Source organism: Halichondria panicea, chromosome 2 (assembly GCF_963675165.1).
Source record: "Halichondria panicea chromosome 2, odHalPani1.1, whole genome shotgun sequence".
Classification (NCBI taxonomy): Eukaryota; Metazoa; Porifera; class Demospongiae; order Suberitida; family Halichondriidae; genus Halichondria; species Halichondria panicea.
The window spans coordinates 6,423,423-6,689,628 of record NC_087378.1 but is presented as its reverse complement, the minus strand read 5'-3'; the positions used below and the strand labels follow the sequence as shown (position 1 = coordinate 6,689,628).

General features: G+C 42.4%; 47 protein-coding genes and 3 long non-coding RNA genes across 73 annotated transcripts in view; 30 read left to right on the top strand and 20 right to left on the bottom strand.

The window, feature by feature from the left end:
- LOC135331081 (ornithine decarboxylase-like) overlaps positions 1-2,383 on the bottom strand; it is a 7,091-nt gene extending 4,708 nt beyond the window's left edge. For 2 of the 3 annotated variants that reach the window (XM_064526124.1, XM_064526125.1), the window contains exons 1-8: positions 2,249-2,383; positions 1,989-2,157; positions 1,683-1,820; positions 1,428-1,601; positions 821-993; positions 592-726; positions 169-410; positions 1-59 (exon numbers count right to left, since the gene is read on the bottom strand). The exon at positions 1-59 is cut by the window's left edge and continues 111 nt beyond it. In XM_064526124.1, the coding sequence (XP_064382194.1) occupies positions 1-59; positions 169-410; positions 592-726; positions 821-993; positions 1,428-1,601; positions 1,683-1,781 (882 nt within the window). In that variant the 5' untranslated portion in view covers positions 1,782-1,820; positions 1,989-2,157; positions 2,249-2,383. Of the gene's footprint in view, positions 60-168; positions 411-591; positions 727-820; positions 994-1,427; positions 1,602-1,682; positions 1,821-1,988; positions 2,158-2,236 lie in introns of all 3 variants that reach the window. The other variant, XM_064526126.1, reaches the window with a different exon arrangement.
- Positions 2,337-5,661, top strand: LOC135331083 (eukaryotic translation initiation factor 3 subunit I-like). The gene is made up of 8 exons (XM_064526128.1): positions 2,337-2,519; positions 2,589-2,769; positions 2,996-3,215; positions 3,364-3,475; positions 3,681-3,794; positions 3,853-3,942; positions 5,233-5,399; positions 5,483-5,661. Exons 1-8 carry the CDS (start codon positions 2,352-2,354, stop codon positions 5,562-5,564), a joined length of 1,134 nt encoding a protein of 377 aa, XP_064382198.1. The 5' UTR covers positions 2,337-2,351; the 3' UTR covers positions 5,565-5,661.
- Positions 5,553-7,948, bottom strand: LOC135331082 (tektin-2-like). Its single transcript, XM_064526127.1, has 7 exons — positions 7,667-7,948; positions 7,439-7,563; positions 7,188-7,331; positions 6,866-7,080; positions 6,394-6,616; positions 5,882-6,105; positions 5,553-5,820 (listed from the first exon to the last, which is right to left on the bottom strand). Exons 1-7 carry the CDS (start codon positions 7,803-7,805, stop codon positions 5,673-5,675), a joined length of 1,218 nt encoding a protein of 405 aa, XP_064382197.1. The 5' UTR covers positions 7,806-7,948; the 3' UTR covers positions 5,553-5,672.
- Positions 7,949-7,989: 41 nt separating this feature from the next.
- On the top strand, positions 7,990-37,811 carry LOC135331078 (nucleoprotein TPR-like). Of its 3 annotated transcripts, none has more exons than XM_064526118.1 (37): positions 7,990-8,254; positions 8,714-9,208; positions 9,517-9,621; positions 9,940-10,159; positions 10,330-10,531; positions 10,780-10,929; positions 20,502-20,656; positions 20,932-21,142; positions 21,392-21,682; positions 21,842-22,090; positions 22,327-22,674; positions 22,915-23,202; positions 23,729-23,905; positions 23,978-24,145; positions 24,390-24,595; positions 24,711-24,846; positions 24,899-25,108; positions 25,388-25,576; positions 25,834-25,955; positions 26,774-26,966; positions 27,186-27,376; positions 27,700-27,786; positions 30,150-30,396; positions 30,620-30,796; positions 30,991-31,128; positions 31,294-31,470; positions 31,742-32,326; positions 32,634-32,819; positions 32,929-33,175; positions 33,288-33,736; positions 33,897-34,028; positions 34,430-34,608; positions 35,652-35,712; positions 36,317-36,497; positions 36,699-36,887; positions 37,010-37,267; positions 37,474-37,811. In XM_064526118.1, the coding sequence occupies exons 1-37, from the start codon at positions 8,023-8,025 to the stop codon at positions 37,569-37,571; spliced, it is 7,929 nt and encodes a 2,642-aa protein (XP_064382188.1). In that variant the 5' UTR covers positions 7,990-8,022; the 3' UTR covers positions 37,572-37,811. The 3 variants fall into 3 exon arrangements, with proteins under 3 accessions (XP_064382188.1, XP_064382187.1, XP_064382186.1); XM_064526117.1 differs by having other exon boundaries at positions 32,926-33,175; positions 36,702-36,887; XM_064526116.1 differs by having other exon boundaries at positions 32,926-33,175.
- LOC135331086 (uncharacterized) lies at positions 13,016-13,930 on the top strand. The gene has a single exon (XM_064526131.1). It carries the CDS (start codon positions 13,016-13,018, stop codon positions 13,928-13,930), a length of 915 nt encoding a protein of 304 aa, XP_064382201.1.
- On the top strand, positions 14,806-15,741 carry LOC135331084 (uncharacterized). The gene has a single exon (XM_064526129.1). It carries the CDS (start codon positions 14,806-14,808, stop codon positions 15,739-15,741), a length of 936 nt encoding a protein of 311 aa, XP_064382199.1.
- LOC135331085 (uncharacterized) lies at positions 16,324-18,503 on the top strand. The gene has a single exon (XM_064526130.1). It carries the CDS (start codon positions 16,886-16,888, stop codon positions 17,804-17,806), a length of 921 nt encoding a protein of 306 aa, XP_064382200.1. The 5' UTR covers positions 16,324-16,885; the 3' UTR covers positions 17,807-18,503.
- A 424-nt stretch (positions 37,812-38,235) lies between the features above and the next one.
- On the bottom strand, positions 38,236-39,181 carry LOC135331430 (oxidative stress-responsive serine-rich protein 1-like). The gene is made up of 2 exons (XM_064526577.1): positions 39,022-39,181; positions 38,236-38,800 (listed from the first exon to the last, which is right to left on the bottom strand). The coding sequence occupies exons 1-2, from the start codon at positions 39,087-39,089 to the stop codon at positions 38,314-38,316; spliced, it is 555 nt and encodes a 184-aa protein (XP_064382647.1). The 5' UTR covers positions 39,090-39,181; the 3' UTR covers positions 38,236-38,313.
- Positions 39,182-39,219: 38 nt separating this feature from the next.
- LOC135331427 (syntenin-1-like) lies at positions 39,220-41,746 on the top strand. The gene is made up of 7 exons (XM_064526573.1): positions 39,220-39,403; positions 39,553-39,738; positions 39,974-40,100; positions 40,490-40,638; positions 40,834-41,039; positions 41,146-41,301; positions 41,473-41,746. The coding sequence occupies exons 1-7, from the start codon at positions 39,350-39,352 to the stop codon at positions 41,522-41,524; spliced, it is 930 nt and encodes a 309-aa protein (XP_064382643.1). The 5' UTR covers positions 39,220-39,349; the 3' UTR covers positions 41,525-41,746.
- Positions 41,747-41,783: 37 nt separating this feature from the next.
- On the bottom strand, positions 41,784-43,741 carry LOC135331429 (enoyl-CoA hydratase, mitochondrial-like). The gene is made up of 5 exons (XM_064526576.1): positions 43,588-43,741; positions 43,196-43,523; positions 42,631-42,861; positions 42,218-42,397; positions 41,784-41,990 (listed from the first exon to the last, which is right to left on the bottom strand). The coding sequence occupies exons 2-5, from the start codon at positions 43,518-43,520 to the stop codon at positions 41,881-41,883; spliced, it is 846 nt and encodes a 281-aa protein (XP_064382646.1). The 5' UTR covers positions 43,521-43,523; positions 43,588-43,741; the 3' UTR covers positions 41,784-41,880.
- A 12-nt stretch (positions 43,742-43,753) lies between these two features.
- On the top strand, positions 43,754-47,287 carry LOC135331425 (sodium-dependent lysophosphatidylcholine symporter 1-B-like). Its single transcript, XM_064526570.1, has 11 exons — positions 43,754-43,965; positions 44,069-44,200; positions 44,352-44,473; positions 44,688-44,826; positions 45,063-45,141; positions 45,352-45,573; positions 45,826-45,941; positions 46,031-46,311; positions 46,371-46,508; positions 46,616-46,792; positions 47,042-47,287. The coding sequence occupies exons 1-11, from the start codon at positions 43,876-43,878 to the stop codon at positions 47,184-47,186; spliced, it is 1,641 nt and encodes a 546-aa protein (XP_064382640.1). The 5' UTR covers positions 43,754-43,875; the 3' UTR covers positions 47,187-47,287.
- Positions 47,157-48,265, bottom strand: LOC135331432 (cilia- and flagella-associated protein 95-like). The gene is made up of 4 exons (XM_064526579.1): positions 48,081-48,265; positions 47,846-47,951; positions 47,513-47,779; positions 47,157-47,409 (listed from the first exon to the last, which is right to left on the bottom strand). The coding sequence occupies exons 1-4, from the start codon at positions 48,194-48,196 to the stop codon at positions 47,275-47,277; spliced, it is 624 nt and encodes a 207-aa protein (XP_064382649.1). The 5' UTR covers positions 48,197-48,265; the 3' UTR covers positions 47,157-47,274.
- Positions 48,266-48,303: 38 nt separating this feature from the next.
- Positions 48,304-49,285, top strand: LOC135331434 (uncharacterized). The gene is made up of 6 exons (XM_064526580.1): positions 48,304-48,493; positions 48,618-48,650; positions 48,697-48,747; positions 48,805-48,968; positions 49,021-49,105; positions 49,159-49,285. The coding sequence occupies exons 1-6, from the start codon at positions 48,394-48,396 to the stop codon at positions 49,218-49,220; spliced, it is 495 nt and encodes a 164-aa protein (XP_064382650.1). The 5' UTR covers positions 48,304-48,393; the 3' UTR covers positions 49,221-49,285.
- Positions 49,286-49,292: 7 nt separating this feature from the next.
- Positions 49,293-52,606, top strand: LOC135331431 (sodium/potassium-transporting ATPase subunit beta-1-interacting protein 3-like). The gene is made up of 7 exons (XM_064526578.1): positions 49,293-49,454; positions 49,576-49,713; positions 51,850-51,930; positions 51,982-52,125; positions 52,188-52,229; positions 52,288-52,381; positions 52,436-52,606. The coding sequence occupies exons 1-7, from the start codon at positions 49,374-49,376 to the stop codon at positions 52,522-52,524; spliced, it is 669 nt and encodes a 222-aa protein (XP_064382648.1). The 5' UTR covers positions 49,293-49,373; the 3' UTR covers positions 52,525-52,606.
- Positions 50,928-59,444, top strand: LOC135331423 (glutaminase kidney isoform, mitochondrial-like). 2 transcript variants are annotated; one of them, XM_064526569.1, is made up of 14 exons: positions 50,928-50,935; positions 54,934-55,148; positions 55,238-55,347; positions 55,522-55,651; positions 55,884-55,963; positions 56,148-56,311; positions 56,578-56,669; positions 56,934-57,065; positions 57,533-57,583; positions 57,699-57,788; positions 57,882-57,968; positions 58,160-58,291; positions 58,578-58,809; positions 59,086-59,444. In XM_064526569.1, the coding sequence occupies exons 2-14, from the start codon at positions 54,939-54,941 to the stop codon at positions 59,286-59,288; spliced, it is 1,713 nt and encodes a 570-aa protein (XP_064382639.1). In that variant the 5' UTR covers positions 50,928-50,935; positions 54,934-54,938; the 3' UTR covers positions 59,289-59,444. The 2 variants fall into 2 exon arrangements, with proteins under 2 accessions (XP_064382639.1, XP_064382638.1); XM_064526568.1 differs by lacking the exon at positions 50,928-50,935 and having other exon boundaries at positions 54,878-55,148.
- Positions 52,658-54,863, top strand: LOC135331426 (hydroxymethylglutaryl-CoA lyase, mitochondrial-like). The gene is made up of 9 exons (XM_064526571.1): positions 52,658-52,792; positions 52,900-53,088; positions 53,519-53,614; positions 53,669-53,727; positions 53,799-53,888; positions 53,986-54,049; positions 54,104-54,176; positions 54,315-54,556; positions 54,617-54,863. The coding sequence occupies exons 1-9, from the start codon at positions 52,718-52,720 to the stop codon at positions 54,725-54,727; spliced, it is 999 nt and encodes a 332-aa protein (XP_064382641.1). The 5' UTR covers positions 52,658-52,717; the 3' UTR covers positions 54,728-54,863.
- Positions 59,357-77,569, bottom strand: LOC135332216 (uncharacterized). Its single transcript, XM_064527581.1, has 6 exons — positions 77,528-77,569; positions 77,221-77,337; positions 60,566-60,647; positions 59,984-60,337; positions 59,668-59,779; positions 59,357-59,553 (listed from the first exon to the last, which is right to left on the bottom strand). Exons 1-4 carry the CDS (start codon positions 77,567-77,569, stop codon positions 60,201-60,203), a joined length of 378 nt encoding a protein of 125 aa, XP_064383651.1. The 3' UTR covers positions 59,357-59,553; positions 59,668-59,779; positions 59,984-60,200.
- A 9,488-nt stretch (positions 77,570-87,057) lies between these two features.
- Positions 87,058-95,212, bottom strand: LOC135331421 (protein FAM91A1-like). 2 transcript variants are annotated; one of them, XM_064526565.1, is made up of 18 exons: positions 95,076-95,212; positions 94,873-94,957; positions 94,751-94,821; positions 94,183-94,321; positions 93,843-93,907; positions 93,616-93,732; positions 93,472-93,565; positions 92,850-93,058; positions 92,403-92,592; positions 92,082-92,194; positions 89,745-89,831; positions 89,175-89,380; positions 88,641-88,839; positions 88,407-88,520; positions 88,207-88,288; positions 87,581-87,993; positions 87,413-87,514; positions 87,058-87,299 (listed from the first exon to the last, which is right to left on the bottom strand). In XM_064526565.1, exons 1-18 carry the CDS (start codon positions 95,154-95,156, stop codon positions 87,159-87,161), a joined length of 2,508 nt encoding a protein of 835 aa, XP_064382635.1. In that variant the 5' UTR covers positions 95,157-95,212; the 3' UTR covers positions 87,058-87,158. The 2 variants fall into 2 exon arrangements, with proteins under 2 accessions (XP_064382635.1, XP_064382636.1); XM_064526566.1 differs by lacking the exons at positions 87,058-87,299; positions 87,413-87,514 and having other exon boundaries at positions 87,720-87,993; positions 88,379-88,520.
- Positions 95,213-95,482: 270 nt separating this feature from the next.
- On the top strand, positions 95,483-111,447 carry LOC135331420 (focal adhesion kinase 1-like). 2 transcript variants are annotated; one of them, XM_064526563.1, is made up of 21 exons: positions 95,483-95,618; positions 97,602-97,730; positions 97,901-98,035; positions 98,318-98,460; positions 101,266-101,464; positions 101,709-101,789; positions 101,863-101,961; positions 102,314-102,425; positions 102,689-102,719; positions 102,775-102,863; positions 105,648-105,787; positions 106,007-106,091; positions 107,191-107,294; positions 107,737-107,953; positions 108,435-108,729; positions 108,915-109,131; positions 109,467-109,578; positions 109,815-110,123; positions 110,371-110,573; positions 110,781-110,861; positions 111,110-111,447. In XM_064526563.1, exons 1-21 carry the CDS (start codon positions 95,484-95,486, stop codon positions 111,314-111,316), a joined length of 3,123 nt encoding a protein of 1,040 aa, XP_064382633.1. In that variant the 5' UTR covers position 95,483; the 3' UTR covers positions 111,317-111,447. The 2 variants fall into 2 exon arrangements, with proteins under 2 accessions (XP_064382633.1, XP_064382634.1); XM_064526564.1 differs by lacking the exons at positions 95,483-95,618; positions 97,602-97,730; positions 97,901-98,035; ... (5 more) ...; positions 102,689-102,719; positions 102,775-102,863 and adding an exon at positions 103,985-104,927.
- Positions 111,448-113,343: 1,896 nt separating this feature from the next.
- On the top strand, positions 113,344-114,774 carry LOC135331428 (uncharacterized). Of its 2 annotated transcripts, none has more exons than XM_064526575.1 (3): positions 113,344-114,107; positions 114,234-114,461; positions 114,569-114,774. In XM_064526575.1, exons 1-3 carry the CDS (start codon positions 113,528-113,530, stop codon positions 114,595-114,597), a joined length of 837 nt encoding a protein of 278 aa, XP_064382645.1. In that variant the 5' UTR covers positions 113,344-113,527; the 3' UTR covers positions 114,598-114,774. The 2 variants fall into 2 exon arrangements, with proteins under 2 accessions (XP_064382645.1, XP_064382644.1); XM_064526574.1 differs by having other exon boundaries at positions 113,350-114,107; positions 114,165-114,461.
- A 1,178-nt stretch (positions 114,775-115,952) lies between these two features.
- LOC135331422 (gamma-aminobutyric acid type B receptor subunit 2-like) lies at positions 115,953-120,734 on the bottom strand. The gene is made up of 12 exons (XM_064526567.1): positions 120,406-120,734; positions 120,139-120,279; positions 119,542-119,712; positions 119,301-119,408; positions 119,084-119,155; positions 118,821-119,012; positions 118,400-118,699; positions 117,358-117,538; positions 116,533-116,677; positions 116,346-116,472; positions 116,179-116,286; positions 115,953-116,087 (listed from the first exon to the last, which is right to left on the bottom strand). Exons 1-12 carry the CDS (start codon positions 120,622-120,624, stop codon positions 116,073-116,075), a joined length of 1,779 nt encoding a protein of 592 aa, XP_064382637.1. The 5' UTR covers positions 120,625-120,734; the 3' UTR covers positions 115,953-116,072.
- A 57-nt stretch (positions 120,735-120,791) lies between these two features.
- LOC135331435 (uncharacterized) lies at positions 120,792-121,503 on the top strand. Its single transcript, XR_010393007.1, has 3 exons — positions 120,792-120,936; positions 121,013-121,112; positions 121,246-121,503. It is a non-coding gene; the product is annotated as an uncharacterized LOC135331435 (long non-coding RNA).
- Positions 121,504-121,948: 445 nt separating this feature from the next.
- On the bottom strand, positions 121,949-124,346 carry LOC135331063 (uncharacterized). The gene is made up of 8 exons (XM_064526098.1): positions 124,182-124,346; positions 123,865-124,001; positions 123,495-123,687; positions 123,330-123,434; positions 123,152-123,265; positions 122,750-123,032; positions 122,666-122,702; positions 121,949-122,512 (listed from the first exon to the last, which is right to left on the bottom strand). The coding sequence occupies exons 1-8, from the start codon at positions 124,285-124,287 to the stop codon at positions 122,123-122,125; spliced, it is 1,365 nt and encodes a 454-aa protein (XP_064382168.1). The 5' UTR covers positions 124,288-124,346; the 3' UTR covers positions 121,949-122,122.
- A 6,878-nt stretch (positions 124,347-131,224) lies between these two features.
- Positions 131,225-134,171, bottom strand: LOC135331062 (uncharacterized). The gene is made up of 4 exons (XM_064526097.1): positions 134,000-134,171; positions 133,453-133,610; positions 132,913-133,394; positions 131,225-132,019 (listed from the first exon to the last, which is right to left on the bottom strand). Exons 1-4 carry the CDS (start codon positions 134,112-134,114, stop codon positions 131,356-131,358), a joined length of 1,419 nt encoding a protein of 472 aa, XP_064382167.1. The 5' UTR covers positions 134,115-134,171; the 3' UTR covers positions 131,225-131,355.
- A 103-nt stretch (positions 134,172-134,274) lies between these two features.
- Positions 134,275-135,691, top strand: LOC135331068 (uncharacterized). The gene is made up of 5 exons (XM_064526106.1): positions 134,275-134,484; positions 134,676-134,840; positions 134,906-134,971; positions 135,027-135,195; positions 135,375-135,691. The coding sequence occupies exons 1-5, from the start codon at positions 134,275-134,277 to the stop codon at positions 135,506-135,508; spliced, it is 744 nt and encodes a 247-aa protein (XP_064382176.1). The 3' UTR covers positions 135,509-135,691.
- On the bottom strand, positions 135,639-143,577 carry LOC135331060 (elongator complex protein 3). 2 transcript variants are annotated; one of them, XM_064526096.1, is made up of 15 exons: positions 143,273-143,577; positions 143,002-143,172; positions 142,642-142,747; positions 141,217-141,426; positions 140,785-140,917; positions 139,812-139,966; positions 139,382-139,462; positions 138,927-139,134; positions 138,028-138,100; positions 137,845-137,965; positions 136,746-136,902; positions 136,619-136,694; positions 136,465-136,561; positions 136,216-136,352; positions 135,639-135,789 (listed from the first exon to the last, which is right to left on the bottom strand). In XM_064526096.1, exons 3-15 carry the CDS (start codon positions 142,716-142,718, stop codon positions 135,713-135,715), a joined length of 1,602 nt encoding a protein of 533 aa, XP_064382166.1. In that variant the 5' UTR covers positions 142,719-142,747; positions 143,002-143,172; positions 143,273-143,577; the 3' UTR covers positions 135,639-135,712. The 2 variants fall into 2 exon arrangements, with proteins under 2 accessions (XP_064382166.1, XP_064382165.1); XM_064526095.1 differs by lacking the exon at positions 143,002-143,172 and having other exon boundaries at positions 143,273-143,574.
- Positions 143,578-143,804: 227 nt separating this feature from the next.
- LOC135331066 (uncharacterized) lies at positions 143,805-145,859 on the top strand. 2 transcript variants are annotated; one of them, XM_064526104.1, is made up of 6 exons: positions 143,805-144,125; positions 144,257-144,402; positions 144,648-144,886; positions 145,104-145,239; positions 145,384-145,515; positions 145,581-145,859. In XM_064526104.1, exons 2-6 carry the CDS (start codon positions 144,328-144,330, stop codon positions 145,779-145,781), a joined length of 783 nt encoding a protein of 260 aa, XP_064382174.1. In that variant the 5' UTR covers positions 143,805-144,125; positions 144,257-144,327; the 3' UTR covers positions 145,782-145,859. The 2 variants fall into 2 exon arrangements, with proteins under 2 accessions (XP_064382174.1, XP_064382173.1); XM_064526103.1 differs by having other exon boundaries at positions 143,808-144,125; positions 144,186-144,402.
- LOC135331075 (small ribosomal subunit protein eS21-like) lies at positions 145,854-146,591 on the bottom strand. Its single transcript, XM_064526115.1, has 5 exons — positions 146,430-146,591; positions 146,312-146,375; positions 146,131-146,202; positions 146,020-146,075; positions 145,854-145,962 (listed from the first exon to the last, which is right to left on the bottom strand). Exons 1-5 carry the CDS (start codon positions 146,477-146,479, stop codon positions 145,944-145,946), a joined length of 261 nt encoding a protein of 86 aa, XP_064382185.1. The 5' UTR covers positions 146,480-146,591; the 3' UTR covers positions 145,854-145,943.
- A 14-nt stretch (positions 146,592-146,605) lies between these two features.
- On the top strand, positions 146,606-149,061 carry LOC135331058 (U3 small nucleolar RNA-associated protein 4 homolog). Its single transcript, XM_064526092.1, has 3 exons — positions 146,606-146,884; positions 146,935-147,065; positions 147,215-149,061. The coding sequence occupies exons 1-3, from the start codon at positions 146,641-146,643 to the stop codon at positions 148,961-148,963; spliced, it is 2,124 nt and encodes a 707-aa protein (XP_064382162.1). The 5' UTR covers positions 146,606-146,640; the 3' UTR covers positions 148,964-149,061.
- Positions 149,062-149,078: 17 nt separating this feature from the next.
- LOC135331056 (gamma-aminobutyric acid type B receptor subunit 1-like) lies at positions 149,079-160,453 on the top strand. The gene is made up of 17 exons (XM_064526090.1): positions 149,079-149,400; positions 151,636-151,782; positions 151,834-152,004; positions 152,102-152,275; positions 155,789-156,013; positions 156,134-156,252; positions 156,321-156,426; positions 156,492-156,591; positions 156,717-156,824; positions 157,081-157,225; positions 157,297-157,423; positions 157,486-157,605; positions 157,659-157,796; positions 159,063-159,386; positions 159,514-159,681; positions 159,826-160,048; positions 160,238-160,453. The coding sequence occupies exons 1-17, from the start codon at positions 149,185-149,187 to the stop codon at positions 160,273-160,275; spliced, it is 2,649 nt and encodes an 882-aa protein (XP_064382160.1). The 5' UTR covers positions 149,079-149,184; the 3' UTR covers positions 160,276-160,453.
- LOC135331076 (uncharacterized) lies at positions 153,799-154,606 on the bottom strand. Its single transcript, XR_010392926.1, has 2 exons — positions 154,106-154,606; positions 153,799-153,988 (listed from the first exon to the last, which is right to left on the bottom strand). It is a non-coding gene; the product is annotated as an uncharacterized LOC135331076 (long non-coding RNA).
- On the bottom strand, positions 160,402-161,735 carry LOC135331067 (sperm microtubule associated protein 2-like). The gene is made up of 4 exons (XM_064526105.1): positions 161,600-161,735; positions 161,421-161,482; positions 161,166-161,347; positions 160,402-160,994 (listed from the first exon to the last, which is right to left on the bottom strand). Exons 1-4 carry the CDS (start codon positions 161,677-161,679, stop codon positions 160,551-160,553), a joined length of 768 nt encoding a protein of 255 aa, XP_064382175.1. The 5' UTR covers positions 161,680-161,735; the 3' UTR covers positions 160,402-160,550.
- Positions 161,736-161,759: 24 nt separating this feature from the next.
- On the bottom strand, positions 161,760-166,331 carry LOC135331064 (myotubularin-related protein 9-like). The gene is made up of 12 exons (XM_064526099.1): positions 166,140-166,331; positions 165,807-165,963; positions 165,218-165,435; positions 164,654-164,873; positions 164,257-164,361; positions 164,077-164,205; positions 163,828-163,930; positions 163,647-163,779; positions 162,471-162,555; positions 162,340-162,409; positions 161,978-162,205; positions 161,760-161,919 (listed from the first exon to the last, which is right to left on the bottom strand). The coding sequence occupies exons 1-12, from the start codon at positions 166,317-166,319 to the stop codon at positions 161,865-161,867; spliced, it is 1,683 nt and encodes a 560-aa protein (XP_064382169.1). The 5' UTR covers positions 166,320-166,331; the 3' UTR covers positions 161,760-161,864.
- A 56-nt stretch (positions 166,332-166,387) lies between these two features.
- Positions 166,388-170,036, top strand: LOC135331059 (sushi, von Willebrand factor type A, EGF and pentraxin domain-containing protein 1-like). 2 transcript variants are annotated; one of them, XM_064526094.1, is made up of 10 exons: positions 166,388-166,484; positions 167,342-167,578; positions 167,642-167,815; positions 167,879-168,052; positions 168,107-168,280; positions 168,330-168,503; positions 168,553-168,726; positions 168,786-168,959; positions 169,065-169,235; positions 169,696-170,036. In XM_064526094.1, the coding sequence occupies exons 1-10, from the start codon at positions 166,457-166,459 to the stop codon at positions 169,881-169,883; spliced, it is 1,668 nt and encodes a 555-aa protein (XP_064382164.1). In that variant the 5' UTR covers positions 166,388-166,456; the 3' UTR covers positions 169,884-170,036. The 2 variants fall into 2 exon arrangements, with proteins under 2 accessions (XP_064382164.1, XP_064382163.1); XM_064526093.1 differs by lacking the exon at positions 166,388-166,484 and having other exon boundaries at positions 166,676-167,578.
- Positions 170,037-170,105: 69 nt separating this feature from the next.
- LOC135331077 (uncharacterized) lies at positions 170,106-177,176 on the bottom strand. 2 transcript variants are annotated; one of them, XR_010392928.1, is made up of 4 exons: positions 176,674-177,176; positions 176,290-176,459; positions 173,724-173,940; positions 170,106-173,390 (listed from the first exon to the last, which is right to left on the bottom strand). It is a non-coding gene; the product is annotated as an uncharacterized LOC135331077 (long non-coding RNA). The 2 variants fall into 2 exon arrangements; XR_010392927.1 differs by lacking the exon at positions 176,674-177,176 and having other exon boundaries at positions 176,290-176,606.
- Positions 177,177-177,290: 114 nt separating this feature from the next.
- Positions 177,291-182,436, top strand: LOC135332215 (sushi, von Willebrand factor type A, EGF and pentraxin domain-containing protein 1-like). Its single transcript, XM_064527580.1, has 17 exons — positions 177,291-178,211; positions 178,279-178,452; positions 178,515-178,688; positions 178,745-178,918; positions 178,968-179,141; positions 179,199-179,372; positions 179,422-179,598; positions 179,651-179,824; positions 179,880-180,053; positions 180,110-180,283; positions 180,333-180,509; positions 180,562-180,735; positions 180,792-180,968; positions 181,021-181,194; positions 181,246-181,419; positions 181,506-181,676; positions 182,116-182,436. Exons 1-17 carry the CDS (start codon positions 177,947-177,949, stop codon positions 182,301-182,303), a joined length of 3,069 nt encoding a protein of 1,022 aa, XP_064383650.1. The 5' UTR covers positions 177,291-177,946; the 3' UTR covers positions 182,304-182,436.
- Positions 182,437-183,785: 1,349 nt separating this feature from the next.
- Positions 183,786-186,322, bottom strand: LOC135331073 (myotubularin-related protein 9-like). Its single transcript, XM_064526113.1, has 4 exons — positions 186,119-186,322; positions 185,814-185,970; positions 184,814-185,022; positions 183,786-184,469 (listed from the first exon to the last, which is right to left on the bottom strand). The coding sequence occupies exons 2-4, from the start codon at positions 185,845-185,847 to the stop codon at positions 184,212-184,214; spliced, it is 501 nt and encodes a 166-aa protein (XP_064382183.1). The 5' UTR covers positions 185,848-185,970; positions 186,119-186,322; the 3' UTR covers positions 183,786-184,211.
- A 154-nt stretch (positions 186,323-186,476) lies between these two features.
- On the top strand, positions 186,477-190,072 carry LOC135332214 (P-selectin-like). Its single transcript, XM_064527579.1, has 9 exons — positions 186,477-188,207; positions 188,271-188,444; positions 188,514-188,687; positions 188,740-188,913; positions 188,979-189,152; positions 189,204-189,377; positions 189,427-189,600; positions 189,653-189,826; positions 189,876-190,072. The coding sequence occupies exons 1-9, from the start codon at positions 187,943-187,945 to the stop codon at positions 190,070-190,072; spliced, it is 1,680 nt and encodes a 559-aa protein (XP_064383649.1). The 5' UTR covers positions 186,477-187,942.
- LOC135331074 (protein lev-9-like) lies at positions 189,857-190,555 on the top strand. Its single transcript, XM_064526114.1, has 2 exons — positions 189,857-190,277; positions 190,327-190,555. Exons 1-2 carry the CDS (start codon positions 190,082-190,084, stop codon positions 190,518-190,520), a joined length of 390 nt encoding a protein of 129 aa, XP_064382184.1. The 5' UTR covers positions 189,857-190,081; the 3' UTR covers positions 190,521-190,555.
- Positions 190,528-194,158, top strand: LOC135332213 (CUB and sushi domain-containing protein 3-like). Its single transcript, XM_064527578.1, has 14 exons — positions 190,528-190,726; positions 190,779-190,955; positions 191,007-191,180; positions 191,230-191,403; positions 191,456-191,629; positions 191,679-191,852; positions 191,909-192,085; positions 192,138-192,311; positions 192,361-192,534; positions 192,593-192,769; positions 192,835-193,011; positions 193,077-193,250; positions 193,328-193,501; positions 193,844-194,158. Exons 1-14 carry the CDS (start codon positions 190,528-190,530, stop codon positions 194,029-194,031), a joined length of 2,487 nt encoding a protein of 828 aa, XP_064383648.1. The 3' UTR covers positions 194,032-194,158.
- Positions 194,159-196,191: 2,033 nt separating this feature from the next.
- LOC135331072 (myotubularin-related protein 9-like) lies at positions 196,192-218,677 on the bottom strand. Of its 3 annotated transcripts, XM_064526111.1 has the most exons (7): positions 216,162-218,677; positions 215,333-215,730; positions 210,890-211,046; positions 210,325-210,492; positions 209,789-209,901; positions 209,542-209,648; positions 196,192-196,460 (listed from the first exon to the last, which is right to left on the bottom strand). In XM_064526111.1, exons 3-7 carry the CDS (start codon positions 210,914-210,916, stop codon positions 196,354-196,356), a joined length of 522 nt encoding a protein of 173 aa, XP_064382181.1. In that variant the 5' UTR covers positions 210,917-211,046; positions 215,333-215,730; positions 216,162-218,677; the 3' UTR covers positions 196,192-196,353. The 3 variants fall into 3 exon arrangements, 2 of the variants coding, with proteins under 2 accessions (XP_064382181.1, XP_064382180.1); XM_064526110.1 differs by lacking the exons at positions 215,333-215,730; positions 216,162-218,677 and having other exon boundaries at positions 210,890-211,454; XR_010392925.1 differs by lacking the exons at positions 196,192-196,460; positions 215,333-215,730; positions 216,162-218,677 and adding an exon at positions 209,166-209,243 and having other exon boundaries at positions 209,335-209,901; positions 210,890-211,454.
- Positions 198,948-200,451, top strand: LOC135331069 (P-selectin-like). The gene is made up of 5 exons (XM_064526107.1): positions 198,948-199,533; positions 199,599-199,769; positions 199,831-200,004; positions 200,056-200,229; positions 200,278-200,451. Exons 1-4 carry the CDS (start codon positions 199,272-199,274, stop codon positions 200,151-200,153), a joined length of 705 nt encoding a protein of 234 aa, XP_064382177.1. The 5' UTR covers positions 198,948-199,271; the 3' UTR covers positions 200,154-200,229; positions 200,278-200,451.
- On the top strand, positions 200,290-202,835 carry LOC135331070 (E-selectin-like). 2 transcript variants are annotated; one of them, XM_064526108.1, is made up of 7 exons: positions 200,290-200,451; positions 200,501-200,674; positions 200,740-201,362; positions 201,420-201,594; positions 201,645-201,818; positions 201,907-202,074; positions 202,436-202,835. In XM_064526108.1, the coding sequence occupies exons 4-7, from the start codon at positions 201,513-201,515 to the stop codon at positions 202,621-202,623; spliced, it is 612 nt and encodes a 203-aa protein (XP_064382178.1). In that variant the 5' UTR covers positions 200,290-200,451; positions 200,501-200,674; positions 200,740-201,362; positions 201,420-201,512; the 3' UTR covers positions 202,624-202,835. The 2 variants fall into 2 exon arrangements, with proteins under 2 accessions (XP_064382178.1, XP_064382179.1); XM_064526109.1 differs by having other exon boundaries at positions 201,907-202,084; positions 202,436-202,570.
- On the top strand, positions 211,637-213,555 carry LOC135331065 (E-selectin-like). The gene is made up of 6 exons (XM_064526102.1): positions 211,637-211,898; positions 211,977-212,150; positions 212,220-212,393; positions 212,446-212,619; positions 212,706-212,879; positions 213,194-213,555. Exons 1-6 carry the CDS (start codon positions 211,637-211,639, stop codon positions 213,379-213,381), a joined length of 1,146 nt encoding a protein of 381 aa, XP_064382172.1. The 3' UTR covers positions 213,382-213,555.
- Positions 218,678-218,748: 71 nt separating the features above from the next.
- On the top strand, positions 218,749-223,692 carry LOC135331055 (sushi, von Willebrand factor type A, EGF and pentraxin domain-containing protein 1-like). 7 transcript variants are annotated; one of them, XM_064526082.1, is made up of 19 exons: positions 218,749-219,010; positions 219,097-219,270; positions 219,332-219,505; positions 219,562-219,735; positions 219,794-219,967; positions 220,027-220,200; positions 220,260-220,433; positions 220,497-220,670; positions 220,729-220,902; positions 220,966-221,139; positions 221,203-221,376; positions 221,435-221,608; positions 221,672-221,845; positions 221,909-222,082; positions 222,141-222,314; positions 222,378-222,551; positions 222,615-222,788; positions 222,877-223,050; positions 223,346-223,692. In XM_064526082.1, exons 1-19 carry the CDS (start codon positions 218,749-218,751, stop codon positions 223,531-223,533), a joined length of 3,408 nt encoding a protein of 1,135 aa, XP_064382152.1. In that variant the 3' UTR covers positions 223,534-223,692. The 7 variants fall into 7 exon arrangements, with proteins under 7 accessions (XP_064382152.1, XP_064382153.1, XP_064382154.1 ...); XM_064526083.1 differs by lacking the exon at positions 220,260-220,433; XM_064526084.1 differs by lacking the exon at positions 220,729-220,902.
- Positions 223,693-224,714: 1,022 nt separating this feature from the next.
- LOC135332211 (sushi, von Willebrand factor type A, EGF and pentraxin domain-containing protein 1-like) lies at positions 224,715-232,763 on the top strand. The gene is made up of 16 exons (XM_064527577.1): positions 224,715-225,049; positions 225,169-225,342; positions 225,395-225,568; positions 225,631-225,804; positions 225,866-226,039; positions 229,847-230,020; positions 230,308-230,481; positions 230,544-230,717; positions 230,778-230,951; positions 231,014-231,187; positions 231,250-231,423; positions 231,484-231,657; positions 231,722-231,895; positions 231,956-232,129; positions 232,192-232,365; positions 232,420-232,763. The coding sequence occupies exons 1-16, from the start codon at positions 224,773-224,775 to the stop codon at positions 232,602-232,604; spliced, it is 2,898 nt and encodes a 965-aa protein (XP_064383647.1). The 5' UTR covers positions 224,715-224,772; the 3' UTR covers positions 232,605-232,763.
- Positions 232,764-234,404: 1,641 nt separating this feature from the next.
- Positions 234,405-237,727, top strand: LOC135331057 (sushi, von Willebrand factor type A, EGF and pentraxin domain-containing protein 1-like). The gene is made up of 12 exons (XM_064526091.1): positions 234,405-234,685; positions 234,745-234,924; positions 234,982-235,155; positions 235,226-235,405; positions 235,466-235,639; positions 235,876-236,049; positions 236,107-236,280; positions 236,339-236,512; positions 236,574-236,747; positions 236,893-237,066; positions 237,124-237,297; positions 237,384-237,727. The coding sequence occupies exons 1-12, from the start codon at positions 234,451-234,453 to the stop codon at positions 237,575-237,577; spliced, it is 2,181 nt and encodes a 726-aa protein (XP_064382161.1). The 5' UTR covers positions 234,405-234,450; the 3' UTR covers positions 237,578-237,727.
- Positions 237,728-239,814: 2,087 nt separating this feature from the next.
- Positions 239,815-246,843, top strand: LOC135331054 (palmitoyltransferase ZDHHC16-like). The gene is made up of 10 exons (XM_064526081.1): positions 239,815-240,101; positions 241,127-241,321; positions 241,677-241,737; positions 241,908-241,956; positions 242,052-242,080; positions 242,366-242,499; positions 242,555-242,590; positions 245,949-246,158; positions 246,304-246,374; positions 246,616-246,843. Exons 1-10 carry the CDS (start codon positions 239,922-239,924, stop codon positions 246,731-246,733), a joined length of 1,083 nt encoding a protein of 360 aa, XP_064382151.1. The 5' UTR covers positions 239,815-239,921; the 3' UTR covers positions 246,734-246,843.
- LOC135331053 (uncharacterized) lies at positions 246,772-253,493 on the bottom strand. The gene is made up of 24 exons (XM_064526080.1): positions 253,391-253,493; positions 253,066-253,283; positions 251,955-252,053; positions 251,587-251,668; positions 251,281-251,530; positions 251,106-251,206; positions 250,999-251,055; positions 250,907-250,944; positions 250,798-250,833; positions 250,603-250,743; positions 250,368-250,553; positions 250,142-250,311; positions 249,930-250,091; positions 249,775-249,881; positions 249,571-249,713; positions 249,415-249,511; positions 248,619-249,247; positions 248,254-248,421; positions 247,956-248,193; positions 247,394-247,801; positions 247,220-247,272; positions 247,099-247,162; positions 246,971-247,035; positions 246,772-246,914 (listed from the first exon to the last, which is right to left on the bottom strand). The coding sequence occupies exons 2-24, from the start codon at positions 253,252-253,254 to the stop codon at positions 246,870-246,872; spliced, it is 3,528 nt and encodes a 1,175-aa protein (XP_064382150.1). The 5' UTR covers positions 253,255-253,283; positions 253,391-253,493; the 3' UTR covers positions 246,772-246,869.
- Positions 253,494-254,221: 728 nt separating this feature from the next.
- On the bottom strand, positions 254,222-263,635 carry LOC135331414 (ras GTPase-activating protein 4-like). Of its 3 annotated transcripts, XM_064526558.1 has the most exons (15): positions 263,203-263,621; positions 260,091-260,306; positions 259,910-260,023; positions 259,779-259,860; positions 259,534-259,717; positions 259,373-259,455; positions 259,243-259,266; positions 259,063-259,163; positions 258,958-259,002; positions 257,629-257,938; positions 257,389-257,491; positions 255,440-255,590; positions 255,037-255,259; positions 254,552-254,899; positions 254,228-254,480 (listed from the first exon to the last, which is right to left on the bottom strand). In XM_064526558.1, exons 3-10 carry the CDS (start codon positions 260,003-260,005, stop codon positions 257,894-257,896), a joined length of 660 nt encoding a protein of 219 aa, XP_064382628.1. In that variant the 5' UTR covers positions 260,006-260,023; positions 260,091-260,306; positions 263,203-263,621; the 3' UTR covers positions 254,228-254,480; positions 254,552-254,899; positions 255,037-255,259; positions 255,440-255,590; positions 257,389-257,491; positions 257,629-257,893. The 3 variants fall into 3 exon arrangements, 1 of the variants encoding a protein (XP_064382628.1); XR_010393003.1 differs by having other exon boundaries at positions 254,222-254,480; positions 257,629-259,163; positions 263,203-263,300; positions 263,400-263,635; XR_010393004.1 differs by having other exon boundaries at positions 254,222-254,480; positions 257,629-259,163; positions 263,203-263,300; positions 263,460-263,635.
- Positions 263,636-266,206: the final 2,571 nt, after the last annotated feature.

Here is a 266,206-nt window from a genome sequence, read left to right as displayed (position 1 = left end):
CACCCTCTTGCTGGTGATGTTTACGGCTATTGCGTGAGTAGAGCAGGCAAAGTAGCGACCTGTACAGACAAATGATAAACTAAATAAAATTTCTATGTAGCCCTTTCTGTTCTAAAAATAATCAACGCTCTAAAATACAGAATGACCACACTTAGTTGAGAATTTCACCTGGCTCAGCGATGACAGTGAGTCCTGGAAATGAGCTGAAGAGAGAGTCCAGGCTGGAGTTGATGGTACTGGCCACTCGCTGGAAGACCTCTGTAGAGCCCTTGTTTCCAGGGAAACCTCCTCCAATGTCCAGCAGACTGAACTGATAGCCAATCTCATAGCCGTACTCAAATAGTTCAGCAGACATCTTCAGAGCTAGCTCATACGCTCTGGGAGATTGAGATCCACTCCCGACATGAAAACTGAGAAAATGTAGAGGCAACACAATAATAACGATAATTAGAAAAATTGAAAATTGAAAATGTATTGCCTGGAAAAGTTGCTCAGAAAACAATCGACTTCTAATCACAATGAGGTCATTGAGGGCAAGTCATTCATATCATCACTGCTCCACACTCAACAAGCTACTTGTCTACTACTCACCTAATACCCACCACTTTCAGGCCCAGGCTTCTAGCAATGTTGAGAAGAGCTTTGCCTTCAGGTACTGAGCAGCCAAACTTCACCCCAAGCTGACAGAGAGCCTCCGGGTCATCAGCTCTGATACGCAGCACTAGCCTGTAAAGATATAATGCATCAATCGTCGTTAAGTTTGTACGTTTAAGACGACTACACGATGACACAAACACTATCATTTCTGAGTCACACTCACTTAGCACATGGAAAGTGTTTGTGAAACTTGTACAGCTCCAACTCATTGTCAAAGGTCACCATATTCACACCTTTCCTGGCTGCATACTTGATGTGGGACACTTGCTTACATGGGTTGGCATAAATAATGTGATCTGGAGACACCCCCATATCCAACACGCTCATGATTTCAGTCTGCAAAATAATATTACATAAGTATGAGGTGACTTCTCATGACCACTAATCAAATACCAATGAGTACCGTATAGCGGGAAATTTTCGTGGGGTGCAAATTTTCGCGTTTTTCGAGGCAGAGTAGTCAACGCGAAAATTAAAACTGGGATAAACTCCCACGCACCGGTATACGCAGGTGCAAAACCTATTGGTGGGTGTGGTTTATTGGCATTGACACGAAAATTAAAACCGCGAAAATTTCTGCTGAGGGCTCTGGGAGCCAAATAGCGAAAATTTCCCGCTATACGGTATGTTAAGGAGCACATGAAAAGAAACAGCTCCTGGTATGTGGCACCTAAGGCTTTGAGATACCTCAACTTAAGGTTCATGCAGCAATACATTGCATCAACTACATGCAAGTTATGTGTCGCACAGATCTACAGAGCGACACACACCTTGCTTGCACAGTCGAAGCCAGTCCCTAGTGCAGCGAGTGTCTTCAAGAGAGCTGGGTCGTTGTTGCACTTGACAGCATAGAATGGAGTGACAGTGGGCAGGACAGTCACCCAGTCTCTATGGAGTTCCAGTACCCGACCAAGGTCAACAACATAGAATGGGTCATCACAGTCCTGTAGGAAGAGTAATCAGAGCATGAATGGTTTTGGTCTTGATAAAGGCCTACACGATTAAACATGAAAACCAAAACACACCTCCCTTCCTGGTGCAGAAATCTTCACTTGTAGGTATTCTTGTAGTGTTATCTTGTGTGAAACAGTTTCAACGTGGATAGAGGCAACGCTCAGCTCCATGATAGAAGATAGTAACTTGCAGAGAGACGTTGAAGCATTCTATTACATAATAATATTATAATGCCAACTGCCATGAGAAGCAAATCATGCGTGCATCCAGTTCTTTACTGCCTCTAATTTGATTAAATCACTAGAATTTTCTTATAAAACCGTAACTAAGAGTGGTCAGACGCTCCTCTGAGGAGGGTATTGAACAATTGGACTAACCAGAAGAGCTTTAACCCCATTGATGGTGGGCCAGTTGTCTTGACTCTTCCCCCCACTGGTGTTAGCTAGGTTCCCACGGAGCCTCCGTGTTGACGTCTAGCTTTTCACGGTACAAGCACAGTCCCTCCTCACGACAGCAGTAAGCACTCAAACAGTTCAGAGATGATAACTGAAGGAATGTAAGAAAAATGATTACATATCCAATATTTACTTCTGTGATTTCAAAGAAGAAATACCTGAAGAAATACCTGAAGAAATACCTGGAGTAAGGTAGAATGTTGATTGTTTTCGGAGGACCTAATTTTGTCCAGGGTCTATGGCTTGATGTAAAGTAGTGCTTGTCTTGTGTGTGTGGACTATACCATGTGGATAGCTAATACACGTGGTGAGTTGTGCGCATGCGTTAGTTACAACAGAGCAAATTACCGCGGCTTTGATCGGAGGCCTAGAGAAAGAGCAGAGAGACAAGAAAGAGAAAGGTACAAAGTTCCCCCCCAACCACGTGTAGTGTACAAAGGAAGTAAAGAAATGGTGAGTTACTAGCTAGATAGTAGTACAGTGTGATCAGAATACTACTCACTTGTGCACCCCACACTCCAGAGGCCTCTAATGCTGCATGGCCATGAGAGGGCCATCACTCAGATCAAGTACAACAGAGATGGAGACCTACTGTTCACTGTAGCCAAAGATAATAAACCCAGTGTCTATTTCTCAGCAAATGGAGAGAGACTAGGCACCTACAATGGCCATGGCGGAGCTGTGTGGTGCATTGATGTAAACCGTATCCCTCTGTCGTTCTGTAGCATACCGTAATCGTTCTAATTATAGAACCAATACAAAATTATTATTTTTCTAGAAATAATGTACCGTTTTATATTGGTAGTATATGGGTGTTATAAAAGAGGGCGTCCTCACCGAGGCTGATTCTATAATTAGAACGCTTACAGTAATGAAATGTTATTTTACTGTTTATCGTGATAGTTTGCTTCCTTGACGTTGTACTGTAGAGGATACATCTCGAGTGTTTACAGGGTCTGCAGACAACTCTGCAAGACTGTGGGACGTTGAGACTGGGAAGGAGGTGTCTAATTTTGGGACAGGGTCGGCAGTTCGAACGTGTGGGTTCTCTCACAACGGCAACTACCTCATGTACTCGACTGACGCAGCCTTGGGCCTGAATTGTGAGATTATCCTCTATGACATCAGAGCAACTGAGTCCCCCATAGGGTAAGCTATCATAATTATTGTGTAATAATTATTTATTGGTGTTCGAAAGGACAAATTCTAGATATAGGATGACATTTCAGCTAGTTTGCTCTCTATCGTATACACATGCAGAATTGTCATATCTATCCAATTGTTGTTTTGCGAGTAGGAAGACAGTGATCAAGCCTAGCAAGGTGACGTCTGCAGTGTGGGGACCGTTTGACCAGTATGTTATCACAGGACACGAAGATGGATCCATTTCACAGTTTGATATTATCAATGTAAGGACTGTACTGAAACATGTAATTGTGTACTTGCAGGTAGTGGGCGGGAAGCTCCCCCCCCCCCAGCATTTATAGAATAATGACATCATTAACCATACAATTTTGGATTTATTGTGCATCTAACTCCATGTAAGGAATCAATTTCAGAAAGGATTATGTGCTCGCAAACTAAATGAAACCCTAAATTCTTGTTACTACACAGGGTGGTGGTGAATTGGTCAACTCAGTCAGGAAGCAGAAGAGTCTCATTTCTGATGTTCAGCTCTCAAATGATCACACCATGTTCATTGCCTCTAGCAAAGACACGACAGCTAAGGTACGGATGTTCTCCTGACATTTTAGGCTATGTACAAACTTATTCTTTTCTTTTGCAGTTGTACGATTCTGAGAAGCTGGACATCATCAAAACCTATCTCACAGATAGACCCGTTAACTCTGCGGCTATCTCTCCACTTAGAAATCATGTAAGCATTCTATACATAACTATTATCGTGAACAATACATTAACAGCTCTATAATAGTTATACTTGTAATCGCATGTTGTCCTATTATTCACTGTGATTCGTACAGTGATTAATCGTGTATCAGTAATTGCACGTTGTCATTAACGACGTGCAATTACTGCCTTGACGACCGCACGTTCGAATAACGGCTGCGGATAATTTTTTCACTGAAACTGCAGCTAAAAATGTCCTTAAAACTGCATCACAAACGATTAACAATCAATAGTATGGCTACTCGTAAGGGATTAATAGCACTCATAACAAGCACTGGCAAGGTTAATAGTATCCTTGCCATTGCTTGCACTCTTAGCCACAATATTAACCCTTTCCCCGCTTTAGCCGACTATAGTCGGCATGGCTACTGATAAATTTCAAAAAATCATTGTGCACGCTGTGTTGGAGCTATGCGCACGCTGCAGGTACCAGCACATGCGCATTGAGCTGCTCTTCCACATGGTATTTTTAATATTTTGCTTCGAGGTACGGTTCGATCAGAATCGTCGAAAGAAAATTGACCGTTTTATAATTGCTACAAGATCTTTGTAGTACAACCTCAGGGAGGTTCTAGGGAAGCTATAGAGTGAGAATATCAATGCCTATGGCCTTGTAGAGTGAGAGGACAGTGGCTGGGATCATAGCTAGGTAGGAAGCTTCCTTTCAGAGGTCAAGCTAAAAAGAAAGAGCCTGAGAATCCTGAGGAAGACGCACTTGAGGTGGACCATCTTCCTGAACCTGGTAAGTCACTATAGAGTAGCATTTGTAGTCTTGATAGCTTCACTATAGGTTTGTTTAGGCTAGTTAGTACAACAGTGGACATCATGAGCCACCATTAAACTTGTAAACCTGTGTGTAGGTGAAGAAAATATTTCCCGGGAAAAGGGCGTCTGCCGATAGAACCTCAAATACAAGTTTCTGCAGATCCTGATTGAGTCCTGAGTGAGCCATGTCACCGTGAGAACATTCTGAACACTTATATTATGTGTTCAGTAACTTCGTAACATCATACAATATTGTTTGTGTACATAATTGTGAATTTTTGTTAACAATTGTTATTTGTGGGGTGGTGGTTGGTTGCTAGGCAACAGTGATGATTCCATGGATGCGACAGGTCCGGTTCTATCTGTGGAACTTTGTTACAAGTGTTTTCAATATACGGTTCATGAGTTATAAATTTTTTAAACAAAATATGCGAATATTCACTTTTAATTAAAGCAGGGAAAGGGTTAATTGCATCTGTGACCATTGTTATAGGTGGTGCTTGGTGGAGGTCAAGAGGCTATGGAGGTAACCACGACTACCACAAAGGCTGGGAAATTTGATGCTCGATTCTACCACCTTGTCTTCGAAGAAGAGATAGGGAGGGTCAAAGGTCATTTTGGGCCTATAAACAGCCTTGCATTTCACCCAGACGGCAAGAGGTCAGCTTATCTAATTGCTTATCTAATTTTGTGTAAAGATAGTGTATAAAATAATAATTATTATATTGTTCTTTCTCGTGCAGTTATAGCAGTGGTGGAGAGGATGGTTACGTTCGAGTGCACACTTTTGATCCAGCATATTTTGACTTTGAATTTGAATTCTAACAACCAATTTTACTCTGTCATTATACATGCCACATGTTGTATTGGTGTTTGTACAACTCAACCGGTGATAAAATTAAAGTGTGTTCTAAAAAGTCTGTATCCTTAAATTTACTGACTAGCTGTTAGTTCAGTGGTGTCTTGGGCTAGCTTCTCTCGTACTTGCATACACTGCTGGTCCAATTCAAGGGAGTTGGTCTTCACATCAAGGTCTCTCTTGATGCGGTCCAGGGTGCGTTGAAGGGCACCCAGTGTATACCTGCAGGGAAGCAATTGAGTGGGTTTAAACACTGTAAAAAGTCATGTTTGAAGCAACTTACTGTGTGACGGCAAGCTTCTCCTTGAGTGCTTGCTGAGAGTCCCCAATCTTAGCAATCTCCTCCACCATCTGATACTGAGTCTGGTCCCTGCATAGCTCCACATTAGGTCGCTGTATTCTGTTCTCCAGTCGTGTCTGTGTCACCATCATGGGAGGTATCTTGAGGGCCAGTGACTTCTCCAGACAGCTGATCTCATCCTCAACCTCTCTTACCTCTGTCTCAGTCTGGGGAAGAGGATGTACAGTATGTTTAAGAATCAGTTTAGGGAGACTTAAAAATAGCCCTAGAATAGAGAGTAGAATGGAGACCTGCCATGGCATGCTGAAATTAAAAGGAGCTTTGTAGCTGGTTTAACAGCTAGATGATAATTATTAAAGCAAGAGTTAGACAATATACAGTACGTAATAACACGCATCACTACTTTCATAATCTTTTGTGGAATGCATGTCCCTGTTGGTATGCTACAGGTAATTCAACTACAGTCAGTGTACTTGTACACACATAGCTCTCACATTCTTTTGCTGCCACTCCAGCTCGTGTATAGCTTGCTCCATCTCGTGGATCCTCTTACGGAAGGCATAGTTGGTGGTGGTCCACTGAGCCTCCAGTTGGAGCCCAGTCTGCTGAATGGTGTGGTTGATGCTCTCTCTTATCCTAATAGAGGTCCTCATCTCAGCATTTGCTCGAGACGTGTTATGGGCGGAGTAGGACACCCATTGATCAGGAGTCATTATGCTGTGCGTGGGGGGGGGGGAGGGGTTCATTAGCAGAATATAAACCATCACCTATGAATATAATTATGAGGATCGAAAGGGTGAAAGACTATGTTACTTAAATTTGAGTAACCCCTTTCCTAATACACAAATGTAGTTTTAGGCCTATTAGGAAAACAGTTAAGTTACAAAATGTATGTTCCTATAGTCAATATTGGGGTGGTTTCAAGCAATGTACAATCATGTGCCTCAATTTAACAATGGAGCTCACTTCTTCTTAATGCGTGTGGGGTCCTTCTGGAGTGAAATGGCCTTAGACTGATCTGAGAGGTTCAAGCATTCTGAGTCAATGGCCAGTGCTGAGTGTTTGTCTGTGAGGTCAATGCAAAGCCCTTGGTGACAGTCCTGCAGCACACAGATTTGCTCAAATGCAGAGTTAACATTCGCATGGAGAGTGCTCCTGATCCTTTCGATCGTCTCAAGCTCCTGCAGCAGAAAACAAATAATTCGTAAATACACTGAAACTGTATTACTGCATAAGCAATCATAGGATGACCATAGTAGTCAGTAAGCCCCGCAACCATACCACTTACTTTGTGCAGTTCAGCTTCCACGTCGTCCCTCACTAGGTCTATGGACACTCTCTGCTCTCTCAGAGACAAACACTCGAGTACAACATCGAGAGGTAGTGCCTTCTCCTCAAGAGCCTTCTCACAACGCTCCTTAGTTTCTGTCAACTGTGGGGGGGGGGGGGTCAGTTCGAGTCAAAGGATGTACTTGTGCATACTTATATGCATACTTGAACGTGTATTGTGGCAGATGTGAGCTGTGTGTGGGAACGCACCTTTTCAATCTCTTTCTCTGTGTCGGTGAGAGTTCGACTCAGATTTTCCTTCCACTGTGTGATTTCACTGATCCTCCCATCCAGTTTGGTGTTGGTGTCATGCTGTGTCCACCGGGTCTTATTATCTGTACATGAGCAGACATAAATTAATTATGTGAGTAGCTACATGGTATTTGGGTTTCGGTAACCCAAAACTTTTAACTGAATTGCGATTATGTGATCTCTAACCTGTTTCAATTTGCACTATCTTGCTCTGCTCTCTGACATCTCTGGCTATGCTCTGTTGCCTCTCAGCACTGGAGGCTATCATATGATTCGATGTGTGCCAGTCAGCGGGGGCAAATTTGGTGGGGTACTTGCTGTTCATACCTCCTCAATTGTGATCAAGACGTCTGAGCAGTTTCCACACAATAACTAACAACTAACTTTCACCCTGTTGTTCTGATGATAATACTATCTTGTAGCTTTTTCACTCTGAGGTTATTGCTTATTGCCAAGGCAACATAATAGACTTCCGGTTGTTTACATGTGACTCCACGTGGAGCGCTAGGAATTGCCTACTCAGCAAAATTAATATCAGTAAAATGGCTGAGCCTGAAGCAGAATATGTAGAGACTGTAGAGCACTCTCTAGACATGGATGAGCTTGCTGGAAAGTTGGATGTACCCTTGGAGGTGATAACGTCCCTGTCTAACAGTGATGAGTACCGGATTGTTCTTGAGAAAATGGTGGAAATGATGACCTCAAAAGAACTGGAGTTAACAGAGTATGAGACTGTTATTCGGGATTACATGGAGACTCACGACCTTGATATTCGTAAGTAATTGTTTATCAGTGTGATTAATGTGTGTATGCGTAGGGTGATCTATAAATGGACACCAGTATGTTAAGTACGCTAAGGTCTGCCTTGAAGGCTTTAATACGGGAAAACTCTTAGTCGAGGCACGCATTATTTCATAAATGGAACGTCTTTTACCTGAATCATGCATTGTAAGCACAAGCCGTAGTTAACGTATAGCGGGTAATTTTCGTTGGTGCAAATTTTTGAATTGCCCGATCACATTTTATTCGTATAGCTCAGGGGGGTTCAGCGTTGAATATGATAGAATAATTTCATTTTCGTATGATGCTCTACAAACAAAATATACAACATTTCTACTACATGTATACGAAAATAACCCGCTGACAAATTTTTCAAGCTCTAGCCTTGTAATAGGAAAACCCTTTACTAATTAAGGCATGCCTTGTAATATCTTGTGCACTATTTCTCTGCAGAAGAGAAGGACCAGCAGATTAGGGAGCTTACACATCTGATTGGTGAGCAGACCCAGACGTTGGACCAGGAGTCGACTCTTCGAAATGAGCTACAGATCACGATATCACGATATGCACAGGCTGAGCTGGAGAGAGAGGGAGAAGCATCAGAAGAGCCGCGGCAAGCTTCAGAACAATCAGAGCAATCTTTGGAAGTGAAACAGCAAGCTCTGGAGGAGACACAGAAAGCTTTAGAACAATCAGAGCAATCTTTGGAAGTGAAACAGCAAGCTCTGGAGGAGACACAGAAAGCTTTAGAACAATCTGAGCAATCCTTGGAAGAGAAGCAGCAAGCTTTGGAGGAGACACTGCAAACTTTAGAACAATCACAGCAATCTTTGGTTCAGTCCCAGCAGACTATAGAAGATATGCAGAAAGCGTCCAGAGAGATGACACAGACTTTTGAAGAGACGTGGGAAGCTCTGGAGACGGCACAGGGAGAGCTGGAAGAAACAAGTGAGTGTAGCTAGAGTACCAGTAGAGATTCAAGTCTTGCCGAGAAACTTAACTTAAAATGTGTATTCTTTATAATGTTATATGTAACTGCACGTGGTGGGAATAACGGATTGACCGACTGTAGCAGAAGTATGCATTTTCGACAAATCTAAAGTTACAGTCACAATTAAGTAGCTTTTGTTGTACATAATTATAACCTGTGCTCTTAATTACATAACTGTACATCGTGTATGCATGCACAGTGTTGCCCCTGGTTATAATGTGTAATATAGTAACATATGACACGTACATCTGCTTTGATTGTACAGGACAAGATCTGAATGAGTTGGAGGAGAGCCTGCAAACCAAACATAGAGATTTGGAGGAGTCTGATGAACTGAATGAGCAGCTGAGGAGTGAACTTGAGAATGCCAGTGAGTGTACACACTATGCTGTAGGGTACCAGTGATTGCATGGTGTCAGTAGAGTGAGGCATAGACATCGCTGTCTGCCTCTTTTGCATAGCTAGCTGATTAATGACGCTAATCAGTATGTATGATTAAACAAAGCATAGTCTTATAGATTCTAAATGATGGACATTTCGCCCATAATTTAGCCACATTGCTTGTGCACACATAGTCTCGCAAACTGTCGCCTTACATCAATTATATTTAACGGTAGTCTACACGTAGCATTTGTGTAATTCCAGAACATTGAATCAAAGTTTGCTCCTGTGTTTCCTCTCCCTACAGAGCAGCAGTTAGAGCTAATGGAGACGGAGCTGACCGGCAGCCGTGAGAGAGTGGCAGAGCTCTCCCTACCTCCTCCAGAAGTCCCCGGGGCCGATAGACAAGAACTACTCAGAATATTAGACAGACGACAACATGAGATATCGCGACTGGCAGAGGAGTGGAAGAGTTTGTCCTCACAGCTGGAGATCACCTCAGCCAAGAAGTCAGAGTTCCAATCAACGTCAGTCCTCCTTGCATAAGAATGATTATAGCTTACAACTTTATTTTGTGGAAAGAATCTTTTCGTTGTGCAACTGTACGTATCATTCTCTGCAAATTATACTTTAGAAGCTTTCTTGATTACAGTAGTTTAATGTACACATGCACTTACTCCCGCTCCTTCCTCTCCAGATTGGACGAGCTAGCAGTACAGGAATCTTCGCTACGACTCAAAGAACAGCTTTTACAACAAGAGAAGACACTCTTCAAATCACAGAATGAGTGGCTTTCGTCAGAGCTTCGAGACAAGTCAGAGCAGTTACTCAGTCTACGGAAAGAGAAGGTGTCCTCTCTGTCAGAGCTGGAGTCCAAACTGGCTCAGAAACAAGATGAGGTGTGTTTGTGTGTGCTTGATTCCTCATTGAGGTTCTGATGGACATGTCTTTCTTCCTGTACAGGCTATCACATGTCCATACATTACATAACCTTAGATATAGTCATAGACATTCTAAGGATGCCTCAGATACAAATGTCTTGTTTATGGTGTCATAGATCTTTTGTTCTCATGGTTATATTGTGCATACATGATGTATATACATCCTTAGATATCGAATGCTGTGTTACCCAGTCTTATTGCACTAGGTGAAGCATCTCTCCTCCCTGCTGGAAGACCAACGTGAAGCGTACTCTCGTCTAGCGAGTCAGACCGAGGAGTCACTGAACAAGAGCAGGGTAGAGAAAGAGGAGACAGCCACTCTAGAGGAGCACCTCAGGAGAGAGCTGGCACAACAGGTACATTGGTATCTTTATAAGTGCTTGAGTACTACGTATGACTTTAATTGACAGTGTCGGCTTTTATGAATGGATGTGTCTTGTTAAACCGCTTGCATATGAAAAATATAATATGCTACTGAAAATTTAAAGATCGACGGTGTACTAACTACTGCGTGCATTAAACTGTATGTTTATTGAAGTGCCTATCGTATAGATTCTAAATAAGGCCGACACTAAAATAAGAATTTAATTTCTGTTTTGTGAGACTACATGTATACATGTGTTCAATAATTATGTTGTAAAGGTGAATTACCCAAGTGTCACATAGAGTTGCAGTATTAGAATCTGTATGGTATGGTCCTAAAAACATTTGCTCTCTTTGTGTTATGTACATGCATGTATGACAGTATAGATAGATAAACAGTGCATGACTCGATGCTTACCCCCCCCCCCACCCCCCTGGAGAGGAACCCCCTACTGATAAACAGTGCATGACTCGATGCTTACCCCCCCCACCCCCCGGAGAGGACCCCCTTACTGATAAATAGTGCATGACTCGATGCTACCCCCCCTCCCCAGAGAGTACCCCTTATACCTATACAGACTGAGTGGCCGGCACTGGTTAGCATTCAGCTTTTTAGGGATCATTCAAGTCATACGGCATCCTATACTCATGATAGCTATTGTATCGAGCGATGATTTGTAATAGCTACATTGTATGTTTTTAATGTGTGATTCATTGAAAGGATATTAAAATTTATGAACTCATTGTTTGATAGTTGTTGTTGTATGGATAGTGTAAACGTTGGTGTTTCAAATAGGACATTGTACAATGGTATGTATAAGCTACACTAGTGTAAGTGCTTGAAAATGTTCTAAACGGAAGTCTTACCTGTATGTGTGTGAAGCATGTATATAGCTCTCGGTAGGTATATAAATAAACCCATGCCAGGTGGTCTAGATTTGAGCTTGCGTTTAGATGCACCGAAAAGTTGATTAGCTCTTTTGCAATGAATGCTAACTGTTTGATCCTTCTGGTAGCTATATCTGTTCTGGGGGCAAGAGGAGAAACACTTCTGACCAAGGATTTTGCCGAGTCAATAGTCGATATCGCTTGGAAGAAATACGAAGCGTTCATCGAGAGTAAACCAGACCCGGGTAAATCAGACGTTCTCCTCAAGTGTGTGGGTGTTTTGTGTGTGAGGTGAGAACAGAGTACGTCCTCCCAGACTCTCTCTCAGCAGATATGATGACGTATTTTCAAGCCGCGGCTAGTCAGAACATCAGGCTGGAGATCGTGTGTTGACATCCAAAGATGACAAACTGAACATGTTCCTGCAGAGGATTGGTGGCGCCAACTTTAGTCTGTTCATCCCGATTAAGAAGGAGTCGACTTCTATGAACATTCTGAATATGTTAAGCCAGTTTAATAGAGTAGCTATATACTTAGTGCTCTTCTAACAACGATGATATCATACTGTCATAGCATTAATTTTTGTGTAATAATAATTATAGCGATTAACCTAACGTGTGTAAACTTAACTGTAACCTCATGCATTTTGTTGTGGATTAAAGGAACATGGTGAATTGTTGATTATTAGCTTTTGCTGATGCCTCACCGCATCCATGTGTGTCTGCAAATGCTGCACTACACTACAATATCTAATTTTTAGTAGTAATGGTAAATTATGTCTGCGCTGGTAATAATACGCATTATGAATCTCATAAAAAAACTTATTTCATCGTGTACTTTGATAGTGTGCTAAGCTAGATATCTGTTGTCTCTAAACATTTCATTCACCTTAAAACATGCAGTTGGTTAAATATTTATCGGCTGCACTATATAGATAGACTAGCAGTAGCTGAATGTTTGTTGATCTGTTTCTGCTGCTATAGTTCTCTATTGAGTGTGTGTGTTGCTTCAGTATGGAAGTAGGTATAGTTTGTGAACAATGCCCTTAATTACTAACTCAATGCCAAGGAAATTCTACTTGTTCCGTGCACATAAAAGTGTGTGGCTGTGTAGCCTTATATCGTGTATATAGCTGAGCACCACGTAGACCTATAGAGACAGCTTCAAAAGTAGAAGTGAGAAGGCAAAGAAATGGTTGTTCGTACTCTACTATTAGTTGTGCTGTGTGTCAGCTTCACACTAGCTGAGCAGACCATCTTCACAAATGACGAGATTTCGGAGCTGTTTAAAACGGCTCTCAACAGGTACAAGAAGTTCTCAGAACGTGGTAACATACCAGCCCCCGATGTGCCATCGACTTTCACACGCCACATAATACAAGGCAAACTGATGAAGCTGGACTACATACTAATTGATGTACTGAAGCTCTACAAAGTGATCGTGCCAGATGAATTCGTCGTCGAGCAATCTCAAGTCGCAGATCTGAAGGGGGTGTTTCAGGAAACAGCTAAGGAAATTTTACTTTTGGTCAAGGAAATAGAGGTTTCCCAACCGACGGGCACTCGCTTGAGAGTTTCCCTCAAGTGGCCTCAGAGCACTCCCTTCAATAAACTCCATGAGTTCGACTTTAGCTTTCCTATTATCTCTGATCAGTACCGCAAACCAGCCCCTAACATCATTTTACGTCCACCAGATTTTATCCAGGTGGTGACAGCAGCTTTTGATTGTTTCAAAGAATTCACCAATTCTGGCAATCAGCTGGGTAGTGCAAAACCATACTCTTTGTTCGAGTTTCAAAACAACGACTTGCAATTGTCCTACATAATCGATGATGCAGAGAAGATATTCACGGCTGAGGTACCTGACAACTTCCTTGTTAAAGAGTCAGAAATTTCAAGAATCAAAAATGTACTGGAAACGCCTAAAAGTAGTATGCCTGGCTCTGGTACTATTGGTGTATCTCCTCGACTAGTTAATGGTCATAAGTTTGTGTATATTCCCTGGAAGGCCCCCTCTAATAACTATGAGTTTCGATTATCCTTCCATGTGGCTAGTGGGCACAAATCCTCTCTCCTGCTGAAGCTGTTGGCTCATCTTATTCATTAGATATATACCTTTGACTGCATGCATACTAATTATATATAGATTGTGTAACTGTGTGCAATTTATATCGAATGTTGCTTTTGAACTGAATTGTACACTGACTGTATAGACATAGTTGCTATATAATTATAGGATTGGTGGGCCAAAAAGCATGGAAACAAGCAAGCGATGGGACAGCCTATGTTACATGTATAATTATATAGCTAGTTATTTTATCAACGTAAATGACAATGTACCAGTTGTAGCCAAATTTCTGTTTCTTCTGTTATAGTTATCTATTGAGTGTGTGTGTTGCTTCAGTATGGAAGTAGGTATAGTCTGTGGACAATGTCCTTAATTACTAACTCAATGCCGCACATAGAAGTATGTGCCTTATCGTGTCTATAGCTGAGCATCACTTAGACCTATAGAGACAGCTGCAATGGTTGTTCGTATTCTACTATTAGTTGTAGACCAAACACATGTATATAAAAGTTGAAAGATTGGCGGGCCAAAAAGCATGGAAACAAGCAAGCGTGGGACAGCCTATGTTACATGTATATAGCTAGTTAATTCGTCACAACGTAAATTACATGCACAGTATTGCTAATGGTAGCATAATTATGGCCATGTACCAGCTGTTACACAGTGGCTAAAATTAGTGTTTGTTGATCTGTTTCTGCTGCTATAGTTCTCTATTGAGTGTGTGTGTGTTGCTTCAGTATGGAAGTAGGTATAGTCTGTGAACAATGTCCTTAATTGCTAACTCAATGCCAAGGAAATTCTACCTCTTATTTCCTTGCACAAACATAAATGTGTAGCTATATTTATTGTATATAACTGAGCATCACATAGACCTATAGAGACAGCTTCAAAAGTAGAAGTGAGAAGGCAAAGTAATGGTTGTTCGTACTCTAGTATTAGTTGTGCTGTGTGTCAGCTTCACACTAGCTGAGCAGACCATCTTCACAAATGACGAGATTTCGGAGCTGTTTAAAACGGCTCTCAACAGGTACAAGAAGTTCTCAGAACGTGGCAACATACCAGCCCCCGGTGTGCCATCGACTTTCACACGTCACATAATACAAGGCAAACTGATGAAGCTGGACTACGTACTACATGTAATTGATACACTGAAGCTCTACAAAGTGATCGTGCCAGATGAATTTGTCGTCGAGCAATCTCAACTCGCAGATCTGAAGGGGGTATTTCAAGAAACAGCTAAAGAAATTTTACTTTTGGTCAAGGAAATAGAGGTTACCCAACCGACGGGCACTCGCTTGAGAGTTTCCCTCAAGTGGCCTCAGAGCACTCCCTTCAATAAACTCTATGAGTTCGACTTTAGCTTCCCTATTATCTCTAAGTACCGCAAACCAGCCCCTAACATCGTTTTAAGTCAACTAGATATCATCACGGTGGTGACAGAAGCTTTTAATCGTTTCAAAGAATTCACCGATTTTGTCAACCAGCTGGGTAATGCAAAACCATACTCTTTGTTCAATTTTCAAAACGTATTAAAGATTCAAAACAACGACTTGCAATTGTCCTACATAATCGATGATGCAGAGAAGATATTCACGGCTGAGGCACACGACAAGTTCCTTGTTAAAGAATCAGATTTTTCAATAATCGAAAATGCACTGGAAACGCCTAAAAGTAGTATGCCTGACTCTGGTACTATTGGTGTATCTCCTCGACTAGTTAATGGTCATAAGTTTGTGTATATTCACTGGAAGGCCCCCTCTAATAACTATGAGTTTCGATTATCCTTCCATGTGGATAGTGGGCACAAATCCTCTCTCCTGCTGAAGCTGTTGGCTCATCTTATTCATTAGATATATACCTTTGACTGCATGTATACTAATTATATATAGATTGTGTAACTGTGTGCAATTTATATCGAATGTCGCTTTTGAACTGAATATATTGTACACTGTATAGACCATAAAAACATAGTTGCTATGTATAGGATTGGCGGGCCAAAAAGCATGGAAAACAAGCAACTGTGGGACAGCCTATGGCCTATGTTACATGTGTATATAGCTAGTTATATCCCGTTGCTATGTGTAATATGCACCATAATGCACTAAATCTCATTCTGCACTGACCGCAAAGCCTTGTGATATACGTGGTATTTTTAAAAATAAATACCACATAGCAAGGCTTCCAGTAAAAGTATCTAGTTTTGTCCAGTCTTTACTGTCCGCTTCAACCTAGCACACTACTCGTACTCGTTAGCATTGAAGGCATTTGTTGGAGTTGGCCGTTAATTGGGGAGTGGCTGTTTTGCAGGGGAGCAGCAGAGTTTGGGGTGGGGCTGCTTGAGTTGCATTGCAGCTTTGGGGTGGGGCTGTTTTGCATCGTTGAAGTTTTGCAGTGTTCGGGGGGGGGGGGTGAGGGTGGGGCTACTTTAATCTTGTCTAGCGAGGAGCCCGACGTTTTGTGAGTCAAGCCATTCATTGTGCCAATGATAGCAATGTTGAATGGTTAGATACTGGTGTCTTTGAGCAGAGATGCAAGAAGCTGGGACTAGTCTTTTCAGCTCTTTCAGTAGAAGCTGCGGTGTATGTTGTGTTGCTAGGGATATAAACTAGTTATGACACGTGCACTCGGGATGCATGGTGTATATTGCCCTCACCCTCGTGCTTCAGTGCAATACACCATACAATCCCTCGTGCCCATGTTATAACTTAATTTGTCACAGTGCAAATGACATGCACAGTATTGCTAATGTACCTGGTGTATCCAAACTTCTGTTTTCGCTGCTATAGTTCTCTATTGAGTGTGTGTGTTGCTTCAGTATGGAAGTGGGTATAGTCTGTGAACAATGCCCTTAATTGCTAACTCAATGCCAAGGAAATTCTACTTGTTCCGTGCATATAAAAGTGTATGACTGTGTAGCCTTATATCGTGTCTATAGCTGAGCACCACGTAGACCTATAGAGACAGCTTCAAAAGTAGAAGTGAGAAGGCAAAAAAATGGTTGTTCGTACTCTACTATTAGTTGTGCTGTGTGTCAGCTTCACACTAGCTGAGCAGACCATCTTCACAAATGACGAGATTTCGGAGCTGTTTAAAACAGCTCTCAACAGGTACAAGAAGTTCTCAGAACGTGGCAACATACCAGCCCCCGGTGTGCCATCGACTTTCACACTCCACGTAATACAAGGCAAACGGATGAAGCTGGATTACATGATAATTGATGAACAGAGACTCTATAAAGTGATCGTGCCCGATGGATTCGTCGTCGAGCAATCTCAACTCGCACAACTGAAGGAAGTGTTCCAAGAAAATACTGAGAATATTTTATCGCTAGTCAATAAAATTGAGGTTACCCAACCAACGGACACTCGCTCGAGTGTTTCCCTCAAGTGGCCTCAGGGCAGGGCCTTCAATAATTTCTACAAGTTCACCTTCAGCTTCCCTTGTATCTCTGACTACCTGGTACCAGTACCTATGCCTAGCGTCATCTTACGTCCACCAGATATTATCCAGGTGGTGACAGCAGCTTTTAACCGTTTCAAAAAATTCACCGAAAACGGCAATCAGCTGAATGATTTACACCACCCATACTCTTTGTTCAAGATTCAAAACAATGACTTGGAATTGTCGTACATTATCGAGGATACGGTAAAGATATTCACGGCTGAGGCACACGACAAGTTCCTTGTTAAAGAATCAGATTTTTCAATAATCGAAAATGTACTGGAAACGCCTAAAAGTAGTATGCCTGGCTCTGGTACTATTGGTGTATCTCCTCGACTAGTTAATGGTCATAAGTTTGTGTATATTCCCTGGAAGGCCCCCTCTAATAACTATGAGTTTCGATTATCCTTCCATGTGGCTAGTGGGAACAAATCATCTCTCCTGCTGAAGCTGTTGGCTCATCTTATTCATTAGACTGTTATAGCCCTGTAGACTATCGCCTCTACTGACAGTATAGAAATAAAGGAAATAGAAACTGTTAGTTGTAGACTGTATATTTACTGACAATGAATTGTGTGCGGTTGTTTGATAGTGTTAGTGTTGTTGCTTTTTGAAGTGAAATTTAATAGTGTACACTGTGTTCTTTCAATGTATATACTTATTGTGTGTGTATAATAACTATGTGTTAGATATGTATAGTTAGCCTATTATAAGTATTATTATTGTTGAATGCTGTGTACCTGTATGTATTAGTTATTGCCCAGCACGAGCGTAACATGCCATTATTATATTGCACTGGAGCTGCGGCCCTCGGGCATTATGTTGCTCTAGTGCAATATATGGTATGTTGCACGAGGGTGCCTGCAATAACTAACTTGTTGTCCAATGACGTCAAAGTCTTCTGATTTGTCAAGTTGTTCGTAATAAAAGACACGTGTTTTGAGTGAATTTTAGTGAATTCATTAGTTTTGCTGAATTCCATAGTAAATTCTTAGGTTTTCTTCCCACAACTAGTGGGTAGGAGGGTGGGGCACCCAAAAGCAGATTTTTTTGCACGAAATCTACAGTGCAAATGCCATATATTGCTATATGCTTGTTATGGTAGTGATGCAACATGCCATATACAGAGTTAGCTGGATTGCTTTGACCTGTCCACTCACTGGGCAGGCAATAAGCTTCAAAATTAATGGAGTAGATGTATAATCCACTGACACATGTTCCATAAATTAACAGTGACACCCACTGGTCTACACAATTCTCATGATGAAGCTCCATCACATTTTACTTTTGTTTGGCTTTTGCTAGCTGTACCAGTCTAACTGTATAGCTAGCCCATGTAGTGGTCTTAATCTCTCTGGCAGCATTACAAAGGCCCTATAAATTACCTTTATTATAGGCAATAATAATTATGGAAGCCCCTTATTCTTCGGGGTTTGTAGTCCAAATGAATATTGTGGAATTGCCTTTCACCGTTTATAAAAATGTTCACCGCTTGAATGGTTGATAACTAACTTCACACCGCCAATGTTGCCATCGAGACTCTATTCAAATGAAAGCACCACAGGTGCTGATGCCTCGGTGGAGGTGCCAAAGCTACATAACATAAAGCTACTAATAGCTTTTATACGCACATGATATCACATGATGAACATTTTTGATTTTGCTGCATGCAGGCAGAATCCAGAATCACAGGGAAACTCAAAGAAGAGTGGGTAATGATCAACCACGATTTTTATTAAAAACGATCGATGCCAAAAGTTCAAGTCTAAATTGATGGCTGCATCAGCAGAGTCTTGTAGCTCTCTTCTCACTCTTGCAGCCAAGCTTTCTAGTGCAGAGCTAACTACTAAGTAGAGTAGCAACACTCCATGGACAAGTTTTTCTACGCACTCTTCTGAAAAGGCTGCAATGACATTCCAGTGAGCATAACTCGAGAACGAAGCATTATTTTGCAAATCTACGAATTAAAATGTAATAAAACATGACTAGAAGCCTATAGAAACTCTTCTTGAACTTCATTGATCCTTGAGCAGCTGTAGCAGTCTACATACAGACACACAGTCACAGACACACAAACACACTATCGTATACCTCGCATGCGCACCAAGGATAAACAATGACCCACCAACTATAAATGCACGTCACTATGTTTTACATGTACATGTATATAATAGGCTATTGCGTAACTGAAAGTTTTTAGAGGTTTTGTCAGGAGACTACGGTGCACTTGTCTAGCAACAGAAGCCTCTCCTGGTGACACTTGTAAGTAGATAAGAGGTCACTGTCTACTAAAACAGTTTTCAGTGTTCACAGAGATGAGCACTATAAGAATGCAGGTTTTTACCAGTGTAACAAGCAAATCTCAACCGTACTGCTGAAATACTGCAACTTCAAAACTATTGAATTGGCCTGAGCTCGAGAATGAAGGGTGGTCTACTGTTACTGCTGGTTGGAGCCATGTGTCTTGCCACCGGGCGGGCCAATAACTTCAGGCTTAGTCTGAAAGATGTGAAACGCGCTATCGATATGAGCTGGCAAGATTACAAGAAAGCCATTGATAATAGACCTAACATCAAAGACGAGTTTATTAAAACTGATGCTGGAGCTAGACCGAATCTAATAAAGTCATATACATGCAGTATTGCTTAATGTTGGACTCCCGAACTTGTACACGCTCTCCGAGGAGAATGTTGATGAGTTACGCATATGGTTTAAAGCAAATTATAATAAGTATAAAAATGCCCCTCTGTATCCTAAAATTCTCGATGCAAAGAAGGTCGGCGATGCCTGGCAAATGAATGCCCAACTCTTTTATAATTATCCTGATTTTAAGCTCAAATTCAACTTTCATTTTTCAATCAAGCGAAAGAATTTGCTCCTGGCTTTGGTCAAATCTCTTATGGAATGAGAACACTAGCTGATTACTTTGCCTGAACTATGAACATTTTTGTAGCTTGTAATGTGTTGTTTGAGCAATTTTGTTATACAATATCACGTGTAGACAAATATTTTGGTTAAGGGAGTTGGTCTAATAAGTATTTTGATTATGAGGGTTTCGTGACGAATTTATTGCAGTTTTGTTGAGCATGAAATTATTTTGTGGGATTGTGAAATGTATTCTTGTTAAGATAGAGCATGACATCACTTCACTTACGTGAATCCCCCTCAGGCTAAACTGACGGAGCTATACAAGAGCGCCAGTGTTGATGCTGAGAGTCGAGTGAGTGAGCTGCTCTCTGGAGTGGAGAGGTTGCAGTCGCTATTGGAAACACTCTCTGAGGAGAAGGAACAGCTGCAGGCTCAGCTGGACGTTGAGTTCGACAAGTAAGAACATTATCATTAATACGTACAATTTGACTTTAGGCTGTAGTTACAGGCAGACAAAGGTAGCCGAGCTACTTCACACGACTGTACTTACAATGCATCCTCCCACCAAAGGGCTACTTTTCATAAAGGCACTGTCCATGGCACCAATTTATATAGTGTTTTTTAACTACTACCCCCAAAGGAAAGCCTCTCTATAAGGACAAAATAGCTGCTCCCAAAGTTCTTTATTTGGAGGCTTCAATGTACTTTATGGTATATGTTTCCCCCTGCAGGGGTGAGAGAGTGGAACGGGACCTCTCTACAAGTCTGGCCTCTAAGAAACAGGAGCTCTCTCGTGCAAATGACCTCTTAACCTCTATGCGTCAGTATAGGGGATCTCTGTCGGACCAAGAGGTGCTCTCTCTCTCGCCAGCTGCTGCTAAAGCAAGTGCCCTGCTCAAGTCTGGCAAGTCGCTCACACAGATCTACTCTGAGCACATTCAGGTTAGTCTAGGAAGTACATTGTAGTCTCAGTGAAAGGCTTTTGAGTACTTCTTTTCTAGCCCTGTATACAAATTGCTTTGATGTGGCCACCTATCTATTTATGGTTGCTTAGGTCTATGTCTGAATACGGGGGAGGGGAGGGATTGAGCTTTTTCTTGAGTACTGTTCGTTATCATAGCAATACAAGTACATGTAGGTGCTACAGACGAACTTATTAATCAATGCACTAACCCCCCTCCATTCCAATAGGTGTGTGAGGAGTTGGAGCAAGCTCGGCAGGAGAACCTGAGACTCAACAACTACATCGATCAGATTGTGCAGGAGCTCTCAGAGAAGACACCCGCCCTCCAGAAGTTGCGGCGAGACTACGACAGCTCTGTCCACACCGTCTCTAGTCTCAACCAGAAACTGGACGCCCTAATGGACGAGTGTGAGAGCCTGAGGCTAGAGGGGGATGACTCAGTGAGACAATACCGGGGGACACTGCGCGAGAAGGAGCGACTCAAAGCACTCACCACTGACCTGGGACGCCAGGTTAAGGTGAGGAGGGTGTGGTTTGGTTATCTGGTCTCAAACTGCGGTGTAGTTCCATTTAAAAATGTGTTTTGGGATTACTTGGAGCAGTATAAAATGTTGATAAAGATTATTAAGTACCACTCTGTAGACACTAACATTTATTTTGTCTAACTGTAAATACAGATCTTGCTCAAGGAGTGTGAGGAGGCCCGTGGGGGTGTGGCTAGTTCTAGTATGGTGTCACATGACTATCACATGGATGTGAGCAGTAGTGACATATCGAGCTCCTCCCAGATGATCACCCGCCAGCTCGTAGAGTTCAGGTCCATCGAGGAGCTACAAGAGCAGAACCAGCGACTGCTGAGTGTGGTACGGGAACTGGGGGAACAGAACGAACAACAGGAGAAGGAGACCCTCGACCAGCGGACACAGGTGAGACGGGGGTGTGAGGATAGTGAGGATGTGAGGCTAGTGAGGGTGTGAGGCTAGTGATGGTGTGAGGATAGTGGGGCTGTGAGGTGTAGAGTTGATGTATTCAAGATGTTTGCTGGTCATACCACAAGAAAATGAAAATGTATTCTGTGTACATGTTTGTGCTCTACTAATAGCCCTCCTCCTCCCACCACACATACACACACACACACACACACACACACACATGACCACAGGCTCTTAGGTCCCAGCTGGACGAGGCTCTGGAAGAGGTGCGTGAGTTGCAGCTGTCGAGGGAGAGGCAGACAGAAATGGTCAAATCTATCGTTCAACAACGTGACATGTACCGCACCCTCCTGGCACAAGCCACACCCCTTCCCACTGACAGTGTGCGCGAGGAAAGCCGAGGGGATGGTGGGCATGGCAACCAGGAGCTGACCAATGAGCTCAAAGAGCTCAAGGAACAGTTTGAGGCGTATCGTAAGGAGAAGGTTACAAACGACAAGATGTTAACGAGCCAGGTGGAGGAGACAAGAGATAAATGCTCAGAGCTTAGACTGGAGAATGCCAAACTTGCATCCAAGGTATTGTTCTGATAGCTGAGGCATGTCAGTATATTGTATTTAGTGTGGAATTAGTTCCCTTTCCCCGTAATTAAAACCTTAAAGTATGTTGGGAGGGGGGGGGGGGGGGGTGATTCCACACTCCCATGCGTGACCTGGTACTGTGTTGTATTTGTGTTCGTCACAACTTAATGACTTTCCCTGTATACATACCCAATTCATTTTGCGATACCTTTATATCTATTTTCCCTTTCTGTTCAGTTGGAGCATGCCAACGATCGTTACAAGCTCCTTGACAACCAGACCTCCTCCATCAAGAGAGAACTGGAAGCACTGCGATCCAAAAACCTGCAACTAAGCAACGCCCTGTCCTCACATCAGGCAGCCATCAACACAACCACTCATGAGCTGCTCTCCTCCAGAGAAAAGCTGTCAAAGGCTGAGGTGGCCGTGCACACAATGAAGGCTGAGCGTGACCTCCTGGAGTCAGGTGAGAAGAGAGCAAGGAGTCTCTATGAGGAGCTGCTGAGGGAGCAACGAGGACATCAGGTGGGGTCTTACTACACTGGGGGGGTCTTACTGCAGTTAGGGTATATACTACACTGTGGGGTCTTACTACACTGGGGGGAGGGTCTTAATGCAGTTAGGGTATGTACAGGTACACTGTGGGGGTCTTACTACACTGGGGGGGGGGAGGGTCTTACTGCAGTTAGGGTTTGGTACAGGTACACTGTGGGGTCTTACTACACTGGGGGGGAGGGTCTTACTGCAGTTAGGTATGTACAGGTACACTGTGGGGGTCTTACTACACTGGGGGGGGAGGGTCTTACTGCAGTTAGGGTATCCTACAGGTACACTGTGGGGTCTTACTACACTGGGGGGGAGGGTCTTACTGCAGTTAGGGAATCCCACGTGTGAGAATATTTCTACAGTGTACTAATTCTATAATGCATTGTAGTTTGTGTATGCTGTGTATTGTATTGCATACATGTGCTCGGTTTTATGCCTTAGATGATCTATGTTTATGACTGTGAATTTCTATAACCTCCCCACCCACACACACACATTGTGACAGGTGCTGCTGACGAACCTCCAGTCAATCCAGAACAACCTGGAGAAGAGCGAGTTTGAGACACGTGCCAGACTAGGGTCCCAGATCGAGGGGTTGGAGAGGGAACTGGCCCTCGCCAAAGAGAGGCTGCATTCGGAGGAGGACCGCAGGATCAAGACCAGGGAGGCCTATGAGATGCAGGTGTGTGTGTGTGTGTGGGGGGGGGGTTGGAATTTGTGCTGTATTGACTAGTACCACCCCACCCCCCCCTAGGTGAAAGACCTTGAGGGTAGATTGGGCTCACTGAAGGAGGCCAAGGCATCGGTGGATGAGAGACTGACAGCTGCCGAGGATGAGGGGGGTACTCTGAGGGCGGAACTACAGACTCTCAGGAGCCAGTTGGATGAGCGACAGACACAGCTGCAGGAGGCCACTGATAAGGTGGGAGTGCACAGTGTAGTATATACGAGCATCATTGCTGCACACACCGGTGTGTATCAAGCTTCAATACAATGCACAATCATGTATTATCTTCCAAGCTAGCGTTACCTTAGAGCTTACTTAGCACGAGCTGACAGTATGTATCATTAAACTTGTGTGCTATATAATTGTAGTACTGAGTGATCGATCATCTGTCTCTTATTATGACACGGGGATCCCTAATTACATGAAATCCTGCCCCCAGATTCTGCGTCTTGAGGACGATGCTGGCAGTGATTTCCGTGGGAGAATACGAATCCTAGAGCGACAGCTGGCTGATGCTAAAGTCAAGGTTCAAGGTTTAGAAGGTCAGTTGGTGTCGTCCAAGAAGCAAGCTGAAGAGTACAAGAATATGAGCCAGGCGTACGAGACACAACTAACCGAGCTCAACACAACCACTGAGGAATTCAAGTAAGTGACGGGAAACTACTGCTGAAAAGAATAATTTTTCAGAAATCAAAACGGAGATAAATAGGCCCAATTCTATATACATGTACTTATTGATGTATGATATTCTTCCCACTAGGAACAAGATGGAGGCGGCTCAGACCTCCTCTCAGCAGCGAGAGCAGGAGCTGACTGAGAGGGTGGGGCAACTGGAGGCTGCAAAGAATAAAGTGGATAATGAGTTACAGCAACTCTCGGAAGAGAAACAAAAACAGGTACGTCAATAGCAACGATGTGTTGTGCATGTGTGTTACACTTGTGCTTTAGGTGTCTGCACTAGAGGCTCAGATATCAAGTTTGACTTCCGATAAAGGTGCTCTCCAATTGGAACTATCTACAACTTGTCACGACTTGACGGAGGTTCGAGGAGATGCTGCCAAATATGCTGAGTCAGCATCTGAAACAATGTCCAACTATCAGAGGGAGCTGTCCCAACACGGCAAGACAATGAACGAGCTCCTAGCCATCAAAGATCAGGTGATCCAGGTTTTGCTATACAGCTACATTAGCCTCGGATTCCAGGCCCGTTTTTTTGCAGGTCTTTCTCCCTTCTCTGCGGTCTGGAATCGAAGCTGTAGTTTGTACATGTATGTAGTATGCCAGTAGCTACATGTAACACTAGACGGTAATGTACGAATGTACAATGTATGCTATACTGTACTTTGTACAAGCTATACATCAAATTAAATTGAGCTCCTTTTTTCTTAAGACTTATGTATGGATGTAAACCGATCATGCATTGACCCCATCCTCCAGTTGAAGGTGACTCAACAGCAGCTGTCTGAAACTCGTAGCCGTGGTGAGGTGGCGAGTGCTGAGCTGGCATTTGCTCTCAGTGGTTGGGAGGAGAGGGAGAGACGTCTGTTGGAGCAGTGCAGTTCTCTGGAGACACGGTCCAATGACCTCACACAACAGAACACTCGGCTGCATCAGGAGGCGGAGAAGGTGGGTGTGGTGATCTCAGTGGTGTGGGTTGAAGGGGATTTTGAGTCAAAAAATACTACCAAGGGTTATTGCCTATGCTGGCGAGTTTGACCAGAAAGTCTTTCTTTTTATACGTTTGTAAACTCATGTGTTATTTATAGCACATATATATAGCAAATCGTATCCTGTGAAATGCTCTGTACAATTTGCTGCATAATTTTATGCACATTGGCTGTTGTTATATGCCCCCGCCCCTCATATGCACCACACATGAACAGCTGTCTGCCCGAGTGCTGACGTTGCAGGAGCAGGGCGGACTGGACACCAGTGTGGGGAGCCTCGACACCTCGGGGGGTAATCTAGAGGACAAGTCCACAGAACAGCTCTGGGAGATCATCAGGTGAAGGGGTGTGGCATTGTGGGGGTGGGTGGGTGGAGTGAATGCCTCTAAAACAGCAACTATAGTTTAGCGACGGAAACACCCATCCTAACTTTTGGGTCAAAACAATGGCTGCATGGCAAGTACAATAGAACTACCGTAAACGTTGAAATTTTCGACGGGTGTTTAATTTCGTTTTTTTCGTCCTCAACGCACGAAATTAATATAATTAGCCACACCTACGTTAATATAACGGACGAAAATTTATGCGCAAGAAATTAAAGAATTGTGGGCCTAGTGCAGAAAGTGCGAAATTTTGATGCGTCGAAAATTTCAACGTTTACGGTATATAAAAAGTGGCTATAAAAGACAACTCTACTGAGAGTGTCTGGAGTACTGAGGGTGAACGTAATGGAGTGCAATGAGTTTCATGTTGAGTACCCCTAACAAGTCAGGTGTACCTAACAGTTATTTATAGCGTAACTTTCAGTGCGACCTTAGTTGTGGGTGGCGTGGAATGTTGATGCTATTCACAACCTGAAATCAAAACTAAACAGATTGCCACTAAACTAGTCAGAAAATTTACATACAACTCCTTAAATGTTCACCTCTCTTGAAACAGGAACCATAAGTAAGAAAAGTAGCGAAAGCATAAATGCTACACTAATTGGCCTCAAGAGCCTATCATGTGGTCCCATTGTGTACACTGCAGCAGTGGTCAATTAGGTTCAAGTGAGGTGAAAGGGTTGTAACTGTACCTCCATCTACATGACTTGTATAACATGTACTGAACCTCCATGATAATTCAGTATACCAACAATTTAACTAATGGCTTGCAGGTTTGTTCGTCGTGAGCGTGAGATAGCAACCACAAAACAAGAGATGGCTGAGAGTGAGAACACTCGACATAAACAGCAGGCGGAGCACTTACAGAGACAGCTGTCGACTGCTCAGGCCGGGCTGGCAGAGCTCACTGAGGCAGCACAACTACACAGCGAGAGCACAGTTCAACACACAGAGATGTTGACCAAGGTGGGTGTGGTTAATGGGGACCAAAGAGTACTGCATGCAGCTTATTTTTTTTTAATGCACATAGCTTTGTTTGCTACAACTGAGTGCCTGTAAATAACAGACCCCCCCTCCACACGCACGCACGCACACACACACACACACACACACACACACACACACGCACACACACACACACACACACACACACACACACACACACACACACACACACACACACAGTTGGAGTCACTGAATGTTCTCAACGACAGCAACAAGCTGCTGCGAGGAGAGAGGGACAGACAATTGGCCTCTGTTACAGAGCTGGAGGGACGTTGTGAACAGCTGCAGGGAGACATGGCGTCTCTCAGGGAAACCAACAAACTGCTCACTGCTCACAAGGACGCTCTAGTGGCTGAGAAGACTGCTCTCAGGTGAGCTGGTTACCTTGGTGATTGTGCTGAACATGAACCAGAAAAATGATATATTTTTATGATCTAAATACAAAACACTAGTTTACTGCGTCTACATAATTATGTAGCTGTAGTAGTTAGGTATAACCCTAACTATAATTATGCATGTATTGTGCCTATTAATTGTACCTGCTTCTGTTGTGATGCTACTTGTATATCAACAAACTGCCCTGTAGCTATTGTGATTGCACTGATACTGTGTCCAGTGCGCACTGTCACGCTACATGCTACATACATGCATCAAACTGCCCTGTACATGTACATATTATGATTATCTGTTGCAGGAATGAGGTTCAGCGTTGGACCACTCGCACTCATCAGCTGATAGAACAGTACAACAAGATTGACCCAGAGGAGTACAAGAAGCTAGTGTGAGTGAGACATACATGTACCTATTCATTATTGACTTACAAGTTGCAAAAGGACAACTCTTCTGAGAGTGTCCTAATGTTACCAAAGGGACAACGTGTATTCCAAATGTGTCTTCTGTTATCCATGATCTGTTGTCCACTTCAATAACGTGGGAGCTATGCTCCATTTTATGTTGTAGACATCATGCCTATTGAAGAGTATGTTCATGAATTTGTGGTTTGTATGTTGTATGAATACTGGTATTGTGACGTAGTGATGTGCAAAATATTTGGCTTTGAATAATACTCTAAATTTTACCTGGTGGTAACATACTCTTTATGTATGTAACAAGAAAGTTCTTGTTAATATGTCTTGATGCATGCGCACAGCATTAGCACCAGTGGTGCTTTCATTCTGTCGTAGCCTTGGGAAAAATTTAGCCTTGGTTCTTTCAAAGAAAATTTGTCTGGGAGCGAGACTTGTTATCACGTAGCAAAAAAGAGCAACTCTCCTTAGAGTGCCCAAATGGCTCTGGATTATTTGTTTGTTTGTGTGATTCACTTTAGTGTATGTTACACTGATGTGGAATGGAGCCCGTACTTCAGTAGAGCCACTTCCGAGGCCGGTACTCCAACCACATCATGGCTATCTCACTTATTTATGCCGCACAATTGACGAAACATTGTGCTTGTGGTTTATTTAGCATGTTATGAATATCATAACAGTTACGTATGTATACACTGAAGTCAATGGAATGAGTCAATAGCCTACAGAATGAGTAGCAAAGAATAGTAAAAGGACAACCCTCCCTAGCCCTAAAGGTGTCCTAATGGCCTCTTAGGTATATTTTGGTAAGATGTAGTCTCGTGATACCAACCGGTTCTCATTAGTAGCGTGGGAGAGAAAGAACTGTCAGGTTACTTTGGGCAGTACGTTCTGTCGTTCAAAAATGTGTTAACCACGTGGATAATAACCAACACTTTAATGCGCACTAAATAGAAGTCTTGTATTCTTGAAAGCTATCTTACATTCTTGTGGGTAAGGCTCCATGAATATAATCTACCAACATTCTGTCCAAGGACAGAAGTATGCCCAGAGTCACCAGACGGTTCTCTCCCTCCTACGCTACTAATGAGAACCGGCTGGAATCACGAGACTAGGTAAGATGTGGAACCGCAACTCTAGGCGAAGCGGAAGCCAAAGCTCCAGCTGTAACTGCTTCATCGATGCAGTTATTTCAATACGACAGCTGTTTGTGGTTGTCCAATGAATGTTTAGTTTTGGTTTGCGATTTGTGGCAAAAGGACTATTCTGTTGAAATTATCAGAGGATGTGAAGTTGTGGGTCTTACGGCTTCGGCCCACTCGGACTACCTCTTTGGGTAGTACATATAATTCGTTGTCCACTTTGATAATCCAGCATGATTAACCTGAAAGCTATAATTATATACTCCATTTTCTACTTGACACAAAAATATTATGCCGTTGAAACGAGCAATAATAACTATTGGTGATTGATCACAAATTTGTGGTTTGTAGAAATATTGCATAAATATTGATATAGTGACGTGCCCAAATAAAGAATAGTACCATGACTTTTATTTAGTGGTATCTCTTTACCGTAATTAAGTAAGTTCTCTAGCTATCAAGGTATTATGCAGTAAAAAAAAAAGAAAGGAAGTGCCCAAAATAGCTCAGGTTATATTTCCTTTTGTTGCTTCACTCACAGTTTTCAGTGACTTTCTGAACCCGGTACTCCAACCACATCGTTACCATTTCACTTATTTACAGCCGAAGCTGTAGTTTATTGATATGATTACGTGCTATGATCATGAATATCTCAATAGCTGCATATGTGCATGTAAGTGTGTTACATAGAGTTAATGGCCCTCACAAAGAGTAGCAAAAAGGACAACCCTCCCTAAAGGTGTCCTAATGGCTTCAAGTTAATTGGTTTGTTTGTTTGGATTGTTGGAACCCCAACTCCAGACGAAGCCAACCTCTGGAGTCAAAGCCCCAATATAATGTGTCTATCAGGCTTATTTATCTCAGTTAGTTCAATACGGCAGCTGTCTGTGGTTGGCAAGGAATGGCAATGAATATTGTCATAGTGGTGGTTTACATACCTTAAGGTGACATACGTTTACATACACCGGTTCACTGTTTAAGTACATTTTAAACTCTGTTCAAGCTGCTGTGAATATTCATGATATTTGTAATTACTCACTACTAATTTTAATTGTATTCATTGCATTCCAATTACTCTCATTTGCAGAAATATCAATTAATACCCGCGAAAATAAGTTAGTATATCGATCATGTGACTCTCAGCCAACACTCACACTCCCTCACAACCTCATTTTACACCCACGCCCCCTTTACAGGGAGGAGCGCGAGAGCATGACCTCACAGCTGGACTCGCTACGAGAGGAGGTGGTGTCTCTCCAGTCAACTCTGACAGCCTCCCAGACCGTGACACAGGGCCTGGACTCTCAGTGCTCTGGTCTGAAGGAGCAGGTGGACCAAACCACCAAAGAAAAGGAAAGTCTGACAGATGAGATGAAACAACTACAGACTGAAGTGACCAGCAAGCAAGAGGAAATCCAATCAAAGACCGTACTAGTAGGAAAGGTGAGTGTATGGTCCTGTATTGTGTGGTAGGACAAGTATTGTGACCTTTTTTTGAAGAACTACATTTGGAGGCTCTTTCAATCCTACGAGTTTACAACCAATAACTACAGATATGTATACATGTACTGTGTTATGTATGATCAGGAGTGGTATAACGTATTTTCCTGTGAAGTTACTTATAGTGTATAGGCAGTTTTTATGGATGGTTTTTCAATCTCCTCAGCTGAGAGACATTGGACGCAAGTACCGTCAATACCACGAGGCAGGAAAGAAAGAGTTGGAAGAAAGCAAGGCTGAAAATGAAGAACTGAAGAAGAAATTAGAGGAGTCCCAGGTTGCATTCGCTGAGGCCTCATCAGCCCCGCCCCCTCTGCCCGCGGAGGACCTTGACAAGATCAAGGTCGGCATATTGAATTTAAATTATGCTATAGTGTCATTATGACCAGATCTTTCTTACGTAGTTACATGTAATTGATTAAGCTTTCATTTGACCCTTTTGTATGACCCTTATGCTTGGGTATGCTGCTAGTGACCCCTATGTATGACCCTTATGCTTGGGTATGCTGCTACTGACCCCTATGTGAACCTTCGCAGGAGCTGGAGGAGGCCCAGACAACCATTGAGAGCCTGAAAAGCAGTCTAAAGCTGGCCGAGGACAAGTACAACAAGATAGTCAAGACGGTCAAAGTGGCCAGGAACAGGATACAAGCACTCACAACTGAGAAGGACAAGGTTAGCATAACCCACGGTTAGGAAATAAGCTCCTTTCTTTTTCTCTTCTAACATTACTGCCACTTGTGTAGCTTAATTCTCTATGGCCGATGTAATAACTAAAATTAGTGAATTATTCAACAGACCCCTCCCCCCCCCACACACACACACACACACACCTAACAGGCGTCTAAAGAAATTGAGAGTACCACTAGTGAGCGTGACAAACTGAAGGCAGACCAGGAATCACTCCAACAAGAGCATACCACTCTCAAAGACAAACATGATATTGAGACGGCCAAACTCAATACAACCATCATCAAACTGCAGCAGGCTCTCAAGGAGAGGGGACCTAGACGCAAGGTATGGATACCTCAGCCACATATTGATCATCTTTGAATGAGAGCTACTAGCCTAATAGAACCTGTACCTTTCAAAAATAGTAAGTAAGTGCAGTAGTTATAGAACGATGGAATGGCTGTGTAGCTGTGGGTACTTACTATCAAACAGAAACTGTGTTACTTGTACAGTGTTAGCCTCGATTCCAGGCCGCACTGAAGATGTTGAGGCCTTGTGAAGGAGGCTAGTACAGTATGCGTTTTATGACTGTCTGTACCTCACGTGCTCCCTCCAGGTTGTCCCCCCATCCATATCAGAGGGTACCTCTTCCCTCCAATCCTCTGCTCCCACGGCTGCCGTCAAACCCACCGTCACGACCACACCCACTGCCAGTATCCGACCAATGGCTCAGACGACCACCGCAGCTCCCATGGCTCATGTGACCCCTACAATGATGGCACCAGTGGTCAACTCAACCCAGTCTATGACGACCAGCTCGACCACACCCACTGCTGCAATGTTTCAACGATCCGTCTCCTCTCAAATGGTCAGTCGTATTCCAGCAACGAGTGTTGTATCGTCAAGTATCTCCACCCCCTCAACGTCTACACTCGGCATTGCTAGGGGTTCTTCTCAAGTCAGCAGATCTATGGGGGACGAGTCTCGAGGAGTTACAAAGCGACAGCGTGAGGAGGAGGAACAAGAGGGCGGGGCTAGTACAAGCGTTGTGCCCCCAGCCAGTAAACGGAAGAAGCCCCTTGTGGCGAGGGTACGACAGAGACAGATGGAAGTGACTGCATCTAGTTCTCCCTCCCCCGACACACAGGGGGAGACTCCTCCTAGCAACGGGGATGGAGAGTCACAGGCAACAGAGTCACAGGTGAGTGTCATTGTGTGACTGACTGTCTGTCTGTTAATCCTGATGCTGTGTGTTGTCATGCATGGTCACACATACATGTAGCTAAAGTCAACATCCAGAGTGTGCACGCAGCCTTTACTGCATTTTGTGTTATTATCGTGTTAGATCAGTATCTAAAGTCGAGCTTAACTCAACTACTATTGTGATATAGCAATAATCATTGGCTTTTCCGTGCATTTTGCAAGTTTAAAGGTTGTACTGTGACATTTATAAGTGCTGTATGGATTACATGTAGGTGGATATCGCTAATCTACCTCTACCCCTTCAGGTTCTTGCTGCCGAGTCCCAGAGCATGGAGCCCAGTGAGGAGAGAGAGTCTACACCTTCTATCACAGTGCCAGAAACTGATATGGACACTCAGTCATCATTGGGCAGGTCAGAGGTCATTGAACCAGTCAGCCCACCACCCTCCAGAGAGCCCTCCGAGATGCCACAGGTCTCACAATCACAAGAGGTATATAGAAAATACTAATCTCCTTTTGTACTTCCTCGAAGAAACTAATACTATGTGTAGAGTTTTCGCTAGCAATTCTTGGTGCTAATTATACATCTCCCTGCAGCAGTCTAGTGTGGAGCCCTCTGGGAGAGAAGCAGTGTCCAAGGAAACCCTCACCTCCTCCGAGGCTGAGATGGTGGTACGACGGGACAGTAACGAGGGGCCAAGTATCAAACCAGAGGGTGCCACGGGGGAGGTGTCCAGGGCAGATTCGAACGTAGCCCCCGTAGACAGCTCTGAGATGAGCAGCAATGTGGGGGGTGGGCTAGGAGAGGGGAGCATGGCAGACACCACACAGAGGAGCGAGGAAGAGGGTACATAATAGTAGAGCTTATAATAATTCATTTTAAAAATATCTGTACATCCAAGTTTGGTACATCATGTAGCCTTATCATGAAGTTTATGTATGTATGCTTCTTCTGACAGGAGGTGAGCCTGTTCTATCGGAGCCTCCAAGCAACAAGGTCGGTGAAGTGGCCTCTGAAGAAGCAGACGAAATGGGTGATAGTGTGGAGCGTGACCCGAGTGATACTGGTGATGGTGTAGAGACCAGTGAGGCTGGTGACACTGTGCAGAGTGGAAGTGTAGAGGTGGAAGACACCATTGAAGATGTGGAGGGTGACTCTCGTGATAGTGGTGAGGGTGACCCTCGTGGCAGTGTGGAGGAGGAGTCTGAAGACACTGTAGGAGGTGAAGTTGGTGAGAGTGTAGAGGATGTGATAAGTGTGCACGTGGAGAGTGGATCTCCCGAGCCCGAGACCAGCAAGGGGGTGGACCCTGTGGAGAGTGAGGCTCGTGAGGGGGAAACAGAGGAGGATGACGAGGAAATAGAGGGCTCTGAGTCATCAGGAGAGGAAGATGACCTCGAAGAAGAGGTGAGAGCAACACTGTCCCTTTAGAGGTTATTGGGGCTTTACGGTGTCTATGTATTATTACTGACTCTATACTGGCATTGTGTCTGAAATGCTCTGTAGGTATTGCTTCTATATAGACAAACTGTTGATCATTGTATACATGTACGTGTACATTGTACAGGATGAGGACGACGGTAGAGGCACGGTTGTATCGCCCATTGTCATCGAGAGCTCCTCCTCCTCCTCCGAAGATGATGAGCAAGAACGAGACGAAGAGTACGAGTTAAGAATGGAGAGCAGCTCAGATGAAGACGTAGGTTACCGTAGTAGGCTAGCCATATACTACTGTAATTTCCTGGCCTCATGCAATACCACATACATGTAGGGAATTAGGCCTAGAATCGTGTCCTGTTTTTAAGTTGTGGTGTAATTAGTGAACGCTTCCTAAAAAGCACGTTACAGTGGTAGTTATAGCGGGTATATTTCGGGGGTATAAATTTTCGCAGAAATACCTTTAGAAAGGTTTTCGTAGAGGATTTAATTTTTGTAGAATAGCAGCCTTTTTTCAGCATGCATGCATGCAGTATTAAATTCATGGTTATAGCATTTCCTTTCCTTGTGATCTATACAGAAATCATGCCATGTGCTTCCTTTAATTAAGGATGCCTTGAATTGGATTTTTTGCTGTTCTGAGCATTATTCTCCCCTTGACAGGTGGATGTTGGTGAGGAAACTGCACCTACTGAGAGCGAGCCGTCACATGACCAGTATGAGCCTAGTGGTGGACCAGCCTCCAGCTATGAGTACGTGCCCAGTGGAGCAGGACTGCCTGAGGACGAGCCCAGCGTTAATCTGGAGAGTGTTCAACCACTACGACCAACTTTCATGCCAACGTGAGTAATGGAGGTTTGTTGATAATTATTTAGTACAGTGTAGTTACAGCTGTGTGTGTGTGCTGTGGTATTGATAGCTGTACACAGTAGCTTCTATCACACATTGATTGCTATGATTGCTGTACCAGGAGCAAATTGTATCTACTCTTGGGGCCTGGCTGTACGTTCGTTTGTTTGTCTGTCTGTTCGTGATTGTGAGCTTGCTCACCTTGATGCCAGAGATCTGCGTTTACAGCATGGATAGCCTTCACACAACAAGTTACCGTGTAGTGGGACATTTTCGCTCTTGGGCTCCAGAGCCCTCAGCAGAAATGTTCGTGGGTTCTAATGTTCACGCGTTTCAATGCCAGGAAATCACACCCACCAATAGCTTTGCATGTGAAATACCGGTACGTGGGAGTTCATCCCAGTTTTAATTTTCACGTTAACTGTTCTGCGCTTGAAAAACGTGGAATTTTGCACCTCACACAAATTTCCCACTATATACGGTATTAGTTTAGTGGCAGATTTTTGTGTTAAAGGATAAAAGCAAGCATAAGCTTGAACTTAGTCGAGGTGCGTATTTTCGTGATCCTTTTACCAGGAACAATGGAACAGGGTCCCTAAAGTAGAAAGCTAGAATTGTAGTTGGTTGCTTCTTTAGTACATCATCTCTGATCTTGATTGTTCTTCTTGCTGAGTTTCGCTGCACAAGATCACTAGATCATCTGCTGATGGTTCATGTTAAATTATTTATCAAAAGGGTTCGACCCTAGAGTAAAAAACTAGAAAGCTAGAATTATGATTGTGGAGTTGTTGCTTCTCTATCCCCAGAACATACCAGAAGCCATGTCTAAGACTCGAGGCTTTTTTACTGACTTTGCTGTGATCCTAGTCCACAGTGTACCTCAAAAGTTTCAGCATGCCTCTTAGTCTACTTAGTTCTTGCTGCTTAGCCAGCTTCCATGCTCATAGTCTACTATACTGCATTAATTGTATTAACAGCCGAGGGTTAGCACTTCAGCTAGTGCTCTAGTTTAGTATGTGTGTTTTTATTGATGCAGGATCCGTCGAGTCCTGAGTCAAGGTCTACTATTTGCAGAAAGGTCTTCTGCAGTCACTCCAGTAAGTTTCTTAATAGTTTTAATTAAAGAGTATTCATAAACATGCTTTATAAAACCATAAACATTGTTACTGGCAATTTATTGCTTTAAATATGCTTAACGTAGATGTGTGGTTGGGACTTCCACTATAGCCTGGCTTCTGTTATAGCATGGGGTTCCATTTACTGTGAAAATTACCGAACAATACGGGGCCAGTAAGACAATCTACGGAGATTTGTCTTTTTTAATTTACATGTACCGTATTACCAGAATGTTTTGTGCGAATTTTGCGAGGGTTGATCAATTCACATCAATAAAATCTGCAAAACCTAATAACCTAACCTAGTAAATACACACGATCCTTGCCAGAACGCAATAGTTAGATCGCAAAGGGTCAAACTTTTCTGCTGATTTGGCTCATTCGCAAAGGTTTTTCACCAGCAAAATATTCTAGTAATATGGTATGTGTGCAATCAGAAGTACTCCTGGTGCAATATAGATATACGTCATGGCGTCAAATGTAGACTACAAATATTATTGTTAAGCGTGGCAAAAATGGATTTGAAGGCGTTTCTACATCCGTATACTGTGAACCTGACATGATTTTGTGTCTATCCATCGTTCAGGGCTACGAGGTTCAGGCCGAGGACAGTGTTGTCCCTCACACCCCTGTACTCAATGAGGGCAAGCAGCTGGGCATGACATCTCGTGCACCTCCGCTCCCCCACCCCCTCACAGAGCGCCCCACCCACACTGTCCCACAGACCATCAGTTCTCTCACCAGTCAGTGCTTGACAGCCTCTGAAGGTGAGCTATTACAGTAGTAACTAGGCCTTAGTAATATATGCCATTGACTGATCGGTGGCTACAAGTGCTTGTATATATTAACCTAACTAGCTGAGCTACTATACTGAACTATTTTATTGCATTCACACAGCAATGTACATGTACATGCATGGCTGTGTTGATATCGCGTGCATTAATTGCGAGTGATTGCCTCTCCTACAGTAGACCCCAGTACCATCCAGTCCCTGGGGGAGAGTCACATCGACATTGGGTCTGCAATAGTTCCCCCTGCACTAATGGAGGAGTCACGTGACCTGTCTGTGACTATTCCATTGGCCAGCAGCGAGGGGGACATTCCTGACATTGACATTGACAATATTGTGGAAGAAGATGACTCCAGCAGCTCAGAAGGTACAGCTGAACTTGGTCAGCAACATCTAATGTTGTGTGTAGCAAACTCAGTGTTTGGAAAAGTCCATACTAAAGTCCATACCAATATCTAACTAATGTAAATCGCCCCTCCTTCCTGGCAGGCAATGACCTTGAGGAGGGTCAGCTAGATGATGTAGAGGGGGAGATGGAGGAACTGTCTGCCGATGGACCCTCAACGACCACTACCCTCACAGAGTCACAGAGCAGCCTCTCACTTCCAGTCACCAGCAGTGAACCTGTTGTGGCCGTTACCTCCATCAGTGAGCAAGTTAGCTCAGTTGCCGTGGACACAGGAGAAGAGGACCCACCTCCTGCCAAAAGGAAGCCGGAGCCGATTGTTTGGAGTGGACAAGGTTCTTGTAAGTGTGGCACTGTAGCGTTACATATTTACTCCTATTCATGACACATGACCTGTGATAATTATATAACTAACGGTTACCCAGAAGAAGATCGTTCAAAACTACTTGTACATGTATGAAATTGTGTATGGCCTATAAACTTTGAGCAGGCAATTTCATTACGATACCCCTATTGCTCAGTACCTGATTTGTTGTTTTGCTCTCAGCTTCTGGCAGTGTGCCGAGTGTGCCGAGTGCGCCTGGCAGTCGAAGGAAGACTACTATCAAGATTCGTCGGAAAGGGGGGAAGGGAGGACAGTCGTAGCTAGCTGGGTCGGTGCTTGAGATTCAAGGTCTTAATTAACTGAACTCTTTCTTTGCTATTGAATTTTCGTTCTATTTACCCTATTACTACATGTACCATTTCTAGATGTACATTTACATCGTTTAATCAGAGCAGCTGTATATTGACAAACTTTGTTTCTTTGTGCCCTCCAATGTGTAATACAATATTATACATTCTTGTAATGTCTACATGACGTGTATAATTATAGTTTAATTGTCATAGTTATCATGTTTACAGCAACATAAAATAACAACAACTATAGAAGCATTCACCCCGTGCGTTGACATAATGGACACGCGATTAAATTTTTATCGTAATTGACCTGGAAATTAATTATCGTGAATCTATAAAGCAACAACTAGAAAACTTTTTTTTTTCGCCTTCAAAGATCACATTTTTCAACCACTGTCTCATTAGCAGTCCATCCATGAAGCTATAATAATTTATAATTATAATAATTATTATATATAATTATAGTGCAGTTTTTTGTCCAGACACTCTATATACACACCGGCCCCGGCCGTGTGTGGTGTGCAGTCCATGCATGAGTATATAGAGCAGTATAATAATTATATATAATACGTATTAAAATTACTGTATAGTTTAATGACATATGCAATCTTATACTCTAGCTCACGCTCAATCTGATGGGGGTCAACAATAATATTAGCATGATCTGACACAGCCACACACATAGACATAATTTAGACTACACTATCTATCAAGTGTACATGAGTTCTGCCATTTCTGACATTGGCTGGGGTAGGTACATCATCTCCTCCAAGTAGCCGGCTAGTTCATCCACCGTAGTGTCATCCAATGTGTATCGACCGCTATAGTTACTGTAAGCAGCCTCTTGTTGCCTGCAACTGATTGTCCTATGAGGTACTGTATCTGTGGTAACTCTAAGAGTATTAAATGAATCAGCAATGTCTTCCGATGTTCTTGCCCCTGCTTGCTCGTGTGTTTTAAGCCTCTGACAAGCACCACAGCCCGTTTCTTGGTGTGTACACAAACATTGTGTTCGTCTCAAATACGGGTGGTGGTTGATTTGTGTAGTTTGTGATTGGCCATACTGAGGGGATGAGAGGATGAAGTGATCCGAGGTCCTGTCACTCGGTGCTTCGAAGGTCGGTGGACTTTCGGTGACTGTTTTCTTCTCGACCATCTTTGCCATTAGTCTCTCATCAGGTGACTCTGGAGTTTCACTGCAGGGAGATAAAGATGGAAATAATTGAGTGTACTTACTGTTCTGACATGTGACTGTACTGGTGACCACTATTGTTCATGTTACTAATCAATGGTTTAATTCTACCACAACAGTCACCACAACAAAGGGTCACATGAGACCACTATAGTTCCAATTTGCCTGGGTAACGCCCCTATCGCCTCTCACTAAGCTTCTTAGCTTTGACCACACCAAACTCACCTCTTATCTATAATCCCGAGTCTCAGAGCCTCCATACCGATGCTAATGTCTGCCGTAGGTGACTCCATTCTCTCTTGATCTTGTACGCACTTGATTACCTGGTAAAAGACGCTATGCTGGCTAATTTCACAATGGCGCGTCAGTTCTAAAGATAGCACGCACTTATATGACGTAATTCTCTTAGCAAGTTTGTGTATCATGTGATGGCCAAATAGACCCTCACACAGTTCCAGTTTGGGAGTATTTCTAGGACAGTTTTCGCTGTAGACCAGAACTTCAAGAGCAAGCATTAATTTAGTAACTCATAACTCATAATCTAAGAAGCAAAATGTCTGGACTGTACCCTTCCCTTGAAGATATGACCGTTGGCAAAATGGCCAATGTAAGTTGAATGTTTGTGGTAAAATTGTGTGCCTCAAAAATGCAATCAACTAGCTATTATTGTATAACTATTAATACTAGGCTGTTTGCAATGTTTTGCAATAAGGTCTGTCCTTCAATGATTTACCATTTCCCTCCCTCCTCCCTCAGGCTCAACTGACCCAACAAAGACAGCAAGGCGGCCCCCCTCCAGCTATCCCCAGTGCCCCCTACCAACCACCCCCCTCATCCGCCACACCCGGGCCCACTTCAACTACAGTGGTAGCCATCGGGGGAGGTGGTCTCTACCCAAGCCTCGAGGACTACATGGGCTTGGAGCTCAGCCGATATGCACCTGTAAGTCCCGTAACGTGCGTATAGGGGGTGGTGTGAATTAGCGATTGTTGCATGTGTGGTATGTAGGTAGTTAGTGCATGTAAATTCCCCATTGTCTATTGATAGGCATCCTGTATGGGAATGAATCGATACTCTTTATGGAAGCCAGTTCGCATTTCATCTTTGATCTAGGCCGTCATGTGATACGAGTTGTCACCACATTCCGCTACTAATTTGAATACACACATACACACAGCCACCGCGCCATGGACCAGGAGGTGCAGTGGTGCCCTCTGCCGGTACAGCTGTAGCCACAAGAGAGAACTCTGGCCCTGTAACTGGAATAGCCAATGTTGGAATCAGGAGAGCCGAGATCAAACAAGGTAGGTAATGAATGAACGTTGAAGGTATTCTGTTTTGATTCAACTTGTGTGGTGTTTCACTGATAGTCAGGATAGCATTGTTGATAATTAAATATTCATAAGAGACCCTCCCCCGTATGGTTCTAAACACCTTGATCACATGTTCTGTTTAGTTCCAATTACCATTGATCATTGCATCTAACCTTTCCATTGTGCTGAGCCTTATTTGCCCCACTGCCGCATGTCTAGATACATGTACTGTTATGTATTTGTGTTTGGTATGCTGCTTACATATCTCCCTAGATATTGATCATGTATGTTCAGTGTTTTGTGTTTTTGTCATGTGTGCCTCCTGGTGCATCTCATACAAGTAGTGACAAGTAGTGCTAATGATTGCTGTGTATGTGTAGGTGTTCGTGAGATCACCCTGTGTAAGGATGGCAAGGGCAAGTGTGGACTGAGTCTGTTCTCCGTGAGCAAGGGTGTGTTTGTGTGCTTCGTAGCCAAGGGCTCACCGGCCTCCATGGCTGGACTTAGATTCGGGGACCAAATCCTCATGGTAAGTGTGTGTTTTGTTGTTGTATAGTTTTGTGTGAGAGTGTGTATTAACTAGCACTTTCAGTTCATTCAGCTGTGTTTGTAGACCACAGTGTAAGCTAGAACAAATAAAATGTTTGAAACATTGCCTACCTTTCATTTTAGAATGACTTATTTCTAACCTTTGGTGACTAGCAAACTTTCTCTCTCCTCACAGATCAATGGAGAGGTAGTTGCAGGCTACAAGAGTGACAAGGCCTCCAAACTACTCAAGACTGCTCCAGCCAATGAGATCAAACTGGCCGTGAGGGACCGTCCCTTTGAGAGGACCATCACCATGCAGAAAGACAGTGCCAACCATATTGGGTTCAGCTTCAAAGATGGTCAAATCAAGGCTATCGTCAAGGATACCTCTGCTGCTAGGTAAGAATCACTATAATTATGTGTGTGTGTGTGTGTGCTTGCCTTTGAATTTTGTGTATTTTTGTATGCAAAAATTGCACGCTTTACATGCACAACCCCCCTTCAGGAATGGAGTGTTGCTGGACCACCACCTGACGGAGGTCAACGGTCAGAATGTGATCGGACTCAAGGACAAGGCCGTCGGTGAGGTGTTCTCTCAGAGCCCTCCTACAGTCACCATCACCATCATGCCCGACTTTGTATACAACCACCTCATGAAGAAGTAAGCCGACCACCACAGCAGCATAACATTGCATGTACAGCTTTTACTCCGAGTTGGGGGGCATTCCAGTTGACTCAGGTTGTACTTTCAAGTGACAGCTGCGCAATAGCAGTATCTATGCTCTGTATTGTATTGTGGCAACCTTTCATGACCATCTCTCTCTCCCTGCAGCATGGGCTCCTCCCTCAGGAAGCAGATGGACCACTCCATCCCTGACGTTTAAACTGCTCTGCAAACACTCAAACATTGCCTAACTTACCGCTGTTCATTTTGTTTGAAGTATAGATTACTGTGATTGTTTGTGCACTGGATGTATATATCACCTTACAATAGCTTACACCGTTTCTGTTGTATTTAGCTATAATATATAGCACAACAATTTCTGTGTATCATATAATTATGTCATTAGCGTCAAGATGTTCTCCAATTAATTTTGGCAATGCTGCTTGCTTGTTGCACGGTACCGAAAACTGTAACTAAGCTGCTATTGAAAACCAACATTATAAATCACAAAACTATACCACAGTTTGGCTATACACAATAGGTCACAGGTACGTACGTCTCTAGCTAGCTAACAAGTTAACTGTCAGTCCACTCTGGTTGCTTCTTCTCCAGGAATGCAGTCATTCCAATCTTCTGGTCCTTACAGGCAAACAGAGAGTGGAACATTCTCTTCTCAAGACGTTCTCCTACAAACAAAACATTACAGCTAATCAGAGCAGTATGCTGGTACACAGGAGAACAGCAAAACCTACTAGTACAACTAACACACACTCAGTCAGTTTCACAGCACCAGCAGAGGGAGCTAAATCGTAAGGGGAGTGCTATGGCACATCATACAAATGTTAGACTGATTACAGCAAGATATAGGGGTGAGCAAACAGCAATTAAAAAAAAAGCTTGCACAATGACATACCTTCATCCAGAGAGAGGTTGTCTGCGGCATTCACACACTCCTTTGCCATGGCAGCAGCCACCTTGGACATGCCAGCGATCCTCTCCCCCAGTTTAATAGCCTCTCCCACCACCTCCTCCACTGGGAACACCTTACTCACTAGACCGGCCTTCTCAGCATCCTGGGCAGACATTTTCTCTCCTGTGGTGGGGTATGGGGGGGGGGGCACCGATTCACATAAATAGGAGTGTGTGTACTTTTGAGGGTCCCTAAATTGAGTAGGATCGTAAAATGTCAAAGTACATCTTAACCAAAGATACAATACCTACCATTCTGTGAGACTAGTTTGTACATGTACGATGTGTACAGGAATTCTGACAGTTCACTAACATTCACAAGCCTACATATCTCTACTCTCCATGTTCATGGCCGACCTGTGAGCACCATTTCCATGGCCTTTGACTTCCCAATGGCCCTGACCAGCCTCTGTGTACCCCCTGCCCCTGGGATGACCCCCAAGTTGATCTCCGGCTGACCAAAGAAAGCCTTCTCTCCAGCGTAGATGATGTCACACATCATGGCCACCTCACAACCTCCTCCCAGGGCGAAACCATTAACGGCAGCAATGACAGGCTTACGCGCTTGCTTCAGGAATGACCATTTGGCTAAGAGGAGGGAGGGGGGAAAGAGGTAACACAAATGAACACATGGCATATAAACAATATTAATTTTGAGTTCAATATTGCGGGGGGGGGTGAGAAAATAAGGTTTACAAGTTTACATAACTTTTTTCTTTAAAATGTTTTGTGCAAAAGCATACAGGGTGTACAACAAATAGCGCTATACTTATTATGTTGTCGACCTAGATATGAACAAAAACAACAAACAGTAAAAATGTTGTTAGAGTTGTTGAGTGCAGCTACGAAGTGCAGGTAATAACACACACCATGTTTGAGTTCATAAACATACCAATACTGGCAATAAGACAATCCCACTTACTCAAAAACTGCTTGGTGTAGACTTCAGGAAACTCCATATTCTGCATTTCACCAATGTCAGCTCCGGCCGCAAATGCTCTGTCGCTACCGGTGATAACGACTGCCCCAATCTTTGGGTCGGTCTCAAACCCAGTGAGGGCTTCACTAACCTCTGTCATGAGTGGACTACAGAGTGCATTGAGTGCCTTGAAACGGTTTAGCTTAATGAACCCAACGTTGTTCTTTTCTCCTTTGGTCTCGGTGATTATGTACTCATAGGAGAGTGTGGGAGCCGTTGAGAAGGCTCTCGTCTGAAGGACACGGGTTAGTAGTCTCTGGCAAAGCATGATCTGTGAGTGTGTGGGAGGAGCAGGTATGAGCAGAGGAGTAGATAGGGGAAGAGGATGCACTTACCAACACATGTGCACATCAACAGAGTTTCTGCAGAGGTCGTCAATTGTACAGAAAGAAAGGTGGAGCATACAGATACTATAAATTACTTTCTATGGGTGGAGGCTAGTCAGAGCGGCCTGGAATCGAGGATAATATTAGCAGAGAAGGGGAGGAGCTCGTATTTCTGTCATGTGATTGCTTGCTTGCAGAGATTTCTTCAGATTTCTTAATTAATCTCTTGCAGCTATTCATGTAGCGCTAGCGTCTGATCTGACACAGGACACAGGACACAGGACAGAAAGATAGGAGATGGAGACCCCTCCTGAACCGTACGACAAAACTCCACCAGGGAGTTACACCAGCAGCAAAGAAAGTGTCTTTGAAGGAAATACAACAAAAGTATGTAGTTGAGTATATTAAACTAACTATGAGGCATTGTGAGATATCTACTAGGGCACACTCATACTCAGTTATGCACATCTTTCACTCATGCCCCCTGCAGAGACGGGTAGACCCTTCTGATGTGGTCCCGTTATGGAGGAAGATAGCTTATGCCACTGGGTCACTTCCTTACTCAATGTGCAACACTGTAGTGGGCTTCTATCTCAGCATCTTCTTACTGGAGGTTGCCATTGTGAGTATATAGATGCATATTTGTTTTCATTACCACACACACACTGAAAGGAATAGACTGCATTGTGCGTGCAAACATAATTATGATTGTATTGCTTTCAATACATGTCCCAAAAATAACCACCAACCCTCCCCCCCACACACTCATACAGTTGGACCCCACCTACGTCCTGATCATAGTGTTCAGTGGACGTGTATGGGACGCCATCACAGACCCAGTTGTAGGCTACCTCTGCAGTATCACCAGGACACGTTTTGGCCGACTCAGGCCCTGGTGAGTGGGTGTGGTCTGGATGTCATACTGGTATTAGGCATCTAGAGATGTGACACATTTGTCTATAAGATGTATTTTTTACTGGGCAGGCTCTATGTTGCCTTCAGTGATCAGACAAAAACCAGTAGTTTAAACCGTACGTATTTAATGTATCTACAAAGGATTATTGTAGAACTGATTCACTAGACTTTATGCTTTTTATCCTCACTACCAGGATGATATCAGCCGCTGTACCTGCTGGTTTGGTGTACTCGTTTCTATGGTTTGTCCCCGGGCCGTTTGATGAACAGCCATCAGAAATCAAGTTCATTTACTACCTCCTTCTCTACTTTGCCTTCCAAGCTCTCCTCACTGTGAGTCACACATCACTCTATCACATTCTGTTAACATTAGAGAGCTTGTATAATGTTTCAGATTTGGTCAGACACATCAAAGTCTTTGTGTTTTGGTGGCCTGTCACAGTTTTTAGGCATGGGTGCCCAAAGTTACAGTAAGGTTGTACCATAATTATTGAAGCTTTGTTGGCATTGTCATTGTGTGCACGTGTATGATGTTAATAGTGTACTATGAATTGTGTCCCCTGATGCAGTGCATCCATGTACCCTACACTGCCCTCACAATGCACCTCTCCAACGATAACAAGGAGAGGGACTCTGTCACACTCTATCGTGAGTTTGTATCGTGACTGTTCCTCTCTGCGTATGCTCGGATTATTACTATAGCTAAGAAGATATTGTCCTAACGTGCATTTTGTACCTGTAGCTATAGCAATCACCTCAAAACGAGCTAGTTGCAGATACTTGCACAGAGCTATCGTTAACCTATACGTTAACCTATACGTTAACATATACACCTGTTCTCTACTCACCACTGTCCAGGTATCTGCTTTGAGCTCTCAGGCACTCTTTTGGGCATTCTAGTGTACACTGCCTACTTCGCCGGGTTTGTTGGTTTCGGTGTAAAACAACCGTGTGAGGCGGGGGGCAAGAGGTTACCTGATTATAGCAAGAGGTGGGCGTATCTCTGCCACGCCATTACCCTGGGTGTGCTCATAGTCATCTTTATACTCATCGCCTTCCTTGGAGTGAAGGAGCAGAAAGGTTGGCATTGTGTGTGTGTGAGTGTGAGTGTGAGTGTGAGTGTGAGTGTGTGTGTGAGTGTGAGTGTGTGTCTGTGAGTGTGTGTCTGTGAGTGTGAGTGTGTGTGTGAGTGTGAGTGTGAGTGTGTGTGAGTGTGTGTGTGTGAGTGTGTGTGTGTGAGTGTGAGTGTGTGTGTGTGTGTGAGTGTGAGTGTGTGTGAGTGTGTGTGTGAGTGTGTGTGTGAACTATTGTAATACTAGCTCTCTCTTTTAGATGAGTCGATGACTGGCAAGCGTATCAGCTTTTTCAAGGGAGTCAGAGAAGTATTCAGCTTCAAACCATACGTTATCTTGCTTCTTTTAGAGCTCTTCTCGTGGCTAGCAGTACAGGTAAGTGTGTATATGCCAGTATTCTTCCCTCACCCCTTATTATGCTCCCCCCTCCCCCCCCCCCCCCACACACACACACACACACACAGTTTGTACAGGGCAACATGGCACTATACGTCAAATATTCCGTGGGACTGGAAGACCAGTACCCGTATGTCATAGCAGTGTTACTAGTGTCGGCCATTGCGTGGATGCCGTTCTGGCAATGGGTTATTTTAAAGTTTGGTAAAAAAACGGCATTTTCTGTTGGAATGTGGGTATTCATGCCTTGTCTGGTGTCTCTGTTGTTTGTACCGTTCTACAAGTATCTCATCTACCCTATGGGCTTCCTAGGGGGGATGGGTGTCTCCTGTGCCTATCTATTGCCATGGTGAGTCAATCGATTATGCCCTCGTCATGTGGCTGTCATGTGATTATCATTACACACAGGTCCATGTTACCGGATGTGATCGATGATGCCGTTCTAGCGAGGGACGTACGGAGAGAAGAGTTATTTTACGCCTACTTTGTGTTCGGGAACAAGTTTGCCGGAGGTGTCACCCTTGGCATCTCGACCGCCATTTATAAGTGAGTGGAGATATGGTATACATTCCAACACACACGCTTTTAGTCTCTCTTTTTTTCCAGTGAATATTGTCACGCATTACTTCTTCTGCCCGCTCACACACACACAGACTCGTGGGTTATGATGAGACGCTTTGTACTCAACCATGGCAGTTCTCCCTCACTCTCAAGCTCCTCGTCTCCGTCCCCCCCATCCTGTTCATCCTTCTTGCTCTAATATTCCTCCACTTGTACCCCATTACTGAGCAAACTAGAGAGAACACTAAGAGGCTGCTAGCGGCCAGGAGGTGAATATATTAAATGTCTGTATTAGGCCAAAATCGATATGTCGTAAACAAAGGTTATAGAGGCTGTGTTTTTGTTAGTGCCCACATCTTAAAGGTAAAGAGTAGACGTACCTATTTTCTAGACATACCTATTTTCTTTTGTCTGATAATTATGCTTGTGTCTACTACCTGGCTATGTTGTGTAGACCTACTACCTTTGGTGTACATAATAATTAGTAATTTTGCTTTCATTTCACTGCCCACCTGTAGGAAGCTCCAGTCATCGAGTGTCGAGGAGAACTATTCTGACAGACGGAGGAGCATCTCCATCACTAATAGAAGTCAGGGGTCTTATCGAAAAACATCCAACAAGGACGATAAGGACGAGAATGATCCAAAGCAAACATTTTTCTAGCAATAATATTCTGTTTTGTATTTACATTTTTGTGTGCTCTTTTAAAAAGTATTGTAACAGTGTACATGTACATAATAAATTATAATTATTATGACTGGTAATAGTTTCTGACAGTTCCATTGCAGTCTTGCCATGTGTTGAGTCCGGGACGGCGATGGTTAGCTGTGTCTGTGAACTCTGACCTCTCATGGTTGAACCGTGGCTCTGGGGGTGTCTCTGTAGTCTGCGTGTAAATGTGGGTGTGTACACAAATGATGATGCTAGGTCAGCGACAAAACGCACAATCTGATTTGGTTTTACTTATGGCTAGGTAGCTCTAGTCTTACCTCTTGTTTTGGAGACCACTGGAATGGGTACTGATAGTCGATCTTATGTGTGGTTGTAAGGTACCTAGTCCCGTGGTCCAGTTTGTGTCGTGGGAGTACGCTGCCGTAACCCCTGTCAGGCTTTCCTGTCTGCCTGTCTTGAGTGGCCTCACAAAAATTGGCCTCAGAGACCATCTTTTTATTGATGTCCCTGCTCTCAAAGTCACTCTTCAGCCTTTCAACCTCACTCATGGATTCTTGCTGAGTCGTTTTAGCACTCTTCAGTGACTAAGAAAAAGCAATTAAAATGGATAAGGTATTTATCGTGTAGCTATATTAATATTATTATCTCACCCCATCTGTGACGTTGCCTATTCTGTTGTAGGTACATGTAAGCAAGTTTCTTTCCTCACTGTTGCAGATGTCATAGTCTTTAGGCTCAGCTTCTCGATCATCATGCCTGTACGGTGGGTGGTATATAAAATAATTTTTGGGTGTCCAATTTTTGTGTTCATTTGTGTGTGATCTAGATAGTATAGTATAGTATGGTGTAATGGTCTAGGTACATGTACGTATAAGTATTGCTTACCAGTTGGAATTCAAGGTTGGTCTGCCATATTTCATATGCTCAGACTTGAGAAGAAGGGTCCCCTTGCGCTCGGGGATGCTTGGTAGCACTGTCGGGTTAAATGCAAATGAATCCATGTTGATTGGTACTTGGTAGCATTGTCAGGTCGAATGAATCCACCTATGTTAGTAATTATTTTGCCATGGAAACAGAGATTTTTGCACGAAAAAAGAGGGGTGGGGCTGATCCTGCAAGGTCACATGTCTGGTTTATGAAGCTGCAAAGTTGAACCAGCCTATTAATTAAAAAGACAAGACTTAGACTTAAAGACTCGATGGGATACCTCTCTCTCCTTGTTGTGGCCACCCTTTTGGCTGTTGGTGCTTATGCCTGTCAGCCACCAGACTGTGATCACCCTGACTGTGGATCTTGTGGTTAATTAATAGACTTAGCTTACACAAGTAGCTAGCTGATCTGAGCACACTATGACATTTGCTGCAGTATGATCTCTTAAAAATTGTGATCTCTCAAAAATGGAGATCTTTTTCTTTTCTACAGCCAATGCCTGCTGCTCTATTGATTTCATGTTTGGTGAGTTATCTACTGTATTCTTCTGCTAGCTCAATTTTTTGCACAGAAAAGGGCCCAGATGATGTCTTCAATACCCTGATGGACTCCCTCAAGAAAGGTGAGCTTTTTACTCATACCTCATGACATTCTGTAATAACGTCTAAAACTTTCACAGGAGGTGCTGATGGCCGCTACAAATTTGTGAACAGCACTGACTATCGCAAGGACAACATTAGCGTCCAGTACCAGCTGCAGGGGATTCACAGTACCTTAGTTCATCACTACAATGATACCCTTGATTTTCTTGTAGAGAAAGCTGATACTAAAGCTGTGTTGAAGGTAGGATGTCAAACTGTTTGTGCAATGCTAAATAATTGTTGTTATTAATTAGGCATTCTCTATCTCTCGTATTGAGGGGGCCTATTGTGATGCAGGACAGAACTACAAGAACCTAGTTGGCCTGGTAAAAGGTCTAGGTAAGTAAATTATGTCCTTTTCATCGGAGTTATTACATTAATCTATTCTGCAGATTTGATGTTCGAACAGAAAAAAATGTACGGCTGTTCAGGAAAGCCTGAAAAGACAGGATAGATGAACGGATAATTATACAAACTGAGATAGATGTAGCCACTGAATATTTATTTACGCGTTTTTGATTAATTGTTTTGCGCATGCTCAGTAGATTCTAATTGAGCTTAAAAAGCAGATACATGTGTACCCTAATTCAGAGCTACTGAGTGAAAGATGGCTAAGTCTAAGTATTTGTATTATGGTTGGAAAAGAAAACTAGCTATTCTCTTCTACTTGCTGTTATTGCTAACCTTGGTAAGTCCCAGTATCACTGACTGACCCATGCACTCATCAAGAGAATCAGTGCATGGCTTTTTGATATTGTAGTTGCTGGTCGGTCCTATAAATTTATGGCTTGCTAACCCATTTTTTTTAGCTGGTGAGTATTGAGCGACTAGTGTTTGACGTGTTTGGACAGATGTGGGGGACAATGCTGGTCAATGGCATGAACCTCATCTGCACTATAACTGGACTATTGGGAACCTGTATCAAGGAAAAAATTGCAATGGCAGTGGTGAGAGTCTGTATGTAGAATCAAAACTAGTAGGGCTTGTACAAATGTAGCTGAATCAAAATGATGCCCATGCATGAATTGTGCAATTTTACACAATAGAGGAGAATTTCTCATGCCAAAGTTCTATTGACTATGTGGTAATTTACGCCCTGAATTAAGCCGATATAATTATATAGTCTCCCCCCTACTGTATGTGCATGTGTCTGACCATAATATCAATGACTATAATCTTATTGCTATATCTACTTCAGTCTGCTTGTTCAACTATGTTTTGCTCTGATCTGACACTATAGTCCTTGGACATGAATAACATAAACTATAACTGTAAACACACTGGTATAGACTCAACAAATTAATAAAGAGTGTACTTTGTTACAGTACAGAGTTTCTAGTGAGTGTTTACATTGAGTCCCAGCTTCAAGTGTTGTGTAAATCTCATCATGTCATAGTTGAACGAATTTTGTATACGTGTCTGTTTGCATGCCTACTATTTCATTGGAGACAACAAGACTCATTTAGTCACAACAAGTAAGCATGTGGGAGGAGTAACCCAGTTGCCAGACATGTCCTTTGTCTATTGCACACATCCAAACAATTGTCTCAATTTACGAGGTGTGCAGCATACTGATATGAAATGAGCGGCTTTGAGCATCCTCAAAGAGCTGATAGGTTATAGAGATAGTGCAGCTGGGAGGAGCCCAGGTCCGTTACACTACATCTCGCCAAGCCTTACAGGAGGGTTCATTCTTCTCACGGTAATATTATGAGCAAATATACGTTTGTGATGGTTTGACCTACATCATACACATAATTATACATGACTGCGAATCTATCCCCGATTATATGGAGCAATCCCCATCAGCATGCCTTCCCAAGCTTGCACAGACAATACAGTACCTGTACACTCAAACAGACTGCACTTATAGCTAGACTTCTTCCCAAGTTTGAGTGTTAAGACTTATAGCGTTATATCTATATACTTAGCATCATAACATCAGGTAGCCTCGGTCCCAGGCCGATTTTTTTTAATAGAACGAAGTTGAAAAATACGGCCTGGTATTGATTGTATCTGGGCGTGGCAGGAACCGGAAACTAAAGCAGAGATTCTTCACATTTTGTTTCCTGCTTTTTTTCTGTAATACTAAAGGTGTACGTAGAGGCATTTTACTCTCGTAAAACTTACAGTAATGTAGCTCCGTGTCATGTTCTCAATTTATAACTAGCTAGCTATGGCATGCAACGCGTTGTCTTGTTTGAAGCAAGATGCCTCACTCTCATGGCAGAACAGGCCCAGGCTCTCAAGCTCCTGTTTGAGGGAAGGGACGTGTTTATCTGGTTCCCAACGGGGTATGGCAAGTCTCTCTGCTATATCAGTTGCTACCCTTTTTAATGGACTACAAGCTAGGTAGGACCAAGGCTCCTCCTGTTGACAAAAGTGTTGTTCTTGTTAATTGTCTCTCCCCTTGTATCTCTCATCATGAGACTCATGATTGACCAGGTCAGGAGTCTAAACAATAGAGGTGTTTCTGCTGCCATCCTCAGTAGCAATAAAGGAATCGACAAAGATTTGGTTGCCACTGCCAAAGAAGTGTCTTCTGGGAAGTATTTCCTGCTGTATACTGCCCCAGAGGCTGTTTTTGAAGACCACTGTTGGAGGATTCATTTTTTGTTGTACCACAGTGTCAATTTATTAAAAAACCACGCCCAGATCACGCCCAAATACAATCAATACCAAGGCCTAGTAGGCGACCTAGCGTTCAATTGGAGACGGATCGGCCTGGGATCGAGGCTAAACATCAGGTAGAGGACATCAGGAAAGTCAGTCCAGTTATTAATGACGTAAGGATCACAGATTAAGCTTGTGCCAAACACTTACCCTTCATATATCTAGCCCTAGATTCCCTAGAAAATCCCGAAAAGTACTCTGACTTGCCTTCCATGCAGCATTCCAACATATACCTGCCCTCCAAGGTGGGGGATAGCAACAATTGTCAAGGGGCGTGCGGCGTGCGTCATCATTTACTTCCTCTGTATTATCTATTATACTCTTGTAATTTCCAATCAAATACAATGCACTATCCATTTCCAATTTTTGTTGTTCATCTGGCATATTACCACTGGCAATTTTTTATACAGTACATTGTCTGGAATATCATTTCAATTGGACTAAACATTGTCATAGTGCTTATCTATCAGGACATTGGACTGTTAGCACAGGTAAGAAAAACTCCATTTTTATAGTGTCGCATAATGCCACCTTATATTCAGAATGAGGACATTCTTGGTTTGAAACTGGGAAATGACAACTGGTGGAGGACTAATGGACCTGGTTGCAGTGTTAACACTACAATGCCTGCTAACGACACATTGGTAGCTAGTGAAGAGTCAAGGATCTGTGTTCTCACATATGTGGTACAAACAATTATAATTATGCTACACAAGTAATTCAGTTGTGTGATTTTGGTTTTCTGCAGACAATTGAGACCATTCATGCTGCAGTGTACATGTTTCTTGCTGTAAGTGTCTTTACCACATTGCTCAGTATTTAATAAATTATGATCTGCCTTTCGTCAGGTGGTTGCAATACTATTCCTTCTGCCACTACTTTGTTCCAGGGAGGAGACACATGATCAACAGCAGACAGTGAATAATGATGACGAGGAAGACTGTAAGTTGAACGTTTACAGTAAAATTGTTAATTGATCCTTGCATATGCATACAGTCAGCTATGTGAACGTTGATCAGTGGTACGACAACCCCAATCGCCAATCGCAGTGCCCCCATGGAACAAACATAACAACAGTTTCATAATTATTTTGTCTGAACTGAGCACTGTAATTTGTCTGTGTACTAAAATCTATCATTCTACATTATATAAAATCAGAGCGTATTATTTGCACTGCGGCCTCCTATCGAGGTCAAAATTAATTATTTGTATCATTAACGATCTTTACAGTCACACACTTTACTAATAGCGTCAAGCGCTAGCCGGATTTCATTTGAGATGTGGAGAATGCTTCAAAGATCAAGGCTAATAAGTCAGAGAGGACTGTCCTCTATACTAGAGCTCACACAGCAAGTAAGTGCCTCCTCTAGTAACGTTGTACCATAGATCTATGGTTGTACAGCCATTATCCCCCCGCCCCTGTCCCCTTCTCACCTGCCTGGATCCCTCCCTATGCGTAGGTCAAGATGCAAAGCTCACTACTACCCCAGTCAGTCAAGATTGTGGAGGTGGGTCCCAGAGACGGACTCCAGAACGAGAAAGTCAGTGTTCCCACTGAGACCAAAGTCACTCTCATCAACAAGCTCTCTCAGACTGGCCTCAAAGTGATCGAAGCAACCAGCTTTGTCTCACCAAAGTGGGTGCCACAGGTACATACATTTTATTGTCCCCAGGTAGCCTATTATAAATTCCTGTATGGCTACAATAGCTACCGTATAACTGGTAGGTGTTTTAATTTGGCGATTTTGGCGGAGATCGCCAAATCAAAGTAATAAAGTTTTCCAGTGGACACTATTGTCATTGCAGCCGGCTCATCTGCCAAATATAATACTTGGGTTTTCAATGTAATTTTGTACGTTTATTACGGCCGGATATGATGTTTTGGGTGTAGTTTGGCAGGTTAATAGAGAGCAGCAAATTTTCCAGTTGTACGGTATAATTATTATTATACATGTAGCCTCGTCCAACTCTGCTGCTAGGCCCCCAGAGGTAGTTACAATAGCTATTGACTACAGTAAGGTGTAAAGTAAAATAGTGGTGTAGTTATCCTCATTTCTTGTATGCTATAATTTCTCTCAGATGAGTGACCACAGTGAGGTAATGGCGGGTATACAGAGGGTGCCTGGTGTGACCTACCCCGTGCTCACTCCCAACCTGAAGGGATTCGAGGAGGCGGTAAGAATGGCCTTGTGTCCTTACCCTACCCTGTCCTGTGTTGTGTGTACTTAGATTTCTTGTGGAGCTACGGAAGTGGCCATCTTTGGGGCAGCCTCTGAATCGTTCAGTCAGTGAGTGAGCAGTCGTTGAATAGAGTGAATAGCTGTGACTGAGTGTCCCTTCCTTCCTGTTTTGTTTACAGGAAGAACATCAACTGTTCTATTGATGAGAGCATAGAGAGATTTAGAGAGCTGTGTGAGGCGGCCGCAAAGATGAGTGTACCAGTGAGAGGGTGAGGGGATCGATTGTTATTTTGTTTTGTTCATAATTTCATAATTATTTCATAATATTATTTTTATACCTCTTGTCTATAATAATAATAATAATAGGTATGTGTCCTGTGTGCTTGGTTGTCCCTATGAGGGAAAGGTGTCTCCAAGTAAAGTGGCAGAGGTGACTGTTGTTTTGTGTTTAGAATGAATAGTAGGTATGTATTGATTGCTGTAGGTAGCAGTCAAGTTAAAGAACCTCGGATGCTATGAGATCTCTCTAGGTGATACGATTGGAGTTGGCACTCCAGGTAAATTGCAAATCTGCAACCTTTGCTTCTAATTTCACAATACTATGTGGTTGAAGTCCTTGAGGAAATCGAATCATCTAGACTGGGTTAAAATTCTACTTGCTCATCTATACTGGGGTCACCTTACCTTCTCTACAGGAACTATGGCAGCCATGCTAGAGGAAGTGATGTCACAGCTTCCTGCTTCCTGTCTGGCCGTTCACTGTCACGACACTTATGGACAAGCACTGGCCAATATTCTGATAGCTCTTCAGGCGGGAGTCTCGGTAGTGGACACATCGATATCGGGGCTAGGGGGCTGTCCCTATGCCCCAGGGGCCTCAGGCAATGTGGCTACTGAGGATGTGGTGTACATGTTGAATGGGCTAGGCATACAAACAGTGAGTGAAACGATGCTATTGTGAGTTCATTGAATGACTGACTGTGTGTTTCTAACGCAGGGAATTGATATGAGTAAACTCCTGGAGGCTAGCAAGTACATTTCTAACCAACTGAATAGAGAACCAACTTCTAAAGTAGCTCGTGCAATGAATAGCAAATCTAGACTGTGACCAAATCATCGTGTGTTGTGTTGTGTTTTTAACCATTGGTCAATATGATTTTTTGTCTGTATATACATGGTGATTAATTTTGTGACGTTTACATTCACACAATATCGATATCCTGTCTTACATCCGGAGTGCATTGAGTACAAATCTGAACCCACCCACTTATAATTCAGCTTGTCGCGTCGAGGACTCACTTGTCAGAGCAGAGAAAGTCATGATGCAGAGAGTGTCTCTCTTGAGCTTGAGAAGACTGGTCCGGGCTCCCCAGCTCAGAAGGTACCTGACCAGTATTACTGGGAGTAGAGTATCTCCTACTCTGACTGTGGATGGGGAGGGTCGACTGAGGTATGAGGACATGTATAATAGACTGCTGCAACTGTACACAGCCTCTGATGGTTGCATTGCTGCAAAGGACTTCCAAGAGGTACACAGATAATACCACGATATTTCAATATCTACTCTGTAACTAGCATAACTTTTATTATTTAATTAATGCATCTATTTTGACTTCAGGATATAACCAAGACTGGTCTGTTACTGAGCGACCCCAGATTGCAGCCTACATTCAGTAAGATGGAGGAGGCAACTGTGGACCAGAAGCTCTCACAAGAGGCCTTTATAGAGTGAGTCATATGGGCCCTTCTTGTTGGTTTGAGGTTACACGAGTTTAGAAGTAAATGTGTGAAGTTTCATTGCTTGATATTGCCTATTTTCCCTCAATGGTTGAAACAATAACCGTACAGATAGACACAATATACTGATGTATAGAGTCTTGATTTACACCCACACACACACAGAGCTGTGAGCAGTAACATTCCACTGATAGAGAAGGCACTACGAGGGAAGGTCATCATCCCTGAGTTCTCCAACTTCACACAAGCGGTGGAGGGTATCTATAGCGACTGTGCGTCCAACCAAGACGGAGAGGTATGTTATAATCTGAGTGGAATTCGGGAGGTGTTGTAGCCTTAATTGTAATGGTTAGTGTTGACGAATAGAGGACTATCAGTGTTACTAGGGGGGTGGGTTCTTGTACAGATGAGGTAAAAGTAGGTCACACTGGAAATCACTGTCAGAATTATGATTGTGCAATACCCCTAGGAACAAGCTATTTTGTTAAGTACACGTATTATATTAATTGTACTGATGCTTACTTCAGGTTGCTAACTACATACCGGCTCTGGCGGACGTGAACCCTGACCTTTGGGGGGTGTCTCTCTGCACAATTGACGGACAGAGGTAGCTTGATATAATATGAGCGGTTGATTAGTTGGCATGTGTAACTAACTGTTGTGGTATGGCTACATATTCATCAAAATACTTCAGGGGGGTTTTATCTCTGTACTAGATCTACTGCGTTTGTGTGCATAAATTAGGAATGGAATTATGTGTACATTGTCTCAATACTCCTCATCTTCTGCAGGCACTCAGTCGGCGACTGTAGTGAGAAGTTCACGATTCAGAGTGGGGGCAAGTGTTTCAGCTATTCCATTGTGGTGGATGAGTACGGTGTGGAGAAGGTCCATCGCTACGTGGGCAAGGAGCCGAGTGGCAAGTCCTTCAACTCTCTCGTGCTCAACGATGACTGTGAGTATGGGTGTGTGTGTGTGTGTGTGTGTAGTGGGCGTGGCATATTATACAACTTAACTGGGTAATATCAGCAGTACATGAAGGTGGTAATATCCATTTATTGAGTTGATTTCCAATTTCCAATGAATCATGAATCGCACTTTCTGTACGGTCGTTGTAATAAATACCATGGATAATGATACATAACTACTACTATTCAAGATGTTACATAACTACTAATACTTCAAGGTCCCCACACCTTACCCCCCCCCCCTTCCACACAGTCAAGCCACACAATCCGATGATAAACGCGGGAGCCCTCATTCTGTGTTCACTCGTCAAACAATCTCTTCCCATCAACGAGAAAGTCAACTTTGTAAGCTGCATACTTAAGCATACTGTTATTCTAATGATTGGTGTTATGATTTCAATAGGAAGGCCTACTAAAACATACTATTCTGTAGGGTTTTTAAATCATGCCTATCGATTAGACCAAATACTATAACGGCTTCTTATAAGCCCTTGATATTTGAGCTTATTTCACCGTTTTTGTTTTCTTGGACCTTTCAAATTTGAATTCTGACTGGTACATGTACATGTATAGATGCATTATACATTACTAAGTTTTTGCACATTGCAGATGCTCAAGAAGTTTTGTGACATGGCTGGTCTTCCTGAGAAAGCACTCAAGTGTGACATTAGCACTTGTGACTCTGAGATGGCAACAGCCGACAGGAACTATGCTCTACTGCACTACATGAAAAGCATGGGGGTGGGTCAGCCTTAATGGTGTCATACATACATATGTATGGAGTGCCGTTTGTATCAAAATCCTTTTTTTAAGGAACATGTCCATGAGATGGCGCTATTCCTCGAGCCACGGATATTTACTAAAAATCAATGTTACAACCACACACACACACACAACACACACCACACACACACACCACACACACACACACACACACACACACACACACACACACACACACACAAACAAACACGGCATGCACACCCCCACCCCCCCACACACACACACGGCGTATATAAACGGCACTTCATACATATGAGTGGTTCCTAGCTTGATTTACTTATAAATACATCATACAGTATAGACCTTATACGTGTACCTGACTAACCTGAGCCGACTATTACTCCAATTACTGCTTATGCGCTTCTGTTTTGATGTGCAAATGAGATGCACTCGGTAACATAATAACTATACGTGTGTGTATGTAGGTGTTCCCTGAAGAAGCTGACCTTAAAGACACACTCAAGTTCTACACCAGGGTAAGTAGGTGCATTGCTTCCAAGCAACTTCAACTAAATGCAGTGCCAGCTAGACATGTCTGTCATGTCGTAATAACCTTTGACCTTTCTTATCTTACATGTATGCTTTATACAGCTTTGTTCTATTGAGGTTGACTGTGAGAGTGGTGCTGTCATGGCCGCCACTCTGGCCAACGCTGGCTACTGCCCCATCACTGGGAAGAAGGTGAAAACAACTTAAACAGACGTTATTGATAAATATCTTGTATATAACTTAATCGGATATACCATGTTGTTATTACTGGTAACCATGGTGCAGGTGGTGGGTCTGGATGCCGTACGGAACACACTCACTCTAATGCACTCTTGTGGTATGTACGACTCAGCCGGAGAATTCTCATTCGCTGTAAGTCCTTTATCAAAACACACCCGAAACATCTTCTTTAAGTCACAACTTCCTTTCTCCCAAATACACTCTTTGTAGACTTCACATTACTCCTTTATTCTCACAACTTCCTTTCTCCCAAATACAGACTTCAGATTACTCCTTTATTCTAACCCCCCTACACACACACACACACACACACACACACCCAGGTTGGTCTCCCCGCCAAGTCCGGAGTGTCTGGCGTGATCCTACTGGTGGTACCCAACGTGATGGGCCTTTGTCTCTATAGCCCCAAGGTCAACAAGAATGGCAACAGTCTGAGAGGCCTGCAGTTCTGTGAGGTGGGTGTCACATGATCTATAGATCGAGCTTTGATGTCACATTCTTAGCATGTCATTCCCTGTCAGCCCTTCTACATCTTGCCATATTAATACTGTGTAAAAATTATTGGCCGATATATTATGGAAAGACTCTCCATCATTTTCCCAGCCTGAAGGCGTATGAATTCATTATAGTGTACTATAATTATGTGCACAATTATTTTTAAAACCCCAATTCTAGGACAGGACCATTGAATTTTCAACTTCACACAAACTTTAACTGCCCCCGCCACCCCCTCACACACAGAGCTTTGTAGAGCGATTCAACTTCCACAACTATGACAGTCTCCTACAAGTGAACTCCAAGACAGACCCTCGGAGGAGGAGAGGGGAGCACAAGGAACTGGAGGTCACCTCCATCATGTATGCGGCTCACTCCGGGGCAGTTAGCTCTCTGCAACGCTACGCCATGGCTGGGATCAACCTCTCACAGTGTAACTATGACGGCAGGACCCCACTCCACATTGGAGCTGCTGAAGGTACCCGGGTGGTGGGTGGTCAACTCTTTACATTGCTGTGATTAATACATTACTCTGTCCTTAGCTTTAGGCATGTCTTGAACTTACGTACATCTATGGTTACAAGAGCTGGTTACGCTAGTGTTGTGTTAACTCACAAATTATTATGTTGCATCACACTCTCGCGAAAAAGCACATATATACATGTAACATTTTTGACAGTCCTGAACTGTTGAAAGTAACGATTCTGACTTACTATGCTGGTATAACTTAACACTATGTATATTCCTCCTCCAGGTCACTTGAGTGTTGTTGAGTTCCTGATTTCCACGGTATCTGTACTCAAAAACCCGAAAGACCGTTGGGCCAGGACCCCTCTTGATGAGGCGTACATATTTGGTCACTCGGAGGTGGCAGAATATCTGAAGCAACACGGGGCTTTGACTGGTTCAGAGATAACCACACCCCCTTACACCCACTCAAACGCCCATACCAGATGATTCAACACTGAACATTTTTTTATCACCTTCAAAATTGCCATAACATGCAGTCAAATTATATACCTGTATAATTATACAATTATTTATTCACAATCATACAAACACAAATTGCTATAATTATTGCCCAATAGTTTTAATTATCTCAGTCTGCTAAGGCCCTGTTGTGGAACATGAGGTTTCTGGTTGGCATGGGGATTGGGGGCGTGCTTGGGGCAGAGTCTGTGAAGTGGGAGCTCTCCAAGCCTTCCATAAAGAAGGGGACATCCTGTAAGGGTCATGAGTGGGTGGGATGTGACAATTTGGAGTGATGTTAGATGTTAAGGGAACAACCTGCCATAATATACAGTAGAGGATGCACTGGACAAAATGAACAGCTCACCTGATAAGAGCTGATGAAGGAGAGCAGCTCTAGTGCCATGAGTGAGAGTCTGTTTGACTGGATCTGCCTCTGAAGGTTCTCCGCATAATTATAACAGTTCATACTCTCTGATCTGCAATAGGGCATCACTGCAGTGTTAGAAATTACTCACTGCCATCGGTCATTGATCGGACGTTTAATTAGAATGACTGCATTCTTGCATGTGTCCGGTCAGTACGACCAGACACAAATGACATTTGACCATACAGTCAATAAACTAACATTTGGCATTTATTTATACACTCAGTGAGGCGCACCATGGCAACGCTGGACTTACCTTGTCACATACAGCTGTGTTGTCCTTATCACTGAATAGTATTCCAAAACTCAATTCTGAATTATCGGAACAACATGATCTCTCCTCTGCCTCAGTTCCATTCTGTACTGTGGTTTCAGTTGGCTCTTCAGTTTGAGATTGACCAATACCAAGTTCACGAAGGTCTTCTAAGAAACTGGAAATCTCCGCGTTTTTAGTTTTGTCTCTGAATGTCTTTCTAGCAGCATGTCGAGGTGTGCGTGGCTTCAAGGCCGGAGCACCACTCTTGAGCAGACGAATATAGCCGCATGTGTGCATGCTGAATATCCAGGTCTCGTTCCAGCTGCTTTAGACACGGGTGGTTCAATAGGTCATCTGGGGGGGGGGGGTAGAAGAAACAGCAGTCATTTGAGTTACTATAGATATGGTAAATTTAGGGCAGCTATAGTACATGGTTAAGCTCAATTACAAAGAGAGTATGTGTTGCAATTGGTAGCTACTATATGACACTTTCTGATGTTCACTCCTAACTAACACTGATGATTGGTGATTGTTGACGACTAGATGAGGTACTGTACTGTAGGAGTGTGTGTGTGTGTGTACCTTCTGGAATGGGGATCTCCTCGTCTCTGTCGAATGGGAATGGGATGGTTTGTTCCAACCCCTCCTCCCTCCACCCGTGACCCTGCAGGGGGTAATAATGGGGGCGGTAAGTGGATGTTTAAAAACACAGTGAGGCTCCACTATTCATCACATGCTTGTACGTTCCACCTACCCCATACACAAAAGCCACTTGGGTAAACCCATATACCCATTGGAAGGAACGACTCTCCTACTCTTAGGAGAGTTATTCCTTTTGGTCGATCACAATAAGTAACTGTGTGACTGTACTCATTTGTTTAGCCTAACTGGCGTGAGGTTTTCGAGGAAGCAGCTATAGGTGGATTTAAGGAGTAGCAGTACGAAGTCTATGAATACTGTGACGAGAACGCTGATAGGTGTGCACTCATTGTAACACTGAGAGTTATTTCTTTTCCTCCCATAATTATAGATATCATATCGATATGGTCCACTACAGAGGAGGTACCATGTGCGTGCGTCTGAAGTAGCTCAGCTGAATTTTGCCGAATCAGCAGACTCTACAGGCGCATGCACGCTTGTACCTCCTCTGGGTCCACCATAGCCTCGTTCCTAGGCAGTGGTGTAGGAAGGGGGGGCTCCCCACGGCTGGAGCCCCCCTATTATATTAAGTAGAGATGACTTATCAAGCTGCACTATGTAGATAGCCGTACTTTTTTCATTTAAAAAACTAGAGCCCCCCATTGAGAAATTACTTCCTACGCCACTGCTAGGCTTTCTTTCCTTCAATTAGAAAAAACGGCCTGGACCGAGGCTAGGTCCACCATAGCATAGCAAAGAAATGTTTGGAAGCAAGGACCAAATTTATGCATGTTATATACTGTACAGCGGGAGAGTTTCGTGAAGTGCAAAATTTCACACTTTTCGAGGGCAGACAGTTGACACGAAAATTGAAATTGGGATAAACTCCCACACACCAGGTATTTCACATGCAAAGCTATTGGTGGGTGTAGTTTCCTGGCATTGAAACGCGAGTATTAGAACCCACGTTATTTTATATAGTGACATTTTAGAATTGGATTCATCTAACTTTGTTTATCTATGAGCTGTTACAATACCCTTAAGGTGACAACGTTTATTAAATTTCTGCTATTTCTGCGAATGAGACAATTTTTATAATATATACGTAATGAATACCACTTGCGAATAATTACTATGAATAACGTTAATTTCACAACTTCAGCAGAATTTAGCAGAATATAATACCAGCAAAATCGCAGACAAATGAAAACATGTCACCTTAAGGTAGCTGGCGATATTCATCTGGAAGGACTCTTATGTTACATGTTACCTTGTTTGATCATGCTGAAAGAACTGAAAGAACGGAGAGTTGGACTTTACCCTTTTTGTGACAGCACTAGTATTATTTATGACATTACACATTACAGCAAAACCACAAACACTTACAACCAAACAAAGTGATATAAATAGTCATGATATAGGTTATCAAGATTGTGTGGGTATTTCTAAACAAATGATTGTAAGTTGTTATTGCTAACAAAATTGCTAGCAATAAGAAGCTAGCAATAAGAAGCAACAGCTGTTTGTTTATAGAGCCTGCGAGGAAGCACTGAGATGGAATAGTATATGATTACTAAAGTCATTCAGTGTAATCCATTGGAACACTCTAAGAAGAGTTGTTTCTTTTGGTCCACTAGTATCAGGAGTGTATGAAGAGGAGTGAGTATGCGACGCACATTAATACCGTATAGCGGGTATAAATGTTTATACCCACGAAGATTTATATCTTTATTGAATAGTAGGCGTGTTCAGTATTATTGACCACACCTATTGACAATAAGAGGTGCCTCACCGTTATAGGCTAGGCCTGGATTCGAGGCTAACGGTGTGGAGGTACAGCTGCATGTTGATGTGCGCATGCGCCAAAAGGCTGGAACTCAGACCACGAAAATAAAATCTGCGAAATCCTTTGTAATGGTCCATCCGCGAAAATTTATACCCTCGAAATATACCCGCTATACGGTATCTCGGACTGAATCCGTCACTTGCAGTTGTGTAAACTGTTAGCCATGAATAAAATTAAATGTGCATGGGCTGGAGGTACAAACCACATGTGTGTATGCTGATATCATTTTTAACTAATTAACCACTACACCTACGCACCCACTTTATTTCTTATATGCGTTTTCACCGGCGAGAGGGTGCCATCATGGTAAGAGTGCCATCATGGTTAAGGGCGAGAGGGTGCCATCATGGTTAAGGGTGGAGTCAGAGAGGAAGGCTAGCATAGATCCAGCACATCTCCACTTCCTAGTGGGCAGTCTATTATTGTGATCGAGTTGCTATACTTGTTGGTTAAAAGAACGCCAAGGCAATAGGTGTGCAATCATTGGAACACTGAGAGTTGTTTCTCCACTACAGAGGCGGTGCATGTGTGTGCACCTGAAGTATGCATTAGCTAAAACTCTAAAGTTGCACACTATGTATTCCTAACATCACAGTAAACGCATAGCACTATAATTATCTTTAACATTCCAGCTTAGCCTCCTTGAATTACGCAATTAACATTGTAAGGAGAGGAAGTGGGCGTGGGGACGAGGCTAATTCCAGCTGTGGTTTAAAACCACAAACACTAGTCAACCAAAACAAACTACTATAAATAATTATGTTAGTAGAATCAGAAGTGTGCAGGTCTTCATGTCATGCCACATTGCTGGGCATGACGAATTGTGCAAGCCTGGCCTGGCCAAAATATAAGCATGTACTCAGAACACCCTTCAGCAAGGTGTTACAGTTGATGTTTATGAGTTGTTAACATCTGCTGCATGCCAATAGCTGTGATGCACAATCAAAAGCACTTGCCCAGCTTAATGAGTTGTGCATGTATCCACATGGGGGTAGCCTATAGCTGTGATGCACATCAAAAGCACTGCTTAATGAGTGTGTAACACATGCTTGGTAGCCTATAGTTGTGATGCACATCAAAAGCACGGCGCCAGCTTAATGAGTTGTGCATGTATCACATGGTTTGTTTGGTACCCAGTAGAACTCACTGGAACACTCTTCGTAGAGTTGTTCCTTTTGGTCCACCCACCATAGCAATTCCTTTGTAGAGTTGTTCCTTTTGGTCCACCATAGCAATTCCACCTTAAAACAGACCAAATTTTATGGCAGACAGTAGAACCTCTGTAGAGTTGTTCCGTTTTGGTCCACCACAGAAATTCATATACAGACTTGTATCTTGATGTGCTCTGACACTAAGGAATATCCATCGAAACTCTCAGGATACTTTAGGGTACAAATCCCATGTACCTTTCCAGGGTGTACCATGGCTGTGGTCAGCCTGAAGCCCTCCCTCCGCCCTTTAAGGACCTAAAGAAGACTACTGTCACAAAATGTGCGGGTGTCTGCAGTTGTAAATGTGGTTTATCAAGTGCAAGCACACGCACACAAAATGTGCACAGTGCATGCACGGCAGGGATTAGTCTCGATTCCAGGCATACCTTGTATGCAGAGGTATAAATACCTCTTGATTGTCCTGACAAGTTGTCCTAGCAAAATACATTTTGTTCTGCCATCAGATGATATTGGTCGGACACTAAATTACCCATGCAATGTCCTTAGTAATATCTAGGCTTTAGGTAATGCTTAGGACATAAAATAGAAGCTTACCTAGTCATCTTATTACTCTGCTACTTTAATAGCTATATAAATATCTAGGCCTCCTCTTGTGCAATGAACAAAGACACAGGGCTGTTATGAGATCATTATTTTAGTGCGCATGCGCATCATAACGATGACCTTTGGCCTTCAATCTTTGCGTGCTAGGACACTATGACCGAGCAAGTAGCTAAATGGCCGGTCAAATAGGCTAATTGCTTGGAAATTGACCGATGACCGACTGTTATTTATACCTCAGTGTATGCGCATGGCATTTTGAGCGAAATAATTGACAGAAATTTCATCATACAAATTGTAAAAACCGGACAAAGCTACAAAACGTTTGACCATGTGGTTAGTGGTAAAATGTTCATGACCCCTTCCTATATATAGGTGTGATGGTGGGAGCAGTGTGTACGTGTGTGAAGGCCTCCCAGACAGCTAGAGCTGCCAGCTAGGAAAAGTGGTGGACACTTTAATACATTAATAGATCTTGAGGAATAACTTCCCGAGTGTCGAGTTAAAGCTTATTAAAGCTTTCAGGAGTGATCATTAGCTTCTTTATCTTCAGCAATGACTTCTTGTCGAACAGGAATTAAAGACAAGATTTGCCTGGTCCATATTACCACAGCCTCATCAGGGGACCCACAGGAACACATCATTGCCTTTCCTATAACATCTGAAGCCTTACAGTGTAGGGTGTCGTTAAGTAGAGACTTGGCTTGATACAATAAAGGGCGTAAGAACTCAGTCATCTTTGCACAACATTTCTGTGTAACAGACTACAACTTCAGAATACAAAACAGTATACGTGTTTATTTTACTGACAGTATCCACAAATACACAGATTACCCCCTTTTTGGGGTAATGTACGTGCATGCACATACAAGGCTTTTTTCTTCGCAGCCTGGAATCGAGGCTAGCTAGGCAGGGATCAAAGCGTGTTTACTACTACTCAGTTTGGATAACAGCTTCTAATCAATATAGGTACAAGGTTACCTGTACCCGTGGATATCGAGTGTGTATTGTGTCCAGTTGTAGGTAGAACTGCTCTCGTAGTACAAATCCAATACAGTAGAACCTCGATTATCCGGCCCTCGATTATCCGGAACCTCGATTATCCGGCTTGGCAGTTTTCTTGTTATCAGATCAGAAAATGGGCGTGTCCCTCAAACGCGCATGCGCGTTGCAGCTGTTACCATGGATACATGCCTGCTTATCTTCTGCGCATGCGCAGACAACCATGTGGCACTGCTGTTTATCAATAAAGTGGGTGGATCAAGGCGTGGTTTATCTATTTGATTATCCGGCATATTCACTTATCCGGCCTGCTTCTGGAACCAAGGTGTCCGGATAATCGAGGTTCTACTGTACACCCTTGATATTCACGGTTCAACTATTAATTACATGTATCTAATCTAACAGATCTCTTTAATACCTTCTCTGAAAACCCCCCTTATACAAAAGGAGTTAACTATGTCTGACCTATAATTATACAATATAACAGAAGATCAAACTACAACATTATATTGACAACTACTGTACAGTGCATGGTACCTCCATTAACGACCAACTCCGAAGAGCAACCACGCGATACTACAATGTACATGTAAAGCAAACTTTCAGGAGTGGCCACCTCTCTACTCCGTATAACTTCCAGAACGAACAGCCACACCCAAAATTAGCAAAATAATGATCGTGAAAAAACCTAGCTGTGTAGGAATGTGATTTGCATTTTAACACTGAACTAACATCCAAGTTACTGACAGATCTCTTCTCTTCCTTTGAAAGTACCCTTATTAAGAAGAAGAGATTCATAGCACTATAGCTGTAGCGTTCCAGCTCTGACGTACAATAACATGAATTCATTACAAGAAGGAATCTTATGAATATTATAAGATCCCAACCACAAAAATTTTTCAACTAAAACAAATGAGTATAAATAATCATGTTGTAGCATGTAAGGTTGCACGGGTCTCCTTGTACACTCTACTGTATATTCGTTCAGTGTCTGTTCAGTGTTGTGTCAAGGGTCCTCTTAAACGTGCGTCAAATGAATCTCAAAAATGTGTAACAAGGAAACTTGTGCACAATTAGAACACTCTAAGGAGAGTTGTTCTTTTGATCTACCATAGCAAAAACATTTTAAACTCATGCGTACCAAATTTAGTTTCAGGTTCCACAGTCTCTGCAACCCTGGCTCACTAGCGAGACATTTTCCAATAAAAATAAAATTATAAAGAGGAAGGCCAGCATAGATCTAGCCACGTTCCGAGGCTGATAATTCAAAAGAACAGAAAGAGAAAAATATAACGTTTTTTCTTTTGGTTCTGAACGAGGCTAGCATAGTACACAAAGTCTATATTGCAATTGAGTTGCTGGTTAAAACATACATTTTTCCCCCGAAAATTACCTGCTATATATATGGTAAGTACTTAACCAAATCACTCAACTATGTACGTCTGAAATTCTCTTGAGGTTCATAGCACTATGTGTGTATTTCAAAAACCAGAAACACTTGCAAACAGGTATAAATAATCATGTTAGCAGCAAGAAGTGTGTAGGGACTGCGCAGGCCTACCACAGTCACCAATCCGGTGGGTGGACTGAAAAGCATTGACTGACCACTCCCAACCTATGCACAAAAAGAGGGCAGTGCTACAAGTCAATGTATTGAATCGATAACTGTGTTGGTGTACACAATAGATATGGTGCAATCCTTTAGGTTGCGAACTATGTTGGTGCACTAATACAGGTGATACGATTCACACTGAAACACTCTTCCTACAGTTGTTCCTTTTGGTCCACCATGTAACTGAAACTAAATCATAGCACTCATCCAGCTCCGTTGTACACTAACACGAATTGATTTCAAGAAGAAGTGTCTTACCCCTACTAACATAATTAAGTGCAAGTTTATAACTCTTAAGTTGAAATTTTGTGCGAACAGATTATGCTATGAAAAGACTACAACAGCCTTTACTATGAGTCAAATTAGCCATAACTCAAGAAAAAAGCTTTAGCACATCCACGAGTCAAAATCCAAGATAAAGTGGCACCTATAGAAGGTGTTAGTTTTCATCACATTGCAACCTTTGAGCAGTTACAACTGGAATAGACACACACACACACGTCACACACACAGTCAGCTTTACTGTATCCCTCGAGGCATAGTAAATCCCGAAGCTGTGCCACAGGGAACTTGTGCACATGTACCTTGGAACACTCTCAGTAGAGTTGTTCTTTTTGGTTGATCATAGCAAAAACCCTTACGAAATGTACCTCTAAGCTTTAACACCAGCCACAAACCTAATTTCTAAACCCCTAGCTGACGCTTGAAGGATTTCTTATTTAACCCCTGGCTCACCGGCGAGAAGTTTCCCAGGCAGTAAGGGTGGAGTCAAAGAGAAAGCTAACTTCTTCTGAAATACGTACTCCACTAGAGGACACACCCACCAGAGAGTCACTCGGATCTGGGAGGGGGAGGGGCAGCATAAGCAGACAGTATATGCAATCGTATTGTATTAAATATTGCAGTGTTGTTAAGTAGAAAGAAAAGGACAACCTTGTAATTGAGCTTTTGACGAGGGCAATTCACAATCCCCCAAGCTTACACAATTGTGTGAAGGTATTGTATGAGTGTAGCATAGGACACACCTACCTGGACTAGAGGCCTCGGAGGAGGGAATACTGGAGGTGTTGTTGGTGGGCGTTCCTTCACTGTGAGGGATAGGAGTGGTGAGGTGTGTGCGGGAGAGAACGAATCCATCCAGCTGATATAATAACGCTGAGCCACGTCCACCTCCTTCTTATGGGTGAACCTGAGCCGGATGAACACTGAGATTTAATTCTGGAGAGCGATGGATAGAGTAGTGAACAGTGGGACCTCCAAATAAGGGCATTAAAGGACACTGCACTAAGCGACCTCTCCTGTTGTGATTACATTGTGAATATTCCTGTGTACTCTGCATGTCCTTAGCTCTGAGCTTATGTACATCTATGATTATAGTTACAAGAGCTGGTGTTGTGTAGAAACCACTCCATTTCTCTTGCGGAGAAAGGGACTGGAAAGCTGCCGTGTTGAGAGGTCTCCCGTTGGATAGAACAAACCACAAATACCTAATGCGTGGGTGATTAGTTTAAGCCTCGATAATTACAGACCCCCAGTGATGTCTTTATACTCGAGGCCGACAATATTTTTGTGCAGTAATAGTTAGCGCGTGGACAGTGGCACATGACTGTTTGCATTCTTGTGGGAGCGTGAAATTCTTCTTACAGTTGATGCTTATGAGTTGTTAACATCTGCTGGCATGCCAATAGCTGTGATGCACATCAAAAGCACTGACCCAGCTTAATGATTGTGTAACACATGCTGGTAGCCTATAGCTGTGATGCACACAATCAAAGCACTGCCCCAGCTTTATGAGTTGTGCATAAATCACATGGCTTGGTAGCCAGCAGCTGTGAACTCACTGGAACACTCTTTGTAGAGTTGTTCCTTTTGGTCCACCATAGCAATTCCACCTTAATTTTATGGCATACTAACTGTCCTAACATCCACGTTACTGACGGTATAATCCCGTTATGAAACCCTTATTAAAGATCGATTCAGCTCTAGTAGCTGTGTATGGAACGCCAAATCCGCCAAAATTGTTGTTCACAAAAATAGCTTCTAAACTAATAATATTCGAGTTGCTAATCGATTCGCTATTCGATTTGTGAAACGATTCTGAAATCGAATAACCACACAGCTTACTGGTCAACAGAGATCTAGTTAGCTAGAGTGTCACTGTGCTAGTTTGTAGTAGTCTAGCTGCCAATATGTATAGGTTAATTAATACTGTATGTACTAGCTACATGTACTGTACATGTGATCGATGGTTTACTAGCTGTTTTGGAGAGGAACCTATCCCTCTAGGTGTTACCAAGAGTACTCCTGGTGTTACCTATGGCTGTGAGCGATTGTGTGTATAAGCCATAACTATAATGATCTTCGGCTCTTAATGACTCTTTATTGCTTTAATAGTAGTATGAGGTATAAACGCAACATACAGGCGTAGTAACATGCACTAATGTAACACCTGCGCCTAGTACTGTACCTACATGTAGTATATATTATATATACCTAGAGTCAGTGAGTTCTAGACGGGCGTCACCGCCCTCCCTGATGGAGGACGGGACCCAAGCTTATCTATACAGTTTTATTCTGCCGGTGGAATTCCACCAGCTCCAATCAGATTGCAGTGTTTGATCACACCCACTTAACTTTACCATGTGTGAATTTTGCACACGCTGGATGGACTGAGAGGCGTGCCAACACAAGTGATATTCATCGCTATTGGCTAACACCCACTTAAAAATAATGAGATTCATAATGCTATTGCGTAACAGCCAGAACAAAACTGTAGATAGGCTTGCTTCCTGTCCTCCTTCAGGGAGGGCGGTGACGCTTAAAGTGTAGACCTACAGTCATCAATCATTAGCAGCTATCTAGATCTCTCGCTTGACCAGTAAACAGTGCACCAAGAATGTCCATGTCTCACAAACCTGAACACAGAGGGCCTGAACGTCAAACAACATAAAATATTAACTTTCTTTATTGCCCACTGATATTAAGCTCAAAGTAGCCACACCCAGATTGGCTTGATATCCCATGGTAGGTGTGACAAACCCATGTTGTGGGTGTGGTTATTTGATTTCAGAATGAAATCGTTATCACAAATCGAATAGCTAGCAACTCGAATAATAATTAGCAGTCTACACTAAGACTCCCGGAAGTGTGTATTATACAGTTCATTTGTCAATTTATATGGGCCTTTATGGGAGATAATGATATTCATAGTTCGCGGTAGTATCAAAAACAGTAACACTGCTTTTGTCAAGGATAACTTTTCACCAGTAGGTGCCTACCACTATTAAATGATATACAAATAATGCTGAATAAATAAGCTACTGAATGATATAAAAACTAGTGTTCAAGCTGGCGCTGTGCTAATGCCTCTCGCCATGTTTTTGCTTTCGCTTAAAAGTATTAGAGTGTTATATTAGTATTAAAGTTAGCTTATCTATATAAAGTCACTGAGAAGAAAAGACTTATTTACATGCATCTATTGTTGTATTATGTGGCTTACCAGGATCTCAAGAAAGAAGAAAATTGATTCTTCCAGGATCTGTAGTTCAGTGTATATAATATCTAAGAAGAAAAGACCTGTGTACATGCATATTGTTATCTATATTGTTATATGGTAGTGTTTTGTGGCTTATATACCAGGCCCTCAAGACAAAGATGATTCTGCCAGGAGGATCTTGGGATATTATTTTCTCACACGTGGGGAATGAGCGCACATGCGCATTACATCCAAGGGTGTGTCCAAAGAGATCAATTTCACAAAATGGCTACTGCTAGCTAGCTAGCTGTTTTAACAGATATTTTCTGAGTATTGTAGCTAACAAAAAGCTAGCGCTTTAGTGCAAGGCTAACTCATATGTTGAATAGAAAGTTTGTGCGGACAGATGATGCTATGAAAGATTCTGAAGAGACTGCAACAGCCTTCAATGTGAGTCAAACTAGCCATAACTCGAGAAAGAAGCTTTAGTTTGCTAATCCACGAATCAAAATCCAAGAGAACGTGGCTAGAAGCCTATAGAAGCTGTTAGTTTTCGTTACATTGCAACCGTTGAGCAGTTATAGCTGGAATACACACACACACACACAGACAGACAGACACACACACAGTCAGCTTTACCGTATCCCTCGTGCGGCTACGCCTCGAGGCATAATTAAGTGGTAAAAAAGTACTGAATTGCTGCATTGTATGAAAGAAAACTGGTGATATTTATATTTTCTGTGACTTTGATTTCCGGGCAAATTAGTAATGGGGGTGCTGGAGAGATACAGATGAGCTAGACTATAGACAACACTGGTAACTACAAGTAGACCAAATAAGAACACTAATGACCCAGGTTTGACCAATACAACAAAGTAAACATTGACAAAAATGAGTAAGTTTAGCTCTTGTCTACTTGCCACTTGAGTGTCCAGAGTTTCTTGAAACTGCCTAGATAGCTAATATAATGCTAGAAATTAGTCTTTGCAAAGAAATAAACAGCATCCGCTTTGCCAATATTTTTTTATAGCAGGTCTTGTGTTCTAACATTGGCCATTTTTTTGGATATATCCTGTTTGGACTGACTTTGATTTCTGGGCAAATTAGTACTCCTCAGTTCTGGATCCTAATTTTCCTGTGGCCAGTTCATGAATACTATATCTACTAGTACTGTGACTCTGGAACCTGACTTGCACTTCAGGATCTGGGCATTGATGCTGGAAAAACTGAAAAAGTTGTTTCTTTATCCAATTCTGATAGTAAACAATGACATAACAGAAGCCATAATCAAATTTACGGAGAATTACTGTAGTATTTACAAGCCACAAATAGGAAATTACTCACTATGATGCAAAACCACGATTACATCATTTGAAGCCAAATTTGTAGTCTTAGTGTAGACTGTTAGCTATATATTTTTGTGAACATCAAGCTGTGACGTACAATAACATGAATTCATTGCAGTTATGAATATTAGAAGATCAAACCACAAACATTTGTCAACTAAACAAACTGTTATAAATACTCATGTTAGTAGCAATGAAAGTGTGCCGAAGGTATTAAAATAAACCTGGCATGCAAGAAGCCCGGCTGGCTATGACCATTGCAATATCTTGTTTGGTTGCTTGGTCCCATAGACTACTTGGTGTCTATGATGGAGTATGACATGAGTAATCATTCCATATTCTGGCGCAGAACACTCTCCGTAGAGTTGTTCCCGCCTTTTGGAAATTCACTTTAACAAACTTGTATCTTAATGTGCTCTAGCCTCGATTCCAGGCTGAGTTTTCGCTTTTATAACGGTTAGGCGAACAACTAGGCCTAGCCTGGCCTGGCACTAGTTGTCTGCGCATGCATCAAATTTTCATTGTATTTGTGGTCGGCAAAAATATTTAATAATCGAAATTTGCACACAGAAAATGCACAGAGTGAGTACACAAAAGATGCACATAGGGAGCTGGTTCACAAGGGCCTGGGGAGTTGCCAGTTGTGCTGCAGCACGATTACAGTGACACAGGGCAACTTCAAGATGATTGAATGCCTATAAATTACATTTCAAAACGATTTAGCAGGCTGCTGGACTTCTCTGATTCTAGGCCCCAACTCGTAACTCAGTTAAACTTTGCTTGAGAAAACGTAGATTCTCTTGATGCCTCTGAGCTACCCAGCAACGCTCAAACGAGCAGGTCATACTCCAGTCCTGTAAGTATAGGACAATATTAAACACGGTTAAACCCTTACCTCAAACTGTTCAGTCTCGTCCGTTAGTATAGCCAAGAGGAACAATGTTGGGATAGCTGGATAGCAGCCATTGCTCCTGTACAGAGAAGTAGACATTCAAAATACGTGTAGATCTATACATATTAAATTTCTCGTATTAAACAGGTTATAGTGTCATTGTCGACGAGCTGATGATGGCAGCACCAAGTTCTCTAGCTCCATCATATTAATGATGATACTATAGTCTACCTAGATCTTTAATACCAAACATAAACTAGAGCACTAAAGTGCAAACCCTCGGCTGGTGACATATGATTATAAAGAAACCAGAAAAGTGATATAATGCAGTGCATGATGTTGTTATCATGTATGACTTGCACAGCAACTCAGGAGCAATAAAACTAAACCATACTGGAGGCATGCTGAAACATTTGAGAACAGGTAGTGGTACTATAGGTAATTATATGCACTGTGGATTAGGATCACAGCAAAGAAGCCTGGAGTCTCAGAGAAGTATGGCTCCAGGTCCTGCATGGAGTAGGATCCCATGCTAAAGCAGCAGGAGCTATAATTCAAGCTTTCTACTTTAGTGACCCTGTTCCATTGTTCCTGGTACAGGATCACTTCAGTTATAAGTAATGCATGTGCCAAGTTCTGTTCAAGCTACATTTTACTCGCTTTTATTAGACAACGAAGCTTTAACACTGAAAGCTGCCACTATTAGAAGTACTAACTTGTTGTGTGGAGGCTACCTATGCTGTAAACGCAGTGCTAGAGCATCCAGGTAAGCAGACACAGCCACAAGCTTCTTAGCTTTTGCTCGTTTTTATTTGACAACAAAGGTTTAACATTAAATTCTGCCACTATTAAAACTAATAACTTGTTGTGTGAAGGCTATCCATGCTGTAAACGCAGTGCTGTGGCATCCAGGTGAGTAGATTCACCTGTCACAAACAAACCAGACGACTACTATAACCCGTGGCCGCCCACGCGCCTCGGGTTAACAAGACTTGATAGCATAGGGCCCACACAAAAATATCTGACCTTAACAAGCTTGACAAAGCTTTATACCTCTTCCCTTGTTGTTCAGTCTTCAGAATAATGTTTTCTAAGCTTCAGAGAAGAGAGAAGCTTCAGCTAAGAGCCGTTCCAATCGATTCCAATAATGATAAAACGGGAACTGACTTCTAGTACACGATAGTACACAAATATAAATGTCACGAAAGTGAACGAGAATATCCATTCGTCAGAATCTGACGAACGACTGATGCATGCGCAGACAACTAGTACCAGGCCTAGTTGTTCGCCTAACCAGGCTAGATGTGCTCTGACACTAAGAAATATCCATTGAAACCCCAAGGACAAACCCTTGCATGGCTGTGGTCAGCCTGTAGCCCTCCTTCCACCCTTTAAGGACCCTCTCTTTTAAAGAAGACTATATACCGTGACAAAAAATGTGCGAGTGTCTGAAGTTGTAAATGTAGTTTGTCAAGTGCAAGCACACGCACACAAAATGTGCACAGCGCATGCACGGCAGCCTCGATTCCAGGCCGCGAAGAGAAAGGCGGCCTGGTATACCTTGTATGCGCATGAGCAAAATAATTGTCATTATACAAATTGTAAAAAACGGACAAAGTTACAATACGCATGACCATGTGGTTAGTGGTAAAATGTTCATGACCACAATGGCAGCTTTCAGAGACACTAATTGAAGTAGAATTAATTATGCTGCAGCAGTGTTGCTTCTTCTAGCTCAGAGGCAGTTCAAGGGACTTAGCTTGATACAATAATGGGCGTAAGAACTCAGTCATCTTTGCACAACATTTCTGTGTAACAGACTACAACTTCAGAATACAAAATAGTATACGTGTTTATTTTACTGACAGTATCCACAAATATACGGATTACCCCCTTTTTGGGGTAATGTACGCGCATGCACATACAAGGTATACCAGGCTACCTTTTTCTCCGCGGCCTGGAATCGGATCGAAGAGTGTTTACTACTACTCAGTTGTAAATGGGTTGGATATCAGCTTCTAATTGTTTCTAATCAATAGGTGTTCAAAGTACAAGCTACAGGCTGTACCCGTGGATGTTGTATCTGGTGTGTATCGTGTGCAGTTGTATGTATAGAACTACCCTCGTAGTACAAATCCAATACACTCTCGATATCCATGGTACAACTATTACCAAGAGTATATATGATAGAGAGAGAGTATCGAACGTAGGCATACTGTGTATCAGACGTATATGCGGAGAGTAACGTGACTTCCTGCATGTATCTGTCACAGGCTTGAAATTTACACACCGACCAATCCAAACGTGGGTGATGCAATCTACATACATCTGATGCCTACGTTTTATACTCTCTTCTCTATCATATACTCTTGTATCTAATCTAACAGATCTACCCCCCTTATAAAAGAGGAGTTAACTGTCTGACCTATAATTATACAATATAACATGATTTCAAGAAGATCAAACCACAAACATTGTATTGACAAACTGTACAGTGGAACCTCCATTAACGACCACCTCCAAAGAGCAACCACGCGATAAACTACAGTGACTTCAATGTAAAGCAAACTTTCAGGAGCAGCCACCTCTCTACTCCGTATAACTTCCAGAACGAACAGCCACATCCAAAATTAGCAGAAATAATGATCGTGAAAAAACCTAGCTATAGCGAAAATGCACATTGTGATTTACAATTTAACAATCAAGTTGACTCAACTAACATCCAAGTTACTGACAGATCAATTCTCTTCCTAAGAAGACATTTATGGCACTAGCTGTGCATTCCAGCTCTGACGTACAATAACATGAAATCATTGCAAGAAGGACTCTTAAGAGATCACACTACAAACATTTGCCAAATGAGCATAAATAATCATGTTGTAGCATGTAAGGTTGCACGGGTCTCCTTGTACACTCTACTGTATATTCGTTCAGTGTCTGTTCAGTGTTGTGTCAAGGGTCCTATTAAACGTGCGTCAATTAAACTGAGAAAATGTGTAACAAGGAAACTTGTGCACAATTGGAAGCAGAGTTGTTCAATTGATCTACCATAGCAAGAACATCATGCGTACCAAATTTAGTGCGTCAAATTTAGTTTCAGCTCCCAGTGTTTCCGTAACCCCTGGCTCACTAGCGAGACATTTTCAATATTATGGCAGTAAAAGAGAAAGGCCAGCATAGATCTAGCCGCGTTCCGAGGCCAATAATCAAAAGAACAGAAGGAGAAAAATATAACGTTTTTTCCTTTCGTTCTGAACGAGGCTAGCATAGTACGCGAAGTCTATATTGCAATCGAGTTGCTGGTTAAAACATAATATTTTGTCCCCGAAAATTACTTGCTATACGGTAAGCACTTATAGACCAAATCACTCAACTATGTACGGGTAGGGCTTGAGTGCAGAGAAAAAAGGAGGCTGGGCTCATTTGCTGCAGAGCGCTTCCTGCACAAGGTGGAGTCACTAGTTTGTCCATTCCAATGTTGAAGTAAGGCCAATGCAAAGGTTTTTTTAGCAGAGAATCAGAAATCATCTAGCTTGTCAGAACAAGACATTTTTCAAAAATAAAGCTGTTGTCCTGGGGCAGCCAATGAAAAGTGGGATCTAAATCAGTCAGTACATGTGCATTCGGTATCTATGTGTTATGTCCCTCATCCCTCGGGCAAAGCCCTCGTGATATGGGACACTAGATACCTCACGCCCATGTGCATGCTAACTACAACTGAGATCAGGAGTGTACGAATACACTCCTGCTGAGATTCATAGCACATGTGTAACATTCTAGCTGTGGGGTATTTCGAAAACCAAAAAACACTTGCAAACAGGTATAAATAATCATGTTAGCAGCAAGAAGTGTGTAGGGACTGCGCAGGCCTACCACAGTCACCAATCCGGTGGGTGGACTGAAAAGCATTGACTGACCACTCCCAACCTATGCACAAAAGGAGGGCAGTGCTACAAGTCAATGTATTGAATCGATAACTGTGTTGGTGCATGTACACAATAGATATGGTGCAATCCTTTAGGTTGCGAACTATGTTGGTGCACTAATACAGGTGATGCGATTCACACTGAAACACTCTTCCTACAGTTGTTCCTTTTGGTCCACCATGTAACTGAAACTAAATCATAGCACTAGCATTCCAGCTCTGTTGTACACTAACACGAATTGATTTCAAGAAGAAGTGTCTTACCCCTACTAACATAATTAAGTGCAAGTTTATAACTCTTAAGTTGAAGTTTTGTGCGAACAGATTATGCTATGAAAAGACTACAACAGCCTTTACTGTGAGTCAAATTAGCCATAACTCAAGAAAAAAGCTTTAGCACATCCACGAGTCAAAATCCAAGATAAAGTGGCACCTATAGGTGTTAGTTTTCATCGCATTGCAACCTTTGAGCAGTTACAACTGGAACACACACATCACACACACAGTCAGCTTTACTGTATCCCTCGAGGCATAGTAAATCCCGAAGCTGTGCCACAAGGAACTTGTGCACATGCACCTTGGAACACTCTCAGTAGAGTTGTTCTTTTTGGTTGATCATAGCAAGAACCCTTACGAAATGTACCTCTAAGCTTTAACACCAGCTACAAACCTAATTCCTAAACCCCTAGCTGACGCTTGAAGGATTTCTTATTTAACTCCTGGCTCACCGGCGAGAAGTTTCCCATCATGAGGAAGGCAGTAAGGGTGAAGTCAAAGAGAAAGGCTAACCTCTTCTGAAATACGTACTCTACTAGAGGACACACCCACCAGAGAGTCACTCGGATCTGGGAGGGGGAGGGGCAGCATAAGCAGACAGTATATGCAATCGTATTGTATTATAAATATTGTAGTGTTGTTAAGTAGAAAGAAAAGGACAACCTTGTAATTGAGCTTTTGACGAGGGCAATTCACAATCCCCCAAGCTTACACAATTGTGTGAAGGTATTGTATGAGTGTAGCATAGAACACCCCTACCTGGACTAGAGGCCTCGGAGGAGGGTATACTGGAGGTGTCATTGGTGGGCGTGTCCTTCACTGTGAGGGGTAGGAGTGGTGAGGTGTGTGCGGGAGAGAACGAATCCATCCAGCTGGTATGGTATAACGCTGAGCCACGTCCACCTCCTTCTTATGGGCGAACCTGAGCTGGATGAACACTGAGACTGAATTCTGGAGAGAGATGGATAGAGTATAGTGAACAGTGGGACCTCCAAATAAGGGCATTAAGGGACACTGCACTAAGCACCTCTCTTGTTGTGATTACATTGTGAATATTCCTGTGTACTCTGCACGTCCTTAGCTCTGAGCTAATGTACATCTATGATTATAGTTACAAGAGCTGGTGTTGCAATTGTATATGAAACTTTGAATTTCAGTAAAGTATGACAAAGTTATGAGGACTTTATGAAGGTCAAACTCAACACAAATAGACTTTAGGTGAATTACCAAGCTACAACATACTCAAAAATGTTTCCATAAGGTGGTAGGTTTGTGGTGATTAATATAGTGGGTGATCGGTTAGAGTAATACAACAGTAATCTTGTACAGCTAAGATCCTAGACTTCATCACATAATTGTTGAATGGTTTAGGTTTCCTGACCATCATCCTTTTTATGAGGCTGCCAACTAGTACTTTTTAACTTTGTTCTATTAAAGAAAAATTGGCTTGATAACGAGGCTAAACAGACAAACCGCGATGGTAATGACGATTTACACGCTTGTAATCTGTGAATTTCCTGACAAGAATCACGTCGGTGGTGACCGCACACGACCAATACCTACCACAACGTTGACGAAGCTAATTTTCAGACGTCAGTGAAATGTTACTCCACCAAGATGGCCGCTCCATGCACAGTAGATAGGGAAAGTAAATAGGGAAAGTAATGCTTAGCCTTCCACTGTCTTCTTGCACAACTACTGGCTGGGCTGATGCTAGCCTCGCAAAAATGAAGCACTCATGAATTAAAAAAGTTGCTGCTACCAGACCTTAGCCAACAAATTTGCTTCAGTTCCATTGCTAAATGAAAAGGTACCCAAAAATCCCGATAATTGAGTAGTATAATCAGTGCATGTGCGTGTACGAAGTCATGCATAAGGATTTGCTAAGGTCTGGATTTCAACATTCCATTTTAGCTAACATATAGCAAATCCTTATTTGTCTTTTCCATCGCTAAGCAATTGTCTTCAAACCACCACATTACCCATCACCCTTGGAATCTTTTTTGGATATGTTTTAGAAACGTTACAATCACATCACATTTATGTACCAATAGGAGCACAGTTTACTCTCTAGAAGGCACTGTATAACTCGTCCTTACAGCCTTTTCAAAACTTGTATGAGATAGAAACTAGAAAAGTAGTTAGCAAAGCTCCAAGATTCATTTGTAGCAGGAATTGACTCATTGAGCATGTTGGTAGGGAATTGGAACCTCTCAACAAAGACCACCTCTCTATAACGGCCAAAAGGCTGTTCCCCAATGGTGTCTGTCATGGAGATTTCTAAATGCAAATGCATAACATTCCAACCAACCCACAAACACTGGTCAATCAAGAACGAATGGGTATAAATATTCATCAAATTTTTACAGCAAGTGTGTGCAGCAGGTTCATGCTAGCTGTAGAAACTAAACAGCTCAAAATGTACAGTAGTAAAGCTTGGCCAGCCTTGTACTGCTGCTTGCACACATCTCACCCATAAGATAGAAACTCTATGTTATAGGTGAGAGATTCAATCTCACCCATACTGCTCACCCATACTTGTGTGCGTGAGATGATTTGAACTGCATTCACTGGAACCATAGATAGAGTAGAAGTATAGTAGTATGTATCTCCTCCCGGGAAACTTATTGTGTACAAAGCAAACATCTCAGAGCTACCCCCATTACTGAATCACATGCCCCCTGATAGTAGGTATCAATTGGAAACAAAGAAAATATAATCTCGATTGTCGTGAAGTAGGTAGAGGTACACAGAGCGCTTTTTCATGCTTGTGTTCCTATAGTACCTTTGATATAGCTAAGGCTTTGTAACTAAATAGTGTCCTATGTCCCAAATGGCCTCAAGTATTAGAGAAAGTTGATGTTTAGCAGCAGAACTGCTCGTGGACTTCTTAGAGAGCAAAACAATTTTCTCATGAATTATTCATGTTTAGCCCTCGTGTTAAAAAGTAAGCCTCGATTAAAACCGCGGAGATACACGGATGGTACTTCGAGGGTACTTCCGTTTCCAATCCCTCTTCTACTCTATCTATGCTGGAACACTCTCAGTAGAGTTGTTCCTTTTTGGTCTACAGAATGCATTTTAAACACCTGTTAACCCCATCTTATACTACTGTAGCGCGTTATTTTAATGTAGGCGTGGCTTACCGGAACAGGAACATAGGAATGCAGTGCAGCCACGAGACTAAACAAAATTTTACTCGCAAAAACCACTGTTTTTCGAGTTCAACGAATTTTTTACCCCACAAAAATTACCCGCTATACGGTATTATACTTCTGTGTAATGCCTGAAGCCTCCAGACCCATTTGATAGTTGCACAGTAATTTACGACAGAACTACATCTCTATCACGTTTGTGACTGTACTGGAATACTTACTCAAAGGTACAGAGAACTCCCTCTCAAGAATTTGATGTCAAAGCAAATTTTTACTGCTTGGAGGGGTCTTACACTATTGCTGCTACCTTGTTGTGACTGTTCCACTAGCCATTGCTAATACATGGAGCTCATACTAACTAAGAATCATGGGCTGGAGGAAATAAAGAAGAAAAAGTTGATTGAAACGCGGATCATCCAATGCTCTTTACATTGCGTTTCACACCCTCACCCTCTCCCTTCTTATATCTATGCTCCAACCATGGATAGAACAGTAAGAGGGATTGGAAACAAAATTGTTTGGGCTAAAACTACAACGGATTATATTTATAGTCAGCATGCTCATTACCTGTCTTGCTGCCATACGATGTGCTGTATATAGAAATGGTGAAATTGATCACTTTTAATGTTGAAAGTACAGAGAATCTAGCTCTAAAAGGTCGACTAAGCAACGCAGCCACTATCACTAAACATATGAAAGCACCGTGGGTGCTGATGCCTCGGTAGCCTCGGTCCCAGGCCGATTTTTTTTTAATAGAACGAAGTTGAAAAATACGGCCTGGTATTGATTGTATCTGGGCGTGGCAGGAACCGGAAACTAAAGCAGAGATTCTTCACATTTTGTTTCCTGCTTTTTTTCTGTAATACTAAAGGTGTACGTAGAGGCATTTTACTCCCGTAAACGTTACAGTAATGTAGCTCCGTGTCATGTTCTCAATTTATAGCTAGCTAGCTATGGCATGCAATGCGTTGTCTTGTTTGAAGCAAGATGGCCTCACTCTCATGGCAGAACAGGCCCAGGCCTCAAGTTCCTGTTTGAGGGAAGGGACGTGTTTATCTGGTTCCCAACGGGGTATAGCAAGTCTCTCTGCTATATATCAGTTGCTACCCTTTTTAATGGACTACAAGCTAGGTAGGACCAAGGCTCCTCCTGTTGACAAAAGTGTTGTTCTTGTTAATTGTCTCTCCCCTTGTATCTCTCATCATGAGACTCATGATTGACGTGACCAGGTCAGGAGTCTAAACAATAGAGGTGTTTCTGCTGCCATCCTCAGTAGCAATAAAGGAATCGACAAAGATTTGGTTGCCACTGCCAAAGAAGTGTCTTCTGGAAGTATTTCCTGCTGTATACTGCCCCAGAGGCTGTTGTTGAAGACCATGTACCACAGTTGGAGGATTCATTTTGCGTTCATTTTTTGTTGTACCAATTTATTAAAAAACCACGCCCAGATCACGCCCAAATACAATCAATACCAGGCCTAGTAGGCGACCTAGCGTTCAATTGGAGACGGATCGGCCTGGGGTCGAGGCTAATGCCTCGGTGGAGATGCCAAAGCTACATAACATAAAGCTACTAATAGCTTATAATATTATACTGATAAACATTTTTGCAATAATTATTTTGTTGTATGCAAACTCTAAGAGTGGGTAATGATCGACCATAATTGTTGTTATTATGTTAAAAACGATCGATGCCAAAAGTTCAAGTCTAAAATTAATGGCTGCCATCAGCACAGCCTTGCAGCTCTCTTCCTCACTCTTGCAGCTACCAATAGCTAGCGTTCTAGTGCAGAGCTAACTACTAGCAACATTCGGTTAAAAAGTTTGGCTACGTGCTCTTCTGAAAAGGCTGCAATGGCATTCTAAGTAAGCAAAACTAGGCATAACTCGAGAACGAAGCATTATTTTGTAAATCCACGGATTAAAATCCTACACACACACACACACACACACACACACACACACACACACACACACACACACACACACACACACACACACACACACACACACACACACACACACACACACACACACACACACACACACACACACACACACACACACACACACACACACACACACACACACACACACACACACACACACACACACACACACACACACACACACACACACACACACCACACACACACACACACACACACAAACACACACACACCACCATAGATAGAAGAGAAAGGGATTGGCAACGGAATGCACTTCCGGTACCATCCGTGTTTCGCCTCGAGGCTTACTTCTAACGTGGGAGTCTAAACATGAATAATTCATGAGAATTGTTTTTGCCGTCTGTAAAAAAGTCTACAAGCAGTTCTACTGCTAAACATCAACTTCACCTCATTTGTGTGGCGATTTGGGACATAGCACACTACTTAGCTATATCATAGGTGCTATAAGAACACAAGCATGAAAAAGCCTCTGACAGAGGCTCTGTGTACCTCTAGCTACTTCACGAAAATCAAGATGATACCTACCATCAGGGGGCATGTCGTGTTTAAGTGTTGGAGGGGTCTTTGAGAAGTAGGCATTAGACACAATAAGTTTCCCAGGTTTCCGCGGGAGTTTTAGGGCGAAACACGGATGGTTTCAGGCCCATCTGTGTACATTCAATGTAAAAGCATCACGTGAACTGCCCCCGTTGCCAATCCCTCTTCTATCTATGAACACACTACCGTATACCTCGCTTGCGCATACGCACCGAGGCATATTAATGCTATCAAGAGTTCCTATAATGAACTCTTGATGCTATACAAGAAGGAATAGCCCTTACTATGAAGTGGGAGGTTAAGGCCCGTGGTGTCCATAACAGTATACTAAAGCAGTTTGAATGACTTGAGGCTCGGATCGGATACACACTTAGGCGACAAGTCAATCTCATAAGAAATTAGTTAAACCTGTGGGTAAAAACTAAATGTGGATAAGTACAGTGGCTGCGAAGTAACATAATGTGAGGACTACTTATTGATTTACACAATAGATTTACCATTGAAAGCAATATCCATTAATACACACTCAAGCAACAAGTACCTCAAATCGGATACACACTCAGGTGACAAGTCCCTCGGATTGTAAACACATTCAGGCAACACATTTCTCGGATCAGATACCACGTACTTTAATACTCTGTGACCAATTTTCAGCAAATGTCACAACAATGCTTCCTTTCAGAGAGAATGGTACTGAACGTCGAACAGACACACCAACACTTTGAAGATGCATGGCTTCACTCAGAGAAACAAGAGGAGAAATCACCATCACAACACTTCTTTCAGAGAGAGGTGCACTGGTCCTGTCAAGCTTCACATCAATCAAGAAAGGGAGAGTCTGGAAAGCAGATGGACTTGCCATAGCCGGTCGGTACGGTACCCACATAAACACCAGCGTACAGACACTTCAACGCCTCCAGCTGCTTGTCTTTCAAGACTAGACCTGGTTTTCCAACACAGGATAACGCGTACGCGAGAGCAGAAGAGAAGGTAGGAGCCATTAATACAACTTGGACTAGATTTCTTTTTTCAATGACATCATTATAAATGAAACGGATATCAATGTTTTACAACTAAATGCGGAATAAGAATACTGATAAATATACTACAATTTACGATTACCAAGATTCTTGGTAATTCTGGCGCATGCGTAAACAGTGTATACCAGACCGCCTTTCCCTGCGGCCTGGAATCGAGGCTAATGATGCTTATGATGCAATGTTTACCCACACAGTAATTATCTAGTTTTAGATCAACAAACACCAGTCGTCATTTTATATGCTAAATTAATAATTATTGCATACACTTGCACCAGCAAGGCAATTATCTATTTAAACGAGGAAAGGGGCAGGGCAGCTCGACACTCGACAAATTCTTCAAAGTAATAAACAGTCAGTCATCGAGTTAGCTCGTGTTAAGAAAAATAGCCGACCACTCTGACATTTTTCTTCACATTTGTAGATAGATAGGCGCAAGAACTCTTTAAGCCGCCCTCAGGAATATCATAAACTGCTGGTAGGTCACTGTTTAGTTCTTGTTAGAGTCTTTTTTATCTACTATTTGACGACTAAAATCGGCTATGACCACACAATCTTTGCATTTAAGTTTTATCATTTAGCAAACTGATAGCTACATGTAACAAGCGCTGTACTGTAATGAGTAGTGCAACAGTTTAGACATAGAAACAATGTCTCTCTTTCACAAAAATAACTCAGCAAATAAAAACTCAAGAGCAAACAATTTTAACACCCTCTCTGAACCCCCCCCCCCCTTTATAATAGCTGTGCTCTAACCTAATACAATTCCTAACAAGAAGATCTTCCTACAAACATTTTAAATATTTTACTCAAGAAAAACCCTTTGCAAATAAGCCAAATCGATAGACTTTGTGATCTAAACTTTGAGAACAAGGATCGGGATCGTGATATCATCGTGATATCATGTACAAGTACTGGTAAAGGAATTTGTGATTTGCAAAAGCGCTCAAAAATTGCAAAATAGCAAATGTTTTGTGCTTGCAAAACACATTCTAGTAATACGTACAGTAGACTCTCGTTAATCCGGCTATCTTTGGGACAGTGCAGCTTGGCCGAAATAGCAAGGTGGCCGCTTAAAATGACCCTACCTCAAATCTAATGGCAGTTCAGTCTCTAACACCAGCCACAAACCTAATCCCTATAACCCCTAGCTGACTCTAAGGATTTATTATTTAACCCCTGTCTCACCGGCGAGAGGTTTCCCATCATGAGGAAGGCAGTAAGGGTGGAGTCAAAGAGGAAGGCCAGCCTCTTCTGAAACACTCCACTGGAAGACACACCCACCAGAGAGTCACTCGGGTCTGGAAGGGGGAGGGGCAGTAGAAGCAGACAGTATGCAATCGTATTATATGGATGTTGTTCAGTAGAAAGAAAATAACAGCCTCTAAATTGAGTATAATTGAGCTTTTGACAAGGGCGACTCCCAATCCCCCGATCTTGCTTACACAATTGTGGAGGGTATTGTACGTAATAACGCTCAGAGTGTAAGCATGGGACACCTGTACCTGGACTAGAGGCCTCAGAGGAGGGCATACTGGAGGTGTCGTTGGTGGGCGTGTCCCTCACTGTGAGGGGTAGGAGTGGTGAGGTGTGTGCGGGAGAGAACGAATCCATCCAGCTGGTATGGTAACGCTGAGCCACGTCCACCTCCTTCTTATGGGCGAACCCGAGCCGGATGAACACTGAGACTGCATTCTGGGGAGAGATGGATAGAGTAGTGAACAGTGGGACCTCCAAATAAGGACACTAAGGGACACTGCACTAAGCACCTCTCCTGTTGTGTCCTTCATTGTGAGGGGTAGGAGTGGTGAGGTGTGTGCGGGCCCGGAGAGAACGAATCCATCCAGCTGGTATGGTAACGCTGAGCCACGTCCACCTCCGCGAACCCGAGCCGGATGAACACTGAGACTGCATTCTGGGGAGAGATGGATAGAGTGGCAGTGAACAGTGGGACCTCTAAATAAGGGCATTACTGAGGGACATACACTGCACTAAGCACCTCTCCTGTTGTGATTACATTGTGTGTACTCTGCACGTCCTTAGCTCTGAGCTTATGTACATCTATGATTATAGTTACAAAAGCTGTTTATACTAGTGTTGTGTGGAAACCACTCCCTTTCTCTTGCAGAGAAAGGGACTGGCAAGCTGCCGTGTTGAGAGGTTGGAATGCAATTAGAACAAACCACAAAATACGTAATGCGTTTTTAGCCTCGATAACAGACTGCCAGTGATTCTTTCCAAAGGGAGTGGTTTCCAGTCTAGTGTTAAAGCTCATAATTATGTTGTTCCTATCTGTGTGAAAAGCACATAATTACATGATTATTACAGGGAAATGTTGACAGTCTGAGCCGTTTAGAGTAACAATTCTGATTTAGGCCAGGCAACGTAGATTCCTTATTTCTCATCAGCCACTTCCTCAATTTGCATGAGGAGAAGAGGTCATTATTCATTGTTTTTATTACGTCATCAGGAAAAACAACGTATATTTTCGATTACAGCACATACATGTAACACATCACTTTCTTTACCAAAAGAGCAGGTGATAAGAGGGTGTCAATGCTTTATAGAGCAATAATGAAAAGTCGAGGAGGTTACTTTTATCACAAGAGGGAGGCTGATGAGAAACAAGGAATCTACTTTAACATCAAAATCTGCTACTATTAAAGTTGTTGTGTGAAGGCTATATACCGTTTAATTTTCTTCTAATTACAGAACCACTTCAATAGAAGAACCAACTGTCAGTTTTAATTTGTGAACCATTTCCATTTCGTAATTATTTTATTGTGGTGCTTAGTTAGTTAGCACGACCATATTAAACCAACAACCTTTGGTTATAAAAGATAGCTTCAAGCACATAGTCTGCTAGCTAGGCTGACTTAAATACTGGTGTTGATGATACATATTCGATAGAATACTACTTTGAGTGCAGTATAATTTATAGCTAAATCACAACGTTTTGAGGTCTTTAAACTTTGAGCGGCTATATTCGAGGCAACCAGGTCACTGTAATGCTAATATTTCGTTCTTTTTGTTAGCTCCATCCTATTCTAAGAACCAACTGCCAATAATAATTCTTTTGTCGTTCCAAATGTAGACCATTTCCAGATTCGAATTGGTGCTCTAATTAGAACAAAGTCGGTATCCATGCTGTAATTTGTAAACGCACCGCTATGGCATCCATGCAGGTAAGCAGGCTCAGAAATTACAAACCGACAGACTAGAGCACTAAAGTGCAAACTCTCGGCTGTTGACATGATTAAAAACCAGAGGAGTGATACAAAGCAACAAAAATACTTTAAATTAGTGCATGTACTAGATCTACCACTAGATCTACTCACCATCACATCATTGTAGCAACACCATTGGTACACATGCATGCACGGTGGACTATGATCACAGTGAAGTCAAGAAGAGGTGCATGGACAGTGTCACTGTGAGAAGTAGAATTGGTCCTGGTCGGAGTACATCACATTACAGTCACAATTCTAGCTAGCTTCTACTTCAGTGACCCTTTTCCATTGTTAACAACACAACGTCAAAAACGTCATAATTGTGTCTCCCTAGCTCCTCTGATTCCCAACACTGAACAACTTTTTACCACTGCAGCAATTATTCAGAATTGCCATAACAATCAAATTACCTGTATTTACTTACAATCATACAAACAATTGCTCTATAATAATTATACAAAATTAATCTGTTATCTCATTGTAGTCTGATAGCGTCCCGTTGTGGAACATTAGGTTTCTGGTTGGCATGGGGATTGGGGGTGTGCTTGGGGCGGAATCTGTGAAGTGGGAGCTCTCCAAGCCTTCCATAAAGTAAGGAACGTCCTGTGAGAGTCGTGAGTGGGTGGGGTGGGACAATTTGGAGTGATGTTAGATGTTAAGGGAACAACCCACCATTATACAGTAGAGAGTAAATTTGGACAAAATGAGCAGCTCACCTGATAAGAACTGATGAAGGAGAGCAGCTCTAGTGCCATGAGTCTGTTTGACTGGATCTGCCTCTGAAGGTTCTCCACATTGAACAGTTCACACTCTCTGATCTGCAATAGAGCATCACGCCGCATGTTATATACTCAGTGAGGGCACCATGGCAACGCTGGACTTACCTTGTCACATACAGCTGTGTTGTCCTTATCACTGAATAGTGGTATTCCAAAACTCAATTCCAGTGGAACCCATTCAGATGCAATTTTCCTCTCAACTGGTGACATGGTATCGGATTCTTCCTCTGAATTATCGGAACGTGATATCTCTTCTGCCTCGGTTCCATTCTGAACTGTGGTTTCAGTTGGCTCTTCAGTTTGAGATTGACCAATTCCAAGTTCACGAAGGTCGTCTAGGAAACTGGAAATCTCTGCGTTTTTAGTTTTATTTCCGACCGTCTTTCTAACAGCATGTCGAGGTGTGCGTGGCTTCAAGGCCGGAGCACCACTCTTGAGCAGACGAATATAGCCGCATGTGTGCTGAATATCCAGGTCTCGTTCCAGCTGCTTCAGACACGGGTGGTTCAATAGGTCGTCTGGGGGAGGGGAGGTGGGAGCGTAGAAGAAACAGCAGTCATAAATGTACAAGAATACACTGACACTTCTCTTAACTAACACTGATTGGTGATTGTTGACGACTAAGTAGCCTCGATTCCAGGCCGTATTAAACACGTCTTTTTATCGGCATGAAATCAAGGCTAACGACTATGATGAGGTACTGTACTGTAGGTGTGTGTGTGTGTGTGTACCTTCTGGAATGGGGATCTCCTCGTCTCTGTCGAATGGGAATGGGATGGTTTGTTCCAACCCCTCTTCCCTCCACCCGTGACCCTGCAGGGGGTAATAATGGGGGCGGTAAGTGGATGTTTAAAAACACAGCAAAGCTTTACTATTCCTCACATGCATATATATTTCACCTACCCCATATACAAAAGCCACACCCCCTGACCTGAACGAGGACTGCCGAGTGCGTAAGGGCATCATTGACAGTGAGGAGGAGGTTGGAGACCAGTACTACGGTGGGGTCGTGACCCCATGTTGTCACCACCACTCGACTGTAACCCTGAAGTAAAAATTGTATGTAGGTCCCATAATAAGATCTATGCATTATGCAACATCTTATGACAAGTACTGAAACACCACCTAATCTCCATACACTATTGCAGTGCCTCATAAGCCCCACCTTAATAAGTGCCGGTAGTCTCCTGAGTCTGTTCCCCTTTGCCAGGAGAAGGGAGGGTGGTCCGGAGCCGAGCTTCTGATAGAGCCACAGACGATACCAGATGCTGTTCATTTCAGCGATGGCTGGCCCGAGGTGTGGAGGGGAGCAGCTGCTGACGGACTGCACCTCTTGACTCAGCGGTGCCATGGAAACCAGAATGCTGGGGGAGGGGAGTACATAAATAAGGAGTTTACACGTACAAACAGTGGCCTTACTAACACAGCAAGAGAATGTCTGGGCATAAACTCTGAGAATATAGAATGTTTGATCTACATGTATAACGTATTAGCAAGGGCGTATACAAGAGGGCATGCAACAACTTACGAGCAAAAAACTAAAGTGGGCGGTGGAAAAGTACAGTAATAATTATGTACATATAGTGTGGTTTGTGGCTTTAGTTTTTGCTTGCACGTAGGGTTGATAGTCAGTTGCATAACCTCTTTCTTTTTTATACGCCCTGGTTTTAGCTTCAAGGTCGGCCACTTGGTCTCTCACCTGTAGTTCTTCTGCAGAATCCTACTGAGCGTGCCCGTGTCCAGACTGGCCATGCTCTCCAGCCGCAGAAGGTCCACTTTGAGACCACAACCATCTGACCCACCCCCTTTCAGAGCCGGGTTGTTACGTAGAAAGAGGACGGTGTTCCTGAGAGTGATGGCATGCTCGTAGTAACGTCTCGCCTCACCCTCAGCTTGCCTGCTTACCTGGGCGGGGGAAGGAGGGATCAAAGTAAGTATGACTAAATAGTAGCTGCAAAGAAATACATAAATGCATAGGTAAGCCAGCTTGCAACCCAAGTGTGCAGCCATATTATGTAAAATCAGGAGTACATTGTGCACGTCAGTGTAGCCAATAAATACATTATAATAACTGGCCGTGGTGCTAATAAATACTACTGGCCGTGGTGCTTTCATTATCCCAGCTGGGTGAGATAATTATGCATGTTAGTAGGCTCTGAGAATTGTAAACAACAAACAAACAAACAAACCAACGGACTACTATACCCGTGGCCGCCCACCCACGTGCGCCTCGGGTAATAACAGGCTGAGGGTGTGTGTGTGTGCCGACCTTGCCCAATTCAGTGATGAAGGAGTCGAGGCTCTCGTCTGTCAGCTTACCCACCTCAAACATGGTCACAGCGTGGTTCTTGAGACCCTGCAAGAGGCGATTGAAACATGATTATAACTAGAGCACTAAAGTGCAAACCCTCGGCTGGTGACGTGACATGATTATAAAGAACCAGAGAGTGATATAATGCGTGCATGTAGTGATGAATATCATGTATGACTTAACTGTCTAGCACAGCAACTCAGGAGCTAAACCAGACTGGAGGAAAGCTGAAACATTTGAGAACAGTGGTACATGTACCACTAAAACCCTGTTCTTAAATGCTCATATATGCATTGTGGACTAGGATCACAGCAAAGAAGCCTAGAGTCTCATGCAGAGAAGTATGCCTCCTGGAGTAGGATCCCAGAGTCAGCTAACAGAGACAAACTAGACACAATTCTAGCTTTCTATTGTATCGACCCTTTTCCACAAACACACAAAGCAAACAGTAAGTAATGGCTTATGTTTCGAATAATAGCCACATCTAGCTGGGTTAAATAGCCGCGTTTAGATTGAGCTAGTACGCAAAAAGCTTCTTAGGTTTAGCTCGCCTTTTCAAAGACTTCTTTGCATTTTAAGCCTTGGTTTTAATGCTACAAGTTTCCCTACGTACAAATTGTGATGCCTAAATCACCAGGTAAGCCAAACTGAGCAGTAACAGACACACACACACACACACACGGACTGACAGACTACTGTAACCAAGGCCGCCTACACGCCTCGGGTTAATTATAACAATTCAGCTGTGGTTTAGGAATGTGAACCACAAACACTTATCAACCAAAACAAACGGGTATAAATAGTCATGATAGAAGTATCATAAGTGTGTGGGTCTTGCTAAACAAATAATTGTCAGTTATCGTCTCTAAACAATCTTGTGAAGCACTTTGACAAAATACGTCACAACATTCGTTAGTGACCATAACTCACGAGAGTTTGTTTAGAGCCTGCGAGGTGCTATTAAGACTTAATAGCTGTAACTTGAACAGCTAGGCTATTAAGTCTCAGTAAATCCATCGGAACACTCTCAGTAGATTTGTTCCTTTTGTATTGGAGTCAGAGAAGGCTATTGTGTTTTTTCCCCTGGAAAATTCACTAAGCATTAAAAGTCGAGCTATACCGTATTACCATAGATTGAAGAGAAAGGGATTAGATTGGCAACGGAGTGCACTTCCGGTACCATCCGTGTTTCTATTAAGTCTCAGTAAATCCATCGGAACACTCTCAGTAGATTTGTTCCTTTTGTATTGGAAGGCCTGCTATTGTTTTTTCCCACGAAAAATTTGCTAAGCATTAAAAGTGAACTTACTTACAGAGCTATACTGTATTACCATAGATCTAAGAGAAAGGGATTGGCAACGGAGTGCATTTCCGGTACCATCCGTGTTTCGCCTCGAGGCTTACTTCCAACGTGGGAGTCTAAACATGAATAATTCTTGTTTTTGCCGTCTGTAAAAAAGTCTACAAGCAGTTCTACTGCTAAACATCAACTTCACCTCATTTGTGTGGCGATTTGGGACATAGCACACTACTTAGTAACACAACTGTAGCTATATCATAGGTGCTATAGTAACACAAGCATGAAAAGGCGCTCTGGCAGAGGCTCTTTGTACCTCTAGCTACTTCACGAAAATCAAGATTATATTTTATTAATTTCTAAATGATACCTACCATCAGGGGGCATGTGTTTAAGTGTTGGAGGGGTCTTTGAGAAGTAGGCATTAGACACAATAAGTTTCCCGGGTTTTCGCGGGAGTTTTAGGGCGAAACACGGATGGTTTCAGGCCCATCTGTGTACATTCAATGTAAAAGCATCACGTGAACTGCCCCAGTTGCCAATCCCTTTCTCTTCTATCTATGGTATTACTAGAATGTTTTGTGAGCATCACCCATTTGCGAACTTCGCGGTGGTTAATCAATTCGCAACAATAAAATCCGCAAATAATTAATTTAGGTTTATGGCTAAGAGTGCAATATGGGATTAATAGCATGAGTAACAAGCACTGGCAAGGTTAATAGCGCTCGGCTACGCCTCGTGTAATTAGTATCCTTACCATTGCTCGTGCTATTAATCCCATATTGCACTCTTAGCCATACTATTGATTGTTAATCGTTTGTTATGCAGTTTCAAGGACATTTTTAGCTGCAGTTTCAGTAAAAAATTAGCCGCGGCCGTTATTCGAAAGTGCGGTCGTCAAGGCAGTAATTGAACGTCGAGTGGTACCAACCGTCCAATCCCTCTAACTCTTCAATCTGTAGTTCTACACAAAGAATTAAGATTAACCCTTAGCTCACTGGTGAGAGGTTTCCCATCATAAGAAAGGCAGTAAGGGTGGAGTCAAAGAGGAAGGCCAGCCTCTTCTGAAACACTCCACTGGAGGACACACCCACCAGGGAGTCACTCGGGTCTGGAAGGGGGAAGGGCAGCAGAAGCAGACAGTATGCAATTGTATGGTAATGTTGTTCAGTAGAAAGAAAATGACAGCCCCTAAATTGAATAAGTGTGAGCTTTTGACAAGGGCGACTCCTAATCCCTCGATCTTGTAACAAGCTTACACAATTGTGGAGGGTATTGTACGTAATAACGCTCAGAGTGTAAGCATGGGAAACCTGTACCTGGACTAGAGGCCTCGGAGGAGGGCATACTTGAGGTGTCGTTGGTGGGCGTGTCCCTCACTGTGAGGGGTAGGAGTGGTGAGGTGTGTGCGGGAGAGAATGAGTCCATCCAGCTGGTATGGTAACGCTGAGCCACGTCCACCTCCTTCTTATGGGCAAACCCGAGCCGGATGAACACTGAGACTGCATTCTGGGGGGGAGATGAGTAGAGTAGTGAACAGTGAGACCTCCAAATAAGGGCATAAGAGACACTGCACTATCCAAAAAACAGTGCTTCTGTGTTGTTCTTTCAGCAAATTACACAAAATCATTGAAATTGCACCGAATACGAGTTATACATGTAGCTGTTTGAAAAATGCTACACTGAGTTTATAACCCCATGCAGTTAGTTCATAATCTTAGAGTTTTACTGGTATTAGGTGACCAGCAACCAGTAGCCCCACCCACCTTGACAAGCTCGGGGTCAATCTGGAGGACATTTGCCAGCTCAGCAATATTGGTATGCTCATCAATGGACACGAATATCTTGTAGAGGAGAGTCTCGAAATAGTCCCCCTGCACCCGATTCATGACGAACCCCTGGAGGGGGGGCACCACAATGATGTCCGTGTCAGCTATTGGTATGTGGAAGTAGAAAAGCCCTCGGTTGTACAGTTCTGTGCGTGTGCGTTGTATTTTGTGTGCGTGTGTGCGTGCGTGTGTGTGTGTGTGTGTGCATGTGTGTGTGTGTTGAGTAGAGGGGGGAGTCTCATAGTTTATTAGATAGTTTAGTGTACAGGACAACAATTATTATACTGACAATCTTTATGCAAGACTGTCGATCGATTAACTACACAATGTGCCACTGCACATTCTCTGATCAATACACAGCAACAGAACAGTGTGAAACGTTACATACGGACTGAAAGCAGGAATGCGTGAATACATGCACATGAAGTTACTGTTGGTGCTGAAAATGAAGCTTGTTGATTTTGAATACCATAATGATAGTAGTCTTTATATAGAATGTAACATGTAATGGTATGATGTATAGACCTCAATCACACAGAGCCATATCCCACCCACTCACTCAGTATAGTGCTGCGATTGATGACCCCCGCCTCCAACTTCTTCCCCTTGTCTATCACCTTGTCAACCGCCTGATGCTCATCGGGTGTGCTCGCCTGCACATTTAGCACTTTGGTTAGTGTCACCCTTCACACCACCCCCTTACCTTGACGTCATCCTCGGTAACATAGCCGATATGTACGACCCACCACGGTTCCACGTGGGTGATCTTGATAGGGTGTGTAGGCAATAGCTCTCGAACATTCCTCCTCCGAAAGAACTTCTACAGTATGTGAGATGGGAGGGGGGAGAGGGGGATAAAGCAACGTGAGATAATGCTGACTCAGTACAAGACTCCAGCTGACTAGAGGTGGTGGATCATGCATGACTCACCTTAGCTCTATACTGGTTCATCAGCTCTATGTACTGATTGCGTCCAATACCCATGAGACGTAGACCTGCAGGGAGAGGAGAATGTGGGGTAATTGCAGTGTCACACACTGTATATACAGAACAAAGGACACAGTTTTGAATACTGCATGGATGCGAAAAATATGGGCCCAATCAATACACATAATAGTGTAAGAGAATGGCTAGAATGGCTAGAAAACAGTCAGTGAGCAATTATTTTGTAAAGCTTGTTGCTTGTATATACATGTATATCTCCCCTCATTTTATGCCTGGTTTGTTAGCTACTACTGTATACATTCCTACACAGGTGTTGTTCCCTTACAGTCTGCAGCTGTGAAGTTGGGCAGTGAGTCGTAACTTCTCTCACTTGTCATGATGTCCTGCATCATGTTGGAGTAGTAGAGGAAGGGAGTCACTCGTAGCCCCTCAATCATCTTGTCTTGCAGGTGGTATGGGTACAGCTGTGTGTGTGTGTGAAGGGTAAGTTGGTAGGTGTGTGAGGGGTAATGTGTGTGTGAGGGGTGATAATCTGAGGGCCATTAATATCTCGGGGGGGTAAAATCAAGTGTAGAGCTAGGATTAGGTCTGGAGGCTCTGCATTTCCGTGTGCTCTATCAGAATTAGCTAGAGCCAATGAAATGCGAATCATGTCATGTGAATATTTTACCCAATGAAATGAGTATTAATTGCTTCTAGAGGACTATGTCTACTCGTTCTTACAACGTCACAAGTCTTTAACTAATTGACAAGTTGACACGGGAATGCTGCAAGAGTCTCTATACCATTTCTCCCTTCTCCCCCCCTCCCCCTGAGAAAAGATCTGGCTCCCAGACTACGAGTGTTGTGAGGGGTACGGTGGGTGGGGAGAGTGGAATACTTGATTTACTCACCATCAGATTGATTTTGCTGTAATGCAGCAGGTGCTCGTAATACTTTCGCTCATCCTTGCTCACAATCTTCACTGCAATCAATCAAGTAATCAATCAATGTCCGACCAAATGCACCCACTCACCTATATTCATCCTCCATCGTAGCTGGTTCTTTACACTGTAATCCAGTACTGCCTTGTCATACAGTCCTGGTGCATTGCCGAGAGACTGTGTGTGTGGTGTGTATAGTGTGTGCGTGTGTGGCGTACATGTGTGGGACCAGGGGTGTGTGGTGTGTGTGGGGGAGTTTGATTATCAACTCTCAGAAGCATAATTAAAGACTCACTGATTTGACTGTGGTGGGTAGCTTAGGCCATGGTGTGTTGCTCCTAATGTGAAACTCAACATCAGTTGATATTGAGACCATTTTAGAAGAGCTAGAGCTAGCTAGAGAGAGCTTTTGGGGGCCCAGAACCTTGACCTTATGATTTTCAATTCAAACTTTGCTTCAATTCCTTGAATTGGAGTTGTGGCTAATCTACCAAAACAAGTTGAGTGTTTGTTGTGAATGTTGTGTCATAGATGTTTACTAAATAAAGAGCGTGTTTTAAGCCTGTGCATTGTGTGGGTACTACCTAGCATACGCTCTAGTTCCAGACACAAGTTCAAGAGCCTCGCTACTCGCCAGACATCGCCCCTTGACTTGCAGTACAGTGTGTGACGTGTGGGAGGCTCTCAATAATAATCTGCCACCATGGATCAACGTTACCCTCTCCCCGAGCTGCCTGGCGTCCCCAGTGCAGTACCTGAGGCAAACACAGTCATTAGAGTATTTCTAGTGAATGGGGAGTCACGGAGTCTACGCCTAGACGAGAGAGCTGACGTCAATGTGAGTGGCCAGTTACCATAGGCCATATAACCGTAACCATACTCAACCATAAGATACTATTTATATGACTCCTAAGTGGTGGAGACCATCACACACACACACACACACAGAGCGTGCATATAATATTATACCTACTGCCTATCTTAAATTGTAGAATTTTCACACTGAGTCTAGTATTAAACAAGCTCCATACAAGCCTATTACAAAGGTGTTACACTGGCCTCATTAGCATCCACAATACCCTTACAATGCGTATGACAACTCTTCCTACAATACCCAGCTTTTCCTTCTTACAATCTGCTCTGTCTATAGGCCCCCCCATTTGTTCCACCTAGTACCTAGGGTACTCCCACAGCCTGTGTTGTTGTTAGCTGCAGCTAAGCAACACTGAGTGCTTACCTAGTACTACTAGACAACGTTTGCTTTAGCTCTGAGTTGTTGGTTTAGTTTGAGTACTCCAATATATGCAATGCATAGCTCATTACTTTCAAATACCAAACACCCTTTGTTGAGTAGCCTAGCTCTGATTCTCAATTAGCGAACATCTGTAGCAATTATTCACTATATAAACCAACATTCAATTGTTCCGTAATGTGTAGTTATTGATTAGTTACACTGTGTTTTAAGTAGGGAAGTATAATTATTACAATGTAGGTACATGTAGTGTGCTAATTTACCCCCCCCCCCCCCCCCTCCAGATATCTAGCTTAGATACACCTACATTTATTTTTAAAACAGATTCTTTGTTTAGAGTACTTTAACAGGGTATGTGTATCTGGGGGGAGGGTCCGTGTTTTCAAGCCTTTGATGTGGCGATTAACACTGTTAATAATTATTGTTGTCCAACTCCTACTTAGCGCGTAAACTCTCTGTAGTAAACTCTTCACCGAGCAGTAAAGTAAAGCACTATGTACCTGTTACCTCATCTTGTGTTGTGTGCGTGCATCCTGTGTGTGTACTAGTGGGAGTGGAGTGAGTATTTGCTTAGGAGCCCATAATGCAATTAACGCTAGACACCTCTCTGACTGTAATAACGCTAGACCCTACTGTGACTTTAATAACGCTAAACCCACTGTGACTACATGTATATAACGCTAAACCTCTCTCTGACTACCATTGTGACTATATTTAACGCTAAACTTCACTGTGACTTTAATAACGCTATACCACTGTGACCATGTAACGATAGACCCCACTGTGACCATGTAACGCTAGACCCCACTTTGACTTTAATAACACTATACCACTGTGACCATGTAACGATAGACCCCACTGTGACCATGTAACGCTAGACCCCACTGTGACTTTAATAACGCTATACCACTGTGACCATGTAACGATAGACCCCACTGTGACCATGTAACGCTAGACCCCACTGTGACTTTAATAACGCTATACCACTGTGACCATGTAACGATAGACCCCACTGTGACCATGTAACGCTAGACCCCACTGTGACTTTAATAACGCTATACCACTGTGACCATGTAACGATAGACCCCACTGTGACTACATGCATGACTGTTATAGTGCTGTGCTGCAGTAATTTATCTCTCTGTTTGTTTCCCCTTTTATTGGCACTCACCGTGTGCAAATATTCCTTGATGCCCTCTGGGTATGTGTGCTCGTAGGGTGTCCCCAAAGTGACGAGATTAACCACCATGGAATGCATCCTGGAATGTAGCTAGGACACATTCCAAGTTCATCCTGGTATTCCTCTTATAAGGAAGTCCGCTATGGGGCCTGTGTAATAGTATACTATTGTGCTGAGGTGTTTCTGAGTACAAAAGTGGTATTTGAGACATCCTATGGATGAGGCATCATTAGCTTAACAAATCAACCGAAATTAATTTTAATCACCTGTCGTTGTTAAACTTTGACGTGCCTCACAAGAATGTATTAATGTACGTCCCTGCTTATATACAGTACATACATGAGGGATTAATGATTAAATGTCTTCCCTCTCTCTCTCCTTGTGTGTAGGACATTATCCGGTTCATCTTGGATCGGCTGCGGGTGAACATGGAGGTAGCGAGGCAGCTGTTTGGTATCCTCCTCAAACACAACCACAGCCACGAGGCCTACTGGCTACAGTCTGGCTTCACTGTACAGGTACGTGTGACATGTGTCTTTGTTACTATAGCTACTGGTATCTGCTAGCTCACTAATTCTAGCTAGCATTAGAGTTTGTGTGTATGTACAACTAAGCAGCCTGGGAGTAATGATTGGGTGTTTGGCTCATAAGCGTACATGTCATGTGATGTCATGTGACGCTCATACAGGAGCTGTTGCACGAATACTGTGGTCTGCGTCCGCTGGATGACTGGAAGCTGTTGCTACGATTGCGAGTGATGCCCAAGACCCCCCAACACCTGCAGTCACAGGACCCTATCTCTTTCCAGTACTTCTATGATCAGGTGAGCAGTGTGTGTATGTGCGTGTGTTGGTGTGTGTGTGTGTGTGTGTGTGTGTGTGTGTGTGTGTGTGTGTGTGCGTGTGTGTGCGTTGGGGGGGGGGGGGTGTGCCTGTGTGTGTGTGTGCGGAGGATGGCCCTGTACATTGTGTATCTATGTCTGCTATAAATACAATGTAGCTGTACATGTATGTGTGAACTATATGTACACCACTATCTCGCACTCTTCCCTCTTTCTTCCCACTATGTACATGTAGTGTTAACCCTTTCTGAATCTCCACTGCAGGTGCTCCGGTCGTACTTGGAGGACGATTCCATCCACGTTGACAACGACACAGCTGTCAAGTTGGGTTGCCTAGAGTTGAGACGGTTCTACAAAGACATGCCTCAGATTGCACTCAAAAAGAAAGAAAACTTCACCATGCTTGAGTGAGGAGTCTTCTTGTGTGTGCGTGTGTGTGTGGTTCAGCTCAGAGGAGGTTGGTCACGGTCGTTAATTAGTCTTCTATGTAAGCTCCAATTCTTACAGTAAATGCACGAAGGACCCCAACTCCCTGAGTCAGCACTTATCTCACTCTTGCATTCTTGAGCATTTATCTCTCTTGTGTTGTTGTATTACATATCCTGTTAGTTTATGAATTGTAGTAATTTAAAACTCGGCAATAACTCGAAGTTTGTGACTAATCTAAATTTCTGGCTCATTTCTTCGAGTATGACTATGCTACTCACTTTCTAGTGTGACTGGGTATTGTTAGCTTATTATACTACTAGTGTAGAGTGCTACGATCATTTGCAGCCTTTTGGCTTATCCTAGCTACTTTTCTCTGCAAGTTTCCGTATATATTTTCTCCGTGCACGCACATTCCTCTGTAAACCTTCTCTGGGTTCAGCTTAACTAGCAGTCAGGTCTTCAATGGAGGGGAGGGGGGGAGGAAGACACTCGTCCCCTCCTGTATAGATCTGAAAACTCTACTATTTCTGTTTCATAACAATGATGTCAATAATTTGTATTTGTAAATTCAATAGGCGGTAAAGAAATGTTCATTAGGCTGATATCGTTCTAGCTGCTTCATAGCAGAGTCTTGATTTACTCTCCACCGATGCAGTGGCTTAAGTTGCTCGCTAGCAATGTCTGTCCAGACAAACAAATGTCCAGGTTTCTCTTTTATGTGATGTAACAGTTAAATGAGATTGCACCAGATGCACTAGATGCAATCTCAGACAATCTAAATACAAAACTTCGTGGAGGGCCATGCCCCTATACACCATTTGATATACATTATTGTCATGAATGGATGTTGTGTAAGCGGCTCATGTCACTACACTTGTATGTCACATGAGTGTATTTGTATTGCTCATATTCCACAATAGAAAGTAGTTACTGACTGAAGTTGCAGTTTAGTTCACACAGAAAGCTAATCACTAGGCAAGCTAATCACTAGGCAAGCTAATCACTAGGCACCCAGAGGAATGTTGACTATAATTATATACATGTAATAATTGTTTGATACTGTCCCAAACTTTGTAGCTTAGGCCCATGTCGCAATGTCACATGAAATACAGCTAAATTAGTGCCTGAGAATGCACCAGATGCCACCTCAGAACAATAAACAAACCCTAGGAGGCCATGTGCGTTCCTGTGGTTTTGCCTCTCATTGCAACATTTTATTGCGCACAGCTAGTCTACACTTGAACCAGAGAAGGTTTTTTTTTAGTGGCAATAAAGACGAAGAAGTCATTAATAATTCCAATGACTGACGACATTCAGCAGGTGGCAAGTAAGCGCCTTAAAGGACAATAAAACTCAGTAAAGAGTGAAGTTGTTGCTGGCTAGTAGCTAGAGTTTTACTAGTAGAGATTAGAAAGAATCAGGCTCAGATGTTGGCAGTCAATCCTGAATACAAAACAGAACTAGAGCACTGAAGTGCAAACCCTCGGCTGGTGCCATGATCGTAAGAGTGTAGTGATATAATGCAGTGCATGCGTGTAGCAACTCATAAGCAATAAAACTAAACTCTGGAGAGGCATGCATGCTGAGAACAGTGGTAGTACATGAGGCATTGTGGAAACCTGGCCATGGAGTCTTAGAGAAGTATGGCTCTTGCCAGGCTGCTGCATAGATAAAAGAGCTACTGGAGTACAAGTATAAGAGAATCGATCCAACAACCAGTCACAATTCTAGTTTTCTACTTTAGTGACCCTATTCCATTGTTCCTGGTACGGGATCACTTCAGCTGCAAATACGTGGTAGCGTGTAAGCTAGATCTAGCTAGCTGCCAACGTGCAAGTTCAAGCTTCTTATCTTTTGCTCGACAAAGAAGCTTTAACATCAAAAGCTTGCCACTATTTAAACCAAGATATTGTTGTGTGAAGGCTATCCATGCTGTAAACGCAGCGCTGTGGTACCCAGGTGAGTAGATATACCTGTGACAAACAAACAGACAAACAAACAAACCAACAGGCTACTATACCCGTGGCCGCCCACGCACGCCTCAGGTAATGACACTAAGAACAATAATTATATCTCTTGATGTGTGCCTAATGTGCGCAACTCACACGCATGAACCCTACAATCAACCACGAAATGTCCAGTCTATTTATTGAAAGATACACTCCAAATCATATCCACTATCAAAGTACACTCTTGAGAGGCCGCTCTTAAATAGTAGCCTCCTTTGGTAGCAAAATGAAACATTTAGTAGCCGCTCTCAAATAGTAGCCTCAGTGAACTTTGAGCCTCAGTGAACTTTGACTCTAGCATTGCTGCACGTGGCAGCCATATCACTAGCAGCTAGGTTAGCAGCTTGTTAGTGCAAAGACTTTCTCATGGCAGAGTTCAAGTTTATGCAGGTGAAAAGAACTTTTGATGACTAACTGAATTAGCTGGAGCTAATAAACGCCTCTCTTGAACAATGGCTTCTCTCGAATTGTAACCTCCCCTCCTCTGCCAGCAAAATTAAACATTTAGTAGCCGCAGCTCTGATCAAGTATACGGTATCAGGAGTTCATGCACTCCTGACGGTATATATGGTATTCATGCACAAGTTAATGATATTCATAATCCTTTTGGCTGGTCATGTGACCGTGTCGTACCTCCTCTGGACTTGAAATTCTTAGTGAACAGTGAAAGTAAAATGTTTTTGTGGTGAAGCCTTGTAAAAGTTGGTTAATGCAAACAGGCACTCCATTGGTCATCATGACCCCCCCCTCCTCCTCCTCCCCACACACACGCAGACGTGACATAGGTCTTGAGAAGTTCTTCAAACAGAGTCTACTGAGCTCGGTGAAGCACAACAATCTGCGTAAGACGGTGGTGAGTGCCTTCCAGCAGTACGAGAGCCTCACAGTGGAGGGATGTGTCTTCCAGTTCTTCAACATACTCTCAAAGCATCATGCCTTCGACACTGAGAGGTTCACCAGCTGTGCCGTGGGGGTGAGTGGCAGAGTGATGGATGTGTGAATGTTGTTAGTCAGTCATTGATGCATCACCTTAGCCTACTGTCCCTACACCATGATATTGACCTCCCCCTCTCCGTTGAGATATAATATTATCATTACATACACTATTATAATTATTATGATAGCGTCCTTAGACTGTCTCTGCAATCATCACACGGTATAGATAGTGCGCTCCCTTCACTATAGATCGTCAGTTAATCGTGTGCTTTGTTTCACAGGATGACCACGGCCTTCCTCTTACATTTGACGTGTTTGTGGGTCCCAATTGCGACATTGAGTACCAGCCTGATGGCGGAGAGGTAAGGACTGCCCCCACCACACACACACCACTTATTCCTGCTTACCCACCTTAAACCACTATTGTTGTTGCAGCGACGGTTCCTTGCTGCATTCAATGACATCCAGGACATCACCTACGAGTCTGAGCTCATGTCCAGAGGCAGAGTGATCATTGACATGAGGAACCAGCCAGTAAGAACCTCTAGGGCTTATAGATGGACTGGATGAACTTTGTGTTCAGCCTCTAGGGCTTGTAGATAGGCTGGATGGATGAACTTTGTGTTGAGTCTCTAGGGCTTATAGATGGGCTAGGTGAACTTTGTGCATGTGTTAGCTCATGGCATCCTGCCAGCTGGCTTCTTCTCAATAGAAAGAGTTGCCTCAGTTTAAACTATAGCTATTGTGTGAGCATCCTTATTGACCTACTATCACGGTGGGTCCCTTCTGTGTACTTCCAAATGTGTATATATGCAATGTGAGTGTAGTGTTGTGCTTACATTCTTGTGGTTAATGTGCCCTCTTCCTCCTCCCTCCTCCCTCTCAGCCTGTGGTGATCCGTACAGCTCAGTTGGTAAAGGCAATTCACTTGGCCAGTCTCATTGATGCCTATTGCATAGTGTACACAGCCAACTCTCACAGCAGAATCACTGGAGTGGGTAAGCGTGTGCCTTAAGTTACTAGAAGTGGTAGGTAAAAATGCTCTCCGAGAGTGCGTGTGCATTCCACATGTAGTTTGGTGAGTGTAATGGGACTGGTAGGTGGTGGTTGGTTGGTACTAATCCTGTAGACAAAATTGATGACCACCACTTGACAATTAATAACCACTTCTTAGCCCTAGTTTACCAGTAAAAGAGGCAAATTGAAATTGTGGATTGAAAATTCTGGCTAAATTACTGAATTATGGTCTCTGTTACTACAGGTAACCGTGTCAAGAGAAACTCAAGCAGATTGTGAGTTTTGTTGTGTGGTACATGCATTGAATGAATTTCACTCATTCCTCCTCAGCTCTGGTATCTACAACAGGATAGATGACCTGACACACAGAGATCCAGTGCCAGTGCCCTACACCACCTTCAGGTCCTCTCAGAGTTTTGGTGAGCTACTCCACTCAATACTAGCCACTCAATGCTAGCTACTCAATGTGCTGTGATCACTAGCAATTTGATACTACATGTATGTATGTCCTTTCCATTCGAAGTCTCTCTGTGCTATTGTAATTACCCCGTGCATGCGCAGTGCACAGCAGGGGTGGAGTGATTGGTGTGTGTGTGTGTGTGTCGGTGTGTGTGGACACAAAAATGAGCTGTTTGAACGAACTGGACACTTTCATGGACTGCTTTAACTGCTAATGAGACAGTGGTCGAAAAGTAATAGGCTACTAATAGTTAAAACTTGTATCTTCAAAAGCGACAAAAAATACGATCTAATTGTTGCTTTATAGATTTATAAACACTCCTCATATAAATGTTAAGGTCATTGCGATAACAGTTAATCGCATGTCCGTTATGTCAACGTACGGGGTGAATGCTCTCTGAGCATCTTATTCTGTATAGTATCAACATTTTGCTGAACACATGCAAACTCACTGCCAATCCTATGTAAAACCTACTGGTTTTAACATTAGTTATCCTCCCTTGATTTTCTGGTGCATTTTCAATGATTGATGTACTGCACAACTGGTAAGCTTACTTGATTAGCGTTTTCATTACGTGTAACCCGATTGCTTGATCAACTGGTGAGCTGTTTGATAGAGTGGCTATATAATTCTTCTGATGTCTGCTAATGGGGGGTCTCCTGTTTCCAACACTTAACAATGTACTGAGTGGTGATGGTGCTGGTGGTGGTAAAGTTACACTGAATGTAGCATCTTGTTATCAAGTGGTCAAACATCGGGTAGCTTCACACGGAAAAGCTCTGTACAATAGAGCCACTAGCCTAGCAGCTTGTGCACCTACAGTTTGGCATGTTCACAGGAATGGATCGTAACTTCCTATTATGGGAAGGTAGTTATTTAGGCCTCTATTCAATACTGGCCAGCATACTAGGACCACTGTGTGGATAGGAGGCAGTGTGAGCATGGCCTACTACAGATACAGAGCCCAGTGCACTAGAAGCAGTCAAAGATGGTCCACAGGTAAGACTGTAGGATGTTGTAGTAGTGGATAGAAGACACTCCCACTTTTCTTGTGGTTATTTCCTGTCTGATTGTTGTGGTAAAATGTACAGCTATTACAACCGTAGCTCTGGTAATTGTAATCATAGTAACAAGATCTGTGAAGTTTATAGCTATAAACATAGCTAGCTAGTGATTGTAGCTAGCCTAGTAGTATCGCACACTAACAGAATGCCTAAAGGAAAGTTCGTAACTTCTATGATCAGCTTATTTGCAAAGAAGTCTAAACAGCAGGATGACAAACACATGAAGGTAAAGAGAGTGAAACCAACTAGAAGTGGCCGAAAAACTCTTCTAGATGCTGACAGCTTTGTGTTTCTACCTGGAGAGAAAGTGGATTTATACTGGGGTGCAGTCTTGAACGACCAGAACTACCCAATCTCGGACCTAGCTGCAGACTACAGCACTGCAAGAGCAATTTTCACAAGAAGACAAACAGTTTCTCATCTTACCCAGTCTGAGGAGAGTGGAGTGCAAAGGGTGCAAGTGCTCAGACCTCGTGCAAACACTCAGGCTGCTATTCATATCCCTGAGGACAGTAGATTGAAGACTGGCAATGTGTTCAGCAGGAGACTCTCTGGGACTCTAGTTAGAGGAAAGAAATCGATAATCGAAGTTGAAGACAGTTCATTATTGGAAGACTATGCAGTGGATATTTCTGACCGAGAGAGATGGTCGCAAGATCTGTCTGGAAAATATGTTTATGATAGAGTCTATTCTCCCAACCACGTTCCCAATCGTACATCAACTCCCAGGCAGGAGACCCCCCACAGACACTCATTCCTCCACTCGCCCCCTGCAGAGCAAGCACCCCCACCACCACTGCATAGATCTCCAAAACAAGATAAGAAAAAAGACGTTGAAATTAAATCAGTATCCGTTGCCAGTCACAGCTGCTTTGATCTTGAGTCTAGATTGAACTCGGAGTACGACCTTCCTTGGGACTCTGTAGATTGGGACCGTATCAAACGAAGGGCTTTTCAAGGTAGCTTGGGATATGGAAGCTTATATAAGTATTGCATGTGATAATTAATTCCTAGCATAATGTGATAGTGCGTAAGACTATACTGTTGTTGTTGTAGCTCAGGTTACAGTACATCGGTAGTTGCTTATCCGCATTTACCAGTGGACAGTTTTGGCATTGTGTGAATAGCTTAAAATGGTAGTAAATTTAATAGTGACTGTGAATGTAGTAGATTGCTCGTCAATATTGGCAGGCATGTGATGACACACTCTAGTCCACTTGAAGCCAAGTTCATCTCATTTCAAAGGCTCTAGTACTTCTCTAGGAACCTTGATCTTCTTAGCTGTGCACGTTTGTTGATCAAAGTATGTTTATGTGTATCAAATAGAGGAATGCAGAACACCCGCCACTTAACCTCGTTAACGCTTGTCTGTTATATTGATCCTCCTACTCATTCATTTCTCAATTTCAAATGAGGCATGTACGTGTAATACATCACTGTGATGATGACGTAAGACAGTCGGATTGTGCTGACAATTGTAGTTCCGTAATTATTATGACTTGGTTTCCATGCATTCTGCATTCAGGATCGCTGTGTGTTGTGGTATACTAGGTTAGGTCATGATCACTTGTACTCATATCCTCCCCACATTGACCCCTCCCTCCTCCCACAGTCTCACACACCCTCACATCACATATTCTACACACCCTCACCTCACACCCTCCTCCCCCTACACACAGATTCTGGTGAGTATTCGACAGTGGCTGAGGCCAATGCGTCTCTACTGGGTAAGCCCATCCACCCGAAGGAGGTGCACCTTGAGAACAAGATTGGGGAGGGGCAGTTTGGAGACGTCCACAAGGGAGTCCTCTATCCAAATGTATGTGAGATGGCGACTATAGGCAATATTAAGTTTGTGTAAATTTGTTTGAGAGGCCTGAATTTGCACTTTAAGTTCTGTCACACTCTTTTATTGGAGAACCCGTGCATCGGCAGTTTATTAGCCTTACATTACATCGTTGTGTACTCATACACTCAGCTCTACACCCGCACACACACACACACACACACACACTCTCTCTCTCTCTCTCTTTCACAGACCCATGAAGAGATAGAGGTGGCCATCAAGACGTGCAAACCAGATGCCACAACTGACGAGAGAACTAAGTTCCTTGAGGAAGCCGGTGAGCCTTTTACACACCACATCCAAGTCTCTCTTTGCTGGCCACCTGTGGCACAGCTGTGGCCCCTATTCAATAAGCCCATTGTGGTCAATAGTCTCACTAACTACATATGCCTTTGTGTGTATGTAGGGGGGGTAATGGACGCACTTAGCCATTGCCATGGTCTAGTGGGCAGCTCTCTCAGTGGATCCCATAGTCTGCCAACTCTGTACTGGTCCTCACGCCCTGTATGCCCACTAGTTACATTAGCAATGGGGGTAGAACTGTGTGTATTGTATTTAAACAAAGGATAAGTGTTTTGCTTTCCTTGGGGAGTGTTCGTTAGCTTAATTGAAAATGGTTTCTAGTTTCCTCCTAGAGTGTCATTTGTGAGTTGTAGCGTTTCTCCTAGTGTTTCGAAGTGTTTCGAAGTTTTTGATACACAAACCTGTTTACAGAGTATTTACACACCTTCGTTTTCCTTAAAGGGTCATACAGTCTGTGCTGCTTCTTCATTAGCAAGCCTTTTGGGTGTGTGTTGTCGAACTGGTTAGCTTAACAAGCCAGTCCTTATAAGGACCCTCTTGTTTGATATCTCTGCATGGGCCAAACACATTAAAAGGTGGTGGGAAACTTGATCTGTTTACAGAGAATGCTTGATGGTCCAAAGCTTCTTATGGTGGGGGCATGTATATACCTTGTAGCTAATGTTAATTATACAGCTCAATTTGTAGGCCAACTGCCTTTTAATGAGCAATTGTCCCCCACAGTTATAATTAGTTTAATGAGCTGCACTCTGTTTCTGTTTGTTTGTGTGAGCCTATTTGTTTGTGGTCCTCACCACAAGGGAGGGGGGGGGTGCCTGTAATGGCCATTCATTGAGTGTTATTCTGCCAAGCTGTGGTGTGCGAATAGCTTAGTGTCTGTCAACTGAAGCCACCCTCTAGGAAGCTTGCAGGAATGGCGTCTTGTGCAGCTCATTGAGTTTAAGTTGAGAATTTGGCATATGTAATCCACACATAAACAAACACACTGTACACCTTAGTGTATAATGTTGGGCTTTATTGTAATGCACAATCATCCTCCCCCTCCACACAACACACACACACACACACTGTAGCGGTGATGAGGAAGTTCAATCATCCACACATCATCAAACTGTTTGGCGTGATGACGAACAATTCTGCCACTTATATCATCATGGAGTTAGCCCCTTATGGCCAGGTGAATAGTACCTACCACACTAAGAACTACTACCCTTGATCTTTGCTTATATGACAAAGGTACAATTTTATTGTGTATTCCACTGAAAGCATTTATGATTTAGTAGTACTAGGCTATTCCACTAATGGCAGCAGGTGATTACCAGCAGTCTAAATCAACACTCTTAGTGTAGTTTTTCCTGAGATTTTTCTAATGGCAGTAGTACTGACTAGACTTACGCCTGCTTTAGGGAGACATGATCACTTAAGAGGTTGCTGATTTGATAAGTGCTGGTCTATGTGGGAATTACATGAGTTGGACTGTGTGTATATGGAAGGCCAACTGTTGTTGAACTTCCTATTCATGACGGTAGATTGTTTTAAGTCTTCAAAGTGCACTTAATTAGATCATGTAACTCTAGAAGCGACAGTCTGTTCAGTAACCCCACCACACACACACACAGCTGCGTCGGTATCTGCTCACAGAGGGATCACGGATCACCCCGTTAACACTCCTCCTCTACATTCACCAGCTTTCCATGGCCCTGATGCATCTCGAGTCCCTCAACTTCGTGCACCGGGACATTGCTGCCAGGAACGTGCTTATGGCCACTCATGATGTCATCAAACTGGGTGACTTTGGGCTCTCCCGAGGCCTTGATGATGCTGACTATTACGTTGGTGAGTATATCGCTGTGTTAAGATGAGGGTACTGTGTATACATTGCATTGTTGCTTGCAAAGCTGGGCTTATACGATGTGTGTACATATATACAACCTGTTAGGTGTATCCATTACAGTACTGGCCTTCTGAAGAACTGACAGCATATTTGGCTCTCAATTATTGAGTGACTGTTCACCGTACAAATATATGAATACTGACTACATTATATTGGTCCTAAATGCTATAACCCCCCCCCACACACACACACACACACACACACACACACACACACACACACACACACACACACACCACACACACACACACACATAGTAGTAACCTGACAGAAACAGAAATTCTGTCGTATATATACTTAGCATCAGATGCCAACCATAAAATAATCTTAAGTGAGCATTCCATTTTAGCTAGTGATACGTTGTAGTCGACACAATTCCACCCACCTTTTATTATTTACGAAACCTCAAACACACACTCACAGCCTCCCATGGAAAGCTGCCCATCAAATGGATGGCCCCTGAGAGCATCAACTTTCGCCGCTTCACTGGATTGAGTGACGTGTGGATGTTCGGTGTATGCAGTTGGGAGGTCCTCATGAGAGGTGTCAAACCATTCGTGGGCATCAAGAACGATGAGGTCATCTCTAAGATAGAGTTTGGTGAGAGACTGGCCCTGCCCCCCGAGTGCCCGGCTAGTCTGTTCCGACTCATGAACCTGTGCTGGCAGTACGACCCTCTCGACAGACCCACCTTCAAGGAGGTGGAGAACGAAATCAGGTGAGCCGAGACTAGCTCCACTGACAGCTGTGTTGTGGCTAATTGTGTGTATGCCAGCCTTGTGCTCTTGCCTATCTGTACTTACAGCTGAGTAGTACATGTTTTGCTAGCTTTGTGCCTATATATCTGGGCAATCCCACACACCACGCGTCACACACCTCACGTCACACACGTCACACACATAGGTACATCATTGAGGAGGAGAAACAATTGAGTGCAGCTGCTGCCTCTACTAGACGCAACTTTGTGATTGAACGCGACCCCGCTGCCCCCCTGAAGCCATCCCGTGTACCCGCTGACCCCTTGAAGTCGTCCCGTGTGCCTGTACCCCCAGGCATGTCTCGTGTCCCTTCTGACTCTCTGTCAAATAGGCTCTCGGCACATTCAGAGTTTGATGAGAGGGTGAGCTGTGTGTGTGCGTGTGTGTGTGTGTGAAGTGTGAGCTGTGTGGGTGTATCAAAGCTATAAATGTGGAATTGGTACTGTTGACAATCAAAAAGCAATTATGTTTTCTAGTGTATGTGCTATGTAGTGGTTGTCACAGTAATAGGCCAAAATTGTTTCCTGGCTGTTTGTAGCTCTGTAAATTTGAAACTCCTACTCAACATTACTTCGTGTTCGTGTGTTAGGGTGTGTTGCAGTCATTCAAGGAATGTGTTTGTTAGGAGCAATGGAGAATGTAAAGACTTTACTACTCCCTCTCCCTCAAGTTATCTAATTACTGCCCCCTTCCACAGAATGGCCCCCCTCTCCCTCCGAGGGCCATGATGAGAATGAGAGACTCCATGAGCCCACCCACCGTTACAGTGTCGGATCACCATAGCGATCACCCTCCACCATTACCCATTGGTAAGCCATCACACACTGAGAAATAATTTGTACCCTGTTTATTTATATTTGGGCATTGCATAGTACAAAAAATATACGTGTATATACAATGTCATGCATCTGTACTTTTGGTTCAAGTTTATGACCATTTTCGGGAATATCGAGTGACAAATGTTTGTTTGTTTGTTTTCGTATATTCTCCAGACACCACAAACATTTTCGTACATGTACAGTCTGCCACACCCACACACACACAGAGCCTTACTCAGTCACGACCATCGGCTCTCGAGACAACGGGCTGGACCCTCACATCCCGAACCCCCGTCGCTCGGAAAGCCCCCTCCCTAGAAGTATTCCACCTCCCTCCATTATACGACAGAGCCCTCGAGAGAGCGACAAGAGCGACAGTAATCCGGAAATTTACTATTCCAACCCTTCAGATATGGCCGAGCGTGGTGGGGGGCGGGCGTTGAATGATGAGGGTGTGTTTGTGGACACTCAGCGCATGTCCGTGAGCAGTGGGGACAGTGGGAGAGAGCCGGGAGTGCGGCCACTCATGGGAGATCGTGAGTTGTGTGTATGTGTTGTTATGCCAGACATGGGCCATTGGAGTGGGTGCCGGTGGGGGGAGTCCCATGGTGACAAAAGATACCATTGGTTTCTATACATTTATGCAGGCTCTAAGCAGGTACATGTACCTTCTACTAAGCATCGGTAAAGCATCTCCATAAAATAGTTATAGCTGGCTATAATTATATAGACTTGATTCATAAGATATATCTTGTCATCCCCTTGTTATCTCCCGCCCTCCAGTTCGTCCCTTGTCCCACGTCTCCACCAACTCATCGGACCGTAACTCGCCAGAGTTTTCCGGATCACCTCCTTATGAAGAGGCGTACACCCCTCCTGAGAATGACCCTGTTGTACTGCAGACCACCGCGGTGGTGAAGTCTGTGATGGAACTGAGCAACAAGGTTCCCCTCTCACGACCCAATCAGTTTGTGGAGCTGGTCAAGGTGTGTGTCTAATCATCCCATTAAGTACTGTTTACATGACGTACAGTGCTTGTAATTGTAAGTGCATGTGTGGTCTGTAGAGACACTTACTGTCTGATTATATTTTTGTGTGTTTCCACTGCGTCCAGAACGTAAGTCTTGCATAATTTTCACTGTACAAAATTAATATTTTGTCTTGAGTGACTGTATTGTGTGTTGGTTGTCCAGAATGTTGGTATGGCTCTGAGAGACCTGCTGGGGAAGGTGGACGAGGAGATCAAGAACCTCCCATCACAGACACACCAAGAGGTGAGCCAGCACTGTATGTTGTGTAGTCGCTATTATAGCCAGCACACAGTTCTGTCAATAAATTACAGTGTATCTGGCATGTACTTGTCCCAGTACAATGTGTTGAAAATTGGCCATAATAAATATGACTTGCATCCTGTTGCCTAGATATTAATTGTGCCTGTACCCTCGTTGCTACTATGCATCACACACACTTGATGTCTTTGTTTCAATCTCCTGATCACACACACACACACACTACGCGACAGGTGTCCATGGCTCACAAGGTTCTCTCTTCAGACATGACAGCACTAGTGGAGGCAATGAAGAACGCACAAAAGAACTATCAAACGTTTCTAGAGGCCGACTATCAGAAACAGTTTCTGAAGGCAGGACACATTGTAGCCGTGAATTCAAAACAGCTGTTAGATGCTGTGAACTCCGCCCGCAGGAAAACACAGCTCATGCAGAGATGAACATTTACATATGTGATGTTTTTAGCTGCACAGTTACAATGTATGGTATAATTATAGCATTTCATCATTAATAATTGTTTGCTTCATTCAGTGAGTAGTATGTAACTGTTAATAATTGAATGTGAATTTAACTGATACAATGTACATGCATGGTTAACATGTGATAATATCCATTGCAAGCTATGGTAATGGTTGCTAGGCAGTTTCGCCTTGGTTGCTAGGGAGTGTTGGTGTTGGTGAGTCGACCAAGTGTGTGGCGGAGTCAGTGAAGAGACTGCTATCAGATTGGGAGCTGCTCAACTGTACAGGGAAAATAACAGAACCATTAATTACTGCCTAATTATAGGCATCTATAGTCATTATTGCTCACTGTCGGGAAGTATTACAAAATTAACTGCCTTATAGTATAACACAAATTGCCGTCGGTATAATTATGATCCTCAACTAATAGTATACCACCCAACTGCGAAGCAAATTGCTTTTACACTTTAAACTACTGATAAAACGAGTGCTGCAAGCTGTGCTGTGCTAATGCCTCTCGCCGTGTTTTGCTTTCGCTCAAAATCTATTAGAGAGGAGCTTAATGGAAACAGAAGCCTATCTGATGGGTTGATGAATGATCTTCAAAGATAGAAGCAACTGCGTGTTATTGTAGATCTACAATGTAGAAGTTTCAGTATTTTGCATTTCCTGTCAATGGACAAAAGGTGTTTAGAAAAATAATTGTGTATCTACCAGGAGTGCACTCCTGATCTACATGGTAGCATTGTAGTTTCATGGCTTACCTCAGTCCTGGACCTCATGAAAAGAAGAAGAAACTGTATACCGTATAGCGGGTAATTTTCTTGGGGTAAAAAATTCAAAAACAGTGATTTTCATGAGTAAAGATTTTCATTGCATTGATGCATTCCGGTAAACCACGCCTACGCCTAATAACAAATATTTTACCCCATGAGAATTACCCGCTATAATTATGGTAATAATTCTGGGTCCATCTCACACACGTAGGATTGAATGAGCATGCCGGAGAAACATCAGTCTTAGAACTAAGTCAGCTGCTATGTGCATGCTAATAACAAGCGGCATATGGTCAGTTTCTCTGCTGTAAAACAAAATGTTGCTATGATAAGCCTCTTTTTTTCTTATCACTATGAGTATGGATGCAACAAGGGATGAAGGACGGATATAGTTAGAGGAGGAATTGAGGACTAACTTTCACAACTTCTTGTCACATATACTATACATGCACTTGAGATAATAAACGTGTAATGAAGCCCTTTCCACCTTAAATTACTCGAAATGCATTGTTTATTGACCCTTAATATTTGGTCTGCCCAAGGGTAACTCGGCTATAAAAAGGTTTTCACATTAAGTAACATAATTATGGAAAAAAGGTATTGAGTACATGCATTGAATGCTACACGCATTGTTGCAACGTTTCGGCTCTATATAGCAAGTAAGATTTATCAACACAGTTTGAAAACATGATAAGTACCCACTACAGTGTGCACATGTATGCAGTAGGACCACACCATTAGGCTCTGTACACTACTACATACGTCAAAGGTAGGTAGCTTTTTCTAGTCTGAAAACTAGGGTTTTCAGCTTCGTGATCAGCAATAAAACCTTTATAACACACTTCGCTAGCCAACGTGCTTTAATGCTGGTGCACTCGGATGATGCAATAACGCTCGAGGTTACGTAATGCTTGAGCGTATTCTCGTGCACACTTGTTGCTAGTTAAGTGTGATATAAATTATTACTAACTGACAACACAATATTAAACAAAGTGTACATAAATATTATGTATAATGAACACATATTTGCTACACATACAAAACATGATAACTTACACCGGATGCATAATTTTATTATGGTATTAATTATGAAATTGTCAATGTGTTATACACATGATGTCTTTGTTCAACTACAATAACTCATTCATTAACGGAAACATGTGAGTACGATGAACAATCACGCATAGTCAGGCTTTTTGATCCACATTCTTAACATCGCATGCATATTGGATCATTCAATGCATGCGGTAACTGACTTATGTTGCAATAATTATAGTAATTATGAATGGCTGCCTCGTAGAATAACTATATATGGAATGAGAGCGGTGACATTTCTACTATAAATGCAAGCGCAAACAGCTGTTGACACTCAACTCAGATAATTAAAACATCTCGTCAAGAACCACTTCAAACAATGAAGACAGTTTTTCTACTAGTACTGATAAATATCTGCACTGGAATGCCAGTAAGCAGGGTGCAGCGAAGTTCAAGTGATGCAGACCAACCTAGCAGACTCTGTAGCTCTGGACCAGCACCACTACATGAAGCAGCAATCGTCACATCCAAATCAGAGAGAGGAATAATATATGTGGACCCTCTACACCCCGTGACGTGTGAAGGGAGAGTGGACATGATCGAAGCTTGCTACACGGTCAATAACAACTTTGCTGGAGGCTACTCCATTGATCTAGTTGTACTTAGACCCATCAGTGATGGTTATGTGTTACAACAAGAGCTTGATTTGCCGATTGTCCAAGCTAGTTTAGGAAACGTCTTAAGCTGCCAGAACTTCACTGTACCGAGTGTACTCAGTGTAGAAGATGGAGACTTGGTTGGATTCAGAGCCAAAAACAAAATCGAAATTGCATTCACATTGCAAGGTTCAATACAATCAGTGAATATTCAGCCAATACTTGGGGAGTCTACACAAGCAGAACAGCTAAGAGTGGAAAGCAGAAGTAGGAATGAGTTTCCAATGTTTAGAGCTTTCATAGGTATGTCAAATTAAAAATATTACCATTGTATTTATATTATGTTCCTTTATGTTCTAGCCAATGATATACAAAATAGTGAGCAACCACCAGAGACAACACCATCTAACAGTCCTACCACCATTACAGACAGTGATGTCGATGGTGGAGAACAATGGCCTGAACTCAACTTTGACAACACCTACAACACAATCTTCACCTCGTTCGTCATTGCATCAGCAGCAGCTGTGCTTATTATCGTACTTCTTCTCCTTTGTACATGTTACCTGGGAAAAGGTCTTTGTCAAGAGCGGCATCAGTGCCTCTATAAGATATGCTGCTGTTGTTTTAGTGGACAAAAGAAAAAGAACAAAAAAGGTAAGTCGTTATTGTATTTAAGCAAGCAAGCAACTATAGTCTACAAGATCATGTGCATGTATGTATATAACAGTGTAACACACTCCTTTACTTCAATCCACCTCTAGGGCTCATCAGAAGAGTGATCAATGTGTAGCTCTTGCATGAAGGTGTCAAGCAAGTACCATACTCAGAAACTATTGTGTCACATGCTACATTGCAATAATTTCATCATAGTCGTTGTCAATTCATCACATGACCTACATTCACAGCCATAATTATTGTTAGTTGTCACGCCAATTCATATTCATCATAATATTCAGTTCTAATACAACAGTTGACATTGATATACATAACTAGAGCTATAGCGGGTGTCATCGGTCATTATGCTTAAATAATATTGGGACAGCGTATCATTGAGTAAACAAGACTATAGTCTTGGAAATGATGGAACATTGATCTACCAGCAAAATTAAAAAGCTAGCTTAACACAGCTTTTTCAATAGTCAACTCTACAGACTTAATACTGTTGCTGTTAAAAAGGTATCAATTCCCTTTTAGTTAAGAAGGCATGCACTGTTTAGTTTTGTCATCTCACTAGCTGACATACATGCAGACTGAAAAAATATTTAGCACATAGACTCTCAGCAATTTGATTTGTCAACATAAAGGGGTACTCGGGATACTGGACGCAGTAGTCCCTTTGAAAGCAATGTCATTCTCATTGTTAGTAGCTATAATTATACTGTAGTCTATACGCGGTACAGTAGCGGTGATACACTAGCTCACAAGGTCTAGTAAGGTATGAAGAGTATTAATTTATGTAGATACGGAAAACACATTGCAATGTGAAAGTTGGTAAGGGAACACCAAAATGCGTGGAAACAAAAAGCGGGAGAGAGCCGTACATCAGTCCGCCACAATGTCATTCACATGCATTATATCTACACATTACACAGAAGCACATTAATACAATCCTGTATACTTACACAAAAGGTGAGTATATGCACATATGTTGGGATCTGGTTACGTTACTGCTTACGTACCTAACGCAGCACAAGATCATGAGCCCCTCCCCCATTACCTGAGTGTCCCTGAGCAGTCTCTCCAGCTCCCTCACTTTCAATTGCAACCGTGCTACGTTCATCCCCTCATCTGCGCAGCCGACACCACTATCAATGCTTGGCTGAGTGACCAGGTTCACTGGCCGCACTCCCGGGAGGGTCCCCTCTGGCAGAGTAGTGCCACGCTCACTTCCCTTAAAGATCTTATCGCCTATGGGATCTCGATACAGACGCACCATCTGAGGAATTTAACAATTAGTATTGGCAATAATGTAGTCTATTCAATATGATTGTGCATGTTCCAATAAGTGCTAGTATGGCTTACCCAACCATGGTAATGATTATTACCACATATCTACTCTCATTCTGTCTCTGACCTTTGGAATAAAGCTGAGGCAGGCAAATGTAGTGGCTGATAGGAGGAAGGCTCCAGAGAAAACAATCTCAACGGCGTTGATGTAAGAGCCGAACAAGTAGACCACTACCCCCAAAAGCAGCAGGAGGATGCTCGACATATAGATTAAGGCAGTCACAAACTTTGAGTCGTTGAGAACTTTGATTTGCACTTTCAATCTTTGAGAGTCTAACAATAGCATTGTGTGTGTAGAGGCCATAATTTGAGTACAATATAATGCTATTGACTTGCAATTGAGAATGGTAATAAATGAAGGTACCTTTTTACTAGTTGTCGGGTTGTGAAATATGTAGTACACTCGCCCCATTTTTGCTAAGAGTGTTCCAAAGGCCATGCAATAGCCAAGGTTGGTTAGAACAATGTTCACCTGTGTAATGAATTAACGGTGATTAAAACACAACTCGATTGTTGAGCTAGACAGCTTACACTGCATCTGGCTGCATTCACAGAGTACTCGGTACTGGGCATCAGCCGGAAAAATATTGAGATATAGATGATGGAAATCCCAGCCAGAATGAGATAGTTGAGGACAGGGCTAGTCAATCGTACCACCCTACATGCACCATTATATTCACAGTTGCTTCCATGCAGAAACAATAATTAATGGGCTCACTTTTTGTTCCTCTGTGTGCAGTTGAAGACCAAACACACAGCACATAGTACCAGCCCCAGAGCAGCCAGAGAATAGTAGACCACCACCAACTCAAGAGAGAATGTCCTCTCCTGAGTGTAGCGGCGGCCATCAGATAAGACACCGCCTGCACGTATCAGTAGCTATCACAGCTGTACTATAGTTCTGAAATTATACATGTACCGTATAGCGGGAAATTTTCGTGAGGTGCACAATTTCGCGTTTTTGAGGGCAGAGCAGTTAACACGAAAATTAAAACTGTGATAAACTCCTACGCACCAGTATTTCACATGCAAAGCTATTGGTGGGTGTGGTTTCCTGGCATTGAAATATGAATATTAGAACCCACGAAAACTTCTGCTCAGGGCTCTAGCTGGAGCCAATAGCGAAAATGTCCCATTACACGGTAACTTGTTGTGTGAATTAAGGCTATCCATGCTGTAAACGCAGATCTCTGGCATCAAGGTGAGCAAGCTCACAAATCACAAACAGACAGACAAACAAACGAACGTACTACTATACCCGCTGGCCACGGCACGGGCTCGGGTAACAAACCAACGGACTATATAACAAACAAACCAAACAATTACAATACCCGTGGCCTCCCACGCGCCTCGGGTAACAATCTTAGCACAGCCAGGCCTCAGGAGCAGATACAATTTGCTCCTGGTACAGCAATCATAGCAACCAATGTGTGATAGAAGCTACTGTGTACAGCTATAGCGAACATTTCCTGCTATATTATGGTATGTCAAAAACATTATGTTAAAGGAACGGCGAAACACACACCCCCTCACTCTCTCTCACCTAGAAACACCGAGGTGTTGGTCTCATTGATAACGTAAGAGAAATTTGACAGTGAATCCCCGGAAACTGTTGTCTCGGCAACCAATACAAGACGTAGGGTATTGGTATCACTAGCTCTGTACTGTAGAAGGCGAGCCCCAGACTGCATTCTTGAACCCATGTCATCAAAGTCAACGCTGCCCTAAAATCAAATGCACAGAATGTCATTGTCATTGTCATTGTCGTCTAATCATGGGTAAATATTTGAATGTAATATCAACTAGTCTACCGTATAAAGGTTATGCACGGGGCGTGGTTTCAAGCAACCATTGCCCACCGTCGTGAGTGGCAAAAATTTTTTTTGGAATACAGAAGTGATAGCACAATTGATTGACGTGTTGACAAAATGAAGAGTTGCTGTGCAGTAAGCTGTAGTGCTAGATACTAAAATGCAGGCTACAACAGACTAGTACTGTTTTAGAGACCGATCCTAAAGAATAAGAGAGTGAATTAATTCAGCAGTAAAACAGAAGAATTGGGAGCCTACAGTACTCTTGGATCTGTAGAAATCACATTGTTAAAGAGCATAGGACTTCTTCAGCAACATAAAATGTATATACTCTCCAACAAAGTGATATTTACAGATCCATGATACTGTAGGCTCCCAATTCTTCTGTTTTACTGCAAAAAAAGCTTTGTGTTTAGAGTTGATGCATGTTTATACTAAAATAACACTTTCTGTTAGCATCATGGGTCCAAGAATATAGTGAGTTGTAAGCCAGCCTCAGTATACACACATTCAAAGCTAAACTTTAAGTTGCTCCAAAGACCCTCAGAGAAGAGAGTACTTGCTGTTTTCGTGGATTAACTAGCAATCCTACATGAAGTCCATGAAAATTGTTTTTTAATCTGCTATAACATGCAAAGAATAAAGGCGTGGCTTCCGGTAAGCAGTCAACCCACGAACATTATGCAACGAAATGCTTTTAGAGGCCATTCTACGAAATATAAGTGCCACGAAAATTTTGCGCTACACAATAATATACGAAATTTCCCCACTCACACTAACTCCCACAAAATGTGTCTGCTCCACTGCCCATCGAATGACACACCCCATTTGTTGGTTCTGGTAGGTGAAGTTCTCCAGTGCCACCAGACCTCTTCCACTCTCGTTACAACCAGTCAGTGAGAACACCTCCCCCTTACTGTGACTGGCAATCAACTCAGACACTTTGTTCAGAGCAAACGCCAATGTCCAGACTGCATCGTACGCAAGGGAGGCTCCAAAGGTAAAGTTGACGTTATCATTGCCCTCTAAGGTTTTTAGTCTTTCATGATAGAGGGTATTAAATTGTCTGGGAGTCTAGTAGAAAAAGAGTACAATAAACATCTACACTACAATTTACCGCAAATCGGTAATTATAAATTATTGTATACAAACAGCTATTTACATACACACTAGCTTGTCTAATGTGTACACCCACCAGTCCTGTGTCCGTCATAGCCTCAGGATGCCTGGACTGTGGGAACAACTGCAGAGCCAGTCCTCTTTCCACTATCCCCGCCAACTGGTTGTTGGAGCACACGGAGTTTGTACCCTCCCTCCACCACCCCTCCTGGTACCATCCGTACGTGATCCACACATAGCGAGGGGCCGTTAAGTCTCGTTCAAGTGCCTGGGGTGTAACACGTAGAAACATTTATTAGCTTATCATGTGGGGTAAAGTGTGTGTTCGTGTGTAAGTACCTGACACAAAATTTGACGAGCCAATTTGGAGTTGACGTTGAGAAAGAAGACTCGAAAGTTCTCATCCTCAAACTAAATTAGAGGAACAAAACAACAGGTGAATTCGACCACAAATGACATTAGAGGACTAGTTAGGACAATGTTGTCCCTTTTCCCACACACACTATCACTAGCTCTGCCAACAGCTACTGTAGGTATTCATCAGTTAATCACGTACAAAGAAGTTTGTTGAATTCACACTCCTCATTGTCTTGCGTGGGCTTATCATTCGGTTTTTAAGAGTGATGTTGGCCTGTTTGAAATTCCGACTAAAACGTTGCCATGCCTACAAACAGAAGAGTGCACAATTGGTAAACCATACAAATGATTAATAGGGAGCAGTTATACATTACTATATTTTTAATAATCCAAAATAAGTAACACATGACTGTGTAGATAGTGTAGGTGTGTGCAGCTACCTCGTTGAAGACTCCATCTCGTTGAGTAAAAACAGCAATTCTCTCCCAGTTAAAGAGCTGTAGCAATGAGACAATGGCTGGACCAAAGCCACCATCCGATGGAATGGTCCGGAAAAAATTGGAGAATCTTGTTCGATCGCTCGCTTCAGAAAACATTGAGATGTAAGAAATCTGTCAAAAAGTTTAATTTGTTTTGCAGACTAATCACATTAATTCTCCCCTGGCTGAAAAGTTAAATACATTATTCACTTCCTACCTAACCCACTATTTGCACACTAAAGCCATAGGCTCTATATAGAAACAAAACTCCATACACAACACCAAACACAGTGCACGCATGGATCACACATCACAGCTTTAGCTGCACATCACAGTTCACGTATAGAGTTCAAGAAAGAAATGCTGTATGCATAGTTACGTAAATACCCCTTAAGGAACAGCCTAACCAACGGTGGAATATGCTCGTAACTAGCAACTTTTTCTGAGAGCTTGATACTACACAATTAACGATTGTCCATTTACAAACTTGTGTAACTGATTAGCTGATACTGTAGTATAAACGATGTATTACCATACCGACATAAATATTCTACTCACCTGAGGGATGTTGAAATGTCCGACAATCTCAGCGACAGGTGCCGAGGCCACAGAACAGCCACAACCCACCAGCCCCAGGACCGTAGGGGAGGGGAGGGAAATGGTATCCAAAAACAACTCTAGAGATCTGGTACGGTCACACTGAGCATGGTAAAAATAATGATGATATATAAATTAGTAAGCTGCAGTGCAGTAGATCTACACGCATTGATTGTCAAGTAGATCTACTGCTATAGCTACCAGTATGCGAGACATCAAATACCTCACCTTAGTGTCTAGCACTCCAGTATGAGTAAGGGTGTAGTTGGAAAGAAGTGTTGAGTTTCTGTTCACCATCTCCTGAGCTAGCTCTATTGCAGGCACCACCCCACCTGAAGAGCTGAAGCCACCAGAGCCACTTGCTGTCAGCAAGGCATAGTGTAGCTGCACCTGGGACCAGCCACAGGGGAGCAAGAGAAACAGACAGGCAAGGAAGGTTGCTTCCATGACAATACTGTACTGATGATTGTTCCACTGCCATGCATCATGCAGGCTATATTAAAAATGCAACTTGAAAGGGGGTGGGGATGCTCTTCAGAACACACCGGATGCGAGATCACAGGTCCGGTAAATTCCACATGGAGACAAGTTCAAGTGATTTGGGAGTCTTGTCACAGCTCTTGAGGTCTTTTGAAGACGCAGACATCTATTTGCGCTTTAGTGTGGTCGGTGTGGTCGTGTTCTGCATTCTCTGCTGCCTGATTTGCTGTGCCTGGAGTCGCTATGGCTCTGTGATATCTTCCCTCTTTGACCCTCAGAGTTAGTCATGTAGATCTAGGTTACCCTGCCCACTCACTCCACCCATTCAAAATTAATGGTGCACACACTGCTTCAGATAAGGCTGGTACTGATGACCTGAGAACGTCTGTGAGTCAGTTGGGGCCTGTGGGGAGAGAGTGGACTTTAGGCAGATCCTCCAGCGAATACATCTCATGGTGAGGAGGTAGGGCAAAAAGTTAGTGTGCCGCTCTACAGCTTGACTCCGAGTCGAGTCTTGTAGACATTCAACGTTGTTAGATATGAACTGCGTAGAGGCTAATCAATAAGGGTGTGTAATTTATTTCGCAGGCAACAACAAAGTTTTCCCCTCTCCCCTGAAACAAAGAAGCTAGACAAGGCTACCAAAAAACAACAGTAGCTGGAGTCCTGACCGGATCCTACCCTCATCAGCACGAATGTAACCTGCTGGCAGCTCAGGGTGCGCCAACTTCACTGTATTATGCTTATCACTGTATTATGCTTAGAACACTTTATAGTTGTCATTCTTACTTTGTACTCCATTTAATGTGGATCCAGTAATAAACCAATTATAATTATTTTACCCTCCATGTACATGTACATGTACTGCATAAGAATGGGGTAAAACTTTGCATGTGTAGGGTCGCCTAATTATTATAATGTCTGTGTATCATTCTCTGCAATCTTCTACATGTACATGTTAGGAAGTAAAGGATTCTTTCTGTAGTTAGCTTTTATTGTGCATTGGTGCACTAGCTGGTACTTCGTGATTAATGAATGTAAGTTAAGGCTGGTGGAGGTGTCACTGTAATCACGACTAGGAAGTGTTTTCCTGAGTTGCGATTAAACTATCCCTAGCCTCGAATCCAAGGACCGAGGCCCAATATTGCCCCTAGCTTTCTTCCTCACTCTATCTATCCTCCACTGTCTCCTCTTCTTCCAAGTGCACCCTGTATTGTGTTAATTGAGTTAGTGTGCTGAAAGCCAGTGCTGGATCAGTAGTCTGAAAAGACTGATATCATATAATTATATACATGTAGCAACAATGCTGTTGGTACTGAAACAATTATTAATTACTGAGCTAGCTGTTTGCATTTCTGCAAATGTTGTGATGTGATAAACAAAAATAAGTGATAAAACAAAATTTACATAATGAATGTTTTACGTAATTATGCAGGGGCGATTATAGAAATTGTTCTTTGCAGATTTAACTGACTTCAGAAAGTACAATATACTCATCCTCTTGATTTGGAAGGTCCAAAATTAGCTGTGTGACATTCCTCGGATCGCTTAGGGAAACTCTGCTCAGTGAAGTGTTGAATTGCTGGCTACTACACACGAGTTCAGGCATGCTGCTACGTGTGACAGCTGGTAGAGTAAACATTTTCTTGACTAAATCCGGCTCTGAGACGTGTTGACCTCTGTCATCTGGGGTTGAGAACTTGCGAGCGTAACGATGAATGTCATCCACAAGTTCCGGCATTGAGGACCAGCTGTAGACAGTGGGGGAGGGTAGAAAGTGGTCAAATACGCTTTCATCGTCAGCATCAACAAAAGTTGTTGTGGTGATGTCTATCAGCAGGTCATCAACCAGTTTCTGCAGTGAAAAGGGGGGGAATAAGTTCAATTTAATATGCATGCATCAGTTTCTGAAATATGCATTGTAATTATATACACATGCATAATATTTTGATATGTGTGCATGTATGTGTACGCAATAAACTTATAATAATGTTACACACAAACTTACTTGTTCCATTCGTGGTCCAAATCGATGCAGCTCCATCCTATTGAAAAGTATTTTTGATTTTTTTCACTTAGCCTAACGACTCACCGTTTTCTTCTCCACATGACCACTACTCCCACCACTACTCCCACCACTACGCCCACCACTAGCAATAGAGTGCCGATGGGGATTAGTAACAGAGTTAATAAAACGCTGTCATTGACTTTGTCATCCATGACAGTCGCAGGTTGAGTGGTAGTCACTGAGTTCCTCCTACACGTTCCATTCTCCAGCTGCACGTAGCCATGACTACAAGCACAGAGGAAACTGCTGACTGTGTTCACACACTCCTGCTCACAGCCACCATTGTTAAAAGAGCACTCATTAATGTCTGTGTGCATGAGTAGATAGTAAATATTTGGTTGAAAGTTAATGTCTGACAAGGATTTAACACAATGCCAAAGGCAATTATCAACTATGTACTTGTACATGTAGTAGTAGTATGCTCACCTCGACAAGACAACAATCCATAGTCGACCTCGACTGGCTTAAAACCTTTCCAGCATCCACAGGTGCCATTCTCCGTGCACTGGTAGCAATTGCCATAGCGACAGTCGGTTAAATCTGCACAGGACCAGAGAAGTTACCACGATTACATTTGCACATGATGTGTTTCCTAACAACTCACTGAAACAGGATTGACCTTCCTCAGCTGTAACCAGTCCCTCCAGGCACTCACACCTTGAGCCCACACATATCGAATATTCGCTGCAGTTGACTGCACACTTAACATCTACAGTTGACATAATACGTCACACCTCAAATGTGCTCAATAATGCAGAATGTTAATTACCTGCATGATTGTGTAATGTGCAGGGAGTAGGAGGTATGGAAAACAAACGGTTACCAGCCTCAAAGTCTATAGCCTCATAGCAACCACTGAACACGCACCGTGCTCCCCAAGGAATTATCTGGGAGGTGGGGGGTGTCTGGAGAGAGCTTGAACCAGGATAAGCATCGCTCTCCAGCAGGTGTCCAGTTGAAATCTGTAGTGGTAGAGATATTAGCTTAAAATGGAATTTAACGCATGATGAGCAGCAGTACGTGGGACTGTACAGATGGTGATATTAATTTAATGCATGGATAGATACATGTACAAGCAAGAGCAAATGAGAGGATCCTCTCATTTGCTCCTGATACAAGTACATGTAATACCTATTTACCATATTGCCATAACTGCAGTTGAACTCCAGGACGAGAAGACCGCCAAAGGAACCTTGCAGACTGAGTCCAAATAGTAACTGTGCCCTTGGATTTTGTGTGGTACAGTTCAATAGGAGCTGTATGTCCGCCTCTAGTACTTATATGGGAGGAATGGAATATTAAGTAGCAATGTTTTATTGCTATATATAATAACTATCTACGGTTTGATTATGATAAATGAAATATCGAGTGTACATGTAGTAAAAATATTATAGTCTATTTTACAAGGTAAACCTAGTGCTATACTACTGCATGTGCATACTGTCTGAGAACATACCTTGCCCTTGGTGTCCTTTACAATCCGCATGCACTTGCACCAATTGTATGGATGCACAAAGAAAGCACGCAAGTGCAGCTGAAGCAAGCCTTGTTGCTGATGACATCTCTGCAACAATTGTTCTGTTGGTAATGGGCGAAGCTGGAGTAAGTGCAACTTCATTCCCAAATAACTTTTTTTTGGGGGGGGGGGCGTGAAAGCTCTCTATCTCGGGGCTAAGAAAAAATTACACTCTACAAAAGAAGGAAGTAGTCTAGTTTAGTAATAGTAATTACAGTACTTTTCAAGTAGGTTGAATCATTCAAAGTTGAATGTTGAAGTGAGTACTCACACCACTAAACCACAAAGCTGATACAACTGTAGGTGGCTGTCACAGCCTGTCAGTGTGATGATTCCCATGCATGATAATATACAGCACTGACTACATGTGTGGGTGTTCATCTAGATGCATATTCAAATGACTTGAGGTGCAGAGTGTTGCTACACTACTTAAGCAAACCAAGTAAGAGAATTAAATGTACATCAGCAAAAGTACTGTAAAAGAATAGAGCATTTGTTCGGGAGAAGTGGAGATGTCGAGCCAAAGTAGCAAAGGCATGCATGGTCCTCATCCTATGTTGAATCCGCAACAACAGATACTCTAGGCACTTACTTAGGAGAAGTTCAAGCAAAGATACACATACATTGGTACATAATTATGAAGCTTAATTGTGGGTAGATCATAATCATGATTAGCTTTGTTTTGTGGTTTAGTGGTGTGAGTACTCACTTCAACATTCAACTTTGAATGTAGCCTCCTCCACAGCCTCCTGGAGGCCAGGCCTGGGATCGAGGCTACTTTGAATGATTCAACCTACTTGAAAAGTACTGTATGTAACAGTCAAAAATTGAGGATGGGGAAAAATAAAAACAAAACAAAACAGAGCGAATATATATCATAAGTAGTTCATGAGGAGTTATGTATTCAGGGGGGGAATGCGCCCCTCCTGGGATACAAGGTTGATATTGTCCATGTAGACTGGTCTATGCAACGATGAGCGGCTTCCTCGAATGCACATTATTGCAGAGCAAATTGATGCAAAAGATAGCCTGCATCTAAGCCATCCATTACAGCTGGGTAGGGATTTTGTCTTTTTGAGGCTAACAAGTCAGCGAGCCTCTTGTAGAAGGTTGCTGCTTCTTTGCCCATTCCTCCCCAGGTTGAGAGGACTAGGGGTGTGAAGACTCCCCGCTCGATTCCCAAATAACTGAGCATGTGCAAAGCACTGCTGTCCAAACATTTGCCTATTAAAATTTTTCTTCCTATTATTCCCAGATAATTACCCATTATTCGCCAACATGAACATGAACCATAAAAATAGATCTCTTAGTCTGGGGGCCAGACCTAATAGCTCGGGGGCAAAATCTAGAGAGCTAGGATTAAGATTGTCCCCCTCCCCCCTCTGAGAAAAGGTCTGGCCTCCAGAAACAACTGACATGACATGTGTACTGCACTTTACATTAGATATTATTGACCTATATGATCTTTTAAACCTCTGACTCTACCTAATTTTTTTAGCCTCGACCTAGTACCTATTATTACTTTTTAGAAATAGCAATAATAGCAAAAAAATCTATAGTGCAAGTGGCCAGCTAGCCAGTGTAAGTATTTGTTTCTGCAGGAAAATCTCTTTAAAGTCACTGAAGAGTCAATACTTGTGGAGTTTTCTGTACAGTTTTGGAGACAAGAGTATAGGCTCAGTTGATTTCGCACTGTCCTGCTATTTAGTTCAAATACATGTTTATTCTCCAGTAAATCAGTGCAGAATCATAAGTTGTTATACTATATAAGGTTACAATGTATTTAATATGGTGTAGAGACATGCAATAATGACTTCAAATACACAAATATGATGAACTGATACATGTACATGTATATGTAGCCATGGCCGGTCTTTGGGAACAGATTAACAACCACAAATTGACAACCACATCACAAAATAATGTACTCACAAAATAAACGACGCTAAAAAAAGATTATGTTCAGACGTGTTCACTAATATCACAACGTTTGTTCAGAGGCAACTGTTTTTGCATTTCAGAGCCAGCAGCTGTTTTAACTTGTCTCTATACAGGAGGGAAGAGTATATAATTGATTTACTATACTATGTGTCGTAACTTAGCTAGGTCTGGACTCACCGCTAAGTTACCAACTCAGTACTGGTTTACAGTTGACAGTTTAATAGAGACTAAAAACATTGAGAACACACGTACATAAATAGTACACATAGAACAGGAAGTAAACTAAACCACAACACTATGTGTATATGTATGTAATGTGCAACACACGTATGGTGCAATTAATTAAGAATGTGATGATAGCTACAAAAGAACGATTGAACTTCTTACTGGTTTGCTATGGTGATGTAGTGGTACGGTTTTGCTGGTGGGAATCCATTGAACATAGTTGAAGTAGAGGCAGTGTAGCCGCCCCAGTCATCAAAGTAGACCCAGTCCCCGATATTCAGTTCTGGCAGGAGCACATCCTCTCCCAACTTGTCTAATGCGTCACAGGTGGGTCCCCACAGGGTGGAGGGGTGGAGAGGACCAGAGGTTTCCTGGATGAGGTGGAGAGGTTAGTGCAAACTTTCGAAAGTCTAGTCAATAATCAGACTAGACTTCTCATCCATGCGCATGGAGGGAGAGTACATAATTATGATGATTGCTATTAGTCCCGTAAGATCTTACACATCCATATCTTCCCACATCGTAATTTTACCTACCATAATAACAATAGGAGTTGGTGTGACTTCATAAGATGAGATCCACCTGAATGCACTATAGACGCCATCATTAAAATAATACACGAACTTCCTCCCTTCCTCTGTGTCACATGACTTCTTGCTATAATTACGGACACTGCTATTTGGTGGGTGGAGCAGGCAAAATAGAAACCTACAATTATAGGGGACAAACAGACAGAGAGTAAACATTATAGACAAGTGATACACAATAGCTTTTGGTTTTTCGAATAAACAGCATACTGACTTAGACCAATAAATAATTTAGTTCTGATTTACAGAAATTGGGCTCTTATATAGACTCAAGTATTTTAATCACCTGGCTCAGCGATGACAGTGAGTCCTGAGAATGAGCTGAAGAGAGAGTCCAGACTGGAGTTGATGGCATTGGCCACTCACTGGAAGACCTCTTTAGAGCTCCTAATTCCAGGGAAACCTCCTCCAATGTCCAACAGATTGAACTGATAGCCACTCTCATAGCCGTACTCAAACAGTTCAGCAGACATCTTCAGAGCTAGCTCATACACTCTGGGAGATTGAGATCTACTCCCGACATGGACTATAAAAAGTATGCTGTGCATGATTAAACGGTGTGTGAACCCACCCACCATACGCCAATGATGTTTAGCCCCAGATTTTTAGCAGTACTCAAAATATTTTTACCTTCAGGTATCGTGCAGCCGAACTTCATTCCAAGTTTCCATTGAGCCTCCAGGTCATCAGCTCTGATCCGCAGAACAAGCCTAAATAAAAAATACTCGTAAATTGCAAATTAAAACCACTTGCGAGTAATTAGAAACGTTATGAACAACATTAATTTCACAACTTGAGCAAGGATTACATGTAGCAGAATTTAATACGAGCAAAAAATGAGCTAAACAGTGAAATCGCAAACAAATCTACCTGTGAAAATATGTCACCTTAATAAATTCTGCTCAAGTGAAATCATAGCATTTCTAATTACTCGCAAGTGGTTTTAATGAGATTCATTGTATTTTATTTTTGCAATTTTACTCTCATTTGCAGAAATAGCAGAAATTAATACATAGCCGCGAAAAGGTATTAGCTCAGCCACTACCCTCCCCCCCCCCAAATTGTCAGCATTCCATTGGTATAGATGTACCTTGCAGATGGACACTCTTCTTGTATCTTGAGTAGTTCAGAATCGCAGTCAAAGGTCATTGTCTCAACACCCATCTCGACTGCATACTTTAGATGAGAGAGCCCCTAAATGATACGATTTAGAGTAACTCCCAAATCCAACATACCCTTGATCTCAGCCTGTTTGGTTGGTTTGTGAGAAAGTAACAGGTTGGTGCGAAAGTAAGAATTTATACCTTGCTTGCACAGTCGAAGCCAGTCCCTAGTGCAGCGAGTGTCTTCAAGAGAGCTGGGTCGTTGTTGCACTAGACAGCATAGAATGGAGTGATAGTGTGTAGGGCAGTCACCCAGTCTCTATGGAGCTCCAGTACCCGACCAAGGTCAACAACATAGAATGAGTCATCAATGTCCTGGTCCATGAATTATAGCCACATATGCAGAATCAATACAATACATGTATTCAAGTTTAATTACCTGTCTCCCTAAAGCAGTGGTTTTGTTTTTGATGTGTTCCCTCAGAGCTGCCTCACCATCAGGTACAATGTCCAGCTGAACTGTGCTGATCTCACTGATCTGCATGTCCATTGCAACTTGAACTGCTAAATGCCAGTGAGAAGAGGATGATAGTTCTTTCTGGACTAACAGTCAGTCTCCCCCAGACAAGACAGGAAATATACATAGAGTGGCATGCACAGGATTAACTTTTCAGTGCATGGTGCTGAGCAAAAATAGTAAATTTTAGTGACAATAAGTATAGCCCATTGCCCGTCTTGAAATCTATATAGCTGGTAAACTATTTGGTGTATAGAACAAGGACATTTGACATGGTAAGTATACACATCAGTTTGGGGCATGCAATGTCTCATGTAAAGTGGATCCAAAATAATTATATGCATCAAAGTGAAATGTTCCTCAATTCTATGATACGACATTTCTAAGTTGATGCACGGCAATGCGTTCCACAGACACACTATACTCGATAAAGTAGAAGTGACATGCCTAATTCTTACATCTGGTGTAATTGTGGGCCGGCCAGTCCGGCTTGTGGTCTGCCTAGTCTATATAGTCGATGTAGTAACAAAGCGAACGTGGTCGAGAATATTAAAGTTATCTTGTGGATGTTGTGGTTGCTTGAGGTTTTTAACCATGGAACAGTAAATCCATGAGCTCCATCCAATGCATTAGGGGTAGTATACCAATTAAGGGAAGTTAGGCTATAATAATTATAGCCTCTATAACATTTAGAGCTATAGCTAGTAATCGCTGAATGGCTCTTCTGAATTTTCTCAAGCTTGATGTTTTTGAAAAGGAGTGGCCTCCATAGTTATGTATATAACCGGTGAGAGCGGACTATATGGCAATACATAAATTCCTTTTTTTTTTTAACATTGTTGCTTGTAACAGTCCTTCTAATATTAAAGGTTTAGAGCCCCATAGGCTTTTGAGCATTATTATGTCGAATATAGTGTTTGGACCAGTGTAGTGTATTTGATACAAATATCCTGAGATCCTTGAATTTGTCCGTGGGTTCCATCTATATGCATGTGGTATCGATCTGCTGGTCTCCTCCAGTACTACTTGTTTCTTCATACTTAGGTTCCATTTTTTGCACCATGCAATTTGTGACTTTGTTTGGGTCAGATTGGAATTGTTTCTTCTGAGGTGAGGAGATAGTTTTGAGAAGCTTTGTATCATCCGCAAACAAGAACACCTTTGAGGTAAGAATGATTTCTGGAAGGTCATTAATGTATGGACCTAGTATGCTCCCCTGTGGTACTCCAGATCATGAGTATACTGGAAGTAGTGTAGAGTGTTTGTTTTCCACTTCTACGGAGTGGTGTCTGTTTTCCAGATAGCTTGGTATATTCATAAGTGCCTGCCATTTAATTACATGCTTCACAGATGCAAGCGGGTCTCTTTTTGTGAAACAACCCACCACAACCACCCACTCCATACCCCTTATATTTGTTACCACAAGTTACCAGTACGGTTTGGGAAGCCTAACAATTTCCCTAAGAGTCTAAAAACTCCCACTCCCCCAAATGTTTTTTTTACCGGCCTGCCTGGTCTATAAATTGTTGATGAAAATCCGTGAAACGTGTTATTAAGTTGGCGGCCTAAGGATGACATCACACAAAAAGCAGGGCCTCCCTACCTAGTGCTCAACGTTGAAATTTTGTCTGTCTGTATGTATGTATTTGGTAAGGCCAAGCTTAATTACATGTTTCACAGATGCAAGCCGGTCTCTTCGTGAAAATAAAAAATAAACCCCACAATCACCTACTATAGGCTTACAGTGCATCCAGTCTAAAGAGTAGAATACCAAAAATGTGTGAGTAGTTGTACTTAAATGTAAATATCTTATGATTAGAACATTTCTAAGAAAATCTGCTGATACCATTGTGTAGGCGAATGAATAAGCTACAACATATCCAAAATTGTTTCCATGACAACATAAGGTGGTGGGTTTGTGGTGATTAATAAAACAGTACCCAATTGTTATAGTGGGTAATCAGTTAGGGAGAGAAAAGGCCAACGGTTTCCGGCTAAGGTTTGGAACTTTGTCACAACATCTAGAGATAGTTTGGCTATCTTATGAAAGATTCGATGTTACTTAAATATCTACACATCCTCCGCAGTGCTCAAAATTGCTAGTTTTTAGTGCCGTTTCGGTTAGGGAGAGATTTGAAGAAAATCTCACGGCTAAGGTCTAAAAATTATACGGAGTAAGCTTGAATAAATTGTTTAACTTTTGATAAGAAAAATTTTTCCAAAAATACTTTAGTTCCAGAGATAATTGATGTTACGTACATTTTTTTACAATCACCCCCATTATCTCCTAAAATTATTTCCCACTACAACAACTTTTGGGGAAATATTTTTGAATCATGTTGTAGCTTATTCTTTTACCTATACAATGGTATCAGCACAATTTCTTAGAAATGTTCCAATCTTGAGATACATCTAAGTACAACTACTCACCACCACAACTTACAAGTACCGTTTGGGAAGCCTAACAGAGTCTAAACTCACTCATTCTCCCTTTACTGGCCTGCCTGGTCCATAAATTGTTGATGAAAGTCTGTGAAACATTATTATGCTTGGCCTAAGTGAAGATGTTCATAAGTTCATCACAGACCATTAATTTTCACAGACCTAGAACTTGTAAATGAATTTGTATGTGTTGAATCAGCAAGTTTGGGACAAAAAAACTGCTGTAGAAAACGTGGAACCAATTTATGTGCGTCATCACTGTCGGCACTATTCAATATACGTTTACACAGGCATAATATTTACACATAAACATAGCCATGTCCATTTGATAGATTACTCATATTTTGACTACTGACACTCCTGGTGATACCATTACTGAAAGAATGGCTCGACAGCTGATGACCATTGTTGAAGGGGTAGTCCTCCAATAGAGAGCAATCGTTCTCTGAAAGAGCCTCGTTGCTGGTGTAGCGTAGAGCAGTCACATAGTCTTGTGATTTTGAATTTTCAGGCTTGTCTTTTTTATGTATGAGATAAGGTTCACTGACATGTGTTGTAAGTGCTTGAATGTATGTTGTCGCTGCTGTATTAATGTCGTGATCGCTTTTCCATTTCTGTGTGGAAAATTCTTGTCCATTTCTGAGATAATCGATAGATTGTGAAGATATGTAAAGCTCATTGCCTTGTGCTTCTGTTTGATAGGAAGAGCCCACACTCTCATTGTGAGCAGCTATAATCATAGCCTCAACCTGGTTTCTGATGTCATGGTTTAGGTCAAAGTCACTCCTCGAGTTTTCTGTGCCGACTGATTCTGAGCTGCTATTATAGTTGAATGGATCAAAGATGGTGAGGGTAGAGGTAGCAGTCGGAAGCTTCATATTTAGCATGGCATCGGTGATAGGCTTATAAACCTGTTTCACATTTGCTTGAAGGCCATACCCAGTCCTAAGATTCAACATAAACCTATATGACATAAAGAACAAAATGTAAATGGTAGACCTTAAATAATTAATGAAAGCACCGCTGGTGCTGGTGCCTCGGTGGAGATGCCAAAGCTACATAACATAAAGCTACTAATAGCCTTTATACACAACCTATATATCATGCATTAGGTGTAGCCTCGAGACCAGCCGTTCGTTATCTGAAAGAACGCCTGGTCAAGTTCTAATGTGCAACTTGTCTAGCTGAGTCAGCGTTTTATAGCATCATAATGATATTCATGGGTAATACACCTTGTGCGGGCAATTACCGGTCCAAGAAATTCCTGGACCATAGAACATGTGCTACATTGGAACTTGACCAGACGTTCTTTCAGATAACGAACAGCTGGTCTCGAGGCTACATTAGGTGCATGCAGGCAGAATCCAGCAAAGAGTGGGTAATGATCGACCATGATTGTTGTTAAAAACGATCAATGCCAAAGTTCAAGTCTAAAATTAATGGCTGCATCAGCAGAGCTTTGCAGCTCTTTTCTCACTCTTGCAGCTACCAATAGCTAATATTCTAGTGCAGAGTTAACTACTAAGTAGAGCAGAAATCTTCTGAAAAGGCTGCAATGGCATTCCAAGTAAGCAAAACTAGGCATAACTCGAGAACGAAGCATTATTTTTCAAATCCACGAATTAAAATCCAAGTAACATGACTAAAAGCCTATAGAAACTCTTACTTGCACTTGATTGATCCTTGAGCAGCTGTAGGAGTCTACACACACAGACACACACACACACCAACACACACACAAACACACTACCGCATACCTCGCTTGCGCATGCGCACCAAGGCATAACAAGTAATTTACACAGAGTACAGAAGGTCTGGAGTCATGGCTGTCCATATAATCATATAGATTCACTTACTTGTTTTTTCTCCACCTTGCAGCACTCAAAATCCCGATCATACAGACAGTCAATATCACAACAATGAAGATTACCATCAATGTATATAGTGCTACCATGTCAGTAACCAGTGTGACTGTTTCATGTGTAGGTACTGATGATGATGTAGACGCAATTGCCCCTACTGATGGTGTGCCTCCAATTTTAGATAGTGTTGTCGTGGTAACTCTAAGACTCGTAACACTGACAATAGGTGCGACTGTTGCGCTTGTAGGCATAACCAATTGTACTGATGATGTAGACGCAATTGCCGTTTCTGATGGTGTGTTGTCTCCAATTTCTGGGAAATAGCAGTTTTGACCTGTGCTATTAAGACTATAAAAATCTTGAAAGTACGAGTAGCAGCCAAAAACAGTACAGGATACAGCTCCCAACAAATGAAAAGAAATGTTTACCGGTTTATTCGAGTCCAAAATTACAACTGAACGGCAGTAACTAGAGATCTGTGTTGAGCAAAGATATTAAAGGCTAAAAGTCAAACAGTTTGTAAACTCCACTTACCTCAAAATGTGTTTCATTAGAACAGTTCAAAATAAATGCTGAATCGCTGTTTCTAAGATCAACGTCGTCTGATTTGAACATGGCCTCAATACTTCGTTCGTCTTTAGAACAATTCAACTCAACTCTTCCATTCAAGTCAGAGGAGTAGTCATAAAGTACTGTATTAATGCATAGTGTATAATTATGGCATTACAGAGATCGAGCTAGTAGACTTTAGTCGGGCGATGCCGCCCTCTACCAGCTAGCAGAACAAAAACTGTGGATAGGCTTGACCTCCTTCTGTGTAACGGTAGGGCGGCGGCACCCGACTATCTTGAGCTGCCGAGGCACATTTGCGTATTATAAGACTATGGTACGAGTGGTAGGATCATCCATTCGTAGATGATACAGTACTGACGTCAGTACGAATATATAGATGATATAGTTCGACGTCAGTATAGTACTGTATCATCTATGATTAGGTCTAGTCTGCAGTTAACTTCTCCGCCAGGGGTCCCACGCTCGAGAAAATCGCAATGAATAATAACTAAAAAAAAACACAACTCACGATTTTGAGGATCACAGTAATAGAGTGGGAAGTCGACATGTTTCTTGCATTCTTGGCTATGCCCAATACAAGCAAGACTAAAAGTGATACACACAAACAGGAAATCAGTCACCATCTCGATCAAATCTGTGCTGTTGTGGTGATTTTACTATTCATGCATGCACTGTGCTGTTATATACAAGGGAGGGAGTCAAAGGCAAAGCGGATGTAGTCATGCACTCTTGTAGCCATAAGTACGTGGCCCCGGATGATCTCACACTGCACTCTGGGATGCGATGATGTTAGACTCAAGGATGACGTCTTGTGTTGAGATACTCCTGTGCTGTTTGCTCCTACTGGGGTTAGGTAACCAAGATACAGCAGCTGCCTCAAGTCCACCAGTGCCTTCCTGGCCAGATCAGTTCTCTGTACAGCTAACTATCTATGTGGAGCAGTATGGCAATTGGCAATCAATAGGAGCTATGTACTACAACTATACTCAAAAAGTTAGCTGGGAGCTAAAGCTATTTAGCTGTACAATCATTATAATGTTGATGGTTGAAATACATGTATAGCTTAGGCTCTTTAGCTGTATAATGTTGATGAGTTGAAATACGTACATGTAGCTCAACCAGCCCCTCCCCCAACAAATCATGTACAAAGTACACATATCAGTATAACTCTGTACACAATGCAGACATTTCGAGCAGACTACATAGACTGGTGCCTTCCTCTGTTTGACACTGGGTCGCCAGATAAAAACAACTACACCTGCACCTTTTTAGCCACACAGGGCAGTATGTACTTCGTTAACCACACAGCTCTTAGTTGGGACGATTACCAGTGCTGTCTGTTTGAGGAGGTTGGTTTAGAGTCGTGTTACTTAATTATTGGAAATTTGTTTTTATATCATGTGTGGTTGGCTAGGGGTTGGCAGCAGTTCCTCCTGACTGGATGAAGAATTGTCAGTACAATGGGACGCAACAGATTTGGGTAAGAAGTGCCACATTATCATGCACTGATAATAAATTAAGTGGTCTGCCTACAGGACACGGAGTGTGATGCCTGGTGGTTCCCGGGAACCAGTGACCCAGAGAAGCCATGCTACGGATACTGGACCGCTCAGGACGACCAACGCACACCGGTCCAGTTCTTTGGGCTCAGTTCAGTTGGTCCTACTATTCTAAAGTATAGTGGGTACAAGCCAGGCCCATTTGGTGAGAAATTCCGATTTTCTGTTTTGATAAACACAAAACCGTTAAGTTTATTTTTATTTTTAACTAGCACTTTTTCTAGCTACTTTATCTTATTACTCGACATTTGTCCATGTGTGAAATGCATAACGATCGTAGTTTTGGGGAGGTTGTATATATGTGTTACTCCACCCTACCCACAGACGTTCCCCTGAACCTACCGAGTGCTTCGTGTCAGCAGGAATGCAAACCTCCACTGAGCAAGAGACTGAGGAAGGCCATGGGAGGAGGGCGGAAGAGGGAGCAGGCCTGGCCCATACAGTGGCCCTCATGCTAACGGTCACTCTCTGATGTTTGAGTGCCAATGTTCGTAAACTCACACATACATGTATGTGTAGCATAATATTATACTGACTGTTTGTGATACAGCAATAATGCACAGGTTTACCGAGAACTGAATTGTCATGTATGTTGAATTTCATTGTTTGATAAATTCACTGTCTGCACAGGACAATCAAAATGTGTCACATACCATGAATAATCATAAAAGAATCTTAGACATGTAAGGTCCATCCAGTTCGTATCCAATTTTTCTGTAGTAGTTTCTTGTCCCTACTCCTGTACATGTGGGTGGGTAGTTGGGTGGGTGCATGGGAAGAGTGATATAAATGGGTGCGTGTGAATGTCCAGACAAAACACACATTCACACACAAGTAAGGGGATTAATTTGAGAGGGAGTATAATTTAATTTGTTGGGTGTGTGTTGGAAAGAGGAAGGATGCAATTAAAGATTGTACATGAGGGAGAGTACGGTGTGTGGGCGTGTGGTGAAAGTGTGCATGCATTTGTACATGAGGGAGAGTACGGTGTGTGGGTGTGTGGTGAAGGTGTGCATGCATTTGTACATGAGGGAGAGTACGGTGTGTGGGTGTGTGGTGAAAGTGTGCATGCATTTGTACATGAGGGAGAGTACGGTGTGTGGGCGTGTGGTGAAGGTGTGCATGCATTTGTGCATTTGTACATGAGGGGCATGAGGGGGAGTACCTGAAATGACAGCAATCTTGTAGGAGCCATGCTCCTCAAAAGCTATTCTCTCAGCCTCTTCCATTAAGAGCATCCCGAACCCTTGATGTTGGAACTTGGACGGGTCACGGGCACTCACTGGAACCACACTGCCATACCTGGTTGTAAAGTTAAGATGACGACAACATAAACTGCTCACCACGTATCCACAAACAATAACACAAATTCACTAACTACACACATTTACACCAAACACGATATAGAGGATACACATGTAGCTCTCGCACAATGGACACGCCTCCCTTTAGCTCTGGTCTGAAAGTGTCGGGGGAACACTTTCTCAGCCGTAGTAGTCCAACCAAAATATCTGTCAAAAAACATTTATATTAAAGTACACTCGCCACACGGGAGTGGGTGTGGTCACCTTGCCGAGGATCCTCGTAGGAGAGGAAGGTCTCCCATCCACCATTAGCTACGTAGTCTCTTCGTATCAGTTCCACCTGCAGCACGTATTTTGAACAATCTTTTAGCCATATAATAGCCACCCTTACCTCGTAGGGCCGGACCTTGTGATGGATCTCCTGGATGCCTACCTCCCTGGTTCTGACGTCACGGCAATGAGTACCGAGGTCATTCATGCGTGCCAGAGCCAGCTCTCTGAGGTTACCATGCTCTACTCCTGATGTCACCAACGGCATGGGGATGTCACTGGAGGGGGGTAATATAAAGCCCTAAAGAAAGATGCTGAGAGCTACTAACAGTAGATTAATATACTGTACATACTGAATATACTGTATACATGTAGCGGGTAATTTTCGGGGGGGGGGGGGGGGAGAGAGCAAACATTTGTGGTTTATTTGGTTGAATCCCTAAGCATGAACACGAATGAAGCGACCACCTCTACCTGCAGTGCACACGCAGGCACGACACGAATGAAGCGACCACCTCTACCTGCAGTGCACACGCAGGCACGACACGAATGAAGCGACCGCCTCTACCTGCAGTGCACAGGCAGGCACGACACAAATGAAGCGACCGCCTCTACCTGCAGTGCACGCAGGCACGACACGAATGAAGCGACCACCTCTACCTGCAGTGCACGCAGGCACGACACGAATGAAGCGACCACCTCTACCTGCAGTGCACACGCAGGCACGACACGAATGAAGCGACCACCTCTACCTGCAGTGCACGCAGGCACGACACAAATGAAGCGACCACCTCTACCTGCAGTGCACACGCAGGCAGGACAAGAATGAAGCGACCACCTCTACCTGCAGTGCACGCAGGCACGACACGAATGAAGCGACTACCTCTACCTGCAGTGCACACGCAGGCACGACACGAATGAAGCGACCACCTCTACCTGCAGTGCACGCAGGCACGACACGAATGAAGCGACCACCTCTACCTGCAGTGCACGCAGGCACGACACGAATGAAGCGACCACCTCTACCTGCAGTGCACACGCAGGCACGACACGAATGAAGCGACCACCTCTACCTGCAGTGCACACGCAGGCACGACATGAACTGACTAAACATTGCTCAACCACGAATTGACCCCAGAAAATTACCCGCTATACGGTACAAGCACAGGCTCTCAGAACTACACACACAACCCTGACTACACATTGAGGGGGAATCCTACCGTTGCACACGATACACTCTCGTCCACGGGGGCACTAGAGCAAGTATCCTAGCAACCAGGTCGATAAGCAGAGCAGGTGGATAACTCTTATAGCGACCAGTTTTCCATAGCTCGTACAGTCCTGGAAACCAACGAGGAAACGTTAGCAACGACAGTCAAACATAATCAACAGATTGTCCACACCTGTGCCTCTGATGACGAGGGTGGGATAGATCTTTAGACCATCAGCCCGAAACGCAGGGTTCTCGAAAAATTCCTGGAGATAAAAAGGATTGTGTCAACTCGTATTCGGCAATGAGTACAACAAGCAGTTTATTGGTACGGTAGTTTTAGGTCAAGGGTGGGAGGCCTGCGATTGAGATCACTAATTACAACAACTTTAACATCTGTTGTGGCTGGCAGCATTCCAATGTAATGACTACGGGATAGAGGGAAATTTATATTATTAACCCAGAGGCGCCACGGGTTATAGTAGTCGGTCAGTCTGTCTGTCTGTCTGTCTGTCTGTCTGTGTATTCTGAGTTTACTCACCCGGATGCAGGAACAAAGTACCTTAATGTTACTATTATTGTAAAAGGATATTGAAGGAGTGTCTGTCAATTTAAAAGTACATGCATCAAAAATTTTCCGTATAGCGGGAACTTTTCGCGGGTGCAAATTTTCGCTATTTGGCTTCAGAGCCCTCAGCAAAAATGTTCGTGGGTTCTAATATTCGCGGTTCAATACCAGGAAATCACACCCACCAATAGCTTTGCATGTGAAATTACCAGTGCGTGGGAGTTTATCCCGATTTTAATTTTTGTGTTACTTCTCAGCCCTCAAAAAATGCTTTTTATTCGACAACGAAGCTTTAACATTAAAATCTGCCAAATTTATAACTACTACCTTGTTGTGTTGAGGCATCCATGGTATAAACACAGTGCTATCGCATCCAGGTGAGTAAACTCAGAATACATAGACAGACAGACAGACAGACTGACCGACTACTATAACCTGTGGCGCGCCTCGGGTTAATAATATCAAACCTGATATTTTAGATTCAGGCAACAAATTCTCAATAGCAGTAGTACATGTACACTCACAATAAATCCCTCTATGTCTCTCTCGAAGCTGACATTTGGGAGGTCGGGCATCATGTGAGCTACCACCTTGAACCCTGCGTCCTTGGCCAGCTGGAATGACTCACATACAGCCTTCACAGTGTGGCCTCTATTTGTATCCCTGGCAACGTCCTCGTACACACTCTGCACTCCCACCTCCAGTCTAGTACAACCATATGTCAGCATCTGACTGTTTGGGAGGGGGAGGTGGTACAAATACTGTATTACTAGAATGTTTTGCGAGCATCAAAAATATGTGCACTTTGCGAGGGTTGATCAATTCGCAACAATAAAATCGCAAAACCAAGTAAACACGATCCTTGCCAGAACGCAATATTTAGATAGCTAAGGGTGAAATTTTTTGCTGATTTGGCTCATTGGCGAAGGTTTTTTACCAGCAAAATATTTTAGTAATACGGTAGTGTGCACTTTCATACCTGAGATGCTTCTTTAGACAGTAGTCAGGTCTTGTTTCTATGGTGATCCCAATACACTTGGTCTTGCTTTTCTCAGAATATCTAAAATGGTATACATACATGACAGAGTTTATTTCAGTGCTGGTTATTTTCGACCCGCTTGAAATGTTCTGTCACCCACTTGGAGTAAGCAAATGACGGTACTTGCACCTCCTTAAACGAGCATGCTGACTATAAATATACTTGGAAACCCCCATTGGACAAATTCCCGAAATAAACCTTGTATGACATCCGTATTACTGTGTACATGAACACATAATGTCTTCGACCTGGACAATATGACAGCTACAGAATACAATGTACTTATGAAATGGGTCTCATTTCAAACTCAATTTTCAAGGTTCTCAAAGATTCCTTCTCATAGTTGTAAGCTAATGACACATTGCTTTACCTGACAGCCTCGTCGACGCAGCTGCTGGTGTGGCCAGAGAGAGCGTCATGGAGATTCCGGATGAAGAAGTCCTTGTACTCATCATCCAACGCCATGAAGGTCCCGCCCATTACAATGTACTCCACCTTGTCTACAGAGTGACCCAGCTGCTTCAACTGCAAGGAATACGTCCTATTAGTATGAGGGGTGAATACTGCAAAATGTGACTGTATGATCTGTATTAGGAGGCGGCGGCTTAGCTTCAAAGATGGTGGCAGTGTTTAGTTGGTGATGGCGGCTTAGCCTCGAATATGTTAAGGCAACCGTAAATAATAGAACAACTTGACCTTAGCTAAAGTGCTCCTGTGCTCCTGTGCTAGCCTCGATACCATGAGCGGCCTGATATTGAGGTTAGTACTAGAGCCAGCAACTGCCTGGTAAAACAAGAGCACTAATTTACCTACCACCCACCCTACAGACGCTAAAAACTAGCAGTTTTGTGGAGTAATAGCTAAGGTCATTGACAAGTGGTTCACGGCCACAGTAACATATTCGAGGCTAAGCCACCGCCGCCAACTAAACATAATTTTGGCTACCGTATAGCGCGAAATTTTCGAGGGGCTTAATTTTCGTGGATTTCGTGGGTAGCAATCCTACACGAAAATTAAGTCCACGAAAATCGTTCTTTACCTGCTATAACGTGCAAGATTTAAAGGCGTGGCTTCCGGTAAGCAGTCATTCCGCGAACATTGTGCAACGAAAATACTTTTAGAGGCCAATCCACGAAATATAAGTGCCTCGAAAATTTCGCGCTATACGGTATTCACCTCTCATAATTATATATGACACATACGGTCCACACAAAGGCTCAAGTTGAAGACTTACAAGCATCAATTGAATATTTCACCACTAACCAAAAACAGCACCCCATAAAACTTGTCTATACGTGTACGTTCATAAAAGTCCTTTCCCTATTATTGCATAATTTTAGCACCTGCTCGATTCTGTGCTTTGCCTGAAGGTAGGGATTGTAGCGTGCCCTGATAGCCCTCATGGAGGTGGGCTCATAGCCAGTATATGACTGAGTGGAGTACTCAAAGTCAGAGTCGGGTCCCCCAGGGCAATAGCTGAGGTGGGTGGGGCATTGGGAATAGAGATAATTACTTTACACAATGTCCTTAAGGGACATTTTAGAACAGTCCCACACATAATTGGAACATGTAGTCAGAACACCCACTCTAACATAGCAGCTGTTGCATTTTGGGTCATTGATTCTTCAAAGGACTAAGAACTAATTGCTCACACAATTTCCTGGAAAAAACATTACCTTAAAGTGCCCACAACGCCCACAACTCCTAAAGAGGAAATGTTTTCATCATCTCTGAGGCCACATAATTATACGAGTATGTGTAATCTAATTACTCACACACAGATGTTGCCTGTGAATGTGATGTGCGGGCAGCGATGAGGCTTGCACATGACTGCTACCACAGCGATACCGGATGCAGTGCGGATCGGTTTGGCCTTCAGTTTAGGGAGGAGTGTTTTCTTGTGGGCCAGGGGAACAGCTGCAATGATGTCGACCAGTCGCGGTTGAGAGGAGAGTCCATACTTGCTGGCCACTTGACCCTTGAGTCTGTAGGATGATCAAAGTACAAACACTAAGTGTAAAATTATTACAAGTTGAAGTATGAGTGTAAGCTACCCAGGCTTTAGTTAGACTCGCTGGCCACTCCCATCATCACTATCTTGAGGATTGGGACTGGTCAACTGTCAATCTGCGAGTTGTTCTCATTATACCGAAATCGGTAATGACCAATCACAGTGCAGAAGCACTGTCATGTGACATATTTCGCCCACGTAATTCGTTGTAGTTGGGCTGGGTCTTATGTTGTATTAGATAAACCACGGGACATAACCCACATTCACCTGATAGTTACGCAACTTTAGTCAACCGCACAAACCACAAAATGATGTCATACAACTAATTAAAATTCCACAAGAACAACTCGCAGATTGGCAGTTGACCAGTCCCAATCCTCAAGATAGTGATGATGGGAGTGGCCAGCGAGTCTAGGCTTTAGTCTCATGAATCAGCCGCCCTTTCAGTCTGAGCACTTTAGTCCACTACGTCAGTGTCAAAACCAAAAGAATTCCATTACTTCCAACGCATGCAAAAGGTCAACCGCAAACGCTTGACTAGCATCTATGAATTTTTATTTGGCTTGCTCCAAGAACGTTCCTAAAAGAAAAAGAAAAAGGTTGCACAGGACTAGCTATAGTGCAGTCAACTCAACTTACTATAGCTCCTTGATCGGCTAACAGTATCCATAGTTAGACTGACTAGCGCTAGCTATAAATGCGTCCTACTGTATAGAACGCATACGCTTCTTGTCATTCTTAATTTTGATCTGATTGGGTTAGGTCGGAATTCTAACCTGGTCAAAAAAGTTTGTACTAAAGTGCTCAGACAGACCTCCGTGGAAGGGCGGCTGATTCATGAGACTACCCAGGCTTAGTGACCACTGTGCACGGTGGTGTTGCTACCCAGGCTTAGTGACCACTGTGCACGGTGGTGTTGCTACCCAGGCTTAGTGACCACTGTGCACGGTGGTGTTGCTACCCAGGCTTAGTGACCACTGTGCACGATGGTGTTGCTACTCAGGCTTAGTGACCACTGTGCACGGTGGTGTTGCTAACCCAGGCTTAGTGACCACTATGCACGGTGGTGTTGCTACCATGCTTAGTGACCGCTGTGCACGGTGGTGTTGCTACCCAGGCTTAGTGACCGCTGTGCACGGTGGTGTTGCTAACCCAGGCTCAGTGACCACTGTGTTGCCATGGGACTCACTTGTTGAGGTTAACGTCCCTCCCTTCGTGATGGGCTTGTATCAACAGCTTCACTATCTCAGCCACGGTCATCATCATACGCTCGGCCACTGGTAGTCCCTCCCCCTCTGTGTTAGGGTAACATGAGACGTGATTACCTAATCGGCATTTGATCCTTTAATACCCAAAATAGCCATGCATGTAGGCCTTATTTCTACTAATGGTAAAGTCTAAGTAATAGGGTAACCTAGACTTGAGCAGCCACTCCCTTTTTGGGGGAAAGAGACTGGCGGCCATCTGCCGTGTTGAGAGTTGTCCCGTTGGAATGCAATCAGTACAAACCACAAAGTACATAATATGCGTGGGTGATATTACTTTTAACCTCGATAAAAGACCACCAGTGATGTGTATATACTCAAGGCTTGCAATAGTTAGCGTGTGGGCGGTGGAACGAGCATTTGTGACGTTTGCACGTTTGCATTCTTGTGGGAGCGTGAAGAATGTTCACGCACTGGGGACAACTCTCAACACGGCAGCTGGCCCAGTCTCTTTCCTAAAAGAAAAGGAGTGGTTTCGACCTTTTATATAGAGGGCCATCACATAATGAATAACTGTGTGGTATTAATGTAAATCAGTCTATTAAAGCAGATCACCTTTCTTCTTGGTCTTCCCCATAGCAGCACAGATCACACTCCGAGAGGTTAAGAATTAAATTCTGATCAGACTGTTGAGATCTTTACTGTGCATGCAAGGAAAGGGGTCCTGGAACAATTCTGATCAGATAAGGTGGAAACTTCTTGTGTGATGATTGCAAGGAAAAGGATCCGGGAATACAGAATTCTATTTTGATGAGATAGAGGTAGGAAACTTGTGTGATGATCTTTACTGCAAAGAAAAGGGTCACGGGAATACAGAATTCTATTTTGATGAGATAGAGGTAGGAAACTTGTGTGATGATCTTTACTGCAAAGAAAAGGGTCACGGGAATACAGAATTCTATTTTGATGAGATAGAGGTAGGAAACTTGTGTGATGATCTTTACTGCAAAGAAAAGGGTCACGGGAATACAAAATTCTATTTTGATGAGATAGGTAGGAAACTTGTGTGATGATCTTTACTGCAAAGAAAAGGGTCACGGGAATACAGAATTCTATTTTGATGAGATAGAGGTAGGAAACTTGTGTGATGATCTTTACTGCAAAGAAAAGGGTCACGGGAATACAGAATTCTATTTTGATGAGATAGAGGTAGGAAACTTGTGTGATGATCTTTACTGCAAAGAAAAGGGTCACGGGAATACAGAATTCTATTTTGATGAGATAGGTAGGAAACTTGTGTGATGATCTTTACTGCAAAGAAAAGGGTCACGGAATAAAGAATTCAATTTCTGATGCGATAAAGGTAGGAAACTTGTGTGCTGTGTCGGCAAAGAACTCTGCAAAGACAATTCAGAAATGAAACAAAGAATTTTGCTACAGCCTCGGCTACAGCGAAGATAAGCAAAAAGTAATTAGAGCGTTATTAAAGGCTTAGTTTCCTTTGAGGGTTGTTATTTTATCTCCACAGGATGAATCTCACACCCCAAAACCTGTCATTGTCTGACCACCCCCCACATCTTACACACACCCACACGACAGCTCCACACGGTAACACTGCCATCACCACCACCACCACACACCTCACGCCAACTCAAGACAATATCCTCAACATGGAATCTGGCTCTTCTTCTCTCGCTGAAATGCTTAGCAACATAGACTCACTCGAGGTCATCCCTAAACTACAGGTGGTTATCTGTATAGGCAGTGTCTGTGTTTGCATGCAGGAAGTGAGAGCCTATAACTCTATGGTGTTTTTACTAGGATTATTAAACTCATTGTACCTACCACCTAACACAACCTTTTCCCCGTGTACGTACAGTTGTTATGTTACCTTATGTTCCCCCCCAATAGAAACTGCATGCTAGATCAGCCTTCAATGAAAGCTGCTGGATGTTGTTATAGACTATAATGAGAATTGATGTGTGTACAGGTGGAACAATTCACTCAATTGTCAAGCAAAGAGGTGGGTGTGGTCACTCGGCCACGGACATCATCGAGTAGCAGCTCTAGACAGCACTCTACAGTGACCATTGCTGTAGCAACCACTGAGAGCCAAGCTACATCAGAGGAGGATGTAGCTAAGAAGTCAAAAGTGGGTCGTCCTCGAACAAAACCTCCCAAAGAGAAGACAGGCTGGCACTACCATCTTGGTGGAGTGAGGCATGCCAGGTGTGTGTTCATGGGGTCTAGCAGTTCTAGGGAGTGCTTGCACAGTACCGTTTAGCATAGAGTCAGTTATGCCTTTTGTCGTTTGTCTAGGGTGGCTTGCTTCTAGTCTGGTTATCTATAGCTAGTGTGTGATCAGATCGCTCCTTGAAGTAGTGTTTATTTGCTATGACCGTAAAGCTTCCATGCTTAGTATTTCATTCTCTGCTCTGCTTTGCAGGACACCGTTGACGCCTGAGATCAGAGAGGTATTGGAGGTTGCTTATGTCAGCAAAATCATGGCCAAGAACTTCCGCAAGGAGGGGCAGCCAGAGAAGGAGAGGATTGCCAGAATCACTGGACTCTCCATGTATAAGGTGTGGATTGCGTGGTGCAGTTACTCTTATTGATGACCACCCCTCAGTTAGCCTCAGGCGACTATTTTTTTAATAAATAAATAGTTTTGAATAGATGTAACACTGTAAATGATGATTGTTTGAACTCCTTTCCTTGCACTCTAGATACACGAGTGGTTCAAGAACCGTCGCAAGAAGGATAAGCTCTTGAATGAGCGTCGAAAAAGTGAGCGGGCCGCTGTGAAGCAAAGTGAGGGTGACACCGAGTATCCCATCACCATAGAGGCAGTGGAAAGGGTGGGGTAATCAATGGTTGAATGTGTCAGTTGATTTATTGGAGGTATGCATATCTATTCTTGCAGACAGAGGAGTGGTTCAAGAATCGTCTGAAAAGCAAACGCGATCGATCAAAAGAAGTGACCTCCAATAAAGACACCAGTGATGGTAATTTTGAGTACCCACTGACCGTTAACCCAGGGTTCCTGGAGATACAAACATCAGGCCTTGTCGTCCCTACCACAAATCAATCTCTACCCAACAACTCTGGAACTGTTTGTATATAGCAGACAATAATGTAGCTTTTTACATGCTATATAATTTGTGATGCCACTTTTTACATATAAAATTGTTAATAATTCTAATCAACAACAATATAATTATCTGCTGGTAAACAATATCGAAGCACAAAATATTGAATATCCAGCTACAAATTGGTTTGAAAAGTTTTAGTTCTGTGTTTGTTCTCTGCAGGGGAGGAAAGAGAGGGTTACAATAAAACACCAACACTACTATGTGACCTACCCTCCAATAATGCCATCCTTAACACCAAGTCTGTTTAGAGAGTCGTCACTCTCACCCTGGGTGTGGTGTGTGGGTGGACAAGATTGTTCGTCACATACTTTTATTATTTACCATTGCTCTGATGAAGCCACTGACAGCGTATGTCTTGAACGTTCCAGACACTCGACCAGTCTTCTCATCCACCTGAGAAGTGAGAGATTACATACTATTAAAACACGACATGACAGAGGTTAATGGTGCTATAGTTTATTTATGCGTGAGCCTCTAATGATGATTTGAAGTCCCTACTCACATCAGCAATGTTGAGCTGCACAGAGGCATAGTCCCTGGCTCCTATGATCCTCCCACTAGCGGAGCTGGAGGAGAGATCATTTAATCACAATTCTTGCTAGTTTCCATCATGAGATTACCATTTTCTTGGAATGTAGACATCCACAACATCTCCTGCCTCGTTCTGCATAATTCTAACTGGTCACAAAGCTATATATATACTCACAGTGTCTCTAAAAGAGTTCTACTTTCTGGAGCCACCAAGGAAAAGATCGACCACGTGTTTTTCCTTGGTTATGAGCATGCGCAGTGCAGTGTCAACCACGTGGCTGCTGAGCTAGCTAGGCAGCTATGGATGTTCACAGAGTTCGTTTTATCGAGCACGAGCCCCAGCCAATACACTGCTTGGCATTCTCGGATGAGTCTTCAAGCTCTCCTCAACTGGCAGTATCGCGTGGAGACGGTAGCATTGAGATATGGCGGACCGTTGATGGAGAATGTTTCTTCAAAGATGTATGGATTCCAGGAAGAGCTGATGGTTCTGTGGAGACCCTTGTGTGGTGCTCTGGGAGGCTCTTCACATCTGGGGTCACAGGTAGCTGGACAAACTGTCATGGATTGTTTGTTATAGTAAGCTCTCTGTAGGTATTGTACTGGAATGGGACCTGGTTCGGCTGCGACCTCTCCACTCCATAGACTCGTTCGGAGGAGCTGTATGGTGTATGCAACCCAACACTGAGCGATCAATGCTGGCAGTAGGATCAGAAGATGGCCAGGTAAGATCAAAAATTGTCTGCCATGAGATAAAGTGGGTGGGGCATTGTGGCATTTATTTCTAGCACTATAAGTATTCTAATTTCTTATAGTTAATAAGCGTTGTGAATTTTGGTTTATACTTTTAAATGCTCTTTGTTTCTCTCTGCAGGTACGTTTGTTTGAGCTCTCCTCTGGCTCCCTCTCCTTCAGCCGTGGGTTGGACAAACAAGAAGGGCGTGTCCTCTCCCTTGCTTGGCACCCCGACAGTCAGTACATGGCGGTAGGAGGGGCTGACAGCATTATACGGAAACTAGACATCAAAACCGGTCGCTGCATCCTACGAATCACGCTTGATGAGTACAAATCACGGAACACGCTAGTTTGGGATCTCAAATTTCTGAGCAATTCGACAATTGTAAGTGCCGATTCTCTCGGGAAGGTTCAGTTTTGGAATAGTCGGCAAGGCACCCTTATTCACTCGCACACCATACACAGTGCTGATGTGCTCAGTTTGGCTGTCAACAAAGAAGAGAATGAAATCTACTCAGCTGGTGTCGATCAGAAAATAGTTTGTCTCAAGAAAGCATCTGACAAAAGCAAGTGGCTTAAATGTGAAAATGTACGAGCACACACTCACGATATCAGAGCTCTAGCTCTCTCCAATACCCAACTGATAGCTTCTGGAGGTGTCGACACTCAGCTCATAACGTGCCCAACAAGTAGCCTCGACATTAAGGCCATCAACAGACATCACCCTATCCCCGACAGCTCTCGATTTTTCACAGTCGCTAACAGTGCCAACGTTCTGGTTCATCAAAGCAGTATGTCGCTACGATTCTGGCAATTGAGTATCCAACACAGGCTCAAGTCAACTGCCTCCGCTACTGAATCTCTCCCTACCAGTAATGGGGATCGTGGAGATCAGTCCCCCCAAACAAGCCTCTCGTCGATTGGTGAGGTGAATGTTCAAGAGAGCATCCCAGCTCCACTACCTCACTGTACAAATGGTGTCCCGAAAAACTTTCTTGAGATCAAGTGCAAAGAACCTCAACACATTCTGAGCAGTACCATGTCAGCTGATGCTACCAATGTTGCCTTATCGACTGTTGATCGCCTGTGGCTATACAATATCAACCACAGAAATCTAAACGTTGTTTGTGTGCAGGAGACACAGTTCCCATGCTACAAAATGGGGTTCACTCCAGATGGCCAATACCTGGTGCTTGCCACAATAGACAGTGGAGTCAAAGTTGTTGATACATCGAAATTCGATACGGAGAATGCAAGAACTATCCAAGCTAAGGCTAAACCACATCAACCCTTCACAAATTTTGAAGTCAGCTCTGATAGTAAATTGGTGGCACTCTCAAGTAACACAAAGCGAATAATCATCTGTAACCTTGAATCTGGTGATGTAATGTGTAAAGTGCCTCGACTGGACCCTGGACCTACACTGTTTACGTTCACTCGATCATGCGATAGTCTCGTTCTATTTATAGGTGCAGAAAAAACACTTTGCTCGTTCAAGTTTGCTGACAAGCACTTGAAGGTGGTTGGATACGTTGCTTTGGATAGAAAATACGAAGGCCGTTTCAAGTTGTCCTCCCCGAATGGTCTAGTACAAGTTCCAAAAAGAGAAGACGTATTTGCTGTGTATGATAATGACTGTGTTGTGCTTGTACGTGGCGGTGGCTCACAGGCGAAAGAGACCATAGAAGAAAGCAGTAGCAAAGGAAAGAGAAAAGAGAGATTGTTTGAAGGGCCACCACTTCGATTACGATTTGTAACGTCGAACAGAGGAGCGGTGTTGTTTGCGGGACCCTTTGGAGGGAAGGAACTGGTTTTAGTAGAGAGATCGTGGACTGACACTCTTAGTAAACTGCCTCCAGCCTTGGCTAGGAATCAGTATGGCACTTAGCACTGTAAATAATAAGAATAATTATTTTATTGTGAGCTAATTTAATTTTGTGGTTTTTGTAACTATGACATCTTGTTATAGTACTTTGAATCAGGAAATGAGGTCAGGATCGGTATAAATTGTGTGCATGCAAAGAAGTCTCAGAAAAATTTTACAATCATACATGCTACAAGTTTTCTGCTTGCTGTTTTGACTAGTTCTAGCGATTATTGACAGCAAGAATGAACGTTGGCGTCTCTCTTCTCCTCCTAGCCGTACTGTGTGGTGCAGCGATGGCCCAGGAGGTCATTAACATTGGGTTCATCTACTCTGGATCTGGCCAGTACATCACAGCAGGAGTGCAGCCTGCAGTGTACCTGGCTGTGGAAATGATCAATAACAGTACAAACATTCTACCAGGCTATCAGCTCAATATTTCATACACAAGAGACTCAGAGGTGAGTTTCTAGCTGTATCCAACGAGTCTGATTTAAAGCGCCTGGACGTTTGTGATTGCTTGTGTTGTTTGTTTTCACATGCACCAGTTAACTCTCTCTATATGTAGTAACTGTTTGTGGACGCTCCATTACTGATATGTATCCTGTCTGAACAAACTGACTGAACTGACTGCATGCTCCCTTCAGTTACTTGTTGACAAACTCATTGTTCTATTTCCTAATGAACCTTGTGCCCCCAGGGGAGGTTGGACACGCGTCATCATTTATACACCTGACTAGCTGTATCTGTTGCCTAGTAATTCAGCGGTGCTGTATGTAGCTTGCAGACAAGAATCTAGTTAACACTCTATGCACTGATAACTTGTCAGAATGGAGAATGGAGTTAGGGAAAATTGAGTATCAGGGAAGCTGTACCAAGGAGCCAGAAAGCCTAAAATAGTATGCTCTCAGTCTCTGACACACTAACAAAACAAGCTATGAAATATTGAAATCATTGTGAGCAAAGTTTTGTTGCACATGTCCACCTCATCTGTTGTGCTTCAAATGCAGGCCGCTAAATATAGCAGCTGGTTAACAAATTACTTGTCATTTACACATCTTTATGCTCAGTGTATAAATTATTAGCAGCAGGAGCTATACTTTTGTTTGGCTTGTTCTCAGCCTGCAGTTGTCAAGTGATGAGCTTACTGAGCTGGTATGCATGTGTTGGTTTTCTAAGGGGGTGGCTATTTTGTAATGGTGGGTGGTAGTCTGCGTGTTGGCATGCAAGTGTGGGTTAAGGTACTGTGAGATTAGGGGAAGTGTGGCATCAGATTAGTGACCAGCTCTCATGTTTAGAAGGCGGCTCACTAAAGGTCAGTGTTCTCAGACAAAAAGCATTGTTATAGATTAGTTTCTTACCCATTGTTAAATTGTGTGTATCTGAGACAGTTAACATAAGTAAGGTGTTGCAGTGTTTACAAGAGGACTGATAAAAGTGGTGTGATTGTGGTTCCACTTTGTGTTAGTGGGTGCATTGTCTTTTTGACCATTAACGGGAATACTTTACTACGATGGCGGGATAACTTTACTACGATGGCGTCTGTTGAGGGAATTATGTTTCTTAAAGCTTTCTATTCCTATGACACCCTAAACAATACTAACTATACACCCTAGCCCTATATACAGTTGTCAGATCCAAGTGGTGATAGCCAACCTGTTTTGTGAAATTATGTTGGTTTTGAGCTTGTTACATCACTGTATACGTAGCTATACTTTTAATTAAGATTGTCTGCTTATAAATTAAGTGATTTCCGTGAAGTTATCAGCTTGTTTTACATGACCAACTTGCGTGGAACTTTCAAGTGGTCATCCAACCACAGTCGTTGATGTAAGTGGTCTCAGCTATTTTAGTGGGCTCAGTGGTTTTTCGTTTGGGGCTTGCTTCCTAGCTGTGAAACACTCCCTCTATTTCCTCCATTAATGATTGTAGGGAGTTGGGATTCTTTCTAGTAATATAATATGAAAAAAATAAGTACCCTTAAAACTTGATGTGTGTCAACAAAGGTCCTGTTACTCAGACTACATCTGTTATTGGGTCTGACAGTTCTGCCCACATAAGTGAATGGTTCAGCTGTCCTGCTCAGCTAATTGTCAATTCTCACTGTTTATGGTGGGAAGCCAGTTGCTTCACACACCGATAAGCCACGTCCTTTGTGAGGATTGCCAGATCAGCTGTTGACTGTGTGATGCTGCGCAGCCATGCAGATGTGACCCAGGATGATCACCCACAACATAGGGGCTTTGAAATTCAGATCATGGGACTGTGGTTCTAATTGTGAAATTACTCTACTTTTATGCAATATCCATGCATGCAGTTAGTGGTAGTTTGTCTGTTACTATAGTAAGGGGATTATATGCAGGGATTGCATGCATGCAGGGCTGTCTGGTTAGTATGGACGGACATCCCTCTGCATCAGCAATTTTTAGCGTCTTGCAATGTGTAGCGAAGGTATCTGTCACTTGAAGTACCTGTCACTTGATATTCTTGTATTACTTGTACGTGGTCTGCAACAAATTTACTGCAGATCACTTGGAAATTTACATGAATATCACGTTGAATATCACGTGACAGGTGCTTCACTGTCATTTAAAGCACTGTATGTATAGCACACACACACACACACACACACACACACACACACACACACGCACGCACGCACGCACACACACACACACACGCACACACACACACAGTGTGACCCTGCCCAGTCACAAGAAGCTTTCTTCCCCCCTCAACTTTCTGACCAGTCAGGACCAGACAACATCGCCATCGTCGGGTGTGGCTGCTCCCTTGCCACTGAACCGATAGCTGAAGTATCTCAATATTGGAACATGATACACGTGAGTAAATTATTTTGATTGATCACATGACGTCATGCACACCACCTACAGATGTCGTATGCGTCGTCCTCCGACATACTTAGTAATGGAGATCGTTTCCCGAACTTTTGGAGAACGTATCCAACTGAGTCTAACCTGGCCAACTCAGTACTGGCCCTCATGAAGCAGTACAACTGGAAACAGTTGAAAATCATTTCACAGAACGAACCCATTTTCACCTCAGTAAGTTCAATCATAACAGACTGTAGTACGTACATAACTGGACAGTTTAGTTTACTATAATATACCTCCCCCTCCCCCCACACACACACACACACAGAGCACGGAGACCCTGTATAGAACCCTCAACGGGTTTGGGGTGACGGTGGTGAGGGACGGGGGGTCTTTGATCAGTTCCAACTCTGAGAGCTCATTGAACGACCTCTTCACCCCTGAGGTCCGGGTCTACATGCTCAACATGTACCCAAGACATGCCAGGAGAGTCCTCTGTGAAGTAAGTGGGGTCTCTTACAGTTAAACTGCATGGCTTCAAAGCACTCCATTCTCATTCCTGATAAGCCTCATTAATTGCTCTGTCACAATAAATATTTACAATGGAAACAATAACCCCTAGCTGAGGGCCTGTTTTTTATTTTATAGTGGAAAAACTTTTGTAGTGGAACCCCCCCCTCCTAGCTGTTTTGGTCAGCATTACCTACATTGTACATAATTAACCCGAGGCGCGTGGGCGGCCACGGGTTATAGTAGTCGTTACCCGAGGCGCGTGGGCGGCCACGGGTATAGTAGTCTGTTGGTTTGTTTGTTTGTTTGTTTGTTTGTCTGTTTGTCACGAGTATATCTACTCACCTGGATGCCATAGCGCTGCGTTTGCAGCATAGGTAGCCTTCACAGAACAATATCTTGATTTAAATAGTGGCAGATTTTGATGTTAAAGCTTCTTTGTCGAGCAAAAGCTAAGAAGCTTGAATAAGCTTGTGACTAGGTCTGCTTACCTGGATGTTCTAGCACTGCGTTTACAGCATGAGTAGCCTCCACACAACAAGTTAGTACTTTTGATAGTGGCAGCTTTCGGTGTTAAAGCTCCTTTGTCTAATAAAAGCGAGCAAAATGTAGCTTGAACAGAACTTGCACATGCGTTACTTATAACTGAAGTGATCCTGTACCAAGAACGATGGAACAGGGTCACTAAAGTAGAAAACTGTATATACCAGGAACATGGAACACTAAAGTAGAAGCTTGAATTATAGCTCCTGCTGCTGACTAGGATCCTACTCCATGCAGAACCTGGAGCCATACTTCTCTGAGACTCCAGGCTTCTTTACTGTGATCCTAATCCACAGTGCATATATCTCAAATGTTTCAGCATGCCTCCAGTCTGGTTTAGTTTTATTGCTCCTGAGTTGCTGTGCAAGTCATACATGATAACAACATCACTACATGCACTGCATTATATTTCTGGTTTCTTTATAATCATGTCACCAGCCGAGGGTTTGCACTTTAGTGCTCTAGTTTGGTTTGTTTGTTTGTTTGTTTGTGACAGGTGAATCTACTCACCTGGATGCCACAGCACTGCGTTTACAGCATGGATAGCCTTCATACAACAAGTTATTAGTTTTAATAGTGGCAGAATTTCATGTTAAACCTTCCAGGGGCGTACACAGGGTGGTGCTTAGGGTGCTCCAGCACCCCCATCCAGGCTCTGGTGCTCCAGCACCCTATCCAGAGACTCAGAGAAGCTCAAGTAGATAGTTCAACCATCACTGGCTGGCTAGAAGGAAGCTACACTTACTGCAGCTATCTACAGCTTAATAGTGATAGTTACAATAACTTTATACCAGTTAGATCTAGCTAGCTAGCCTAAAAAACTTACTTTTCTTCAATCGTTACTGGGATATCTAATATAAAGAGTGGGGAGGGGCTCAATAATAAGGCTAGGCAGCAGGAAGTGGTTTGCTGTATCAAACACTTGAGCTTGCTTCACAACATGCACCACAACAAGGTTCTTGGATCCAGGTACATGAGGTACATGAATGTATAGTATAATTATATAATTAAGCCTACATGTATGTACAATAAATTATAATAATAATCAATGTTTGCATGTAAACTACAAAGTCTCTTTTCCTCAACATCAAGGTACGTACTGGTGGTCATACTTTGTACGCTGCCTGTCACCTCCTGGTAAGCTGATCAATCTTTTAGTGGCCTGAAAAGAAAAGAATTAAGATTGTCGCCAGATCAAGCAAAGGAACAAACGTTTATCATCACTTAACTTCTACATTTACACAGAGACTAGACATGATTGCATTGACATTTGACATACCTTAAGAAGAGTTGGCTAGAGTTTGCCATCCCAGGCGAATTGAGCTTCTGGTCGTAAACATTCTTGACTTGCTGATGGCACTGTAAAATACTGTCATACTGTGGCTGTGCACCATCTAGAAAACAGTGGGCGTTGCCGACAAAAGGGGAGTGACCCCGGAAGTGGGAGTGGTCTAAATTTTGCGCCGCGCAATGAGCACCCCCATTCACTGAATCCTAGGATCGCCCCTGCCTTCGTTGTCAAATAAAAACGAGCAAAAGCTAAGAAGCTTGTGACTGGGTCTGCTTACCTGGATGCTCTAGCACTGCGTTTACAGCGGTAGCCTCCACACAACAAGTCAGTACTTCTAATAGTGGCAGCTTCCGGTGTAAAGCTTCATTGTCTAATAAAAGCGAGCAAAATGTAGCTTGAACAGAACTTGCACATGCGTTACTTATAACTGAAGTGATCCTGTACCAGGTCCAGAAACAATGGAACAGGGTCACTAAAGTAGAAAGCTGTATATACCGAACAGGGTCACTAAAGTAGAAAGCTTGCTTTAGCTGCATGCAGCCATACTTCTCTGAGACTCCAGGCTTCTTTGCTGTGATCCTAATCCACAGTGCATACAGTAGCCCTCATATAAAAGTTCCCGTTGCGTTTCAGTTGCACGTAACGTTCCCGTTTTTACGGAGTCAGAAAACGCTAACTAAACGGTAGCGTATTATTCATAAACGCACCGTAATTACCTACACCGTTCTAGGAGAAAAAACGGGTGGAATTTGCTGAGTTAGCAATAATAATTTTTATTTATTCTGTATGTACTAAGCAAGCTACAAATGTACTAACTTCTCTAGTGTAATCCAGGGGCATACAAATAGCACTGGGAATACTGCAGAACTTACATGCAAGGCTGGAAGAAGATGAGAAAGTTGGTAGTAGCAAGTCAACCGGATCTCTCAGTCTGGAATCTTAGATACAGCTACATTATATTATGATCTGATTGTACTATTACTTTTGTTAAACACTTCATTATAAATTATACACTATCGTATACAATGTCCTGTATCATTAAAACATCATGTCAAATGAAGAATAACAAATTCATGTACAGTGCTATAAATATAAATATAAATGTTCAAACTAAATGTCAGTAATTATTCTAACTAGATCTAGCTCGCCTTGACCTTGCTTCTTAGGGATTCTGTACTTGCTCCATAGCTGTTTGTGAAGGATGAGGATTCTTTGTTTAGTAGAACAGTTCACCAGCTTGATTTCTTGGAACACTAGCTACGGAGCAAATCATGCAGCTACACGTGCGAACGTTATTTCAGAATTAAAACGGTTATTTCCGTACCGTATTAAATTTTAATGAGCTGGCTTCCGTTTTCATTCCGTTTCTACGCGAACCGTTGTACGCAAATTGAACGGTACGGAACGGGAACTTTTATATGAGGGCTACTGTATATCTACTACCTGTTCTCAAATGTTTTAGCATGCCTCCCGTCTTTATTGCTCCTGAGTTGCTGTGCAAGTCATGCATGATGATGATAACAACAGCACTGCATTATATCAGTCTTCTGGTTTCTGGTTTCTTTATAATCATGTCACCAGCCGAGGGTTTGCACTTTAGTGCTCTAGTTTATCTTGTGATTGTCTCCTGTGTGCGTAACACTGGGCCTTACGGTTGTGTGTTTGCTACAGGCTGCCAGGGCTAAAAAGAGAATGGCCAGTGAGGAGCTCAGATATGAAAAGTATGTGTGGATCACTCTGGGTTGGTATGGTAATGAATGGTGGAGAGTGGAGAGATTGATGAACGACACACTCAACTGTACTAACCAAGATGTGGAGCAGTTCCTACCCAACACACTAGCTGTCATACAGGCTAACACGGCCATCAATGAATCTTCACCTACTAACGTAGGACTGGTATGTTTTTAAATATATACTTATCGGCTTGAAACTAAAATTGATTTGTAAAAGAAATACTATAATTATAGCTCCCAGTCCTGTTTCTCTGACCACACCTCATATATCTCTTCACTTTAGACTGCTGAAGAGTTCCAGAGTGAGTACAACCGTCTGTTGATAGAGGAGGGGCTGGTCTACGAACACTCTGCCTTCCACGCCTATGATGCCATCTGGACCTTAGCCTTTGCTATGAACAGGTATGGAAGACTGCAATTAGTTAACCCCTGCAGTGGATATAATGCTCCTTTCTGTACTAACTCTCCAGTTTCATTCAAGATGGTGGCAATCTGGCTAGCTATAGCCGACTCAATTCTAGCATTTACGATAGTCTCAATTCCTATCGTGCCAACACTGACTTTATTGGAGTTTCGGTAAGTGTCCTGGTATCTTGTGATTGGCCACCATGAATTATGATTGTTCCCTCCCCCTCCCCCAGGGTCAAGTGCTACTGAACGAGAATGGGACAAGAGTCGCTAACAATCCCAAGATCCTCAAGTACAGGGACAGCGATGTCACCAACAACTGCGGGAAGAGTGGTAAGCCAATTGTATTGGAGTTACCGAGTAGGTGCTACATTCAGCCATTCTCTTTGTCATACATGTTTGCTAAGAGAAATCACCATGAACATTAATGACAAACTAACCCCACCCCTCCTTTACAGGTCCAATGTCAATTGAGAGAGAACGGATCGGATATGTTAACGTCTTGAATTTGAGCGATCCAATTTATAAGTATTTTATGTGTGAGGATGACGACACCACTTGGCCAGGTGACCACCATAATAGGTTATCTCTGTAAACACTCATTATGCCTCATTACCGAATTAGACACAGCTGATAAGATAGTTTGTAGGAGTGACCTCACTCGGTATTGTCCCTCTGTAGAGTTGTTTAGCTAACGGCCTTCACTGACGTCTAGAGGGGCCTATATAAATTACTAATCTTGCATGTTTTGTATCTTGTAAAGGAGCTATGCTTGTGATTGTTTTTTACTCATTATGTGACCTCTTCCCCATGCCTCCATAGATGGTGTTCCCGTGGACGGCTTACCCAGGAATAGAACAGTGACCATCCTCCAACCTTTAGTGATCGTCTACTACACCCTCACCGGAATTGGACTCATCTTTGCCCTTGTCTGTCTTCTCTTTAACATCATATTCAGAAACAGAAAGTAATAATTTTGTTGTCAGTTGATGTTACGTGTTGATGTTATGTATAACATTATAAATCTTGCTCCTGCAGGATTGTGAAGCTTATTAGTCCCAACCTCAACTATGTCATTGTGTTTGGCTGCTGTTGTAACTATTTAGCCGTCTTCTTCTTTGTATTCCCCTCATTGGATCACGATCTAGTCCAATTTGCCTGCCATGTGAGTGACTACATTTGAAAGTTACCAAGATTTAATGTTTCGTGCCTGCATGGTGTTTTCAGATAAGGCTGTGGCTGCAAGCAATCGGTTACTTCTCTTCATTTGGAGTCATCTTATTTAAGATGCTCAGAGTCTATATCATATTTAAGACTAACACTGTGTCAAAAAAGAAGCGATCCAAGGTTTGTAAAACATTTATTGTCTTTTGTGGAGTATATACTGTTTGCATCTACAGATCCCCAAGGACTGGCAACTATTCCTCGGGGTGTGTGCTATGCTGTTGATAATTTGTTTAATCCTGGCTGTGGTTGTTGTGGCTGGGAAGTACGAGGCGGTCGATGTAGAGGACAAGGAGCTACCACCGGGGAGAGATGTAAGTCAGCACTGCATGCTTACATGTCAATCTTTGTTGTTGTTATGTGTTTATAGTGTGACTGTCGATATGCCTCAGTGTGCATGCGCAAGCGAGGTATATGGTAGTGTGGTGTGTGTGTGCATGTGCGTGCGTGTAGACTGCTACAGCTGCTCAAGGATCAATAAAGTGCAAGTAAGAGCTTTTATAGGCTTCTAGTCAAGTTTTCTTGGATTTTAATTTGTGGATTTGCAAAGTTCGTTCTCGAGTTATCCCTAGTTTTGCTTACTTGAATGCCATTGCAGCCTTTTCAGAAGAGTGCGTAGAAAAACTTGTCCATGGAGTGTTGCTACTCGTTAGCTCTGCACTAGAACGCTAGCTATTGGTAGCTGCAAGAGTGAGAAGAGAGCTGCAAGGCCAGCTCTGCTGATGCAACCATTCATTTTAGACTTGGACTTTTGGCATAAATTGTTTTTAACAACAATCATGGTTGATCATTACCCACTCTTTGAGTTTCTCTGCGATTCCATGTAGCAAAATTTATGCCAAAATTTTCATCATGATAATGAAAGCACCTGCGGTGCTGATGCCTCGGTGGAGGTGCCAAAGCTACATAACATAAAGCTACTATACACACATTATAATATCATGATGAACATTTTAATTTTGCTGCATGCAGGCAGAATCCAGAATCAAAGGGAAACTCAAAGAGTGGGTAATGATCGACGACGATTGTTGTTAAAAACTACCGATGCCAAAAGTTCAAGTCTAAAATTAATTGCTGCATCAGCAGAGCCTTGTTGCTCTCTTCTCACTCTTGCAGCTACCAATAGCTAGCGTTCTAGTGCAGAGCTAACTACTAAGTAGAGTAGCAACACTCAGTGAACAAGTTTTCCTACGCACTCTTCTGAAAAGGCTGCAATGGCATTCCAAGTAAGCAAAACTAGGCATAACTCGAGAACAAAGCATTGTTTTGCAAAGAATTAAAATCCAAGAAAACATGACTAGAAGCCTATAGAAACTCTTACTTGCACTTCATTGATCCTTGAGCAGCTGTAGCAGTCTACACAGATACACAAACACACTACCGTATACCTCGCTTGCACATGCGCACCGAGGTATAGTGAGCTATGATAGCTAGCAGCTTTAGCTTTGACACCTCCACTGAGGCATCAGCACCTGCGGTGCTTACACTAGGGAAGCTTTGATGAGTGACATGTACATTTTGGATGGCTACTTATTTGCGACATGTCGTAGCAATTATTTCACTCTATTGTGCATGCACAGGAAAATGGAACCCTGTTGAGTTATCACAACCTAGTGTGCAGCGGACCACGGGACATCATCTGGATTGCCGTCGTATATGGCTATATCCTCATCACTCATCTCGTGGCTGTGGTTTTGGCATTCCTTACTAGAAAGATCAATATCAAGGCTCTCAATGATTACAAATACATCTCCGCCATTACGTACATATCGTTCATCCTTCTCCTCATAATGTTAGTGAGTGCGCTTACCCTGGACGAGTTTCTGAACGCCGATGCTGCAGTCTTTAGTGGCGTATTTTTCATATTCTCCACTGTGGTGCTCACTCTGACCTTCATTCCAAAGGTGTGTTATTTATGTAGTTGTAGAAACCTTTCTCTATCTCGTTTCCTCAAGACGAGCACAGCAAGCTAGTACAATTAGAAAGGATACATCCCCACACACACTTTACCCCATGCAACCACAACCACAGATGGTGATCCTGTACAAGGACCCCAAGGGTGAGAAGATCTTCCAGCGGTCAATGAGTCAGGCTGGCACAATTCTCGGCAACCAGCTTCCAGAAGATGACAGCTCTCGCTATTTGGAGCTGGAGCAGCACTGCAAGCAACTTGAGGGACGACTCGCAAAATCTGGCGAGGTCAATACTAGCTCAATAGCTATACTCAGTCCGTTTATTAGCAGTATATATATTATAGATAGTGAACCCTGTAAAATCCTGACAGTGTTGTTGTGATTAAGAGTGTGTGTGTGCTGTACAATACCAATGTATTTTCTACATTAGGTGGTGCCCACCTTCCGACCAAGAGCCGAGTCAAGCTTCAAACTCAAGAGCACTAGTTTCTCATCCATGCCACCACCCAGCCCATCTTACAGGTCCGCCAACATGGTTCTGAGCTTGTCCCAACCCTCCACCCCCACCCACACAATCAGTTCCGCCCTCAAGCCGGGAACCAGCGACTACTTCACCGAGGGAGAAGAGAGAAACAGCACTGCTAGCAGTACAGGTAAAATAGTACAGAACTTATGACAACCAAATTTGGAGCCCCTTGTTTTAAATTAGCATTGTGACATTGTGAAGCAAGCTCTGCATGGTAGGCCTATTACACCTAATGGTGTTCATGTAAAAGGTGAAAGCAAACCCTTAAAACTCAAATTGCTTACAGTATACTACCTTTTATACTCTCTGTTTACAGAGCCTAAGGAATTGGAGGATGGAAAGCTGTCACAGTAAAATCAAGTACAGGTGTTGAACTATCAGACAGTAAAACCGTTTTATGGCAGTGTTTTTTTCATAGCTTGCAATTGTGTGTGTGCTTGCGTGTTCACTTATTATGTGTGTTTTGTAACTTTGTGTACATTCCAAATTTTATGCAGTCTGCATCAATCAATCATAAGTTTTTTGTGAAATATTTACATTACATTTTGAAAAACAAACAACTCTCAACAATCTAAAATCAAAAAAAAGGGGGGGGGAGGTAACTAATACTATTATAATAGAGTCTTGAACTACTTTTTAGTTCGAACTTTTCTTGGAATGGGGGTAGCTAGCTCTTCAATTCGAGGGGTGGCCTTAGCATTAAGAGCTGCCATAGACACATTCCAAGCCCTCGGATCATAATCCTCCAAATCAGCGTTTCGATTCTTGGGTCGAGCTAACTTCAGCATTCTCTCTGAGGCCACATGTGAGAGTGCCTCCTTGCTCACACTCCATTGGACGTCCTTGGGCGGCTTGTACTGTGAATGAGATTGTTTAGGTGTGGCCAGGTTGATCACATAAGCTGAAGCCGAGGCTGTCTTAGTCGCTGAATTGACATCTGTTTCCCATTCTCCCCAATCCCAATCGCTGTTGTGTTTGATTGGTAGAGGTGGGTATGTCTTGTGACGGGCCAGAAACTGGATACGCTCACTGGGTCGAACTCGCAGGGTAGAAGTAGGGATCATTGTCATTACCTGTACATAAGAGAGAGTGTGAAAATGGTATTGCTATGGAAACGTATTTTATTAACAGTTCCGGCCAGAAATAATGTGCAAACAGTTGCTAATTGCTAGAAATGGCCGTTAGAGTATCCTGTAAAATCATAATATTATTATAGACTAAAAATTAATGATGTTTGTCCTTACCCGACGACACTGTCTATAGTCAGGATGCAGTCTCTTTGATTGTGCCAGATCCGAGATTCTTTGTGAGGGTGTGGCACTCATGGCCCTCCGTGAGACCCTCCAAATGGGAGAGGGACGGTCCCCCTGGTACTCTGGATGGAGCCTCTTAGAGTAGACTAGTTGTTCTTGACGTTGGGTCAGTGCTGTGTACACGTGTAGTAAATATAAGGGGGAACGTTATAACATTGCTATTATGACGTAAGATTATCAGCTTACCGAATCCTGTTGACTTGGAGTAGTCTTTCTCTGGTATTCCGTTCTCCCAGTAAACAGACCTCCTGCAAGTACGTACGTACACACAGATTTGTGTCACTTATTTAATAATCAGTACATCACTTCAATATGAAGCCACATGCTATGCACACTGATCAATGCAGCGCTGTGAGGTTGCCCACCTGTTTTCCAGGTAACCAGCTGACAAGCTTTTGGCTGTAGCCAGCTCTTGAATGCGAAATGTCGATGTTTCAGTAGCCATCTTTTCGACTGTTGTGTCTTCCAACACCCACTCTCTTAGTTTCCATGGAGAGAAGAGGGCGGAGCTGTACTTACCCGCGGTTTAAAATTGAAGCACAAAATTCTATTTTTGTTGCAAAGTGCACAGCTAGTTAAAAATTGCATCAACAAACAAACAAACACATGCAGAATAGCTATAGAAGTACATCAGCTCCAGTTTGACGCAAACTTTCTGCCTTTTATTTGCAAATCCATCAGCTCCCTACAGAGGGACAATACCAAAAATTAATTATAAACTCTATTGCAAACAAAAGGCTCACTTTCTAACTGTGCTCAGTTTTTCTCTAAGTGCAGTATTGGTGTCCTTGAGCTCCTTGAGAGCGTTGAGTGTGGGTGGTGTTAACTGAGCTTCTATACTGGTGTTAAGGTACAATCTCCTCCATAGGGTCACAGTGAGAGGGGAGACGGATAGAAGCAATACGGAAGGGTTGAGGTCATAAAGGGGGTTCAGGAGGGGAGAGTATACGTGGGGCTGGGATAGGTATCGCCTGCAAGGGTAGGTGCATGTAGTGAACAATGTTTAGAGAGTAAATATAATACTGTAGTTAAGAAGTATACGTCCAAGTGTGTGGATAGGTGATACAATGGTGACACTGTCATGTGATGTAGGAAAGATACTGACCATAGTGACTGTGTTTTGTCGTCCAGTTTATTCTTCCTTCTCTCCATTGGTGAGTCATACAGGAAAGTGCCTACACACCACAATATAACATAACAATAGAGTGACCTACATGTATCGTGTAAACAATGTACCATAGACTGAGGAGTAAGAGTGAACAAAGAGATTGTGGAGAAGTCCCTCGTTAAATTCAAACGACAGGGGAAACTGTTGCATCACCTACAGCAATGGAGGGAGGATAATTGTGGAGCCTCAGTCAATGCATAGATAGAGTAGAGAGGGATTGAAAACGGAAGTGATTCACGTGATGTTTTACAATGAAGTCTATGTAGTGGCTCTGGGGCCATCCTTGTATCTCTTTATAACTCCAGCAAAACCCCAGGAAACTTATTGCATACATCTCAGAGCTACCCTCATTACTGAATCACATGCCCCCTGATGGTAGGTATCAATTGGAAACGAAGAAAATATAATCTCGATATAACTAAGGTTGTGTAACTAAATAGTGTTCTGTGTCCCAAATGGCCTCAAGTATGAGGTGAAAGTTGATCTTTAGCAGCAGAACTGCTCGTGGACTTTTTACAGACAGTAAACAATTCTCATGTTTAGCCATTGTGTTAAAAGTAAGCCTCGATTAAAACCGCGGAGATACACGGATGGTACATGTATTTTGAGAGTAAATCCGTTTCCAATCCCTCTCTACTCAATCTATGCATGGTCAATGGAATTTAAGCATAGAAATAAACATAACACCCATGACACAAGATACAAGACAGTACAAGCTCTCATGCAACCAAACACTGTACAGTAATACACAGTCATAATACACTCAGTCAGACTCAGCTGATAACCTCCCAGTAATACACAGTCATACTATTCAACAATACACTCACAGACGCAGCTGATAACCTCCCAGTAATACACAGTAATACACAGTCATACTATTCAACAATACACTCAGTCAGACTCAGCTGATAACCTCCCAGTAATACACAGTCACACTATTCAACAATACACTCACAGACTCAGCTGATAACCTCCCAGTAATACACAGTAATACACAGTCATACTATTCAACAATACACTCAGTCAGACTCAGCTGATAACCTCCCAGTAATACACAGTCACACTATTCAACAATACACTCACAGACTCAGCTGATAACCTCCCAGTAATACACAGTCATACTATTCAACAATACACTCAGTCAGACTCAACTGATAACCTCCAAGTAATACACAGTCATACTATTCAACAATACACTCAGTCAGACTCAACTGATAACCTAGAAAGATACCCCCTACATGTACCTGCCAAACTGAGTCAAGGAATTGAAGGAAGATTGGAGCCTTCTCCTTCTCAGGGGCGGACTTGACATGGTTGTGACGCAGGCTAAACGGATGACCACTATCCAGCCATTCTCGCTTGACAAGTTCTATAAACCTGTTTGACCAGTCTGAGGAGTCATTATAGCTAGACACGGCTACTTACCCGTGGACCGTCCTGCAGTGAGGGTCGAGGAGGATTTGAGCCAATGAGGTCACCTGAAGACTAGCGTCCCTACTACCAGCACCATGTACAACCACACTGCTACCTGTGGGGAGGGGTAACGTTTGGTATCTATACTGTGCGCTTGGAGGGGGTTGTGGTATACGATATGGTACGTTCTACATGTACTGTGGGAGGGGAGGTTGAGTCTAAGAATTCTATTTTTAGCAGAGACAACAGTTTAAGGCTCACCATCATTGTGTATGGCCAGGGAGACGGCCTTGGCAGCACTCATCAATTTGGAGACATGTTCTAGCCATCCCGATGATTCCAGTCGACCGAACCAGCTTGAGCTGTGAGACAAGCTAGGATCACCACATGCTGTGTGTGGAGGTATGTCAGAGAGGGGGAATAAGAGGGCTAACCACTCACCATCCAGTAGTTTGGTCAGCGATGCCTGTAATAGGAGGGGACTGTCTAGTTTAGCGTATTCCACTCTCCACTGGGGGTAGTGGGAGGGGATCTCAGTCCCTCCTCCTGAACAGCAGATAACAATTAATTGACTTAAAACGTGAAAATAAGTTATCCCTGGAGTTCAGTAACCATACACTTTCGATAGGTCTCAAGAATAAAATGAGTTGTATTCGTTCCACTTGGTATTAAAAATAGGCATTTACACACAGGTATACAGGGTTTTGCAGAATCTTTTGCAATAGGGTTGAGGGTCGAGTGTTCCTTACATGGAATGCTTTGCACCATACATACATGTAAGGAACGCTCAACCCTCAACCCTATCGTTGAGGTTGCAAAGATTCTGAAAACCCTTTACCTTTACTCATGTGCTGTTGTGCGATGGACTGGGAGCGTATGTCCATGACCTTCCCTTTGCTGAGTCCAGGGAGACAAGCGTTGAGAATGCTCACATCTTCACGACACCTCTTACTGGTCGGCCCCACCAGTGGCTGCCCACATTTGATCAACACTGCCCCACTCTTCTTGTGATGGAAGCACACCATCGGGAACCTCCCTTGGTGACGGTAGCTAGCACTCTGGAGGGGGGTAGTGATCATTATACACTGATTGAAATTTGAACAATCCTCTGGTTAACAACGAGAGCTTAGCTTACAGAAGGCATCGAAAGTGGGATTTCCCAACTTAAGTTTATGACTAACAGAAGTCAACAAACAGAAACACCACACATAGTCATATGCACTGTCTATTAAGGGAGCCAGCATTCTGGAGGGGGGGAGGTAGTGATCAGTACGTACTAAATTTCCCAAAAGTTGTCCCTGGCAATAATAATTAAAAGTTTAGCCTACAGAATGAATCGGGTGCCTTCCTAATTCAAGTTGTGTAGTCCTAACAAAATATAACAACCACACCTAGATATCACCTTTTTTATTTCATCATCAGTTATTGAGAGAGGCACAATGATATCCTGGGGGTAGGAAGCACACACTTTGAAGCCACTATTGATGTAGCTGACTCTGTAACGCTCCTGTGAGCAGCCCCATGCCGCTAATAGGGCCTCCGCTGTTGAGAATGGCCACAACATTGGGGGGAGGGTCACACGGGGGAAGTGGGTAAAGGCATGGAGATGGTGAATACGAACTGTGTGTGTGTGTGATAGCATTGGATAAGTACAGTGTATAGTGTATGGACAACAAAGTCAGGTCAACTTACACTACATACAGTTCTTAGAACTGCAGCTACATTGTATATACATGTAATAACTTAAGGCAACACCAAAAATAAAGTACGTTCTATAAGACTATGTACACAAAACAATTATACGGTGCTAATAGTAGTTACGCTTTGGTACGCATGCGCAAGCGAGGTATACGGTAGTGTGTTTGTGTTTTGAGTGGCACCTTCACCGAGGCATCAGCACCCGCGGTGATTTTATTCTGTTAGTACTTCAACAGTGTACATGTAAGAGAGGCTATAATGAGACAAACTTGAGAGGTGCCACCACCACTCACCTGGTTTAGAGAGAGCCTCCAGGGCATCCATCATGTCCACACAATCCTCTGGGGTCTGGAATTCAAACTGTAGCCTCCGGAAGTCCTTCAAACACACTACAGCAGTCAGTGCAGGAGCCTTAACACGCTCAACGTGGTCTATAGCCACATGCAGAATCTGAAAGAGGTGGATTAAAAATGTGCATTACGTATACGTATCACAACAGATGAACCAAAACTATGCTATCACCCCACTTGACAAACACAAGTAGCTAGCTAAGTATATGTATAGGTAGCTTGACAGCATAATTATTATTATTAATTTTTAATATGCTAAGTTTAGCATAGGCCTACAATGAGCTCATCTTCCCCAGCTATCTTCCTGGTGGAGTATATAAAAAAGTAGGCAGTGACCACCAGAGTTCCCCCCACGATGATGTCTCCTTCCCTGGCTGCCTGCAGACTCACACCCTCCACCCGAGAACGTCTTACTACTTCCATGAAATCCATGATTGTTTTCCAACTGGAGCGCATCTCAATTAACCACGCCCTTTGAGTATGCATTGCGTGAACTCTGCACCCAAAACTTTTGGCAAAAGGGAGGTAGGTGTGGCTGGACAGGGAGTGGGGAAGAAGAAGCTAGTCGACAGTCACACTACAGTGCATATTGCATGTGCATGCTAGTAGTCTATAGTAGTGGTAAGTAAGTGCACTTAATTGTTTGTGGTCAAGCTATACCCAACAATAAGCCTTGTTTGCAGTTAATATACACCACAAATTGGTCACAAAGAACTATTATTAAAGACAAAGCGTTGATGTTTAATCTTGCTCACAAGCACATGCCCCACAAGTCTAAACACTCTGTAAGCATAATTTATATGGTGAGACCAGTTTGTAATTTTTGCATACACCAACCCATTAAACAAAATTTTCAAAAAAGTGAGAATAGGGCTATTAGATCGAGTCACTATTACTATTATCTACTTATTCTCACTTAATTTTACCAATACTTGAATTTTTTTCAGTACCACTGAAAAGATAATAATAATAATAATTTTCGCGCATCTCACGATGCACTTCTGACGTGTTTAATAATTAAAAACGTCCTTTGATGAAGCTTTAAATAACAGTGGTAAGTGCACTGTGTTTATGGTTAAGCTATACCCAACAATTATATGTTTGCAGCTAATATAGATCTACAGGTTCTACACCACAATCTAAGGCCACAACAATAGGAGTTCTGTTTCTGGTCAGGTTACTTCCCTGCTGGATTTAAGAGTGCAAAGTTTTAAGTTAGGGTTACAAACACAGTGCACTTACAACACCACACCCTAAACACATGCCCACAAGTCTAAACACTTTGTAAGCATAATTTGGTGACACTCAGTTTGCAATATGTGAGAACCCATTCAGTTTGACCGTATACACAACACCACTAGCTCAGCTCAGACAACACCCTGTTCAAGTTTTATAAAAGTCTTCTACTCACACACACACAAACACTGACTTGACCATCACTTTTGCAAACATGGCGTCCATTATGATGTTGATTGCAGTTGTGCTGTCCTTTGTGTATCTGAGCTCCGCTACCTACCTTTCTCCATGCGGCCCCCCTGATGCTCCAAGTTACGGAAGTTTCTACCCTCAGAAAAACTTCTACTCAATCGGAACAGTTGTTAGGTTCTCTTGCAGAGATGGCTTTTTGCTGAAAGGATACAGTTTTACCAAATGTATCTACAGCCAGAGCCTAAGAAAGGCAGTGTGGAAGTTTGACACTCCAGTTTGCGGCAAGCGTGAGTTACTAAGCGAATTTACGGGCAATCATTAATAGCCCCAAACTGCTACATTCTATGCAGGTATCACGTGTCCTGATCTTATCGATCCCCGATATGGAGATGTAGACGTGACTGGAAATACACCTGGATCAAAGGCAACCTATACCTGTGGCAGACGTTTCACCCTCGTGGGCAGCTCTACAGCAAAATGCCAGTTCAACGGAAAATGGTCCAGTGTTCCACCTGTTTGTAAACGTGAGTGGTTGTTTCTATTGTGAAAATAACAGAGAAGGATCGTATTCTTGGTTTTTGGTGCAGCAATCTTCTGCCCCAAACTGACTCCTCCTGCATATGGTGCTGTGAATGATGGTAACAATCGTGCCGGAACCAAGGCAGTGTACACCTGTAACGATGGTTTTGAAATAAGTGGGCAGAGCTCTAGGAAATGTCAGCTGGATAGTACATGGAGTGGAAAAGCCCCAACTTGCATATGTATGTTTACACAGCATAAGATTTGTATGTCATGAGAGCAGAATGATTTTGCAGTGATCAAATGCCCTAATCTTGAGGACCCAGAGAATGGATTTGTGGATGATGGAGACAATCTGGCAGGAACCATAGCAAAGTACACCTGTGACTATGGGTTCAAGTTGGTGGGATCCAGCAAGAGACTCTGTCAGAATTACGGCAGCTGGGCTGGGGAGGCACCTATCTGCGAACGTAAGACTACAATCGCTTTACTGCATGTATTATGAAACATATCGTACAGAGATCAAATGCCCTGCATTGAAGGATCCAGAAAACGGATCTGTGAATGATGGAGACAATCTGCCAGGAACGATAGCAAAGTACACCTGTGATTATGGATTCAGGTTGGTGGGATCCAGCAAGAGACTCTGTCAGAATTATGGCAGCTGGGCTGGGGAGGCACCTATCTGCGAACGTAAGACTACAATCGCTTTACTGCATGTGTTATGAAACATATCGTACAGAGATCAAATGCCCTGCATTGAAGGATCTAGAAAATGGATCTGTGGATAATGGAGACAATCTGCCAAGAACCATAGCAAAGTACACCTGTGACTATGGGTTCAGGTTGGTAGGATCAAGCAAGAGACTCTGTCAGAAGTATGGCAGCTGGGCTGGGGAGGCACCTATCTGCGAACGTAAGACTATACAATTGCTTTATGTAATAACTGCATGTGTTATGAAGCATATCGTACAGAGATCGAATGCCCTGCATTGAAGGATCCAGAGAATGGATCTGTGGATGATGGAGACAATCTGCCAGGAACCGTAGCAAAGTACACCTGTGATTATGGATTCAGGTTGGTAGGATTCAGCAAGAGACTCTGTCAGAAGGACGGCAGCTGGGCTGGAGAGGTACCTATCTGCAAAGGTATGACTTCTTTTGCAATCAGATCAACTATAGATAGTCATTCCAATCGGATCAACTGTGATACGTTTTCCTCACATCACATGCTGTTTGTTCACTTTGATTCAGCTATCATCTGTCCTAAGCTGGATGACCCTGAGGATGGTCAGGTGACAGTCACTGGTCTAACTCCGTCCTCCACTGCCGAATATTCTTGTAACAAGGGATTCACGTTGTTTGGAACGGCAAGGACATGCCAGGACAATGGAGAGTGGTCTGGAAAAGCACCTATTTGTAAACGTACGTAGGTTTACATAATAGTTAGGCAAGCACATATAATGGACCTCTGTAGAAGACCTCTGCTGAGGTCTCTAAGTGAAATAAGGGACCTCTCAGTAACCAAATCAAATTGCACCATTTGTGACAAGCATTTTTAAGTGAAGTAAGGGACCACTCAGTAACCAATCAGATTGCATCATTTGTGACAAGCATTTATAGTAAATTCCTCACAAGATACCATATAGCGGTAAAATGAGGCAATTGAAGTACATGTATGATTATGTGGCGATTTTTAATTTGACCATCATTCTACCAATGATTGAACCGTCTGATTCTCATTTGATAGCATTGCCAAAATTAGCCACTTTTGATGGCATGGAGGCACAGCAATATTTACATGCATTTTTGTCAGTTCAGACCTGCCTATATGAACCCTCATGCAGTGTATACAAATAACCTGTACTACAATTTGTGCATGCAGGTGTGGACTGTGGCCGTCCACCCAAACCAAGCTACGGAAGTGTCAAGTTCTGGACCACTACACCTCGTTCCAAAGCATTCTACGGCTGTTTTAATGGCTACCAGCTGAGTGGTTATGCAGTCCGATTTTGCCAGGGTAACGGTTACTGGTCTGGACGTACTCCATCATGTACGAGGAGGTATTATTAGGACTCGCGATCTACTGAACCACATATAAGAACTATAAATGAACTTTAAGAACATAGTATATAATTATAGCTATATAAACTATAGTAAACAATCTTTTGCTGTATAGTAAATGTTCATGAAGCTGATTGTTAATTGAGGCATGTTGTTATTGTGTCATTGCTGTATGTGTACAAATTTTACAGCAGATATATATATATATATAGCAAGAAAGCTATATTGCATGGTCTATTGAAGATGATTGCCCACAAAGCGTGAATATGCATGCATGCATGTCTCATGTCTAATAGCATACACATAAACAAGAGTATAGGTAAGAGTTGAACTGCTGTAACATACGTGGAACTGTATAATGCATTTGGTAAATTATGCCAACAATAATTTGCAGAGCTCCTGTTGCTGCAAAGAATTATGGTTAATTTCACCCTGTAAACTCTCACTACCCAATCGGATAGAAAGTGGTCTTCCGAGGGATTTGAGCTTTCAGGCTACAGCCAATTCGTTTGCAAACTCGTTCCAGCTAAAGCACTGTTAACATAACATTAATTTTAAATCTACATACAGTGCATTAATTTTAGTCTATGGAGTAAATAAACGCAATTTGGTGCGTATTGGTACCTAAATGTAAATATTTTGGGATTGGAACATTTCTAAGAAAATATGATACCATTGTGTTGGTGAATAAAACTCATCCAAAAAGATTTCCATAGCAACCAAAGGTGGTGGGTATGTGATGGTTTATATAGCTAACACCAACATTTTTCTATAGTGGACAATTGCTTAGGGATGGAAAAGACCAATTGTTTTCGGCTAAGGTATGGAACTTTGGCACAACATTCCTGAATAGTTAACATATGCATGGTTAGCTTACATAAGTACACATACTTAAATATTAATACTCAATTATGGGGTATTTTGGGTGCCTGTTTGCTTAACGATGGAACTCAAGCAAATTTGTCGTCTAAGGTCTAATTGTTTTTGCACTTTAATTGTTAATAAATTTTCTGAATGTGTCTAGAAATACTTTAGTTCCGGAGGATGATATTTGATGTTACACATATTTTTTTACGAGATCACCCCCTTTTTCACCTAGAACGATTTCCCACTACAACAACTTTTGAGGAAATATTTTTGATGTAGCTTTAATATTCATTCACCTATACAATGGTATAAGCACAATTTCTTAGAAATGTTCCAATCTTGAGATACATTTAAGTACAACTACTCACCCTATTGTGGTATTTACTCTCAAAGCTGAAGGCACTGTAGCTATATCATTTCATTCTTTACAGCTGTTGTAAGAAATTGTCCTTAATCTCTCAGTGCACCTCAAGATGGCAAAGTGCAAGTTTCAGGGACCAAGCCCGGAGACAGAGCAGACTACTCCTGCAATGATGGGTTCAGTCTGAAAGGTGTGTTGAAGAAAGTGTGAGGACATTGGACGGGAAAAGCCCCAACCTGTGAAAGTGAGTGTACTGCTTCAATGTGTTTGCCCCCATATAAATTTATGTATTCATCTAAACTTTAGAAGTCAAGTGCCCAGCACTGATTGCCCCAGCTAATGGCAAGGTATACGTGTTGTAGGAGGAAGGCACCCTGGAAAAAGATGAGACTCTTCCTGCAATGATGGGTTTAGTCTGAAGGGTGCAATATATGTGGGATGGAGAAAGTGTCAGGACAACGGACAATGGATGGAAAAAGCCCCAACCTGTGAAAGTATGCATGACATAAATGACTGCCCATCATGCAGTGTTACCCAAAATAAAGAATGGATGAGTGAAGATCACTATATGGCCAGGTCCAGGTGGGTACAGCTGCGCCATATGATTTAACCTTGTTGGGGACAGTATTCGTGTGCAGAGCTGGTTTGTCTCAAAATGTGTTGCCATTCACTATACTGATTGGAATATATGGCATTACCTGCTAAAATGAAATCTAGTTGACTTCATAAGACACTCACGAAATAGGGTTAGGGTTAGGTTAGGCCAGAGATAAAGTAAGGAAAGGGATTGGCAACGGTCGAAAAAATGTGACTATCCTTGATGCGCTACGTCATCGACTTTTTTTCATCCATTTATCTAAAAGTAAAAAACATGCTTAAGAAAATCAAAATCAAGAATTTATGCAGCCTAGTTGATCAACAGAGACACAACAAAACAAGATATGTAGGTAAAACATCATAGGCTTACAGCAGTGCTTCTTAAAAGGGGCACAAACTAATATAACACTTTCTCGTCTTTTACAGCCTCCATTTTAGCATTTTTGGTAAAAAACATACAAAACAGATTTAACCAAGGAAATGTATGCAGGCCAGTTCATCAACATAGACACAAATAAGCAGGATCTGTAGGCAAAACATCATTTGGCTACGGCAGTGCTTCTTAAAAGGGGGCACAGACCAATAATAACTAGTTTTCAAGCTCTAGAGCACCACAGTCAATTCTTCCACGCTTGGATTTCACTTTAAATAAAGCACAGGACACGTGTAGCCTTACTATACGCAATTCTAAAGTCTCATGAGACTAATAACTAACTAAAAGTAATATTACTTCGTTTCGCGGGCGTTGTGCCGGGAAATAATGCGCATCAAGGATGGTTGAGAGGAAATCAATATGAAATCAATGTGAAATGATCACGTGAGTTACTCCCGTTGCCAATCCCTCTATTACTCTATCTCTGGTTAGGCTAACCCTGGTTGGTGATAAGCTTATGCGCATATGAAGGGTCTGACAATATAGTTTATGCAAAGTTGGTCCTGCATGTATAATAATTATAATGATGATAAGTTGTGATACAAAACAAGTGAATTTCAAAGTAAAAAGGTTTATAATAGAAAACAGTTAGTTAGGTCCTAGGTGTCCCTCGGAGGACCTGGACCTTGATTGGCTCAGAAGTACATCCTTAGCTGGTCTGTTTCTTGTTGATCTGGCATCCCTAATTTCCATATTGGATGCCCTCAGTAGGGCAAAGCTCAACCGGCATCGTACCCACTCTATCATTGTATTGTAGGGTACATCTCTCTTCTCACTGAGCATCGATGACAGTCTCTGGTAGAAAGTTGTTGCGGCTCTTCCCATGGCATTAAAATAGGCATTTACACACACAGGGTTTTGCAGAATCTACAACAGCAACAATAGGGTTGAGTGTTCCTTATATATGGAATGCTTTGCACCATACACACATGTAAGGAACGCTCAACACTCAACCCTATCGTTGAGGTTGCAAAGATTCTAAAAACCCTGTACTTTTACTCATGTGCTGCTGTGCGATGTGCTGCTGTGCGATGTGCTGCTGTGCGATGTGCTGCTGTGCGATGGACTGGGAGCGTATGTCCATGACCTTCCCTTTGCTGAGTCCAGGGAGACAAGTGTTGAGAATACTCACATCTCCCCGACACCTCTTACTGGTCGGCCCCACCAGTGGCTGCCCACATTTGATCAACACTGCCCCACTCTTCTTATGATGGAAGCACACCATCGGGAACCTCCCTTGGTGACGGTAGGTAGCACTCTGGAGGGGGGTAGTGATCATTATACGAAATTTGAACATACTGGTTAACAACAACAGCTTAGCCTACAAAAGGCATCGAAAGTGGGATTTCCCAACTTAAGTTTATGACTAACAGAAGTCAACAAACAGAAACACCACACTTAGTCATATGCACTGCCTATTAAGGGAGCCAGCATTCTGGAGGGGGGAGGTAGTGATCAGTACGTACTAAATTTCCCAAAAGTTGTCCCTGGCAATAATAATTAAAAGTTTAGCCTACAGAATGAATCAGAGGCCTTCCTAATTCAAGTTGTGAAGTTCTAACAATATATAACAACCACACCTAGATCTCACCTTTTTTATTTCATCATCAGTTATTGAGAGAGGCACAATGATATCCTGGGGGTAGGAAGCACACACTTTGAAGCCCCTATTGATGTAGCTGATTCTGTAACGCTCTGGCGAACAGCCCCATGCCGCTAATAAGGCTTCAGCTGTTGAGAATGGCCACAACATTGGGGGGAGGGTCACACGGGGAAGTGGGTAAAGGCATGGAGATGGTGAATACGAACTGTGTGTGTGTGTGTGTGTGTGTGTGTGTGTGTGTGTGTGTGTGTGTGTGTGTGTGTGTGTGTGTGTGTGTGTGTGTGTGTGTGTGTGTGTGTGTGTGTGTGTGTGTGTGTGTGTGTGTGTGTGTGTGTGTGTGTGTGTGTGTGTGTGTGTGTGTGTGTGTGTGTGTGTGTGTGTGTGTGTGTGTGTGTGTGTGTGTGTGTGTGTGTGTGTGTGTGTGTGTGTGTGTGTGTGTGTGTGTGTGTGTGTGTGTGTGTGTGTGTGTGTGTGTGTGTGTGTGTGTGTGTGTGTGTGTGTGTGTGTGTGTGTGTGTGTGTGTGTGTGTGTGTGTGTGTGTGTGTGTGTGTGTGTGTGTGTGTGTGTGTGTGTGTGTGTGTGTGTGTGTGTGTGTGTGTGTGTGTGTGTGTGTGTGTGTGTGTGTGTGTGTGTGTGTGTGTGTGTGTGTGTGTGTGTGTGTGTGTGTGTGTGTGTGTGTGTGTGTGTGTGTGTGTGTGTGTGTGTGTGTGTGTGTGTGTGTGTGTGTGTGTGTGTGTGTGTGTGTGTGTGTGTGTGTGTGTGTGTGTGTGTGTGTGTGTGTGTGTGTGTGTGTGTGTGTGTGTGTGTGTGTGTGTGTGTGTGTGTGTGTGTGTGTGTGTGTGTGTGTGTGTGTGTGTGTGTGTGTGTGTGTGTGTGTGTGTGTGTGTGTGTGTGTGTGTGTGTGTGTGTGTGTGTGTGTGTGTGTGTGTGTGTGTGTGTGTGTGTGTGTGTGTGTGTGTGTGTGTGTGTGTGTGTGTGTGTGTGTGTGTGTGTGTGTGTGTGTGTGTGTGTGTGTGTGTGTGTGTGTGTGTGTGTGTGTGTGTGTGTGTGTGTGTGTGTGTGTGTGTGTGTGTGTGTGTGTGTGTGTGTGTGTGTGTGTGTGTGTGTGTGTGTGTGTGTGTGTGTGTGTGTGTGTGTGTGTGTGTGTGTGTGTGTGTGTGTGTGTGTGAGTGATAGCATTGGATAAGTACAGTCAAGAGTTCATTAGGAAGAGAACGCAACTCCAATAGACTGTACACAAAAAGCATTCCTCCAATCTTACGTCACATATACTGGCTGTAGTAACATAGTGTATGGAACAATTCTTAGAACTGCAGCTACATTGTATATACATGTAATAAGGCAACACCAAAAATAAAGTACGTTCTATAAGACTATGTACACAAAACGGTGCTATAAGAGTGATGCCATAAGAGTGATGCCATATCAATGTTGCCTTATCAGTATAACCTTATTACATGTAGTAGTTATGCCTCGGTGCGCATGCGCAAGCGAGGTATACGGTAGTGTGTTTTTGTGTGTCTGTCTCTGTGTGTGTGTCTGTCTGTGTAGACTGCTACAGCTTCTCAAGGATCAATCAAGTGCAAGCATAGATAGAGTAGAAGAGGGATTGGAAACGGAAGTGATTCACGTGATGTTTTACAATGAAGTCTACGTAGTGGCTCTGGGACCATCCGTGTATCTCCTCATAACTCCCGCAAAAGCCCGGGAAACTTATTGTGTCCAAAGCATACATCTCAGAGCTACCCCCATTACTGAATCACATGCCCCCTGATAGTAGGTATCAATTGGAAACAAAGAAAATATAATCTCAATTGTCGTGAAGTAGCTAGAGGTACACAGAGCGCTTTTTCATGCTTGTGTTCCTATAGTACCTTTGATATAGCTAAGGCTTTGTAACTAAATAGTGTCCTGTGTCCCAAATGGCCTCAAGTATTAGAGAAAGTTGATGTTTAGCAGCAGAACTGCTCGTGGACTAAACAATTCTCATGAATTATTCATGTTTAGCCCTCGTGTTAAAAAGTTAGCCTCGATTAAAACCGCGGAGATACACGGATGGTACTTCGAGGGTACTTCCCTTTCCAATCCCTCTTCTACTCTATCTACGGTGCAAGTAAAAGTTTCTATATGCTTCTTTCTATAGGCTTCTAGTCATGTTTTCTTGGATTTTAATTCGTGGATTGCATTGTTTGCTTCGTTCTCGAGCTATGCCTACTTTGAATGCCATTGCACTTTTCAGAGAGTACGTAGCAAAACTTGTTCACCGAGTGTTGCTACTCTACTTAGTAGTTAGCTCTGCACTAGAACGCTAGCTATTGGTAGCTGCAAGAGTGAGAAGAGAGCTGCAAGGCTCTGCTGATGTAATCTTGGTACCCACTCCTTGAGTTTGCATGTAGCAAAATTAAAATACTGGGGTGTTCATCGTAATGTGTGTATAGCTTTGGCACCTTCACCGAGGCATCAGCACCCGCGGTGCTTTCATTCTGAGTACTTCAACAGCATAAATGTACATGTAAGAGAGGCTATAATGAGGAGAGATGCCACCACCACTCACCTGGTTTAGAGAGAGCCTCCAGGGCATCCATCATGTCCACACAATCTTCTAGGATCTGGAACTCAAACTGTAGCCTCCGGAAGTCCTTCAAACCATTCCTTCAAACACACCACAGCAGTCAGTGCAGGAGCCTTAACACGCTCAACGTGGTCTATAGCCACATGCAGAATCTGAAAGAGGTGGATTAAAAATGTGCATTACGTATACGTATCACAACAGATAGACCAAAACTATGCTATCACCCCACTTGACAAACACAAGTAGCTAGCTAAGTATATGTATAGGTAGCTTGACAGCATATTTTAGTTTAGCATAGGCCTACATAGCCTTGATCCCAGGCCGCACTTCCCACTTCAAAGGCCGGTGAAGGAGGATAAGGCCTACAATGAGCTCATCTTCCCCAGCTATCTCCTGGTGGAGTATATAGGCAGTCACCACGAGAGTTCCCCCCACGATGATGTCTCCTTCCCTGGCTGCCTGCAGACTCACACCCTCCACCCGAGAACGTCTTACTACTTCCATGAAATCCATGACTGTTTTCCAACTGGAGCGCATCGAAATTAACCACGCCCTTTGAGTACCGTATAGCGGGTATATTTCGAGGGTATAAATTTTCGCGGATAGACCATTACAAAGGATTTCGCGGATTTTATTTTCGTGGTCTGAGTTCCAGCCTTTTGGCGCATGCGCACATCAACATGCAGCTGTACCTCCACACCGTTAGCCTCGAATCCAGGCCTAGCCTATATAATGGTGAGGCACCTCTTATTGTCGATAGGTGTGGTCAATAATACTGAACACGCCTACTATTCAATAAAGATATAAATTTTCGTGGGTATAAATTTTCGCGGTAGAGGCTCAATCCGCGAAAACTGCGAACATTTATACCCTCGAAATATACCGCTATACGGTATGCATTGCATGCACAATGCTAAGGCAAAGCTTTTATTTTGATGTTTAATCTTGCTTGCAAGCACATGCCCCACAAGTCTAAACACACCTTGCAAGTATAATTATGGTGAGACCAGTTTGCAATTGTTGCATATATACACCAACCCTGTTAAATATACTTTTTTTTTACCCGCTAGACTTTTAAGAAGTCCAAGTCTGGCAGTGGGCTATTACTACCTAGTACCTATTCTCACTTAATTAATTTTGCCCCACTGAAAAGTAAATAAGAGCGCATCGCAATAATTGCGAAGCGCATATGTTATGACGTGTTTAATTATTAAACATGTCCTTTGATGAAGCTTATAGACAGTGGTAAGTGCACTGTGTTTGTGGTTAAGCTATACTCAACAATTATATGTTTATGCTAATATAGATCTACAGGTTCTACACCACAATCTAAGGCCACAACAAGAGGTAGTTCTGTTTCTGGTCAGGTTACTTCCCTGATATAAGGGTGCAAAGTTTTAAATGATGTTTTATCTTGCTCGCACGCACATGCACATGCCCACAAGACTAAACACACTTTCACTGAGTTAATTATAGGGTGACACTCAGTTTGCAATATGTGAGAACCCATTCAGTTTGACCGTATACACAACACCACTAGCTCAGCTCGGACAATACTAGGCATTGTCCTGTACAAGTTATAAAAGTCTTCTACTCTCACACACACACACACACTGACTTGACCATCACTTTTGCAAACATGGCGTCCATTATGATGTTGATTGCAGTTGTGCTGTCCTTTGTGTATCTGAGCTCTGCTACCTACCTTTCTCCCTGTGGCCCCCCTGATACTCCAGATTACGGAAGTTTCTACCCTCAGAAAAACTTCTACTCAATTGGAACTGTTGTTAGGTTCTCTTGCAGAGATGGCTTTTTGCTGAAAGGATACAGTTTTACCAAATGTATCTACAGCCGGAGCCTAAGAAAGGCAGTGTGGAAGTTTGACACTCCAGTTTGCGGCAAGCGTGAGTTACTAAGTAAATTTACGGGCAATCATTAATAACCCCAAACTGCTATATACATTCTATGCAGGTATCACGTGTCCTGACCTTATCGATCCCCAATATGGAGATGTAGACGTGACTGGAAATACACCTGGATCAAAGGCAACCTATACCTGTGGCAGACATTTCACCCTCGTAGGCAGCTCTACAGCAAAATGCCAGCTCAACGGGAAATGGTCCCATGTTCCACCTGTTTGTAAATGTGAGTGGTTGTTTCTATTGTGAATAACAGTGAAAGATTATATTTTTTGGTTTTTGGTACAGCACTCTTCTGCCCTAAACTGGCTCCCCCTGCATATGGTACTGTGAATGATGGTAACAATCGTGCCGGAACCAAGGCAGTGTACACCTGTGACTATGGATTCAAGTTGGTGGGATCCAGCAAGAGACTCTGTCAGAATTACGGCAGCTGGGCTGGGGAGGCACCTATCTGCGAACGTAAGACTACAATTGCTTAATAACTGGATGTGTTATGAAACACAATTATCGTACAGAGATCGAATGCCCTGCATTGAAGGATCCAGAGAATGGATCTGTGGATGATGGAGACAATCTGCCAGGAACCATAGCAAAGTACACATGTGACTATGGATTCAAGTTGGTGGGATCCAGCAAGAGACTCTGTCAGAATTATGCCAGCTGGGCTGGGGAGGCACCTATCTGCAAACGTAAGACTACAATTGCTTTACTGCATGTGTTATGAAACATATCGTACAGAGATCGAATGCCCTGTATTGAAGGATCCAGAGAACGGATCTGTGGATGATGGACACAATCTGCCAGGAACCATAGCAAAGTACACCTGTGACTATGGATTCAAGTTGGTGGGATCCAGCAAGAGAATCTGTCAGAATTATGGCAGCTGGGCTGGGGAGGCACCTATCTGCAAACGTAAGACTACAATTGCTTTACGGAAAGGATAATAGTTTTATGAAACATATCCTACAGAGATCAAATGCCCTGTATTGAAGGATCCAGAGAACGGATCTGTAGATGATGGAGACAATCTGCCAGGAACCATACCAAAGTACACCTGTGACTATGGATTCAAGTTGGTGGGATCCAGCAAGAGACTCTGTCAGAATTATGGCAGCTGGGCTGGGGAGGCACCTATCTGCAAACGTAAGACTACAATTGCTTTACTGCATGTGTTATGAAACATATCGTACAGAGATCGAATGCCCTGTATTGAAGGATCCAGAGAACGGATCTGTGGATTATGGAGACAATCTGCCAGGAACCATAGCAAAGTACACCTGTGACTACTACGGATTCAGATTGGTGGGATCCAACAAGAGACTCTGTCAGAAGTACGGCAGCTGGGCTGGGGAGGCACCTATCTGCGAACGTAAGACTACAATTGCTTAATAACTGGATGTGTTATAAAATATATCGTACAGAGATCAAATGCCCTGCATTGAAGGCTCCAGAGAACGGATATGTGGATGATGGAGACAATCTGCCAGGAACCATAGTAAAGTACACCTGTGACTATGGATTCAAGTTGGTGGGATCCAGCAAGAGACTCTGTCAGAATTATGGCAGCTGGGCTGGGGAGGCACCTATCTGCAAACGTAAGACTACAATTGCTTTACTGCATGTGTTATGAATATGAAACATATCGTACAGAGATCGAATGCCCTGTATTGAAGGATCCAGAGAACGGATCTGTGGATGATGGAGACAATCTGCCAGGAACCATAGCAAAGTACACCTGTGACTATGGATTCAAGTTGGTGGGCTCCAGCAAGAGAATCTGTCAGAATTATGGCAGCTGGGCTGGGGAGGCACCTATCTGCGAACGTAAGACTACAATTGCTTTACGGAAGGATAATAGTTTTATGAAACATATCCTACAGAGATCGAATGCCCTGTATTGAAGGATCCAGAGAACGGATCTGTAGATGATGGAGACAATCTGCCAGGAACCATAGCAAAGTACACCTGTGACTATGGATTCAAGTTGGTGGGATCCAGCAAGAGACTCTGTCAGAATTATGGCAGCTGGGCTGGGGAGGCACCTATCTGCAAACGTAAGACTACAATTGCTTTACTGCATGTGTTATGAAACATATCGTACAGAGATCGAATGCCCTGTATTGAAGGATCCAGAGAACGGATCTGTGGATGATGGAGACAATCTGCCAGGAACCATAGCAAAGTACACCTGTGACTACTACGGATTCAGATTGGTGGGATCCAACAAGAGACTCTGTCAGAAGTACGGCAGCTGGGCTGGGGAGGCACCTATCTGTGAACGTAAGACTACAATTGCTTAATAACTGGATGTGTTATAAAATATATCGTACAGAGATCAAATGCCCTGCATTGAAGGCTCCAGAGAACGGATATATGGATGATGGAGACAATCTGCCAGGAACCATAGCAAAGTACACCTGTGACTATGGATTCAAGTTGGTGGGATCCAGCAAGAGACTCTGTCAGAATTATGGCAGCTGGGCTGGGGAAGCACCTATCTGCGAACGTAAGACTACAATTGCTGTACGGAAAGGATAATAATTGGTGAAACATATCATACAGAGATCGAATGCCCTGCATTGAAGGATCCAGAGAACGGATCTGTGGATGATGGAGACAATCTGCCAGGAACCATAGCAAAGTACACCTGTGACTACTACGGATTCAGATTGGTGGGATCCAACAAGAGACTCTGTCAGAAGTACGGCAGTTGGGCTGGGGAGGCACCTATCTGCGAACGTAAGACTACAATTGCTTGATAACTGGATGTGCTATAAAATATATCGTACAGAGATCAAATGCCCTGCATTGAAGGCTCCAGAGAACGGATATGTGGATGATGGAGACAATCTGCCAGGAACCATAGCAAAGTACACCTGTTACTATGGATTCAAGTTGGTGGGATCCAGCAAGAGACTCTGTCAGAATTATGGCAGCTGGGCTGGGGATGCACCTATCTGCGAACGTAAGACTATACAATTGCTTTACTGCATGTGTTATGAAACATATTGTACAGAGATCGAATGCCCTGCATTGAAGGATCCAGAGAACGGATCTGTGGATGACGGAGACAATCTGCCAGGAACCATAGCAAAGTACACCTGTAACTATGGGTTCAGGTTGGTGGGATCCAGCAAGAGACTCTGTCAGAAGGACGGCAGCTGGGCTGGAGAGGTACCTATCTGCAAAGGTATGACTTCTTTTACAATCGGATCAAATGTAGATACCAATGCAAGTTTTCCTCACATCACATGCCGTTTGCTCATTTTGATTCAGCTATCATCTGTCCTAAGCTGGATGACCCTGAGTATGGTCAGGTGACAGTCACTGGTCTAACTCCGTCCTCCACTGCCGAATATTCCTGTAACAAGGGATTCACATTGTTTGGAACGACGAGGACGTGCCAGGCCAACGGAGAGTGGTCTGGAAAAGCACCTCTTTGTAAACGTACGTATCATAGTTAGGCAAGTACATATAATGGACCTCTGTAGAAGACCTCTGCTGAGGTCTCTAAGTGAAATAAGGGACCTCTCAGTAACCAAATCAGATTGCACCATTTGTGACAAGCATTTTATAAGGGACCTCTCAGTAAAACAATCAGATTACACCACTTGTGACAAGCATTTAGATAAATTTCTCATAAGATACCATATAGCGACAAAAATGAGGCAATTGAAGTACATGTATGATTATGTGGCGATTTTTAATTTGACCTCATTCTACCATGCATAGAATTATTGATTCTCATTTGATAGGCAAAATTAGCCACTTTTGATGGGGATGGAGGCACAGCAATATTTACATGCATTTTTGTCAGTTCAGACCTGCCTATATGAACCCTCATGCAGTGTATACAAATAATCTGTACTACAATTTGTACATGCAGGTGTGGACTGTGGCCGTCCACCCAAGCCAAGCTACGGAATTGTCAAGTTCTGGACCACTACACCTGGTTCCAAAGCATTCTACGGCTGTTTTAATGGCTACCAGCTGAGTGGTTATGCAGTCCGATTTTGCCAGGGTAACGGTTACTGGTCTGGACGTACTCCATCATGTACGAGGAGGCATTATTAGGACCTGCGATCTACTGAACCACATATAAGAACTATAAAAATGAACTTTAAGAACATAGTATATTATAATTATAGCTGCATGGTAAACAATCTTTTGCTGTATGAAAAACTGCATTAAATGTTCATGAATCTGATTGTACGTAAAATTGAGGCATGCTGTTATTGTGTCATTGCTTAACTGTATGTGCACAAATTTTACAGCAGATATATCATTAATAATGGTTAATGCAAGAAAGCTATATTGCATGGTCTATTGAAGATGACCAATCTCTAGTTTGCCATAAAGCACAAATAATTATGCATGCATGCATGTCTCATGTCTAATAGCATACACATAAACAAGAGTAGGTAAGAGTTGAACTGCTGTAACTACGTGGAACTGTATTTGCCTTATATGGTAAATTAATTATGCCAACAATATAAATTTGCAGAGCTCCTATTGCTGGTTAATTCCACCCTGTAAACTCTCACTACCCAATCAGATGGAAAGTGGTCTTCCGAGGGATTTGAGCTCTCGGGCTACAGCTAATTCGTTTGCAAACTCGTTCCAGCTAAAGTACTGTTAACGTAACATTAATTTAAAATCTACATAGCTATATCACAGCTGTTGTAAGAAATTGTCCTTAATCTTTCAGTGCGCCTCAAGATGGCAGAGTGCGAGTTTGAAGCCCGGAGATCTAGACAGAGCAGACTACTCCTGCAATGATGGGTTCAGTCTGAAAGGTGTGTTGAAGAAAGTGCGAGGATAATGGACATTGGACGGGAGAAGCCCCAACCTGTGAAAGTAAGTGTATACTGTTTAATGTGTTTGTCGTAATAACGTATATGTACTCATCACTGAACTGTAGGAGTCCAGTACCCAGCACTGATTTCCCCAGCTAATGGCAAAGTTCGTGACCCTGGAAGCAGAGGAGACTATTCGCGCAATGATGGGTTTAGTCTGAAGGCTGTGGGATGGAGAAAGTGTCAGAACAACGGACAGTGGAGCCTCAACCTGTGAAAGTGAGTGTACTGCTTCAATGTGTTTGCCCCCATAATTTATCTAAACTTTAGGAGCCAAGTGCCCAGCACTGTTTCCTCAGCTAATGGCAAAGTGCGTGTAGGAGGAAGGCACCCTGGAAACAGAGCCGACTATTCCTGCAATGATGGGTTTAGTCTGAAAGGTGCATTATATGTGGAATGGAGAAAGTGTCAGGACAACGGACAATGGACGGAAAAGCCTCAATCTGTGAAAGTATAAAGTATGACATAAATGACTGCCCATCATGCAGTGTTACCCAAAATAAAGAATGGATGAGTGAAGATCACTATAGCCAGGTGGTTAAGTACAGCTGCGCCATGAGATTAAACCTTGTTGGGGGGACAGTATTCGTGTGCATGTGCAGAGCTGGTTTGTCAAAATGTGTTGCCATTCACTATACTGTATGGCATTACCTACTAAACTAAAATCATCCTTAGTTGACTTCATAAGACACTCACGAAATAGGGTTGGTAAACAAGCTTATGTGCATATGAAGGGTCCGACAATATAGTTTATGTAAAGTTGGTTCTGTATAATAATTATAAGTTGTGCTACAAAACAAGTGAGAGTAAAATGGTTGATAATAGAAAACAGTTAGTTTCGTCCTAGGTGTCCCTCGAGAACCTGGACCTCTTCGATTGGCTCAAGAAGTACATCCATAGCTGGTCTGTTTCTTGATGACCTGGCACCCCTAATTGCCATAATGGATGACAGTCTCTTGTAGAAAGTTGTTGCAGCTCTTCCCATGGCATTAAAATAGGCATTTACACACAAGCTATACAGGGTTTGGCAGAATCTTTACAACAGCAACAATAGGGTCGAGGGTCGAGTGTTCCTTACATGGAATGCTTTGCACCATACATACTAAGAAACGCTCAACCCTCAACCCTATCGTTGAGGTTGCAAAGATTCCGCCAACCCTGTACCTTTACTCATGTGATGCTGTGCGATGGACTGGGAGCGTATGTCCATGACCTTCCCTTTGCTGAGTCCAGGGAGACAAGCGTTGAGAATACTCACATCTTCCCGACACCTCTTACTGGTCAGCCCCACCAGTGGCTTCCCACGTTTGATCAACACTGCCCTACTCTTCTTGTGATGGAAGCACACCATCAGGAACCTCCCTTGGTGACGGTAGCTAGCACTCTGGAGGGGGATAGTGATCATTATACACTGATTGAAATTTGAACAATCCTCTGGTTAACAACAGAGCTTAGCCTACAAAAGGCATCGAAAGTAGGATTTCCCAACTTAAGTTTATGACTAACAGAAGTCAATAAACAGAACACCACACATAGTCATATGCACTGTCTATTAAGGGAGCCAGCATTCTGGAGGGGGGAGGAGGTAGTGATCAGTATGTACTAAATTTCCCAAAAGTTGTCCCTGGCAATAATAATTAAAAGTTTAGACTACAGAATGAATCAGGGGCCTTCATAATTCAAGTTGTGAAGTCCTAACAAAATATAACAACCACACCTAGATCTCACCTTTTTTATTTCGTTATTGAGAGAGACAATGATATCCTGGGGGTAGGAAGCACACACTTTGAAGCCCCTATTGATGTAGCTGACTCTGTAATGCTCCGGCGAGCAGCCCTGTGCCGTTAATAGGGCTTCAGATGTTGAGAATGACCACAACATTGGGGGGAGGGTCACACGGGGGAAGTGGGTAAAGGCATGGAGATGGTGAATACGAACTGTGTGTGTGTGTGTGTGTGTGTGCATGCGTGTGATAGCATTGGATAAGTACAGTGTATAGTGTATGGACAACAAAGTCAGGTCAACTTACACTACACACAGTTCTTAGAACTGCAGCTACATTGTATATATATACATGTAATAACTTAAGGCAACACCAAAAATAAAGTACGTTCTATAAGACTATAATTATGTACACAAAACAAATTATATGGTGCTATAAGAGTATAACCCTAATAGCTTTGGTACGCATGCGCAAGCGAGGTATACGGTAGTGTGTTTGTGTGTCTGTCTGTGTAGACTGCTACAGCTGCTCAAGGATCAATCAAGTGCAGGTAAGAGTTTCTATAGGCTTCTATTTTCTTGAATTTTAATTCGTGAATTTGCAAATAATGCTTCGTTCTCGAGTTATGCTTACTTGGAATGCCATTGCAGCCTTTTCAGAGGAGTGCGTAGCAAAACTTGTCCACCGAGTGTTGCTACTCTCCTTAGTAGTTAGCTCGGCACTAGAACGCTAGCTATTGGTAGCTGCAAGAGTGAGAAGAGAGCTGCAAGGCTCTGCTGATGTAATTTGGCATCAATCGCTTTAACAACAATCATGGTCGATCATTACCCATTCCTTGAGTTTGATGCAGCAAAATTAATTAATGCAAAATATCATGATTTTAACGTGTGTATAGCTTTGGCACCTCCACCAAGGCATCAGCACCCGCGGTGCTTTCATTCTGAGTACTTCAACAGTGTACATGTAAGAGAGGCTATAATGAGGAGAGGTGCCACCACCACTCACCTGGTTTAGAGAGAGCCTCCAGGGCATCCATCATGTCCACACAATCCTCTGGGGTCTGGAACTCAAACTGTAGCCTCCGGAAGTCCTTCAAACACACCACAGCAGTCAGTGCAGGAGCCTTAACACGCTCAACGGGGTCTATAGCCACATGCAGAGTCTGAAAGAGGTGAATTAAAAATGTGCATTACATATACGTATCACAACAAATGAACCAAAACTATGCTATCACCCCACTTGACAAACACAAGTAGCTAGCTAAGTATATGTATAGGTAGCTTGACAGCATAATTATTATTATTTTATACCGGTAGGCCTACAATGAGCTCATCCTTCCCCAGCTATCTTCCTGGTGGAGTATATAAAAAGTAGGCAGTGACCACCAGAGTTCCCCCCACGATGATGTCTCCCTGGCTGCCTGCAGACTCACACCCTCCACCCGATAACGTCTTATTACTACTTCCATGAAATCCATGACTGTTTTCCAACTGGAGCGCATCTCAATTAACCACGCCCTTTGAGTATGAATTGCGTGAACTCTGCACCTAAAACTTTTGGCAAAAAGGGAGGTGTGGCTGGACAGAGGACTAGGCTATAGGATCTAGGACTAGGAGTGGAAGATCAAGAAGCTTAGCGCTTAGACAGTGCATGCTAGTGGTAAGTAAGTGCACTTTAAGTGTTTGTGGTCAAGCTATACCCAATAATAACCCTTAATATTCACCACAATGCTAAGGCAAAGCTTTGAATGTTTAATCTTGCTCGCAAGCACATGCGCGCCCCACAAGTACGTCTAGGTCTATAGCATACAATTAAATTTGTGACAGGGCCTAGGAAAACAATCCTACTAATAATGTTCAGTACGCTAAAAAGTAAAATATTTAGAGCTGTTTTAGGATTTTGTTTTTCTTTCATAAGAAGTAACTTCAATATCTCCTCTACCTTTTCAAACAAATTTTATCCTAAAAATTTTTTTATAGCCGTTACAAGGCAGCCATTGAATTTTTTCATGCTGTTCTTGTATGCGGATAGAACTTGGAACATTGGTTTCTCAAAACGGTAGGTCAATACTTCCCCCCTTTCACCCAAAAATATTTTGGGGTAGGAAGGTGCAAGGTGGGTGATATTGTAATCAATTTGAAGCTTAAGTACTAGTTTGCTCCATATAAAAGGGTTGTTTTCCTAGGCCCTGTCAATGGTGAGGTTTGCAATTGTTGCATACACCAACCCAGAATTACCTATTCTAACTTCATTTTACCAATTAATATTAATTTTTGTTCAGTACCACTGAAAAGTTAATAATAATTGGAGCACATCGCAATAATTGGATGCGCTTATGTTATGACGTGTTTAAATATTGAATATGTCCTTTGATGAAGCTTATAGACAGTGGTAAGTCCACTGTCTTTGTGGTTAAGCTATACTCAACAATTATATGTTTACAGCTAATATAGATCTACAGATTCTACACCACCACAACAAGAGGTAGTTCTGTTTCTGGTCAGGTTACTTCCCTGCCGGTTTTGAATGTGTTGATGTTTTATCTTGCTCGCACGCACATGCATGCCCACAAGTCTAAACACACTTTGTAATGATGCATAATTACAAATTTAATATAGATCTACAGATTCTACACCACAATTTAAGGCCACAACAAGAGGTAGTTCTGTTTCTGGTTAGGTTACTTCCCTGATATAAGGGTGCAAAGTTTTAAATGTGTTGATGTTTTATCTTGCTCGCACACACATGCACATGCCCACAAGTCTAAACAAACTTTGTAATGATAATTACAAATATAATATAGATTCTACACCACAATCTAAGGCCACAACAAGAGGTAGTTCTGTTTCTGGTCAGGTTACTTCCCTGATAAATAAGGGTGCAAAGTGTGTACGTGTTGATGTTTTATCTTGCTCGCACGCACATGCACATGCCCACAAGTCTAAACACACTTTGTAATGCATAATTATAGAGTGACACTCAGTTTGCAATATGTGAGAACCCATTCAGTTTGACCGTATACACAACACCACTAGCTCAGCTCCGACAATACTAGGCATTGTCCTGTACAAGTTATAAAAGTCTTCTACTCACACACACACACACACATTGACTTGACCATCACTTTTGCAAATATGGCGTCCATTATGATGTTGATTGCAGTTGTGCTGTCCTGTGTGTATCTGAGCTCCGCTACCTACCTTTCTCCCTGCGGCCCCCCTGATGCTCCAAGTTACGGAAGTTTCTACCCTCAGAAAAACTTCTACTCAATCGGAACAGTTGTTAGGTTCTCTTGCAGAGATGGCTTTTTGCTGAAAGGTTACAGTTTTACCAAATGTATCTACAGCCGGAGCCTAAGAAAGGCAGTGTGGAAGTTTGACACTCCAGTTTGTGGCAAGCGTGAGTTACTAAGTAAATTTACGGGCAATCATTAATAAACCAAAACTGCTACATTCTATGCAGGTATCACGTGTCCTGACCTTATCGATCCCCGATATGGAGATGTAGATGTGACTGGAAATACACCTGGATCAAAGGCGACCTATACCTGTGGCAGACGTTTCACCCTTGTGGGCAGCTCTACGGTAAAATGCCAGCTCAACGGGAAATGGTCCAGTGTTCCACCTGTTTGTAAACGTGAGTGGTTGTTTCTATTGTGAAAATAATTGTAACAGTGAAAGATCATATTTTTGGTTCTTGATACAGCAATCTTCTGCCCCAAACTGACTCCCCCTGCATATGGTGCTGTGAATGATGGTAACAATCGTGCCGGAACCAAGGCAGTGTACACCTGTAACGATGGTTTTGAAACAAGTGGACAGAGTTCTAGAAAATGTCAGCTGGATAGTACATGGAGTGGAAAAGCCCCAACTTGTATATGTATGTTACACAGTATAAGATTTACGTTGTCATGAGCAGAACGATTTTGCAGCAATCAAATGCCCTAATCTTGAGGATCCAGAGAATGGATCTGTGGATGATGGAGACAATATGCCAGGAACCATAGCAAAGTACACCTGTGACTATGGATTCAAGTTGGTGGGATCCAGCAAGAGACTCTGTCAGAATTATGGCAGCTGGGCTGGGGAGGCACCTATCTGCGAACGTAAGACCACAATTGGTTTACGGAAAGGAATAATAATCAGATGTGTTGTGAAACATATTATACAGAGATGGAATGCCCTGCATTGAAGGATCCAGAGAACGGCTCTGTGGATGATGGAGACAATCTTCCAGGAACCATAGCAAAGTACACCTGTGACTATGGATTCAAGTTGGTGGGATCCAACAAGAGACTCTGTCAGAATTACGGCAGCTGGGCTGGGGAGGCACCTATCTGCGAACGTAAGACTACAATTGCTTAATAACTCGATATGTTTAAAACATATCGTACAGAGATCGAATGCCCTACATTGAAGGCTCCAGAGAACGGATCTGTGGATGATGGAGACAATCTGCCAGGAACCATAGCAAAGTACACCTGTGACTATGGATTCAAGTTGGTGGGATCCAGCAAGAGACTCTGTCAGAATTATGGCAGCTGGGCTGGAGAGGCACCTATCTGCGAACGTAAGACTACAATTGCTTTACTGCATGTGTTATGAAACATATCATACAGAGATCGAATGCCCTGTATTGAAGGATCCAGAGAACGGATCTGTGGATGATGGAGACAATCTGCCAGGAACCATAGCAAAGTACACCTGTGACTATGGATTCAAGTTGGTGGGATCCAGCAAGAGACTCTGTCAGAATTATGGCAACTGGGCTGGGGAGGCACCTATTTGCGAACGTAAGACTACAATTGTCTAATAACTGGATGTGTTATAAAACATATCATACAGAGATCGAATGCCCTGCATTGAAGGCTCCAGAGAACGGATCTGTGGATGATGGAGACAATCTGCCAGGAACCATAGCAAAGTACACCTGTGACTATGGATTCAAGTTGGTGGGATCCAGCAAGAGACTCTGTCAGAATTATGGCAGCTGGGCTGGAGAGGCACCTATCTGCGAACGTAAGACTACAATTGCTTTACTGCATGTGTTATGAAACATATTGTACAGAGATCGAATGCCCTGCATTGAAGGCTCCAGAGAACGGATCTGTGGATGATGGAGACAATCTGCCAGGAACCATAGCAAAATACACCTGTGACTACTACGGATTCAGATTGGTGGGATCCAACAAGAGACTCTGTCAGAAGTACGGCAGCTGGGCTGGGGAGGCACCTATCTGCGAACGTAAGACTACAATTGCTTAATAACTCAATATGTTTAAAACATATCGTACAGAGATCGAATGCCCTGCATTGAAGGCTCCAGAGAACGGATCTGTGGATGATGGAGACAATCTGCCAGGAACCATAGCAAAGTATACCTGTGACTATGGATTCAAGTTGGTGGGATCCAGCAAGAGACTCTGTCAGAATTATGGCAGCTGGGCTGGAGAGGCACCTATCTGCGAACGTAAGACTACAATTGCTTTACTGCATGTGTTATGAAACATATTGTACAGAGATCGAATGCCCTGCATTGAAGGCTCCAGAGAACGGATCTGTGGATGATGGAGACAATCTGCCAGGAACCATAGCAAAGTACACTTGTGACTATGGATTCAAGTTGGTAGGATCCAGCAAGAGACTCTGTCAGAATTATGGCAGCTGGGCTGGGGAGGCACCTATCTGCGAACGTAAGACTACAATTGCTTAATAACTGGATGTGTTATAAAACATATCATACAGAGATCGAATGCCCTGCATTGAAGGCTCCAGAGAACGGATCTGTGGATGATGGAGACAATCTGCCAGGAACCATAGCAAAGTACACCTGTGACTATGGATTCAAGTTGGTGGGATCCAACAAGAGACTCTGTCAGAATTACGGCAGCTGGGCTGGGGAGGCACCTATCTGCGAACGTAAGACTACAATTGCTTAATAACTGGATGTGTTATAAAACATATCGCACAGAGATCGAATGCCCTGTATTGAAGGCTCCAGAGAACGGATCTGTGGATGATGGAGACAATCTGCCAGGAACCATAGCAAAATACACCTGTGACTACTACGGATTCAGATTGGTGGGATCCAACAAGAGACTCTGTCAGAAGTACGGCAGCTGGGCTGGGGAGGCACCTATCTGCGAACGTAAGACTACAATTGCTTAATAACTCAATATGTTTAAAACATATCGTACAGAGATCGAATGCCCTGCATTGAAGGCTCCAGAGAACGGATCTGTGGATGATGGAGACAATCTGCCAGGAACCATAGCAAAGTACACCTGTGACTATGGATTCAAGTTGGTGGGATCCAGCAAGAGACTCTGTCAGAATTATGGCAGCTGGGCTGGAGAGGCACCTATCTGCGAACGTAAGACTACAATTGCTTTACTGCATGTGTTATGAAACATATCGTACAGAGATCGAATGCCCTGTATTGAAGGCTCCAGAGAACGGCTCTGTGGATGATGGAGACAATCTGCCAGGAACCATAGCAAAGTACACCTGTGACTATGGATTCAAGTTGGTGGGATCCAGCAAGAGACTCTGTCAGAATTATGGCAACTGGGCTGGGGAGGCACCTATCTGCGAACGTAAGACTACAATTGTCTAATAACTGGATGTGTTATAAAACGTATCGTACAGAGATCGGATGCCCTGCATTGAAGGCTCCAGAGAACGGATCTGTGGATGATGGAGACAATCTGCCAGGAACCATAGCAAAGTACACCTGTGACTATGGATTCAAGTTGGTGGGATCCAGCAAGAGACTCTGTCAGAATTATGGCAGCTGGGCTGGAGAGGCACCTATCTGCGAACGTAAGACTACAATTGCTTTACTGCATGTGTTATGAAACATATCGTACAGAGATCGAATGCCCTGCATTGAAGGCTCCAGAGAACGGATCTGTGGATGATGGAGACAATCTGCCAGGAACCATAGCAAAGTACACTTGTGACTATGGATTCAAGTTGGTAGGATCCAGCAAGAGACTCTGTCAGAATTACGGCAGCTGGGCTGGGGAGGCACCTATCTGCGAACGTAAGACTACAATTGCTTAATAACTGGATGTGTTATAAAACATAATTATCGCACAGAGATCGAATGCCCTGTATTGAAGGCTCCAGAGAACGGATCTGTGGATGATGGAGACAATCTGCCAGGAACCATAGCAAAATACACCTGTGACTACTACGGATTCAGATTGGTGGGATCCAACAAGAGACTCTGTCAGAAGTACGGCAGCTGGGCTGGGGAAGCACCTATCTGCAAACGTAAGACTACAATTGCTTAATAACTCGATATGTTATAAAGCATATCGTACAGAGATCGAATGCCCTGCATTGAAGGCTCCAGAGAACGGATCTGTGGATGATGGAGACAATCTGCCAGGAACCATAGCAAAGTACACCTGTTACTATGGATTCAAGTTGGTGGGATCCAGCAAGAGACTCTGTCAGAATTATGGTAGCTGGGCTGGGGAAGTACCTATCTGCGAACGTAAGACTAATACGGAATAATTGGATATGTTATGAAACACATCGTACAGAGATCGAATGCCCTGCATTGAAGGATCCAGAGAACGGATCTGTGGATGATGGAGACAATCTGCCAGGAACCATAGCAAAGTACACCTGTGATTATGGATTCAAGTTGGTGGGATCTAGCAAGAGACTCTGTCAGAATTACGGCAGCTGGACTAGGGAGGCACCTGTCTGCGAACGTAAGACTACAATTGCTTTACGGTAATAACTGGATATGTTATGAAACATATCGTACAGAGATCGAATGCCCTGCATTGAAGGATCCAGAGAACGGATCTGTGGATGATGGAGACAATCTGCCAGGAACCATAGCAAAGTACACCTGTGACTATGGATTCAAGTTGGTGGGATCCAGCCATAGACTCTGTCAGAATTACGGTAGCTGGACTAGGGAGGTACCTATCTGCAACAAACGTAAGACTACAATTGCTTTACGGAATGCATTAATAACTGGATATGTTATGAAACATATTGTACAGATATCGAATGCCCTGTATTGAAGGATCCAGAGAACGGATCTGTGGATGATGGAGACAATCTGCCAGGAACCATAGCAAAGTACACCTGTGACTATGGATTCAAGTTGGTGGGATCCAGCCATAGACTCTGTCAGAATTACGGTAGCTGGACTAGGGAGGTACCTATCTGCAACAAACGTAAGACTACAATTGCTTTACGGAATGCATTAATAACTGGATATGTTATGAAACATATTGTACAGATATCGAATGCCCTGCATTGAAGGATCCAGAGAACGGATCTGTGGATGATGGAGACAATCTGCCAGGAACCATAGCAAAGTACACTTGTGACGATGGATTCAAGTTGGTGGGATCCAGCAAGAGACTCTGTCAGAATTATGGCAGCTGGACTAGGGAGGCACCTATCTGCAAAGGTGTGACTTCTTTTGCAATCGAATCAACTATAGATACCAATGCTCACATCACATGCCATTTGCTCATTTTGTTTCAGCTATCATCTGTCCTAAGCTGGATGACCCTGAGGATGGTCAGGTGACAGTCACTGATCTAACTCCGTCCTCTACTGCCGAATATTCCTGTAACCATGGATTCAAGTCGTTTGGAACGGCTTGGAGGAAGTGCCAGGCCAACGGAGAATGGTCTGGAAAAGCACCTACTTGTAAACGTACGTAGGTTTACTACGATTTATTATATCAGTATGTTATAGTTCTAGTGCATGTAAATTCGTCACAAGATACTGTATAGCGATTTTATATGGCAAAATGAGGCAATTTTAGTACATGTATGATTATGTATGCATATGGCGATTTTTAATTTGACCATCATTCTACCATGCATGATTCTAACATTTCCAAAATTAGCTACTTTTGATTACATGGAGGCACAGCAATATTTACATGCCTGCCTATTATGAACCCTCGGTGTATACAAACAGGAGTGCACGAATATTCATATTTATGCACTCCTGATACAAATAATCTGTACTATATACAATATGTGCATGCAGGTGTGGAGTGTGACCGTCCACCCAAGCCAAGCTACGGACTTGTCAAGTTCTGGACCACTACACCTGGTTCCAAAGCATTCTACGGCTGTTTTAATGGCTACCAGCTGAGTGGTTATGCAGTCCGATTTTGCCAGGGTAACGGTTACTGGTCTGGACGCACTCCATCATGTAGGAAGAGGCATTATTAGGAGTCGCAATCTACTGAACCACATCTAAGAACTTTAAGAACATGGTATATAATATATAGGCTTAGCTATAAACTAGTAATTTGCTGTATGAAAAACTGCAGTGAAAGTTCATGAAGCTGATTGTAAATTGAGGCATGTCTTTATTGGTACACTAATTTTACAGCAAATGTTATCATTAATAATGTGGATTGCAAAAAAGCTATAATTATTGCATAGTCTTATTGAGATGATCAATCTCTAGTTTGCCACAAAGCACATGCATGCATGCATGTCTCATGTCTAATGCAAAGCCAAAGCTCGACATATGCTGATGCAATTAAGAAGAGTTTCAACATCCAAAGACAGCAGCCCAATAAAATCTCTAGCTAGCAAGAGACCTGATGATGTTCCCAATCAAACATACAGATCTAAAGTTATAGATCTAATTGAAGGTTCAAGAAAAGCTTGGGGTACTAGAAGATCTGTAACCCAGTCTAAGGTAGCAGAATCAATTAGATCTATTCCTGCTGTTGACTTAGATTCTCTATGTGTCAAACGGAAATATAAGACTTAGAGTCAAGAAGGTAAAAACACTAAGTGGTGGTTTGTTATTCGCGGGAATGAGACTACACTCAAGTTGCTGGACGAGAGCTGGTTGCAAATTGAAGTCCAAACAAAATGGAAATTGGAACCCCTGTTACGATACAATAATCCAACTGAATCACTTGATATGGAGGAAGCAACGAACCAGCTACTGACTCAGGAAGTATACAAGCAGGAGTGGAGAAAATTCCATGAAGAGAATAACATTATTGACGCTCAGAACGAAGAATCAAAGAGTGCAAGTAATCGCTCATCGCAGGCTAGTACTTTTTTAGGGCAGATTTAGGCAATCAACATACATGTAACGTGGAGGGTGCAAACTCTCAGGGTATAAACAGGACTGTTCTTATATGACATGTGTTTCTCTGTTATTTATTTCAATTGTAGAAGCTTATTACCTAAACTAGATGAATTAAGGGCTATTTGTGCTACCCACTGCCCAGATGTTGTTTGTCTAGTAGAAACGTATACGGGTTGTGTAGTGATATTATGGGCGAGTAAAAGCTGGAATGCGGAATGGAATGGAATATGGAACGGAATATGGAATGACAAATTTAGTAATAAAAAGAGAGCTGCTGATGGTGCTCTGTAGTGTAGTATGAATTAAATAGTGTTACAGAAGCTTTTTATAGACACAGCTAATTATTTATGAGGAGTAGACTACTCAGTAGCAACGTTAAAAAATTCTGAGATATACTACACATACGTGTCTATACCCTTTGCGAAGTAATTATTCTGTGCCCAAAACAAGGCGAAGTGTGAAATGTATATAGCTATAGGACACTCCAAAGCTATACCTTTTTTCTATTTGCCTGCCTGAAAAGTTTTGGCCCTTGGTGAAACTTTAAACAATTTGTGCGTGTTGAAGAGACACACTGACCATCTTTTATGTTATTATGGAGAAATTATTCTCAAAGCGCTAGGTCACTATAAAGATAGATCTACTTTGCACTTGAATATCCATTGCAAATCACATGCTCCAAAAGATATAGCATGCTGCTGGCTGTATTATTAAATCATCACATGACACCCAGTTACCCTGTTTAGAGGATCAACAACTTGCACACACTGTTGCACAGTGGCAGTTTTTTTGCTGAGAGTATATAAATGTGGAATTTTGCTCACTTCACAACCCAATGTGTGTGGAAATCAATGGCAAAATGCTTGGTCAGTGTGTCTCTTCAGCACGCACAAATTGTTTAAAGTTTCACCAAGGGCCAAAACTTTTTAGACATTCAGATAAAAGAAAGGTAGAGTGTTCTATAGCTATATACACTTCACACTCCACCTTGTTTTGGGCACAGCATAATTATACTTGGCTAAGGTTAGACACTGTATATGTAATTTGTATGTTATTAAACAATTAACAATCCTGGGATACTATCCCAGAATTTTTAATGTTTAATGTCTACTATCATAGTCTACTTTTTTACTCCTCATAAAATTAACCGTGTATTTATAAAAGGCTTCTGTAACACTTTTACAAGTATTTAAGCCATACTACACTAAAAAAATACAGAGCACCATCAGCTGCAGCTCTCTTTTATTACTAAGTTTTTCATTCTATATTCCGTTCCATATTCCATTCCATTCCGCATTCCAGCTTTTACACTCACCCTGGCCAGGGAGACAGCCTTGACAGCACTCATCAATTTGGAGACATGTTTTATAGCCACCCCGATGATTCCAGTCAACCGAACCTGCTTGAGCTGTTAGACAAGCTATAGGATCACCACAAGTTCATGCTGTGTGGAGGTGTGTCAGAGAGTCTAATAGGATAAGACTGTCTAGTTTAGCGTACTCCATTCTCCACTGGGGGTAGTGGGAGGGGATCTCAGTCCCTCCTCCTGGACAGCAGATAACAATTGACTTAAAACGTGAAAATAAGTTCTCCCTGGAGTTCAGTAACCATACACTTTTGATAGGTATCACGAACAAAGTGAGGTTATATATTCGTTCCACTTGGCTTCATTTTTTTTAGGTTGGTGATAAGCTTATGCGCATATGAAGGGTCCGACAATATAGTTTATGCAAAGTTGGTCCTGTATAATACAAAACAAGTGAAAGTAAAAAGGTTTAATAAAAAACAGTTAGTTACGTCCTAGGTGTCCCTCGACAACTTGGACCTTGATTGGCTCAAGAAGTACATCCTTAGCTGGTCTGTTTCTTGATGACCTGGCACCCCTAATTGCCATTATGATAATGGATGCATGCCCTCAGTAGGGCGAAGCTCAACCGGCATCGTACTCACTCTATCATTGTATTGTAAGGTACATCTCTCTTCTCACATCGATGACAGTCTCTTGTTGTTGCAGCTTTTCCTAAAATAGGCATTTACACACAAGGTATACAGCGTTTTGCAGAATCTTTACAACAGCAACAATAGGGTTGAGGTTGCAAAGATTCTGCAAAACCCTGTACCTTTACTCATGTGATGCTGTGCGATGGACTGGGAGCGTATGTCCATGACCTTCCCTTTGCTGAGTCCAGGGAGACAAGCGTTGAGAATACTCACATCTTCTCGACACCTCTTACTGGTCGGCCCCACCAGTGGCTGCCCACATTTGATCAACACTGCCCCACTCTTCTTGTGATGGAAGCACACCATCAGGAACCTCCCTTGGTGACGATAGCTAGCACTCTGGAGGGGGGTAGTGATCATTATACACTGATTAAAATTTGGTTAACAACAAGAGCTTAGCCTACAGAATGCATCGAAAGTGGGATTTCCCAGTTTATGACTAGCAATAAACAGAAACACCACACATAGTCATATGCACTGTCTATTAAGGGAGCCAGCATTCTGGAGGGGGTGGGGTGGTATGATCAGTATGTACTAAATTTCCCAAAAGTTGTCCCTGGCAATAATAATTAAAAGTTTAGCCTACAGAATGAATCGTGTGCCTTCCTAATTCAAGTTGTGAAGTCCTAACAAAATATAACAACCACACCTAGATCTCACCTTTTTTTATTTCATCATCAGATATTCTGGGGGTAGGAAGCACACACTTTGGAGCCCCTATTGATGTAACTGACTCTGTAACGCTCAGGTAAGCAGCCCCATGCCGCTAATAGGGCTTCAGCTGTTGAAAATGGCCACAGCATTGGGGGGAGGGTCACACGGGGGAAGTGGGTATAAAGGCATAGAGATGTGAATACGAACTGTGTGTGTGTGTGTGTGTGTGATAGCATTGGATAAGTACAGTGTATAGTATATGGACAACAAAGTCAGGTCAATATACTACATACAGTTTTTAGAACTGCAGCTGGCCCTCGTGCCATGTTGCTCCGGTGCAATATATGGCATGTTGCACTCATGCTGGGCAATAACTAACTTGTTGCCCAACGACGTCAAACTCTTTTGATTGGTCAAGTTTTTTCCCGGAATGTTTTTAGTGTATTCATGAATTCCATAGTAAATTCTTTGTTGTTAATGAAGGTAGTAGCATAATTATATAAAAGGGACCAAATGAGTTATTGGGTGGAAGGGTGGGGCATAAGTCCCAGAAGTATCTTTCTCAAAATCTATTGATTTACACACAGTGCAAATGCATATAATCCCAGTGCAGTGCAATATATGGTTGCTATGGCAGTGATGCAACATGCCATATACAGACCACTGGATTGCTTTGATCTGCCCACTCACTGGGCAACAATAAGGAAATACTACCACACGTTCTATAAGACTATGTACACAAAACAAATTATATGGTGCTATAACAGTGATCCCATATCAGTGTTGCCTTATCAGCATAACCCTAATAGTAGTTATGCCTCGGTGCGCATGCGTAAGCGAGGTATACGGTAGTGTGTTTGTGTGTCTGTCAGCAGTCAGTGCAGGAGCTCTACCACGCTCAATGTGGTCTACAGCCACATGCAGAGTCTGAAAGAGGTGGGATTAAAAATGTGCATTACATATACGTATCACAACAGATGAACCAAAACTATGCTATCACCCACTTGACAAACACAAGTAGCTAGTTGAGTACATGTATAGGTAACTTGATAGCATAGGCCTACAATGAGCTCATCTTCCCCAGCTATCTTCCTGGTGGAGTATATAGGCAGTGACCACCAGAGTTCCCCCCACGATGATGTCTCCTTCCCTGGCTGCCTGCAGACTCACACCCTCCACCCGAGAACGTTTTACTACTTCCATGAAATCCGCATCGGAATGTTTAACGAGTACATGGCAGGTGAACTCTGCACCCAAAAGGGAGGAACAGAAAGGAAGCTTAGACAGTGCGTGTGCATGCATGCTAGTGGTAAGTGCACTGTCTTTGTGGTTAAGCTATACCCAACAATTATATGTTTGCAGTTAATATAGATCTCTACACCACAATCTAAGGCCACAACAAGAGGAAGTTCTGTTTTTGGTCAGGTTACTTCCCTGATTTTAAGGGTGCAAAGTTTTGAATGTGTTGATGTTTAATCTTGCTCGCACGCACATGCACGTGCCCACAAGTCTAAACACACTTTGTAATGCATAATTTGGTGACACTCAGTTTGCAATATGTGAGAACCCATTCAGTTTTACTGTATACACAACACCACTAGCTCAGCTCGGACAATACCAGGCATTGTCCTGTACAAATTTTATAAAAGTCTTCTACTCACACACACACACACACACTGACTTGACCATCACTTTTGCAAATATGGCGTCCATTATGATGTTGATTGCAGTTGTGCTGTCCTGTGTGTATCTGAGCTCCGCTACCTACCTTTCTCCCTGCGGCCCCCCTGATGCTCCAGTTTACGGAAGTTTCTACCCTCAGAAAAACTTCTACTCAATCGGAACAGTTGTTAGGTTCTCTTGCAGAGATGGCTTTTTGCTGAAAGGATACAGTTTCACCAAATGTATCTACAGCCGGAGCCTAAGAAAGGCAGTGTGGAAGTTCGACGCTCCAGTTTGCAAGCGTGAGTTATACTAAGCAAATTTACGGGCAATCATTAATAACCCCAAACTGCTACATTCTATGCAGGTATCACGTGTCCTGACCTTATCGATCCCCGATATGGAGATGTAGACGTGACTGGAAATACACCTGGATCAAAGGCGACCTATACCTGTGGCAGACGTTTCACCCTCGTGGGCAGCTCTACAGCAAAATGCCAGCTCAACGGGAAATGGTCCCATCTACCTGTTTGTGAACGTGAGTGGTTGTTTCTATTGTGATTAGCAGTGAAAGATCATATTCTTGGTTTTTGGTACAGCAATCTTCTGCCCCAAACTGGCTCCCCCTGCAAATGGTACTGTGAACGATGGTAACAATCGTGCCGGAACCAAGGCAGTGTACACCTGTAACGACGGTTTTGAAACAAGTGGACAGAGCTCTAGAAAATGTCAGCTGGATAGTACATGGAGTGGAAAAGCCCCAACTTGTATATGTATGTTACACAGTATAAGATTTGCATTGTCATGAGCAAATGATTTTGCAGTGATCAAATGCCCTAATCTTGAGGATCCAGAGAATGGATCTGTGGATGATGGAGACAATCTACCCGGAACCACAGCAAAGTACACCTGTGGTTATTAGTTCAGGTTGGTGGGATCCAGCAAGAGACTCTGTCAGAAGTATGGCAACTGGGCTGGGGAGGCACCTATCTGCGAACGTAAGACTACAATTGCTTTATGGCATGTGTTATGAACATATCCTACAGAGATCGAATGCCCTGTATTGAAGGATTCAGTTAGCGGATCTGTGGATGATGGAGACAATCTGCCAGGAACCATAGCAAAGTATACCTGTGACTATGGATTCAAGTTGGTGGGATCCAGCAAGAGACTCTGTCAGAATTACGGCAGCTGGGCTGGGGAGGCACCTATTTGCAAACGTAAGACTACAATTGCTTTACGATAATAGCTGCATGTGTTATGATGCAGAGATCGAATGCCCTGCATTGAAGGATCCAGAGAACAGATCTGTGTATGATGGAGACAATCTGCCGGGAACCATAGCAAAGTACACATGTGACTATGGATTCAAGTTGGTGGGATCCAGCAAGAGACTCTGTCAGAATTATGGCAGCTGGGCTGGAGAGGCACCTATCTGTGAACGTAAGACTACAATTGCTTTACGGAAAGGATTAATAATTAGATGTGTTATGAAACATATCATACAGAGATTGAATGCCCTGCATTAAAGGATCCAGAGAACGGATCTGTGGATGATGGAGACAATCTGCCAGGAACCATAGCAAAGTACACCTGTGACTATGGATTCAAGTTGGTGGGATCCAGCAAGAGAGTCTGTCAGAATTATGGTAGCTGGGCTGGGGAGGCACCTATCTGCGAACATAAGACTACAATTGCTTTACTGCAAATGTTATGAAACATAATTATCGTACAGAGATCGAATGCCCTGTATTGAAGGATCCAGAGAACGGATCTGTGGATGATGGAGACAATCTGCCAGGAACCATAGCAAAGTACACCTGTAACTATGGGTGCAAGTTGGTGGGATCCAGCAAGAGACTCTGTCAGATTTACGGCAGCTGGACTGGAGAGGAAATTATCTGCGAACGTAAGACTACAATTGATTTACGGTAATAACTGTGAACATATCATACAGAGATCGAATGCCCTGCATTGAAGGCTCCAGAGAACGGATCTGTAGATGATGGAGACAATCTGCCAAGAACCATAGCAAAGTACACCTGTGACTATGGGTTCAGGTTGGTGGGATCCAGCAAGAGACTCTGTCAGAAGTACAGCAGCTGGGCAGGGGAGGCACCTATCTGCGAACGTAAGACTACAATTGCTTTACGTAATAACTGCATGTGTTATGAAACATATCGTACAGAGATCGAATGCCCTGCATTGAACGATCCAGAGAACGGATCTGTGGATGATGGAGGCAATCTGCCAGGAACCATAGCAAAGTACACCTGTTACTATGGGTTTCAGGTTGGTGGGATCCAGCAAGAGACTCTGTCAGAAGTACGGCAGCTGGGCTGGGGAGGCACCTATCTGCGCACGTAAGACTATATAATTACTTTACGGTAATAACTGTGAACATATCGTACAGAGATCGAATGCCCTGCATTGAAGAATCCAGAAAACGGATCTGTGGATGATGGAGACAATCTGCCAGGAACCATAGCAAAGTACACCTGTGACTATGGATTCAGGTTGGTGGGATCCAGCAAGAGACTCTGTCAGAAGTACGGCAGCTGGGCTGGAGAGGCACCTATCTGCAAAGGTATGACTTTTGCAATCGGATCAACTGTAGATTACCAATGCAAGTTTTCCTCACATCACATATATACTGTTTGCTCACTTTGATTCAGCTATCATCTGTCCTAAGCTGGATGACCCTGAGGATGGTCAGGTGACAGTCACTGGTCTAACTCCGTCTTCTACTGCCGAATATTCCTGTAACCATAGATTCAAGTTGTTTGGAACGGCTTGGAGGAAGTGCCAGGCCAACGGACAGTGGTCTGGAAAAGCACCTACTTGTAAACATACGTAGGTTTACTACGATTTATTGTATCAGTATGTTATAGTTGTAAATTCTAGTCAGGAGTGTATGAATAGTACAAGATACCGTATTAGCAGTTATATATGGCAAAATGAGGCAATTGTAGTGCATGTATGATTATACAGTATACATTGTGGCGTTTTTAATTTGACCATCATTCTACCATGCATGATTCTAACATTGCCAAAATTAGCTACTTTTGATGGCATGGAGGCACAGCAATATTTACATGCCTGCCTATATGAACCCTCAGTGTATACAAACAGGAGTGCATGAATATTCATATTTATGCACTCCTGTTACAAATAATCTGTACTATATACAATATGTGCATGCAGGTGTGGAGTGTGGCCATCCACCCAAGCCAAGCTACGGACTTGTCAAGTTCTGGACCACTACACCTGGTTCCAAAGCATTCTACGGCTGTTTTAATGGATACCAGCTGAGTGGTTATGCAGTCCGATTTTGCCAGGGTAACGGTTACTGGTCTGGACGCACTCCATCATGTACGAGGAGGCATTATTAGGACTCGCGATCTACTGAACCACATCTAAGAACTAAGTAAACTTTAAGAACATAGTATATAATATAGGCTTAGCTATAAACTAGTAATTTGGTGTAGGAAAAACTGCAGTGAAAGTTCATGAAGCTGATTGTAAATTGAAGCATGCCTTTATTGGCACACTAATTTTACAGCAGATATAATGTGGATTGCAAGAAAGCTATAATTATTGCATGGTCTTATTGAAGATGATCAATCTCTACTTTGCCACAAAGCACATGCATGCATGCATGTGTTTGTCTAATGCAAAACCAAAGCTCCACATATGCTGATGCACAATTAAGAAGAGTAACTAAAGTTTCAAGATCCAAAGACAGCAGCCCAATAAAATCTCTAGCTAGCAAGAGACCTGATGATGTTCCCAATCAAACATACAGATCTAAAGTTATAATTGAAGGTTCAAGAAAAGTTTGGGGTACTAGAAGATCTGTAACCCAGTCTAAGGTAGCAGAATCAATCAGATCTATTCCTGCTGTTGACTTAGATTCTCTATGTGTCAAACGGAAATATAAGAGTCAAGAAGGTAAAAACACTAAGTGGTGGTTTGTCATTCGCGGGGATGAGACTACACTCAAGTTGCTGGACGAGAGCTGGTTGCAAATTGAAGTTCAAACAAAATGGAAATTGGAACCCCTGTTACGATACAATAATCCAACTGATATGGAGGAAGCAACGAACCAGCTACTGACTCAGGAAGTATACAAGCAGTAAATCCATGAAGAGAATAACGCTCAGAACGAAGATCAAGATTCAGAGACTCAGAGTGCAAGTAATCGCTCATCGCAGGCTAGTACTTTTTTAGGGCATACTTAGGCAATCAAAATAACGTGGAGGGTGCAAACTCTCAGGGTACAAACAGGACTGTTCTTATATGACATGTTCAACAACTTGCACACACTGTTGCACAGTGGCAGTTTCTTTGCTGAGAGTATATAAATATGGAATTTTGCTGACTTCACAACCCAATGTGTGTGGAAATCAATGGCAAAATGCTTGGTCAGTGTATCTCTTCAACACGCACAAATTGTTTAAAGTTTCACCAAGGGCCAAAACATTCAGATAGAAGAAAGGTAGAGTGTTCTATAGCTATATACACTTCACACTCCACCTTGTTTTGGGCACAGCATAATTATACTTGGCTAAGGCACTACACTGTTAGTTATGTACTAGATCTATATGTAATTTGTATTAAACATAAACAATCCTGGGATACTACCAGAATTTTAATGTTTAATGTTGCTACTATATCATTAGCCTCGATTCAACGGCCTGGAATCGAGGCTACTATATCATAGTCTACTTTGTAACACTTTTTACAAGTATTTAAGTCATACTACACTAAAAAAAAAATACGGAGCACCATCAGCAGCAGCTCTCTTTTATTACTAAGTTTGTCATTCTATATTCCGTTCCATATTCCATTCCATTCCGCATTCCATTCCATTCCGCATTCCAGCTTTTACACTCACCCGTGATATTATAGATAATGAGTTGTACATTCCTAACTACAATGTTATTAGATAAGATAGAAACAGGAATGGTGGCACGTGGTGCTGCCATGTATATTAACATTTTACTTTCAGGGCCACTTGGTCTAGAATTTGTGCTAGTCACTTTAATCAGAGATCCCCTCAAGTTATGTCTTGGTGTCTTTTATCGTCCACTGTCCTCAGGAAATTCTATTTTTGATACTTTCTCAGATGCACTACTTACTATAAATCAGTCTTATCTATCCGATTTAATTATTATTGGTGACTTCAATATAATTATATTATGTTAATTTCATCTTTCACATTACATGTATGCCCACTTGTTAGAATTTTTATGTAATTTTTCGTTATCACAAATTGTCAAGTGTCCCACTCGTTTTTTGGGCACAGGCCGGCCACTCATCGACCATTGATTTGGTACTTGTTACAAGATCGAACAATGTAGAGAACTGTACGTACTTCCATGCCAATTCAGATCATTTGGGGTTATTCCTAACCCTTAAAATCAAGGACATTATGAGAAAAAAAACTTTTACGCCGGCGTATATTCAGCAAATTTTTCCCGTGCAATGGAGCTTATGGATGCAATAGACTGGGATGAAGAGCTGAGCATAGAAAATATCATCTCAAACTGGAAATCGCTCTTCCTACAAATAATGGAGATGTCAATCCCCAAAAACTATCCAACGCTAAACCTTCACTTCCTTGCTGAGCAGAGAAGTCACAAGGGCAATTAGGAAAAGGAACTCCGTTTTTTAGCCTAGCCAAGCTGTCCCAAACTCCCGCTGACATGAGGAGATACAAAAACCAAACGCTTTGCTTGTTACGTAAAAGCAAAAAGATTACATGGCCCAACTTAGCTCATATGAGAGCAAAAAATTCTGTTAAAGTCATAAACAACAGTGAGCAATCAATCCCTACTCTGCAAGCCAATGGGGTAACACTAGAGACTGCTGAATCTAAGGCTGAAGCTCAATGCTTTTACTCAACCTTTAACCATTGTTATCCTGCTCTACAACCGTGTGATATGGAAGACCTAATTGGTGATCTAGTGCCCCTGATTACCCCGAAGAGCTACTCTGCAGTGAGGACAAAGTGGAGATTCTCCTGAAATCATTGAAGGCCAACAAGTCATGTGGCACTGACAATATAACACCCAGAATGTTGAAATCAATGGCAAACTCGTCTCACTACCACATGCGAATATATTTAACCTCTCACTCAGTATAAGTGAATTTCCCTCAGAGTGGAAAAGAGCAAGAGTGGTCCCAGTCCCAGTCCCCAGGGTGGTAACGCAAAGCTTTTGTCTAATTATAGACCCATTTCCATCTTACCCTCAGCGAGCAAGCTCCTAGAGAAACATGCTAAGTCAATACTAGAGAAACATCGGATACAACATTGCCCAATCTCAACAAGGCAGTGGGGATTTATGCGTGCACGCTCAACTGTCTCTGCACTAATACAAGTTGTGGATGATTGGAGCAAAGCTATTGACAGCGAAAGTGGAAGTTGCTGTTGTTTTTCTGGACATACGTAAGGCATTTGACACACCGTGACAGTACCACATTTACCACTACTTAGACTTTTCACTCGCTCAAAATAAACAGCTTAAAAGTTACCTATTGAAGGGAGAGCAATTTGTAGTTGTGAATGGACAAGCGTCTACCACTCTCCATGCTATGTCTGGTGTGCCTCAAGGATCAGTCTTAGGCCCATTGCTCTTTATCATGTGCATTAATAATGTCTCATGTAGTCATGTAGTCTCAAACGACACCCATCTTAATATGTTTGCCGATGACATGAAGTCATTAAATCCATCGAAGACTACGATACACTTCAGGAAGACATAAACAGTGTTGCTGCTTTCATGTCTGGCAAACACCTTCATTTCAACACATTAAAATGTAAAGTGATGTTAATATCAAACAAGAGAAGTAGGTCCATCGAGCCGCCCACATTTACAGTCAATGGCTTTTCCCTGAAGCGTGTGGAGACGTTTAAGTATCTAGGAATCCAATTTTCACGGATCTTTCTTGGCAATCCCACACTAAGGCACTTTGTAAGAAATCGAGAAAACTTGTTGGACTGCTACACAGAAACTTCGCAACTCATTCTCCCCCTATACTGTTATGCTGAAACTATACAAATCTTTAATTAGATCAAATCTGGAGTATGCTTCGATTGTTTGGAACCCGCACTTGAAATGCAATATATCGAGGGTTACCATGGAAAAGGTCCAGACGTTCGCAATAAAAGTTTGCCTAAAGCAGTGGGACTACTCGATTAGCTATTTGGATCTTTTGAAACAAACAGAACTACCAACGCTGGGTCAGAGAAGGGCATTGGCCAGCCTGTACCACCTATAATTATATTCAAATATAAGTTATTACGAGGACACACCTAAGAAGAGACATTTACCATACGATACAAGACATGTTAATAATCTGTCTCTTGCTCCAGTTCTATGCAGAACTTTGGTCTATAATAACTCTTTCTTCCCAAAAACCATTGAACTATGGAGCAAGATAGTGGTAAATTGTGAACTTAGCGCTTGTACTTCCTTAGAATTATTTAAGTCTATATACTTCAGTACTTAGTATGCTTTGATACGTAGTTACACTATTATCATTATTATATATGTTTGCAAACTCGTTCCAGTTAAAGTACTGTTAATGTATTAAATCTACATAGCTATATCATTTCATTATTTACAACTGTTGTAAGAAATTGTCCTAATCTCAGTGCGCAAAGTGCGAATTTCAGGGACCAAGCCCGGAGACAGAGCCGACTACTTCTTCAATGATGGGTTCAGTCTAAAAGGTGTGTTGAAGAAAGTGCGGAGATTGGACGGGAGAAGCCCCAACCTGTGAAGTGAGTGCACTGTTTAATGTGTTTGTCGTAATAATGTATGTACTCATCACTGAACTGTAGGAGTCCAGTGCCCAGCTCTGATTGTCCCAGCTAATGGCAAAGTTCGTGTAGGAGGAAGGCACCCTGCCATGGAAATAGAGCTGACTACTCCTGCAATGATGGGTTCAGTCTGAAGGGTGCAATTATATGTGGGACAACAGACAAAGGACGGAAAAGCCCCATTCTGTGAAAGTATGACATAAATGACTGCCCATGCATCATGCAGTGTTACCCAAAATAAAGAATAGATGGGTGAAGATCACTATGACCAGGTGGTTAAGTACAGCTGCGCCATGGGATTTAACCTTGTTGGGGCCAGTATTCGTATGTGCAGAGCTGGTTTGCAAAATGTGTTGCCATTCGCTATACTGATTGGAATAATTATAGCATTACCTGCTAAACTGGAAATCGTATTACATGCATGCATGTACCGTATATATATATAGCGGGTAATTTTCGGGCGTCAAAATATTCGTGGTTCAGCAATATTTAGCCATTCGTGGTTTTTATTTTCGTGGTTGCTGCTTGCACTGCAGGTAAAGGTAGGTAAAGTCGCTTCATTTGTTGGTAAAATATTCGTGGTCCAGTGTTAAACCATGAAAACCATGAATATTTTTCCCCAGGAAAAAATTAATTACCCGCTATATGGTATAATTATGACTTGTGTACAGACGTGTAATAATATAATATAGCTTATATATAGCTGAACATTTGTATTGCCTTGTTTAATTCAAGCACAGCTTTATTCTATTTGAATGCAGTAACAGTCAAATTGAAGCGCATGCAAACGCTGCATGTACCTCTAACATTGATGTACCGGCTTACAGTACGTACCGGATCTCACATTATAAACACTCTATATACTCAAGCAGCTAAGTTACAAATGCTGAATTACATGTATAGTCTCAACAAATTTGTTCATCCCAACGATCATCTCAGCCTAGAAATACTCAGAGCTCAATCTTTACACACAATTAAGACATAAATTATATGAAAGATAGTGTATACTTTCGAATTTTTACATTAACTACTACTAGCCTCGATTCCAGCCCATCTTTCTCAATTGAGAGCGGCCTGGAATCGAAGCTAAGTACATACATGCATCCTTAGTTGACTTCATAAGACACTCACGAAATATGCTGAGTTATTATAGCATTGAATATATACATGACTGTATATATACCAATGTTCCATGCTTCCTACTGTTCCATGGTTCTTTACTGTTCCATAGTTCCTACTGTTACATGTACGTACATGCATGGTTATCCACTGTTTTATAATTTCTTCTGTTCCATGGTTCCATAGTTCCTACTGTTCCATGGTTCCAAGCGTTCTAGGGTTCCTACTGTTCCTACTGTTCCATGGTTCCAAGTGTTTCATGATTCCTACTGTTCCTTCCGTGGTTCCAAACGTTCCAGGGTTCCTACTGTTTCATCCTTCCAAGCGTTCCATGGTTCCTACTATTCCAGGGTTCCTACTATTCCATGGTTCCAAGCGTTCCATCATTCCTGTCCCAAGCGTTCCAAGATTCTTACTGTTCCGTGGTTCCGTGGTTTCAAGCGTTCCATGGTTCTTACTGTTTCATGGTTCCAACTATCTTCTAGTCGACCAAACCAGTTTGAGCTGTGAGACAAGCTAGGATCACCACATGCTGTGTGTGGAGGTGTGTCAGAGAGGGAGAATAAGAGGGCTAACTAAACTCACCATCCAGTAGTTTGGTCAGCGATACCTGTAATAGGATAAGACTGTCTAGTATAGCGCACTCCACTCTCCACTGGGGGTATAAAAGAGGGGATCTCAGTCCCTCCTCCTGGACAGCAGATAACAATTGACTTAAAACGTGAAAATAAGTTCTCCCTGGAGTTCAGTAACCATACACTTTTGATAGGTCTCACGAACAAAGTGAGGTTGTACATGTATTCGTTCGACTCGGCATCATTTTTTTAGGTTGGTGAATAAGCTTATACGCATATGAAGGGTCCGACAATATAGTTTATGCAAAGTTGGTCCTGTACAATAGTTATAATGATGAATAAGTTGTGATACAAAACAAGTAAAAGTAAAAAGTTTGATAATAAAAACAGTTAGTTACGTCCTAGGTATCCCTCGATTGGCTCAAGAAGTACATCCTTAGCTGGTCTGTTTCTTGATGACCTGGCATCCCTAATTGCCATAATGGATGCCCTCAGTAGGGCGAAGCTCAACCGGCATCGTACCCACTCTATCGTATCATTGTATTATAGGGTACATCTCTCTTCTCACTGAGCATTATGACAGTCTCTTGTAGAAAGTTGTTGCAGCTCTTCCCATGGCATTAAAATAGGCATTTTTACACACAAGCTATACAGGGTTTTTGCAGAATCTTTGTAACAGCAACAATTTGAGGGTCGAGTGTTCCTTATATGGAATGCTTTGCACCATACATACTAAGGAACGCTCAACCCTATCGTTGAGGTTGCAAAGATTTTGCAAAACCCTGTACCTTTACTCATGTGCTGCTGTGCGATGGACTGGGAGCGTATGTCCATGACCTTCCCTTTGCTGAGTCCAGGGAGACAAGCGTTGAGAATACTCACATCTTCCCGACACCTCTTACTGGTCGGCCCTACCAGTGGCTTGCAAAACCCTGTACCTTTACTCATGTGCTGCTGTGCGATGGACTGGGAGCGTATGTCCATGACCTTCCCTTTACCGAGTCCAGAGAGACAATACTCACATATTCCCGACACCTCTTACTGGTCGGCCCCACCAGTGGCTGCCCACATTTGATCAACACTGCTCCACTCTTCTTGTGATGGAAGCACACCATCGGGAACCTCCCTTGGTGATGGTAGCCAGCACTCTGGAGGGGGGTAGTGATCATTATACACTGATTGAAATTTAAACATCCTGGTTAACAACAGAGCTTAGCCTATACAGAATGCATCGAAAGTAAGATTTCCCAACTTAAGGTTATGACTAACAAAAGTTAGCAACAAACAGAAACATCACACACAGTCATGCACTGTCTATTAAGGGAGCCAGCATTCTGGAGGGGGGGGGGGGGGGGAGGTAGTGAGATCAGTACGTACTAAATTTCCCAAAAGTTGTTCCTGGCAATAATAATTAAAAGTTTAGCCTACAGAATGAATCAGGGGCCTTCCTAATTCGAAAGTCCTAACAAAGTTAACACCAACAATCACACTGCCTAAGGGTAAGGGGGGCAGATGCAGTTGCTCTCACCAGACTATATAGTAACTGACATGGCTAACTAAGTAGACTTCACCTTTTTGATGATATCCTGGGGGTAGGAAGCACACACTTTGAAGCCCCTATTGATGTAGCTGACTCTGTAACGCTCCGGTGAGCAGCCCCATGCCGCTAATAGGGCCTCCGCTGTTGAGAATGGCCACACAAGGGAAGTGGGTAAAGGCACGGAGATGGTGAATACGAACTGTGTGTGTGTGTGTGTGTGTGTGTGTGTGTGTGTGTGTGTGTGTGTGTGTGTGTGTGTGTGTGTGTGTGTGTGTGTGTGTGCGTGTGTGTGTGTGTGTGTGTGATAGCATTGGATAAGTACAGTGTATAGTGTATGGACAACAAAGTCAGGTCAACTTACACTACATACAGTTCTTAGAACTGCAGCTACATTGTATATACATGTAATAACTTAAGGCAAAAATAAAGTACGTTCTATAAGACTATAATTATGTACACAAAACAAAGGTTTATATGGTGCTATAAGAGTGTTGCCGTATCAGTATGGCCATATAACCCTAATAGTACTTTTGGTAGTACTTCAACAGCATAGAGGCTATAATGAGACAAACTTGAGAGTTGCCACCACCACTCACCTGGTTTAGAGAGAGCCTCCAGGGCATCCATCATGTCCACACAATCCTCTGGGGTCTGAAACTCAAACTGTAGCCTCCGGAAGTCCTTCAAACACACCACAGCAGTCAGTGCGGGAGCCTTACCACGCTCAACGTGGTCTATAGCCACATGCATAATCTGAAAGGTAAACATGTGCATTATGTATCGCAACAGATGAATCAGTATCTGCTTTTTTCTCACGTTACCATAGATATCACCCCACTTAACAAACACAAGTAGCTAGCTAAGTACATGTATAGGTAGCTTGACAGTATATTATTTTAACACACAAAGTTTAGACTCAATGAGCTCATCTTCTCCAGCTATATTCCTGGTGGAGTATATAAAAAAAAGTAGGCAGTGACCACCCGCGTTCCCCCCACGATGATGTCTCCTTCCCTGGCTGCCTGCAGACTCACATCCTCCACCCGAGAACGTCTTTAATACACCGCAAGGAAATTAAGTCTAAGGCAAAGTGTTGATGTTTAATCTTGCTCAAAAGCACATGCCCCACAAGTCTAAACACACTTTGTAAGTATAAATATATATATTATTATGGTGAGACCAATATATAGGTGAGAACCCAATTATACTTTCAGTTTGACCGTATACACAACACCATTAGCTCAGCTCAGACAATATGGCATTGTCTTGTACAAGTTGTATAAAAGTATTTTACTCACACACACACACACACACACACTGACTTGACTATCACTTTTGCAAACATGGCGTCCATTATGATGTTGATTGCAGTTGTGCTATCCTGTGTGTATCTAAGCTCTGCTACCTACCTTCCTCCCTGCGGCCCCCCTGATGCTCCAGGTTACGGAAGTTTCTACCCTCAGAAAAAGTTCTACTCAATCGGAAAGGTTGTTAGATTCTCTTGCAGAGATGGCTTTTTGCTGAAAGGATACAGCTTCACCAAATGTATCTACAGCCGGAACCTAAGAAAGGCAGTGTGGAAGTTTAACACTCCAGTTTGCAAGCGTGAGTTAGTAAGCAAATAAATGTACGGGCAATCCACTTTAATAACCCAACAATGCATTAATTCTATATTTTATTCAGGTATCACGTGTCCTGACCTTATCGATCCCCGATATGGAGATGTAGACATGACTGGAAATACACCTGGATCAAAAGCAACTTATATCTGTGACAGAGGTTTCACCCTTGTGGGCAGCTCTACGGTAAAATGCCAGCTCAACGGGAAATGGTCCAGTGTTCCACCTGTTTGTAAACGTGAGTGGTTGTTTCTATTGTGAAAATAATTGTAACAGTGAAAGATCATATTCTTGGTTCTTGATACAGCAATCTTCTGCCCCAAACTGACTCCCCCTGCATATGGTGCTGTGAATGATGGTAACAATCGTGTCGGAACCAAGGCAGTGTACACCTGTAACGATGGTTTTGAAATAAGTGGGCAGAGCTCTAGGAAATGTCAGCTGGATGGTACATGGAGTGGAAAAGCCCCAACTTGCATATGTATGTTTACACACTAAAGATTTGCACTGTCATAAGCAGAATGATTTTGCAGTGATCAAATGCCCTAATCTTGAGGATCCAGAGAATGGATCTGTGGATGATGGAGACAATCTGCCAGGAACCATAGCAAAGTACACCTGTGACGATGGATTCAGGTTAGTGGGATCCAGCAAGAGACTCTGTCAGAAGGACGGCAGCTGGGCTGGAAAGGCACCTATCTGCAAAGGTATGAATTATTTGCAATCAAATCAACTATATATACCAATGCAAGAAATTTTCCTCACATCATGCCATTTGCTCATTTTAATTCAGCTATCATCTGTCCTAAGCTGAATGACCCTGAGGATGGTCAGGTGACAGTCACTGGTCTAACTCCGTCCTCCACTGCTAAATATTCTTGTAACAAGGGATTCAAGTTGTTTGGAACGGCTTGGAGGAAGTGCCAGGCCAACGGAGAGTGGTCTGGAGAAGCACCTATTTGTAAACGTACGTAGGTTTACGATTTACTGTATCAGTATATATTGCAGATTTTATAGTTTAGTGTCAATTCCTCACAAGATACCGTATAGCGGTTATATCTGGCAAAAATGAGGCAATTGAAATAATTATAATTATGGCGATTTTTAATTTGACAATCATGTTGCCATGCATGGCATTATTGAACCATCTCATGTTCACATTGCCACTTTTGATGGCATGGAGGCACAGCAATATATACATGCATTTTTGTCAGTTCAGGCCTGCCTATGAACCCTCATGCAGTGTATACAAATAACCTGTACTACAATATGTGCATGCAGGTGTGGACTGTGGCCGTCCACCCAAGCCAAGCTACGGAAGTGTCAAGTTCTGGACCACTACACCTCGTTCCAAAGCATTCTACGGCTGTTTTAAGGGCTACCAGCTGAGTGGTTATGCAGTCCGATTTTGCCAGGGTAACGGTTACTGGTCTGGACGTACTCCATCATGTACGAGGAGGCATTATTAGGACTCGCGATCTACTGAACCACATATATAAGAACTATAAATGAACTTTAAGAACATAGTATATAATTAGCTGTATAAACTAGTAAACAATCTTTTGCTGTATGAAAAACTGCAGTAAAAGTTCATGGAGCTGATTGTAAATTGAGGCATGTTGTTATTGTCATTGCTAACTGTGCACTAATTTTACAGCAGTTAATAATGGAAAATTGCAAGGATTGTGCTTAATGCAAGAAAGCTATACTGCATAGTCTATTGAAGATGATCAATCTCTATAGTTTGCCACAAAGCACATACATGCATGTATAATAGTATACACATACACATAAGCAATAGTAGGTAAGAGTTGAACTGGGAACACATATGCCTTATAATGTGTACTACTAGCCTACAGAATGAATCAGGGGCCTTCCTAATTCAAGTTGTGAAGTCCTAACAAAGTTAACACCCACAATCACACTGCCTAAGGGTAATAAGATGTAGTTTCTCTCACCAGAAACTGCTTGTAGTAACACTGCAATCTGATTGGCCACTGAGAGGTCCATTATTTACCTGTCACTGTCAGAGGTCTTCTTCTAAGTAGGTCTATTACTGATTAAGGTTACGATGCAGTGTTCGCCCACGCAGTAATTATCAGTAGTAAATCAAGTGTCTTGACTGTATACACTAGTCGTCATTTTATATGCTAGATATTGCATGCTCTTTGCCAGTAAGGCAATAAACGAGGAAAGGGGCAGGGCGGCTCGAAACAATTTCTTCAAATCAATTAACAGTCTAGACTGGAAACCACTCCCCTTCTCTCGGGAGAAAGGGACTGGCAAGCTGCCGTGTTGAGAGTTGTCGCAGTGCGTGAAGAATGTCACGCTGCCACAAGAATGTAAACGTCACAAATAGTAATGTGCCACCTCCCACACGCTAACTATCACTGCACAAAATATTATCGGCCTCGAGTATAAAGTACATCACTGGCGGTCTGTTATCGAGGCTGAAATAATATCACCCACGCATTACGCATTTTATGGTTTGTTCAAATTACATTCCAACGGGACAACTCTCAACACGGGCAACTTGTCAGTCCCCAGAGCCCAGAGCGAAGGGAGTGGTTTCCAGTCTATGAACAGTCATCGAGTTAGCTCGTGTAGAAGTAGAAACATATGGAAAAATAGCCGACTAGCTAGTAAACTAATGTCTATGGTATTTTTCTTCAGTTTGTAGATAGATAGGAGCAAGAACTCTTCGAGCCGCCCTCAGGAATATCATAAACTGCTGGTAGGCAACAGTATATAGACACATAAAATAATAGAAACAATGTCTTCCTTTCTCACAAATAAAAACTCATGAATAATTCATGCATGTGCATCGTAACCTTAAGCCTACAGGCAAGATGATTAACTTGTATGGAACATGGAATGCATAGCAACATCTATTTTATACATGCACAAGTACACACAGTTTATGTTGAAGTCATAGTAATGATGATGCAGTGCATCATTGAAAATTAATTTTTTAAAGTCTTTGCGTTTTGCAGTGCCGCTTTGCAGCTTTTATCTCACTCTTGCAGCTACCAATAGTTAGTGCTCTAGTGCAGAGCTAACTGCTATACTAAGTAGAATAGCAAGTTTCTATTAACAGTTTTTGCTACGTAAGAGACAGAAACTGCCTTCAATGTGAGTTTTTTTATATAGACTAGCCAGAGCGAAGCTTTAACGTTGCTTGATACTTGTCGAAACAGAGTCTTCTTTGTGTTAATATAGCCTAGCTAGCTTGCTTAGCACTATTCTAAATCTGTTATAGGCCTTGTCCAACGGTCACTATGGGATTATGAGACCCGAGGGCCCGAGGCTGTAGCGCCCCCAAGCGCAGCGAGGGCGGGCCCTCGGGGTATCATAATCTCATAGAGACCTTGGACTCAGCCTATAACTAGTAACTAACATGGCTAACTAAGTAGACTTCACCTTTTTTATTTCATTGTCAGTTATTGAGAGAGATATCCTGGGGGTAGGAAGCACACACTTTGGAGCCCCTATTGATGTAGCTGGCTCTGTAACGCTCTGGTGAGCAGCCCCATGCCACTAATAGGACCTCAGCTGTTGAGAATGGCCACGGGGGAAGAGGGTAAAGGCATGGAGATGGTGAATACGAACAATAGGACCTCAGCTGTTGAGAATGGCCACGGGGGAAGAGGATAAAGGCATGGAGATGGTGAATACGAACAATAGGACCTCAGCTGTTGAGAATGGCCACGGGGGAAGAGGGTAAAGGCATGGAGATGGTGAATACGAACAATAGGACCTCAGCTGTTGACAATGGCCACGGGAGAAGAGGGTAAAGGCATGGAGATGGTGAATACGAACTGTGTGTGTGTGTGTGTGTGTGTGTGTGTGTGTGTGTGTGTGTGTGTGTGTGTGTGTGTGTGCGTGTGTGTGTGTGTGTGTGTGTGTGTGTGTGCGCATGCGCGTGTGCGTGTGCGTGTGCGTGTGCGTGTGTGTGTGTGATAGCATTGGATAAGTACAGTGTATAGTGTATGGACAACAAAGTCAGGTTAACTTACAGTTCTTAGAACTGCAGCTACATTGTATATACATGTAATAACTTAAGGCAACACCAAAAATAAAGTAAGTTCTATAAGACTATGTGTACACAAAACAAAACTTTATATGGTGCTATAAGAGTCTTGCCTTATCAGTATGGCTATCACCCTAATAGTACTTTTGGTAGTACTTCAACAGCATACATGTAAGAGGCTGTAATGAGACAAACTTGAGAGATGCCACCACCATTCACCTGGTTTAGAGAGAGCCTCCAGGGCATCCATCATGTCACACACAATCCTCTGGGGTCTGGAACTCAAACTGTAGCCTCCGGAAATCCTTCAATCAGTGCGGGAGCCTTACCACGCTCAACGTGGTCTATAGCCACATGCAGAATCTGAAAGGTAAACATGTGCATTATGTATCGCAACAGATGAATCAGTATCTGCTTGTTAATATAGATATCACCCCACTTGACAAACACAAGTAGCTAGCTAAGTACATCATAGATAGAAGAGTAAGAGGGATTGGTAACGGAAGCAGTTCACGTGATCATTTTACATTGAATCTGCAGTAAAACCTCGAAAACTATCCACGTTACGCCCTATAAACGAGGCTATTTTTGCCGGGTAACTCGCTCAAAATAAGAAAGTTGTGTTTTCTCGAGACATAATCTTTTTCAGCAATTTATAACACGCCCGTCTGTGTTGAGCCACGTGTTGTACTTGCTAATGACGGACCACACCCAGTAAAAAGGGACATTCCAGTAAAGTTTTAGGCGAACAACTGCTATTTATAGTCTTGTATTGCTAAAACGTGTAAGCGTGCTGGTTATAACTGCTAAAATAGGTACCGTACTTATTCGATTTAAAGCAACCCTCCAAATATGCGACACCCTCGATCTTTTCCAATTTTCTGATCTCTAAAAATAGCGACTGCAGCGTTCACAATTATTTGTTTATGTCGCGTCCTAAATAGAGGTCAAACCACAGCCTCGATTCCAGGCCGTAAGAAACAACGTAATTTAAGCGGCCTATAATCGAGGACAGAAGAATAACCTCCAATTAGATGCGACCCTCCAAAGATGCGACACCAGAACTTCAACATAATTTTTCAACCTCCAAAAGAAACGACCTCTGGCTTCATAATTATTTTTTAGTGTCGCTTTAAATCGAATAAGTACGGTATAGACCTTTAAATATGAGTGAGTTGCACAGACTGAGCATAATTATATGCTTGTGGTATATTATGCACTGTGTGTAGAAATAGGCCATCAGCTTGGCCTAGGCGGACCACGCCCATCTACAGCTTTAGCTTGTTGACACAGCCTCGATTAAACCGCGGGTAAAGCGGATGTTACACGAGGGTACTTCCGTTACCACTTCCTCTTCTATCTATGAGTACATGTATAGGTAGCTTGACAGCATAATTATTATTATTTTAATATAACAAATATTATACAAACATACAATGTGTTGAGCTCTTATCTTGGTATAGAGGGATTCTAGACAGGCTAGACAAATTAGCTAGAGACAGGCTTCTAGCTATAGGCAACAACAACTAGAAATTGACTTCACAGTGTAGCTTAACCAAATTCTTAGAGAGAAGCAAAACATCAACTGACAATACAGGTAAAGTGAGGGTAAAACGAAGTTAAAGTGAGTGAGGCAAAAAAGGTAAACAAAACCTTAAATACGTGGAGCGGGGCCCCAGAGGCTCGCACAACAACAAAGAGAGGAAGTGGAGCACTAACAATGAGAATTGTTAGAAAAGAGTGATATCAACATCAACATCAAATCATGGTTAAGGTAGTAGTAAATATTACATAACATAAGGTGCTAATATTAATTTAAAGTAGGTACATTGAGCGTGAACACAATGAGCTCATCTTCTCCAGCTATCTTCCTGGTGGAGTATATGAAGAAGCAGGCAGTGACCACCAGAGTTCCACCCACGATGATGTATCCTTCTCTGGCTGCCTGCAGACTCACACCCTCCACCTGCACCCGAGAACATCTTTAAAATTAACTACTTCCGTAACTGTTTTCCAACTGGAGCGCATCGCAAGACCGGCTGGAGACCTAGCCACGAAAAGAAACGAAAGCTACAGTCAGGTGGTAGGCTGGATGAGATGCAGTCTGGCCTTTTCATTGGAAAGATCAGCCATATGTTGTGTTCGTGGTTCTCGTTCCACCCGCAGAAGAGACATTCGCCAGTCTCCAATGGACCTGATCCAAGCGGAGACACGGTTCGAGTGCGAATAGACTATACATGTATATACCCAAAGTCTCACAAACCCATAGAACTCTAAATACGTACATATTTATTTTTAACTGTCCTTCCACATTGTCTAAAAAAAAAAAAAAATTAACCACGCCCTTTGAGTACCAATGCATTGCGTGAACTCTGCACCTAAAACTTTTGGTAAAAGGGAGGTGCGGCTGGACAGAGAGTGGAAGAACAGAAATGAAGCTTAGACAACAGTGGTAACGTAAGTGCACTTTAAATTAAGTGTTTGTGGTCAAGCTATACCCAACAATAAGCCTTGTTTGCTAATACACCAGAATGAAATTAAGTCTCTAAGGCAAAGCTTTGAATGTGTTAATGTTTAATCTTACTCGCAAGCACATGCCCCACAAGTCTAAACACACTTTGTAAGCATATGGTGAGACTAGTTTGCAATAGGTGAGAACCCAAATATACTTTCAGTTTGACCGTATACACAACACCATTAGCTCAGCTCGGACAATACCAGGCATTGTCTTGTACAAGTTGTATAAAAGTCTTCTACTCACACACACACACACACACACACTGACTTGACTATCACTTTTGCAAACATGGCGTCAATTATGATGTTGATTGCAGTTGTGCTGTCCTGTGTGTATCTGAGCTCCGCTACCTACCTTCCTCCCTGCGGCCCCCCTGATGCTCCAGGTTACGGAAGTTTCTACCCTCAGAAAAACTTCTACTCAATCGGAAAGGTTGTTAGATTCTCTTGCAGAGATGGCTTTTTGCTGAAAGGATACAGTTTCACCAAATGTATCTACAGCCAGAGCCTAAGAAAAGCAGTGTGGAAGTTTGACACTCCAGTTTGCAAGCGTGAGTTAGTAAGCAAATAAATGTACGGGCAATCAATAATAACACTTTAATAACCCAAAACTGCATTAATTCTACATTTTATTCAGGTATCACGTGTCCTGACCTTATCGATCCCCGATATGGAGATGTAGACGTGACTGGAAATACACCTGGATCAAAAGCAACCTATACCTGTGACAGAGGATTCACCCTCGTGGGCAGCTCTACAGCAAAATGCCAGCTCAACGGGAAATGGTCCAGTGTTCCACCTGTTTGTAAACGTGAGTGGTTGTTTCTATTGTGAATAACAGTGAAAGATCATATTTTTGGTTTTTGATACAGCAATCTTCTGCCCCAAACTGACTCCCCCTGCATATGGTGCTGTGAATGATGGTAACAATCGTGTTGGAACCAAGGCAGTATACACCTGTAACGATGGTTTTGAAATAAGTGGGCAGAGCTCTAGGAAATGTCAGCTGGATGGTACATGGAGTGGAAAAGCCCCAACTTGCATATGTATGTTTACACACTATTATAAGATTTGCATTGTATTAAGCAGAATGATTTTACAGTGATCAAATGCCCTAATCTTGAGGATCCAGAGAATGGATCTGTGGATGATGGAGACAATCTGCCAGGAACCATAGCAAAATACACCTGTGAAGATGGATTCAGGTTAGTGGGATCCAGCAAGAGACCCTGTCAGAAGGATGGCAGCTGGGCTGGAGAGGCACCTATCTGCAAACGTAAGGCTACAATTGTTTTACTAGAGGGAAGTATTATAACTGATGAAACATCTTACAGGGATCAGATGCCCTGCGTTGAAGGATCCAGAGAATGGATCTGTGGATGATGGAGATAATCTGCCAGGAACCATAGCAAAGTACACCTGTGACGATGGATTCAGGTTGGTGGGATCCAGCAAGAGACTCTGTCAGAAGGACGGCAGCTGGGCTGGAGAGGCACCTATCTGCAAACGTAAGACTACAATTGTTTTACTAGAGGGAAGTATTAATAACTGATGAAACATCTTACAGGGATCAGATGCCCTGCGTTGAAGGATCCAGAGAATGGATCTGTGGATGATGGAGATAATCTGCCAGGAACCATAGCAAAGTACACCTGTGACGATGGATTCAGGTTGGTGGGATCCAGCAAGAGACTCTGTCAGAAGGACGGCAGCTGGGCTGGAGAGGCACCTATCTGCAAACGTAAGACTACAATTGTTTTACTAGAGGGAATTATTAATAACTGATGAAACGTCTTACAGGGATCAGATGCCCTGCGTTGAAGGATCCAGAGAACGGATCTGTAGATGATAGAGACAATCTTCCAGGAACCATAGCAAAGTACACCTGTGACGATGGATTCAGGTTGGTGGGATCTAGCAAGAGACCCTGTCAGAAGGACGGCAGCTGGGCTGGAGAGGCACCTATCTGCAAACGTAAGACTAAAATTGTTTTACTAGAGGGAAGTATTAATATAAACTGCATTTGTTATCTTACAGAGATCAGATGCCCTGCGTTGAAGGATCCAGAGAACGGATCTGTGGATGATGGAGACAATCTTCCAGGAACCATAGCAAAGTACACCTGTGATGATGGATTCAGGTTGGTGGGATCTACCAAGAGACTCTGTCAGAAGGACGGCAGCTGGGCTGGAGAGGCACCTATCTGCAAACGTAAGACTACAATTGCTTTACGGTAATAACTGAATATGTTATGAAACATATCGTACAGAGATCGAATGCCCTGCATTGAAGGATCCAGAGAACGGATCTGTGGATGATGGAGACAATCTGCCAGGAACCATAGCAAAGTACACCTGTGACGATGGATTCAGGTTGGTGGGATCTAGCAAGAGACCCTGTCAAAAGGACGGCAGCTGGGCTGGAGAGGCACCTATCTGCAAACGTAAGACTAAAATTGTTTTACTAGAGTGAAGTATTAATATAAATTGCATTTGTTATCTTACAGAGATCAGATGCCCTGCATTGAAGGATCCAGAGAATGGATCTGTGGATGATGGAGACAACCTGCCAGGAACCATAGCAAAGTACACCTGTGACGATGGATTTAGGTTGGTGGGATCCAGCAAGAGACCTTGTCAGAAGGACAGCAGCTGGGCTGGAGAGGCACCTATCTGCAAACGTAAGACTAAAATTGTTTTACTAGAGTGAAGTATTAATATAAACTGCATTTGTTATCTTACAGAGATCAGATGCCCTGCGTTGAAGGATCCAGAGAACGGATCTGTGGATGATGGAGACAACCTGCCAGGAACCATAGCAAAGTACACCTGTGACGATGGATTTAGGTTGGTGGGATCTAGCAAGAGACTCTGTCAGAAGGACGGCAGCTGGGCTGGAGAGGCACCTATCTGCAAACGTAAGACTACAATTGCTTTACGGTAATAACTGGATATGTTATGAAACATATCGTACAGAGATCGAATGCCCTGCATTGAAGGATCCAGAGAACGGATCTGTGGATGATGGAGACAATCTGCCAGGAACCATAGCAAAGTACACCTGTGACGATGGATTCAGGTTGGTGGGATCTAGCAAGAGACCCTGTCAAAAGGACGGCAGCTGGGCTGGAGAGGCACCTATCTGCAAACGTAAGACTAAAATTGTTTTACTAGAGTGAAGTATTAATATAAATTGCATTTGTTATCTTACAGAGATCAGATGCCCTGCATTGAAGGATCCAGAGAATGGATCTGTGGATGATGGAGACAACCTGCCAGGAACCATAGCAAAGTACACCTGTGACGATGGATTTAGGTTGGTAGGATCCAGCAAGAGACCTTGTCAGAAGGACGGCAGCTGGGCTGGAGAGGCACCTATCTGCAAACGTAAGACTAAAATTGTTTTACTAGAGTGAAGTATTAATATAAACTGCATTTGTTATCTTACAGAGATCAGATGCCCTGCGTTGAAGGATCCAGAGAACGGATCTGTGGATGATGGAGACAACCTGCCAGGAACCATAGCAAAGTACACCTGTGACGATGGATTTAGGTTGGTGGGATCTAGCAAGAGACTCTGTCAGAAGGACGGCAGCTGGGCTGGAGAGGCACCTATCTGCAAACGTAAGACTACAATTGCTTTACGGTAATAACTGGATATGTTATGAAACATATCGTACAGAGATCGAATGCCCTGCATTAAAGGATCCAGAGAACGGATCTGTGGATGATGGAGACAATCTGCCAGGAACCATAGCAAAGTACACCTGTGACGATGGATTCAGGTTGGTGGGATCTAGCAAGAGACCCTGTCAAAAGGACGGCAGCTGGGCTGGAGAGGCACCTATCTGCAAACGTAAGACTAAAATTGTTTTACTAGAGTGAAGTATTAATATAAATTGCATTTGTTATCTTACAGAGATCAGATGCCCTGCATTGAAGGATCCAGAGAATGGATCTGTGGATGATGGAGACAACCTGCCAGGAACCATAGCAAAGTACACCTGTGACGATGGATTTAGGTTGGTGGGATCCAGCAAGAGACCTTGTCAGAAGGACGGCAGCTGGGCTGGAGAGGCACCTATCTGCAAACGTAAGACTAAAATTGTTTTACTAGAGTGAAGTATTAATATAAATTGCATTTGTTATCTTACAGAGATCAGATGCCCTACGTTGCAGGATCCAGAGAATGGATCTGTGGATGATGGAGACAATCTGCCAGGAACCATAGCAAAGTACACCTGTGACGATGGATTCAGGTTGGTGGGATCCAGCAAGAGACTCTGTCAGAAGGACGGCAGCTGGGCTGGAGAGGCACCTATCTGCAAAGGTATGAATTCTTTGCAATCGAATCAACTATAGATACCAATGAAAGAAGTTTTCCTCACATCACATTCCATTTGCTCATTTTGATTCAGCTATCATCTGTCCTAAGCTGGATGACCCTGAGGATGGTCAGGTGACAGTCACTGGTCTAACTCCGTCCTCCACTGCCGAATATTCTTGTAACAAGGGATTCAAGTTGTTTGGAACGGCTTGGAGGAAGTGCCAGGTCAACGGAGAGTGGTCTGGAGAAGCACCTACTTGTAAACGTACGTAGGTTTACGATTTATTGTATCAGATAGATTTTATAGTTATGGTGTCAAGATACCGTATAGCGGTTATATCTGGCAAAAATGAGGCAATTAAAGTATAATTATGTGGCGATTTTAATGAGACAATCATGTTGCCATACATGGCATTATTGAACCATCTCATGATCAAATTGCCACTTTTGATGGCATGGAGGCACAGCAATATTTACACATGCATTTTTGTCAGTTCAAGCCTGCCTATATATGAATCAGTGTATATACAAATAATCTGTACTATAATTTGTGCATGCAGGTGTGGATTGTGGCCGTCCACCCAAACCAAGCTACGGAATTGTCAAGTTCTGGACCACTACACCTGGTTCCAAAGCATTCTACGGCTGTTTTAATGGCTACCGGCTGAGTGGTTACGCAGTTCGATTTTGCCAGGGTAACGGTTACTGGTCTGGACGTACTCCATCATGTACGAGGAGGCATTATTAGGACTCGCGATCTACTGAACCACATCTAAGAACTAAGAACTTTTAAGAACATAGTACATAACTAGTGATAAACAATCTTTTGCTATACAGTGATTGATGTTTATGAAACTGATTGTAAATTGTCAATTTAATTGAGACATGCCGTTATTGTGATTGCTAACTGCACTAATTTTAAAACAGATACAAGGATTGTGCTTAACGCAAGAAAGCTGTACTGCAAGCATATGCATGGTCTATATTGATGATCAATCTCTCTAGTTTGCCACAACAGGGGTATATAGTGATCGTTGTGTGTGTGTGGACACAAAAGTGAGCTGTTTGAGCAAACTAGACACTTTCATGGACTGCTTTAACTGCTATTAAATGAGACAGTAGTTAAAAATAATAATTATAGTTGAAACTTGTAGGCGATCTTCGAAGACGAAAAATTTATAATCGATCTAATCGTTGCTTTCTAGATACCGAATGCTTAGATTCACAATCTTCATGATCACTAATTAATAAGGTCATTACGGTAAAAAGTTATTTGATGTTTCGCTGCTGTGCAATGAAGCTCATACACGGGGTGAATGCTCTATGAGCATCTTGTTTAGTGAGAAATTGGGCGGAATAAGGCAGTAATTGTGACTGCAATGTACCCCTGACAATGTACTAGTAGAGGTCATACAATATGACACTACCGAGGGAGTGGCCTAGGAATTATTTAATAGTGCTACCACTCCAAAAAGGAGTTTGGAGTTGTATGCTTGTGTTGACAGAGATACCACAATAGTTTTTAATTGGGCTGGGAATGAGGCAATATTGTGACTATGATGGAACTACTACGTACTTGTGTCGTGAGAATTTCCTGGCATAAAACTAAATTTAAATTCAACAGATGGTTAAATTTTATGCTAGCTGTCATGCATGGGTGGTCCGACACCTAAACAAGACAGTGTTTATTTATAAACAAGATAAGCAGTACTAATTACATAATCTCCAGTTCAAAGAATAGCTATAGACAAAGAGAGGGTGTGAAACTAGCGGCTAAGTCAAAGTGAAACTGACAAATCTCAGTCATAATACTTATGAAATGCAAGTAACAAATTAATGGTGAATGTTGAAGCGTATTAAGCTGTAGACACATGATAAGGACAACTACAATAGGTAATTGTCCTCAGTGGTGCAGGTATAAAAGTACTGCACCACCCCCATTCTAGAGTTTCATAGTAAACTCCAGTACTGAAAAGCAAACTGAATAATGGTGCACATTGCTGTATCCATCTCAGTGATTCTAGCAGTGTTCACCTGTCAGAGCACAGCCCTATATGTGCCAACAATAACTTGCAGTGCTCCTGTTGCTCCAGAGAATGGATATTTCCGCCCTGTAAAATCTCACTACCCCATCGGATGGAAAGTGGTATTCCTATGTAATGAGGGATATGAGCTCTCGGGCTACACCCAATCTGTTTGCAAACTCGTTTTCAAATATTGGAAAAGAGTTGGGGTTTGGAATTTCCCACCACCAGTATGCAAACGTACGTTTTTAATTCAGAATAATGCTAGATCTACATAGCTATATCTTTACAGCTGTTGTAAGGAATTTTCCTGATCTCATTTTTTTCATGATTTATGTATTCGTTACACTAAACTTTAGGAGTCCAGTGCCCAGCTCTGATTGCCCCAGCTAATGGCAACGTGCATGTAGGAGGTAGGTACCCTGGAAACAGAGCAGACTACTCCTGCAATGATGGGTTTAGTCTGAAGGGTGTGGGATGGAGAAAGTGTCAGGACAACGGACATTGGACGGGAGAAGCCCCAATCTGTGAAAGTGAGTGTATTGCTTGTTGTCATAATTTATGTATTCGTCACACTAAACTTAGGAGTCCAGTGCCCAGTTCTGATTGCCCCAGATAATGGCAACGTGCATGTAGGAGGAAGGTACCCTGGAAACAGAGCAGACTACTCCTGCAATGATGGGTTCAGTCTGAAGGGTGTGGGATGGAGAAAGTGTCAGGACAACGGACAATGGACGAGAGAAGCCCCAACCTGTGAAAGTGAGTGTATTGCTTCAATGTTTTGTTGTCATAATTTATGTATTCGTCACACTAAACTTTAGGAGTCCAGTGTCCAGCACTGATTGCCCCAGATAATGGCAACGTGCATGTAGGAGGAAGGTACCCTGGAAACAGAGCAGACTACTCCTGCAATGATGGATTTAGTCTGAAGGGTGTGGGATGGAGAAAGTGTCAGGACAACGGACATTGGACGGGAGAAGCCCCAACCTGTGAAAGTGAGTGTATTGCTTCAATGTTTTGTTGTCATAATTTATGTATTCGTCACACTAAACTTAGGAGTCCAGTGCCCAGCTCTGATTGCCCCAGATAATGGCAACGTGCATGTAGGAGGAAGGTACCCTGGAAACAGAGCAGACTACTCCTGCAATGATGGGTTCAGTCTGAAGGGTGTTGGATGGAGAAAGTGTCAGGACAACGGACAATGGACGAGAGAAGCCCCAACCTGTGAAAGTGAGTGTATTGCTTCAATGTTTTGTTGTCATAATTTATGTATTCGTCACACTAAACTTTAGGAGTCCAGTGCCCGGCTCTGATTGCCCCAGATAATGGCAATGTGCATGTAGGAGGAAGGTACCCTGGAAACAGAGCAGACTACTCCTGCAATGATGGGTTCAGTCTGAAGGGTGTGGGATGGAGAAAGTGTCAAGACAACGGGAAATGGTCTGGAGAAGCACCTATTTGTAAACGTGGGTACAAATTATATTTTGCTGAGTTGCATGGGGTTTCTCAAAAAAGGTAGCCTGTATTTTATGCCCGCACCACAATCAGTGACCCTGCATGCATACTTTTATGCAACAGGTGTGGACTGCGGCCCTCCACCCAAACCAAAATACGGATCTGTCAAATTCTGGACCACTACACCTGGTTCCAAGGCATTCTATGACTGTTCTTATGGATACCAACTGAGTGGGCATGCAGTTCGAAAATGTCGGGCTAACGGTCACTGGTCTGGGGATACTCCATCATGTGATGATAGGAAGGAATCAAAATCAGACTCAAGCAGCTCTGACTCAAGCAGCTCTGACTCGAGCAGCTCTGATTCGAGCAGCTCTAACTCGAGCTCAGATTCAAGTTAAACTATACAAGTGATCCAAGAACTTGCAGAACATTGAAGTATGATGTGAATAAACAAAGAATTATACTTGTAGTTTCTGGAAGATAATTGTATAAAGTGAAATTACCTTGTGAAATTACCTTGTGATACAGGTATCATAGTGTTGACAGTCCCCCATTAAGCTGTCCCTAGGGTACAATGTGCATGACTCCCGGACATCTGACCCTAGGGTAGTATGTCCCCCACCCTATCTTACAGCTATATTATGGCCTACTGAATAGTAAATTAATTCTGGCCGGCTAGCATTATACTAGTATCAGTAGCTCCATTCAGGTATCATTACCCAGGCTGAGTCGTTTTAGGTTGCTTATCAGTATATAGGGCCATGCGTATAATAAGTATTACATAATAAGTATTTAATACCTGCAGCTGACAGCTAGAACTTTGTGCATACTCCAACGACAAGCAATGATGAAATGTATTGCATGAGTATAGAGTATATCTAGCTATACACTAGTCTAGGATCGGATCGTCTAGCTTTTAACATGTTGCAGAAGCTATGGCCATGGAATTGATCCTTTTTCTGCCTTTAATATGCTCTATATAGCTGCTAGAGTATGTTGACTAGTACTTTCTTGAGAGATACCGCCTCCTTTTATAAGAACCATGGGTATCTACTACGAACTGTCGGATATCACATTCTTATGATTAAATTCTTATGAGTAAATTCTCTCAAGAATATAACGGAAAGATTTAATGTGTTACAGTTTGTTACAATACAAAATCTGAACACAAGATCATCAGACAGAATTACCTTGAAACACGTCCGATGTGAGAGTAACCTGCAAGAACACTTCTACTTCAACAGAATCACTCATGTATGGAACAAAATGCCTGCAATAGATCAAAACTGTACAAGCCTTGTAACAAGGTCATGTAGTCAAGCTTCATTATAACAACTTTAGTGGGGACAATGTATGTTCGTTTCATTTTAAACATTCATTCTCTAGGTGTCACATTAAGTAAGTAGGTACATGTTTATAGAATAGTTTCTTAGGTTAGCTGACAAGTACAGTTTAGCCTTCAGCACACACACACACTTCTCATGACCATTTCCCTTAATCATTTCTTTTTGTATTGTGCTGTGAAACAATAATTATTATTATCTGTGGTGAGCATACTCATATACAGTCATACCTTGTTCTCTGTTGATAGCTACTACACACATGGGGGGGGGCACACACTACCTTATGGTCAGATGTCCGGGGGGGGGGGACATCCTACAAGGGAGAACGCAAACCCTCCGACACCGGTATGCTTAAATAAATTTTATAGCCAGTATATAAGCCAGGAAAAACAACTTGGAAACATAGGCTGAAAGCCACCATTTTAAAAGGCACAGATGTGAAAAAATTCTTTGTATATTTTGACTGACGGCTATATAGTCTGTACACATTACTCAGCAATATGTGGTTAATTAGCTATGGGTGGTCTTGTGCAGATGGTCTACAAAGAAGTGTTTGTTAGAAAACACAGTACGCAATTACATAAGAGTCAGCCAAAGAATAGCTGTAGACAAAGAGAGGGTGTTAACTAGTGGCTAAAGCCTTCAGCACACACACACACTTCTCATGACCATTTCCCTTAATCATTTCTTTTTGTATTGTGCTGTGAAACCATCTGTGGTGAGCATGCATAGATCTACAAAACTCATATACAGTCATACCTTGTTCTCTGTTGATAGCTACTACACACACGGGGGGGGGGGGCACACACTACCTTATGGTCAGATGTCCGGGGGGGACATCCTACAAGGGAGAACGCAAACCCTCCGACACCCGTATGCTTAATTATAAATTCTATAGCCAGTATAAGCCAGGAAACAACTTGAAAACATAGGCTGAAAGCCACCTTATAAAATTAAAAGGCACAGATGTGAAAAACTTCTTTGTATATTTTTACTGACGGCTATAGTCTGTACACATTACTCAGCAATATGTGGTTCATTAGCTATGGGTGGTCTTGTGCAGATGGTCTACAAAGAAGTGTTTGTTAGAAAACACGGTACGCAATTACATAAGAGTCAGCCAAAGAATAGCTGGTAGACAAAGAGAGGGTGTTAACTTGTGGCTAAAGTAAAAGTGAAAAAGGGTGATAGTATAATTATAGTCATAATAGAAGTCACTTAATTAAATCTTGTTATAGTTTGAGTCTATACATTATAACTATTTCATCTACAGAAAAGCAACAGTTCAAGGGTTCTATAATTTGATAATCAACAAACCTGTAGACATGATAAGGACAATGGAATTGTTATCTGTGACAGGTATAAAAGTGTATCCTAAGAGTTTAAAACTCCATTCATCTTACAACAGACAACAAAATGGTGCACATTGCTGTATCCATCTCAGTGATTTTAGCAGTGTTCACCTGTCAGAGCACAGCCCTATATGTGCCAACAATAACTTGCAGTGCTCCTGTCGCTCCAGAGAATGGTTATTTCCGCCCTGTAAAATCTCACTACCCCATCGGATGGAAAGTGGTATTCCTATGTAATGAGGGATATGAGCTCTCGGGCTACACCCAATCTGTTTGCAAACTCAGCTTAAAATTTTGGGAAAAGCTTGGCGTTTGGAGTTTCCCACCACCAGTATGCAAACGTAAGCTTCTGGACTGACTAAAAATGCTCTTAAAATCAAAATTGTATTACTAGCTCTATATAACTTCCTTACAGCTGTTGTAAGGAATTGTCCTGATCTCAGTTCGCCTCAAGACGGTAAAGTGCGAGTATCAGGGATAAAGCCAGGAGATAGAGCAGACTACTCATGCAACGATGGGTTCAGTCTGAAGGGTGTAGGATGGAGAAAGTGTCAGGACAACGGACAATGGACAGGAGAAGCCCCAACTTGTGAAAGTTAGTGAACTGTTTTAACGTGTTAGCAGCCATAATTTATGTATTCATCACTGTAACCTTTAGGAGTCCAGTGCCCAGCTCTGATTTCCCCAGCTAATGGCAAAGTGCGTGTAGGAGGAAGACACCCTGGAAACAGAGCAGACTACTCCTGCAATGATGGGTTCAGTCTGAAGGGTGTGGGATGGAGAAAGTGTCAAGACAACGGAAAATGGACGGCAGAAGCTCCAACTTGTGAAAGTGAGTGTACTGCTTCTATGTGTATACCGCCATAATTGACACTAATCTTTAGGAGTCCAGTGCCCAGCACTGATTGCCCCAGCTAATGGCAAAGTGCGTGTAGGAGGAAGGCACCCTGGAAACAGAGCAAACTACTCCTGCAATGATGGGTTCAGTCTGAAGGGTGTGGGATGGAGAAAGTGTCAGGACAATGGACAATGGACAGGAGAAGCCCCAACCTGTGAAAGTGAGTACACTGCTTTAATATGTTAGCCGCCATAATTTATGTATTCATCACTACCTTTAGGAGTCCAGTGCCCAGCTCTGATTTCCCCAGCTAATGGCAAAGTGCGTGTAGGAGGAAGACACCCTGGAAACAGAGCAGACTACTCCTGCAATGATGGGTTCAGTCTGAAGGGTGTGGGATGGAGAAAGTGTCAAGACAACGGAAAATGGACGGCAGAAGCTCCAACTTGTGAAAGTGAGTGTACTGCTTCTATGTGTATACCGCCATAATTGACACTAATCCCTTAGGAGTCCAGTGCCCAGCTCTGATTGCCCCAACTAATGGCAAAGTGCTTGTAGGAGGAAGACACCCTGGAAACAGAGCAGACTACTCCTGCAATGATGGGTTCAGTCTGAAGGGTGTGGGATGGAGAAAGTGTCAGGACAACGGACAATGGACAGGAGAAGCCCCAACCTGTGAAAGTGAGTGTACTGCTTCAATGTGTTTATCGCCGTAATTTATGTATTCATCTACCTTTATATAGGAGTCCAGTGCCCAGCTCTGATTGCCCCAGCTAATGGAAAAGTGCGTGTAGGAGGAAGGTACCCTGGAAACAGAGCTGACTATTCCTGCAATGATGGGTTCAGTCTGAAGGGTGTGGGATGGAGAAAGTGTCAGGACAATGGACAATGGAAGGGAGAAGCCCCAACCTGTGAAAGTGAGTAAACTGCTTCAATGTGTTAGCAGCCATCATTTATGTATTCATCACTACCTTTAGGAGTCCAGTGCCCAGCTTTGATTGCCCCAGCTAATGGCAAAGTGCGTGTAGGGGGAAGGTACCCTGGAAACAGAGCAGACTACTCCTGCAATGATGGGTTCAGTCTGAAGGGTGTGGGATGGAGAAAGTGTCAAGACAACGGACAATGGACGGGAGAAACTCCAACTTGTAAAAGTATGACTTAAATGACTTTTATGAAATGCTTTTTGATAAAGTATCTACAAACTCTGTTCTAGGAATTCTTTGTCCAGCACTTAAAGCTATAAAATTCGGCAAAATACGTGTTAGCGGCAGGAAACCAGGAGAGAGAGCTGACTACTCATGTAATGCTGGGTATGATCTCATGGGTGTGGAATGGAGAAAGTGTCAGGACAACGGACAATGGACAGGAGAAGCCCCAACCTGTGAAAGTGAGTGTACTGCTTCAATGTGTTTATCGCCGTAATTTATGTATTCATCTACCTTTATATAGGAGTCCAGTGCCCAGCTCTGATTGCCCCAGCTAATGGAAAAGTGCGTGTAGGGGGAAGGTACCCTGGAAAGAGAGCCGACTACTCCTGCAATGATGGGTTCAGTCTGAAGGGTGTGGGATGGAGAAAGTGTCAGGACAACGGACAATGGACGGGAGAAGCCCCAACCTGTGAAAGTGAGTGAACTGCTTTAATGTGTTAGCCGCCATAATTTATGTATTCATCACTACCTTTAGGAGTCCAATGCCCAGCTCTGATTGCCCCAGCTAATGGAAAAGTGCGTGTAGGGGGAAGGTACCCTGGAAACAGAGCAGACTACTCCTGCAATGATGGGTTCAGTCTGAAGGGTGTGGGATGGAGAAAGTGTCAGGACAACGGACAATGGATGGGAGAAGCCCCAACCTGTGAAAGTGAGTGTACTGCTTCAATGTGTTTACCGCCATAATTTATGTATTCATCACTACCTTTATATAGGAGTCCAGTGCCCAGCTCTGATTGCCCCAGCTAATGGAAAAGTGCGTGTAGGGGGAAGGTACCCTGGAAACAGAGCCGACTATTCCTGCAATGATGGGTTCAGTCTGAAGGGTGTGGGATGGAGAAAGTGTCAGGACAATGGAAAATGGAAGGGAGAAGCCCCAACCTGTGAAAGTGAGTGAACTGCTTCAATGTGTTAGCAGCCATAATTTATGTATTCATCACTACCTTTAGGAGTCCAGTGCCCAGCTTTGATTGCCCCAGCTAATGGCAAAGTGCGTGTAGGGGGAAGGTACCCTGGAAACAGAGCAGACTACTCCTGCAATGATGGGTTCAGTCTGAAGGGTGTGGGATGGAGAAAGTGTCAAGACAACGGACAATGGACGGGAGAAACTCCAACTTGTAAAAGTATGACTTAAATGACTTTTATGAAATGCTTTTTGATAAAGTATCTACAAACTCTGTTCTAGGAATTCTTTGTCCAGCACTTAAAGCTATAAAATTCGGCAAAATACGTGTTAGCGGCAGGAAACCAGGAGACAGAGCTGACTACTCATGTAATGCTGGGTATGATCTCATGGGTGTGGGATGGAGAAAGTGTCAGGACAGTGGGAAGTGGACAGGAGAAGCTCCGTCTTGCAAAGGTGAGTAAAAACCTGGTTGATTTCTGATTTTTATTTACATTTCCAAATATGCAGCAAAGACCTGCCCAGTGTTACCCAAAATCAAGAATGGGTGGGTGAAGATTACTGATACACACTTTGGCCAGGTGGCTAAGTACAGCTGCGCCTTGGGATTTAACCTTGTTGGGGCCAGCATTCGTGTGTGCAGAGCTGGTGTGTGGAACAATAATTCTCCAAAATGTGTTGCCATTCACTACTGATGAATATGGCATTATACCTACTAAACTGGAAATCATAGAGATTATATGACTTAATTGTGTACAGACTATATATAGCTACTAACTTGTATTGCCTAGCTTGTTTAATGAAATTCAAGCACAACTTTATGTTCATTCACTCTACTACTTACATGCAGTAACAGTAAAATCGAAGCGCATGCAAACACTGTGTACTAACAATTATAACACCTAATAGTGATGTACATTAATAATTATTATACAGTACGTACATACTACTATACATTGCATACCGGATCTCACATTTTAAGTATACTCAAGCAGCTAGGTTACAAATGCTCAATTAGTCTCAACAAATTTATTATCACACGAGTATCTTAGCGTACTCAGAGCTCAATCTTCACACACAGATTTGCACAAATAATCACATTTTTACTAGTTGGGCGTGGCCCCACCCTGGACGCGAACGTAGGGTTGGGCACCACTGCAATGTGTTGGGCACCACTGCAATGTCAGGTTTGTTCCTGCTGCTGCAGCCCAATCAGATTGCAGAGTTCAAGTGCTGAAGGCGTGGCTCATGAACGAGTCAGTAACTAGTAATTAAATCAAAATGCAACAATAGTAGACAAGCCAGCTTGATCCAGGAACACGCCAGGTCAGTTAGAGCTAGTGGTATGCAAGAATGACTCCTGCAGTAGCATTCTAACTGAGCTTTGCAGTTACCGCCCACTTGGAATTAATCATATTCATGCTTAGCCACACCCTAAAGCTAAGTACCGTGGAACAAACCTGACATTGCAGTGGTGCCCAACCCTACGTTCACGTCCAGGGTGGGGCCAAGCCCAACTACATTTTTACATAAATACATCGATTTACTTGAAATGAGTAATGTCATGCATCCTTAGGGTTGATACTTCATATAAGACCCCACAAAGATGCTGAGTTAGCTATAATACCGTATAGCGGGAAATTTTCGTGAGGTGCAAAATTTCGCGTTTTTCGAGTGCAGAGCAGTATAACGCGAAAATAAAAACCGGGGATAAACTCCCACACACCGGTACTTCACATGCAAAGCTATTGGTAGGTTCCTGGCATTGAAACGCATAGGTGCCAACCTCCAAAGAAAAATTTCCGGGACAAAAAATTAGGAGACACTTGAAGAGATTTAGTTGCTTTCTGCACATGCTCAGTATGATCATCCTGGAGAGCCCCATCCACAAAAACTGCAAACAGTGTAGCAGCCCCACCCCTCTTTTGTTTTGATCGTAGCGATAGACGGACAGCATAGTGCAAGAAACTGAATTCTGCTCATGATTTAAGCTTTCAAGCCATAGCTTTAGTATTTTGCGCTTCTTTGGACTGTATTATCCCAGTTCAGAGCAGCAACTTTGAAAATAGTTCCGCCTATATATTTTGTGGTTCCAACCGTTGGAACCATGCAATATATGCGTCGGCGTTAACGGTGTTGTGGTAACCAGGAGATGTTACTGTATATACATTGTAATTATGACACAATGGTTGTTATTTCCTTAATGCTTATTGAGACTCAACACACCCACAAAAGTGACGTATACATCCTTCTAGCTATGAGATACACTAAACATTCACACGCAGAATTACGAGTTGTGTAAACTATTGTTGTTTCATCAACTTCAGACATAATTCCTACAAGTGAAGTGTATACAATCAATAATGACACTTAGTAACACAAGAGTAGGCGTATTGTGACTCCATCACTTACAGCTATACACTACACAACACCTCTCTTGGAGACAATGTATTGAATAGTAGCTGTCAACTACTATATAAACTGCAACAGCTATATGGGGTAGTTATACATTTACTGGAAGGAAGGATAATTCTCATAAAGATGGCAGTAAAAATAATTGTCTGCTTGCTACTCTGTGCTGTGGCTGCATCTGCTAGCTATGTTCCTTACTGCATTTCCCCCCAGGAAAAGTCCACAAAGCAGTATGCTATCGGAAGCAGAATCACCTATTCGTGTCCAAAAGGCTCTGTACTAATTGGAGAGAGAATAGCAACCTGCTTACTGGACAAAACATCTCATCAAGGATATTGGTCCTCGCCAATTCCAACTTGCAAAAGTAAGTTTACTGTGAATTGCATGGCATTTAAAATATTATGCCAAACTTTTTTCTTGCAGTAACTCTTTGTCCTAGACTACCAACCATCAGATATGGGACTGTGAGTATCAGTGGACGAAGAATTGGGTCAGCCGCCAGTTATGAGTGCAATAATGGGTTCCTGCTGGTAGGAGAATCTACACGACATTGTCTTTCCTCTGGAGACTGGTCAGGAGAAGCACCTTTTTGCAAGCGTAGAGGTTAGTTGGTATTAATTGATCAATAATCATGTTAAATGTGAATGTGATTGATTACAGTTGTCCTTTGCCCCAAACTGTCATCTCCATCATACGGAAGTGTTAGTGTTACTGGACTAGCGGTTGGATCCTCAGCCAGTTATGACTGTAATGATGGATTTTTACTCGTTGGAACAACAACTAGATACTGTCTGCCAACAGGAGACTGGTCTGGAGAGGCACCTACCTGCAGACGTCAGTTAATGTTGCATGGCTTAAATACCGTCACTAATAATTGACTGTGTATCACTCTCTTTTATTACAGCTAATCGTTGTCCGACTTTACTGTCTCCAAAGTACGGCAGTGTAAGCATTACTGGTTTACAAGTTGGATCGACTGCAACATATGTGTGTAATTATGGTTTCTTGCTGGTTGGAGTTTCTACAAGACACTGTCTTTCTTCGGGAGATTGGTCTGGAGAAGCACCTTCTTGCAAGCGTGAAAGTAAGCAAATTCATCACTATACACGATATATTTATGTTGACGATGCACGTGGTTCTATAGTTATCTTCTGCCCAAAACTCTCTGCTCCATCATATGGAAGGGTCAGTGTCACTGGACTAGAAGTTGGATCAAGTGCTACATACGAGTGTAATGATGGCTTTTTGCTGGTCGGAACAATCACAAGATACTGCCTCCCTACTGGAGAATGGTCAGGAGAAGCATCTACTTGTAGAAGTGAGTTACAACTTAGCTTCGGTTGATGGCACTAGCTTGTATTATTCTACATTCATGATCAATTAAAGTATAAGATACTGGTGTGCTGAGTGGATGGCTTAGTGGTTTAGGTACGGTACCCAATTTATTAAGTAGACTAAAGACATGGACTCGATTCCTCTGTTTCCTTTTTTCCTCAGATTTTATTTTTGGATGCACCGTTTACGTGTTTAGCAAAATTAATCATTTGTTCATAGCTGTTCGGTGTCCAAAACTGTCTGCTCCAAGCTACGGAAGTGTAACTGTGAGTGGACTGGAGGTTGGATCTACTGCAACATACGAGTGTGATGATGGCTTCTTGCTCATTGGATCGTCATCTAGATACTGCCAACAGTATGGGGACTGGTCTGGAGAAGCACCTATTTGCAATCGTGAGTTAATACACCTGAAATCCAATTTACCCCTTTGACTTTTTGCATAATTATTAGCTGTTCGTTGTCCGAAACTGTCTGCTCCATCGTATGGAAGTGTGAGTGTCAGCGGTCTACAAGTTGGATCAACTGCAACATACCAGTGTGATGACGGCTTCTTGCTAGTTGGATCGTCATCTAGATACTGCCAACAGTATGGGGACTGGTCTGGAGAGGCACCTATTTGCAATCGTGAGTTATACACCTGAAAGCCAATACCCCTTCGACTTTTTGCTTGCATAATTATTAGCTGTTCGTTGTCCGAAACTGTCTGCTCCATCGTATGGAAGTGTCAGTGTCAGTGGTCTACAAGTTGGATCAACTGCAACATACCAGTGCAATGACGGCTTCTTGCTAGTTGGGGCATCTACAAGATATTGTCAATCTTCCGGAGACTGGTCCGGAAAAGCACCTACATGCAACTGTAAGCTGGTAGATTTATGCATCTTGATTTTTTACAATTCCTGTTTTCTTCCTTAATCAAGCTGTGCTTTGCCCAAAACTGACCCCCCCTTTCTATGGTCGTGTGAGCACCACGGGACAGCAACCAGGCTCATCAGCAAACTACCAATGTAATGATGGATTTTTGCTGGTGGGGGAATCAAGTAGACAGTGTCTTCATTCAGGACAGTGGTCAGGAAGGGCACCCGCTTGTAAACGTAAATAGCTACCATGCGTATAATCAGCGTACTATACTTATTTCACCCTTCAACCTGAGGGGCAGTGTTGCCGTTAGCGATATCTCCGACCAGCTGTTACAACATTGTGCATGAACTGCATGTGATTATAATTGTTTTTCTACAGCTATCAAATGTCCATTACTGTCACCTATTGTGAACGCGAAAATCACTGGAACTGGCCTCGGAGTTGGATCCACAGCCACACACGAGTGTTTTGATGGATTTGTTCTGGTTGGAGTGTCAGTGAGAAAATGCTTAACCACCGGACAATGGTCAGGAGAAGAACCATTTTGTAAACGTAAGGGAAAACAAAAAGTGCTACTAGTATTGAAATCGATATCTTTTCCCTGTATAGCTGTTAGTTGTCCAGACCTTCATAATCCAAATTATGGTAGTGTTCGTCAGACTGGGACTACACTGGACCACGTGGCATACTACAACTGTAATAAGGGGTTCCAACTTGTGGGAGGGAGAGTGAGAAGATGCTTAACCACTGGACATTGGTCAGGGCAAGCTCCTGTCTGTAAAGGTAAGATTTTGCTGAATGCTAAAACACAATACTGAATGGACTGAATGAATTACTTCAGTTTTTATCGCCTCTCTTGGTCCCTGCAGAGCAAGGATGTGGTCGACCGCCTAAGCCTGTCTATGGTTACGTGTCATTTGAGAGCACTAACTATAGAGCAGTAGCTACCTACTATTGCGATGACGGCTATGCCTTTAGCAAGAAAGGGGCGCAGCACCGTGTGTGTTTGGAGAACGGTCACTGGTCTGGAGAAACACCAGTGTGTCAACCACAGTATTACTGATTTCAGAACATGGCTGGACTTAACTATTATCTTGTAGCTAACTAGAGAAAAAACAATAGACCGCTGTGATATGTACGTAGCTATATGCATGTACTATAACTGTATTTTGGATTTTATAATCATTACAATTTCAACATTAACAATTATATGATAACCTATTACCACAATTTCACACAGATTGATGAGAGTAATCTACTAGTACTAGTTTTACGTAGCTACAGTCAGATACAGAGTGACAGCAAATTAGTGATAGGTGTCAGTGCTGCGCATGCAGTGATAGCTGTAAATGCATGGCAGGAGTTAGTTTGGACGCCATACCTTTTCTCAGGGGGGGGGGGGGGGGGGGTAGGGTGAAAAGGTCTAGAGACTCTTGCAGCATTTCCAATAAGAGACTTGTGACATTGGAGGTTTAAATAAGGAGTAGATGTACTCATTTCATTGGCTCTATCCAAATTCCACAGAGGCAATACTCGCATTTCATTGACTCTGGCCATGCACATTCAAGTAGAGCACAAGGAGTCTCCAGACCTAATCCCAGCTCTACTTGATTTTGCTCCCGAGATATTAGGTCTGGCCCGAGACTAGCCAGGAGCTTGGTTTATAACTGACATGTATCCAAAACCTGGCACTCACTCACTATAGTAGAACCCATGGCTTAGTTTACCGGCGGCCCTAACCCTCCACTAGAGTTCACACCAATTCTGTAGATATAGGTTATAGTTGTGACACATGGATATATTGGCTCAGTAGTGACTTAGGCCCGAGGGCCGTAGGCCTCGAGGGCAAAGGCACTACTGAGCCAATATATCCAATGTGCGCACGAGTGAGCTGTGTAACAACTGATTTGTTGCATTCCTTGTGCATTCCTTTCCGGTACACATCACTCCTTTTATAGGACAACTAGTTTCAACTACTTGTGGTGGCTGTGGAATGCACCCAGACGCATGAAAAACGTTTTTTGCCTACCACTGAATCTGTTGACAGTGTTATACTACTATAAAAGGGACCGTTTTAGGTTACTGGGTGGAGGGTGGGCTTTAGGTAACTTCAGCCACACTATGCCAGTATCTACATAGTGGCACAGTTCAAGGCTTGACCTGTGGCAGATATTGGCACAGATATTGGCACAGTGTTTCCTTTGATCTGCCCACTCAAAATGCAAAAAGTCATTAAGATACACCTTACTAAACTACCGTATATTCTGGTTAATAAGCGCAAACAATCGAGCTAGCTAATGGAGATTTGCTTCGATCATTGAAACGTCATGGGTGTGGTTAATTTCTATTAGCTCACCCGGATAATAATCCTATCTTTGAAGAAACGACTCATTTCGCTTCAGTTCCCAAGCAGGAGTGCTTGTTCGTACTTCCATGCCCGGTATCTCATTAATCCAGTGAGGTATGCCACCTGCAGGTGTAATTAACAGCAGTACATAATCATGTGCATTCACGAGTACGTATTTACATATTCAACAACAAATGTTGTGACCTTTAATCCTCTTAATCACTGAGGAAGTACATTGACTGTTGATGATAACATCAATTACTTTCGGTGAAACACACATTTTTGGTTAGAAGTGGTTAGCTACCGACAACCACTGACTAGCCTCCTTCGCAGGCCACTTCCCTGATGATAGTGCGGCCTCGGATCGAGGCTAACCACTGACAGTATGGGCTAATCCCCTAGATGACATCATAGTCATGCAACACATGCTAAGACACTACACATTGTGGCTTGTATGGCGGCTACAAAGCAACCCCACCTCTGCTTACCATAATCCCATTCAGAAGCAACAAATGGGCCAATCCTCAGTGTGACCGAACAGCCCAGCTTTCTCTGCCAGCTCAACAAAGTGGAGGAAATTCTTGAAATCATAATTGCCTCTCACTGGCTCGTGCAAATTCCAGAAAATATAAGTCTGAACCATTTTCAATCCATTCTCATTGAAGACTGTCTCCCACTCGTCCTGCATAATTCTAGGGTAGTGTACAGCTCCGGCCTGAGAGAAGGAAGGTCCTCTTGCTATCCAGAATAAAGCTCCTGTTGTCATACTTTACTGAGTCCCCTATTTTGGGCATGTCATGGTAGTACATCAGTTGCCTGTATAGCCGGTAAGCAGGAGAGCAGAATAAATTTGCTTGATTTGTGTTGTTAGTCAAAAGGGCAAGCAGCCCCACCCCTTAGATTCTACACTTCAACACCCACTCTCATTAATTTCTATTTCTAAATGCAACGATCATTAGACTATGGCTACTCGTACTCTTCTCTAGCTTTCACTGCACTCTCTCGCTCACTGCACTCTCTCTAGCTCTCTCCCTTAGCTAGTAAGCTACCTTTGAAAGAGATGGGGATGCTGTCAGGAATTTCCCGATGCTGTAGGAGGATTTACAATCCATTCAGAGCATTCTGTCTACCTGTCCTATCACTAACAAGAAGTCCTGGTGGGCGTCATATGGACTGGTGCTCTGCATTCTTCTCTCCTGTGCTAGAGAAATGCGAGAGAGGAGTGTACTTCGTAGGAGTGGTGAGTTGCCTAAAAATCCAGCCAAGTGTGGGTGTGTGTGTGTGTGTACATGTGGGTAGGCCTATGTGTTCCTAGCTAGCTGTGCGCTATGTCTGAATGTTGTGTATAAAAGTAGATTCACAGTGTACGTCTGGACAGGGTGTCTCTCTCTCTCTCTCGTATCGAATGAAGGCTCTAAACGGAATGAAGGCTCTAAACAGCTAGCTACAATGCAGACCGTAATCTACAACTAGTAAACTATGTACAGCTCTGGTTTTGAGGTCTGACTGCAAGCCATTAGATAATGGCAGTCTCTTGAAAAAGTGCAGTATCTGAATGATTAATACCTTTTTTTTTCATGTCTCCTAGGAGCCTGCCTTGCTAAGTCGCGTGACAGCAGACGAGTGGTAGTTGCACTCTTATGTCATGGCTAAACTAAAGAAAAAAGCAATAATCGTTTGGATTTTGATGGCAATACTGCACCTCTTCAAGATGCCACCATTATATTATCGGCTTGCAGTCAGACCTCAAAACCAGAATTGTACGTACTTTACTAGTAGTATGTTACGATCATGCATTGTAGCTAGCTGTTTACAGCCTTCTGTTGATACGAGAGAGAGAGAGAGAGTTCCAAGAATTGTGGCTATGTTCGAATTCCAATAGTTGAATGTTTGGCCTTGTCACTCCACCGAGAAAGCTTTTTGTTGGCCGTGAGCTCGGACTTGAATAGAGCGTCATACCTAAGTACTATCAGCTTAGTGCTCTGAGCCGCTTTTCTCGAGCATGTGTTCGGTAATCGGTGGTTTACTCTACATGTATATGCAAAGGCAGCCCCAAAACTCACCAGCACCTGTAATTAACCAAAAAAAATTTCCAGAGTGACATGTCCCTGGGTTCCCCTAGCCGACGACACACTCTGTGTGCCTTATTTCCCCCCTCTACTTCAAAATCCGGTATGACACCCTGCCTAGCTTTAAATAGTTGTATGTACGCCATGTTTCTGACATTTGAATTCAGGATAACCCTTCACACTTATATACACACAGTTTTGCTTCATCCTGGTACTGTGCGGTATCTCCATGGTTGTCGGAACCTACTACATCTGTGTCGTCCCCTTCCTCTACGCTACACAACACCCTCTCATGTTCACACTCTATGTGATCTACGGTCACTATATCCTGGTTATGATCTGCTTCAATTACTTCAGTGGTGTGTGCACAAGTCCCGGTAAAGCCCCGAGGGTGAGTAGGCTTCCACTTTAACCCTTTGCTTGGATTTGGAAACTACCCCCAATTTGCTTTCTAATGGGTGTTTTCTCCATTTACTTGACATATTTTCGCGGGTATTAATTTCTGCTATTTCTGCGAATCAGATAATTGGAAAATGCAATGAATCTCATTTAAGCTTACGAGTAAATTAGAAACGCTATGAAAAACATTAATTTCACAACTTTAGCAGAATTTAATATCCACAAAATGAGCTAAACAGTGAAATCGCAAACACTACCTGTGAAAATATTTCTAGGGAGATATACATTGGTAGCATCATGTGATGTGAAAGCAGTTCCTAATCAGTTACTTCTCTTTTTCCGAACAGCCTGTGAACTTTGATCCCAACAAGGATGAAGTGAAGAAAGGGTGGAGGATTTGTCGCACGTGTGAGTTCTGTTAGTTGAGTGTGTAGTAGTTTCAGGTACAGTACTAACAATATCTATTTGAAGCATTCCATAGCAATTAGAGAAGTTTATCCTCTTGTGTTAATATCATGAATCATTGAATATTTCATATTTAATTGTATGTCCTTTCACATTTTCCTTTCCTCCAACAGGTAAGGCTCCCAAACCGCCTCGTGCCCACCACTGTAGGATATGCAATGCGTAAGTGGATCTACTGAGTAGTAAATTCATAGCCTTAATTTCTTCATATAACTTATGTCTAAGATGATTGCATCACGCTTTTCTATCCTCTACAGTTGTGTCCTTAAAATGGATCATCATTGTCGTATCCTACCATTCACTAGTAGTATAGATTGCATTTTGTCTTTAGTTTCATCATCTTCGTAAACCATTACACCTACATGTAAGCATCTTTTGTAGGCACTCACTCACTGATCAGTGAGTGCTTAGCAGCAATTCAAAAAACTGAAATGCTGCTGTAAGCCTGACCCATTAGTCAAGAGACACCTCACTATGTTTTTGCATTGTATGCGTGTACAGAAACGTAGATTACCACCACAGTGGTATGGTGCTTTTGTGTAATATGATCTCCTTGACCGTGTCTGCTCAGCGTGGATGTTCAACTGCATAGGTCACTACAACCATCGCTACTTCATGATGTTCATCGTCTCCATGTGGCTAGGGACCCTGTTTGTCGTCAACAGCGGGTGGTCACGCATCTACGTTCTTCTTGACATCAGATCGGTGAGTGTAGTCTGAAATGATTCATTGTTAAACCATAGTGATCTTGCATCTGCAGGAGTTCATACAGAGCATTGTGGACACCTTGGGCATGGTACGTGTTTGCACTGTTGTAATCCTCCAGACATAGAGTACTTATTAGATATTCTTGATGTTACCAATACAACACTTGACCTAACCTATCTAATTTCATATTCTCAAGGCTACATTACACACCTGGATTTTTATCATTTCATGGGCTGTAGGCATTGTCTCAGCATGCAAATGATTACGTTGTACTCTTCTAATGACATGTAACCTTAAGTATAGGATAGACTACACCTAAGAGTAGAATATGCGTCTATGTAACCTCCGCGGTTGCGGTTAGCCTGAGGCGCAAAGCCGAGGGAATCTAACCGTAACCAAGGCGGTTACTAAGACGCATATTCTACGAGTGGGTGTGGTCTATCTAACTTGGACTTCATTGCGCATGCGCGAGGCGTGGTTATAAAAAGCCAGGTTTGGTGTGTAGCAACAGAAATTGAATTTGTGCGAGCTGGACGAGCTGGAGCTGTGAGAGACACCAGTTGACAGAAAAAGGGCTTCAAAACAACGAAAAACTACAGTAAAACTTAGTAAAGCTTATGAAACGCTTCCTGAAGATACTGGAAAGAACAGACACATACAGGGTTTTGCAGAATTCTTGCAACAGGGCTAAACAGACACAGCAATGACTTCCATATATGGAAGTCAAGTCAACTGCTGACTTAAAATATTGTGTGTACATGTATGTATGCAGGGTGTCATACTGCTCATACAGGGGAGGGATATGATTATATCCCTCCTCTGGCTCCAATTCCCCCCCCCCTAAAATGTGCATTTAGGTACTCAGTTGTATTTGAGTGTCCATAGCGGTAGGGTATCGAAATAACTGTTGACCTTTTTTTTAATGTTCTGGTGATGTTTCAAAGTACCCTCTCTAATTCAAAATCCTGTATAACACCCTGGTATGTGTATAATTATTTGAATGGCTTGAATTGAAAGTTGTCCTGTGAGCCTAAAAGAGAGCATCACAAGATCAGGAGGACATCCTGACAAGATTTAAGGTGGTGGACGGTGTACCAGGTGGAAATGTCGTAAAGTTGGTGACAAGACAATTTGCTTCAACTGTGTGCAGAACTGTTGCTCTTTTCAATGACACCCTGATAAGCATTTCCATGGTGCACCACCCACCACCTTAATTAAATCTTGTGAATAAGCTGATGCTCTCTTAAGGCTTCAGGACATCTTTCAATTCAAAATACAGATACCTGCACATGTACAATAATAAAAGTAATAAAAAATCAGCAGTTGACTTCCATATATGGAAGTCATTGCTGTGTCTGCTTAGCCCTGTTACAAGAACTCTGCAAAATCCTGTACCTAAAATATTATAGTCAGCAGTTGACTTCCATATATGGAAGTCTTTGCAGTGTCTGTTTAGCCCTGTTGCAAGGATTTTGCAAAACCCTGTAAAAAGAACATAGAACTATGCTAGAACTGACTCTGCAACACTACAAGAAGAAGAATGAAGCACTGTGGTGGAGTGGAGGGGGTATAGAGCAGACTGGACCGGCATGGAACCTTATGGCGCTCCATTTGTTTCATTATTCAATAGTGAAAAATATTGTCAATGCCGACATATGTTGACAATGATGTAATGTGATTGTCAATACTTGGGTTACCTATTGTCAATGATATCCGATTCATTGTCAATAACTATCGTCATGTTTGTCAATAATTGGGTGCCTATTGTCAATTATTATCCGATTCATTGTCAATAAACTATCGTGATGTTGTCAATAATTGGGTTGCCTGTTGTCAATGATTATCTGATTCATTGTCAATAATATCGTCATGTTTGTCAATAATTGTTGGAATTATTGTCAATAATAATTACAGTTGAGCCTCGGTTATCCGAACACCTTTGTCCCCGGGCCCATTCGGGTAAGTGAAATATTCGGATAATCAAACCCTTCTTTTTGCCAGCCACGTGGGCAATTTCCTACTGCGCATGCTCAGATTGCACTATGCTCTAGCATTCGGATAATCGAGGATTCGGATAACCGGGATTCGGATAACCGAGGCTCAACTGTATCATCATTATTGTCAATGATTGCTCAATTTTATTGTCAATAATTATCATCATTTATTGTCAATGATTGTTCAAAGTATTGCCAATAATTATTCACCCGTTTTTATTCGATGTCCCTGCTCCATTCCGGAATGGGTCACCATATTTTACTGCGCATGCGCATGAACTTTAAAGACTTACCGCAATTAACTCACGACCTCCCCAGAACACGTACTGCAGGAAGCTTTAGCAAGGGTCTTGAAGTCGAATGGCAGCCAACGAGCAGGAAGCTCAGGTAAAATAACTCTGATATATATAAATTAAATTATACTACACTAGGCCAGCTAGCTATGTACATAGTAAGCTTCCTGCTCGTTGGCTGCCATTCGACTTCAAGACCCTTGCTAAAGCTTCCTGCAGTACGTGTTCTGGGGAGGTCGTGAGTTAATTGCAGTAAGTCTTTAATCTCTGGTCTTTTTGTGTACGTGTACAGTGAGTCAACTCCTGCCACGTGGCTCTTGGTAGTTCATGCGCATGCGCAGTAAAATATGGTGACCCATTCCGGAATGGAGCAGGGACATCGAATAAAAACGGGTGAATAATTATTGGCAATACTTTGAACAATCATTGACAATAATGATGATAATTATTGACAATAATTCCAACAATTATTGACAAACATGACGATATTATTGACAATGAATCAGATAATCATTGACAACAGGCAACCCAATTATTGACAACATCACGATAGTTTATTGACAATAGGCACCCAATTATTGACAAACATGACGATAGTTATTGACAATGAATCGGATAATCATTGACAATAGGTAACACAATTATTGACAATCACATTACATCATTGTCAACATATTTCGCCATTGACAATATTATTCACTATTGAATAATGAAACAAATGGAGCGCCATAGAACCTCAATAGAAAGTGTCAAGCGACTACTAAAGTGTTTTTGATGCTTCCTGGCCCCCCTGCCCATGCCCAACTGGAAAAAGCAATACAAAGCAACAGTGGACATGGAAAGAATGGATATTGACTGAAAAAACTATTGCATTCTGTGTTTTTTATAATGTTTTTGTCATCTTCTTGTCACTTTCACTAAAAATTTCATTCCAACTTTTGAGAACTTCCTGCAAATTATTTGTCACTTCCTGTAGAATATACGTCCATTTCCTGTAGAATATGTGTCCACTTCCTGTAGAATATGCGCCCATTTCCTGTAGAATAACTACCTATGCTTCCATGTAATCTACTGTTTTTAGCCAATCAGATCAATTACAGATGATGTAATGTAGTCTAATTATGAATTAACGCAGTATTTAATCCCACCCCTCATACAGCGTTCCAGTGTCATATTGGCATCAGAGTACCCTCGCGGCACCTCTGGAGAAGCCACAATGCTGTGTTTACAGTGGTTTGTGTGTCTGGGGGTTATAGTTGCACTCTCCATTCTGGGGGGCTGGAACATGTTCCTCATATCCATAGGGGTCAATACGATAGAGTTCTATACCAATAAGAGGGATGCCAGGGAAATGAAGAAGGAAGGAAGGGTATGCTCAGTGTTCCACGAACACATCACTATATTTTTGCATGTGTACATGTCAATTAACTAGCAGTTGAGACATGAAAGTATCACAATTTACTTTCCAATGTGGGTAACCATGCTGTGCACACACACACACACATTGTTTTCAGGTGTTTGTGAACCCTTACTATTACGGCGTTGTCACTAACTGGGTCGTGTTCCTTGGATTGCTGGAAGGAAGGTGATTTATCATTGTGTTCAGATGTAGCATGTTTTAGGGCTTCTGTTGAATCTTTTGCTTGTGCATGCATTGCCCCTGTTGTGTGTGTACACTGTAAAATATACTCCAGGGGATTCCTACCCTGTTAGGTGCTCTATTTACGTGCATTGTATAGTTTCACACTACTATGTACATTTGTAGCCTCCTGGCTCTTTGCACTTTCATGCTATTATATACACCCTCCCCCTACATATACACACAGATCATTCTTTCGTCACATTCTCCTCCCCTCATGGCACAAGCCCACTAGCGACGGTATGGATTGGAGCAAAGACGCTGTTTTTAGATACAAAGACAAAATGAGAACTATTCCAGTATAGCCATTATTTTCCATATTTTTTTGTATCGATTGATTTTTTGTGTTTGTGTGAATTATTATAGCAATAAAAAAAACTTTTACATCAATAAAAAAATAATTATGTGCAGTTAAGGCTACATAAACATCTCAGTTCAAAATTATAATATGGGGTTTGCAATTGGTGGTTCCTTAAAGGGTAAAATCTGTAAATGTCAGGTACGGCATCATTTAACACAAAACATGTACAGTTGTAACTTACAAATGAGGAGTGATTATCATTGGGCGTAGACTGTGAATATTCTGTAGGGAAGGTGCTTCGCGGCACTTAAATTGGGAATGGGTGGAAAATGCATTATTATCATTGTTATGACTTGATATTTCTCTTACTTGGTGGTGGTGTAAGGTTAGCTTCCTGTACGGGTGGACTATTATCCTCAGCAGTGAAGCTCAACTACAGATAATAAACACTTGATAAATGTAGCGTACTATCTGGGGCTAATTTGTGTACCACGGAAGCTGTACCAACAGATTCTCTTTTTGATCGGTTTACTCCAAGTCCATCTGTGGGTGTGTGAAATTCATAGCATATAATTTGTTGGTCTCCTAGCAGATAAAAAAAACTTGCAAATACTAGACTTAGACAACAACCATGCAAAACCGATTTTACATTATTCAATTATACCTTTTTGTAGTTCTAGCCTTGCCCTATTTAAGGCAGCTTGCACGGCTGTTATGTATTGTGGATGTTTAGTAGCAATTTCATTAGCATCAACTAGTATGTCGTAATTTGCCCAGAATTTTTCATCTGGAGTATCGCACTTTGTCCTTGATCTTGTGAGAAATGATCTGATCGTTTTCTTCGAATCATCGCTCAGGTATGGGCATTTTTTTGGTGAGGATTCAGTAAACAAAGCCGAAGCTAGTCTCTTGCAGTCTACAGTCTTAGCAATGTCGTCAAATTGATCTTGAAGGTCTAGATCTTCCACCGAGTCCGGCGTGATTTTGACAGATGTTGTTATTAATGGAGAAGCAGACTCGTGGGAGGTATAGGAAGAGGAGAGAGAAGACAGACGTCTTCCAGAAGATACGGCTACGAAAAAAGAACATACATGTATATATACAATAGATTAGGCATCACTGTGCTGCATGTGCACACTTGCATGGTTGTGTATAATTATTTTAAACCATCCTCAAAACAACTGGTACACCCAACTGCCTAATATAATTATACGTATAGAACTTACAATTACGTGGCGGCATCTGACGCAAGGTCAATTCCAGCATGAATTTGACGTTAGTGTCCTCACTTTGATACATCCGAACACCAGTGAAAGAAACCATAGTAGAGACTCCTTCTGTCACAAGGTCTTGGCCTGGTACAACGTGAAGGGGAATCTTGGGTGGATATTCTTTAGTTTGGCACAACTCTTCGATATTGCTTCGAATCTCATCATCCCAGAAGCACAGATTTTGCTCTGCAATCTATAATATACACAGCACACAGTCATGACATTTAACATGAAGGGGTTATGCTTCACAAACCTGACCACCATTTATCATTTGAAGAGCCCAACCACCAGGTAGGCTTAACCCGCTTTCCGAATGAAGTTGTATTTTTAACACCCTTTTCTGTGAGGCTCCCACATCTTCAAATGATACCGTCTTCATACTCTTTATATACAAGTCATCAGGGAATTGTTCTTCAAGTACCTAGAATAAAAGAATCACATTAATTTACATAAAGTTTGTGACTGTAAAAAGGTAGACAGTATACCATCTGACATTCGTAACTCTAAATGTAATAAATGGGAGTCAGTCTATGTACAACGGTAATCTGTTTACTGACTAGGCACATGCATGCAGCCAAAAGCTATGGAAGCTCAACCCCATATAGCAACTATAGTTACCTTGAGGCAAGTCTTGAGATGGTATGAGAGACAGTAGTAAACTCGACTCTCCTTCGAATAGTCTCGATGTTTGGGAACTATTTGTGCTAGCGAAAAAACTTTCTTGCTGTTGGTTTCCTCCTCTGAGATGTTTTCTTGAATACATATGTAGCAGCAGTGCTGTGTGTACAGTGTAGCTGCACCTTGTGGAATCTTGCTTTTCCGATCATACTGGCAAAGATGAACCATTTTCCCATCAGTTACCTTCTCAAATTTGTAAATTTTTCTGCTGTTATCAACTCGAAAATTGTCGTGTCGTGCTTTTGAAAAGGACAGTTTATTGCAATCTTCTTGCGTTTCACACGCTATGAAGTGAGGCAAAGTGACTTCTATTGGCTTGAGAAATACCGTGTTAGCTGGCTCAGGACATAGTAGGATAATGGGTGACACGGGTTGAGCTCCTTCATCAAAATCAAAGGGTCCATACGGACTGTGAGGTGCTACACCATGGTGGAGTGTAATCTTAGTGCCTTCTTTCACTGCCCCCTCTGGGATAAAAATGCTGTAACCATCCTCATCAACAGTCTGGCTTTTACTTGTCACTGTGACACTGTGTTTTATCAACTTTGGTTCTTCTGGTGGCCTCGAACCTAGCATGCATGTTTACAGTAAACGTAAGTGCATTCAAAGCAATAATAACAGATAAATGCTGCACATGCATACCCCAGTATTCATGGCTACCTCCCACCCCAAAGTTACCGCTAATCATGCGTTTACTATGCAATTATCATCCATTTAATAACAACACAAGTTGTACCTTTCCAAATTTGCACTGTCCCCTTGTCGAATGCAACAGCTGTCTTCATACCGTCCCTACTATATGAAAGTGATGTCACTGCTCCGCTACTTTGTGTCTAGTAACAATAAATACAACAGTAGTAGTTTAGTACTATTATAATAACAATAATTATACCTTTGAATCTTGAATAGTCATAGTACTCGGCATATGATTCAAGAACCTTGGGTGTCCAGTAAAAACTTTGACCTCCCCGGTGCTTAAGCCAACAGCAAGGTGGTGACGAACAGGGGAACAGGCAAGACTTTTGATAGAACTATCTAATGACACAAGTATATCACAGTTTTAATGATCAACAATGCAGGCAGAAATACTAGTCACCTTGCTTGAATGTGTGATTGAACACACTGTCAGCCAATCTGCTAGTGGCTTGATCATCACTTACATTAAAACACTGAATCCTTAGGTCACTACCCACAAACAAGTACCTATTGGAAAATGCTTTTGTTAATCAGATTAATTATTAGACAACTTACTCTCCGTCGTGTGTGAATGCAAGACACACACCAGATTCTTGACCAATCTCTGTCCTACCGTGGAAAACGAACCTATCCTTGAAACGGTAGATGTACACAAAGTCACTGTTGGAAGATGTGACACCAATGGCTAACCACGACCTCTTTGGGCTCACAGTTAAGCTGCAAAAGTATTCATAACATTATGGCAAACATAATTATTACCATAATACCTGAATATTTGATCATCATCCTCAGCGACTTTGAGAGTACAGTTTGGTTTTTCTGTGGCTTCCACATGTGAACCGTCTTCACGTTTGCTCCACATGCTCACATGGTGTCCTCCCTTACTAGCAGAGAAAAAGGACCGATCAGGACAGAAGGCCACTAGTTGAGGTGAGACCTTCCAAAAATAAAAGTAAATGAAATAGACACATACCATAACTTAAGTTGCAGTACCTCATTATGAACACTAAGTGATCCCAATATCTTCACTCCAGTGCTGTCGATGTTCCCCAAATAAATGGCTTCAGATCCGAAAGCAATGTGATTTCTCCAGATGCTAACTGAAACAGCAATTTCACCTTTCCCAGCAAAAATGGTTTGCTTTTGTGACCCGCCAGTATTAACAGTTGATGTAGATACCTACAATCGTAACCAAATTGACTACATGTTATATAGCAGATCAGCTTACCTTTCCAGTACTTGTAGCTTCAATCACAGAATCTACCCCTCTGTATAGTACAGTGGTGGCGTATGAGGAGTCTTCCTCTGGCTGTAGGGTCGTCTTGTGCGTGTAGACAAACGGAATTACTTTGTCAGTCAAAGAATGAGCCTGCATGTGTGTTATATGACTGAATAATGCATGATAAGAATAGTGAGTACTCACATGTGAAGGGTCTTCTTCCACGATAGTGGCTGATCCCTGCAAAAACACAATGTACATTGTATTATGCATGTTTGTGGTATATACACGTAAACACGCATGCATGGCTTACAAGTGCTTTATCCCATGCTTTCTTCTGTCGACTGGGAGCTGTAGGCACATGCACACGTCTATAGCATAATATATGAATTAGTGTCTTTATACCTGGTGATGATGAAGCGACTGTATTAAGTGTACTTGTACTGCCTCCCTTTCCACTGTCTATGCATGTAAACCACATACAATAAAAGTTCTCTGAGTTTGAAACGTACCAATACTCTGCCTGCTCTGATTCGAATTCCAGGTTTCCTCGGGACAAGTTGCAGGCTGTTCTTCCTCGTCGTCATCCTCAGAGTCACTGTCACTATATTGACTGTAAGGGTTGCAGCAAAATATTTTATATTGAGCATCTATATTCAAGAATGGCATACAATAATAATTTCTCACTTCTGAGGGGAAGTAGACAGGTAGGGCGAAGACAAAGGGACAGACATGCTCTGTAAACTATCTTCCCTAGAAGGAGATGTAATTCTTTTAACTGGCATTTTCTGGTCAACAGAAGGGGGATTGCTGTCCCAACATCCTTTAGCTTCTCTTCCCTCCTTGTTGCAACAACTCCATTGGTTTTTCCCAGTTTGACCATAAGCTCCCATATGACAGACCAGCAATGGTTGGTTCTTTCCCAGTCCAAAGGCAGCTGTATAATTAAGACATAACAACAATTATGTTTATACATAGAGTTATTTTTATTACCAATTCTGAAAGTTTCTATCCAAGCATCTCTATCTCTTTTAGAGCTTGCACTGAAGTACATCACTTCTTTCTCGTTTCCTATCTGTCAAAAAAGTTATCAATTTGCAATCGTGCATGACCGCATGCACACATAATTAAGTCATTCCTACAATGCAATTACCGTATAGAGGGTAATTTTCGTGGGGCAATATATTCATGATTTTCGTGGTTAAAGACGATATTTTACCCACGAATGAAACGACCTTGCTTACCAGTGCTAGCTCCAACCACAAAAATATTACCCACGAAATGTCTCAATATTGCTGAACCACGAATATTTTGTTCCCCGAAAATTACCCGCTATACGGTAGTTACATAGGATTAATCACCTGGAAACAGTGCGGTCTTCGAAAAGTCAAATCAGGTACAGTTTCCACTATTTTGATCTTGGAAGTATGATACGATCCGCTGGGTCTGTGGCCAAAATCCTGCAGAATCAGTATCAAATATGTTATGGTTGACTAGTAATTATCGTAATTACTAGGCAACCTGATTTGCAAAACGTCATTTGAACGTTAATGAAGACAGTCAAACTTGCCTTAGAATATGCAGTTGGACTCAAGTTACAGTGTCAGGTTACTGATATGAGAGCTATAGCTACTTCCCAAGCTGGGTTTTTCTGCTGGAAGTCATAACATTTGACCAGACCTGCCCACCAATATCAGCAGCTGCCGTTTTGCACTGCTGTCACGCCGTCAATGTTCAATAATACTACTTGTACTCCCTCTACCTCTGAGCTCGAGCCACATGTGCAGCCTTGACCAGAACAAGAATTTGACTGCCCTCATGAACATGTAATAAGTAGCTAGCTTAGTTAGGACTGCTAGGCCTAGCTATAGTTCCAGTACAAAACAAAGTCTATACACAGTCTGTACTGTATGTATTGCTGTTACTTTTACTTTTACAAATTTTCAATATGATTCAAATCTTGAAAACCATCTTCTTCTAAAATTATAGCGCCACTAATTACAGTGGCACGAATCAAGTAGAATAAGAATTCTAGTTTGGCGCTTAGCAATAGAACGTAGAGTACTAAAGTAGCTGTTTCCACGAGGCTATCATAGATCACTAGTTGTATGTATAGAGCCTCGATTAAAGGCCGTGTTATAGTAATTACCTATACACCAGCAAAAAATAATTCCAGAATTTACTTGGCGCTCAATTGGAGTAAAATAAAATTATTTTGTGAAAACTGGTGCTGTAATTATAAGACGGTAGTGCCTGTAGGAAGTAAAATATGAGCCATCATTATTCCCTGGAAGTAAAATATGCCTCATATTCACTGGAAATCACCTAGTGAACCAGTATGTTAAATAACTATGATAGCTTGCTATTTACAACTAGTATATGCTGCGGTTACTGAACCGGTGGCATTGGTTTCATTATTTGAAAAGTAATACATTAGTACCTCTTTAGTAGGATCTGATGCTATAGTTCTACCTTTTTGCTTTTGCTTTTGTAATATGACAACAGATTCAAATTGAGAACGCAGTATCTTGATTGAAATTTCAGTCCACTCAGATCATTAGTCTTTCGTCCTCTTTGTCGCTTGTGCAGAATGCCCTCTTTCAGCCCTTTAGTGGCGTATCTGGGGAAAGACTGAGAGCCTCTCGTTTTCTTAGTAGCCATGTCTTGAGAAATTGGGCAGCAAATTCAGACTGTATCACACATGCATGCATGCAGAGAGAGCTGGTAGTATAGTGCTAGTGGTATATGGTAGATCTAGATCTAGTTTATATAAAATATAGGACTTGTCTAAGCTTACCGTTCGCATAAGTCTTGTTGTACTATTCTTTGTGTCACGGCACCACACCATATCTGATACCCAACTTTAATTAGTACTAATGAATATAATTATTATCGTGCGGCTGCAATTAATTATGCCTCGAGACATAGCCGCAACAAGGCTTAAATTTGGGCCTCCATTTCAGGAAGAGCCGGGAAAGGTTGAAAGGGGCTGGAGTCGAGGCTACTTTTTTATACACACATACCTTACTGTTCAGTTTAGTAGTAGAAAAAAAGCAAATAATAGTTATTAGACTAATATGTAGGTCCATATAGGCTATAATTATTAGTTCGAAGTTCACTATAGGTTTAAGTCCACTTCTGTGCAGGGTCCTATATATATTGATGTTATACATTGCGTGCACGTATAACTATACAGAGTTCTATACTATATTCAGTATAATTATTTAATATAATTATTGCATAATTTTACCACTTTAATATAACTGTATAATAACTGTATAATTGATGCTTCTGTGTAGGCTTAGAATAAGAATAACTGATAGTGATTTCAGTCTGTGCCATAGCGGCTAGTGTCAGAGAGGTTGTCCTCTAGTAGAAGGGTCCGTTATGGGAGGTTCCACTGTATAGTGCATAGCCCATGATTACTCGATTTGGCATTATTAATTAAATGCATGCATGAATGTATATATATATATATAATTATAGTCTATAATTATGATTATACTGCATGTAGCAGCATCCCCTTAGCAGATTCTGCTCTTTTTGCCGTGACAGATCACTTGGCATTCCTTACATTCTCTCCCTTCTCATCACATGCAACACGATAATGATGCAACTATAGAATAATTATATGACACTGTATAAAAATGTGCTCGCATGAGATGCTAAAAAATGAAACGTAAACTTGCACAATACATTTATAAGTACTCTAGCTCACTATTAGACTACCTATAGCTGAAACGTTACTGAGCTGAGTTATGACTAAGTTGAATCACTTGAATCACTTGAATGAATGCTTGCATATTTATAGTATCTTTATTTAAAGTAAGGTGATTTAGATAGCGTTGAAACAGACAGTGATTGTCTTGTCAATGTTCCAGATTTGTCTACACGCAGTATATATAGGATGCATAACATCATGTAGAGAAATCGTGCAGAAATCACTAATGGCACATACCTTTTCTGGATTTTGATAGTTCTAATGCTTTCTTTATCACTTCTGTGTAGTGAAGATCTATAGTATCTGCTATATCGAGAGCTTCTGTGAGAATCGCATAGTTAGCACGAAAGTTTTCATCTTCACTCAATGAAATACAACACCCATTTGGTTTTGCAATTGAAACAAATGATTTAATTTTCTTTCTAGTTGTGCTGTCCTGGGCCAAGTATGGGCATTTTTGAATAGACGATTCTGAATACAAAGCTAAAGCCAGTCGTTCACAGCTGATACTATTTGCATTTTCATAAAGTTTATCTTGTAACTCGTCTTTCAAAATCTCATATTCATCAAGTCCGAGAGAAGCAACTAAAATGTGTATAATTATGCAGGCATGTATATATGAATTAATCGTCCTGGCAACAATCTGCAGGTTACAGTACAATGGGTGCATGGTGATGATCATGCTATACAACCAGGTCATTAAAAACTGAATGGAAGCTCACGTGCTGGTTGAGGCTTGGTCAATTCAAGGTTGAAATCCCTGCTAACGCTTTCTACTCTTCCACAGATTCCGGAGAACGAGATTGTGGTAAACACCCCTCCTCTCACAAACTCCCCACAAGTAACACGAACAGGAATTCTGGGTGGATAAACCCCTATTCTGCAGAGCTCTTTAATATCTCTCTTAATAGGATCGCCCCAGAAACAAAGTTCTCCTTCTGTAATCTGTAAGTGATAGCTATAGCAAAAGCCAGTCCATAAAATCAAGGTTTGGGGCTATAGTGTTGCATGGGCAAAGCTCAACCTTGGACGCTCACCTACGTGAGCGTCTAGGGTTGAGTTCCGCCTATATAACTAGGTTTGAGGCATAAAATGTGTACTTCCGGCTAATTGTATTTGTCTAACCTGGTTCCTTGTGTTTGCTTAACTGAAGACCCCAATTTCCAGGTAAGTTTGCAGTACTGAATTGTATCCTCAACACATTTTGATGCCCTTCGAATAGCACAGCCTTCCTACGTTTGATGTAGTTCTTGTTTGGGAACTGCTCATAAACTGTCTGTGAAAAAAGTATTATGCTATATAAATCATTAAAAAGCTGCTACATGTATATATACATATTTCTAAGCTGTCCATAATTATACATAATTTACATGTGCACCCTGTATCAGTCATTATTTAAAACTTGCTGCAACAAGTTCCAAATTACAAATATCTGGGTCTCACATTATCTGATGATCTCTCCTGGCACCCTCATATTACTACCATTTGTAACAAAACAAGAAAACTAATTGGTCTACTTTATCGAAGGTTCTCAACCAATGCATCTCCATCCACTCTCTTAAAACTATATAAAAGCTTTGTGAGGCCACATATGGAATATGCTTCAGAAGTATGGAGTCCCCACTATAAAAGTGATATAGAAAACCTGGAAAAAGTACAGAGATTTGCCATGAGAGTGTGTCTGGGTCAGTGGGATCTAAAGCAGGAAGAACTGCTGTCAGCATCTGGCCTTACAAGTCTGGAGACAAGAAGAGTAGTTGCAAAAATGTGCCACTTGTACAAAATTTTTCATGACATGATAGACTTTCCCAACCCACCGGTTGAAAGAAGAGAGATTGTCTACAATAGCCGCTCAGTTAATGGTCTCTCCCTGGTACCAATTAGATCTCGAACATCAATGTACCAATACTCATTCTTCCCACACGCTGTAACTTTATGGAATAAACTTGTTAGTAAGTACAATATAGAAGATATTGTTACTGTCAGTGTATTTAAATATTTTCTGTTTAGGATGCACTTTACATCTAGCTATACTAGCTAATTGTGTTATCCTATGCTATATATGCTGAATTATTATAAAAAAAAAAATAAAAAAAAAAAAACATGTACCTTGTTACAAGTCTCCAGTTGGTAGGAGAGGCAGTAGTAAACTTTGTAGTTGTACCCATTTCGATACCAGGGAACTATTATTTGATGAAGTGAGAAACAAGCGTTTCTATATAGTGTCATCTTCAAAGACTTCTTCTTGAATACAGAGGAAGCAACAGTGTTGTGTGTACAATGTTGCAGCATCATATCGTATTGTCTCCTCCTGTATGAACAACATTCCCATCTGTTACCGTCTCGAACTGGTAAATTTTGCAGCTGTTATCAACTCGAAAATTATCATGTCTTGCTTTTGAAAATGACAGTCTTTTATTGCAATCTTCTAGAGTTTCACACGCTATGAAGTGAGGCAAAGTGACTTCTATTGGCTTGAGAAATATCGTGTTAGCTGGTTCAGGACATAGTAGGATAATGGGTGACACTGGTTGAAGTCCTTCATCAAATTCAAAGGGTCCATACGGACTGTGGGGTGCTACACCATGGTGGAGTGTAATCTTAGTGTCTTCTTTCACTGCCCCCTATATCTAGCTCTGGAATTAATTGTTATGATGTAACCATCTTCATCTGAGTGAAACGTTTGACCCTTGTTGGTCACCATATACACTCTAGTTCCTGCATACCCTTGTGACCATAGTTAAATACTGTACATATGGTGCATTAGTAGAGGGCGTTTGCGTACCATGACTGCATGGTTCTTTTAGCGGCTTTGATCGTAGTATAAAATTATAGCTACATAAATTTCCTGTCAGATGTAGCATGCAAAAGTGAAACACATGCACCTCTACTGTATGAAAGCGACGTCACAGCGCCATTGCTCTACACACAATTGACACAACACATGTATAGTTTAACGAATGTATAACATACGAACTTATATATATATACCATGCAAAACTCATATCTTTGTCCCATTATACGATTATTGTATTTTATCCAACTCAACGGCATCATAACACTATATACTATACCTGCATGTCTAGCTGTCAGTACGTTATACAACTTGTCAAGCCACCCTTCTTTCGGTTCTTCTTTCTTTCTATATGATCATCACCTCTCATGTACATGCAGTGACTGTAAATTTGAGTAATATAATTATAGGCAGCATAATTAGAATATCCTGCAAGAATATAGTCCTATATAAGTATTATAATTATGCAGGTTTACACCTCTCTCCGACTCCCATGCATGCACATGCACACTGCACACACCTCCATCATGCATTTGTTGACATATTCTTGTCTCTCGTCGCTGTTTTTAAGGACAATATTTTTACGCTACAGTCTGTTCCAGTTTGATTTTGCTTCTTTTGTCGATCAGGTTGTGTGAACGAGTCAAATTATCGACTATATAATTGTAATAAAAGTGTGTAAATCAAATACAATGTGCATAATTATAAGGTTTTAAATGATCGTAATTATAGCTAGTATATATACGAAAAGTTTATTTGGGCTGAGTCATAAATTCTTCGAAACACTACTTTGAAGTCGAATCACTTGAATGAGAGTGCTTGCTTGCAGCCTGCATGATATCAGTATACAGAACCCTTTCAGTAACTTCATGCACATGTAAATAAGTTTTTTAAGAGCAATATAATATCATTAAAAATGTATATAAGTTTTTTAAGAGCAATAATATCATTAAAAACGTATACAGTAGAGAGACTGCATGTCCTTTACTTGTATAATTTTTTGTACACCTTATATCTTTTGTAGGAATGACATTTAATATAAGTCACTAAAAAGCAATGATTTGACAGTTTGGGTTGGGAGGTGGGAAACTCACCAAAAGGTCAACTTTCTGCCGGTCATAATTATACAGGACTGACCACAGTGCAATATGTCATAATCATATTGCCAACTATTCTTTTGATCTCAGAGGTCAAAAGGCAATAGTATGGTGGCCAATAGAAGTCACCCGCCTCCGCTTGCCACCCTCCTATGCCGCGCGCGATAAAGGGTCGCCACCTTCTCTACCCGCGAATGGTAAATGAATGTTGACTCCTTAACCCATCCGAAAATACCGCGAGCGGTAAAGAGCGACTTTATCCACGACCGGTAAATGAGTGGCCGCCTTCATGAACCGCCGCGGTTAAAAACCTTGCCGCCAGTGGTAAAAATCGCAAGATATCTCGAAGAGCGCACCTTGTGTTTGCAGCATCTGTGTGGAGAACTTTTAAATTATTACACATCCCAGAGGACCTTCACAAAGCATAGACTATGCACAGGGATTTCATTTGTAAGTCCTGGAGTACTATACCATGCATAGTACTCAGGGTCACAGTGATGAAATCCCCATGCGCTCTTATTAGAATATCATGGGTGTGCTCTTATTAGAAACACATACCTTTACCAGATACTTTTGGACCTCGCCGCGGGCGGTAACTCATTTACCGCTCGCAGCTAAATGGAGCGGTGACCCTTTGCCGCGGGCAGTAACTGATTTACCGCTCTCGATATTAGTTGGCGGCAAGCAGAGGCGGGTGACCCCTATCGGCCACCCGTACAATAGAGTGTTATAATAATTGGGGCTTAACTCACACGTATCGGTAGGTCCTCTTCAGTAATTATCATGATGGCTGAAGTCTGAGCAAAACTAATGTGATGTAATGACTGCATGCAAGTCCATGTACACAGGCAGCTTACTGGAAGTCCAGAATCCCTGGAATCCATTTGTAGACTAGTCGATACCCTCTTAGAAACTTGATCACCACTATCTGAGACTGCAGTGCCTTGGCGACTAATAGCTATAATTATATATACAATAAAAGGTGCACTTGTTTTGCATGGGTATATCTATATATAATTGATAACTCAACAGCATACCTGGTGATTGTCCATACCCACTTTCTATTGTGTGTAAATGCATGTAAGACAGTGTTAATGCATGCATGGTTGTCATTACAGTATAAAAAATATTCATCATATTTTGGTGGGAATCACCTCCCATATATACCTGCACTCTGAATTGAATAGTGTCGGTCAGTGGCGGCATCAAGTAGACCAGGCTTATAATCGATTCCTTTATTGAACTCGAGGCTGCATTTGTTGAAGATAAAATTAATGCATGCAAAAAGTGTAGTGGTCTTGTACGACACTGCTTAGCTGTTGCGTCACCTCTCTAGAGATACGGTATCTTCATCTTGAAGTTCCACATGGGCAGAACAAGCCGTGCTGCTCTCACACCCTTCAGCATTTCTGTCCTTCTGTTTGCAACAGCTCCAGCGGTTGTGCATAGTGTGTCCAAAAGCACCGTTGTGGTATGATGGCTCTCGTTTGTTCTCTCTCATTTCAAAAGCAGCTAAGTTATTAGAATATAATTATGATCTTTAATTCTGTATGTTATATAAATCAAATGCAACCTTTAATAAATGCATTGATCCAGAGTTGACAATGTTCCTCAGACCCAGCACAGAAGTACATGACCTCTTCCTTACTTCCGATCTGTTATGTATAATTATATACATGCATGCAGGTATCCCACATTTATCACCTGAAAGCAATGTGGTTTTCGAAAAGTTTCATAAGGCACTTTCTCCACTATTTTGATGTCTTCAACCAAATATGTATTGTTGGGCCTAAGACCCATCTCAATATGCTTGATTAACTTTGGGAGGAAGATGTTTTGCCAGTTAATCACAAAATATAGTATATAATTATATCAGCATAGTTACCTTTTTACTCTCATAGTACTCGAGTGAGTGGGGTGAGAGCACACAGTATCTCTTCTGAAACTTCAAACCCTTTAGATTAGTTGCCTTTTTGCCTCTTTGACGTTAATTTGTATAAGCGACCTTCTTTTATCACTGTTATAGCAAGCCTGGGAAAGGTATTAGCTGCACTGGTACCGGCACTCACAAGTCTAGACTTGCCGGGGAACATTGCCGTACCTGCAATGCCATGTGTTCATGGGGTAAAATAATTATGGGGATAATATGCATGCATGCATGCATATATGGGCCCGCGCGGGCACTGATTTCTATTTATGTGCTATTATATGTACTGTAGATCTATACTTCGGGTACTAGTTAATGCACGAGCATAAAACAGTGCATTAACTAGTTTGTAGTTTGCAGCTTCTTGCAGCTATACCAATTAATAGCTATCGCTCCAGTATAGATAGAGCTAACTACTAAATAGAATAGCAACCTTCTACGAACAGATTTTGCTATTCCTGATTCTGGAGAGACTGCAATGACCTTCAATGTACTGGTAAGCAAAACTAGCCTTTACTCTATAATAAAGCCTTTGTTTGCAAGATATATAGCATTGCTAGAAGCTTATAGAATCACTTAGCTGTACTCGTATTGCAATCATGGAGCGGTTGTATAGCTATTATAAAATTCTATGGCTGAATTATTTTGACCACCAACCGTGCTCTAACTACCAAAAATGCCAACCACAGAATAATAGAGCACGGTCTGTGGTTACTACAATTTTAGATCCTAGTATATGGCATTTGTTAGCATAGTTTTCCTTTGATCTTTGTACAAAAAACTAAAAATTTTTTTTATTGGACTGATTCACTTTTATAGCTTCTGTTGGACCTTTATTTAGCTTTAGCTTTGAACAGTATATACATGTAGTATATAGAGTGACGCATATACATACAGTTAGTTAAAGCCGGGTACATGCACACTGCACCATGCAAGTATTAAAGTATAGTTACAGTGCATGTAACACGACACATAATTTGTTGAGAACACAGAGAGAACAGAAAATCACATGATACATGATGTCAGTACACAATCATCAGATAACATAATAATGATTATTAGCAATGAAAGCTGATACGTCATTGTATAATACATTCATATATAGAGCACGAGCATTTTAATATTGTAGTCAATGAATTTGCTGCTGAATTATGTGTACTATAATTAAAATTACATGTATTACCAGGAATGATTCACTCGTATGAAATATCTTATACCCTTCACGACAATCATCTGATAACTATATACATGTAAGAATATTGATATAATTATGACCTTGAATAGATAGAATATGTACTGACAGGAGGAGTGCATGAATATTCATACACTCCTGGTATACTGACTAACACTAAATATACTATAATTATGTGTTATAATATAGCCATCAACTCCCTCTATACACTCAGGCAAATCAAGCCATGCATGAGGACTTGTGCATGTGCAGATAGCTTGGCTTGTCTTAAATGTGCTGACATGAATCATGAATAAATTTAGAGCAGTTCACATCAATCACATGAGAACATTATTGTAGACTATAAGTCTAATGCATGACTGCTTTGAGTTATTCACTGCATAGCAAGACTCTCAAAATTAGGGGGTGGGGTGCAGGAGAAAATTGCATGCATGGTTGTCTATATATGCTTGCTCTAGATGTATATAGCTATAGAGTCTAGAGACCAGATCTAATATAACAGTTTTTTTGACCTGCAATAATTATGTGCATTCATGGGTTAAAAATTAATGGTGCCTTTTTGACATTGGAATGTTGACATGATCACTGCACAACACATGGGTTTACTGGGACACTGTCACCTTTGCTTTAAGTAATTCCTTGGAATGTTGACATGATCACTGCACAACACATGGGTTTACTGGGACACTGTCACCTTTGCTTTAAGTAATTACTATTATTATTTGTATCACACTTTTAATACAATATAGCAGGTAACTTTTGGGGGGCAAAATATTCGTTTGAGCAATATTTAGTCATTTTGTGGATAATATTTTCGTGGTTGCTGCTTGCACTGCAGGTAAAAGTAGGCATGGTCACTTTATTCGTGGGTAAAATATTCGTGGTCAGATTTTCAACCACAAAAATTTAGTCTATATATACAGTAGCTATAGGCAAGTGTTTTATAATGTGTGCACAAGGATATAATGTAATAATACTCAAGAGGTTATATGTACGCAGCCAATGTACAAGCGTATAGCGAGTGTATATTATTCAACCGAGAGCATTATTGCATCACTGATCCGAGTGCACCGGATAGAACCTCCCCCGGAGCCTGGTTATAATGATACTATACATTGCATGTATGTGTAGAACTATAATTATAAGTGTCTCTTGTCTCATGTTGTGCAATATTAATTTTGTTACTAAAGAGTCGTGTTTAACGTCACCCTCACCCCCTAAACTTAAGCTAACCCTATTCTTTCTCCTCCACCCTTATAACCCTCCTACATATACCTAACCCGCCCTATATAAAAGCTAAACCTATAACCCACCCTATAACACTGACCCCAAAGCTAACCCTATCCCTAACCCCTAAACGTAACCCATCCCCAAACATCCTCACTATTATAAAGCTAACCCTATCCACTAACCCCAAACATAACCCCCTAAACCTAACCCCTACTCCAGTCCTGTGTTTTACCGTATAGAGGGTAATTTTCGTGGGGCAAAATATTCTTATCTTATTATTCATAACAACAACTAGAGCACTAAAGTGCAAACCCTCGGCGGGCTGGTGACATGATTAAGAAACCAGATATATATAATGCAGTGCATGTAGTGATGTATGACTGAGCTGTCTAGCATGCACAGCAACTCAGGAGCAATAAAACAGATGCTGAATTTATAGTTAAACCAGGGCCGGCGGAACCGGTCAGGTTGGTCAGGCCAAAACCTGACCACTTTTCTTGCGTTCACTTATTTATTTGGTAACGGTCGTTAATAATCGTTACTCAACGGTGCTGGTAATAGCTAGATACTGTAATAGAACTAGTAGTACCGCAGGACAGACTATCTAGTGTCAGATCTAGCTGCTAGCCAAAACAAAATGTCTCTCACCAAACTGTAATTGAGTTCCTTTCAGTGTCCTCACATTGGTGCCTCTCCAAACCGGTATCATTCACCGTCTCAGAAATTTTAGGTGCAACCTCATATACCTGTACCAATATTAATTTTTGTGATTGTCTCAATTAAAATGTCAATTTTAAAATTCATTAAATATTACTCAAAATGCACCAGAATGCACCAGCAAGCACCATTCAAAAAAATTTCCCGGGGGAGGACCCCCGGACCCCCCTTTATGAGTCCGGCCTGACCACTTCATATTTGCTTCCTCTGGCTCTGAGTTATATGCACTGTGGATCACAGCAAAGAAGCTTGGAGTCTCAGAGAATATGGCTCCTAGCAGTCTGCTACAGAGACAGCAAGCCAGACACAATTCTAGCTTTCTATTTTAGCGACCCTTTTCCATTGTTCCTGGTACGGGATCACTTCAGCTGTTAATACGTAGGGTGCCTCGAATAAAGGCCGTGTGTAGTATAGCTAGCTTTTATTGGACAACCAAGCTTTAACATCAAAATCTGCCAAATTTAAAACTACTAGATCTACCTTGTTGTGTTGAGGCGATCCATGGCATAAACACAGTGCTATCGCATCCAGGTGAGTAGACTCAGAATACACAGACAGACAGACAGACAGACAGACAGACAGACAGACAGACAGACAGACTGACTGACTGACTACTATAACCCGTGGTGCCGCGGCGCGCCTCGGGTTAATAATAGTGTTCCATTATGTCCATAATTTCCTAGAAGAAGTCAAATGGTAAACCACAAGTGTAGTGATTAAGTGAACTCTTCACTTAGACTGTATAATCTAGATTATTCTAGAACTTAACTGTAGCTGCTGCCTGAACTTTGACATTAGAGAACTATAGGTAGAACATTCTAGAGTATGTTTCCGTATATAAGTTCTTGAGTTTTGTGCAATGTAGGTTATGAGTGTTATGCTGTTTCTGTTGTCTACTGCTGTTATTAAGGTACAAGAACAAAGTGTGACTATAGTGTCAACTGCGATACCTGCGAACATAATTCACTACCTAGTATATTTGTTTTTTCATGGGAAGAGACTACTAGCTTGTTTGCTGGCTATACATGTTACTGTGAGCCTACTCTAGCTGGTCCCACTGCCTGGTATCCTACCGGTACTTTAACACTCCAGGCCTGCTCTGTTGTGCATGATCGTATTAACGGTTCGGGACTCTTGCAGGTGCCTTATTTGTATATAGCTGAGTCTGCTGTGATCCTATAGTCCTATAGTGCATGTGACTGTCTGACCATGCACCACTGCATAGCGTTCATTGGCAGTTGCTGCTATAGGTTTCCATGTTCATGTACGTATGCACTACTGATTTTTACAAAACTGCAACAATCTGGTTGTGAAACGTACAACTGCCGAGGGTTTGCACTTCAGAGTTGTTAGTGGTGAACCATCAGTGGATACATGCTACCTCCCTTGTGGGAGAAGAAAATAAACTTTAGAGGAATCTGAAAAGAATACCGTATAGCGTTTAATGTTCACTGTTTTCAAGGGTTAGCAATCCTCCACAAAAATTAAATCCTCGAAATAATTAACTAACGGAAGACACAACGTACGTCATTGACCAAATACATGTAGCGCAAAAATTATTCAACGAAGTGTTTTTAGAGGCACTTCCACATAAATTAAGTGCCTCGGATTTCGCACTATACGGTACAGCACACTCTATTACTACTACTGTATAGCAGGTAATTCTCGTGGGGTAAAAAAAGTCGCTATTTTCGTGAGCAACCATCCCTGGATGAAAAATTTCCCCAGGAAAACCTAAGTGCCGTTTACTGGAATGCGTGCAATACAGTGCATGCAATAAAGCAAACAAAATTTGTACTCAACAAAATAATCACTAAATTTAAACGAAGTTTTTATCCTATAAAATTACCAGCTATTATAGCTATACGGTATATCTGCATTGGAAATAGCTCCACATGTACATGTAATTATATTATTGTATTACATAATATAAATATGCTGTATTGCACAATGCGGCATATAGTCTGTCAACCAGCATTAAAATTGTCACAACATTACTTTCAAACTGTTTTATTACATTACAGGCTGTAAAGTTATAATAATAAATACCTGCATTGGCGCATGTGAGGAGTAGACTGATTCTGGAAGCTGGTCTAGAGGGACTGTATGGAATGGAAACATGTTAGCCATGCATTGACATGCAAATAGTATTTACTCACATGTATTGATCTGCCTCTCGGTACACAACGGGAGAAGGAGGAGTGGCTACGTACAATTTAAAGCTAAACATCAACATCACAACTCTTAGGAATACCTCGTTGCATGGGGAGGGGGAGATCGCCTTGGCTGCATGTGGGACGAGACGTTTTTCTTGTTGTGACGTATAGGAGGAGTCACTGTAGAATGGTGCTCAAACCATCATTGCACACGATACATAATTTATCGTAAATGTTCTAATTTATTGCACAGCAAAAAATGTCACGCAAAGTGTCCAGAATAATTAGTAGGGGCACATTCCACAGCCAGGTGGCTCATACTTCTGATGAATTGTTGTTACAGATGGTGATGGTGGGTTTGCTGTAGAAAGATTGGTTACTCATGCATGTAACTTGTTCGTTATAAAGCAAGACAAAAACATACTTATTGTCACTAAAGGGTGAATCTACTCCAGCACTGGAAGAGTGTGAAGCAGTCTTAGCACGTCTGAGTTCCTGATCATGAGGTCGTCCCTACAATTTCTTCACTGAAACCAATATTAAACCCTTTGTAGCCAAGGCCTTCCCGTTCATTAAAGCATGAGACAGTTAGTTCTCAAGTAAGGCACTGCAAAAAGGTTCTAAGTTTCTCAGTAATTAAGGCACTGCAAAAAGGTTCCAGTATAAGGCACTGCATGCATGGTATTAGTTGTATATATTGCCCAGCACAAGTGCAACATGCATGCCAAATATTGGGATTATGTTATCCAGTGCTATTTTATAGCATGTTGCAGGAGGGT

Coding starts and splice junctions, on each gene's coding strand:
- LOC135331083 (XM_064526128.1), top strand. CDS start 2,352: ATGTGGATAGCTAATACACGTGGTGAGTTGTGCGCATGCGTTAGTTAC. Junction 2,770..2,995: donor GTGGTGCATTGATGTAAACC/GTATCCCTCTGT, acceptor GTTGTACTGTAG/AGGATACATCTCGAGTGTTT. Junction 3,943..5,232: donor TCTCTCCACTTAGAAATCAT/GTAAGCATTCTA, acceptor CCATTGTTATAG/GTGGTGCTTGGTGGAGGTCA.
- LOC135331082 (XM_064526127.1), bottom strand. CDS start 7,805: ATGAACAGCAAGTACCCCACCAAATTTGCCCCCGCTGACTGGCACACA. Junction 7,081..7,187: donor TGGAAGCTGAACTGCACAAA/GTAAGTGGTATG, acceptor TTTCTGCTGCAG/GAGCTTGAGACGATCGAAAG. Junction 5,821..5,881: donor GAGAAGCTTGCCGTCACACA/GTAAGTTGCTTC, acceptor GCTTCCCTGCAG/GTATACACTGGGTGCCCTTC.
- LOC135331078 (XM_064526116.1), top strand. CDS start 8,023: ATGGCTGAGCCTGAAGCAGAATATGTAGAGACTGTAGAGCACTCTCTA. Junction 25,956..26,773: donor CAGCTCTGGGAGATCATCAG/GTGAAGGGGTGT, acceptor AATGGCTTGCAG/GTTTGTTCGTCGTGAGCGTG. Junction 33,176..33,287: donor ACAGAGGAGCGAGGAAGAGG/GTACATAATAGT, acceptor TTCTTCTGACAG/GAGGTGAGCCTGTTCTATCG.
- LOC135331086 (XM_064526131.1), top strand. CDS start 13,016: ATGGTTGTTCGTACTCTACTATTAGTTGTGCTGTGTGTCAGCTTCACA.
- LOC135331084 (XM_064526129.1), top strand. CDS start 14,806: ATGGTTGTTCGTACTCTAGTATTAGTTGTGCTGTGTGTCAGCTTCACA.
- LOC135331085 (XM_064526130.1), top strand. CDS start 16,886: ATGGTTGTTCGTACTCTACTATTAGTTGTGCTGTGTGTCAGCTTCACA.
- LOC135331430 (XM_064526577.1), bottom strand. CDS start 39,089: ATGGAGTCACCTACGGCAGACATTAGCATCGGTATGGAGGCTCTGAGA. Junction 38,801..39,021: donor CTCGGGATTATAGATAAGAG/GTGAGTTTGGTG, acceptor ATCTCCCTGCAG/TGAAACTCCAGAGTCACCTG.
- LOC135331427 (XM_064526573.1), top strand. CDS start 39,350: ATGTCTGGACTGTACCCTTCCCTTGAAGATATGACCGTTGGCAAAATG. Junction 40,101..40,489: donor GAGAGCCGAGATCAAACAAG/GTAGGTAATGAA, acceptor GTGTATGTGTAG/GTGTTCGTGAGATCACCCTG. Junction 40,639..40,833: donor TCGGGGACCAAATCCTCATG/GTAAGTGTGTGT, acceptor CTCTCCTCACAG/ATCAATGGAGAGGTAGTTGC.
- LOC135331429 (XM_064526576.1), bottom strand. CDS start 43,520: ATGCTTTGCCAGAGACTACTAACCCGTGTCCTTCAGACGAGAGCCTTC. Junction 42,862..43,195: donor CTACACCAAGCAGTTTTTGA/GTAAGTGGGATT, acceptor CCCTCCTCTTAG/CCAAATGGTCATTCCTGAAG. Junction 42,398..42,630: donor CATGGAAATGGTGCTCACAG/GTCGGCCATGAA, acceptor ACCCCACCACAG/GAGAGAAAATGTCTGCCCAG.
- LOC135331425 (XM_064526570.1), top strand. CDS start 43,876: ATGGAGACCCCTCCTGAACCGTACGACAAAACTCCACCAGGGAGTTAC. Junction 44,827..45,062: donor CCTTCCAAGCTCTCCTCACT/GTGAGTCACACA, acceptor CCCCTGATGCAG/TGCATCCATGTACCCTACAC. Junction 46,793..47,041: donor AGGCTGCTAGCGGCCAGGAG/GTGAATATATTA, acceptor GCCCACCTGTAG/GAAGCTCCAGTCATCGAGTG.
- LOC135331432 (XM_064526579.1), bottom strand. CDS start 48,196: ATGGATTCATTTGCATTTAACCCGACAGTGCTACCAAGCATCCCCGAG. Junction 47,780..47,845: donor TAGGCAACGTCACAGATGGG/GTGAGATAATAA, acceptor GCTTTTTCTTAG/TCACTGAAGAGTGCTAAAAC. Junction 47,410..47,512: donor AGTGGTCTCCAAAACAAGAG/GTAAGACTAGAG, acceptor ATTTACACGCAG/ACTACAGAGACACCCCCAGA.
- LOC135331434 (XM_064526580.1), top strand. CDS start 48,394: ATGGGATACCTCTCTCTCCTTGTTGTGGCCACCCTTTTGGCTGTTGGT. Junction 48,494..48,617: donor CCCTGACTGTGGATCTTGTG/GTTAATTAATAG, acceptor TCTTTTCTACAG/CCAATGCCTGCTGCTCTATT. Junction 49,106..49,158: donor TGGCCTGGTAAAAGGTCTAG/GTAAGTAAATTA, acceptor TCTATTCTGCAG/ATTTGATGTTCGAACAGAAA.
- LOC135331431 (XM_064526578.1), top strand. CDS start 49,374: ATGGCTAAGTCTAAGTATTTGTATTATGGTTGGAAAAGAAAACTAGCT. Junction 49,714..51,849: donor AAAAAATTGCAATGGCAGTG/GTGAGAGTCTGT, acceptor TTTTTTATACAG/TACATTGTCTGGAATATCAT. Junction 52,230..52,287: donor CAGTGTACATGTTTCTTGCT/GTAAGTGTCTTT, acceptor GCCTTTCGTCAG/GTGGTTGCAATACTATTCCT.
- LOC135331426 (XM_064526571.1), top strand. CDS start 52,718: ATGTGGAGAATGCTTCAAAGATCAAGGCTAATAAGTCAGAGAGGACTG. Junction 53,089..53,518: donor CACCAAAGTGGGTGCCACAG/GTACATACATTT, acceptor AATTTCTCTCAG/ATGAGTGACCACAGTGAGGT. Junction 53,889..53,985: donor ATGAGTGTACCAGTGAGAGG/GTGAGGGGATCG, acceptor TAATAATAATAG/GTATGTGTCCTGTGTGCTTG.
- LOC135331423 (XM_064526569.1), top strand. CDS start 54,939: ATGATGCAGAGAGTGTCTCTCTTGAGCTTGAGAAGACTGGTCCGGGCT. Junction 57,584..57,698: donor CACTCAAGTTCTACACCAGG/GTAAGTAGGTGC, acceptor TGCTTTATACAG/CTTTGTTCTATTGAGGTTGA. Junction 57,969..58,159: donor CCGGAGAATTCTCATTCGCT/GTAAGTCCTTTA, acceptor ACACACACCCAG/GTTGGTCTCCCCGCCAAGTC.
- LOC135332216 (XM_064527581.1), bottom strand. CDS start 77,569: ATGACACCTCCAGTATACCCTCCTCCGAGGCCTCTAGTCCAG. Junction 60,648..77,220: donor TGATGGGAAACTTCTCGCCG/GTGAGCCAGGAG, acceptor TACCCCCTGCAG/GGTCACGGGTGGAGGGAGGA. Junction 60,338..60,565: donor GGAGATCCCCATTCCAGAAG/GTACACACACAC, acceptor CCCCCCCCCCAG/ATGACCTATTGAACCACCCG.
- LOC135331421 (XM_064526565.1), bottom strand. CDS start 95,156: ATGGTCTCAATATCAACTGATGTTGAGTTTCACATTAGGAGCAACACA. Junction 93,908..94,182: donor CAACTTCACAGCTGCAGACT/GTAAGGGAACAA, acceptor CTCTCCCTGCAG/GTCTACGTCTCATGGGTATT. Junction 93,733..93,842: donor TGAACCAGTATAGAGCTAAG/GTGAGTCATGCA, acceptor CACATACTGTAG/AAGTTCTTTCGGAGGAGGAA.
- LOC135331420 (XM_064526563.1), top strand. CDS start 95,484: ATGGATCAACGTTACCCTCTCCCCGAGCTGCCTGGCGTCCCCAGTGCA. Junction 102,426..102,688: donor CAGCAGAATCACTGGAGTGG/GTAAGCGTGTGC, acceptor CTGTTACTACAG/GTAACCGTGTCAAGAGAAAC. Junction 109,579..109,814: donor CCCTCCACCATTACCCATTG/GTAAGCCATCAC, acceptor ACACACACACAG/AGCCTTACTCAGTCACGACC.
- LOC135331428 (XM_064526574.1), top strand. CDS start 113,528: ATGAAGACAGTTTTTCTACTAGTACTGATAAATATCTGCACTGGAATG. Junction 114,108..114,164: donor AATGTTTAGAGCTTTCATAG/GTATGTCAAATT, acceptor TTTATGTTCTAG/CCAATGATATACAAAATAGT. Junction 114,462..114,568: donor AAAGAAAAAGAACAAAAAAG/GTAAGTCGTTAT, acceptor ATCCACCTCTAG/GGCTCATCAGAAGAGTGATC.
- LOC135331422 (XM_064526567.1), bottom strand. CDS start 120,624: ATGGAAGCAACCTTCCTTGCCTGTCTGTTTCTCTTGCTCCCCTGTGGC. Junction 120,280..120,405: donor CTGGAGTGCTAGACACTAAG/GTGAGGTATTTG, acceptor TACCATGCTCAG/TGTGACCGTACCAGATCTCT. Junction 116,287..116,345: donor TGAATGCAGCCAGATGCAGT/GTAAGCTGTCTA, acceptor TTCATTACACAG/GTGAACATTGTTCTAACCAA.
- LOC135331063 (XM_064526098.1), bottom strand. CDS start 124,287: ATGTCATCAGCAACAAGGCTTGCTTCAGCTGCACTTGCGTGCTTTCTT. Junction 123,435..123,494: donor CACATTACACAATCATGCAG/GTAATTAACATT, acceptor TGTCAACTGTAG/ATGTTAAGTGTGCAGTCAAC. Junction 122,513..122,665: donor TTGGACCACGAATGGAACAA/GTAAGTTTGTGT, acceptor TTTTCACTGCAG/AAACTGGTTGATGACCTGCT.
- LOC135331062 (XM_064526097.1), bottom strand. CDS start 134,114: ATGGTGACTGATTTCCTGTTTGTGTGTATCACTTTTAGTCTTGCTTGT. Junction 133,611..133,999: donor TTACTGTGATCCTCAAAATC/GTGAGTTGTGTT, acceptor GCATTAATACAG/TACTTTATGACTACTCCTCT. Junction 132,020..132,912: donor GCAAGGTGGAGAAAAAACAA/GTAAGTGAATCT, acceptor TATGTCATATAG/GTTTATGTTGAATCTTAGGA.
- LOC135331068 (XM_064526106.1), top strand. CDS start 134,275: ATGATGTTAGACTCAAGGATGACGTCTTGTGTTGAGATACTCCTGTGC. Junction 134,841..134,905: donor AGTGCTGTCTGTTTGAGGAG/GTTGGTTTAGAG, acceptor GTGGTTGGCTAG/GGGTTGGCAGCAGTTCCTCC. Junction 134,972..135,026: donor ATGGGACGCAACAGATTTGG/GTAAGAAGTGCC, acceptor GTCTGCCTACAG/GACACGGAGTGTGATGCCTG.
- LOC135331060 (XM_064526095.1), bottom strand. CDS start 143,294: ATGGGGAAGACCAAGAAGAAAG. Junction 140,918..141,216: donor TTCACAGGCAACATCTGTGT/GTGAGTAATTAG, acceptor CACCCACCTCAG/CTATTGCCCTGGGGGACCCG. Junction 139,463..139,811: donor TGCGTCGACGAGGCTGTCAG/GTAAAGCAATGT, acceptor ATACCATTTTAG/ATATTCTGAGAAAAGCAAGA.
- LOC135331066 (XM_064526103.1), top strand. CDS start 144,187: ATGAATCTCACACCCCAAAACCTGTCATTGTCTGACCACCCCCCACAT. Junction 144,887..145,103: donor GGTGGAGTGAGGCATGCCAG/GTGTGTGTTCAT, acceptor TCTGCTTTGCAG/GACACCGTTGACGCCTGAGA. Junction 145,240..145,383: donor CTGGACTCTCCATGTATAAG/GTGTGGATTGCG, acceptor CTTGCACTCTAG/ATACACGAGTGGTTCAAGAA.
- LOC135331075 (XM_064526115.1), bottom strand. CDS start 146,479: ATGCAGAACGAGGCAGGAGATGTTGTGGATGTCTACATTCCAAGAAAA. Junction 146,203..146,311: donor TGCAGCTCAACATTGCTGAT/GTGAGTAGGGAC, acceptor CTCACTTCTCAG/GTGGATGAGAAGACTGGTCG. Junction 146,076..146,130: donor GTGGCTTCATCAGAGCAATG/GTAAATAATAAA, acceptor CACCACACCCAG/GGTGAGAGTGACGACTCTCT.
- LOC135331058 (XM_064526092.1), top strand. CDS start 146,641: ATGGATGTTCACAGAGTTCGTTTTATCGAGCACGAGCCCCAGCCAATA. Junction 146,885..146,934: donor CTTCACATCTGGGGTCACAG/GTAGCTGGACAA, acceptor AGCTCTCTGTAG/GTATTGTACTGGAATGGGAC. Junction 147,066..147,214: donor TAGGATCAGAAGATGGCCAG/GTAAGATCAAAA, acceptor TTCTCTCTGCAG/GTACGTTTGTTTGAGCTCTC.
- LOC135331056 (XM_064526090.1), top strand. CDS start 149,185: ATGAACGTTGGCGTCTCTCTTCTCCTCCTAGCCGTACTGTGTGGTGCA. Junction 149,401..151,635: donor CATACACAAGAGACTCAGAG/GTGAGTTTCTAG, acceptor ACACACACACAG/TGTGACCCTGCCCAGTCACA. Junction 159,682..159,825: donor GACTCGCAAAATCTGGCGAG/GTCAATACTAGC, acceptor TTTCTACATTAG/GTGGTGCCCACCTTCCGACC.
- LOC135331067 (XM_064526105.1), bottom strand. CDS start 161,679: ATGGCTACTGAAACATCGACATTTCGCATTCAAGAGCTGGCTACAGCC. Junction 161,483..161,599: donor GCTGGTTACCTGGAAAACAG/GTGGGCAACCTC, acceptor ACGTACTTGCAG/GAGGTCTGTTTACTGGGAGA. Junction 161,348..161,420: donor CTCCAAGTCAACAGGATTCG/GTAAGCTGATAA, acceptor ACGTGTACACAG/CACTGACCCAACGTCAAGAA.
- LOC135331064 (XM_064526099.1), bottom strand. CDS start 166,319: ATGCGCTCCAGTTGGAAAACAATCATGGATTTCATGGAAGTAGTAAGA. Junction 165,964..166,139: donor CTGGGGAAGATGAGCTCATT/GTAGGCCTATGC, acceptor CACCTCTTTCAG/ATTCTGCATGTGGCTATAGA. Junction 164,874..165,217: donor CTGATGATGAAATAAAAAAG/GTGATATCTAGG, acceptor ACCCCCCTCCAG/AGTGCTAGCTACCGTCACCA.
- LOC135331059 (XM_064526094.1), top strand. CDS start 166,457: ATGTGCATGCTAGTAGTCTATAGTAGTG. Junction 168,053..168,106: donor AAAAGCCCCAACTTGCATAT/GTATGTTTACAC, acceptor ATGATTTTGCAG/TGATCAAATGCCCTAATCTT. Junction 168,281..168,329: donor GGAGGCACCTATCTGCGAAC/GTAAGACTACAA, acceptor CATATCGTACAG/AGATCAAATGCCCTGCATTG.
- LOC135332215 (XM_064527580.1), top strand. CDS start 177,947: ATGGCGTCCATTATGATGTTGATTGCAGTTGTGCTGTCCTTTGTGTAT. Junction 178,453..178,514: donor TGTTCCACCTGTTTGTAAAT/GTGAGTGGTTGT, acceptor TTTTTGGTACAG/CACTCTTCTGCCCTAAACTG. Junction 180,736..180,791: donor GGAAGCACCTATCTGCGAAC/GTAAGACTACAA, acceptor CATATCATACAG/AGATCGAATGCCCTGCATTG.
- LOC135331073 (XM_064526113.1), bottom strand. CDS start 185,847: ATGATGGATGCCCTGGAGGCTCTCTCTAAACCAG. Junction 185,023..185,813: donor GGAGGCTCTCTCTAAACCAG/GTGAGTGGTGGT, acceptor ACACACACACAG/TTCGTATTCACCATCTCCAT. Junction 184,470..184,813: donor TCAATAACGAAATAAAAAAG/GTGAGATCTAGG, acceptor ATCCCCCTCCAG/AGTGCTAGCTACCGTCACCA.
- LOC135332214 (XM_064527579.1), top strand. CDS start 187,943: ATGGCGTCCATTATGATGTTGATTGCAGTTGTGCTGTCCTGTGTGTAT. Junction 189,153..189,203: donor GGAGGCACCTATCTGCGAAC/GTAAGACTACAA, acceptor CATATCGTACAG/AGATCGAATGCCCTACATTG. Junction 189,378..189,426: donor AGAGGCACCTATCTGCGAAC/GTAAGACTACAA, acceptor CATATCATACAG/AGATCGAATGCCCTGTATTG.
- LOC135331074 (XM_064526114.1), top strand. CDS start 190,082: ATGTTTAAAACATATCGTACAGAGATCGAATGCCCTGCATTGAAGGCT. Junction 190,278..190,326: donor AGAGGCACCTATCTGCGAAC/GTAAGACTACAA, acceptor CATATTGTACAG/AGATCGAATGCCCTGCATTG.
- LOC135332213 (XM_064527578.1), top strand. CDS start 190,528: ATGTGTTATAAAACATATCATACAGAGATCGAATGCCCTGCATTGAAG. Junction 192,770..192,834: donor GGTACCTATCTGCAACAAAC/GTAAGACTACAA, acceptor CATATTGTACAG/ATATCGAATGCCCTGTATTG. Junction 193,012..193,076: donor GGTACCTATCTGCAACAAAC/GTAAGACTACAA, acceptor CATATTGTACAG/ATATCGAATGCCCTGCATTG.
- LOC135331069 (XM_064526107.1), top strand. CDS start 199,272: ATGGCGTCCATTATGATGTTGATTGCAGTTGTGCTGTCCTGTGTGTAT. Junction 199,770..199,830: donor CCATCTACCTGTTTGTGAAC/GTGAGTGGTTGT, acceptor TTTTTGGTACAG/CAATCTTCTGCCCCAAACTG. Junction 200,005..200,055: donor AAAAGCCCCAACTTGTATAT/GTATGTTACACA, acceptor ATGATTTTGCAG/TGATCAAATGCCCTAATCTT.
- LOC135331070 (XM_064526108.1), top strand. CDS start 201,513: ATGGGTTTCAGGTTGGTGGGATCCAGCAAGAGACTCTGTCAGAAGTAC. Junction 201,595..201,644: donor GGAGGCACCTATCTGCGCAC/GTAAGACTATAT, acceptor CATATCGTACAG/AGATCGAATGCCCTGCATTG. Junction 201,819..201,906: donor AGAGGCACCTATCTGCAAAG/GTATGACTTTTG, acceptor ACTTTGATTCAG/CTATCATCTGTCCTAAGCTG.
- LOC135331072 (XM_064526111.1), bottom strand. CDS start 210,916: ATGCCCTGGAGGCTCTCTCTAAACCAG. Junction 209,902..210,324: donor CCCAGGATATCATCAAAAAG/GTGAAGTCTACT, acceptor ACCCCCCTCCAG/AGTGCTGGCTACCATCACCA. Junction 196,461..209,541: donor ACAGCAGCACATGAGTAAAG/GTACAGGGTTTT, acceptor TCTGCTGTCCAG/GAGGAGGGACTGAGATCCCC.
- LOC135331065 (XM_064526102.1), top strand. CDS start 211,637: ATGGCGTCCATTATGATGTTGATTGCAGTTGTGCTATCCTGTGTGTAT. Junction 211,899..211,976: donor TAACACTCCAGTTTGCAAGC/GTGAGTTAGTAA, acceptor TATTTTATTCAG/GTATCACGTGTCCTGACCTT. Junction 212,394..212,445: donor AAAAGCCCCAACTTGCATAT/GTATGTTTACAC, acceptor ATGATTTTGCAG/TGATCAAATGCCCTAATCTT.
- LOC135331055 (XM_064526082.1), top strand. CDS start 218,749: ATGGCGTCAATTATGATGTTGATTGCAGTTGTGCTGTCCTGTGTGTAT. Junction 220,903..220,965: donor AGAGGCACCTATCTGCAAAC/GTAAGACTAAAA, acceptor GTTATCTTACAG/AGATCAGATGCCCTGCATTG. Junction 222,083..222,140: donor AGAGGCACCTATCTGCAAAC/GTAAGACTACAA, acceptor CATATCGTACAG/AGATCGAATGCCCTGCATTA.
- LOC135332211 (XM_064527577.1), top strand. CDS start 224,773: ATGGTGCACATTGCTGTATCCATCTCAGTGATTCTAGCAGTGTTCACC. Junction 225,569..225,630: donor AGAAGCCCCAACCTGTGAAA/GTGAGTGTATTG, acceptor ACTAAACTTTAG/GAGTCCAGTGTCCAGCACTG. Junction 230,482..230,543: donor AGAAGCCCCAACCTGTGAAA/GTGAGTGTACTG, acceptor ACCTTTATATAG/GAGTCCAGTGCCCAGCTCTG.
- LOC135331057 (XM_064526091.1), top strand. CDS start 234,451: ATGGCAGTAAAAATAATTGTCTGCTTGCTACTCTGTGCTGTGGCTGCA. Junction 235,156..235,225: donor AGAGGCACCTACCTGCAGAC/GTCAGTTAATGT, acceptor CTTTTATTACAG/CTAATCGTTGTCCGACTTTA. Junction 237,298..237,383: donor GCAAGCTCCTGTCTGTAAAG/GTAAGATTTTGC, acceptor TGGTCCCTGCAG/AGCAAGGATGTGGTCGACCG.
- LOC135331054 (XM_064526081.1), top strand. CDS start 239,922: ATGGGGATGCTGTCAGGAATTTCCCGATGCTGTAGGAGGATTTACAAT. Junction 241,738..241,907: donor GTGGAGGATTTGTCGCACGT/GTGAGTTCTGTT, acceptor TTCCTCCAACAG/GTAAGGCTCCCAAACCGCCT. Junction 246,159..246,303: donor AAATGAAGAAGGAAGGAAGG/GTATGCTCAGTG, acceptor CATTGTTTTCAG/GTGTTTGTGAACCCTTACTA.
- LOC135331053 (XM_064526080.1), bottom strand. CDS start 253,254: ATGGCTACTAAGAAAACGAGAGGCTCTCAGTCTTTCCCCAGATACGCC. Junction 249,248..249,414: donor GACAGTGCAAATTTGGAAAG/GTACAACTTGTG, acceptor CATGCATGCTAG/GTTCGAGGCCACCAGAAGAA. Junction 248,422..248,618: donor ATCTCAAGACTTGCCTCAAG/GTAACTATAGTT, acceptor CTTTTATTCTAG/GTACTTGAAGAACAATTCCC.
- LOC135331414 (XM_064526558.1), bottom strand. CDS start 260,005: ATGGGTCTTAGGCCCAACAATACATATTTGGTTGAAGACATCAAAATA. Junction 259,861..259,909: donor GAAAACCACATTGCTTTCAG/GTGATAAATGTG, acceptor TATACATAACAG/ATCGGAAGTAAGGAAGAGGT. Junction 259,003..259,062: donor CCAGGGATTCTGGACTTCCA/GTAAGCTGCCTG, acceptor AGTTTTGCTCAG/ACTTCAGCCATCATGATAAT.